Genomic DNA, 232640 nt, shown 5'->3' on the forward strand with positions numbered 1-232640 from the left:
GACCAGAACACCGAGCAGCACATGCCTTCCACCAGCCTCATCACCTCCAGATCAGGTGGAGAAGCAGTGGGGCACAGGGCAGAGAGCTGGCCACGGCAGGCCTGCAGGTGATGGAGATGGTCATTTCCTGACCACTGCCAAGCTCTGCTGCAATCATACTGTCTGGAGCCTGGGAGCAAGCCAGAGAGGCTCCTTCTCCCACACCCCAGTAGGTGAAGCTCCTCCATAGCACAGGCCACCACAGCCAACCTGCACAAGACTTCTGAGTCTGCAAACTAAGGATCAAGAGAACAGGTTGCTTGTTGTTTGAGTTGTTCTGTTTTGTTTGAAGAATGGCCTAGATCTCTGAAAAATTTCACTGGGATGGCTGTATTCAGGACTAAGACTGAAAACATCTTCCTCCATCCCAAAACAGGTTTGCTTTCAGCAGCAAATAGTTCCTGTGCTTCCAGTCAAGCTTCCTGGCTGCCCATACACTGATGCTTCAATCTTTTCATCTGAAACTTGCAGGGGAAACTGTGCAGACATAACTCAGCCCAAGGCTGCAAAAATGACCCCTGAGATGCCAGGGGTGACATGGCAATGGGGATTTAGCATCTCTCTAATGCCATCTGCTCCCTCTCTGTGGTACTTCTCCTGGCACCTAGAGCCTGCCAAGTGATAACCTGCCTCAAGATAACTAGAAAAGCAGATTGTAGAAATGAGCAAGCCAAAGAGGTTCAAAATAAAGTGGAGATGGGAGAAGATATGGCTAGAGCTCTAGAGTTAAAGGAGAGTTTTCATTCCTGACTTGAATCCAACTATTAGCAGAATGACATTTAGTACATTACTCAATCTCTCTTAATACTAAGCACCAATTACTTTACTTATTTTCTTTAAGAATAATACCCACGTCAGAGTTAAGCAATGATACCAGGTATTTGAACAGAAATACCTAAATATAAAGAATTGTGGATTATGTAAAGATTATGGATTCAACAACCGAAAGAATTTTTAAAAAGTGAAGTCACAGCAGTAGCAATCTCAGTAAATAACAGCAATCCTTAGCACTAGGAGGCAAAGGGAAGGCGATGGGTCATTAAAACTGAGAGACTTGGGGGAGAGACCCCATGTGGCTGAGACCATGATCTCTGGGGTGCATTTCTGGGCTGATATGGGGTATCTGAGGGTCATCGTAAGGCTGGTTCTGTGAGTGCTAAAACCAGCAAGTTGGGCTTGACTTGTTACCATTGTAATGAACCCAGTATTGGGGTAAGGAATTCTCACTACAAACACATTCTTGAAACAGGAAGCCACAAGGGCATGGACAAGAAGGAGCAGGTCCTTGCTCCCTCTCAGACTTGTAGACTCCCTTGACTCTTCCCCTGCTGACACAACCCCACCAAAAGTAATGATAAGGCAGAAATATATTTTTTGTATCTTCAACACAGGCAGGGTATGGAGGGACTATGGAGGGCCCAGAAATATCAGTCATCTAATACATGACCTCTAGTATATAAAATTAAATGTATATAAAAAACTTAGCACGGTGCCATGTGCTAAGTGGCTATTATTGTTACCCTCCTTATTATCATTGTCATGCACTATCATAAGAGGTAAGTGGACTTGGCAATGGGATGGAAGTTAAGGTAAGCTCTGTGAGGTCTCTCTGTGGATGGAGAATAATGTCTGCATTTCTCTTTGTGAGAGTCCTATTAAGAATGTTACCTAGGTGCACCATCACCAGCCCAAGTAAAGACCTGCAACCATCCCATAGTCATTCCTGCTCTCTAGTGCTCACCGCATTAAGACCCCTGCCACCTACAGATTCCTGGGGTTAACATTTAATGCTCCCAGCAATCTGATTCCATGGCCCAGGAGGTGCTACTTTTAATTGTATCAATCACTCTCCTCCTTATCCCAGAGCCATCTTAGGTTAACAAGGAATAATGACATCAGGTAAGGCTAGCACCCAACACATCTCCCTTTGGATGTTGGCTCAAACTCAAAATATCAAGATCAGGATCTACAATCCCTTTCTCCCACCTTCCTCTCTGCCAAGAGCCTTCATCTCACACCCTGAACTCACGAGTGCCCTTCCCTCTTCCTTTTTAATGAGAAATTCCATTTTCATAGAGTCTTCTTTTACAGCTGCCATCTGTACATCTGTAAAGCTAAGGGTAAAATAGGCTGTATAATAACTGAAATCTTAATGGATTGCAATGGCAATTTGATTTCCCTACTAACTAACGTCCATGGTGGCTAAGGCTAAGGGTGCCATGCTCCTTTGCACCCTTTCCTCCCTCGTATCTTGAACAGCTCCTCTCAGGAATGTTTCTATATTCATAGCAGAAGGGGGGCTCTTCAGCCTTCAGCCTTGGCGTAGCATCTACCATATCCACTCCTGTTTCATTGGCTAAACAAGCCCACCAAAGTCTTCCGAGTTCAAAAGGAGGAGTCATATGACACTGTTTAAACTTGCAGCGTGAGACACATTCACCTCCATGAAAGTGATGGTATCTGATTGTCCCAGAGATTAGATGACACTTTGATCATTAAGTGTCTAGCACCCATCATTTCAAGCTTCAGAGAGTGATGGGTCTGACCTAATCTAGTTCTAACAGAAGTGTTCCCATGGAGCCTTGTGGGTCTCTGTTTCTCTAATACCTCCAAAGTACATTTATAGAGGCATAGCAGCCATGATGAAATTTCCTAAATATTATCATCCTGTCATTCTCTTGCTCAGAATCTTCACGAGTTCCTGTCGCCAGTCACTTCAAATTAGATCCCGCGGCCTGGTGTTCACAGCTTTCATTCTCTAGCTTTTCCTTTCATGCCCAACTCCTAGCTCAGCCCCCACTCCCCAGACCCAGCTGGGAATGGCAGAGTCTGGCAGTTTGGCTTCACGATTCTCCAATATTGTGCTGTGCTGTTAATCTTTGCCTGGAAACACCTTTTTCATTCTTTATTTAAAACCAGTTTGTGATGTTCAATCTATTAGTTGTCTCACATTTCCCATTCAAAAGCTATTCTTGACTGTCCTCCTCTCCTTATAATTTTCCAAACTCAGAATTACATTCTTTGTTCTTATTTTTAATATTGTTTCTAGAATCAGTGCATATTACTGTGAGGAAAGGTCATGGGGATTTTGTATTCCACGCATGCTATTTACCTCTAATTTAGAGATGAGGAAATTTTCCTCAAAAGGAAAGGACTGAGTTGAAAAGTCATTAATTTATTGAACAGTGAAGTTGGGATAATGGAGTCTTTTAACTCTTATTAGTATTCTTTATATCACCTTGCCTTTTAAAATTTGTATCCATTTCTCCAACTAGATGATAAGCTACATTTCGGTACTGTCTCCTTATGACGTATTATATATGACCCTTCTTATACATTATCTCTAATAGTAATCTTGTGAGGTAGTAACTATTCTTATTTTAACAATGAGAAGGCTAAAGGCAGAGAAGTAAGGTAACAGGATGACAATCAAACAATCAATAAATGACATAGCCTGTGTTTATTGGATGCCTATTATGTGCATGGGAGTATGCTAGTTCCCCATTTAAGAAAATTAAAACTGAAAGGATAAATGTTACAACTTCACTGTAGTTCATAATCTCAGATGAGTATTATGTTCAAGATTATGGAGTTCATAAATAATAAGCATTGTTGTCTAAAGTATTGGGAAAGAGATTAGAGTTGAAATTGGCAGTTCATGTGTTGAGCAGGTACAGATAATTCCACCACAGATGATGATGTGCACAGAGGCTGGTAAAAAATAAAATGAGCTGTGAGTTTGGCCTAGTGGTAGAGTGCTTGCCTAGCATGCACGAAGACTAGGGTTCAATTTCTTGGTACCACACACATAGAAAAACCTGGGAAGTAGTGCTGTGGCTCAAGTGGTAGAGCCCCAGGACTGGCCAAAAACCTAAAAATTAAATTAAATTAAATGTGTTGTTAGGGATGGGTGGTGTTTGGCAAGGACCATCATTTTCTTGGAGAGTCTTGCATAATAAGTCATGGTGCTAGACTGGACAAAGTTATAAAAGACTTTGAATGCTGGGTAAAGCTAATGGGATTTTTGTTCTATAGATCATAAGGAGTTACCAAAGAGAGTTGGCATGTAAAAGCATTGTTTTAGACAGTTGTATAATATGTGATGGGGAAACATGGTTTTGGAGATGAAACTAAAATCTTAAAGACTGCTAAAAATGGATTAAGATGCTCTAATCCTCTACTTGTACACTGAGAAGCTGGTCATAGTGATGAGCAGGTTTGGAGACTATGAAAATCAATTTATTTGTACAAGAATAATTATTGTCAGTATTGAAGTGAGAATTGGACAAGTGAAACATAAATTTCTTAAATGGCATGTTTGTCCAAAAGCAGAAATTTCTCTGAAATTTCAATGGAAGTTAAGGATGTAAAAGTTCTACTCCATGAAGGCATAACATGAGGGGAAAGAATTTTGCTCCCAGAGTTAAAAGCCCTTCTCATCCATTTTGGTTTTTATTTTGTTGTTTGGTTGGTGTGTATACTGGGGCTTGAGCCTTGTCAGGGCCTGGACACTGTCCTTCAGCTTTTTTGCTCATGGTTGATACACTACCACTGGATCCCTTGAATCATTACCTCCACTTCAGATTTTTTTTGTGATTAATTGGATATAAGACTTTTCTGTCAGAGCTAACTTCAAACTGCTATCCTCAGATCTCAGCTTCCTAATTAGCTAGGTTGCTGGTGTAAGCCAGCACTGCTGTGCTCTTTCTGCTTTTTTTATAAGTGACATGCTTCTGATATATACTTTTAGAGTTTATTGTTTGCTTCCACAAATGAATTCACAATTCTGTGAGCAGACACATGGGTCTAAATGTGAGTTACTTACAATCTAATAGTCTCAAAATTTCTGATACCTCTTTGACATCCAATTGTTTAGAAAATAACTGAGCCAGATTTATTTTTAAAATACTCAATTTTCTGAAATATGATAAGACAAAATGGTCCCACAATGCAAATGTCAGCTGCCAGGACAGATCTACACACAATAGTCTCATTAGGAAGATAAATCATCACATGGTATATTTAGGGAGATCATTATCTCCAGAGAAGGTTAAAAAAAATATGGGTTAAATGCAAGTTGAGCTTTTAAGAACTTTTAATTTTAGATCTTAGAATTATTGTTAGGACACATTTCTGCAACTATTCAAGTTTCAGGTCTCTCAGATTTTTAGGGTTAAGAAACATGTGGAAGTATTGACCTAACCAACATCAAACTTAATAAAAATTTACTTCTTTATGATGAAAAATTCTTTTTTATTCTAAAGTAAATTCACATTTGTAAATTTGGGAGCAGAAATACAGAAACACATACATACACAACACACATACACGCGCGCGCACACACACACACACACACACACACACAATTCTGCTTATCCATGTTTGCTTAAACAAGCAGACAAATTTCCATGTTTCTTACATCTTTTGTTGCTATGATAAAGTTAATTTTTAAAAGGTAACTGACAAGTTCAAGACTTGAGAAAATTATTATCTTAAAAAGAAAAAGAAAACAGCTGGGTATTGTTGGTTCATACCTATAATCCTAACTACTCAGGAAGCTGAACTCCGAGGATTGTGGTTTGAAGCCAGTATGGGCAGGCAAGGCCATGAGAATCTTATTTCCAATAAGCTACCAAAACACTGGAAGTGGAGCTGTGGCTTAAGTGGTTATTTGAAATAGGAAAGGGAAAGGGAAAATCAAGATGATTGGGAGGGGGGGGGAAGGAAACTGGGAGAAAAACGTGGGAAGGTATATCAGTGTTCAAGAAGTGATGTTTCCACCACCTGATGAATATAACTGTAACTCCTCTATACATCACCCCAACAATAAAATACAGTTTAATAAAGGAAAGAATCCAATGGTCTGGATGGTCTAGAAAAAGGATCTTCAGTTTGTATGGCTAGTGTCTTAGCCTTACTTAGAGACTAAATTTTTCTGTGTGTCAAGGACCCCATTGGCAACCTAATGGTGACCTTTTTTTTTCCAGAACAAAAAGTTATAAAATTCCTAAAATAAAATGACCATGTCTAGAATACAAGCCAGTTACATCAAAACAGAATTATCCAAACACTGAAAAATATATTTACATGACAGCAATAATACACTCCTTTATTAATACTTTAAATAGCAAAGCCAGTAGCAGATCTGATGCTACTGTGATTTTGACAAAACACAAAGTGCTGACAAGATTTTTGAGACATGTGTCACAACTGTAAAGTGATATGAAAAATATGTGTGATTTCTCTTGGTGAGAGTTGTGAGGACTGATAATATTACAATAGTTGGTTGTCCACAATGGCAGGAAATGTTTTATTGCAGACTAGAATTACTACAAGTGAAGATACAATTTCCCCCTTGGCAAGTCATAGAATCTGCAAGTTCTGTCAGTAGCTAGATTTCCAGTTAAAAACAAGTGCATTAAAGATTTATTTCTAAGTATCACATCAGCTGTCAGTACTCATTGAAGACCATACAGATATCTAGCCAAGCAGTATAGCAACTACTCGCTGTCAGCTCTGAGAAACAAGCCCCACAAGCTTGCTCAACAGTGCAGCCGATTACCTTGCAGAAAACTAATGTCAAGCCCATATGCTTAAGGATTGGAGAGACAATGGAGTGGGGTTGGACTTGGCTCTCTAAGGTCCCTTCATGCCCTAACATTCTGAGACTGTGACAAATGCAGAAAGAATTCATGGAACAGCTCAGTGTCGTAGCTGCCAAGAGTGACCTCAGGAGACCAAGCAGACTGTGGGTGTATCCACAGTGCAATGAAGCAGGGTGGGGCAGAGCCCTACATGCAGCACCCAGTTGGAATTCTGTCCCTAGATAAGGGTTCTGAACAGAAAAAAAGAAGCCACTGACCACAGAGGCTAACCAAAGGGCAGAGGAGCAGCTGAGCTGCCCAGCTGTTCTTCCTGCTGCTTGTCTGTCAGTATGGGCAGCCACAGGAAATGAATCCATCTGCACCCTGGCCTGAGATAAGGCCTTTTTGTAAGCCTAACGATCCTCTGGCAAGTGTCATCAGCTGAAAATTCTTACTGAGCATAGCCATTACCCAATTCCACTTTTACCACTAAGAGAAAAAAGAGTAAGTGGCATTCACACAGCCTTTTAAAATTCCAGGCAGTGTTGGAAACTTAGGATCAATGAAGTCTATCATATAAAGCAATTTTAAGTTTAACAACAGCAGCAATAACAACAACAAAAAAAAACAGGTGAATGAAATTAGGTCATCTGAATCGGATAGGGAAGGGGGGAAATCAAGATAAGCAGGGGGAGGGTCAGAGGGAAATGGGGGACCATGTCATGAGAAAGGGTATCAATGTTTGTGAACTTATGCACCTTCTATCTGTTGAATATAATGTAACCCTTCTATTAATCACAATAAAAAATCTATTTGGGAAAAAAAATAGAAATTAGGTCATCTGGGACATTTGGCCAAGTAAATGTTTTGGTATTAGAATTCGTGCTCTGCAAAAGAGTAATAATAATAATAAAAACTTCCATTTTTTTAAAAACATGCCTATCATGCAGGAACCTTATTTAATGTTGTCTCATCTAATCCCCCCAATAACCCCCTTGTGCCTCACTGGCTCTTGTAGTGGGTTCAGTGGTGGCTGAATCCTAAAGACACATACACTTCCCTAGTGCCTGTGCATAGGATCTTATCTGGAAAAGGCTTTTTGCAAATGTAATTAATGAGATGGAGCTAGAATCATCCTAGAATCATCCTGGACTTTTTAATGGCCTAAACTCAATGGTAAGTATCTTTATTAAAGAAAGAGAGAGAGGAGGGGAGGGAGGCAAAATGCCAGTATCTCAATTCACTCATGGAGGAGAGGCCATGAAAAGATAAGGATATATCAGGATGATTTCCTCTACAAGTCAAGGAAGACATGAATTGCTGGCAGCCACTGAAATCCAGGAGAGTCATGGATCTGTAATACAACGTGTTCCTGGACCTCTAGACTCCTGAATTGAAAATGAGAGAACCAGTTTCTGTTGTTGGAAGCCACCTGTGTCCTTCACAGTCTCCTTAAGGCCTCAGGAACTCTGGAGATGCTCTTCTATTATTAAGCCTGACAAATCACTGCCCACCATTAGAGCCACTTAGAGAGTATACATAACCTTCCTCCTTGGTTGCTGGGTTGCATTGGTAACTGAAGAAGAAATAACGCCAAAAGGTACCAGGAATTTGGTACATAGGTTGGCCACATGACTACAATCTGGCTGCCTGGATTTGAGGTCATGTTTTATATTTATAGGTATGAGCCTGTGGACTAGATAGTTTGTAGAGTACATATCTTGTTCTTGTGTAAAATGGGAAAAATTGAAGCAGAGATGAAGGATACATGACAACAAATACCATGTGGTGTCCTGATGGAATTCTTGAGCAAAAATGGAAGTCTGAATAAAACATGAACAATACTCATTATTGGCTTATTCAACTATGTATACTTTATTGGTCTATTCTGTCTAGAAGTAAACTATAAGAAAATAGATGACTAGATGTGCATTATGTTGGAAATCCATATGAATTAGAGTTGTTCTAACTATATCTCATTTCACAGTGTAATAAATATTTAGAAAGAGTGCCTGCTATCTTCAAACAGGCATTGTTTGCTACTACTCTTTTGGAGGGATAAGGAATAATTAATTGTTTCTAATAAAATTACATGGAAACATGATGATTTTTTACACAGTGAGATGACACTATTTTTTGAACACTGTTTTTAAGTAAAGTTGTCCACATATGTTAACTATTATTCTGAGTCCATGGATAAGGAAAGCCAAGTCAAGTAACTAAACATTCTTCATACCTGTGTTCCTTGTATTCTATTTTTTTAATTGATTTCTGACTAGTCTCCAACTATCTACATTAATTCAACTGAACAAGGTCTAGCTTGTGTCCTGAGAAATTTGGGGGAGAAAAGAAAGATCGAGATGTAGCAAATATGTCTTCAAAGCATGTCCTCATGTCTCTTCCCTTCCTTGCATAGTGAATTCAATTATAAAAATACCCCAATATTATATTTCTGTCTCTTCTTAGAAAGCCAAACTGAATGAATTGTAGCAATTCCTTTTTTATCCATTTGACATCTCACAAGGTGGATAGATGACACATTTCCTATATATTCCCTTAGAATTCTTCTTTCATTTCACAACAATGACAGAATGGCACTTTTGATGCAGCTTGTCATGGAAAAAAGTGAAAGTTCCTTTATGAGAATGATGGCATCGACAGAGGATCCACATGCACCTTTAGGACCACTGAATCAGCAGATTCTGAGAATGCTGGGAAGAAAACAAGTTCACAATAAAATGGGGCAGTGTGTTGGGAGGGGATCATTTCTCAAGAAGAAATCAGGGTTAACACTAATCTTTTTAAGTGAGGCAGGTAAATAGACAGATAGGCAGATGAGAGACTGGAGCAACAGGTCCAGAGCATACACAAGTAGCAACCAGGATCTTCTGCCCAGAGAACAGATTGCCACAGGAAAGAAATATAGATCACGATGCCAGGAATCCATTTTACAGGGAAATCAGCACAAAGCATTCTGCTCAAGACTAGCACTCTACCACTTTAAGCCACAGATCCACTTCCAGTTTTCTGGTAGTTAATTAGAGATAAGCATCTCAGGGACTTTCTTGTCTGGGCTGGTTTTGAACCGTGATCCTCACATCTTAGCCTTCTGAGTAGCTGGGATTGCAGGCATGAGCTACCAGTGCCTGGCTATATCTGATCTTTCAAAGCAGCCATGATCAAGGCCTGAGTCTGTGTTTGGAGGTTTGTCATTAGGCATTGACCCTAAGTGATTTATCTGGACTATTACTAAAATACATCTGCCTGTTGACTTTCTTTAGAGAATTTCCTTCAGTAAACTTCACCTTAAAGTCTCTGAGTTGAAGAATGTATCAAAAAATCAGGAGCAGCTTTTTCTTAAGAAATCTGGCTACATTATCAATATAAGGCCACTTTCACATTGAATCCTGGGTCTCCTCAATATCAGGCTTTCTCTAGCAAAAGAGGTTTCAGTGTAACTGTTAAAGATGAACAATTTTCTCCCCTGTGGAGACTCTTGAAGTGTTTACTAGATTAATGAGTATCATGAATTTCTGATAGGGGAGATTTAATAGTCTATATTAAATAAACTTTAGAACATTTCATTATCAGAGTGAGGATTAACAGCTTTCCTCAGAACACAGTTTGGAAAACCAGACCCGCTCCATCAATGACATACATAAAAAATAAATCATTTTGTCAGCTGAACTAACATTTAAATCCCATCCTCTTAATCCTTGGTTGTCTAAAGTACTTTATGACTAACTGGTACTATGCAACCAACACCCAGCAATCCACCAAGGCTGGTGACCACGCTTTCTCTGCTATCGGATATCACCCCATGGACAGCCAGGGGAACTTAATTTCACTACAGGTCACTATGTCACTCCCACAAATACACAGATTCCCCACTAACTTTCCTAGTACCAGAAGGCTTTCATTGTAGGTGATTTTGTTGATAGCTTTGTTGCTAGTTTTGGGGTAAGGGATGGTGGTAGTGGTAGTATTGACACTTAAATTCAGGACTTAGTTCTTGCTAGGCAGATACTTTACCACTTACAACATTCCAGTCCATTCTGCCTTGGTTATTTTTGAGATTAGGGTCTCATGTTGTCCAGGCTAGCCTGGACTAACAGGCTTATACCACTATATCCACCTTTTTCTTCTTACAAACCTATTGCTTCTCAAATAATTGGGATGACAAACACACTGGTTCACATGAGCGTCTCATAAACTATTATCCCAGGCTGCCCTCCCTACTATTACAGCTGTGACCCACTGGGATCCAGTGGAACTTTAAAATCTTTCTAGCTTCTCAACATAAAAGAATTGTTACTGGGTATGGTGGCACATATCTGTAATCCCAAAACTCAGAAGGCTAAAACAGAAAGAAGGGCCTGAGTTCAAAACCAGCCTGGGTTGTATAAAACAGGAAGAATCTGTCTCAATTGTTTTTTCAAGCAATTTCCTTAGTTTGATATTGAAACTACTGTTGAATCATTAGCTGAATTAGACTTGGGTAAAGCAGTCTTGTATATTCTCAGTAGCTGAGGGGTATAGGGAGGAGAACTTAAGATTGGTAAGTAGCCATGAGGCCACCGAGGCTTCAACATGGACAGGAGGTTTTCCTAGTCCCTCAGAGCCTCACACCAGCAGTTCACTGAAGCCACTTTGGTCTGACAGTACTTATGTTCAACAGTGTATAGATTCCCGACTTTTATCATAGTGTAACAACTCATCATAGCATCTTTAATTAAATGTCACATCCAGTTGCATTTAAAAGCTTTCCTTCTCTCCCCTTCCCATTCTATTTTTTTTTGGGGGGGGGTGGGTCTTGGGGCTTGAACTCAGCTTGGGTGCTGTCTCTGAGCTCTTCAGTTCAAAGCTACCACTCTACCCTTGATCCAGGCCCCACTTCCCATTTTCCAGAGGTTAATTGGAGATAAGATTCTCAGGTCATTTTGTGCCTGTGCTGGCTTTGAACCTTGATCCTCAGATCTCAGCCTCCTGAGTAGCTAGGATTACAGGTGTGAGCCACTGTACCCAGCTCCTCCTTCCCATTCTTGAAATAAGACAGTGTAATAATATTTTGATAAGATTATTAGAATAATTTATTGTTTATCCTTTTATTAATTAGGGTGTCTGCATCATAATCAATCTTTTACTTTCTCTGACGTTATGTAAATGTACACATAGGATTCACATCAATCAGTGGCAGTTGAAATAAATACATCCTCCACAGATCTGTTCAGTCATTGGCCACCATCTCTTCCAGTTTTTAAGGCACAGCAACCTTCTCTAGGGTTGAGCTGCACAGATTACATATCTACAGGCAAAAGAAGTCTTTCCATTTTGCATGGATTTTTTTTTTGCAGTAAAATTACCCATTTGACTTACTTTCTTCTGGCTAGCTTGTGAAATCAGACCAGATCAGGCACATTCAAGTCTATGACTATAGACTTTGCAGCCTTCTCAGAATGACCTCATGAAGAATAAATATGTTTAAATATATACATTTGCTGAAATGTATACTCATAAGGCACAGTCATGGATTTTCACAGCCATGTATGTATAACCACACATGTGCATGCACACACATGTATATACATACTCACACACCTATATCTTTTTTTTTGCCAGTCCTGGGCTTGAGCTCAGGGCCTGAGCACTGTCCTTGGACTTTCTCAAGGCTAGAGCTCTACCACTTGAGCCTCAGCACCACTTCTGGCTTTTTTCTATGTATGTGGTACCGAGGAATTGAACCTGGGTCTTCATGCATACTAGGCAAGCACTTTAACTACTAGGCCAAACTCCCCGCCCTATATCTTTTTTTCACATGTTTATTGGGCATTTATATTTGTTTCCATGTGAACTGCCTGTTCTTGGCCTTTGCCATTTGTTGTTTTTAAAAATATTTTTATTGTAATTAATAGAGGGGTTAGATTATATTCGCCAGATAGAAGGTGCATTACTTCACAAATATACCCTCTCTCGTGTTTTTGTCCCCATTTCCCTCCTCCCATCCCCTCCCCTCATCTTGTTTTCCCCCTTTCCCTATCCTATTTCAAATAAACATATATACAATATATCAAATAACAAGGTAAGATACTGTAACAATAAGGGACAGCAAAAGAGATGAGAAGTAACAGTACATTAAGAACAACAACCACACATTATTTGGCTCTTGTTTTTAAATCCTGGAGGTCCTTTCATTTAGCCTCATCCTATATGGCCTTATGTATCTAGGTTTTGTCCTATTATAAACCTCTGCTAGGAGAGTCCAAGGTTGGCATTTTCCCAATCATCCAGAAACAAGGGCATACTAAATCCACTAGCACAACAATGTTCATTGCAGCATTATTTCCCATTTATTGCTTTTGTTATTTGGCTCTTCATCTGCCCACAACTATATCTTAAAGAAGACTCTTGCTATTAAAACTGTTCCCAATTATTCTATCAATACAGTCATAGAAAACCACAGTATCATGGAGATTTTCCAGGCCTTCTTTTGTTCCTTAAGTGCAACATCCCTGGGGAATTCCCAAATAGGAGATCCCAGCAGATCCCTTCACCAGACTGAAGGGATGCTTATATGAGCATGAAAGTAGGCTGTCAGACCCTACTGGTTCTGTCCCAGAGTGCCTTTCACAGAGTTCTAATTCCTCAGACCTTCCCAAGTGTTTAAAGTGGATGAGAACTCACTATGTTTCTTAGAGTAAATAGATCATGTCTTTCTACTGTGGATGGTGTGGCCTAAAACACTGTTGCCGTTACTTCTGATCCTGTGATTTCTCTCCCTCCCCCTGCGCATTCCATGCCTACATCCCATCTACCTTAGAAATACATCCAGAATCCAATCACTACTTCCCTGGTCACCACAGTCTAGCAATCGTCATCTCTGACTTCAACTGCTGAAGTAGTCTCTGGTAGTCTTCTATCCTTGACACCTCTATCATCCACTTTGGCTCATCACTTCAAAACACGAACTGTGAGGCACCCAACCAAACTTCCACAGCAAGCTCAAATCCAGAGTCCTGACTGTGGCCTCCAGGCTTTTTCTCAGCACTGCCTCTCTCACCTCTTTTGTCTGGCTGTCTCCTATTCATTTCTTGGACTCCTAGACACATTCCACTGCAGCCCCACTAACTAACTACCTTGCTGTTCTCCAAAAACTCCTCCCATAGCCTAGATATCTTCCTCAGGACAGACACATGACTTCTAGATCTTGGCCTAAATGATTCCTTAGCCCAGAGGTTTTTTTCCCCCTGTCAATCTGATTTTGGCCCCACTAATCTCTTATCAATAGTTATTCTTTTTTTTTTTTGACAGTCCTGGGCTTGGGCTCAGGGCTTGAGCACTGTCCTTGGACTTTCTCAAGGCTAGCATTCTACCACTTGAGCCTCAGCACCATTTCCGGCTTTTTGCTATGAATGTGGGGTACTGAGGAATCGAACCCAGGTCTTCGTGCATGCTAGGCAAGCACTCTACCACTAGGCCAAACTCCCGGCCCAATATTTATTCTTTTTAAATTATTATTTTTCTTTTTCGTTTAGTCCTGGAGCTTGACTTGAAGGCATGGGAGCTTATCCCTGAGTTTTTCTGCTCAAGGCTAGTGTTCTATCACATGAGCCATAGCTCTGCTTCTAGTTTTGGGTGTGGTTAATTGGAGATGGTGTCTCAAGGACTTTCCTGCTCAGGCTATCTTTGAACCATGATCCTCAGAACTCAGCTCCTGAGCAGGTAGGATTATAGGCATGCTTCAGGCAATCATTATTATTTTTAGTATTTATCCTGTTTTCTTTATTCATTAGTATTCTCATTACCTGCCACTCCCACCAGAATGTAAACTCCATGAGCTTGAAATCTTTTCAGTTTTAATACTGATATATTCCGAGAACAGTGTTTGGCAACACATTGCTGTTTCCATAGATGTTGCTGTGTGGGTGAATGAATAAATGAATCAGATTCCATTTGTACTAGTAATGCCTCAGCCTGTTGAGATGAGATGGTTCCCATCAAAGAAAGCATTTTCTCAAAATCGAGGGACCCTAGCCTTTGGCTAGATGGCTCAATTCACTGTTTAAAATGGAAAGAAAGAGGAAATGCTGGTCACTTTTGGAAGCTGTGAACGAGTGAACACTGAGCAATTAAGTGCAGGTTCACACAGACTCCCATGACAGACCATCTGGATGCTTCATGGATACAAAGGGTATAAAGGGTACAAAGAGAGCCTCTTTCTCAAAGTCGAGTCACGAAAGACAAAACTGAAAAAAGCCCCAAAATGAAAACAAGCAAGCAAAAACCTTGGGCTTGTTGGTTGGGAGGGGGGGGCAATGGCTCAAGCACCAGGAGTCAATCCCTAATCATCTCTCAGCCACAGGAAATGCCCATGGCTGCCTTCTTCTGTACACAGTGCCAGCTTTGGCTTCCAGCCAGCACTGTCAGCTTCCCCCAGTGGCCTGGAAACATGTTTTGTTTCATTTTGTTTGCAAGTGATTTGTACTTGACTTCAAACAGAGAAAGAAAGGATGTACAGTGGATGAGATGGCCTCTTGGTCTAGCTTTTTAGTGATAAATGATCCATAAGAAGAACAAAGCAAAGCGCAGACAGCTACATAGAGATCCAGAGAGTTGAAATTGAGATCCTGTGATAGAGAAACATGTCGTTAAGTTTCCTTTTAGAATCCCCATTCTATGACTCTTTGACCATCTCTGGTCTACCTGGAGGCAGGTTACTAGGGGTCTCTGAACTCAGGTTGAAGGACTGAAGCTTATCTCCAGGGCTCTGACTTTTGAGCACAAGTACGAGCTGGGATGGGTTGTATAGCTCCTTTATGCCTTAGTTTCTCCATCCTGTAAATGGGCATAAAAATCACATGTATTTTATTGGAGTTTTGTGTGAAGGAAATCAGGATACACTAACAAAAATTTTAGCTTGGCTTGATACTTGGTAAATAATCACCAATCCTGAGTGAAAGTGGAGAGGTGCTTTAGCATGAAATGGATGAAGCTTTAGCTTAGGTACCAGTAATGGCAAGTGAAGATGGCAGGTTACCCTCCAGAAATAGTCCTAGATAAGAATTTCTGGTGAATTACCTACAACTATGTTAGAGAATGAGAATTTTCATAACTTGTTGTTATGGGTTCCTCCTATTGGCAGGAAAGGGAAAAGTGTGTAATTCTTGTCTAAAGGGTACAGAGTTTCAGTGGAGGATAGTAACGGAGTGATACAGTTGTCGACCAAGATATACACTTTAAATGTTTAATATGGCAGCTATTGGGAGACACGCATATAAATACCAGAATTCAAGCCCTAGAACCAAAAAAAGAAAGAAATATAAATATAAATTTGGAAATGAACTCAATGCCTCATATTTATGTGTGCCTGAATGTGCTTTAAATTTTAGTTTTAGCTTGTACTTCAGATAGGGTATTGCACTTTTACCAGGGCTTGCCTCAAACTGTGATCCTCCTACCTTTGCCTCACAAGTAGTTGGGAGTAAAAGTGTTCTTCACCATACCCAACTGCTAGACTATGTATCTTTAAACATATTTTTAAAAAGAAACTACTATAGAATGCAAGGCCTATATCAGAAAGTATTTTGTAGCATTTAATGCATTGTGAGCATTATACATTGGGGTGACCAGAAGTGCTTTTATGCATCCTTCTTGAAAAGAATATTCCTGCTGGGCTCAGTGACTCATCCCTATAATTCTAGCTACTCAGGAGTCTGAGATCTGAAGATCAAGGTCTGAAGACAGCCCAGGCAAGAAAGTCCATTAGACTCTTATCTTCCATTAATCCCAGAAAATAAAAAAGCCAAAAGTGGCTCTGTGACTCAAATGATGGAGTTCTAAACTTGAGCAAAAGGAACCCACTGTCCCTGGGCAGTGTCCAGGCCCAGAATTCAAGCCCTAGAACCAAAAGAAAGAAAGGAAGAAAGAAAGAAAGAAAGGAAGAAAGAAAGAAAGAAAGAAAGAAAGAAAGAAAGAAAGAAAGAAAGGAAGAAAGAAAGAAAGGAAGAAAGAAAGAAAAAAGAAAGTAATATTCCTTGAGGTTTTGAAAAGTGAGACAAAAGTATCTGCTTCCAGATTCTTCATTTACCATGCTATACATACTGCTAAGTCAACCACAGAATTCTACAAAGATATCACACACAGAGTGGTCTCCACAACATTGAAACATAGCACATACATTTACACTGTTTTCATTTGATTACTCAATTACCAGCACTCTCACAGAAGACCTTGGGGGAGAGGACTCTTCACTAGTGCAGGTAACACGGCAACTTAGTTCAAGTCGACAGTCGTTTCTAAGGTCCCTGGTTTCTAGTTCGTTTCTGGCCAAACTGACCATTCTATCCTCTCCCAGGAGTGTTTGTGGAACCCTGGAGCAAGCCAAGCTGAGCTTTAACCTGTCATCCTTTGATTGAGATGAGTGCCTGGGTCCAGGAAAGAGCCACAATAAATGCAGTGAGTCAGACAGGTTCAAATAGCTTCCTACAGACTGGGACAGCTGAATACAATCATTCTGAGGTGGCCAAGAAAATGCCAGCAGGGGGCAGGGCACAGAGGGGCAACTTCCCTGTGTTTAGTCCTGTGGCTCTCAGTCCACCTGGCCCTCAGCTCAGACCCTTGGAGAGGGTCAGACTCCTGGGTGGAGTCCATGTCCGGATTGGACTCTGAGCAACTTGGATGGTATTCTAGCCTATGAACTCAGCCATCCTTTGTGAAGTTGCACTAGTGTGGAAGGAAGAAAGAGACTCTGTAAACTACCCAGAAAAAAAAATGGGAATTTGCAGTGAGAGTGCACATTGCTCTGAAGAAAACAGGATTTTGGGTAACTAGGAAGAGCCAAGTCTTCTTGAGATCCAGCCTGGAAGGACATTGGAATCCGTAGCAGCTCTAGGCCTGCATCAGGATCCTTCCCCTTGGCAGAGTTAGTTTGCAGGTCTCACCCCAGTGTTTTTCAGTTCCTGTGTATCAGGTTCCTTCTCTGCTGATTTTATTATTGATAACAGCCCTTCCCCTACCTCCTTTCTCCCTGGTAGCTTTCCTTTGCCCCAGGCTTCTGCTTCCACATACCTGCTGCTTCTTCCTAAAATGATTTGTTCTCCAATATCAAACTACTTTCCTCCAGTCTCTTTAATTCTCTCTCTTGCTCACTCACTCTTGTGCTCTCTCTGTCTCTGTTTCTGTCTCTCTGTCTCTGTCTGTCTCTGTCGCTGTCTCTCTCTCTTTTTCTCTGTCTGTGTTCTCATCCAGTCACCTTCACCTCCTATAATCACACTCGTGATTTCCATATGTTTCCCAGTTCAAGTTTTACATATAGCAATGCCTCCAAAGGTAGTTTGGCTTTCTGTGGATTCAGTTATGTCAACCATAGCCCAAAAATATTAAATAGGAAGTTCCCAAAATGATGCATACATTTTCAGTTGTACACCATCCTGAGAAACACGGTGAACTCTTTCCCCATCAGGACAGAAATCATCCTTTGTCCAGTCTAACAACTCTGTATATGCTATTTGCCTATTCACTCAGAAGTTCTTTAGTTCCCAGAGCAACTATTATGGTATTGCAGTGCTTGCACTCAAGTAATCTTTATTCATGACCTTGAAGCATAGCAATAGTGAACCTGAAATTCATGCATGTCAAAGGGAGACATAAAGGGCTTTCTCTAATTAAAGAGGTGAAAGTTCTCAATTCAAGAAATGGAAAAAAATGGTACTCAGAGCCTTCTAAGATTTGTGCTAAGAACAAATAAATCTGTGTAATAATGAAGAAACAAAAGAATCTATGGTAATTTTATACATATGTCAAAAGGCAAAAGCTACACAGTTCAAGATAAATGCTTAGATAAGATGGAAAAGGCATTGAAAATGAGCTATAACTTGTGGATGAGAATGGGAGGTAACAAATGGGAGAGGATGAGGGAAGGGTCATTGTCCAAAAAGAAATGTACTCTGCCTGTTTTATGTAACTTCAACCTCTCTGTATATCACCTTTACAATAATAATAAAAAATTAAAAAATAGAAAAGACATTAAGATTTGTATGTATGCATAGAAAAACATTATTATATTTCAACATTATGTAATATATGTCATATATTGTGTATAATAATTATATACACACACTACCCAATATCATTCAAGGTTACAGGTATGCCCTGGGGGTCTGGAAACTTCCCCCTAAATATTTAGAACCACTTATGAAGAAACAGGAAAATATTCCAGTTGATTTCGATTCATTGCACTTAAAGGGGGCTGGTAGCGATGTTCATGGAACAATCAGGGCTGTGTTTCTTCACAGTTGTGTGGACAAGGCAATTCCTAGAAAAGGGATTCAGGTGCTACATCTTCTGGAAATAGGACTCATCTTTCCTGTGCCTTTGGAGTAATGACAATGTGCAGAGTGAAACAGTATTCTAACTTCACATTATCTCTTAAATTCCTCTTTGCATTTTCTCTATGTAAATTTTAAGACTTTTCTCAGCTTTTATCACAACATAAGAGCGTATATATTTTTCCTCTGTTGATTGCATTCTGGGCTTTCTTAAAACATTTGAGTTATCTGTTGACTCAGTAGTCGTTGAGTATCTCCCTTGTGACAAGTTAGATAGTGTAGACACAAATATTCACTGATTACTTACAAAGTTCTGGGCATTGTGCTACTTTCTGGGAATGGAAAGATAGCTAAGACACAGTTACTGCCTGGTGCATAGTAAGAATCCAATAAATATTTGTTGAGTAAATAAAGGCCTTAATAAATCTCACATCCCAAAGAGAAAGAGGGGAAATTATCTAGAAAACCAGAGTAGAGTTAAAAAGGTTTACCTGGGGATGTCCAAAAGAAAGAAACACTTGAGAGACAGGTTTCTGCAGACATTTATGTCTAGTCTGATACAAGGCCAGTGAGCTGAGTGAGCCAGACTGGACCTCAAGGCAGCAGAGTACATGTGACAGGTGTGGCTGGGAGGCTGCAATTGTGGTCCAAAAGTAAATAAATCCATGTATTATCATGTGAAGACTGGGATAGAAGTCTTTACATGGGATATTACAGAATACTTAATTTAAGTTAAATTTCAGCTTTACTCATTTCACAGGTCAAACTGAGTCTTTGGCATTTTCCCAGGACCTTGTCACTACCTACATGTTGTTGGTAGAAACGCAAGAAATCATATCAGCAATCCTACTCATGTTCCATTGGGTTTCTCAACTGCAAAACAGGCTGGGAGAGGGATTCCAACTATCTTTCAGAAAGAAATGGTATTTAGTACTCGCTAAGGAGAGGGCAGATGGAGAGCTGTGTGGGCACCACTGGTGTCAGTTTCTCAAAGTGATGAACAGGAACAGTCAGAAGTCAGTGAGCAGACTGACAGCTCAGGGCCTACGAAACTGCACTGTCCAATCCAAAGAAATTGGGACAGGCTAGTACACCCAAGGCTGTTTTTGTTTTCAAAGTCAGGTTGAAAGTTGTATGTCCAATTTGAAGAAAGAATTGGGTTTGATTAGATGAACTATTAAAGGCTGAAGGAGCTGCCTGAGATTTCCCTTTACGTTAGCTTGGATACTCACAGAGACATGAGATGCGTGGCTCAGAGATAAAAGACTTCATCATTCACAAGCAATGACAAAGGCCAGAGTGTCAACACGCACATTCACCAGTTCTCTATCATCAATTCCCACAAGATAACACTGAAGGGAATCAGAGACACCTGTGTATGATGTGGGCTGGGTGTTACAAGATACGAGCCCAGAGCTTAGGGAATCTGAACCTTTTATAATGGGCAGTGGTTTGTATGCTCTTTGTTCTAGAGAGTGATACTAACTTTCCAGTGGTAAGCAGGCCTGCCCCTTCATCTGGAGACAGGATCTCTATACTTTATTTTTTAATATATTTTTTATTGTATTTAATAAAAGGGTTACATGATATTTGCCAGATAGAAGGTGCATTAATTCACATACATTGATACCCTTTCACATGTCTTGGTACCCATTAGGATCTCTATACTTTAAGCAAATTTTCATGGACCTATTTTTTTCTTCAAAGACTGCTCACTTTATAAAACATCTTTGAGAGAGTAGTCCAGAAAAAAAGCAGTTAGTGCCTCTGCTTGTAGTAGGTACACAATATGAGCAATAATTTGGAAAAATTGTCTTCTCACAAAGACATGTACTCTTTAGCAAGCTGCAATGTTCTTTGAATAGTTTCTTCCTTAAGGGGCCATTGGCTCTGGGACTTCTAGATATTGCCAAGCTTTGGGTGCAGTCCTCAGGCTCTTCCTTGTCTATGCTCATATAAGCATTTCATACGGACTCCTATCTTTGAATATCATCAGCTTCATAGTTTGCCATGTGAAAATGTCCCATTACAACCTTTATCTCCACCTACATGACATCTTCACTTGGTTATCTTCTAGGATCTCTCCTGTTCTGAACACCTACTTGTCACATGAAAACTGTTCCTTCCTAAGCTAGCCCTTCTCCATGAAGAGTATTAGTTAATCAGTTGCTTAGTTCCACATATCACCTTTCATTTATATTAATGTCCAATCAGTAAGCACGGTTTGTTTTCAAAAAAATATTCTAAATCTGTTTCTCCCCTTTATCCTCACCAACATCCCAATGCCCACCATCAATACTTGTTCTCAATATCAGCACGCACCATCTTATCCTGTACTCATTGCCACCCAGCCTCAGGCATTTCTAGTTTTCCCAGCAGCATGGTGGTTATTTCAAAATATAAAATAATAGCATTGTTCTGCTTTTCATTGAGATTCCAACTTGTTTAGAATACTCATCTCCCACCTTTTCTTTCACGTTCCCTTGAAAATTTCCACATTATTGCTATGTCTGGCTTTTCACCTTGCTTTTTGCCCACACCATCTAGGACTCTTCTCACACAACTGGTCAGGAAAATTTCCTTGACCATTTGAAGAGTATACTCTGACCTCTTTCCTTCTTTTCTATCCTTACTATTTTTCATAGCTCTGGTTACTGCCTTTCATTCTAGAATATATACTGCATGAGTCAATAACTTGAGTGGTTTTTTTTCTGGCATAGTTTCTGCTTCAAGAATGATATTTGCATTAGTAATAAGGCTCCTCCAACAAATCTGGAAATAGAATTATTACATGATCCAGCATCCCACTACTGGGTAAGATCCAAGGGAAATGAAATCAGTACGCCGAAAGACATTTATACCCTATATTTACTGCAACATGGTTCATCTCAGCTAAGATATGAAATCAAGTTTGGTGTCCTTCAGTAGGTGACTGGGTAAAGAAAACATGGTAAATATACAAAATGGACTGCTATTTAGCCATAAAAATAATCAAGTTAAATGAAATAAGTCAGAAAGACATATACTGTAACTCATTCGTAAAAAGGGTTGGCTCAAAGACTGAGTAGAATATGCTTAATAGAGCCTAGAAAGGGAAGGCAAGGAGGAAAGAAGGGAGGAAAAGAGATGAGACAGGGATGATCAATAAGTATAGGAGTACAGTTAGGAGGAATGTGTAATATTCTAACAATGGAACATGTGATATTCTAATAATGAGAACAATGGAGTGACTATCTCAAAATAGGGACCAGAGAAGATTGTGAATGTTACCAACACAGAAAGGACAGGTTTTCAAGGTAATAGGTATGCCATTTATAATATGGCTGACCTGATTATTATATATTGTACCCATGTTAAAATATTACACTATGCCCCATAAATAATTTATTCTTTTTTAACATGACAATTAAATGCAAATATATTTTTAAAGAATGATATTTGACTCAGAGTAGATGTTTAGTAAACACTTGTTGAGTAAATGGGTAAATAACACTGAAGTTTTCAATAGAGATATTTCTGAGACAGTGAAAATTCATAGCTAGTCTTTCTTTTTCAAAGTAGATCATGTAACTTCATTTTTCTCACACAGAACTATTTTCTATTGTAAAATAATTCTGGCTTCTTACTAAAAAAAAATCTTGTCATGTTATCCCAGGGTTTGGTGTATGATGGACTTAAGGCTTGAATGCAGACTTCTAAAAGATACTGATCAGTCTAGAATTTGTGCAGTTTCACAGGTTTGCCAAGACATGTACCTTTAAAAGTTTATCAGCCCAACCAACAGAGAAGTCGGTCTAAGGCCAAACAGTATAGGGCAGCCAATCAAAAGTTTATTTCTTTTCTGTTAATAGTTTTTACAAATCCCAAAATACAACCCTTAATCTGTTGGATGAAAAAATATAAACAAACTTGTGAATTTAACCATAGATTGTTTATATTTTAGGAAATCCTTTCATTTAATAATTTAAACAAGGTAGAAAAGTACTTCAGATACCTTTCCTTCTTTTTCAGTTTTTTTCTTTTTTTTCTCCTGGGGTCAGGGAGTGAGGTGCTGTGTTAAAGATCACATGCAGGGCCTTGGCTATGTTACACAAATACTATGGGAGAATACACTAGAAACACACCTTGGTCCTTATGTGATCTTGAGCACAATTGTTTGTTTCCATTCTTTTTTGTGTTATTCTATTTTGATCTAATTTGAGATCTATATATTTATTTCCAATATAACTTATAAAGTAAGAATCCTATACTTAAGGGGAAATATTTTTTATCTCATTTGGATAACAAGAAAATAGTATTTGCTCTCTAGCCCTATCTTCTAACGGCTATAAAATAATATATATTATATAATTTTACAGAGTTAATTTCAATTCTCTGCAGAGGACATGGAATACAAAAATCTCAGGTATTTTTTCATTCACTTATTTTTTAAAGCATCCTTATATTGCACCTAACACTTATGTTTTCTTTCAGTTCTGTACTGTTTGCATTAAGCTAAAATTATTCCAAAAACAACCACATGTCAGTTGTTTTTTATTTTTTTTAATTTCCTAGATCATTGTTTTACTAACCTTATTAACTTTGTCTAGGATGTGAAAGCCCAACTGAATAAAAAAACAATTCTACTGAATGAATTTCCCCACCTTCTTGGTGATTGTACACCTGCCTTCCTTATAAGGAGAACAAGGAAGTAAATCATGTTGAAGTTGCTTTTAAACACAGCTTTTCTTCTTTACCTGTCCAGGTAGCCTCTGTTTTCATTTCAGTCTTAATGAAAACTTTTTAATTTTCATCTCAAGTTTCTTTTCAAAGCAGCGTAAGTAGTATTTACATTTTTTATACTTCAAGAAAGACTTTCACGATATCCAGTTTTGGTCTTGTAATGCTGAAGGTAATTTTTTTTTCATCTGTTCACAGCGAGAACTGAAACGGATGGGGATTGTGCTTCTTTGCCTGCTCTTTCTATTTCTAGAAAGGCATGATCGCGTCCAAGGTAAGACCCAACCTCTCCCATATATTGCTTTTGTGGTATGCTTGACAAACCTGCTGTTCCATTCAGAAACTAGAGCTAAAGTCAGTTTTTATTTCATCTGTGAGATAGCTAGCTCTCTTGCTACTGAGCGAATGTTTTAACAAATTACAGGCACACACGGGGCTTGCTCAAAGTGAATGTTCCAGGTGTAAGGTAAATAAATAAAAAGGTTGCACAGGCATTTTAATGAGGAGAATTCAACAACAATCCTGCACAATCAGGCAGAACTGAATGCCATTGTGACAGTCATTCTGGAAATTCTTCTATCTGCTTACACAACAGGCTTTCCACTTAGGCGTAATAATTTTGAGAAAGGAAAAGAACTTATTTCAGAAACAGAAATACAACTTTTACCAGAGAAGCAGTTTTAAATGGATGCAAATATGATTTTTTTCTTGAAATTAAAGTGATGGACCTGTTGAATAAGAAAAATAAATAGAAAGACACTGTACTTGTGAAGAGTCTGATATTTTCATGCATTTGGGGACAAAAAGAGAAATAACTGGGTTTAGAGAAAAAAATGATTACTCTTGGAGTATAAGAAGAAAGATTGATAATTGTGGGTTTGCAAGGCACATGTTTTCAATATAATAGATGCAAAATATAAACTTTTTGTGTGTGGTTCTAATGTTTAGAGGATTGATCTTTGGAGGCAAAGCTACTGTATTGTTTAATTCAAGTAATTTCAGAGGTTTAAGGCTCCTTAACAGGATGAATGGAACTGTCTTTAATCCCTGCATCTCTCTGGATTTGTTAGGTGGCTGTGCAGTTGGAGGTGCAGAAACATGTGGAGACTGTTTGCTCATTGGACCTCAATGTGCCTGGTGTTCCCAGGAGGTAAAACAAATGATCCCAACGTTTTTTAAATTGTTTGCAATTACACTTCTAATTTCCTCAGTGGTAGCTCTGATCATGTTTTTTTTTGGGGGGGGGGCGTTAAATGAGTGAAACAAATCAAGAAAGAAAAGGATAACTACCAGTAGATCAAAGTGGTATTCCACAGTTAACTTTCAAAAACAATGTACAGAAGGAATTGATGTCAAACTATTTTTAATTATTTAACTCAAGATCTTTCAGTTAATCTAGTTAGTCCTTTTATCTTAAAACTATTATTGACAAGTCACAGATAAAATATTGAGGCCCTGTGGATAATCAGCAACAGTAGAGACAGTAATTTCTAAAGGTCAATGTACGTTTGACAACATTTCTATCATTGTCCTCAGTTGGAATTGGGATCCACTGCAAGCTGCCGTGAGGCTCTTTGAGAAGTGCTTTATGACTACTCAGACATTATCCAGTTCTTGCTAAAGTTAACATTTTATTGAATCTCTATCACAACAATCATAAAGCACAAACAAACATTTCTTACCTAGATAAACTGCAAACCAGATAAAGTAGTTGAAGGGAGACTAGCCACCCTAAGTGACTTGCCTGAGCTGGGCAATATGTAAATAGCTCATGGTAAGGAAGAAATCCCTGGCTTTCTGTAGTTCAAAACAAATCTCACCCATTGAATCTCATAAAGGGAATGTAAATACCAATCAAGCCCTGTAAATGCCATGTTCAGAAGGAGTAGAGGAGCATGCTCAAAAGGAAACATCATCTGTAGCTGGGCTACAGCTATTTCAAATAAACAAACTCTGCATATGCTGCCCATCCATAGAGAGTACCTCATATGGATTCCTGAAAGACAGCACACCTCACACTCTTCTACTTTGACTGACAGGCCCACAAACGTTCAAGGAATCACACCTGGGGCTCGTGTACCAAAAGCAACATGGAGAATTAAACCTTCTGCAGGGGGAAATTGGACAGACATTTCTGTACATTGCCTTTCTAAAGAAGACAATAGTAGTTCCATGCCAGAGCCATGAAATAACAAATTGGTCTAGAATTCTTATTTAAATGCATTTTAACCATTGTTTAGAAGAGCTTCCTAAGGATACTACTAATATCTTTGTTTGTGGATAAGAGTTGATAGGCAAGAGATTATAGAGTCAGTTAGTGTATTGGTTGAATCAGTTGGAGCATTAAAATAATTAGGCTTTTCCTTAGGGAAGATAGGAAAACATTCTAGGGTCAATACCACCTCCAATCTTTTGGCAAAGACTGTGGCTACAGCTGATAGTGATTGCAATGTGTTGAGAAGGATTCTGAGGTCTTGTGCAGGACCTGTTCATCTTCATTATATAATATTCTATGATTAGAAATCATAGTTTGCCACACCTACCCTAGAGCCTCAAACATGCATAGGCTTGACTAGTAGATAGTAAATTATATCCTGAGAACTAATTGCTAAAGAAATGTAACTTTCCTAGTAGGTGAAAACAGTAAGCGTGACTTAAAATTATCAGGAACAAGGAAAACAAACATGGGATTCATGTGCATGCAAGAGAGTCAGTGGGCCTCAGTTGTTAGTAAGACAGGTGCTTGCCTCTGGCTCCGTCTCTCTGCGCTGGGTGCTGCAGAGCACTGGAAACCCTTACTTCTCTCCAGCTCCATCCAGAGGGGAAGATCAGAAACTCTGGAGTCCTGTGTGGAAAAGCATGCTTCCTTACGTCCAGTGCCTGAAGCAAACACTAAAAGACCTAGAACTAGCACTCTTGACTTTGTTAAGTTTAAAGCCCCAGAGAGGTCAGGTGTTTTTTTAGTGAAGTTATGGTGCAAGGTGAGAGTAAAGTTGGTACTGAGTTCGAGATAGGGAGCATAAGCCATGCCTTTTAGAAACCCAAAGAAAATTCTCTTTGACACGGGAATTGAAAATAGACACATTGCAAAGTTTGGACAAGCCAAGACTCCAGGAACCAGCAGGTCATCTAGAACAAATGAATTCATAGACTAATGCCAAATATGAACACAAGCATTTCAAGAATCTGGTCATGGCAAGGGAGAAACTTGAAGGAAATGGGCTTTATAAAATTGTTGAGTGAATTTAGTGGAGTTTAATTGAAAAGGAGATTAGTTTTACCCAAAACTTTCCTGGCTGAATTTTGTGATTATTCACCTAGAACTTAACTTTGGACCTGTAATTCCTATCATGGGGGGACAGGGTATATTTAAATTGGCAAGATGCTTAGCCAGCAAAATATGCAAAATATTTAATTATTGGCATCTTATAATGAAATGCAGACTTGTCTTCTTTTTCTCTTTATTTTTTTTTCTTTTTAGAATTTTACCCATCCATCTGGAGCTGGTGAAAGGTGTGATACCCCAGCAAATCTTTTAGCCAAAGGATGTCAATTAACTTTCATCGAAAATCCTGTCTCCCAAGTAGAGATCCTTCAAAATAAGCCTCTCAGTGTAGGCAGACAGAAAAATAGTTCTGACATTGTTCAGATTACGCCTCAAAGCTTGATTCTTAAATTGAGACCAGGTGCGTTATGATGGCTCATGCAAGTAAATATGATGTTCTGCGTAGTAATATAACTAGACCACTAATGCATCTCCTACCATATTAAATATCGTTCATCATAGTAAGGAAACAGAAAGATGCTAGACTAATGCTCTTTTTACTCACAATGGTCACTTGCAGTCTGAATCAGTTACTAAACAAGTCTCGAAGAGTGGCCATTTGAATTCTCAAATGTTGCTCTTTAAGGGTTGGAATGTAAATTCAAACTCCCCTTTTATTTAGTTCACCTTTTCTAAAATTCCACGCACACACAATTTTGAACTTATCTCCCATCTAAATGGACGCTAATCTCCCAAGGAGATATACAATATCCTAATTTCTACCTCCTCTGTACTTCAAAAACAACTACTGAAAATGCTTCAGATCTCATTCATTTACAGACTTGACCACATAGTCCATGAAATTGCATATATCTTTTTATTAAAGAATTTATTTAACATTGATTTTTATATCATATTTCAAATGTCATGTTTATTAAACAAGTATTCAAGAAGGGAATCTCTATATACAATTCCTGGCACATTGATTATAGAACATAATTAAAATTAAGCTGAGGGTTTGTATGTCATAGATACAAATTAGTATCTTTAAGACATTCTTATTGCAAGTAAAATAGCCAGGTAGCCCAGATATTGTCTAGATGCAAGCAAATTTCGTTGTGCTTTTATGGATCTGCTTTCCTTGCGGGGCTTTGCAGGTGGGGAGCAGACTTTGCAAGTGCAAGTCCGCCAGACGGAGGACTACCCCGTGGACTTGTATTACCTCATGGATCTCTCCGCCTCCATGGACGATGACCTCAACACAATCAAAGAGCTGGGCTCCCGGCTTGCCAAGGAGATGTCTAAATTAACTAGCAATTTTAGACTTGGCTTTGGCTCTTTTGTGGAAAAACCTGTCTCCCCTTTTATGAAAACAACACCAGAGGAAATTGCCAACCCTTGCAGGTAAGTGGTTCTCTGGCATTCTGATTTTATAGAGATAAAGCCAACTCCTGAGTCACTGTTGCCAGGAGCTCATTGGCATTTCTATCTCATCTCTTTGGATCTCAACAGGTCTCTCGATCACCCGAGTTACTTCCAGCTAAGATGAGGTCATCTTAACCCTGCGTGGTTCCAGCCTTGGGACCCTGTAGCAACTGCCTACTGGGGAGGCCAAGATGTGTGAAGCAGGTTTTGTGTTCCGTAGATAAAAACACTAGGCTAGACATTTCACACTATTTTCCATTGGACGGGGCCTTTCTGCCCCTCAGAGACCATATTCTTCAATGACAACCGCCTGCTGAAGCCATCTGATGCTAACTTACATTTTCTCAGTATTTCTCCATCATAATAATTTCTGCTAAAATAATAATTTCCTCAGCTTTCTCTGATGTACTTTGGCTTCATCTCATAGCTTAGAGGTCCTTGTAGCCTTTGTTGCCATTAAATTCAGTAGGAAATGAGGAAGCAACTCATTATAATATTCCATAATCATCCAATGAAACCACGTAGTATGCTGGCAATGGTAAATGGCATCCCTTTCTAACTGTATGCCTGTATAGCCAATGAAATGCTCAAATGCAAATTATTTCATATCCATCTATTGAAAGAAAACAAAACATTTGCTCCATGCCAGACTCCGTGTTGAAAGCTTCATAACCATGATTCACTCAGTCCTTATCATGACAGTAGGTTAAAGCTGATTTTTTTCTTTATTCAGATAAGGTAACAGAGTGCCAATAATAAGTAGTAAAAATATGCTTGATATTCACAATTATTTTATTCATTTATAAAGGTAAAGAAGTGTGGTGTTAAGAATAACCCTCCTATGTAATAGATAAGCATGGTCTTTAAAAATTACAGTATTATGCCTGCCTGAAATTGATATTTACTTCTTTTGGTAGAACATGAGCCCTTTTCCTGAAACAAACCAGTAGAATCTAATAGGCAGTTCCATCAAAAATTACCAATTGCAATTTCTGTCCCAGGGGATAGGTTTAAAATTATTCTTACCACAGACAAGGTAAGATATAACAACATGACATATAATAATAAAAATGGGAAACAATGAGTAAGAAATGCTATCAGAGAAAGCAATTAAAATTAACAAGATTGGATGGCTCCACTAAACTGGAAGTCAATACCTTGAACTAACAATAAGACCCTATCCTTCAACAAGTTTCTAACACAAAGAAATTAAAGAAGATGGGCCCTTCTTTGGCTGTAAAATACTTATGTAGTCATTCATGTATTCATTTACTTATTCAATTGTTCAAAAATTTATTCACAATTCCCCAAGCATTGTGGTAGGTGTAGAAAGACGAGAAGGATAAGATAAGATCACAGTGCATTGCCCAAGAAACTGAAGTTCTTTTGGTGGTGGGGATGGGGACTGGTAAATATGGTAGGGCATGGTGATTCACCATGATTCACATGGGCTCCAGTCAGCCCTAGATTAAGTCTTGACTCATCTGTTCACTTATAAAGTGACTATAGGTGAATCATCACATAGAATGGTTGTAAGAGTTGGATGAGATCTTGAATGGAAGCATTTGGCACTAGGCTTGACCATACTAAGTTCTCAATAAATTGTAAGCACCATTGACAACTATAGGATGTGATTGTGGGAAGAGACCAAAGGAGGAGCACATATTTGATATCTCTCTCCACCCCACCCCCCTCTCTGTATGTGTATTGGTCATGGAGTTTGAACTCAGAGCCTGGGCATTATCCCCAAGCTTTTTAGCTCAAGACCAGTTTCTACCACATGGACCACAGCCTTCCTACCCTAGCTGGCTTCCAACTGAGATCCCCTGGAGTAGCTAGGATTATAGGCTTGAGCCACCAGTGCCTGGCATGTAATCTCTTAAAAGACTCGTATCCTATTCTCTAATGGTGCTTTTATTTTTCTTGAAAACTTTTACCATTGAAGTTCCAAATACAAAGCTCTTTTTTCTTTACTGCACTATATGTTTTCCTTGTCCCTTATATACCTAGTTCTTAGTTCCTCTGTTCAGATTGTACCCCTACATGGACACAAAGAGGGAAAGACAACTTCTTGATCAAACTTGCAATTTTAGAGTAAAATATTCTTTTTTTTGTATTTTTCATTATTCTTAATTTAATTTCTTTTTTTCATATATTTTTATTGTAATTAATAGAAGGGTTACATTATATTTGCCAGATAGAAGGTACATTAATTCACGTACATTGATACCTTTTCTCATGTGTTGGTCCCCATTGCCCTCCCCCCACCCCTACCCCTCATCTTGTTTTTTCCCCTTCCCTATCCAATTTCAAATAACCAAATACAAATATATCCAATATATCACATAACAAAGTAAGATAATGTAAAAATACGAGATAATCAAGGGATAGCAAAAGAGATGAGAGATAACATAGTACGTTAAGGACAACAATCACTCATTATATGGCTTTTGTTTCTATATCCTAGAGGTCCTTTCATTTAGCGTCATACAAACTTGTTCAACCACTATGGAAAGCAGTATGGCAGTTCCTCAAAAGACTAAACATAGAGCTCCCCTATGACCCGTCATACAAACTTGTTCAACCACTATGGAAAGCAGTATGGCAGTTCCTCAAAAGACTAAACATAGAGCTCCCCTATGACCCAGCAATTCCACTTGTTGACATTTACCCAATTGTCCAGAAACAAGGTCAGACTAAATCCACTAGCACAATGATGTTCATCGCAGCACTATTTACTATAGCAAAGATATGGAACCAACCCAGATGTCCCTCAGTTGATGAGTGGATCAACAAGATGTGGTATTTGTACACAATGGAATTCTATGCTGCTGTCAGAAAGAATGACATAGCCCCATTTGTTAGGAAATGGAAAGACTTAGAAAAAAATCATATTAAGTGAAGTAAGCCAGACTCAAAGGAAGATAGGCTCAATGGTTTCCCTCATTTGTCATAATCAGTAGAAACCTTGGTCTCTCCTAGAGTAAAATATTCTTAAGTAGAAAGAAATTGATTGGTTAATGGCCAAAGCATAAAGGGATTTTTCAAAGCTGGATTTGAATAATAACTTTAGGTAACTTATTGCTGTGTACTCAATCTCTTTTCCTATAAATGAGGATAACAATATTAACTTTCTATACTAATCCTGAAAAATGAATGACTTCAGAATATGTATTCAAACAAGTGTTTTCTTCCTTTCACTAACCGTATCTGGTACTCCTCCAACTTGAAGATCTCATAACATTCAGTATACTCTTCAAAGTTATGACCCCAATGGGGTATGGTGGAGCACACTTGTAGCCCCAGCTCTCAGGAGACAGGGGCAGACAGATGACAAGTTTGAGGTCAGCCTGGGCTACATAGGAAAGCCCTTTCTCAAACACAATTAATAAGTTCCCAAAGTGTTTTAGTTTATGTGATTTATTCCTATCAATGGACACCTATTTAAAAAGTAAAACTGGACAAATTTTAAATATTTGATTCACTTAGTAAATACAATAAGAAACCCATTGCCTAGTATTATAAAATTTCTATAAAATAATTGTGCTTTCCAAAGCAAAACAAAAACTAGTCTTTTGAGAGCCAGGAACATGGCCTACTGGTAGAGTTCATGACAACATGCACAAAACCCTGAATTCAATTCCTCATACCACATGCACAGAAAAAGCCAGAAGTGGTGCTTTGGCTCAAGTGGTAGAGCACTAGCATTGAGAAAGCCCAAAGACAGTGCCCAAACCCTGAGTTCAAGCCTCAGGACTGGCAAAAAATTAATCTTTTGTCATATAATAGTGTGACACTATGCTATATTTTTACAAATATCTCAAACATCTGACTTAACATCATACAACTGTATTCTCACATCTACTCCTGCATCTCATCTATTGTGATATTTATTGTAACATACCATGAAAAAAGCAAAACATCATATAGAAATGTTGTTGCAAAAGGGAGAAGTACTTAATAGCTATTTCTAGTAACTGTGACATCCTTCTTTTACTATTACACTCAAACTAGATGACAAAATCTCAATGTGGAAAAAGAATCAATATTAATGAGTATTTCACAAACCATTGGTTTGTCTTATATTTTGAATGGTTCTTTTGCCAGTGCATGATTTTGCAACATAATACTTTGATCACTTAGAAGATATTGGTTCACTTAATTATGCCAGGCTTCCAGATTTTATGATACAATATCAAAAAAATCATATTTGTTTATATCATCACCAGTCTTAGCACATATGTCTTGCAGTACTGGAAAACATTTAAAACATTGCTGATCTCCTGGGTAGCAAATGAACATTTTTCTCAGTTTTAATTTTTTAGTTACGTTTAGTTTTATTTTTGGTAACTAACACCAGCATTTGTTCTCCTGGAAATGAGACTCACATCCTTCACTTTTAAGAACATATCTGCCAAAACATGAGTTGAAATAACAGTGTGGCTGTCAGTCATTCCTGTACGTAAAAATGGTGCTGGAGGAGAAAGGGGACCATACAGCCCAGAAGTTCACACAAGTGCTTTTCTCTATAAATGTTGTATTTTGTGTGTAGCAGAATGGCTTTACGCATATTTCTCAGGCATTGTTTAAAAGATGCATATTGAATTTAAGTCATTTTTACTGCTTCGCTGAGGACAATTAAGTAAAACTACAATTTTGTCTCCTTATGTAGGGTAAGCATTTGCTGATAAATATAAATATGTATATTTAATATATCTATTAGAACTATTAACTAGAATCGCACGTTGCTGCAATAATCCTGAGCACGGCACCAAATTCATTCATTACCACTATCAGCATAAAAGACATGCAGTGAGAAGACAAATGACATCTCTGAATTGCTGTGAAAACGTTTCATCTAAAAGCCCCTGGAGGATGTCAGGAACCACATCAGTTTGTGCATTATCACACTTTAAAAATTGCCCTTGGTGTTCAGGATGTAGTTTGGTAGAAGAGCATTTGTCTAGCAAGTGTAAGACCCTCAATACCACAAAAGAAACTTGACTCTTTTAGCCAAGACTCTAATGCTTTGGGGAGTACCTTTCTTTATTCTCATTGGAAGGCAAGTTACTAAAAATTTATTTACCCTGTAAGAAAGCTAAAGTGGTTTATACCTTTCAAAATGTTATCTTTGCTATTGTCTAATATATAGCAAAAAAGGCAGGTTTACTTTGTATCTATAAAGGAGTTGCTTTAAAAATATCTAACAGCATAGAAGCTAAGTTTCCTCTCTCTATCATACATTTTGAAGGGGTTTGCTTGCTGTCATTGCCCATATGCTCTATGGCGGTGTTTTGCTTTAAATTTGATATCAACAATAAAGAATTCATTGTAGATTTACAAGAGAGGAAACTGAGCCATGAAATGCTCCAACAGATTTCCTGTAGGTATCACACTAACGTTTGTGAGTACACAATGCATAGTTTCCTCTTGCAAAAGCAATATACCCAAGAAAGAAAAGACTAGAAATCATTTCTAACCCTTTTCAGCAAAAGATTTTAAACCTTTTGCTATGTATCATCATCAAAATTGTCATGTGACATGCACGTAGTCTCTCTTTATAGTGTGCTTCATAATAGAAAAATGATTCCACATTTTAGATGTGAATCCATGGTTATCTAAAGACCCAGAACCTTCATGTCATGAGAAGTACCTGCTGACGTCAAGGCTCTGTTAAGAAAGCAGCATGCAAATGTGAGCATTGAGTAGAGGAAGAACTTTGATCAAGAAGGGACCCTGGTCTCAAGGTCTCAGGTGTGAGCCACCTTTAACACCCTGCTTTGCTTTCATGACATGATCTCCTTTGTGATTAAAATTTCATTCTACTTTCCAAAAGCATAGATTTTGAGTAAAATAATTAAAATGATTTGGTTAAGAGATAATTCTAACCAACAAAGATAAATTTCTTACAAAAGGCCAGGTGCCAGTGGTTCACACCTATAGTTCTAGCTCCTCAGGAGGCTGAGAACAGAGTTGTAAAACCTTTGTTGGTCTAGGAAGCTGACCAAATGAGGGAGGGATCAGATGCAATCAAGGCCATCCATCATGGAGATGATTGTCTTGGGACATCTCTGACTATGCCATTCAGTGATAGGTCCCTCCAACCCCATTGTTCTAGAGCCAGGGGACACCTACTTGAAAATAGCAATTGCTACTATGCACACATCCACTGAGCAGAAGAAAATAACTGCCCTCCCATACACCAATATTTCAGTTCCAGCAAGAGCTCTAGTCATGTAAGAGAACCTGTAGTCATTTGTATTTGTACCCAGTCAAGTCTCATTGTTCATAGTAATCATTTTCTATCACTTTGTCCCAAGGACTGAATATCTAATACTGCGCATGGTTCTAAAGGGGAAAGCAAGGCTAGGTTTGAGTGCCCTTTGTCATACATGGTGATGAACTGATACAAAATCCTTTTTGTGTGTTTTTCTTTAAAGACACCTGGTTTTAATAGTTTTGTTATTCCATTACCACTCACTTTTAAATACTACAATTCCTGTCTCAAAACATTTTCTGTGTAAAGTACATCACAGCCTGTTTTTCTTAGCAATATTGAGCAGGATTTAGCATTACACTTATGAATCATTTCAAACAGGAAAGTCATCACAGTAGAGTTGGATTCCAGTACAAAGAGCTCTCTACCATGGTTTCGAGGCCTGTGGCAGACAGGGTTAGAGAATAGGAAGGAGAAGGGAAGAGCAGTTGTATTCTTACTGTAAAATGGGATGAGACAAACTGACAACACTGGAGATATCAAAATACAGCCATAGGTAACTAATGGTAGACTAGGGTTGGGTAGCAATGTAAGGAAGTAATTACACATACTGGAATGAGGGGATGATGATATCAACCTAAATTTGCAGCCAACTTACAGGAAGATACACTGGATAATAAGTCTAATTAATAGATTAATCTGCATATAAGGAAATGTTGCTAGGCTACCCAACTATTGAAAGTGTCTTGCATTATATGTTTTTTTATTTTTCCAATGATTTCTTGTTTTTTAATATATTTCTATTGTAATTAATAGAAGGGTTACATGATATTTGCCAGATAGAAGGTGTATTAATTTACATACATTGATACCCTTTCACATGCCTTGGTCCCCATTTCCCTCCTCCCCACTCCCACCCTTCATCTTGTTTCCCCCCTTCCCTATCCAATTTCAAATAACCAAATACAAATGTATCAGATATGCATTATATGTTTTTATATCTTACTTTTGCAGTAGTGTTCCGTACTCCTGTTTGCCTACATTTGGGTTCAAGCACATTTTGCCATTGACAAATGATGCTGAAAGATTCAATGAAATTGTGAAGAAACAGAAAATTTCGGCTAATATTGACACACCTGAAGGAGGATTCGATGCAATTATGCAGGCTGCTGTATGTAAGGTACACAAGGCTGGGAGTGTTTCACAAGTCTACTTTAAAAGTTTTGCAAATGTTCTTTCCTTCGATCAGTGTATTTCTACATTTTATTCATTTCTTAAAGCAAAATTTCTGTAAAGTTTTTAATTCAATCATGTTGAAATTGAGACTTGCATGTCTGTTTGAATAATCAAAGAAAATGGCAGTCCTGTTAGGAAAATTTAGTAGAGACAGTAATTGTGTAGGAATTCTTTTCAGAGACTGCAGCAATTTATTTTTTTGGAAAGAGAATATTAATAAATCAAGTCAGTACATACCTACCTATATGATGGATAGCTGTTGTTTGGCACATGCTAAGCAAGTACCCTACTGCTGAGCTACATCTCCAGCCCTTGTTTTTCTGACAGTTATGTTAAATAGCCTAGGCAGATATCTGTTCGGTTTTTTTTTGGGGGGGGAAAGGGTTCATGGGGCTTGAACTCAGCCAGGGCACTGTCCCTGAGCTCTGCAGCTCAAAGCTACTGCCCTACCCCTGGGCCTGGGTGCTGTCCCTGATCTATTCAGCTCAAGACTACTGCCCTACCCTTGAGCTACAGCCCCACTTCCCATTTTCTAGAGGTTAATTGGAGCTAAGAGTCTCAGGTAATTTTGTGCCCAGGCTTGCTTGGAACCTTGATCCTCAGATCTCAGCCTTCTGAGTAGCTAGGATTACAGGCGTGAGCCACCATACCAGGCGTATCTGCTGTTTGAACTGATAAAAATCATCATCAGAATCATGCTGCCTTTATAGCATTGTAGGGACCCTGTTTCTCCTTAACTATCTGATGAGTACTCAAGAGTATAACTCCTCTGCCTTTAGACAACATCCGTTTGTGGGAAATATCAGGAAATGAATGGGGATAAAGATCCTGAAAATTAGGAGGCTCAAGAAGTTAAGAGAAGGATAAGAAGAAGAAGGTGGATTGGAAAAATCAGAAGGAGTTTTTGCCAGAATAATTTCTGAACCAATATTAATTAAAAGATAAAGCTGTATTAAGACACAGTCTATAGTCAATTTCATTTATCAAGACCTTGGTATTGTCCTTTGTTTGGCAATGCTTACATTTTACTAGGCTTATAATGTTCGGAAGACATCTTTAGGAAACAAAATATATAGGTCAAAATATTGGGAACCATTCTGATGACAGAGCTTACTTTGCATTTACTTGTATTGCGTTTTGACTTGTTTAGCTGCAACTTGAATATGGAATGTCCTAGACCTCTCTCATCTCCTCCTCTCATTTTTTTTCTGGAGAATTGATAGCTGGGTAGTAAAAATAATTAACTATGTAAAAAGCAAACAAAATACTGCTTGTGGTGGAGCTATTTTTTTTCTAAAGCATAAATCATCTGCAAGCTTTATCTAAGAAAAAGCAAATGCCACAGAAAATTTCATGTTGTTAATGTATTATCAACTCACAATATATTTGAAAAGACTAAAATAGATAGGTCAGCAATGTATTACTTGTGATCTGAATGTGTCCATACAGAATTGATCTGCACTCAGTAAGTGCCTGCCTGTCTCAAATGCAGCCCAATTATTCTTTCTTACAACAGGAAAAAATTGGCTGGCGGAATGATTCACTCCATCTCCTGGTCTTTGTGAGTGATGCTGATTCTCATTTTGGAATGGACAGCAAACTGGCAGGCATTGTCATTCCCAATGATGGGCTCTGTCACTTGGACAATAAGAATGAATACTCCATGTCAACTGTCTTGGTATGTAATTTGCACTCAGCACTATGGTAAGGACCCCAAGTAGTTATTGAAGCAACAATGGTTTTAATACAACATAAAATAACTCATGCTTGATGAAAGAATGTTTTCTGATTTAAATTAAATAAATCAGGTGCCAGTGGGTCACACCTATAAGCCTAGCTACTCAGGAAGCTGAAATCTGAAAATCATGATTCAAAGCCAGCCCAAACATAAAGGTTCATGAGACTTTTATCTCCAATTGACAACCAAAATCATGGAAATGGAGCTGTGGCTCGTGTGGTAGAGTACCAGCTTTGAATGAAAAAGCTAAATAAGGGACAAAACTCAGGTCCTGAATCCAAGCCCAAGAACTAGCACAGAAAAAAAAGAAGAAAGGAAGTAAGGAAAGAAGGAAGGAAGGGAGGAAGGGAAAGAGGGAGGCAGGCGTGGAGGGAAGGAAAGAAGGGAAAAAGGAGAAAAGAAAATGAATCATCCCATCTCAATCACCAGTGTTAGAGGTATCCGTGGAGCACTGAGGAGAGTGTTGAGGACATGTGAGAAGTCTGGATCCACTATGACCAATGCGATCCCAGGACCTCCCCAACAAAAAGCAGTACAGTCAGCTTGTTCTGTCCTCAATCACAGGAGGAGTAACACCTAAGTGATCTGTGAAGGATGGTTGCTAAGCCATTCCGTGCTTCTGTGGACCATAGAGCTCCATAGGAAATAGCTAATTAGTCACTGCTTGGTTCATGCCTACTAACATTTGATTTATTCTCTATCCTTTTTTTTTTTTAGCGCTGTGACATTTAAAAAGTAAACACTTGACTTTTGCCAGACAAAATAAATTTTTTCAGAGCTTTTTTCACATTCACAATCACATCTGATTCTCAGTAGAACACTAGATATCAACTACTGCCTCTGAGATCTGTGGGTGCTATTCCTGTGTATATTGTTGCTTCTGCCTAGAATACCATCTTCACCTGCACAGAAATTCTTAGTATTCTCTTAAAACAGATGATAAGCATCACTATCCCAGAGAACACTCTTTGAATTCTACTAGTCTACCAGGCAACCCTCTGTCCCTCACCCTATACGTAGATGTTTTCCACATCACTTTGTGGGACATGGGTGCCTCCATCTGTTATTTTCTGTTGCCCAGTCTCTGGGACCAAGGCTGCTTTGTGATCTTTGTTTACTGACATCATAGTGCCTGGGACATGGCAGATGCTCACTAATCCACGAAATAGAGTTCAGTTATGAAGTCATCACCTGGGAAGATCATTCTGTCCCTATTTCACAAAGGAGAAATTATTATTCAAAACCCTGAAAGGATCTCTTTAAATGATAAAATTGTAGGAAAGAGAAAACAATCTCTCTACAGAATCTAATAATTCATAGATTAGTATCATTTTTGACCTACGTTTGTAAACTTTCAACACAAATTTTTCTCCTAAGATATATATATATATATGTATATATATATATATATTAGTATCTGGGGAGGCTATTTTATCAGTGTCTCTCCATTTTATCTGGATTCAGCCATAATCAGCACACTTTTAGTTGAATTAACTTCAGGCTCCTCCATGTGTATTTTACCCATTATATTAGGATTCATAAAGCAAGTAACTCCTATTTCTAGACTTGAAACATCAAGTGGGATACTTAATAACATTTTGAAAATATATCACTTAGAATTGAAATTATTCTTAAATGTATCACTAGAGATTGAAAGCACAGTACTTTTCAACTGTCCTATAAAAATAAAACAGGACCCTCCACAGCTAATTATGACATTAAAAAGCCAAGAAGAAAATGTTTCAAATCAGACAGATGACAGAATTACAGCGTTATCCATAACAGATTGCCCCTTCCTCCTCCAATTCCAGGAAAAGTTTCAGAGCAACTGAAGCCACCTCAGTGACACACATCATAGTCTAAATGCCCTTCCCTCCTTTATAACATTCTTCCCTGTTGTCCAGTGGGGTTTGAAGAAGAAATGTTTCTTCTATCCTTGAAAACATGATAACATTATAAGTCTTAAAATAAATTTCAAGTGACCTGCTTAGAAGGAAGATAGAACATGTACTATATTGCCAGAAACTGTCTCATACCATGTACTTGAATTTAGGAGATTTAGAAAATGATTACTAAGCCAAACAATTGAAAATTATGAATTGTGTATTTGATTATGTAGAAATAGATACAATCAGGCTTGTAAGCACTGAAGTACATCACTCAGTAAGACATCAGTGAAATAATAATCTTTAAAATATTTTAATATTAAATAATATTTTATATTCTTTTCTTAAGGTGATACTTAAACCTGTACATTAATTTTAGGAATATCCAACAATTGGACAACTTATTGACAAACTCGTACAAAACAATGTGTTACTGATCTTTGCTGTCACCCAAGAACAAGTTCATTTATATGAGGTAAGCAAACAAAATTTGGGAAATTCCTCCAAGGAATGTGTCATGAAATTCTAACACTTTAATGGCTGGGAAGGCCACTAGATAACTATTAGCACATACCTGATATACTGGGTACTTGGCATAGTGGATTCATACACTACTTGCAGTTTTCACAATAAACATGAAGGTACAGCAGACAGCAGGGGTAGATATGGTAAGAGAGCAAGGATGAGTTATGGAAATGAGGAAGGCAACTAGGAAGAGAGAATCACCTGCCTGGAGGAGAATTAACCTATCACTTCTTGATCTATTTCAACAGATGAGAACAGAATTAATAAAGAACAGAGAAAAAATAAGACTGAGCAAAGAACTGATTTTAAGTTCTTGACATTTTTAAATTAAATGAATAGGAAAGAGTAGAGATACAATATATCAAGAAATCAGCTGTAAAAACAATTGAAGCTTGCTAAATTATTGCCTCCAAAAAATATTCTCCCTTAAAGTAGTTGAATTTATATTTTATGTGTTTTTGGTGGGAACATTTTGTAAAGAGATTATTTCATTAGATGAAATAATACTTTCAAACTACCATATAAACTGTAAAACGTATGCACACGAAGATTTCTATGGTTCCTTTCCAATCTAAGAAAAACAGTTTGTAAAAATATTACAAATTGAGGTGCCAACAAATGACCTCCTATTTTGTAGTTTCACAGTGAAGCAAGGAATATTTAGGATGGTCTTTACAAAACAGAGAGAAATTAAATTGCCTGTGCCTTGTACACCAAAGTGTCAGATACTCTTAAATTCTGAGTCTGGTTACCTGTTCCTTTCTTAAGGACCTCTTCATTTGTTAGGTGATTTTTCAGGACGTGGAAAGTCTGAGATGATGTCTCAGAAGGCTTTGATTAAATGCACTCATTGCTAAGGAGAGGGCTGCCCATGAATCTGCATCAGGTTAGGTTAAAAGGACCCAGGAGGAGATGAGATCTTTCATTTTTAATGAGAGTTTTCCCAGGTGAGATTGCCTTCTGCTGTAAGCTGTAAGCCGAGGAAGTCGCTTGCAATCAAGCTCCATAGTCAGGCTTTTGTTCTTTTCAGAAACCCATATGGGGTCACCTGATCTAAGCATTTTCTTAAGGCTTTTAGCATGCGATACTTCTCTACTAGTGTTTTAAATGGTAGTGTTGCAATAAAGATTTTTTAAAATATCCCCAACAGACAATAGTGAGTTTGTTCTGCTTTGATCTTAAGTCTGAAGTGAGAGGACCCTGGGGTCATAACGTTTCTTCCCTTACAGATTCTGGCATAGAGGGGGCAGAGGGAGCTACACTGAACTTATCTTCAAAAGGGAGCCTACAATAACTAAGATCCGTGCCAGCTCAAGAAGGAAATCTATGACACTCTTACTTCTAATTAATCCCCAAAATGCTAAAATTAGAACTGTGGCTCAAGTGGTAGAGCACCAGCCTTGAGCCAAAAAGCTAAGGGACAGTGGCACAGACCTTGAGTTCAAGCCCTAGTACCAGCACAAGTGCACACACACACACACACACACACACACACACACACACACAGACAGGAGTCTGGGGAACACAACTGATGATCATAAACAGGAATTCCCATAATTCACTTCAGTAATTGTCTTTAAGACTCACAACTCATTAATTTTCTTAGCCAAAATAGTCATTAAGAAAAGACAGAGGATGATGAAAAATAACTATGCAGCAAACACAGAATCTGTTGAATTTAAGCTAGTTGCATCCATAGTTTCCCTGTCACAAAACAAAACAAATCTTTTCCAAAGAATGCATCAGATTAAAGGCTGTCTCTACTAACACAGCAGGACATTTGTTTTGCCTGCCTACTAATCTCATTATGAGGTAAATTTATGTTCTGTCATAATCTGTGGTCAGTACCACCCAGACTCCACTAAATTCAAAGGGATATTTTCTGGAAGCCTTGTGGCAGATCAGGTCTGCCGCCCACTCTCCGATTGGTTGTTTCATTCTTTTATTTTTCTTCTGATGGGCTCATCATTCCATCTATATTAGTGGGGCCAGGCAGCAGCCTGGTCTGCAGATAATGACAGCAACATTGCACTTCCCTGAAGGCTTCACACAGCAGGAAAATGCTGATCTCTTGTTTTATTGATAATGAAAACTGAAAATAGACCAATAATGGCCTCTGTTGCTTTTCCATTTAAATCTCTTAGAAGGAGCCCAGTGTGTGCTGCAGGCTTATGCAGCCTGATGTTTGGGTAGCTGTGTTATCAGGAGCCTAACAACCAAAGAAGCATTGAAAAATAAAACCAGTGATAGGATAAATAAAACAACTAAGTGGTGAGAGCTCATGGAAATTCCAGAAAGGCAAATTATTCGCCTGAGTTATATGCTAAGCATTGTGTGTGCCTGCACAGCAGGCAGGGATGGGTGAGGTTCAATGGCAGATCTGTCTTGCAGCAAATAAGATTTATGTTATCTGCTCATGGAGCCTAGGACAAATGATTGTTGTTTCAATAATTTTGGCAAAGATATGTTGGCCTGCCCAGGTGTGCCTTGCTTCTGCACATTGTTGCAGTACTGGAAAGGGTCCAGTAAGCACTTTTTGCCTTCAATTTAATATGACTACTTTCTGCACCCCAGACTCACAGGCAAGTGATTTGGAGCAAACTTATTATTATGAATGGTTGCCTGTTTGTCCAATTATAGGGTTTTGAAGATAATGATAGATAATTGGCTGAGCAGTAAGTTATATATTACACTCTAGGGCTAAATATCATTTTGAACCAAGATCTGGTTACTCAAGTTTTAAAAAGTAAGTTTATACTCCATCTGTTGTTTTAAAACATTTACTGTTAATTTATATTAAGATATTATGAAGCTACAAAACTGTACCTCTCTGATTTGACTAGTCTTCCTTTCTCAGTGAGACATGGAAGGGAGGAACTAATTAAATCAGTTTTCTTTACTACATTATCAAATCATGTTAGTAGTCATGCTGGGTTATTTGCAAGATATTGCAACATCCTCTACCTTTCAAAAATGTCTGTGTTTAACTGGAAGAGATCAGACTTTCTGAAGTTAATAGCGATAATTATTTATGTGACCCTGCACTTATGATGGGATGCTAAAACAGCACCCAAAGTACGCTATAGTAGGCATGTCCAGGTCACTTACTAACATCTGCAGATACTAATTGATGTTCTCTGTGGTTACTGGGACAGAGTAATGGGTCTAAAATATAGGAAAAGAGATAGAAGCAGATTTTCGTATCACCAAAGGGCCCTTTCCCCTGTAGGTAAAAAAAATCCAGTTATCAGACACATATATAACAATAGATTATTAAGATGATGAAGACAGAGAGAGATGGATGACTAGACACATATGTGGACATATGTAGAGAAAGATGAGATGGGCATAGATATACTTATTTTGCATGGTAGTAGCATTTGAGTATGAACACTGGACCTTGTGGTTGCCAGGTAGAGGCTTTAACACTTGAGCCACATTCCAAACCTAATTACCAGATCTTCACATTTTCTTGCCTGGGATAATTTTCATAGTAGTGTTTCCTCAGAAAATATTTATTGAGTGAATAAAGTACAATCTTTCTTAAAATACTGAGATAAATCTTATATTTAGGAACTTGAATTCTATGTGATAGATACTGCCAAAATTGAGGAGGCCCAGGCATGCAGAGAAGATGGAGGCACCTGGCCTTTACTGTGGTCCTGTGTAATCCAGGCTGCCCCTCTTCCACCTTCCACCTTGAATCCAGGACCTGGGTCTCAGGACCAAGCTATTGAGGATTTGGCTCATACTGTACAGAATCTTCCATTTTCTCAGAAATCTATCACACATGTCTCCTCTTCTTCTGCCTCTGTTGAGCTTTACATTGGAGGCAGATCAGAAAGCAGAGAAAATATACCAGAAATTAGATTCTTTGCTGTTTGCTAGATTATTTTATTGTTTGTTGTATAATATTTTTGTTAGGAGATATTTTAAAAACACCAATTTGCTCCAGCAGATACCACTTTTTTTTCCAATGGATATCCCTTTATCTTTGTTTTTTTTTTAATTATAAAAGTGATGTACAGAGGGGTTACAGTTACATAAGATAATGAGTACATTTCTTCTCAAACATTGTCCCCCCCTTGCTCATTTTCCCCCACATTCCCTTCCTCCCAACCCCCTTTCTCCTCTCCCACAAGTCCAAAAGTTCATTTCCAACATAAAGTTTATTTAAGAGGACCGAGTGGACAGTCTTATGTTATGGTCCTGAGGTAAGAGCCAGATGTCTGATAAATTCTCATATTAGCTAGTGAGTATCGTTGCTGCATTGGCTTTATAAAATCAAAGATCAGCACCCCATGACCTCCAGTTTTTAACAGCCAATGTCTCAGTCTGGGAAATGAGGAATTACCATGAATTACAATTATCTCCATCAAGTTTAGTGAGCTGTATGGAAGCTTCTGCATCTCTTCTTATGATTGGGTATTCCAAACTTGTAACATCACTTGGAGAGAGATTTGGAAATAAAATTCACATCTTCAGATTATCAAACAGAATTGCTAGGAATATTTTCTAGGCTAATGAATTAATCTCAACCACAAAAGATCATCAGTATTTATCAATAGTTATGAACACATAGAGTATTCACTGACTTGGCAATCAATAATGAGCCTAAAAACCAGAAGGAGAATACTTAAATACCTTTTCAAAGGAGAGATTCCACTGCAAAGTGTAATGGAGCAGCTAGTATCTGTGTCTATGTTCTTTCCATTCACGATCTTGGCTATAGAGGGCAATAATGAAACTACTTTCATTACTAATAGGATTACAGTGTTGTATTGGGCCAAGGTGTTTCATTGTACAGGGGTAAAAGGAAGGACCAGAGATGACATTTAACAATGTCTGATAATCGGGAAGAGAACTTGGAGATTAAGAAAGATTTACACACTTTTTCTCAATTGATCTCCTTTTTATGGATTCAGAACTCAAATAGCAAAGCAAGTTGTATGTGAGGGCCAGGATCTGGATCAAGTTGATCTGAGTCCCCAGTCTCAATCCACTGTGAAGAAGAGCACTCAATGCTAGAATGCTAATTCTGAACCAACAGACCACCAGCAACCAGCTTTTTCAATAAAGTCATCAACTTTAAAAATAATTTTAAAAAGCACAGAGCCCAAGAGAGGAGCACAGCTGCCTGACGAATGAGCTAATAAATGAATTCCCTTTAAGTGGCAAGGCCTTCAAGGCAAGGACACACATGACCTAGCATCCTTTACTGTGGCTATGAATTTGGATGAAAAAAAGCAGTCAAAACATATAGAGACTTTCAATTCTCTCCTGTGTGTCATTTAGTCCCTAGATGATAAGAATCACTAGCTATACAGCAGAAAGAATTGTGTCAATGTCCACCAGCCTAAAACTATCTCTGTCTGTCTCTGCATGTCTCTGTCTCTGTCTGTCTGTCTGTCTGTCTGTCTGTCTGTCTCTCTCTCTCTCTCTCTCTCTCTCTCTCTCTCTCTCTCTCTCTCTCTCTCTCTCTCTCTCTCTCTCTGGTTCTAATCAAAGAATAAAATGAGGGCATGGGGTGTGACAAACATTAAAGGTTAACTAATATAGCGGAAGCATACAGAAATTAGAGTAATATGCTGAACACCCACATTCCCACTGCCAACTTTTTTTTAAAACTTAATACTTTGCCACCAAATTTGCTCATATATTTTAATGTTCAAAAGTATTTCATGTATAAATGTCCAGTTTGGTTCCCCTCTTTTCTTTCCACAGAGGCAACCAGTATGTTAAACTTAATGTTCATTATACTTGCAATCAGTTTTGGAGCTGTTAAAAATATATTGAAAAGCTGGTAGCCAGTGGCTCATGCCTGTAATCTTAGCTACCCAGGAGTCTGAGATCTGAGTTCAAAGCCAAAAATGTTGCTGTGGCTCAAAAGTGTTAACCTTGAACTGAAGAGCTCAGGGACAGCATCCAGGCCAAGAGTTCAAGCTCCATAACTGACCAAGAAAATAACAGTTTGCACACACACACAAACACACACATGCACACAAAATTCATTAATAATTAGTACTTGTGGTTTATTGGCTTAATTTCATGCTGAACACATTATTTCTACAACTAGCTTTGTGTATCAATTAAAGGTCTAGGCCAGTCATCTCCACCTTTACCAAATGATCAATAAGAGAAAAATTACTATTAATTCCAGTTGTTGGAGGTTTATGAATTGTATTTTCTTATTACAACAAAATATGTAACATAAATTGCACCATCGTAACCAGTTTGGTGGTAAAAAGATATTTGGGTTACAGTCCTCAGAGTTAGGCTGAACAGTGAAGATAAGCCCTATGACTCTCTACATGACTCCACCCACTATTATGCATATTCCAATGAGTCTGGTATTGTGTTTCTCCTATAACTGGGGATCTAGGTTACTTCTAGCTGAAGGTCAGGGCTGCAGGGAAACAGCATCATCAAAAAGTTACTGACTCTATTCCACCAGATTTCCAAAGAAATTGAATCAATAACTCTTCCACCAGCAAAGTAGTAGGTAAATGTGGCCAAAACAAAACTTTAAGCTACTCTTCTCATGGCTACAAAATCAACAAATGTTATTTGGGAAGAAGAAAGAAAAGAGGGGTAGAATACTCAGAGACCCAATAAAGGTCACTCATAAACTCATTCCTCAGATATCATTGTGGACATTTTACAGCAAATCTTCCCTGTCTTTTTCTTTGCATGTATTTGCATATCTAGAAAAATCTGCATACATATTAAGTATGTTCAAATTTTTTAATGAGTTTACATATTTACATGCCTTAGAAAATGCATAAAAATTAAATTATTGTATTTAGTTATGCATCAATCACTTTATTAATAAGAATAATGTTAAACAGAGTTGAGGACATTCTACAAAATTCTGAGCCTAGGACTGCCACCATTTTAGGATATCTAATTTAAAAATTTTAAAACTCCCTCTCCCCCACCATCAGATCCAAACAAAGTGTATTTTTAATTCATTCTTTTTCACAATTCCAAACTTGTGGTTACTTTCCCATACATTCATATTTGAACTTTCACCCAACTAAGCCATTTGTTGTTTCCTTTCTTTTTTCTATTTTTTTCAGTACTAGGATTTGAACACTTGCTAGGCATGTGCTCTACTAATTGAGCCATGCTGGTAGCCCTTAATTATTTTCTAGATAAAGTCTTATACTTTTTGACTGGATTACCTTGGACCACAATCCTACAATCTATGCCTCTGGCACACCCAGTTTATTGGTTGAGATGGCAACTGCACTAAAATTTTAATTGGGCTGACTTTGAAAACCTTCTATCTCTGCCACCTAAGTAGCTGAGGTTACAAATGTATACCACTATGCCTGGTGGTGTCTATTTTCTTATATTTCAAAATGTCCCTTTGTGGAGGATTTTCACAGCTATGAGCAAGAGTCCCTGTGAACTGCCAAATGCTTAAGAGAACACAGCTTCAGCAAAGTACATGTTTCATGGCAAAGCATCTTCAAGTCCATGTAGAGATCAACATGAAAGCACAAACTACACTGATGGTTCTGTGTATTTTAAGGTCATTCTCAGTTATCTAATAGGGACTAACATTAATTATAACATAACCTTATCAAACCTGTAGTATTAAATCTTCAAAAAGTAAAGAAAAAGTTTCAAAATTCATTATTGAAATTGATTAATAGCTCATTAATTAGCTCCTTATTCAGTTTGTTATTTATTTAACCCTGGGATGGGCACATTTATTCCACAGAGTTAGGAAATTCTGTGCCTAATCTAGACTAGTTGTTGTGTCTTAACTTATAGAGGATCTGCCTAACAAGTAAAAGGCCCTGAGTTTAAAATCTAACTCAGAAAAAAAGATCAAATTAAATTTGCATTTTAAATAAACATGTACTATTTAGTACAACTATGACCCATGTAATATTAAGAATATACTTACACAAGAAAATATTCCTGATTTTCTCTTGGGGTGGAGCATGTTATATTTTATATGGTAGTCTAGCAGACAGGGTCAGATAGTACTGTAAACTTGGTAGGCCATGTCTGCTCTGTTCGAATTACACACTTCTACCATTTTTGTAGGAAAAGTTAATTACTACAAGTAAACAAATGAATGTGGCCATTATAGAGACTGGTGACCTACAGACCCTATGTTCACTCACTCACTCATTTATTCATTCATTCATTCAAATCAAGAATAGCAATCTCTGTTTTGTCATCTTTGGATTTGTTGGAGAAGAGGACAAGTAAACAACTCTGACTTCTGATAATGTTATCAAAGAAATAAAAAAGGGAAAGAATTACAGTCCTATACAATAATTAGGGGGAGAGAATAAGACTTACCTTAGATAGAATCATCAGGGAGGATTCCTTATTTTTATTTAATTTTTTTATTTTTTGCCAGTCCTGTGGCTTGAGCTCAGGGCCTGAGCACTCTCCTTGGGCTTTCTCAAGGCTAGCACTCTACCACTTGAGCCACAGCATCACTTCTGGCTTTTTCTATGTATGTAGGTGCTGAGGAATCGAACCCGGGTCTTCATGCATGCTAGGCAAGCACTCTTACCAGTAGGCCAAACTCCCAGCCCCAAGATTCCTTATTTTTATTTATTTATTTATTATATTGTTTGTATTGATACTGGGGTTGGGCCCTTAATTCAGGGCCTGAGCACTGTTCCTTAGCTTTTTTTGCTCAAGGCTAATGTTCTGTCATTTAAACCTCAGTTCCACTTCTGGCTTTTGCTATTTAATTAGAACTAAGGGTCTCACAGACTTTCCTTCCTGGGTTTTGAACCACAATCTCCGAATCTGAGTTTTCAGAGTAGCTACAAAGATAAGGCTGAGTCCCCAGTGCCCAGCTAGCACTATTGTAAGAAATGATAGTGGCAGGGGATGGCTCAAGTGGTAGAAGTCTTGTCTAATTTTCAAGGTCCAGCGTTCAACCCCCAACACTGCAAAAAATTGTTTGGTAACCAGAATGTTGAGAGATATTAAGAAGGGAAGCAAATGCAAAGGCCCTGCACCTGCAAATAAATGGACCTTCTTGAATATGGAAATCTTTTTTAAAGCCATTTGACCTGGGACAAGCTGAACTCAGTGGGAATAGAGTAGGAGAGAAAGACTGAAAGCATATCTTCCAGTCGTGAAAGCAAAGGAAGAAGTCTGGTGCTATTCCATAGCCAGTAGGTGTTCAAGAAAACACCACTATTTTTTTTCCCTTTGGTCAGTGTGGGAACTCGGTTCTTGGGAACTATCCCTGAGCACTTTTGCTCAAGGCTAGCTCTCTATCACTTTGAGCCACAGCTGCACTTTCAGTTTTCTGATAAGAATCTCATGGACTTTCTTATCCAGACTGGCTTTAAACCATAATCCTCACATCCCTCCCTGATTAGTTAGGATTGAAGACCCCTCCCCCTCCCCCGCATCCTCTCCCCCTCACCTTCTCCCTCCTCCTCTTCCTCCTCCTCCTCCTCCTCCTCCTCCTCCTTCTTCTTCTTCGCTGCTATGGTACATTCAGTCACCCAGGGAGCTTGCTATCATGTAGACTGATTCAAGAGGTCTGGGCTAGGGCCTGAGATTTTGAATGTCTCACAATCTCTGAGAAGACGCTGATACTGCCAGCCCACCTACCATGCTGGAGTATTGAAAGCTTGAATAGATGATGCACATACACATGCTTGTGATTTTTTTAATTCCTTTCCTGCTAGTCATCCTTCAAAGCAGCATTACCTATCCTTGCCCTGCAAAGCACACAGACTGCTACTGCTGCCCAGATCACTTCCCATTTGCAAAGGACTTTCTAAAAAAGCTTGGGGACTGTCATTTCCCAGCAATACTGTGCAATCCCTCCCCAAAGGTGGGCTAATCTTATTAAGAGAAGATCTGAAGTGTCCTTAGGAACAAATACTCAATGCAGCTTCTTTGTTCTCCCTGTCTCCATTCTCTGCTACCTCCCTGTGCATCTGTTTGTCTCTGACCAGTCATGCACCATTCGTCTTCTCTTATCACTCTGTTTCTGCTGCTGAGCACTCGTTCAACTGTGCTCCATGGCTTCTTAGCTGACAAGATAATTACATTCCTCACAGATGGAGAGAAAGACAGGTAGTGCTCGAAAGTTCCGAAGCTGACTAACCTACTCATTGCTGGTACAGACTTAAAGATCAAGCACCTGATCTAATTAGCACACTCCCATCCTACCTGCCTGCCTGTGGAATGCTGACAATTGAAACCCGGAAGGCAAAGCAGATATCCTGCAAGCCAGAGACAGACAGCCATACTACCATTCTGCCAGAAACAATTACATGTTCTTTTTGGAATCTTTTCGTGTCCTAGTAACACAGTGAGCCTGGGGGTAAATTTTTGCTTAATAGTAGGAGCCCTGCATTTACCGGTAATGAACATGCGAACCAGGGAAATAAAACCCCACAAGAAGGAGAGATCCCACGGGAAGACAGCTTTGTGATTGCTTTTGGAAGGAGTCAGTGCAGCAAGCTCACATCAGCTCTAGAGGAAGGACAGGGTTCCACAAAAGAAAAGCTTCAGCAGCAAAGCACTGTTTTCCTTTGACACAGTACAATCCAGCCTCCTGGAATTTTCTTTTCCTGCCTAGCTGCTTGTGCTAACTATATTGCCTTCAAGATACAGCTTTTGAATTTGAAAGACATAAATAACAACCACAATTAAGTCCTTTTCTTTCTTCCTTTATCTTGGGCTAGAAAAATATATCATTCCAGTGTCCCCAACAACATAGAAGGTATCATTGTGTTTCTAAGGAGATTTGTTGTCATTTGCTGCTGGCATTTAGACCAGTTCCTCCCACTATAGCCTGGTGGAACACAATGAACACCAACCTGGAGTCAAGATCAAGACACATCTGTGTCTAAGTGAGGCTCACTTGTCCAATTGAAAGTAGAGACATGTAGTTATGTCAGAAGAGCCAGATGCTGATGGCACACACCTATAATCCTAGCTTCTTGGGAAGCTGAGTTCCATCCCCAAGCCCCAGCTCCAGCACAAAGACAAGAAAAAAGAAATTAGAAGAATGCTAGTCCTATATATAGATCTGATCACATTCCTCAAAAAAAAAAAAAAAGAATCATTAAGGATCAAATGACCAGTTCTACTGCTGTGACCTTCTTTGAAACTAGGATCATTGCAAATGCTGTTAATTAACTTGTCTTGAGATCACAGTTAGGCGCCTTTAGTCTAACACAACTGGTATTCTCATATGAAAATTAGAGATTCAAATAAGAAGCAAGAAGACCGGATGACAAGGGAGCCAGAGGTTGGAAGCTGCATCCACAAGTGAAGGACCACCAAGTATTGCCACCATTGCAGAAAACACAGAGGCAAGAAACCACTTAGAGGGAGCCAGTTCCTGCCACACCCTGATATGAAACTTGACTTCTAGTCTTGATAAACTGTGAAATGCCACGCAGTGCATAGCACCTTGGTGGTGGCACAAGGACATTAACATCCTCAGTCCCAGGCTGACTCCATCAGCTCTTCCAGGCTTGCCAGTGACACTGAATGACCAGAAGAACCTTTGTCAGACTCTAACAAAAGTGATTTACGTAAGAGGTATGGTGGCAGGCAGATTTGAGTCTGGCTGACAGACTTCCTGGTTAGATGATTTCAGGGAAGTTAACTAAATTCTCCTTCATGTTTTGGCCAGGGATTGTGGCACCTGAACAATAGAGCTTCTGTGAAGCATGAAATGGTTTCAGGCATGAATGATGTCCTAGATATTCTTTCTCAGGAATGTAGGGTACTCACTGGTGCCTGAGCAGGTCAAGAGCAACATGCTCTCCTCCTCCTTGACATTCCTACCACTTCCCTGGAGTCCCAGGGTCCCCACACAAGCAGAAAGTCCAGGAGCTTGAGTTTGCAGGCATCCAAAAGGCAGGAGGAGTTTGGGAGTGGCAAGACCGCTCAACTAATCTCTGTGGCTGATTGGGTCCGTCTTGGGAACAGCTCCTGAGACAAGGGGATAAGACAGGAGGCAGAGGAGATGCCCATGTGAACTGAAGTCTGCCTGGGGATGCACCCCTAGCCACAACCTCCTGTGCCTGGATAAATAATAGATCTGAGCTGCTTCAAAAATCACCTGCACTTGCTGTGGTTTACGTGACATTTCCAAACACATCTCCTTGACGACATGAACCTTTGCTTCTCTGTGCATTGTTAAAATTAGATCAGCTGGACATTGCATGGATTTGACTGTATTGGGTACATATACTTTCTGCCTGAAACTCAGATGGGATCATAAATGTGAGTCACCAGCACTCTGCTAGTGAACAGACATTTTTTATTTTTAAAACAGACTTTGGTTGGGCACGTACAATGGCTCACATCTGTAAACCTAGCTACTCAGGAAGCTGATATTTGAGGATCACAGTTCAAAGCTAGCCCAGGCAGGAAAGTCTACGAGAGTCTTTTTTTCAATATTTTTTTATTGTGATTAATAGAAGGGTTACATTATATTTACCAGATAGAAGGTGCATAACTTCACAAACATTGATACCCTTTCTTCTATTAGAGTCTTATCTCAGTGAAACACCAAAAGCTAGCTGTGGCATAAAGATAGAGCACTAGCCTTGATTGAAAGAAACAAAAAAGCTTGAACTCAGGCCCTAGTACAGGCACAAAAACCTACAAGCAAACAAAAACCCAGATTATTTTTGCAGCTGTTTGAAGTTCACAGCCAAGTTGAGTGGCAGGTACAGAGATTACCCACAGGTCCCTGCCCCACATGTGTGTACTCCCCATTGGTGTCTCCCCCAGAGTAGCACAGGTGTTACAATTAGTGACACACTGATATGCCATGACTACCCAAGTTCCATAGTGCTCCATAATTCTCACTAGACTTCTTTCTTGATGTTAGACCATTGTGTGGGTGTGGACAAACTGGGTAATAGCATTCACTGAACGGTCGTAGCATATGTAGTAATTTCACTACCCTAAAAAATATCTCAGTGCCCTGTCTACTCATCTTCCTTCCTTTGTGTCGATGATAAGCAATGAGCATTTCTTTTCTTTTTTTCTTTTAAGTGCTGAGGATTAAACTCAATGAGGTCTGCTGTTTGTGAGGCAAACTGCTCTACCACTGAGCTACATCCCTAGAACTGGCTCCATAGTTTTGCCTTTTCCACATTAACCAGTTGGAAAAACACAATATTCAGATGAGTTTCCTTCTTGTACTAATATAGATTTAAGGTTCTTCAAGATATTTAATAGCTCCTTATTTGTCAGTGTTCATGTTCCATTGTCAAAATGTACCATAGTTTATCCACTCATATTTATTTAAATTTAGGCAATTATGAATACAACTGGTAAAAGCAATTATGTACAATTTTTTGTGTAGGCATAACTTTGTTAACTCCTTTAGATGAATTCCAGGGTATTTGATTGCTTGATCATATGGTAAGAGATGGTTTCATTTGATAAGAAACTACCACTGCCATGTATGTACAGTTGCCATACCATTTTGCATTCCAGGAATGGAAGAGAGTTCTTGTGGCTCTCCATTCTGTGTCACATGTTGTATTATCCATGTTTCAGTATTGACCTTTGTGACCAAGTGTGCAGTGGCATCTCACTTAACTTGCATTTCTTTAATGGCATGAGGTGATGCATCTTTTCATGTGTTTTTCGGCTGTGTGTCTACCTTCTTCTGAGAAGTGTCTGTTCAGATCTTTGTCTCCTGTCTTTGTGTATGTAAGATTATTTATGGTAAATAATCTTAGATATATTTTTGCCTATGATCTTTGCCAAGCAGTGGCTTCTCTTCTCATTCTCTCAACATTGTCTATCATAGAGAAGCTTTTTATGTTATGTGTAGTTCCTCAGTTCCTGATAGATCATGCGCATGGTGCTGTAGTTAAAATGTCATCACTATTTATATATATATATATGTAAATATATATATATAGGCTCATACCTGTAATCCTAGCTACTCAGACGTCTGAGATCTGAGTATTTACCTTTGAAGCCAGCCCAGGTAGGAAAATTTAACCACCAAAACTTCAGAAATATAACTGTGGCTCAAATGATAAAGTGCTAGCTTTGAAGAAAGAAGCTTGGGATTACTGCCTAGGTTGAGTTCAACACACACACGCACACACACACAAACCACCACCCCCATCCCCACCATCATGATCATTATCATCATTATCATCATCATCATCATCATCATCATCATCATCATCACCATCATCACCATCACCACCACCAAACTCAGCTCAAGGTCAACTAGATTCTCTCTTACGTTATATTTTATGAGTTTTGTGGTTTTCATTTCCCAGTGCGAAAATTAGTTAATTTAAGTTAATATTTGTGAAAGGTATAAGGTCTGCCTAGATTTGTATTTTTTGTCACATAGATATCTATTTTGTCTATTTGTCTATTTTGTATTTTCACTCTGTTTTGTTGTCTTTGATCTTTGACTAGATTTATGTGAATCTGTTTCTGTGCTCTGTATTTTCTTCTCTTGATCGACTTGCTTATACTTTTGCCAATACACCACCCTCTGGATTACTCTAACTTTATAGATAGTCTTGGAGTTAGGTAGTATCTATAATCCAACAGTCTTCTTCAATGTTAAGTTCACAGTCTGAGCCATTTGCCTCAGAGTTTAGACTCTGTTAACATTGACGAATAATTTGCTGGTAGATTTTTGCATTATTCTTTCTTATTGAAAGTGTCCCCTCAAAGGACTAATGTGTAAAAGGCTTGGTCCTTGGCTGGTGGGATTACTGGAAGTGATTGCATCATGAAAAAGTCAGCCTCACGAATGGATCAACTTACTGGTTAGCTCAAACCTCAATACCTATTAGGAGACAGGGCTTAGCTGGAGGAAATAGGTCATTTGGGATGTGTCCTGGAAGGGTATATCTTTCCCATGGTCTCTTCCTCTTTCCTCTCCTTCCTGGCCACCCTAAGCTAAGCAGGTTTGCTGTATCACATACTTCCTGCAAAGATGTTCTGCCACTCCATTACCCAGAAACAAACAAGCCAAGTCCACAACCCCTGTGAGTCAAAGTAAATCCTTCCTCCTTCAAGCTCTTTTTCCTCAAGTATTTTGTTACAGATATAGAAAGTGACTGGTACATGGTATAGTCTTCTTTCTGTCTTACTGAAGCTATTTCTTCGTAAGACCAGAACAATAAATATTCTGATGCTACCATGACAAGAGAGCTGATTGAGAGCCCAAGCTGTCATACCAGCACATAAAAAGTGGTTTAAGCAAGTATAGAGACTAAAGAGAAGCAGCTGATTGCCCTAAGTATCTGACTTATGGACTCATTCTTTCAGAAAATGCTTCTAGCTGATATACACAAGTTAATTTCTGATTTCTTCCACTCTAATGAAGGGTATGAGTAGTGTGGCCTCACAGATCACACAGTTTCTAAGGAGATGAAGAGTCTTCAGACATCACAGAAAATATCACAGGAGAAAGGCATCAGGATCTAGGGTTACCACCACCCAAGGCAAAGCCTAAGTTCAGATACCCAACAAAACTACTATTAAGTACGGACTCAAAGGTCAGATAATTTCTCAAGTAGCAGGAATGATTGTGAATGCTGCCTAGCACCTGTACATGGTGACAAGCTATTGAGCAGAATCCACCTTTGAGATATTTTCTGAGAGGTGCCCAGAGTGTACAGATGTCATTTCACATGTGCCTCTCTATTCTGTCATTCCAGCCTATTAAATGACCCCTGTTTACTTCTTATTCAGTCTCTTTGACAAGAAGAATTTGGAGCAAATCCAAACTGTTGGACAAATGAGAAAGCCAGTAGAAAAATAAATAGAACTTGAAGAAAAAAAAAGTAAGATGATCAGAAAAAGTAAGTGAGAAAAGCAACCCCAGGAGCTCCTGGGTGGCATAGAAGGAGGGGAGAAAGTCCATAATTAGGATAATCCACCGAATAACAACAAAGAATTCAAGCCCAGACATAGAAGTTTGAGTTTCTAATCAGCTCATGCAACACCATGTTTATAGTCTTTACTGTTTCTAATACTAAGCGTCATCTTTCAGAGACACAATGCAGTAATTCATCACAGCCAGGCCTACAAAATCATCCTTTCCCAACAGTAAATGTTCTTAATCACAACAACTTATAATAGCATTTTAGGACTTTAGAGAAGAAGGCATTTTGATGCATGGTATTTATAGTAATCATAATAGTGTAAAATTTGAAGCAGAATTTTTCACAGTGTTAGACCATGAAGCTAAATTGTCCATGTTTTTTTAGTTAATTATTTGAAATGCTCTAGCAAGGAGAGGGATTGGGGAATCAGCATCCAGAAGTTAATTAATAGTTTCCCTCTACACAGTTGTCAGTGTTATCGCTGGTTATTATTACTGGCAGCCAACTCTTTCATACCCTTGCTCTAATGGCAATCAGCAAGTGCAATTAATGTTAACCACTTGTCCTAATAGGCAAATGCCAAATGCCATACCACAGTCAGGATCGTAATTATGACCTGGTAAGTAGATGGGTTCAGCTTTGTTAGCCAAAATTAACCTCAAATTTTGAGGCCACTTAAGTTAGTGCTTGTGGAAAATATCCATGACACTGTATCCATAGGGATACTAATATGTATTTCAAGGATGACCATTTCTTATATAGCTAAGAGTTTTCATTCTTTCTCAAAGGGATCAAGAACTTCCTTCGTCAAGCTCTAAAGATTCCCTCAGCCTCTTCTTTGGGGATTAGCCAAATTTACACTTATTCCAGCTCCAGTTGAGTGGAATTCACATTCCCACTTAGTATTTGCTGCGAACCACAGGTCTCATACATCACAGCTATTTGTGACATGTGTTTATTTGAAGAGATTAAGTCATATTTTACGAGTTCCCCCTGAGTCAGCAGGCAGTGATGTGGAGAAAGAATAAGGTGAGGAATGTTGTCTGATTATTTTGCTTTTTTGGCATGTAACTCTTCAATATTAAAATGTAGTATTAATGTAGACAAACATCTGACATACTTAAATGCTTAGATTCCAAAGGTAGAACATTACCAAAGCCGCAAATCAAAACTGAAGCCCATTTTCACCCAACAAAAGGTATAATAATTTTATACTCCCCCAAGTGCTCCACTCCAGCAAATCCCTGGGAACCCCTACCCACTTTTGTACTTTTCCATTGCCTTGACTCTGTTCATTCTCTGTCATTTCCCATGTGATTTATTTATGTAGTGTACACATTATAATTAGTGGTATTATCAATTCCAGATTTTTGTGCTTTCCCAAACTGGTATCGTCTTTGGAATTTGATTTCAAAATTACATTGGAACTAGAAGAGATACTAAATTTATCACTCAGAACTTGCTTACTCTTTTCTATATATAATTTTAATAAATTCAGTCACCTGATTGTATGACATACAGCAATAGGAAGATCACAAGTGATAGAAAATGTGTTGTCTTTTGTGGATGTTACAGCATATCCAACCTACTTAACTACCTGCAAAGTAGCTATGACTCACACAATATCAGATGGCCTCTGGGATGGTTTTTGATGATTACAGGATATCAGTTATTGATACCTATAACTCTTCTCTCTCTCTCTCTCTCTCTCTCTCTCTCTCTCTCTCTCTCTCTCTCTCACACACACACACACACACACACACACACACACACACACATTCTTGGGAGTCTTTATTTGAAAAGCTAGTATGTGTATCATACACTTTAGAAATCTTTATTTTTAAATAACACAGTTTTCAACCTAAATCTATTAATATCCAGCTGTCTTGAAAATTCACTTCTTTTCAGTATATCTTTTCTGGCAATATTTGACCCCAGAACTGTTGATCAACTGATATGAAATGTCTTCCTCAGGTGGAAATGACAGCTCAAGAAAATGTAGGCAGCAGGCTCTGACTCCATCATAATGCAGCTGTAAATGATTCCAAACAACTCCTAGACTGTGCTGGCTTCTTTAGGAGAATGCTCATTGTATATGGGAAAGCAAGAGTGCACAGCACACTGAACAGAACAATCTACTCTCTCCATCAAGTCTTTGCTCATTAAGACCTCTATACAGAATCACTTAGAGCAACTGGATTCTCTCATTGCCCATGTGTGTGCTGGAAGCTAATTTCTGGCAACATTACAAAAAGAAGGAGTTCCTAGATGCATACTCAAAACTTTTGGACAAAGGATGTTCCAGGAATAGAATACATTATATGCATTCTGTAATTGTTGGAAATTTGACTCCTATTGTGATATAAATCACAGCCATGGACTCAGGATTTTCCCAGGAGCAACTCTGGCTTGTATTTCCCACATCAGTTTGGTAGGCAGCATGATGTAACACTATTTTCAAGAGAAACATTATCATGAGTCTGTTTTCCCTGGCCAGTTAAATAGGAGGGATCACAAACCAGCAGGCTGAATCCCATACTTTACATTTCTCAATTACTCTGAGCAATCAGATTAATTTATACTTTTTTGGTTACAGAATTATGCCAAACTTATTCCTGGAGCTACAGTGGGACTGCTTCAGAAAGACTCTGGCAACATTCTGCAGCTCATCATCTCGGCATATGAAGTATGATACTTTACTTAGAAAGTGGCTTCTGTTTTTCATTGGTATTCAGACATAGCTAGTAAAATTCACTTTCATTTGCTGGTACAGAGAATTCTTATCCAAAGAATTACTGATGCTAAGGTATAAATTTTAATTAATTCATTTTTCATACCTTCCTGATAAATGAAAAAATCTAAAACCTGATTCTAAAGTTAACGATTTTTTATGACAATAACAAACAATAGCACTGTGCCCATCAAAGTTTAATTTGACTAAAATGACTCCTTGAGTTTTAAAACTCTTTGAGAGTTTTAAATATAAATTGCCAGTGAATAGCAGAGTTATGTGGAAAATGTAACTGTACAGACTTCATGAGACAACAGGAGAAGCTACAAATGCTAGCTTCATAAACACACCTAATCACACTACACAAATCATGTTGTAGACTCTTTATGTTAGGAAATCTGGGCCAATTCCATTGGTTTAATTACTATGTCTGTAATTATTTTTGCTCCGAATTAACAAATTAACACTGAGGGTGGAATTTCTCCCTTAAAATTATATACATACCAATAGGGTTACTAGTTTTCCTTCTGTGTTCCTTTTTCCAATCAAGTCAACAATGAATGGATAGTTCCCAACTCTTCCTTTTTTGAAATATTATTCTTTATTCTGGCCTCTATTTAACAGCAGCAACTATAGCAAACCCTAAAAACAAATCACAGAAGCCATACAAAGATGTAAATGATACTATAAGTTAGGACCCACTAGGAGGGTATGAAGGAAAATTTTAGAAGGCAGAAGTGTTTTCTATTTGTTTAGGAAACTTGTTCTAAACAATGTTTACATAATACTAGATGAATAAAATTCTTCTAACTTTAATGTTTGAGGTTTAGGAAACACATATGCCATATACACCAGTAATGAGCATAAACTAATCAAGTGTTATTTAACTAAATGATGTACCATAGCCCTCTAGAAAGCTAAACACTGTAACATACTCACATCCATTTTATGGATCCCTTTGGAAATATTCAGGGAAAGGGGAACTACGTATTTTAAAAAAAAACTGATGTCACCCCACTCATTTTGAAATTCACCCAAAGAGAGTGAGATTAACCTCATTGATACTCAGAAAATAAAAAGAATAGATTTGCCATTAAAATTGTAAGTAGATGGCAGTTCTTTTTCACTGATTATCCTGAGAAATTTCAGTTTTCTTAGCTCATATAAAATATTAATCACCACAGTAACTCATGCTTGAAATTCTTCCAGGCAGGAAAGCTTGTCAACAAAACATTATGAAAATCTTCCTTTATCTCATGCAGTAATTAAAATTTTAATATGTAAAATCAAATAAAATCACAAAGCAGTCCCTCATTGAATGATAATATGCTAGATTTTCTTTAACCCAATGTTTTGGAAATTATTGGCCACTAATAGCTTCAAAGAAATTAAGCAAATTAAAAAATAGTGAATTGTCAAAAATGTACCCCTCAGCCAGGCTCCAGTGGCTCACACCTGTAATCCTAGATACTCAGGGACTGAGTATCTGAGGCTCATGGTTCAAAGCCTGCCTGGGCACCAAATGTCTGTGATACTTTTATCTCCACTTAACCACCAGAAAACCGGAAGTGGATCTGTGGGCCCAGTGGTAGAGCACTAGCTTTGAGCTGAAGAACTCGGGACAGTGCCCAAGCCCAGAGATCAAGCTCCACAACTGACAAAACAAATGTACCCCTCTTCAGAATGGTCTATGTTCCGGCTTCATGTGTCTTTGTGGTTCCAAGTCACTCACAGAATTACAGGATATTTGAAACCAAGGCATTAATTATTAGAACTGAATCTTGTGCTTTTATTTATGGTTTCAAAACTAGCAAGAAGTATCTATTATTTTTCCCCTATACAGCCTTGCTCTGGAGTTAGTGGAACTCTAGGTTTCACAGAGGAAGGTATACAAGTAGATTGTGGCACTAGTTCAAGGTATGTTTCTATGCTGTTCTTTTAAATGTGTTCCAGGATTTTAAAAGACACAAATCTACAGACAGAATATTTCCTATTGTAAATAGAGAGAGAAGGCAAGAGAATATGTTGAGAGAAAAACCAAATGGTTCTGATTGCCTTCTAGTAGGGCAGAGGCAGTGTATGTTCACAAATTGTAGCTATATAAGTACTTCACAGCAACATATTGATATCAAAAGCTTAAATACTGGAACTATATTTACCTGAACATCTCTCCCTTATTTGCCTTTCTTTATCTCACCATACTAATATCAATAATTAATTATTCCTTGGATTACTGGGATTTATTATCTGCTTTGCCCAGCTCATAAAAGATGCAAAAAATGAATGGATGAAATGATGGAAAATATAAATTAACTTTTGTGAATTTTCATTGGGAAATTGACATTAAAATATGCATGGTCAATTTTGCATCCTAATCCTTCTATCAATGTTGCAGTTTCTTTCACTTATGTCAGATGATGTCACTAGCTCTCATTTTTGCTGTCATCTGTCATCAAGAGACATCCCTCGTTTCTCATTTAGCTCTTGACTCACTCAGAGAAGTAGGTATATTCTGCGACTGTCCTCAACTCTACTTCTGCCTGAATTCTTGATGTCAGGATAAGCAGAATTTGGAGAAAGGAAGGATCATCTTACTATGCAGTATGTAAAATTACACATCAGGAAAACTTGAATTTGAATATTCTTTTTAAATGCCAGTGGAAACTTAAACACTTTTAAATGAATTGGAGTATAACTTAATTTGCAATATTTTAAATTGATTTTACTCTATTTTTATCTTTAGAAAATGAATTTTACAGGGCCAGGAGCACGGCCTAGTGGTAGAGTGCTTGCCTAGCATGCACAAAGCTCTGGGTTCCAGTCTGCAGTACCACATACACTGAAAAAAAAGCTAGAAGTGGTGCTGTGGCTCACATGGTAGAGTGCTAGCCTTGAGAAAGTTGTTCAAGTGTTCAGGCTCTGAGTTCAAGCCTCAGGACTGGCAAAATAAAATAAATTTAAAAAAGAAAGAAAATGAGTTTTACAACCCCAAATACAAACTTATGTTGTAACTGAATAAGAAATAGAAAACATAAAATGAATAGCTTCAGAAAGCAAACAACACAGCCTTATCCCAGACCTGACTTTACATGCACAATAAGTGCTTTTAAAATCCCAGTAATGACTTTAAGGCACACTTGTCTGCCACATTTTAAAACCATGAAAATACGGATCCATCATGTAATTAATAGTGTTGTGTAACCACCATGTGCCAGGCTGCAATCATGGCAAGTTTTCATTGACAATTGTGATTGTTGTTACCTTAATTCATTAAAAGCGTTGTTGTTACTGTAAGTGCTAAGGGTAATTGCCATTGTAAAATATCTGCCCAGCATTTGAGCTATGGTTCGATATTGAGATGAAAAGTTATTATGTATGCAGAAATGTACCAAAATAGAACCACAGGGTGTAAATTTGATATCGGGGAAGCAAAATTTCCTTCTTGGAAGAATGGCTGCAGTTCTGTATTCCTTACGAAGCAACTAAAGCTGCTTTATGACCTAAGAAATGATGACACATACAAGTAAAGGGAGCCATTGCTATGCATCATTACCAAGACATAAGCAAAAGAATTATTTTTTACATACACAAAATCTGCATTTCCCCTAGCCCCTTAGAAAGGATTAAGTAATTCAAACATTAGTGGCTATCCTATATTGCAGCAAATCAGGTTGAACTATTTTGTCATGTAGTTTCACTGTCACTAGATAATTTTGTATCTTATAACTGATGATGCTAGAGTCACTAAAATACAAAACAACATATAGCTTGATGGCTTACTTGCTCATTTGATTAACAATAAAGTAGATTTCTTTTAGACTCTTATTTATTTTTGTCATCTGTATTTAAATGAACATGATTCATCTATGTTGTTTTTCTTTTTCTTCTGACTGTATGTTTATGTCTGAACTAAAGGAACTCCGGTCTGAAGTGGAACTGGAGGTGTTAGGAGACACAGAAGGACTCAACCTGTCCTTCACAGCTGTCTGTAACAACAGCACCCTCATCCCACACCAGAAGAAATGCTCTCACATGAAGGTGGGAGACACAGTAAGTAGACAGCCGATACACCATGAGAACCAAGGTTTGCCCTGACCACTAATGAACTTAGTCCACTAAAGCTGCACTCCTTTCAGAAATCTCAACGATTTCCTAATAAATGTACCTGGAGACACTGACTGATGCCTAGCCTATCTCCTTGCAGATTGGTGGATGGAAGAATCAGATAATGACTATTTTCTTTTCCAGGCTTCATTCAACATAACTGTGACCATACCAAACTGTGAGAGAAGTAGGCATATTCTCATAAAGCCCATGGGGCTGGGGGACACGCTGGAAATACTTATCAATCCAGAATGTGACTGTGACTGTCAGAAAGAGATAGAAGTGAACAGTTCTAAATGCCACCATGGGAATGGCTCCTTCCAGTGTGGGGTATGTTCCTGCAACTCTGGCCACATGGGTCCTCACTGCGAGTGTGGCGAGGACACACTGAGCACAGATTCCTGCAAAGAGGCCCCGGATCATCCCTCATGCAGCGGAAGGGGTGACTGCTATTGTGGACAATGCATCTGCCACTTGTCTCCTTACGGAAACATTTATGGGCCATATTGCCAGTGTGACAATTTCTCCTGCGTGAGACACAAAGGGCTGCTATGTGGAGGTAGGTGACAGCAAGACCATCTTCTACTGCCATGGAGCAAGGGTCAGGAAAAGGCTTTGCAATCCTTTCCAGAGTCCTTGTCTCCTGTGCATGGTGGGAGAGAGCCAATAGTCTCTTCTAACAGAATCTGCCTTCCCTAACAGGAGAGAAAAACAAAAAAAAAAACCTAGGCTCTTCCCCAGGTGACTCTTTTCCTTAATTTCCTGTTTTCCATACCATGATTAGTCCCCTTTATTCATGATACACACAGGTCACAATCTGGAGGTTATATGAAGCCAACCAAAGATATCATTGTATCATGAAAAGAATTCATTTAGCAGAATTCCACACAATATTTTTTAAATAAATGTTCATTTATTTTTAAAACAGACCCAAAGTGTGATCTAAGAAGGATACTAACTTCTGTGTTTTATTCTGAATGAAGGGGTTGGAGGGCAACAGAAATGACCAACCAGTACCCAGCCAAATAGCTCTCCCTGATTCTTTCTTCTTGTGAGGTGTGGGGGAGAAATAACAGAAATAAGCTTAATCTGCTTATTGCACTTAGAAAGTCTGACATGGTTTTCTCTTTGAATCAGATATAGCATTTCTATTTAGGAACTATAATGGTGTCTTCAGCTGGGCTCAGAAAACTTCACTAATCTTCTATTTATAGTACCTTCAATTATGACCCTTAATCATGACTCAAAAGCTATTTTAGTTTTTGGAAATCTCACAAGAATTGTTGCTCCCTAATCACTTTCTCTTTTTAAAGATATAAGAAAAGTAAAAAGATTATTTAAACTCAACCAAGTGATGCAGTATCTATGCTGTGCCAGGCACAGGGTTTAGTGTAGGCACAGAAAGTGAGCCTAGCATTGCAAACAGATTCTGCTGCTCTAATTTGCAAAGTCAACCAACCACACATGGCACTGCTTCCTGGCTCCTGTGGCTCTCACTTATTCTATGTGTGGCTAGTTGCTGTTTTGTTGAAATGCTATGACCACAAAATTCTTTAATCACCCAGGTCTTTCCACCATCTGGAAGCACTCAAAGATAGAGGGCTTCACTGATTTCTTTTTTCCTTACCCAAATTCTATTAGTCTCTGTTATGCTGATTCTAAGAGATAGGAATCATAATGGGCAAAGAGTATTAGAGAAAAAACTCTTCCTATTATGTACTTACAGTTATTTGTCAATGGCATTCCAGAAAGATCTATCCCTCTCAAAAGAGTCTGGTAATTCTGTCCTGATCTTTGGTTATCATCTTCCCTCTACATGAGATCAATATAAAGAAGGTGTTGTTTTACAGGGGCAGTTACTCAAGATGACTGGTTGCTTGGAAATATCAATGAACTAGGTTATCGGATCTAGAGACCAGGAAAGAGAAAGGTTTCTAAATTCTGAAGGAATGTTTAGGGGTTTTGCCTTGGTAGTGTTTCTCTGCTCTGGTAATAAGGGTTTTCTTATTTTCTGCCACCTCATTTTACATTTAGTAATATAAGAGTATTCTCAAGGCATTTGGAAAGGCATATTTCATCTAATGATACCCATAAATCATTTTTCAGAATACCACAGATTAGAAATTGTTCCCTATACTTTCCCTTTCATAGAAGAAGAAACAAAAAAGACATCCTAGTTTTAAAGACCACTTACATCTCAAACTTAATAGCATCAGCCCAAAATAGTTAGTTATTCTTAGTTTTAAATTAATTGGTTCAATTATGAATTACATAGATTATGAAGTGCTGTGGGAGTATGTCTTGACATAGATGCAGATAACTGTCAATTGCTCTTTCACTCAACAGGTCTTTTGAGTATAATATACATATATGAGAGACTATATATGCACACACTAAATATTTGTACACACATACACATTAGATTCCCAGACACACTCATGCACACAACTTTTCTCAATTACTTATTTAGTCTTTTTAATAGCATTTAAAAAACTTACAACCTCAGGTGGACCAGAAGCTACATGAAATGTGTGTTTTACAGATAACGGGGACTGTGACTGTGGGGAGTGCGTGTGCAGAAGCGGCTGGACTGGTGAGTACTGCAACTGCACCACCAGCACTGATGCATGTGTCTCTGAAGACGGGGGACTCTGCAGTGGTCGAGGGGACTGCGTGTGTGGCAAGTGTGTCTGCACAAACCCCGGAGCCTCAGGGCCCACCTGTGAACGCTGCCCTACCTGTGGTGACCCCTGCCATTCTAAAAGGTAATGCCTTCCTTGGTACCCTTTGTAGACAGGTTTCCTTATGATAAAAGTGTTAAGGACATTTTGTAAATTCAGAGCCCAAATCTTTACTGGATTTGGTCTCTGAATATTTATTAAAATGTACAGTATGGCTGGGAACCTGGATATAGTGTGTATTTTCTCTCCTCTCCTCTCCTCTCTTCTCTTCTCCTCTCCTCTCCTCTCCTCTCCTCTCCTCGCCCATGCCCTTGCCTCCCCTTTCCTCTCTCCTCTCCTCTTTTATCTTTCTCTCACCTCTCTCATCTTTTCTCCCATTTAGTCTCATCTCTTTCTCCCTTATCTTGTCTCTCTCTCCTCTCTTCTCTCTCCTTTCTTTGCTCTTTCCTCACTTCACTCTTTCCTGTCCTCTCTCTCTCTCTCTCTCTCTCTCTCTCTCTCTCTCTCTCTCTCTCTCTCTCTCTCTCTCTCTCTCTCTCTCTCATCATTCTCTTCTCTATTTCTCCTTCCCTTTCCTCCTTTCCCCTCTCCTTCCTACCTTTTACACAATGACAATGTGGCATTTCTGCTAGAGACAATGAAGTGGGGCCAATGTCCCACACTGATGGTAGAACATGGCCCCTGAGTTGCAGTTGCAGCCACTCAGAAGAAATACCTTGGAGAGACTCTGCTGCCACCCACTTGCAGTCAGTGCCTTGGGGTGGGGGTGCCACCCAAACCTGCTTTCTTATCTAGAAGTGGAGCTCCTGACTTGACAGGTGAATTCATTCCTACTCTCAGGCTGATGGAGGCAAAGAAGCAAAAGGACTCTCTCCGCTTTCCACACCCCCTCCCCTCCACTTTCATTGCTTGTGTTCTTCGGTGCCTTTTTATGGTCTGTCATTATACATACCTATTGTGTTTTCTATTTTCATCCTATAAGAACAATAACAACTGAAAAAACCCACATTTTCTTATTTTTCAGTAAGAGAACTACTTCATTTATTAGGAATCACTTGGTCAAATTGGGGCAAATTTTGTGGGTCAGATGAAAAAGCATCTCAATGTTGACTGGGCCGTGAGACAGTATTGTTACCAGAAAGTTAGTAATGCTAATTGAGCTCAGTCCGTGAGTCCATCCTAAGAATCCAACAGAACAGAAGTGATAGGAAAGTTTAATACGAGAGAAATATGGAACGAAAGCGATTCCGTGCTATAGATTGCCATAGGGAAATGACACTTTAGTTCACCTTCAGTGACTTCAGGATCCAAACCTGAGAATTTGGTCTAAGTAGAGGAATAAGTAGCAGCAGACACTAAACATAGACATGATTTAAGAGTCCCAGTTACAGTTTCCTGGCTGGTCATTATCTAAATTCTGCTTTTCCTGGGTTCCTGGAAAAGTTGTTATCACTGTCTCAGTATCTGGTTTCCAGGTCATGACTTCTCTGGCTTCAGGGTGCAGCCAAGCTATTACTGGTGATTATCCTCATTTTGAGGTGATCTGCCCTACAAGGTGCTTCTGCTCCTTAGGGGTAGTTTTAGTCCCTGTCCTAAAGATGTTTTCTATCAGCCCTGTTCTCCCTGGAGCCCAAGGTAACACCGAGGTGACTCTGGAGACACTGACTTAAAACAATGACCAACACAGATGCCAGGCTTTTCTCCTGCTTTGAAGTAATTATGGCAGTATGAACAGTTCAAAGTTCCCTATGCATATTTTCATTAACTGGTACATCACTTTTTATGCAGAGGTCATTCACCTTTCAAGTGGCAAGACTTCTCAGTCACTGCCCATGGCTATAACACATGTCAGAAGAGTGGCATAACTAGATTTCCTTGAATATATCAAATGTAACATGTAGGGCTGGGCTTGAGATCAGTGGTGGAGTGCTTGCTTAGGGGGTGTATAGCCCTGCATTCAATCCCCGTTATGGCAAGGGAAAAAAAGTAAAATGTTCATTTAAGTAGTCAATCATAGTGGCCCATGACTATAATTTCAGCTGCTCAAGAGACAGAGATAGAAGCATCTTGAGTTTAAGGCTTTCTGATAACATTAGTGAAACCCTCAAAAACAAAATAAAGCTAGGTGCAGTGGCTCACACCTGTAATCGTAGCTACTCAGAAGACTGAGATCTGAGGATTGTGGTTCAAAGCCAGCCTGGACCCTAAAAAGTCCATGAGGCCCCTATCTCCAATAAATCACCAGAAAACTGGAAGTGGCACTGTGGCTCAAGGGGTAGGGCAATAGCCTTGAATTGAAAAGATCAGGGACAGTGAGTGCCCAGGCCCAGAGTTCAAGGCTCACAACAGACAAAAAAAATACAAACACAAAGTACAGCTCAAGTGAAAAAGTGATTCCCTAGCTAGCATGTACGGGACTGCCATTACTTTGTATCTGTAAACATGATAAAATCGTGTGTGAGTGTGTGTGTGCTCGTACAGGCTCACATGTGCTTGCACACCAGTCCTGGGGCTTGAACTCGGGGCTTGGGTGCTATTCCCTGAGTTTCTTTAGCTCTTTACCACTTGAGCCACAGTGCCACTTCTAGCTTTTTCTGTGTAATTTGTTGAACATGGGCTTTTATGCCCAGACTGGCTTCAAATTGAGATCCTCAGATCTCAACCTCCTGAGTAGCTAGGATTACAGGAACGAGTGACCAGAGCCTGGATTGATTCACTCTTAAATCTGGTTCATGAAATATAAAATAAGAACCAAACTAGTTCAAAGTTGGGACTCAGAATGATCTTCTTAGTGTTTCTGTTATTTTGAAATTTGTCCATTCATTTATTTGTGCATACATTCATTTATTGAATACGTATTAAATACCTGCTGTATGCCAAGAATGATATTAGACCATGAACAGAGAAGACTGCTACAATTAGTATCTACCTTTGTGTTGAGAATGTAATGGGAAAGACAGATGCTTTGTAAAGTAATTACAGAGATACGTGGGCTGCCATTCACAATGGGCATGCAAAATCTGCTATTGAACTACAGGGCAAGGGAAGACCTGCCAGTCTTACTGGAGCAGTCCCCTGAGAAATGTGCAAAGGTATTCCAAACCTCACCAGGCCCTCACCGTTACCCCAAATAAATATATAATTTAGACATAGTACTTATTATACAGAGGCAACCTCACAAGTCCTCTGTCCCCATTCCCACAGGCCCCTTCTGTAAATGAGTTCTGGGGTTCCATTGCAAGGATCTAGCTGTGTCCATGGATTAGGAAGGATTTGCCCTAACAGTGAAGCTCTAACTGAGACTCAGGGAGCATGGAAGGAGAGGCTTCAAGCACAGTACACATACCCATGCGATGCAGGGAGAAGCATCTAAAATAGAATCTCAGAAAACTTTTGCTATTTTGGCTTACTCCAAGCACAAATTATTTGCTAAGTGATTTGCAGCCTAAGATTAATTCAGACTCTAAATTTCACTTTGCTCCCTAGACAGCTTTAAGGTAGCTTACTTTCCTTATGTCCTTGAAGGTACTCTTCTATAAACAGCAATCCTTTATTTAAGCTTGAATTAATGAAGATCCAGACACTAATTCTAAGCTTTAAAAAAATCATCCTTATCAAAGAGAGTAGCACAAAAGTGAAATTTTTAAATAATTACCTAAGATATATTAAGACCACTAATCATTCTTAAAGTTCTGGTTGAGGTACAGATTATTTGTGTTACATCATTCCTAACTTTGTCCAGACACTAATCATATTTATGAATATAAATTCTCCCTAGGAAAAAGTAAAGTGAAAATATAGAAATAAATCAAAAACTGAAACAATTTTTTTTCTTAACCAATCAGCTGCAATCACTACAGAAAAATGATTATAGTAGCTATTATCAAGGTTGGCTCAGGGAACATTGATTACTAAGTGGAATTCAAAATAATTCAGTGTCATCTTGGACATCTTTCTGAAAGTAGCAAAAGGCCCAATGTCATCTATAAGACAGTCCTGTAGTACAATCTGCAACAGGAATAGTAAGGCAATATCTAGTAAGGCAGTGTCTACTTTCCACTACCATGAACTGACAAATTCTGTTGAATTCTGTCCACAGAAGCTGTATTGAATGTCACCTGTCTACAGATGGCCAGGCTCAAGAAGAATGTGTGGATAAATGCAAACTGATTGGGGCAACCATCAGTGAGGAAGAAGGTGCTACTTGTCTTAAATTCGTTTCCTTTATGTATTTCCTCAGAGGCAGACACACTGTGAATCAGGGGGTATCAGTAGCTTGACCCCGTTTACACCAGGACATTAGCTCACTCACATTCTTTTTTATAAATAGTAGATGCATTTTATAAGGCAAAACTTTTATGGCTTGGGATGTGAGCAATTTAAATTCATAGCTATTTTATTGGACTTCAGCTCTGTTGGCAAGTTCACCTCTGCTTAACAAATGCAATTGTAGAGAATTCCAGAATCGTTTATTTTCCAAATGAAAAAGGGAGAAAATTGAAGAAATAGCTAAGTGCTAACCCCCTGCCCCTATCTAAAATCATCCTCTATCATCTGATTGCCTTATTTCAAGATACAATAAAGCCAGCTATAAAACAGTTTGCCTGACTGAAGCTCCTGGGTGTTAAGCAGTTTCTGTTCATGGTCATTTCGCCCTCATCCCTCCACATATTTTGCTTTTACTTCCATTCTTCCAATCATAGGCATTGTGTGGCCATATATTTAATTCCCTTTGGCCTCATCCCCCAAATTCACGAAGTTCCTAATATATGCTAAGCAAACAAAGCTCTTGCTTTTGTCTTTCCTTTCAAATTTAATTACTTAAAATGAGATGCATTCTAAGAAAAGATTTTATCTCAAATATCTAAATCCATTGCATTAAGGCTGGGATGGCCACATAAATAAATAACTTATGAACCTCTTTAAAGCAAAGGTTCTTCTTTCCTAAAAGGACAATGGTGTGGAGTTTGGCCTTGCATCTTTATAAATTTCACATTATCACACTGCTCAGATAGAATTATGGCTCCATACACATGATAGAGGTAGCCAAGTTGTGTCTTGAGTAAGGGGAAAAAAATTGAAGACAATGTGGACTTTGACTAGATGAAAAGAGAATAGGGAAAATAATCTATTTCCAAAATGGAATAATAGAATGGCATCTATGTTCTTTTGAAAATTATTTACTTTTACTCAAAAGTGAGAGTTCTGATCACATTTCTGTATGTGGAGGGCTTGATCAGTGCTCATAAAATCCTTGTCTGTGCTTTTCTGCTGACGAAGTGTGTTTGGATAAGCACACTAAATAATAAATGGGACAACATGGTATGTGAATGAAACTAACACGAAAGATAAAGCACATCTTTATGTCACCTGAGTGAGGCAGCACTTTGGGCATCGAAGTTAAGTTAGTGACTGGTACTGGGTCTTAGCATATCTTTCTAGACACATTTCCTAGCAAACACTGGGGAGACTTAACTAGTTGTCTCTGGAAAATGAGCAAAAATTGATGAAAATGTCCTGCAAATGACAAGAATTCTATTCAGTGGCAACAAGGAAAATCTAATGTGCTTCAGGAGAAAAGCAGAAAGTCTTAAACACACGTAACTCATGATAGTGTGTCAAGGGTAGTAACTATATTTAAGTATACATATTCCTGAGTAAGTTATCATAAATGCTTTGATTTGAGATAAATACTAGGCTCAGGTCAGCTTTAAAATGTTTACTTATTTGTGTGTGTGTGTGTGTGTGTGTGTGAGTGTGTCTGACTAAAATATACTCAAAAGATGAGGACACAATTCTAACTTGGAGAATTAAGATAACAATTGAATTACTAATACTTATTATAGACTACATACATATACACATATTTAAAACATATTAAAATAAAGAATACTTACATATAAAACTAATATTTAAAACACTAATATGATGAACTTCAGAGAAAAGTATTTGTCATACTGTCAATTTAAAATTCACATTTCTAATGTGCCTTTTTGGTAAGTCTTGTTACAAGTGACTTCCCCAGTTATATTATTTGATCATATCATTTCCAAATGCTCATATCTTCTTTGCCCATCTAAAGGGTCATTTAGCAACCTTCCTTTCCCTAGCTAAGGACATTAATGGTCAAATAAAAGATACATAGCTTTATCATTTGTATTAACTGTCTCTCTGTTGTACTGTGAGTGCCTTGGGTTGGCACATCTAAGAACATGGGACTTAATCTTGTGCATTGCCCTTTTGTAATTTTTATTAAAGTAGTTATGTTTTTAATTTATTCCAGTATTTACATATTCACCTTGTTATTCAAAGTATGTCCCATAGGACTCTCTGAGTATAATAGTGAAAATACCTATATTATCCATGATGATTATACAAATTTTGAAAATGGGACAGTAATTTTCTTTGCAATATTTCTGAGAGTTGTTATATACATTAAATCAATTGTGTGTGAGAGAGAGACTGAGAGAGATAAAGAGAAAGAGATACAGAAAGAATCACAGGGTAAACCTACTGTATATATCATAGAATCTTTTGTTTCCCCCTCTTTGGAAACCATGTTCCTTGAGAACTGCTAACTGATTCCAGAGCTGAAGATTTAAAATACACAGGATTTTTTTTTGACTCAGTAGTATAGACAGTTTGTTTTTCGCATCCTTTCTGGGCATCCCCAGACTCCACCTCTTCACCAATATTCTCACATTTCTTCCTTCTCTAAGGATGATTTCATGGACCAGTGGACATCTTATTTCCCCTGTATTATTCTAGGGCAGCAATGTAGACAATCACAAAAGAAGGTGAAAGAAAGAAAGAAAGAAAGAAAGAAAGAAAGAAAGAAAGAAAGAAAGAAAGAAAGGTCCATTTTTATGAACAACAAAAGAAGGCCTTAGCTGCTAATTATGCAAATCTTTCACTGCACATTTGATAATACTATTTCAATACCCAAACACTGCAAAACAGGCCACATCTAGAGTTGGAACAGTTAGGAAGAGGAACAGAGAAATAATTAAAGCAAGATGGGAGTCGTGACTCAAAGGTCATAGCCACAGTTCCATTAAGACTTAAAAAATACTGGCTGAGAAAAGTAAACCTCCCTGCGCTTCAGTGCTATTTGAAAAAAAAATTTAAAGCAGGATTAATATTACTGAAATGAGTATGATAAGCTATCTACCTATTCTACCTGAGAAGCAAATGTTCCATTAAAGGAATTCAAGACAAAAATGTGAATCTGCACCATTGTGGTAGAAAGAAGGAAGGAAGAAAACACTCCAGCAAGCAAAGGCAGGGCCCCTACGATTGTGTAGTTAATTGGAGTGGCAAAGGAGACAGAGGTGTGATGAAGGCCATCTGAAAATAACAGAAGTATGAATTATACATGCGGTGCCATTTACATCAAACACAGGAAATAACACAAATTTTACTAATCAAGAGTTGCCCAGAGCTCCCCTAAACCTTTAAATCAGAAGCATCTTATTAAAATGCTTATTAAATCACTCACTCAAAGTCCAAGCCTCTATGAACATCACCAGCATCTCTCATCAGAAAACCCGGAGAAGTCATCCAGAACCTATTTTCAAAACTCCCAGGTGATTTAGATGATCATAAGCATTTGGAAATGACCAAACTAGGATAATTTGTAATTGGATTTCTTTGCAAATAAATGAATGTTTCTCTTGAGTTCAAAAACATTTATTCACTTAAATCTATTATCTGAAATCATATTTATAATGCTGAATGTTTTCTTAGTCCCTTCTCATGAATAATACAAGGCATACTTCACACAAAACTTACCAGGTTTTTATCTTATAAGCCCAAAACAAAGATAACAAATAATGACCCTGTAATATTTCTCTTTCTGTAGCTATAATACTTTTGTAGCCAAGGAAGCTGTCATTTGATTTTTTTTCATAAGGATCAGAGAAATACATGTAATTCTGTTTTATTAACACCGTTTTGTTTTAGCCAGAAAGAAGTTGTGACTTGAAAAAGAATGTGTCCAAGATGCTCTTGGGTAGTGTCCATTTAATACTCTGACCTATCATATCAAAACACTAATATGTGGCCATATGTCTTACAAATTTAGATTAAGAGTAAATGATCCATTGCATTTACCAGTTTCTAAAGAGTAGTGTTTGCAATAATATCATTAGAAAAATGTCTCCAACTCGGAAGAGAGGAGGTTCGCTTTTTAGTTTTGTTTTAATTCATAAAATACTAGATAATTTTGGAAGAAGAGTTGAACCATTGAAATTTCTGTTACAGTAATGTCTAATTCTGTCCTTTGTTTTGTTTCATTCTTTTCAACAAACTTAAGAAAAAATTCAGTTAGGAAAACTGGACTTTTTGGTTTTTAATTAACTAAAGAGCAGTCCTGAATGACAAAGTGTCATTCCAGGTTCCTTCTAATCTGAGGTTTACCTTTATCTTATAGTTCCCTGAGCTACATTAACAATTCTACCTCTGTTTCTTGCTATTAATTTATTTTCACTGTGCTGACAGCCTGTGGTCAGCAATCTTGACTGCATCTTTGTGAGAAAGGACCCTTTAGAAGTATCAGTATCCATTTGAACTATGCAGAAATGTAATCCAGCCTTCCTCCCAGATGCTCTCACAGTCCCTCATTTCCATAATCAGGGCCATTCTGTTTCCCAAGCAGCTGTGGGCACCTGCCTTGCAGTGCTTTCTCTCTATTGAAATCCTGCCCATATCCATTTGATAGGTACAAAGATGATAAGTCCTGATTGACCACATCTGGGACTGTTCTGGATCATGAAATAAAACCAGAAATCATACTTGGTGGGGGGAAAAAACAACTAAAACTCCATGCCTTTTCTGTTTCATTCTGCCACACTAAAAATTCTCATTTGCATATTAAAACTCAATACTACTTTGCTTTAAAAATAATCTCTTTTGGAATCTCAGTTAACCTAATGAATGACTCTTTTATCTGCAGATGTCTCAAAGGATAGTTCTGTTTCCTGCTCTCTGCAAGGAGAAAATGAATGTCTTATTACGTTCCTAATAACTACCGATAATGAGGGGAGAGCCATCATTCACAACATCAATGAAAAAGGTGGGTGGTTTGCCTTCCATTGTCAATGCCAAGCAATACTACAGGAGAGACAAAAAGACACTTCAGGTAGCTTACCAGAAAAGATGGTTGCCGATTTTAGGTGGAGTGTCTCTACTTCCCCAAAGATTGAAAGATACTCATTAAAAGATCTGCTGTGTCCCAATGTCTTTTATTAAGACCAGATAACAGGATGCCTTGTATCTGCTCCAATCATCATCTCTCTAAAAGTTAGCTGCTGAGTTGTACGAAGGTGAACTGATCAAATGAAAGAAAGGCGAAGGTCTATTATTTCAGTAGCTAACAGGGAGGAGTATAGGGGATTTGAAACATAAGAGTATAGTTAAATTAATAATGAATGTAAAACATGTAAGGCATTGGACATACAATGATTATTCTGAGGCAGACAAGAGAGCGAGACTTCACGTGAACCTGTAGAGCCAGTTTGGGATTTAGAAAATATTCAAATAAAACTTTCATATTCAATAAAGGAAAGAGAGACGTTTACAGTAGGTAGGGAAGGAATCAACTTCTTTGAAATGCATACCCAAGATGCACTTTGCAGTCACCAGTTTAGGAAACAAGGGGAATCACACTTTCTTGGAATGAATTACTTTATAAGGCAAAAATATTGCCTCCTCTTTATCTGTTTTATTAAATTCAATTCTCCAACTCTCTTTTGGGACTGCAACAGTGACTTTAACACATTATCTTCACACCAAAAGTGCCCCTGAAAATATCAACTCTATTGTACTAAAAATGCCTCCCAAAAATTCCTAGGATAGGCTCTTGTTTCAATGCAGAGATTTTTGTATCTAGCTGGTTTTACTTTTTCCCCCATAAAACATGCTTTTGGCTCATAAATATCACATCATTACTGATCATTGTAAACACTTGCATTTCTAGACACAATACAAGGGACATGAGATATTCCCATTTCTCCAAACATTCAGTAATTCTCTGATGCCTTTTTACTGCTGTTATTTTATTTATCCCTATGCGCATGTTGTAGGGATAAAGGAAGCTAGATATTGGGAGGGGGAGAGGGAGGGAAACGGGGACAAAAAACACGAGAAGGGGTATCAGTGTGTGAGAAGTAATGCACCTACTACCTGTGAATATAACTATAACCCCTCTATACATTATCTTGACAATAAAATAAAATATAATAATAATAATAGTAAAGATATGTTTGCAAATGTGCACCTTCTACAAGTCATATCAAGGCCATCCAATGGACACCTTGTTCTAAAATGACCAATGTATGTTAAAATTTAAATGAAAGCAGGTGATATATATAAATATATATATATGAATTACTAATAGGTAGATCTGAATGTATATCCTATATTCTTTAATATTTTACATTTTTAACCCAGAGATGAAATTTTTAAAAATCCTAAAAAGAGAAAGCAGAAAAGAAATTGCCTCAGCAATTGTCCGAGTTCTGGGCAGAAGCCCTGAGAGCAGAGCCAAACCTTAGAATCCAGTAGCCCTTCCACTCCCACAGCACTGAGACATAGGAGTCAGGTAGGGCCAGTTGGAAGTCTGGCCAGAAAAGGGGCAAATGGTAAAGATGAAGGAGAGCGGGAAGTTAATGATTTCTAATGTCCTCCAAGCAAATAGACAAAGGAGTCCATGAACAGTGCCCAACAGAACAGAGCTTCCTTCATCCTCCTTTTTACATATGGAGGGACTTTCAGAGCTTACAGGCGATGTCCAAGTCAAGGAATAACAGCGGAGGAGACACCAGACACTGCAGATGCTACTCCTGCAGTTCCATCTTGGAGATTCTGGCTTGCATGGTCGAGAGGACAGACAAGGAAGCAGAATGCATGTGTTACAGCAACAACATTACAGCTACTTAAAGCACATGCTTATTTGTGCAGCCCTTACTAATGCTGTATACCAGGTGTTATTCCATATGGGTCATCTGAGTAAATGTACTCAATATCCTCAACAACAATATAAAGAAGGTATTACTATTACTTTGCTCTACAGGTAAGGCAACCCAGACATAAAGACATAAATAATTTGCTTGCTCTTGCAATAATAAAGCAGCAGAGCTGGTTGAGGAATTCCTGCAGTTTGGCTTGGAGCCCATGCTCTTAACCATTGTGCTACACTGCCTCCCACTGGTTGTACAATCACAAACAACACCTAAATGACAAAAGATAGTAGCTCAGCATTGCTTCCCATTGCTATTAAGAGAACCGTATTCATTTTCTAGGGACTCAATTAAAAAGGCATGAGATCTATGAACTAAATTTTGTTTATAATTATATCCCCAATAGTAACACTTTCAATATACAATTGGTATAAAAATTAGTAGTGAGATATTTTACATATCATCATGCCTACTACTTGAAATCCAATTAAGAAGAGCCTCGCTTGAAAGCTTCCCATCTCAAGCACTCAATAGCTAGACATAGTGGAGTTACCAGACAGGCCAGAATGACAGCATTAGATACTGAGGATGTTATCAGTAACGCTGACCTCAGACTCCACAGGCAACATTACACACAGAGAGGGAAGGTTTTTTAAAAAGGCCATCCTCTTGTTCCACCAAGAAATCCCTCTTCGATCTGGGTATCAAAGGAAAGATCTAGTTGTGTGTGATTCCTGCTCTGGCATATGATCTAAAACTTTTTTCTGGAGAAACATACAAAGCCCAATGACTTTAAGCTTTTAAAATTATTATCTCAGCCAAACCCCGTCTATTCCTCTTTTATTTCCTACTGGTGAACTCTCCTAGTTCACCTTCTGGCTACAAATCTTGGAAAGCTACATCCTGCTTTGAACAAGAACACATTATGCTCCAGCCGACACACATTCACCAAAGATAAAGCCAGGCTAGTGTACACGCTCCTGCACAGGAGAACTGTTCACATCTCCCAAAAGCTATGATTCATTTGCCATGTGAGAGCACTGACTTTGGATCTGATTAGTAGCCATGCCTTTAGCAATTTTAATTGTGCATAACCTCCTTACATTTATTTTCTATCAAAGAACAAAAGTATATAAAGTCAGGCACCATGCTGTGTGAGGGTCAATATACTTTCTTAGGTCAGATTGGATGTAGATGGGATCTCCATAGTCAACAGCTAAGAGCAATAGCTTTAGGACAAACTAAATAAAATTCTTCCTCCTCATTAGCTACTGCAAATTTTGCTCATTTCTTGCAAAGGGATGCAGACAGATAATGATCATTTTCATGCAAAATATTTTCCCATGAAAGCAAAAGAAGAGCTTAATTATAATGTTTCATTAAGAAATGTATCACCTCCTAGGCATATTGCAAGGATTATTAGTCATTCTGCTGTCAATAAAGGAAAGTACTGTAAAATTGCAAAATTACATTAATACTGTCAATAAATTCAAAATGCCATTTTATGGAGTTTTCAAGTTGAAAGCTTACACAGAACATGTCACTTCCAAAATTCATTTCAAGATAAGAGTCACATGGAATACTTTCAATAATGAATCTGTGATAACATTCAAGATTCTCTGAGTCAGAATCTTAGGGAAAAGTATTTAGCAAGCTGTGGATTTAAGAAGAAAGGTCACCTCTACTTGCTGCTATCATAAGTAAAATTAAGAGAGCTAGGATTTGTTGTGTAGATTAGGTCAAAGGACTTGCTGGAATTCACACTACAGTGTATCACACCAGAGCAATACTCAACCCTTCCTATACCAGTTCATGAATCGTCCAGAAAGTTGGAGCACTGCAGTAAGGGTTCCACAAAATTAAAAGAGAAAAAGCCATGTCTGTCTTTGTAAAAAGAAGAAGCAATAGTAAGCAACAATCTTTACAAGGAATGGGTTTTGTATGGTTTTTAATATAATCTGCTACAATGCTTGTGATTTGGCAAACACATTCCATTTTTTACCTATGTACTTGGTAGAGATCATCTTTCTCATGGTTCTTTAAATATACACAGTCATTCTAACTTCCTTTAACTCAAACATCAAGTATACGGTCATCCTCCACGTTTGCAGGTACAGAATTCTGTGGGTGTTCAAGGCCCTTATACTTGAATTTAACTTCCACATATCTTCTGATATTCTTTACATCATTTCTTGATTACTTAAAAAACCCAATACAATAGAAATGCTATCTAAATATCTAGTATTATTATGTAGGCAACAATTACAAAGGGACAAAAGATTGTTCTACATAGATACAGTTTTCCTAATATTTTCAGTCCATTGTTGGTGCAACGTGAACATGCAGAACATGAGTCTCGAGGAGCTGGCTGTATATTCATTTGCTTTCAATTATTAGACTGTTCCTTTATCTTTTATTCTACTTTGACATAATAAAATCCTATCACTTAAAAATTATGTCTTGAGGGGCCAGGAGTTTGGCCTAGTGGTAGAGTGCTTGCCTAGCATGCATGAAGACCTGGGTTCAATTCCTCGGTACCACATACATAGAAAAAAGCCAGAATTGGTGCTGAGGCTCAAGTGGTAGAGCTCTAACCTTGAGAAAGTCCAAGGACAGTGCTCAGGCCCTGAGCTCAAGCCCATGACTGGCAAAAAAAAATTATGTCTTGAAATTTTGCCAAGACAAAAGGTATCAATATTTACCACCTGCTGCAGAGAACACATGGATGAAAATGCATTAAGAAACATCTCTGTGTGGATTGGGTTGGAGCACAGAGGTAAATTTGCCTGACAGGAACAAGGCCTTTGGTTTTATCATCACACTGGAAAGAAAGCCATCTTTCCTACCTCAAAATATTCATTGTACAATATTCTTAACATAACTCCATTTGTTTTCCCAGACTGCCCTAAACCTCCAAATATTCTCATGATCATGTTGGGGGTCTCACTGGCCATTCTCCTCATCGGGGTTGTTCTCCTATGCATTTGGAAGCTGCTGGTATCATTTCATGATCGCAAAGAAGTTGCTAAATTTGAAGCAGAACGATCAAAAGCCAAATGGCAGACGGTATGTGAACACTTAGGGCTACTCTTTGTCTATTGGACGAGATCTAGTTGAAATACAGGGACCCAATTTTCTTCTGTCTAAGGAAGATTTCAGATGCCACATCCTTTTATTCTCATTCTCCTGATGATGCCCAAATGCTTTTATTTCTGCTCTATTATGTGTTTGGGAGGATGGAGAAGGGCAGGCCAAGGTGTCTCAGTGTGGTGAGGATTTCCACCAATCTAAAGGGTCTCATGAAATCCCTAATGCCATGATTCAGGGATATTGTGGAGGGAGGCTTTGTTTGGTGACACCTCACCTCCAGAACAATCCCTCGAGCCCTATTTGATGAAACATCAGTGTTATACTGAAACATTTCCATAGAATAGTAATGGTGTAGCTAATGGAATAATATTCAGGAATAGTATGAAAGATCAAGCCAATTTCCATAGAAATAGTTGTTACCAATGTAATAACAGGTTAGAAAGCAAAGTTGAGAAGACTTTTGAAATGCCATGCAGTTTGGGAATATCATAAATTTTAAACAGCTACATAAAAACGAAGTCTCAATCTTTAAATATATGTACTCAATAGACATAATTTTAATGTCTTCCCTTCACAGTAGGCAAACAGAAGACAGGAGTACAATTTTCTGTGTTTCTTTTCCACAGGAGAGATAATTACATTTCTAGAGACCCCTGCAAACAATTTCATGGTTTTAATTTCATCTCTCAATCTCTAATGGTGTGTCTAGCTATCTAATAGCAATTATCTTACATTGCTGATTCTAAAAACAGTAGTGTCACTGGAGAAAGTTCGCAAACACAAATACTCCTTTGGGTTCATCTGCCCAAATAAATTGATGTTGGCACTGTTTTCTCTAAGCCTATAGCAATATCTTCAGTTCTGAAAGCAAGTGGACTTTTCTATTTTGGATAATTTTATCTTGATGAAAGATGTATCTATTTAGGCCATTATTTTAAACTAATCATCATATGTGGTACAGGACAAAGGACAATGAAAATTTGTATCTATTTTATTTTCCCATTAAAATGTGTTAGACACAACAATCAAATGTAATGTATACATCTTGTTTGCATACTGATTTGAGCAGTCCAATATTTTTAAGACAACTAGGAAAAATTAATATTCTGGATATTGGAATGATGATAAGGACGTTGATTTGATTTAGTCTGATAAAGGCATGTTGACTTTGTTTGAAAATCACCATATTTTTAGAGATGCAAATGGAAGTGTATAGGAACAAAAGGAAAGGAAGGCTGTGGATTTCTCTGAAATAATTCAGGAATAAAAGAGTGGAAGGAAAGGTAGCTAAGGCAGAGGTACAGAAATAGGATAATTGTGGATGGAGCTGTGGAGGTTTGTTATGTAATTTTCAAAATTAAACAAAATTCTGCAAAGCAAATTGTGGATCTGCAATGAGTATACAACTGCCCCATGGCTAAGTCTTGGGCCAGTTCACATCATCTGACACCCTAGTCAGAGATGTTGTTTTTAACTTTTACCAACTGCAAGCTCATGGCGTGGCAATTTCAAGAGGTCCATCAGGCTAAAGAACGCAGGTAAAATTGCACAATGAGGAACAGGAACACATAGTTGGACAACCTCAGAAGCTTTGCGAAATACTCTTTGCATGCACATTTTGAAGGCAGGTAAACTGAGGATGAGAAAGATTAAGGAATTCCCCAAACCTTTGGTGCAAGTGGAGTTGAAACTTAATGATTCCTTGACCCTCCTAGAATTTAAGCACGCCTTCCACAAACAAGCAGTAGGCAACTGTGCACTCCATAAACTACCAGTCAACATATCTTAATGTTCTTATATAAATGTGCAAGTACCAAAAGATGATTAATACCTCTAAAATAACATTTTAATCAACAGTTAATTTTCCCCAAAACAGGAATTGCTCTCCCTCAGGATGTAGAACATGACTGAAATTCAAATTCCCAATTTTTACTGGTTCTTTGTCTAAAATGGGATCAACACATGCATTAAGCAGATGACAGCATAGATGACAAATATTCCCTTGTGAAATTGAGTTTCCTTAAATAACAAATGTTGGATGTTCCTGACTAGATCATGACTGAGTAATAATTATTCACTTGGATACAAACAAGGTTTGATTCAGATAACAGCTCAGATTTCACTTCTATAGCTTCCTCGAGGAATAGAGGAGGGGTTGTTCAATGTACATGTTAAAAGGTCTTCAATTTAATTGTTATGACTGAATATCTATGTTTTCTCAAGAAGTGAGCTTGACTGACCTTTAAGAAGCAGAGACAGTGGGCTTTCCTGACCCAGAGGCCTACTGAAGTCTTGGGGGACAGTTTAGAGCAGGAGTCTCACCCCTGCCTCCTAGAACATTTATCACAGCCGTAAGGAAAGGTTATCTTTTTATTATACTATTCAAAAATAATTCCTCTACCTATTTCTTCTGAAAATACAAATGAAAGATATTTAAATTCATTTTTGATTAGACATATTTTTCCAGGAAGACAAGTCATTAACTTGAGGCAAAAAAAAAATGTTCAGGCTGACATTTCTTCAGTCCTGAATTGATTTTGTCCTGTACTAAGCAAATCAGGTCTGCATTTGGCAGCTAGGCAATCATTAAGGAAGCTCTGGGTCATGACAGAGAATTTTCTTATTATTGCTTTTTTTATGAACTTGAAAAATATGCCCTTGCATTTTCAGAATCCATCGCCTAAAATTAATACCCCAATATTCCAGGGAAATCAACCCATTCATCCTAGCAAGTTCAAGGGAAAACTTGCTTTGTTTAAATTGTGGAGTGAAGACTCACCAGAAAGGGAATGCAAACCTACCTCTCAGCTGCAGATCTGATGAAAGGAGGTGGATCTGCATGGTTCCAGTGCAGACACTGTTGCACAATTGTACATTTCCCCTGCAAAAACATCTGTATATGCTCAGGAAGCACCCAACTGCATGCACCCCAACAGTAACATACACACACTTGTTCTTCCTCCACTCCATTCTTCCTCCTTACTCTCCTGTTAGGGAAGAATTTGCTTTAGCCATTGTTCCTCTATGCAAGGAACATACTACAAACCTGAATAAATGAAATTGCTCTAAAATGGAGAATAAATGTCATACAATCAAGTTTAAACATTCAACTAAAATCTATGAATATAGTGTTATTATTCTGCCTCTTATAAATCGTTACCTCCTTTATAGTGGACATAAATTCTAGTCAGTGTCAGTGCATTTTATCATAATTGACATGAAATGGGTTGGGACTACAAACAAATGCCCAGCCCTACCAAGACATAAGCTGCTCACAGTCTATTTTTTCTTTGAGTACTTTTTCTGCTCACTAAATCTCCCTCTTTCTCAAGGACAGGCCCCATTCATCGCTTTCACACTCCTTTCTTATGTTTTCCATGTTGTCTCCCCAATTGAGATCCATTTTCTTCTGCGACAAAGTAGTGTTTAGTCTGAAGCTTAGTAGAATTTCATTTATTTGCACATGAGACTCTAAGACCACATCACTTTGTTCTTCAGCTCCAAAACCTCCAAAGTCTTATAGTGACAGGACTCACTCAGGCTAGAGATCTCTCAGAATTATCTAGGACAATCTCAGGAACAGATGCAATATGGCTGTCAGGTTTTCACCCATCATCTACTGCCCGGCAAGGCACCTTTTCTCTGCTTGCACTTCATACACACATGATGCCCTTCTACAAAAACACATAAACAAAGGCAACATGGCACTCTGTAAGAGGTCAGTCTGTTAACTCGGGCAACAGAGAAGCAGGTGCAGGTGCCATGCCTGCCCACAGAGGCTCACTGCGCAGAATCCATGAATAATGGGAGGAAAAAGCTGGGAAATGTTTTCTTTTTACACAGTTCTTTTGAATGTTGAAATAAATGTATTGAGTGTGCAAATACCATCTGGCTTTTTCAAATGGAAGTCTAGAAATTGCTATTATCGGCCTGAGGATGTGGCTTAGTGGTATAGTGTTTGTCTAGCATGCATAAAGCCCTGGATTCAATTCCTAGTACTACATATACAGAAAAAGACCGAAGTGTTGCTATTGTTCAAATGGTAGAGTGCCAGCCTTGAGGAAAAGAGGCTCAGGGATAGTTCCCAGGCCCCGAATTCAAGCCCCAGGACTAGCAAGAAAAGGAAAGAAAGAAAGAAATTGCTCCTGTCTCTACAATTCATGGGATAGGAAACCAAAGTATAGGATTTTGTGACTCATAGGTAGTATCTGCACTGTACACATGCTTAGAAATGGACTTGGAAATGTTAGAAGGATAGAGTAGCTTTACAACCATCTCCAACACCAAATGTGAAGGAAAGCTTTAATGAAGAGTTTATAAGGAAGGCCAGGCGTGGTAGTACATGCCTGTATTTCTAGCTGTGTGGAAGATCACCATCTAAGGCTGGTCCTGAGGAAAAAGTGAGAGACTCTACTTGAAAAATAACTAAAGTAAAAAAGAATAAGAGCATGACCCAAGCAGTATCAAACACAAAGCCCTGAGCCCAAAAAGAGAAAAAGAGAGGGGGGGGAGTGGTTAAAATAAGTAGAAAGGACAAGAAAGGGCAGTATTAATTTGAGCATTTACTGTTTGCCAGACAAGTGCTAAGATACTTCCCAATGGAAGTAAACTGTGTGTTAGTCCCTCTTTAACAGACACTAAGGCTCAGAGTAGCTGGGTAAAGCAAAGTAACAGAGCTGGGTTTGGACCCCAGATGTCTGATGTATTTTTTTTGTGGCCATGGGGCTTAAACTCTGGGCCTGGGCTCTGTCCCTGAGCCATTCAACTCAAGGCTACTGTCCTAACCCTTGAGCCACAGCTCCACTTCCCATTTGGAAATAAGAGTTAATTGGAGATGAGAATCACACAGTCTTTTGTGGCTGGGCTGGCTTTGAACAGAGCTCCTCAGATCTCAAGCTCCTGAGTGGCTAGGATTACAGGTGTGAGTCACCGTGCCTGGATTATGCAGTTCTTTAAAGCGCACTATTGTTCATATTTCTATGTTTCTACATGTTTGACTTTTCCCATTTTTTACTTTTTGAACCATCTGTCTCACTTTCGATTCCCTCTGCTCATTCTGTTCATACTGTACATTTGAGTACTTGTGCTGGGAAAGCAGTGAGCCAAACAGGCCAGGCTTCCTTTCCTTTCCCATGAATTAGTGCATTTCCCAAAGAGGTAAGATTTTAAGAATTTTCACATGGGATTGGCATTGCATATTAGAAAAGCAAAATAAAAATACATTCATTTTAAAATGCTAACAATCAATATTATTCCATGATTTTCAAGATTCAGCTGAGTGTTCCCTCTCCAATTTGAACTATAATGAAAATATGTAGAGGGGTTAAAAAGGTATAACCAGTGTCTGCTTTCATTTCAACCTTTTCTATTTGTTTTTCAGGGAACCAATCCACTATACAGAGGCTCCACGAGTACTTTTAAAAATGTGACCTATAAACATAGGGAAAAGCAAAAGGTAGATCTGTCCAGTGATGGGTAGAAGCCCTTCATGCATGGGAAAAGTCTGCTCCACTGACATGAAAGGTTAATGCACTGTTTGATTTTTCATTCTTTGTTGCTTCAAAGGAGGTGGGTTTAGATAATAATAGGTCATTTAGAGATCAGTCATCTCTACATGAAGGTGAGACGCTGTTGGCAGGTTGAAAACAATCAAGAAGAAGAATTTCCTAAGCAAGGAGGTGACTTTGGAGATCACTTGAGGAATACTCTGTTGCATTAACGTCTCAAAAAAATCATCAGCATGATTCATGGGGGCCTGCTTTGCATTTGAAAAATGTGTGGAATTAGAATCACATTTGTTTCCAGAATCCAACTACCTGACGTCTTTGTCTCAACAAAGTCAGGAAGCTCATGTGCTCATACTGCATACCCACCTTGACAGCTGTTCTAAGCTTGTGGTAAATTTGTCCTTTCTTAAAGGAAGACTTGCTTCAACTCTGTGAGAAATAAGACCTTGGTTTTACTTCAGCTGAAAGCATACAATTCTCCCAAAGAAATCCCAAATATGGAAGATGGAAAATTATGTTTGAGTTATTTTTTTTGTCTAGTCCCGGGCTTGAGCTCAGGGCCTGAGCACTGTCCTTGGACTTTCTCAAGGCTAGAGCTCTACCACTTGAGCCTCAGTACCACTTCTGGCTTTTTTTTTCCTATGTATGTGGTACCAAGGAATCGAACCTGGGTCTTCATGCATGCTAGGCAAGCACTCTACCACTAGGCTAACCTCCCGGCCCTTGTTTGAGTTATTTCTGTTTTTGAATGCATCTTCTCAGGTACACAAACAAGGATTTTATGTCTTATAAATGAGGAAGAAGTAATTTATAAATGAAGTCACCAATAAAAACAAAACAGCCCTATCACTGGGCTAATTTGTAAATTACTAGGAAAATAATCTCTTCAGTATCTGCTTGTTGAGTTTTAGCCTATTCTCCCTCCACCACCTAATTTTATTCAGTGTCAGTCTTCCAAGTAATTGTGCATATTGTCCATTTCTTTTTTGAAAAACTATTTTAAATGGCTAGAGGTTTCCAAGTGTGTTCCAATAACATGAAATCAGGCATATCAAAAGTGAACAAGCCCTTGTAGAGACTTTTTAATCCATCTTCTGTCACATCTGTACACCCTAGCATGCACCTGTCCCTTGTGTGATAGAGATGCATTATATAATATACGTTAAGAAGTTAAAATCTTACTTGTAAAATACCTGTGAATGGGGCCAGGCATGGTTGCATACCCCTATGTTCCCAGAATTTGAGAGGCAGAAGAAGGAAGCTCATGAGTTCCAAATCAGCTTAATACACATGGTAGAAAAAAGAAAACAAAAAATGTGGACAATTAAGGGTCCACCTTAAGGGACTGATCAGAAGAGATGGAATCTGTTGGATATTATTTCTCATGATAGCTGCTGCATTATGAAAAGCTTTCATCTCATATGAACATCATGATGAAGCCGAGGCTGAGAGAGTGAAAGAAGTGAATTCTGAATCTTCATCTTCTAACTCCAAGCCTCTTTTCCTGCCCACTGCATGGGACTGTCCCTTTTATCAGAAAAAAATGATAGATTGTGTTAGTTAAATGATAGCTACCATTTATTTGAAAGTGCACTGGAACTAAAAAATTAGCATTGAAACCATTAGGACAGAGGTGAGTTGTGGTTTTGTGTAGTGTTTATTACATTTCATTAGATTGTAACATGAGGACTTTTGCTCAGTTCCTTAGGGAGGGCTTCGTGGTTGATGGTTGTCTGCTGAGTCACTCAGGTCATCTCAAAAGTTTCTTTACTCCGACCAGACATGTCTATTCAGATTCTGTTGCTTGCTAACCGTTTTTTCTGGTTTCTAAATAACTCAGGAAAATTAGACGATTAGGGGCACATCACGAAATGAAAAAAATTACTACACAATCTCCCTGGGCAGCTGAGGAATGATGCATCCCAGGTTTCTGGCTATGGCCCAGAACCTGAGCAGGTGAACTACTGCTCATGTGAATCCAGTGCCATCTCTAATGGGACAGTTTCGAATTATTTCGCTATTATTATTGAAATGGGATTTTAGAAAATAGGTGTTTCGTGTGTGTGTGTGTGTGTGTGTGTGTGTGTGTGTGTGTATTAGAGTAGAATCTTCTCGTTCTCTAAGTGCTGTTTTGACTCAAGGCAGGACCTTGATAAGGCCAAAACATTAACAGTAGTACTTCTGTTCACTGAAGAGTTATGTTACATGAAGATAAAGCGGTTGTTTTATAAGTTGTTTTTATTTTGTGTTGACATAAATAAACACGGTGATTTAAATGACAAACCTTAGATGTATGTTAATTCCATGGATGATGATGCTAACTTTCTTGGATTTCTGGATCCTCTGTGACTGTTCTGATGGCCTTGGTGGTTTCAGTTGGGATCAAGCAGAATGAAGTTACCACAGAAGATCTGGGCAGTAAGAATGGGCATGATTTGCTGAATGCTGACAATGCTTAGACCAAACAAACTTCCACTGTTCCTTATACCATGGAAAACCAATGTCTTCATCATGGGCAGAAATGTGATAGAATTCATGCGTTGAAGTCGTAACCCTTAGTAACATACAACATGCCTATGTGATTAGAGATAGGAGTTTTAAAGGGCAACTAAATTACATGTGACCAGAGGGTTTGAACCTAATTCAGTATGACTATTGTCCCTTATCAGAGGAGAATAAAACATAGACCAACAGAGATAGAAGTTGTAAAGAGAAGAGGGAATAGACAAGAGAGAGACCACAGAAGAAATTGATCAATGATGACACATGGACTTCAGATTTCTTTGTCTCCAGAATTGTGAGACCATTTTATTATGACAGCCTTAGCAAACCAGTACAGCCAGGTAGTGCTGTCTTTCTGGCTTCCATTTGGCAGGTTCCATGCTGCCATATCTATTTTCTGAATTGGGAAAATGAAGATAGAAAAACAAAAGACTCACAGGAGTTGCCTTAATTTCTTTTCTTCTCTTCTCTTCCTTCTTTCCCTCTTTTTCTTTCTTTTTTTTAAATAACTGTCAAGGAATGAAGGCTAATTCAAGCAATGAGGCTTATTCCAGGAATAAAGTCTCACTCTAGCAATGTCAAGTAAAAAGTTCTTTTGTTCTGAAACGCAGTATTTATTGTATGCTAAAAGCCAGAATAACTTCCTCTTATTTCTGACAGCACTAAGAAATTCATTTTTCTCCTGAATTTTTTTTGCCAGTCCTGGGGCTTGAACTCGGGGCTTGGGCACTGTGCTTCAACACTTTTTTTTGTTCAATGTTAGTGCTTTGCCACCCTAGCCACAGCACCACTTTCAGCAGCATTTTCTGTATATGTGGTACCAAGGAATTGAACTCAGTGCTTCATGCATGATAGGCAAGCATTCTACCACTAAACTATACCCTCAGCCCCATTCTCCTGAATTTTTACATTTTCAAGTAGTAGCAATGTCTATCTCTTCGAGCACCTTTAATAATCCCTGAAACAGAGCAGAAAATATATTAATCCACCATGTATTTATTGTGTCTAGTATGTGCCAGACATTATTCTTGTGATTATGTATCTAGTAAACACTGAGCAAAACAAGCAGTCCTTATTCTTCTAAGGGATATGATAACAAACAAATAGACAAAATAAGGTACTAGGCTTAGCTTTTTCATAGTCCAGATCCACTGGACTCCACTCAACTCCCAGTCCTCTGCCAAGATTCATCCCAACCACAAACTCCACAGGTAGCGCAGCTACAGCAGTTCCTGTGGCCACATCCAGGGTGGCTTGGCCAACTGCTGTCCAAGTGAAGCAGTAAGCTCAACAGGATAGTTGGGGAGCTTTGGAAATCAAAGAAAACCTGTGCACCCCTTCAAAGCAAAGATAGGAAGGAACCAGCAGATGACTTGAGCTGAGCCAGTAGTGGTAGATCCCAGGAAGACCACTGTCAGCATCCTGAAGGATCATTGAATATTTTCCCCCTCATTCCCTGCCACCCTGTCCCTTCCCCTCACAGAAAAGCATTAGCATGGAACTTCACTTTACTTTCTTGTTTCCTAGAGAACCTGAACTAAAAACAAAACAGGCATAGTACCGTGTGTGGATTCATCCTTATATGAAGCTCACACATCTAAGCAGTGACTTACATTAGCAAGTACAGGAGCTCAAGAAGTCAATGTTGTTATACTTTAAGAAGAAGCAAGGTGGTCAACTGAGGGAGGAGGATGAGTAAATACATATTCAAATCTGAAGCAACAGTTTGGCAGCTCAGGTCTAATAGTAACTACTTGGGAGTCAGAGCAGAAGATCAGGCTCAAGGCCAACCTGAGGGGGGGAAATCAGTTTATAAAACTCCTTCCGGAAAAAAAAAGGGCTGAATGTGGTAGTGTGCACCTGTCATTTCTCAATGACATGGAGAAACAAAAATAGAACACAGTCCATAAAACAACAACACAAAAGTGGTAAGTCAGCAGTAGAGCCTAGCTAGCAAGAATGAGGTCCTGAGTTCAACCTCCAGAATTGGAAAAGAAGAAAAGGCAAATGTTTAATTAAACTGTTAAAATAAAGCTACTAGTTCTTGAACACAGAATTTTATGTGTCTATGAATAAAAGCATTGCAATTATGGCAGCACTGCTCAGTGATTGCCTTCACAAGAACACATTTTGAATGAACTGCCAAGTAGGTTGCTAGAAAGATCCCAGGGTGTTTTGTAAACATGATGCTTACCACATCAGATGACATGATTTCTGTTCTCTTGCTCTTCGGTAATCAAAGGTCATGAAGACATCTCCAGAAATATTAACACTGTCATACACACATCCTTTTCTCCTTTCCTTTAATTCAAGGGAAGAAAGTGTAATAATTTGGGGGTTCTTTCTGTGGAGTCATGACAAGTCCCAAATGCTCTATAATTAAAAAGAAAACAAGTTTCAAAAGAAGAATTCAAGACTAGGCTGCTATGACCAATGAAACAATGAGCCAGAGAAAATAAAGAGCCAGATACCAATGTGGTTCATGCCTATCATCCTCGCTACTCAGGAGGCTGAGATTTGAGGACTGCCATAGGAAGCCAGCCCAGGCAGACAAATCTGAGAGAGAAAAAAATGGGCTCAAGAACTTGAGTTCAAGTCCCAATATGACATACAAATAACAACCAAAAAAAAAGTCTATACAGCAGATACTGCAAAAGGGTGACACTGAGAAGTAAATACATAGGTTCTCACATGTGTGTTTAAATGTATCTTTAAATGTGTTCATCCTTTTAAGACTTGTTCCCATGATGACTACAGGCTAAAGTAGCCAGTTTCAGACCAGCGCTTTGGATTCCAGTTTCGAGAATCTGCTTGGTGAAGTTAATCTGCTTCAATTTCCTCTTCAAGATCCTTCAACATTAAAAATAACTGTGTTCTAAAATAGTTATGAACCCCCCCTCCATGGAACTCAGATTGGATCCAGTATCCTGAGACCTGGTAGAGGAAAGGGGAGAGGGGTAGAGGCAGGGGGAATAGATTTGAGCCACAATAGCTAGGCTTCAGAAATCCCACAGAAGGGGCCGGGAGTTTGGCCTAGTGGTAGAGTGCTTGCCTAGCATGCACGAAGACCCAGGTTCAATTCCTCGGTACCCCACATACATAGCAAAAAGCCGGAAGTGCTGCTGAGGCTCAAGTGGTAGAGCTCTAGCCTTCAGAAAGCCCAAGGACAGTGCTCAAGCCCTGAGCCCAAGCCTAGGACTGGCAAAAAAAAAAAGAAATCCCACAGAAAAGTTTTGTAGTTTGAAACATCAAACCAATCTTTGCAATTACCAGGTATGTGTTTTGTGGGGAAAAAAAATACTATTCAGATAGTAGGTAACTTTTCATATTCTTGGTGTCCCTATTACTCAATCTTGTTCCAACCAACAGCTGTAGTTACTGTTATAAAATGCTAATTTTAAAATAACTAACTGTATGAAACATCTTTATCTTCATTTCTTTCATCCAGTTGGCTTTGCTATACCAATTACAGGTGTACATGTGTTTGTGTGTGTACATACACACATATGTATCTTTCTTATATTAGTATCTGTATCTTACCATTATTAAATAGCTTGTATGACTAATAAAAGTAGAGAACACCTACAATTCTTTATATGCTAGCTCATTCAAAGCTTACAACCACTGGGCACCATGGCTTACACCTATAATCCTAGCTATCCAGAAGGTTGAGATCTGAGGATCAAGGTTCAAAGCCAGCCTGGGCACAAAAGGACCTGAGACTTATCTCCAATTAACCTCTAGAAAACAGGAAGTGGGGCTATGGCTCAAGGGTATGGTGGTAGCCTTGAGCTGAAGATCTCAGGGACAATGCCCAGGCCAAGTTCAAGCCACATGATCTACATAAAAAAAAAAAAGCTCAATATTAACCATCTACAAGGCAGCATTCTTAGCTCTTATTTTAACCATCTACAGGGTAGCATTCTTAGCTCTTATTTTACAAATTAGAAAACTGAGACACAGAGGTGTTAAGTATCTTCCTTGGGTCACACATCTAGGCCAGCTTTGCGTGCCAAGGTAAACAAAGCCTGACACTAAACTTGTTACAGCAGATTTTAATTGGTAACAACTATTGAAATAGGAAAGATTCCAACATAAACTGAACTCCAATTAGAATGGAGACTCTTGGGCATTTTGGGGGCTGAATGTGAGGGTAGGGTAAGTAGTATGCATGGAAACTCAATGGAGTTGGAGAAGTGGGAAATGACACATATGGAAAGGAGCCTGCTCCATACGAAACCCTGCATTATGAATATACATTATGTCTTGTATTATATGTAGTCCCTGCTAAGTATATTTTATCTTTCTTTAATATTGGTAAACATACTCAGAAAGGTTGAGAGATTTGCTCAGAGTTACTGAGTTTACATTTATGGTAAAGGTAAGACTTGGATTGTTGGGGGCCGAGTAACGCCATTCTAATAACTTTCTGCTGAGACCTGTAGTAGGGGTAAACAAGTGGACCTCTTTATTCTGCCCACCTGTTGTGCTGATAGGCTTCCCGCACCCAATATAAGGAGGGGAGTTTTAAAAAGAGATTCCTGCCTTGATGAAGCTGCGTGGCGTTTCTGTTCGCGCTCCGGAGAAGCGAGGCTGAGTGCGCGAGGACAGTGGGCCCTCTCCTCTCGCGGCTTGGACTGGTTGGGGTGTGTTTTTCCCATCCCTCCTCAAGAGGGACTGGCGACGAAGGACCCCGACATTGGATCTGAGCGTAACTCATTCCAAGTCTGATTTCTAACAGGGATCATCTTTGCTTTGTCCCTCTGGTATTCAAGGAAGGTGGTGTTAATCTGGCCTGTAGTATGAGTCTTAGATTGCTTTCCCAGAAATGGTGTAAAGTTTTCACTGGTCCTTGTGCACAGGATTATGATGAAATTGAGCTATAAAATAAGGGCTTCTCAGGGCATTGGTTTCTAACCAAACAACATCAAGAAACCTGGAATGGGGGCATGGCCTCCTTAATTCTCATACTATATCCTTCCTGCTGTGCTTTGAATCAGATAATCAGGTAATCAGATTGGCACTGCTATCCTGGAAAGTTTTATCTACTTTTTACATATTATTTGTGGGTCATGGGGCTTGAACTCAGCCTGGGCATTGTCCCTGAGCACTTCAGCTCAAGGCTACCACCCTACCCTTGAGCCAAGCCCCACTTCCTGTTTTCTAGAGGTTAATTGGAGAAAAGAGTCTCAGGTCCTTTTGTGCCCAGGCTGGCTTTGAACCTTGATCCTCAGATCTCAGCCTCCCGAGTAGCTAGGATTTCAGAAGTGAGCCACCATGACTGGTTTATCCTGGAAAGTTTTATCTCAAGATCATGAATCCTGGGATAACAGAGGTATCAAAGTGCTTTGGCTGTATAAGGCCTTAACACAGCAGTAAACAAGTTCCATTTCCATCCTGGCTTTACCCAGAAAGACTGTTTCAATAAGTGCACGATTGGTGATTATTTGACAGGAGAGACTCCTCTTCCTACAATGTCTTTGCTAAGTTCACACATTGCTGTCCAGAAGGCTCCACTTCTTCCCTTTGGTGGACATGGGGGTGGAGGGGGGGGTGGGGGTGAAACCAGTGGAAGCAAGCACCAACAGTAAGGCCCAGGCCTGGCGTGTTTGCTGCTTGGCCTGAGAAAATACTCAAAGGAAAGGTGATAATGTTGTCAAAGCCAGAATGATTCCCTTTGCCAGCTGAGGAAACAGAACAGGAAAAGAGGTCAGGGGGAGGGGGGTGATCAGGGAGGACAGGAGTGTGTGATGAATGTGCCATGCAAAACTCCCCAACACAGATAATCCTGAAGCTCTTGTCTTTACCTTCTTCCCTTTGTCCCCACATAAACTACTGAAGATGCACTTTGGAATTGTTCTTTTTTTTTTTGAAAGTGAGAGCTAATTACTATGTATCAATTTCTTTTTGTAAATTTTATTTTATTGCTGGGGTGATGTATAGAGGGGTTACAGTTATATTCACCAAGTAATGAGTACATTGCTTCTTGAACATTGTTTCTCCTTCCCATGTTTTTCTCCCACTTTCTCTCCCCCCACTGTCACCTCCCACTCATCTTGTTTTTCCTTTACCTTCCCTTTTTGCAAATAAACAAATAAATATATAGACAATATACAAGGTACCAAAGTCAGATACAGTAATAATATGAGATAAACCTTAAGGGGAAAAGAAGAGAAAAGAATAGCTTCATATAGTACCTTAAGAACATCAATCACAAAGATAAACCTCTTATTTCTATATGCTGGAGTTCATTTCGCTTAGCATCATCCTATGTGGACATATGCCCTTTGCCAATTACTTTAGAGATCTTTTTGGCTTATATTGGGTAAACTGCTCTGAATTTAAATCAGAATCACTTTTATGGCATGCCTTACCAAAATAAACACCCTCACATATTTTAATGCTACCATTAACTTACCATTATTTCATAAAATTATATTTTATTAATAATTTTTTCATATTTCTATTACTAAATTTTCATAACTTTTTCCTTTATCCATCTCCTTCTGTAATAAATGACTAGACTCTACTATCTTCTCTAAGGAGTACTCTTAGTTTTATAAACATCACAGCAGAATAATGAAAGTTTAAATTAAGTAGGTTGTTAAATACATTTTGCTTACTTTCAGTATATTAAATATCCATTTCATTGAAGAAGTGTGTCATATTTTGGAACCTTTTTCACTAAGAAATTGGAATTATACAGAAAAGATATAAAGAAAAGAATATTGAAAACAGAGTATAATAAAAGATATGAACTTGTTATCAAGGCAAAAATGAAAATATACAATGTTTTTCTGTGGGTTTTTTTTTGGTCTTATCCATAATGTGTTCAGTCATTGTTTGATACGATCAAATCTAATATTCATTTTAAGAGATAACCAACCCATGCTTTAATAAAATTCTATGATTCATTTAAACCCTGAAAATGGTTTCAGTTTCAAATAGACTAGAAAAGCATGCATTATGACTTTTATGCTGAAGTTGTAGAGCAACTTTCTCATCACATAAAGTAGCATTTAATATCCTCAGCTTAGAATGCATTGGCAACCGATTGTGAATATTTCATTGTGTGTGAATGTCATGTACTGAGACATTCACATGGAAAGATTAAAACCTGATTCACACTCCTGTCTTCAACGTGTTTTGTACTGTGGCCCTAGTGCCTGTCTCTCCCTGCTCCTTAGGGTTGCTCGAGAATTAGGTAGCATAATATGTTAAAGTGTTTGACATACTCTACTCAAAATAATAACTACATCCATTAATTGTCTAACTACCCTCTTGGGAAAAAAACAGACATAAAGTTGAGGTCTATGTATGATTGTGATTGAAGAACTGGGGTAAGAGGGTGGGAGGAAAACCAAAGGCAAATTGCAAGGAAGAATCCTAGGAAGTACAAAGAAAGCTCTCGAATATGGTGAATTAGATAGCTTGGAACAATGTCAAATTGTAAGAGGAAATGCTGATTCTGGGAAGTGTGACCGCTTTATAAATATAATATGAATGGAAATCTAACTACCAACCCCTTTGAGACAGGTAGAGTAGAGAAAAGGGAAGCCACTTCTAAATGAGACAGAAGACAATGGGCTCTTGGGACCCAGCAGGTAGACCATCGCCATTTGGATGGAGGTGGGTGGCCACAGAGGGTCACCTGCCAGCACTGGCTATAGGAGGAGCAGAGCCTAGAGACAGGTGGCAGCAAGGAGCACAGTAGGTGAAGGGAACCCTAGCAAGCTGCAGGCAAGCACTTGGGACAAGCAATTCAGACTAGAGCAGCATCTGAGCCTGGATGTGGGGCTGTGAGGACCACTGTGGAAGCAGCCACCTAAAAGAGCACTGGTAAACTATTTGGAGATATGGGAAATGCCCCCTAAAGACTTTCATATGCTGAATGTGAGTATGACTCTCAGAAGAGCCCCACGAGTCCTCTAGGCATCATGGGAGGGAATGCAGTCTGCAAAAGTCAGGTCTGAATATCTAGGACTTTCTTCACACCCATTGGATGCTGACACTTGTAAAGTGTCAGCCAGACATATGTCACCAGACACATTGGATAGAAAGATAGACAAAGGAAAACAAATGAAAGCAACATTTCTCAAATAAGCATTTGAGATAATCATTCAAGTCTAAGAGTAATCTCACTGTAAGGTGGAACACCCAGCTTGTTTTCCCAGCCAATCTTCCCAGAGGAACAGCTCGTGGAACATATTGCAGGTTTTCTTGAGATATTGGATAGTGCTGAGAAAATTGTGAGGGACAGAGTAAAGGAATAATGTGGGTTGTGAGGACCTAGAAGCAAAAATAAGAAACAAAAGCCATATAATGAGTGATTGTTGTCCTTAATGTACTATGTTTTCTCTCATCTCTTTTGCTGTCCCTTGGTAATCTCATATTGTTACAGTATCTCACTTTGTTATCTGACATATTGGATATATTTGTATTTGGTTATTTGAAATTGGATAGGGAAGGGGGGAAAACAAGATGAGGGGTGGGGGGGAGGGAAATGGGGACCAAGACATGAGAAAGGGTATCAATGTATGTGAATTAATGCACCTCCTATCTAGCAAATATAATGTTATCCTTCTATTAATTACAATAAAAATATATGAAAAAATAGAAAGCTGATAGAAATAATGAAGTTATTACTATATATGATAAATAAAGAGCACAAGTGACAGACTTCAGATGCTGTTGTTTTTCTTACAGGAACTCAAGCAAACAAGTCAGGGCCAGTTTAGATTTGGGATTAGCCCCTCCTGAAAATGGTTGCTCTTACTAACACACAGGAATTCGCCTCAACAGAAGACACAAGTCACAACACAGAGAGATTTCGTTTTCAAACAAATTAAGAAGTTACACAGGTTTCTGTAGTTCACACAGGTGAGTCACAATGCCACCAGGGACTTCAGCTAAAGACAAAAGATCAGGGAAAGATGCAGAAGATGGAATCTTTTATCACATTGAGAATGGGGTGGTTTAGAAAGTGCAGCCAGGCCAATTTTCTGATTTGGTTTATACCTAGAAACCTTCAAGAAGCCCACAGAGTAGAAATGTCTTATCCTTTGGTTTGGAAAGGAAATTACTTGGAGAGTAAAAAGTCAGCACAAATGAAGATTATTGACCTTGTATAGAAATAAATGCAAGAGATCATTTTTGAATAAGTGACTGGGGAAGATATGGAAACCCCTAAAGTTACAGCAACTAGAATAGGGTTAGGATGTGATTTCTACAACAGGGGCTTAAGAAAGTTGATGATGTCATTTATTGTCCGGTTTAAAGAAAGGAGTGTTAATGGAATTTTGTTTGGGGTTTTGGCTTATTTTTTGGTAATTCTGGGGTTTGAATTCTATCACTTGAAGACTTTTCTCCTGCCATGACTAACTCTGAACCTTGATCCTCTGGATTTCAGCTTCCTGAATTGCTAGAAATACTGGCACTCATCAAGTGATTCTTGTTTTAATCTTGAAAAAGTTGTTACAAGCATCTTGTCTGAGTTCTAGAATAGGACATGTAACAGAGATCGCCAATTTCCTAGTGCCCTATGCACTTAATTTTGAAAATATTTTCAGCAAGTGACCTCTGTGGGTATTACTTCATATTCCCATGACCATCTCAAGTTTAATCTCCATTTTTCTTTACTGTTGGCTTTACCATTTCAAATTGCTTAGAAATAAAATCTAAAACAACTCTCCAACCTACTAAGCAAGCAAGCTATAACCAGTCTGAACACACCCCAGGCTCTTTGTCCTGGATCTTTTAGGACAAGTTTCCCTTCCGTGAAATGATTGTGACTATCCTTCTGAGGACTAGTTTGTGCCTGGCATTTGGTTTTCATTATATCTCATGTTACAATAACCCTGTGAGGCAGGTTTTTATTGTTCTACCTATAGAGGAGGAAACTCAGCATGATTGTATAATTTGACCCAATTAATAAATAATGACCCATTGTTGACCCACCAGTTGCTATCTGCTGTCCATGTGCTCTCTCCCCTCCTTCTCCCTTTATCCATTTGAGAGGTAAATGTGTCCACACATTCTGCTCCCACTTGGGAGCTACATGGGATAAAGCCATAAGATGCCAGACACTATAGTTTGCTCTTATTTAAAAGGAGCACTGATGATTACAAAAAGTATATATCTTATATAAATACATAAATGACAATGTGCAAGAAGTAATGTACTCACTACCTCATGAGTGTAACTATAACCCTTTAAAAAATAAAAATACATAAATGACTATATATACTTATATATACCTGTATAATATATACTTATCATAGATATATGCTTATATATACTTCTATTTTATATACTTAATATATACATCTCTTATATGTATGTATTATATACCTAAATATGTAAGTACATATAAGCATTTATATATAAGTATATACTTCTATGTGTTTGCACATATATATGCATATATGTATACACACTTCTATATATGCCTTTATATATTATATATACTTACATGTGTACATATTATATATGTATATATTATATATACTTACATATAATGTAAATGTCATATATATACACATGTATATCACTATGTATATAGTGATATATATACTATATACATACACTATAATACATGTATATACTTATATACTCTACATACAAATATTCTTATATACGCTATATATACATATATATTTTATATTCTTTTCCCAATATCAAATGGAATACAATATCTGAATTACTATAAAATGGTTCCTAGATATTAAATAAATATAGTTCATTCCTCAGCCTTTCCCTTAATTGTCTAGGAAAGTTAGGAGAGGTGCTGAATGACAGCAGAAAGAGCAGTCTCTGGAATGAATCCTCAGTGGCGTTGGTTGCCAAAGTGGGGTTCCTGGAGTTAGGCAGCAACCTGCAGCACATAATCTGCTATGGCTTGTCCCACCTCTTTGCAATTACTACACAGCCAACTGGCAGTTTTGTTCTCAACTTCCCTCTCCACTCTACTCTGTGAGACTAATTTTTTTTTTACTTCCCTTCTTTTTCATCCCCTACTGCTGTCTCCTACCCTTTTCTATGAAGAACCTAACATAGATCATAGCCCAGACCCAGCCATTCTTTTCATGCATCAGAATTCACAACCTTGCAAGCTTTAAAAATACATATTGCTTCCAGGTTGTACCACAGACCACTTGAATCAGAATCTCTGGGGTGAAGGCCTGAGTACTGGTTAGGTTTTAGAAACCTTCTACTGATTCACTGAAGTGAGGGCTGTGCTCCACTAGGGCCAGTGGGCTTCAGAACATGTGCTCACCCTTTTAGATGCACACCTCTTTACCTGCTTCCTCTGGGCTAACTGGGCAAGTTCTATACAGGAACCAACTCAGAGAACTTGACGCTGTGATGCCAGGATCATCTTGCTCATGCAGAAGGGAATGCTGTGTGGACCCAGTTAATACAGAGGTTCAGCTGAGCCTCAAAGATAGTGAAACTTTCTTTTGAATAAAGTACCACACCATAGGAATGCTGTTAATTGAATTAAATTGATTTCAATTGCTGCTTGAACTTAGATGTGAAGTGAGTTCATGAATTTGCTGCTGAAACCAGCCCTTTGCCAATGAGTGCTCCCTTCTTTCCATTTCTTATTATTCCTGTCACCATGGACACCAGTCAAGTACCATGGGGCTTCCAAAGCATAGTATAAAATATTATTTTGAACCCATCCAAAAGTGTTTAATGAATGACATAGAGAGAGCTATTTAATATACTTATGAGATAGGTTAGACAATTACTGTCTTGCACAAACTAGCACTTTTTGATCTGTGGAACAGTTCCCTTTTAATGAGTTGGTTATTACATATAGTTAATGGGAAGTTCAGGGTAAACGTTTAGCAATATGTTACTTAACCTCTCTCAGTGTCCTTATCATGAGCATATAATGACTTTAATATACATGTTTCATAGTGTCACCCCTGTGGAGTTTATTTAATAACCATAGTTACATTTCATTAGCATGCGCCATTTGTGAGGTTACAAGTGTTTTCCTCCACCTGTTACGTTCTATAGTAGATCTTCTTATTACCCTATTTCAGAGAAAGGAAACTGAGGCTGAGCAAGGTACAAAAGTTTGGCATAGACCACAGATTATCTCACAGACTATCTTATAGACCACAGAATCTTACCAGGGCTGCCTGATCTCTATCCACTATTCAGTCAGTGTGATACCCAGAGAGCTCTCCATGGATGGAAGTTAGTGAGGAGAAACTAGGTGGCTTCTCTCTCCACCTAGTAAGAAACCAAATCAATACTCATTTTGCCTTTTCCCTGGAGATAATTTGTCTAGTGCCAAATAACAATAATTATAATAAAAATATTAGTGGGCATCAGTTGCTATGCTAAACTCTTTGTAGGCAAGAACTCATCTAGCTTCCACCTGCCAATGAGAGTAACACTATTTTAGTTCTGTAAATGAGGCAACTAAAAGCCATGGAGGTTAAACAATGGATCTGAATCACATTCCTGGGAAGTGACAAAGCTAGGATCCCAAACTGGCAATCCAGTTCCAAAGCATCTCTCCTTATCACCAATTTCTCATCTGAGATCACAGAGCCAAGCTCTGCCAGATCCCACAGCATGTTTACCTTACACTGATGCCAATTCCTCTGGGACAACAACCTGTCTGGGGGAGGACTCCCACCTGGTGTGACCTAATGTCCATCTTCGACTGTACCTGAGTTGCTCAACAGTGGCAAGCAAACACACAAGACACTCCACGTTCACTGGGCTCAGAACACATTGGAGGGAGTCTCTCATCTTCCTGCTGTTCCATATCAGAGCCTGCCTCACCCACTTTCCCCAACTCCAGCTCCAGGCTCTTTCCCAGCAGAGGAACTCTCTACTACACCAAGAAGCCAGCAGATATGAGGTGCTACAACAACTCCTGCAACTGGCAGGGACAACTCCCTCTCTCTCTTCCCTCCATCTTTATGCTGGGAACTGAACAAAGGCCCTGATGTTGCTGGTTAAGTTCTCTAAACCAAACTACATCAGCAACCACTACTTTCCTTGGTAAAGTGAATGTTTTTATTTATTTATTTTTGTTCTGGAACTGTCTGACTTCTCAAGGACATTGCTCTATAAATTTTCTAAGTGTAGGTATTGTTGATTCCTCTCTCCCCACTTGATCTTTTCCCATCAACATTCAGATATGCTCAAATCTCTCTAAGGTAAATATAACAGAACTGGGGGAGTGAGCCTGAGGAAGAACCTGGGTCCCATTGCTAGCACCAAAAACAAGAGATCCAAAAGATAACTGCAACACTCTATGCCACAGGCCTGTTTCTGATTGATACTGTGCTGGAGACAAGTAGTGCCAACACTGATCTGCACCGAACTCAGCTTTGCTTCTGCTCTGGGCTGGTCTACCGCCTCTCCATAGGAGATCAGCTCACAACTCACATTCTCATTGATTACACCATTCTGAACATTATCCAAACATTAACAAATATCCTTTTCTCCATTCTCTACTCAAATAAAGGCCAAAGAACCCTGAGTAACAGAGCTGGCAAATGGCAGAGCGGCCTCTTTTAAACATTCCACTACACTGTCTCATAAACCTGAAAGGTAACCCAGGAACTCCATAAGGAGAATGTTCATTTTCTGCCACAGATCTTTACCTCAAAGCTGCCGCAATGCTTCAGGAAGATATGAAAACTCTTTTCTGAGTCTGCTCATGTTGAACAGGAAATGAGGTATTGGTAGGTCTGGAAGCTGTCTTTGCCTCTTTTCATTACACTAATTGCTCTGAAGATGAAATATGGCCTGTTCCCCCTCTCCTCTCCTACTTCTAGGCAGAGCCCTCTCTAAATACTGTCTGCTCTGGTTCAGGAAAAGCAGTTATTATACACAGGATAAACATCCATAATAGAGCAAGTGCAAGTCACCCCCCAACACACCCACCCTACTTCCACAAGCAGTGGAAGGTAGCTCAGTGTCCCAGTGACTGGCCTCATTTGGGGGACACATAGTCAGGCATGCTGCCTCCCACACAGCACTGTCACTCTAACCTTTGTGGATTTTCTTCCTTCCAATACTCATCATCAGCATATGCTCCCTGCCCATGTCCACTCCAGTTTCTCCTGGTCCTCTCCCCTTTACTCTCACTGTCCTGCACTTACCAGATTACCATCAGCACAGCACCTTACTCTGTTACCTGTGGATTGTGCCTATCTGCTGAGGGAGGCACCAAATCCTCCACTTTGGAGGTTTCCCCATAGGTCTCAATCCTGAGACCACAAGAGAGAAGGATGCTAGGTCTGTGCTGAAAGTCTATGTGGTCTGGTGTGTTATCAAACATCCCTTTTCTCCTGTTTACAGGCACAGAGGTTTTCCCCAGATGTTCCCCACCCCTGCCTGAGCTCCTCAAACATCTCCCCAAGGCAGCCTGATAGTGCCTATCACTTTACCGTGCAATGGCAGGCACCAGTAGCCTCCAGCCTCAGGGTTTCTGGAGCTCCCACTGCTTCAGAAGCAGTAGAGGGATTGAGAACTCAGTGTCTCTTCAGCCAACAGCGATGTTAGTCTTTTATTCTGAGGAGCTCTGAGGTTCCTGCAGGACTGAGTCAAAACCATCACTTTCTCTTCTTTCCATTTGACTCTGGGCTTCAGTCCTGCTCAGGTGCTACTTGCAAATGCTAATTTGCTGCTAAGCAGCAGAGACAGTGCTGGCTGATAAGTAGCAAAGATAGATTATCCAGGACCATCTTCCTTTTTCTAAAAAAAAAAAAAGCTTTATTGTAAAGGTGATGAGCAGGGAGTTATGGTTACATAAGTAAAGTAATGAGTACATTTTTTAAAACACTGTTGCCCCCTCCCCCATTTTCTCCTGCTTACCCCTCCCTAATCCCTCCCCCCCAAGTTGTATAGCTCATTTCCAAGGTGGTGCCTAGTGAGTATCATTGTTCCATTTGTTCATCTTTTGTCCTGCTGCTTCTGTGATTTCCTTTCCCTTCCCGGGATCAGATAAATTATGTACAAGACAAAAGGTACAGTACGCTAAACTAGAAAAAAATAGAAATAACTGCATACAGGATCTAGTGAGAACCTCTTGTTTCCAATTCTTGGAGCTGGTTTTGATACACTTCATTATATATAGTCCTGTGCACTTAGCAATTGGGCTATTATGATTGCCTGTTAATATCATAGATACATTTTTTAGTTCCCCTTTATTCCTCCCCACTGCTTGTGTTCTAATGACTAATTTCCAGGGGGGTTTGTTTAGGAAAAGTCTTCCTGGGACTATAAATTCTTCCCGTGCTGTATTGCTTATTTTGGAGGAGTAGGGTTGGAACTACATTCTAGTTGGGGTTATTCTATTACTAGTTTAAGGAGTAAATTATATTGAAGTCGCCTAGGGCAAATCGCTTTGCCAGTCTGGGCAGGGTCTTGCAGCTCTGGGAGGGTGGAGTGTAATTTGCTAGGTAGGTGAGATCAAAGAAGACAGACAGAAGGCTATTTGACAACCTAGAGAAGCCTTGTGAGGGAAGAACTTTCGGCTTATTCTGGGGCGAGGAGAAGGAGCCCAGGCGGACCCCAGGGGTCTCTAGTGCTCCATGCTGCAAAGGAGAATTCCTGTGTTCACAGACTCCTGACTCTCGGCCGCCCGCGGCCAGAGCCTTATAACCTTATCTTCTCAGACCTCCTGTCCTGGCTCTAGGTTAGGTCACTGCTAAATCTTGTGGACCTCTGGAGAAGTGGCGTGGGGGAAGCTAGCGGCGGGATGTGGGGGAGGGGAGAGTAAAGGAGAGAGGAGACTGGAGACTGTCCCCACAGCCTCACCCCTCCTTTCTGCTCACCCCCAAAGGCAAGAATTTCTGGGATGGGCAGATGGCCCACCCCCTCTTTCTCCTCCCTCCCCAAGCCTGAGTGGGTAGGGCGGGGAAAACTCCGAGCGATTTCCCGTGTCCCAGCCCCAAGTGTCCACGCACTGTGGGGACCAGGAGAGGTGAAGTGGGGCTCCAGGTCTCAGGGCCGGGTCCAGGGCGGGGTCAGGGGGCGACGGGGGCTGCGGCGCCCCGCTTCGGTCGCGGAGGGGCGGCGGAGAGCGCCGGGTGGGCCAGTGGTTAGCGATGCTGCTGCTCCTGGCGCTGCTGCGGCTGGCGCTGCTGGGGGCGCCATGGGGCTGCGCCCAGGCCCGGGCGGCAGCGACCACCCCGGAGCCCGTCCTCCAGCGGCGAGGTGAGTGTGCCCAGATCGTCTCGGGTGGGGTTCAGAGGGAGCAGGAGGAGCAAAGCTGGGGCGGGCTGCAGAGGGCTCGAGGTGACCACGTGTCCTGGGCCCCCAGGCGAGGGGCTTCCTCCCTCCCACCCCCCTCGCCTTTCCCGGCGTTGCACCCCACTCCCAGGGTCGCACATCCTCGGCTCTGTCCCGGGACTCGAAGAGGGCCCGGGCTTGGCATCTCAACTTCCCTGGGCTCTGGCTGGATTTTCAGACCTCTGGGACTGGCCTGCGTTAGGAGGTGGATGTTTTTACTAGAGTTGTTTGGAAGGATCACCTCGGGGATGGACGCTGGGGAAGTGTCCCGTGACGATCCTCCCGAAGCAAGGGAGAGCGGGGTGCGCGCTGCCCCCTGAGAGTGGCCCCAGCCGGACCCCCGCAGCCCCTGGGGGCTGGGGAGGGGAGGAAACATTAAAAACGCCTCTGGGGGGTTGGGGGGAGAGGACCCCCGAGGCCCCGGGAGCCCTGCTTCTCTCAGCTCCTTTCTCTCAGCAAAACAATGAGCCTGAAACATCCACAGGACCCATGAGGATTAAGTCTCTCTGCCTCCCCCCGACTCCCTCCCTCTCCCTCTCTCTCACCCTCTCCTCTCCCTCTCCCTCTCTCGCTCCCTCTCCCTCTCTCTCCCTCTCTCTCCCACCAGATTCAGTCGTCTGTTGAGCACCTACTACATGAGACAGACTCACAAAGGAACACCTTTTAAAGACAGAGGAAAGCTTTGGGTCTCACAAGGGCTATCTTTCAGGAATGTAACGCCCCCGAGGAAGGGTTCAGCCTTCTTGTATCCCAGAGCAAAAATCGTGCTGGCAACTCTATCCTCTGCCCTTTGGATAAATGTGGAGAGAAGGTGTAATATGAGGAATGGTCTGTATTTGCATTCTCTTTTCTTCTTCAAGGTATCATTCATGCACTTTTCAGTTACTCTTTTTCCAGGCACTCCCAGCTCCTTACCGCTACCCTTACAGGTCTGCTTCCAGGATGTAGGCCATTCCCTTTCAAGAGCTTGCCTGGCATGTTATACCTTCACGTGGGAGTTTTGCCTGAACACCTGGTGAGGGCATCCCAGCCAGCGCTTAGCAAAGAAGCTGGAACTGGGTTACTCTGAACAGTGACTTGTATCCTGTAAGCCAGGGTCAGCTCTAAGTGCTAATCCTTTCTATATGTAGCAGAGCCAAATCCTGGCCTGATGGAGTGGCTGCTTCCTCAAGGGAACTCTTAAGATTAGAACCTTCGTTGCCTCCTGGACCCTCCAGGTGATAGGGGCAGTGTAGATATTGTTGCCATTGGACCAAGACAGAGGAGTGGCAGCTCTCACACCCTACACCCTCTTTGACTCCAACCACCCACACCAGTGGAACCACAAGTGTCATCTAGACAGGATTGAATGCAAGTTTTTCTTATGTGGACAAAGGTAGAGAGACAAAATCTGACCATTGGAAAGTCCTGAAACATCGTCCACTCCTACCATCGGTTCTTCACATGCAGGAGCTGAAGTTTGACTACCAGGTAGTGAGCCAGGTTTGGGGTACCTCTGTTCATTGTACTACACTGATTCACTTTTAGCCAGATCAGAGCAACTTAAAAAACAAAAACAAGAATACACATTCAGTTTAATCTCATATCTATTAGTCATGGATATGTTAAGTGCAGAGCATATCATACATGCAACATTTTTCATCTAAATCACTTGGTATGTATCATTGATTGATCTGATATGTATTATAAGCACACCAGACTTGGAAAGCTTATGATTGATTGTAACTGTGCTGACTTTTCAATCATTTATCAGTAATTTTTATACTCAAAAAAAATCAAGAAATCTAGTGCCATATAGTAGTTAAGTTCATGAGCTCAGTATCCTAAAGGCCCAGATACAGAGGCCAAAGCCTTACTGAGCTAGAGGTCAATATGATCTGGGAAGCATGGCCCCTCTGAACAGTCACTGACCAAGAGAAATGAGGTGCTGACCATCATGAGTCGGCATCTTGATTGTAGGGCTCCTATCAAAGGAAGAAGAAGAAATCGAATGGAGGTTATCTCTTGATATCTTTTGGCTACACAAAGGGGGGGGTGAGTGGCTGAAGACCCCAGCTGCTCACTTACTGTTAATCCAGCCAGCAGTATGTTATTGCCTTGGTTTGGACTCCTTGAAAAGCAGTCTGTGAGACAATGCCTGAACTTATCTGAGATGCAATTCCAGAAAGCATGGCAGTAAGGGAGTGCGGATAAGGGACAGGAAAGATAGGGAAGTCACTTTGGGCATCTGAGACTCAATTTCACAAAGCTGATGTGTAGATCTCCAGGATCCATTGAACAATAGAAAACCATAGGACTTACCCAGCAATTCCCCTCTCCTTCACTGAGAGTCACCCCTAGAATGTTAACTCCTGAACATTTCTGGCATGTCTGAACCACTCCTCAAGAGACCCAGCATGGCAATAGCAAGCCAGCTAATCCCAAGTAGAATTGTGAATATAGGCCAGGCCACAGAATCTGGTCTGCACCACTGTATTGGGTAATTAAAAGCATGGGTAGCACATCCCAGGCCCAAAAAGTCAAGAGTGCAGAGGCGGAGGCAGAAACACAAGCAATTATAAACCAGACTGTGAGTGGGATAAGAATCATGACACAGGAATGAGGAAGGCACTGAAGTGATACAGAGAAGGGATGGCTTGGGACCTGGAGCCACACCAAGGTCACTTATTTTCCTGATGGATAAGCAGGGAGTCGCCTTATGGGAAAAGGAAGCCAGCACATTCCCGGTAATGCTTATTTTATGTGAAAAGCACAGAATCACGTGTCAGGAATGGTAAAAGTCAAAGTGCAAAAGTTCCCATCTGGACTCTTCTATGTGCAGGGAAAGAGTACTCTTTCACTTACTAAGGGTAGCTGAGGAAAATTTAGTGTTTGTTATAAAGGGTCTCAGCATTTCAAGGGCATCCAAGAATAGTGACTTCTTGCAACACCAAGAACTGGCTCATGGATGGAAGCAAACACTTTGTTTCTCAGCATGATGACCCCTGCTAGGTCCTTACTGGTCCTTACTGGATTGTTTTCTATTTCCAACAGTGTAGCTTCTAGAACTCCCTAGAAAAGTGTCCTGCCATTGCCTAGGGATGGTATCTGGTACATCACTTACAGTACGTTGGCTATTCCCTATTCTCTGCCCTTGAACTGAAGGTCATCCCATTGCTTGTCCATACTAGGAGAGGTGTGAGGTGCATAGGAGGATGCTGCCTCCTCTGGGCTGGGGTTGAGCTAAATCCCCAGAGAAAGGTCACAATCCAGAGAAGAAACTGTGATACATCTGTATTTGAAAACATGGGAGAGATAAGTAAGGTGTTATTCTGTCTCTAGAACAGAAGAGCCTTAAGGATTTAGGCAAAAGGTACCAAATCTCATTGTGAAGTTTAGGAGTACCATGGTCAGCTTGGGACTTAAACAAGGTAACTCTGGAAGGCAACAAAAAGACCATCTGAGGGAAGGGAGTTTGGCCTAGTGGTAGAGTGCTTGCCTAGCATGCACAAAGACCCAGGTTCAATTCCTTGGTACCACATACATAGAAAAAAGCCAGAAGTGGTGCTGAGGCTCAAGTGGTAGAGCTCTAGCCTTGAGAATGTCCAAGGACAGTGATCAGGCCCTGAGCTCAAGCCCAGGACTGGCATAAAAAAAAAGACCATCTGAAAAGCTAATGTTGAGCTAAGTCAGTTCTAGCAGGAATATTGAAGCATAGAGGAAATCGTGGATTCAACAAATATACATAATTTGACTTAGTGAAAGGAGATGGGATACATTGCAGGATAAGAAGGATGGTAGTTAGAAATTCCCTGCTTGGGAAATGGACTTATTTGGTATAGTGGCCAAACTAAGTATGTTGAGTAAACAGCAGCAAGTGGACAGCAGGTTACAGACTGTCCATGTAGCAGAAGATTCAAGAAACCAACCATGTAGAGCAGTACTAAAACTGGAGGCCAATACAATGGAAAAAAATTATGTCACAAGTCACAGCATATATGATCACATTAAATATAAGTGAAACCAAAGCTTCTTTAAAAAAAATCTGGGCTGGGAGTTTGATCTAGTGATTGAGTGCTCACCTAGCATGCACAAAGATCCAGATTCAATTCCTCGGTATCACATACATAGAAAAAGCTGAAAAGTGGTGCTGTGGCACAAGTGGTAGAGCTCTAGCCTTGAGAAAGCACAAGGACAGTGCTCATGCCCTGAGTTTAAGCCTTCAGACTGCCAAAAAAATTCTTCCTGATGAGGCACTGGTGGCTCCTGCCCGTAATTCTAGCTACTCGGGTGGCTGAAATCAGAGGATCATAGTTTAAAACTAGTCTAGGCAGAACTGTCCAAGAGACTCTTATCTCCAATTAACTAGGCAGAAGGCTGTAAGTGGAGGCATGGCTCATGTAGAAGAGCTCTATCCTTGAGGCTAGAACAAGAATGTGAAGCCCTGAGTTCAAGACCCAATTACTAGCATATACATAAAAACTACTCTTACCTAATGTAGCATTCAATTTTATCTTGTTCTCTCAGGATGATTATGACATTTCATACCTTAACTAGTAGGCCACAACAAGCAGTGGTCAACCACAGTGTTCAAGCATCTGCATGGACATTAAAGTCTCTAGAGTGGCCAGTCTGATGCTGTCAAAGTCCTTGTGAATATGAGCAAGAGAGGCCAGTGGGCCCTGAATAAGGAAGGGAAGGGAAAGTGGCACCTGGGAAATGTTTCTGAAAGAGGAGGGTGAGCGCTACCTTCTAAGGAGAGCAGTGAGGAATTCCTGAAATTTCCCCCATAGCCTCTTCCATTTCTAATACAAAGGTCAAATGGTTCCTCTTCATTGCTGCTATTTTCTAGCATTTGGGAAGTTATAACTCTATGCTGTTTCATGCATTGCATTGGACTTGCAGTACAACAGAGTAGAACACTTATGTAATGTCACTTCTTATCATGGAAGTAATCTATGATTATAGGCATTTACAGCATGGGGCTTTGAAGCCATCTCTTGGCACTAATTCAGAGGATTCTGGCATAACTTGTGACACCATGGCCTGTAACCTACTGCATGATGAAAGCAGATGATTCAACATCATTGTAGGAGGAAGAAGAGACCAACTTTGTCCTCTCTTCAACAACTCCCTTTCCAACCCTTAATTCCGTATGTGGGAGTGAATATTTTCATAAAGCAGAAATGTACTGCTCTAGACAACTCCTTCATCCCTATGCAAAGAACCACTCTTCTAATGTGCAGATCTAGAATTTAACTAAAAAAATATAATCTAATAATGGTTTTGCCCTTCTTGACCATAAATCACTCCAACCTACACTTGGTTTCTCCCACCTCATAGCACCACAACATTTATTTGCTTCATATGTTCCAGCTCATCTCTTCCAACTGGCTCTTTTTCTCCTAAATCTTTACCCATCAACATAGTTCCCCTCTTTTCCTGGCCGTTTCTACTCTTTGTCATTAATCTTCTAACCTCTTTTCCCATTGACAGTTGTCACAATAACTAAACTACACAGTGCAGGTTCTCAGCCAATGACAAGAAAGTTTGAGCCACACAGACATCTCAATTGATCCTTCATCTACTCTGTCATGACCTAACAATTTGCTTATTTATGTCCAGTGTTCTGAAACAATGATGCCTTTGTGTTGCCTCTACTAAACTCATTCCTATGTGGCAAATCCCCAAATAGACTAGCAAAATAATATATTTGAAACATTTCTAGATCCTTCTCCTCATATGCTTTCAGAAATTATCCTTGAAGGCTTTCCAGGAGATGCTCCAATGCATAGCTAGGAAAATAAGTTGTAACTTGAATTGATCCAAGTGGAAAGAAACATTATTATCTATAAAAAGAAACAGACAAAAGAAGATTTTATAAATGCTATCTTGTCACTAGAGGAATATAGTATAAAGCCATTCAAGAAAAAAGTGGAAGATTATAGTTAAAAATTCTATAACTGCTATTATAATAGGCTTCTATGTTCAAGTATGGCCACATGATTTTTTGATTTATGACATATTCCAAACTATCACAGTTCCAAAGATACATTCTAGTAAAAAAGTATGTTCAAGTATGGCCACGTGATTTTTTGATTTATGACATATTCCAAACTATCACAGTTCCAAAGATACATGCTAGTAAAAAAAAGTTGTACTATTTCTAGCTTTTAGCGTTCTGCTCTTGAGAACATTTCAATTTGATGAAAATATAAACAAGATAAGCAGTGATTAATTAACTATAAACAATATCTTCTTTTGCTGCTCTTTGGTTTCATCTGTGATCAAAAGTAAAACTTGCTTTTAGTCTTAACATTAATAAAGTAATCTGTATCAGGATCTTATAATGCCAGCATGAATTTTATTATGACAACAAGAAAACTATGGCAGACACTCTTCTAATTTTAAGCAGTTTTACTCAAAGAGAGTTTGCCAATCACTTTCTTACAGTGCTAACCTTGTTTAAATAAGAGCAGAGGTCTCTAATGGGCGTGTTATTCAGTGTAGTCCTACATCTCATTCTTAGAAGTGCTTCCAGCTTAGAGTTTGGGATTTTGGTGTCTTAATTGCTTTTATTTTAGAAAGTGTACACCTTGCAGAAGTGTGGTAAAACTTATATGTCAGGGGCTCAGTTCCACTTAGTTCCCCCATCCCTCACCAGGATGGATCCTTAGTTGTCTCCTCCCTACTCTTGCCCATATCCACGGCTGTCCTACCTAAAGTGACAACCACATTGTACTGGGGCTTAGAGGCAAGGGAGGCTTGGAGAGTTTAGGAGTGTACACTACCTGGTGTCTCAGATATTGCAAGGCAGCAGTCATTCAGCCTGCAGCCACACTTGATAGTCTGTGAGGAGAATGGAAGTCTGTTATCTATGTCCAGTCCTGGTACTGAGTATGATCGAACACATTATAGTTGTCATCCCCGTGAGCCTGGGAGATTGATTTGACTTTCTTATGCCCACCCATTACCACACATTCTCATTTTACTCTGGATGGTACAACTTGTGTAGCTGGCCTAAGTAAGAGGATCAGAGACTATTATAATTTATTGTGTATTTGTAAATTCATATATTGGAGTTTTAATTACTCAAATACTTAAGAAATATGATCTTCAGTGTTAACAAGTTAGAATAAGATGATAACAGTAATCCCAATCTCTTATGACTAGAGCACTCCTAACAAGGAAAACTAGAGGGAAGATTATGTGAGCAGACCCAGGGAGACTGTGACCCATCTAAAAGTCAAGGAGCAAGCCCTGCTGTGTAGCAGGGTTAATTGGAGATAAGAGTCTCAGGTCCTTTTTTTGCCTGGGGTTGGCTTTGATCACAGCCTCCTGAGTAATTAGGATTACAGGCATGAGCCACCACTCCTGGCAACATTCTTACCATTAAAAGTTCTTTTTCTGTTTGCCTTTTTTTTTTTAACTTTCTACCTTGCTCTTTTCAATTTTTAAACAGGCTTCTTTTCTTTTTTCTTTTTATTGTTATTGTAGAGCTGATATAAGAAGAGTTACAGTTACATGAATCTGGTAATGAATACAGTTCTTTTTGAACCCTGTCTCCCCTTCCCTCACTAACAGGCTTATTTTCAAAGCAGTTCTGATGGCTAGCTCAGCATCAACACTTCCTCTCTCAATAATGTCATATCTCTGTTTTGAGAGCTGTTTTGCTCTGTAGAACTGCTTTCTGGTTTTGTTTGCTTTGGTGACCCAGTCTTTGTATCATTTTCCCCCAGGGCTTTACCATGCAGGTCTTTGTGAAGGAAGTTGAACAATGCCTGTCTTCTGTCCTGGCATGGCTTTCTCTTTTTAAGAGGCTGCCTGGTGACTAGGATGGGGCATATGGGAAATTTTGAATGCAGACTATAAGATAATATCAGAACCACTGTGAATAACGATTTTTACACCAGCAATGTCTATTGGGTACTTTTCAGTTAAACAAAAGCAAAATAGTGGAGGAAAGTCTTAAAGTGAAAGAAAAGAAAAATATTTTTAATTAAGTTTAAAATTTCATTGGTAATATATAGACAAGTGGCAATATAAAAAAAAAGAAATCAGGATAAAGATGAGGATATGAAGAGAGAATGAGACCCAGAACAGGGAGAATGGAACGGACGATGTGAGAGGGTTAACTTGCTCACAAGGGTGGTAACTGCAATTTGAAGCCTCACAAAGGGTAGCCCAGAGAAGCTGATTAAGCTGGGTTTCAATTTTCCCCTTGTGACAGAGAGTATTGTGAGCCTCCTGGAACTTGGTGCGGTGATTTGGGGAGATTAGAGAGGAAGGGGAAGGGAACACATAAAGAGATTTAGCAAGAGGGGTCCCATGGGTCTGTGGAGGTGGCGATTATCAAGATTCAGAAGCTGCAGGTGAAGAAAGAAGGCTCCAAATCAAGGGCAATGCTAGGACAAGGAAAGAGAAGGAAATGTAGAGATATGCTTCCCCTCCCCGCAAATGTACTTAGCAGAAGGCAATTGACAGGAACCAAAAGGTTTCCACGTGACAAGACATACTCTCAAACTCAGACGATTTGAGATAAAGTACACATTTTCATGAGCGGCCCAGGAAGGAATGGCATGCTTTCCCCTGTCGTGGATCTGCTCTTTCAAGAACTGTAAACAAGTTGTTTGCTGCAAATATGGGAAATTTTTTACTTACTAGGGAGAAAAGTCCTATAAAGAACCCAGATTTTCTGCATTGCTTGGCTATGAACAGAACGAACTTGACTCACAGCTTCCTGTTCCAGAGTTACGATCCCAATCAAATCTGAATCCACTGTTAACTAAAGGGGACATGGATAACACTAACTCATGAAGCTGGAAAAGGTGGATAGTTCCCAGAGAGAAGTTGCCCACCTTCAGACTGATTACAGAGAGATGTCCTCCCACTACCCTCAGGCCCACTTCCCTGCCAAATGGAAATGCTGTCCAAACCACAGGGAAATGAAATGACTCAGGAAAGGCTACAGAAGGTTGGAGCAGAGCCTAAGATGTAAGGATGGATGGGGTCAAAGAACCTTCAGAGGGCTGGGGCAGGAGATTGAAATTGGCTTGCTGTCTATAAGCCAATAATAACTTGTCTTAAACATTGTAGTTGACACAAATCCATGCAGTTGAACTTTTCCTTCTAGTTCCCTTAACATCGAGTAACACAAATGCCAATTGTATGTGTATAGATTCAGGGAACTTTGCCATGGTATATACTAGAAAGCTTTGATTGCCTAAAATACCACTGTAAAGATAAAAATTCTTTAAGAATTTTGTTTTATCGTTTCTAGTGTTTGTTCTTACAAGTGAAGACACTTCACTGAGACTTGGCAGTTTAAGCCTTCATTTCAGCAACAGCTGTGTAAAGTAGGAGATATTGGAAGGCAGGTAGAGTTGAAAGGAAAAGACCAAATTAGAGGGTTTCAGGGGACACTTCACTTCCTGTAAGTGCCTCCAAATGGCACTGTCCAGATCAAAGTACCTTAACCTTTCTGACCTCAAGGCACTATGGGGATTGACAAGACATCAGACAATTATTTGAATACCTACTATCAAAAACATCATTGTAATAAATTTTCCTCATGTATCACTTTCCTGCTTTATAAAGAAAACAGATTATTTAGCTTAGTACTAGGTTTTGGTACCAGCATTAGCTCAGCTAACCTGAGGCAAATGGGACCATATTGGTGGACATGGATGTAAGGACGAAAGATCTTGGCAAGGCAAGGAGCAAAGGAGGAGTTTTTAAGAACAATACTTTCAGGAGAAGCAGAGTCTAAAAGAACTACATCAATTGTTTCCCAAGGCAATGCTCTGCATGGGCTAATTACTTCCCTATAGACTATACTCCTTAGAGGTCTCTGCACCTTTCACATCATCATACTGAGGATCAAGCTTCCATCATGAACTCTTGCAGGACACACTCAACCCCTATCTGGCCCATAGCATTCTATCGATCACATTCTATTGATTACCTAATCCTCCCTCTTCTTTCCCCTTTGAAATGTCTCCCTATTGGTTACAGTTGATAGCTACTCCCTTTTCTTCTGTATCATCACTACATTTATAACTTCAGTTCCCTTTACTGCATTATATTAATAGTCTCCAGACTGTTCCTTTAGTTCTGTCCCATCTCCAGAAAACTCTGCAGGGCAGGAGCCTGGGTATTTCTCTTCAATTGTTTCACCACCTAAAATGAATCTGGGTGCTTCGTAGGTGTTCAGTAAACATTTGGGTTTGATTATCCCATCCCCAACTCATCTCTGGTACCACAGCCTTAGTCATGTCTTCTTCCAAAAGCTCCATTTCATCAAAAGGACAATGTATTTTGTGTCTGTCAGTCATGAGGCCTGAACTCTGGGCCTGGGCACTGTCCCTGAGCTCTTCAGCTCAAGGCTAGCTCCCTACCCTTGAGCCAAGCCCCATTTCCTGTTTTCTAGAGGTTAATTGAAGAAAAGAGTCTCAGGTACTTTTGTGCCTGTGCTGACTTTAAATCTTGATTCTCATATCTCAGCCTCCTAAGTAGCTAGAATTACAGGTGTGTGCCACTGTGCCAGGCAGAATTTTTTTAAAGGAAAACAATATGTAATATGCATCCTTCCATACATAGGGTCACCAACACATGCCACCTTAGGCACTTGATAGATAATTGTTAGAAATTTCAAATCTCCTACTTCAAAATATTTGGCAGCAATCTTTAACAGCTCATTTTTGTTCTAAGCTTTAAGTAGATTAGGTAAATTTTAACTAAAGCTGCACCTGACTATAAGCCTCAAAAGTTGGGTCTCAAGACAAAATGGATTGGGTCAAGGAGGATGGTTCAACTAAGAATGATTCAACTAAGTAACCTTTACAGTCTAGTTCAGCTCTGACATTTTTACAGGGAAAATTAGTTTCCTCTGCTGCATACCCAGCCAGCTAGCTCTGCTCTGTTGCAATCTCCCTAAAAAAATAGGCACATGTGTGTGTGACTACAGTTCCTATCCTGGAGGGAGTTCTCTCCATTTAATTTGTGGGATCGTTTCACAAGCCAGTCAACTTTGGTCTATTTTCTTTGTCGGAATTTTTTCTCTTCACTTCTTTTTAAGGGATTATTTTGAGTACAATTATAATTGTTTTCTTTAGAACTAATGCAGCTTCCTTCTTTTTATTAGCTAAGCAAATTTCCATCATTCCAGAATGAGTGAATACATTTTCAAAGGATATTCAGGCAAACAATTCTTCTGTCTTTAGCCCTATACAAAGTGCCTCTTACACTAAAAAAATGCTTGTTGAATGAATAAAAGAATGAATAAGTGAGTATTATACATGCAGTCATTGAAAAAAAAAAACCCCAAAATACTTGAATATAAGTTCAATGGCTGATCAAGCCAAAATTCTCTTTAGAAGAGTAGCTTATCTCATGGGGCCAAACACTGAATCTGAAATAAAGGAACTCAGAAGCAAGAAATAGAAGCATTGTATTGTTTTTGTTTTTTTTTTGTTTTTAAAGGATGAAAATTAGCTTGCAAGTTACTTCTAGTAAATCAATCCTTCACCTCCTAAACTTATAATTATGAAGTGAAGAACGATAGCATTTTCCTACAAAGAGGTTTAATAATGCTGGCAGTACGTCATTAATCACTTAATCAGTGTTCAAGCAGAACTGATGTCCTTGACATATACAATCAATCTTGATTCCTCCCACATTTGATTTTGATCCTTTTTGAAATTCAATACCTACACACAACTAGGGACTAGTGACCTATTTTCACATCATAGTTTTTTTAGAGACAACTAATATGTGCACATTATAACAATCAGAATATTGGTACCTCTAATGGTACCTCCAATGGCTATCCTCGTGGTCTATGTGAACACTATTGTTTTCTTCAGTGAATTTATAGAAATTAACAGTGCTAAAATCAGGTTCTAGAAAAACTTAGTGGGGAAATAGACTCTGTTAATTTTGTTGATGGAAGTATCATGTTTCTTCTTAAAGGTAAGAAGTTGCTAGTTACTTGTCTAAGACAAATTCTGAAGAGTGTTTCCCAAGGCTGCACCCTCAAGGACACCAGTATGAAAATGTAACAGCACTCCCAAACTAAAACCATTGAGTAGATTTATCTAATATCTTCTGTTTGGCATGGAATTTATTTATTTTTATTTTTATTTTTTTGTCAGTCATGGGACTTAAACTCTAGGCCTACATGGTGTCCCTGAGCTCTTCAGCTCAAGGCTACCATACTACCCCTTGAGCAACAGCACCACTTCTGGGTTTCTGGTGATTAGTTGGAGATAAGAGTCTCTCGGACTTTAGTGCCCAGCTGGCTTTGAACCTTGATCCTCAGATCTCCGCCTCTTGAGTAACTAGGATTAGAGGCATGAGCCACCACACCCAGCTGCTTACTAACAGGCCATAGGCCCTTCCCTTCATGCACTGTGTATCCATATTATATGTTTTCCTTATTTTTCTAAAAATGCTGTAAGAAAGACTGTATAGATAAGGAATGTAGAAAGACAATCAATGAAGACTCTTAATTTATAACTATATGTTCTTGAACAAGTGAGGCAAAGAATTTTTAATAATCTGATTGTTCTGTATAATTTTCCTCCCTAAGATGGTTTATATCCATAAAGTCTGCCCACTGACTGTAACAGAAAGAGAAGTAACAAGCTTCCATGTGAATGTTGAAAGAATTAAGGTTCTTGGAAGATGCTTAGATGAAAACCATATAGTTTTTCCAACTGTCTAGATGTATAGGCTAAAAATGAGGGTGTCTAAAATCCAATTCATGCTTACTGAAGTTTTCCTTTGGTAATTGGTGGGGTGTTTTGCATGGGTTGTTTAATAGGATACCATTCCTTTGTTGTCAATATCCTACATATTCCTATTTTGAAGAGAAAAAAATGAGGTTTCCCCCAAATCAGGGACTCTGCCATGGTCACACAAATGGTCTCAGCTCAGTGGTCCACTAAATGCTGAGCTCTCAGTCACAAGTTCTCAGGCCACCTATCTTCTCAGGTATATAAACTGAGGCCTAGTCAATAGATTGAAGATCCAGTTAGATCTGAATGTATATATTAGGTAGATGTTAAGCTACAGAACCAACAGAATAAAAAAATGCCAAGTAAAATATTTATCATTTAGTGAAAACTTAATAGAGCTCTGGGGCTAGCTAGAAAGCATGTAGTAGATTACAGCAGAAAGTGAGGCTAGCATTCTACCCATGCATAAAATGGTAAAAAAAGAGTTAGAGAAAACATTAATTATGAGTCCATATCATATTGGTGAAAGGCGGATTTGCTTTTAAATGACAATTACTAATAGCCATACAGACACAGATTTCATTAGAAAAACCAATTTCCTGATCTAAATGAAATCTCCCTAAAACCATTCAATCTCCTCCCTGTCCCCCTCAACTTCCACTCCTTTCTTTTTGGCTCTGATGTATAGTAATCAAAGAAATTCTCTCACAACTAATTTAACTCCTCAAACACATGGCTATAGGAAAGGTTATCAATTATTAAATGAAGTATGGCTTTCATTAATACACTGGCAATTCTTAAGAGTGTCTTAAATGATTTTGGTTACTGTAAATCAGTTCTCCTCAGCCTGATTGACTTTGGAGAAAGTAAAATAACTTTGCAAAGTGAATCACTGCCCTCCCATGCAATGGGAGAAACTCATTCTGCATTGCTCCAAATCTCTCAAAGGCTCTACCTTGTCCCTGCGCCACTCTTGCACATAACCCAACCTGCTCTAAACTTCAGCCATTTTAAGCAAACCTGCTTATATTCCTTAGGAGTTTTGAATAGGAAATGAAAGATAAGATGAGAGCAAAAGGGCTTATTCTAATACAAAACAAGCTCAGCCACCATGGACCTAACCAGCTTCTGCTAACATGTTTAGTCAACATCAAGCACTTCCTGGATTCTAATGATATACTCAATACACACTGTGCTCAGACATAAGAAACAAGACATGGTTACTAAGAGAGCATGTGAAGAAACAGGTTCATAATCATTTTGTGCTTGTGACTTTCAGGCAGCAGGCCAGGTAGGTAGTCAACATTCATTCTCAAGCTGGGTCCCATCAGCTTTTCTACAGAAAAGAATTCTTCTTCTGGATCTAGTGACAAGCTCAGGGGACTCACAAAATGCCTACATTTTTCCACCTGTCCACTCAGACTCTGGTTTGTGTTGCTCTCTTGGATTTAGGGGTGAGGGCTCCTGGGTATCCACCTGCTGGTATCAATCCCATCCAACAAGGAAGCTTCTAATAAGATTCTACTCCCAAAGAAAAATGCCACTGCCTTTCTACTCATGATGGACCCAGCACAAGAAGCCAATGTGGAGAAGCATCATTTTTTCATCAGCATTGAAGTCTACATTAGGACATAGAACAGCATTTTCCTCATATTCTCTTGGTTTTCCATAGGAACTTGAGGGCAGAAATTTTCATTCCAGGGGCTTTTACTTGGGCTGCCATGTTCCCGATGTGTAGGGCATTTGTCTGAAGAAAATTAAAATCTTACCATAATCCCAGACATTCAATGTTCCTCCCCACTTACTCTGGGTATTGTCACTATCCAGTTGTGGTGAAAGTCACTGAGCAACTGACAAATAGCCCTGATGCTACAGGGCAAGGAGGTACTAGATCAGAGGGATTCCCACCAGCTCCTTTATGCCTTCCAAGAAACTCTTCCTTTGTATAAATGAAGAACAGGTCCATACCCATCAGCAACAGAGCTGTCCAAAGTGGCAACAGATCTGTCAAAATTAGCCGGCACTTAACCACAGCCTAGATATTCATACACAAATCCTCATGGGATGAGTGGACAGTACATTACATATTATATCTTTTGTCTTTCTGTTGCAGATAAAGGAATATTCATCATCCAAAGTGAAAGCCTCAAGAAATGCATTCAGGCTGGTAAATCTATTCTTACCCTGAAGGACTGCCAACAGGTGAATGAGAACATGTTGTGGAAATGGGTCTCAAACCAATACCTTTTTAACGTGGGAGGAAGTGGTTGCCTGGGCCTGAATTTATCAAATCCAGAGCAACCATTAAGCATCTATGAATGTGATTCCACCCATGTTTCCTTGAGGTGGAGCTGCAACAGGAAACTGATCACAGGCCCGTTCCAGTACACGGTCCAGGGGAAGCATGATGACACAGTCGTGGCTTCAAGGAAACATCACCACACTTGGACTACCTACATGTCAGGTGGTGGAGATATTTGTGAACATCTTCACAAAGGTAAAATTGATTGATTTAAATCAGAATAGATGGTATTTAGGGAGTATTCCATAACTGAAGACACACATAGTGCCTTGTAATATCAATAGACGTCTGACAAATGTATTTAGTGGCATTCTTGTTTGTGGCAAAAGGATTATTGGACTCTTGGATCAGTTATGCTAAATTCACTAAAGAGACAGAATTCTCAAAATTTAAAAGTATTGAGAGAAAAAGGTTTACTCATTCCTGGGATCAATGAAAAAGAGAACAAACAATGAGAGAGAAAAAGGAAATGGAAGGAAAGCTTTTACACTGACAAATGTAAAGATCATCCTTGCTGCATTTTTCTTATTGCAGAAGCTCAGCCTCAGCTGTGGAGGTATCTGTGGGGTACTCAGATGACTCCTATGCCTGGCTGGCATCCACAGGCACTGGAAGATAGATGACACACTGTTGTCAAGGATTATTTGTTGCTTTCCAAGCATGGATTGTGGGGAGGCATGATTTATAGAGAGGCTTTCATTCCCCATAGTTCTATTCTTTGTGACATCTTTAGACAGAAAAAGAATGAAAAATAAGAATAAAGTCACCTAGTTAAATTTGGATATACCAGTCTGTCCCTCAGGGTTTGTCTTATAGCTCTATTCATTCAATCTTCCACCCAACCACCTATCCATTCATCTCTGTCCATCCATCCATCCACTTGTCCATCCCATATGTACTTTTTCAGCACCAACTGATCATCAGGCACAGTACTAGTCACTTAGTTTACAAAGGCCAGTGAAACAGAGGCAGTCCTCCTCTTGGCCGTTGGTAGGATTGTCCAGTTATGAGAACACATCTTCCTACAAACTTAGTACCTTGGGAGCAAAGCAATGAACTCTTAACACTCAAGGCAGGAATTTCTTCAGGGGCAAGGGTAAGAGGAAGTTTGGAGGCTGACTACAGTAAAGGAAGTAATGCAAACTAGCATTCTGAAAAGTATGGGACTGTGAAAGAACTTGTTATTTTTTTATGTTAGGTTTATAGCCATATACTCACAAATGGTATGCATTACAATACATGCCTCAGAGTACAAGGCAGAAACTGAAACAAAAGGATGGGTCCTGAAATTGCTCTAATTCCTAAAAAGGTCCAACTGCTAAAGCAGGGAGTGTGTTGTGACCTTTGCTTATCTCCTATCAACTAAATGACAGCAATCTCCACAACTGACCTTTTTGTCCAGGACCATTGGCTTATTAAGGATGGCTCAGAGCCATGCCCCCTCCCAGCCCCTGCCCTCACCATTCCCATAGAAAGCCACAGCTGAGTCATGAAATTTTTTTTATTGATTGCTACTTGTAGTCAAAGATGATGACTTATTTCAATACTCTGATAAAGCAGCCTGCAGAACAACTCTGCGGAGTCTTATCTCTTTTGACCACTGTAAACGCTACCTAGCCAACCAGTCTACTTCACCCTCTCTCCACCTAGGCTTTGTCACACTGTGCCCTGAGTAATACTGTTTCACTCAGTTATTAGAGAGGCCTTACACCACCAAGAGCAATGTCCTCTCACCCCTTCCCACCCATGCCTCCCAGTCTTCATACACTGTATTGTTTTCCTTTATGACACAACCACTACCTGAAATTATATGTTTATTTGTATATTGTTTGTCTCCTCTCTAGCCCAGAAACTCCTCAGGAAAAGGTTTATTCATTACTATATCCCCAGTTCAGAGTACATTAAATGCTCAGTAAACATTTATGAATGAATAAAACCATAAATGCCTATAAAACCATTGAAGCTCAGATTCTGGTAGCTGAGGTATTCAGAAACTGACAGAAACTTCCAAATACGATCTCCAGTAACTATTCCTTTTCATCTATTCACAAATAATATATGCTATCATAACCATGCATAAGACCAAATAAACACATAAATTGATACATAAGCAAACTGCTTCTCTGGGCTTCTTCTGAACCTAGTACTCCTACTAGCACCAGACAGCCAGGCTCTGATGGCTTGCTGAGATTTAGCAAAGTATCTGACCCTAGGAGAGTTTCAGTCAATATGAATGCACTAATCTGATTACAGTTTATAATCATATTTAGCTCTGTAATTTTTTCCTCCTAGATCTTTATACAATCCAAGGGAATTCCCATGGAATGCCATGTGTGTTTCCCTTCCAGTATAAGGAGCAATGGCATCATGAATGTACCCAGGAAGGTCGGAAAGATGATTTACTGTGGTGTGCCACAACAAGCCGATACGAGAGAGACGAGAAGTGGGGATTCTGCCCAGATCCCAGTAAGAATATATGACATGACACACTCTCCATATCATGAATGAATTTGATGATGATTAGGAAGATATCTGTATCTAAAGAAAAGTACTATGGCTGATGTATTGAAACCTGAATAAGCACCGTGATTTGCTTCCATTAATCGAGATTTTAATTGGGGATTTGTTTTTAGCTTGAAAAGATAATTCTGCTGTATATTCCTTTTTTTTACTGATATTCAAAAGATGTTAATTAGCAATTCTTCATTAAGCTCAATGCACTAAGATGCTTTAACTGGAATCAAATTTTAATATTCTGAGATTTCATTAATCTCAGCTTCCCAGTAAGATACTTCAAGACAAACATGAATGTATATGAAGCCCAGAAGCCCAGTTGTCCTTTCAATACACTACCTTTTATGAGCTGCTCTAATTTCTCCACATCCAGACTGCTTGTCTTGCCCATTGGCAAGCCCAGGGGCCTTGATGATCTTTATAAAATGGCAGTTATCCTAATTATTTCCCAGCAGTGGGTTTTGCCCTCACTCCCTTCTCTACTCCTTACTTTTAGTCCTAACCTTGAAAATCTTTTCTCAACTTGATTTTCAGGATCTGGTGACAGGTGCAGTGTTCTCACATTTTCAGTTAGGGCATAATTATGTTTTATCTCATTTTTACTTAACCAAGAGATTTCTAATTGTTCCTAAGTTTTAGAGAATATTTCTATATATCTTCTGTTTCCTATATTCAGTTTCCTTCACTTTGGTTCCTGTCAGAGGATAGCATTACAGTTTCTTCATTTCTATGCTTCCCTCCCTTTTTACATATATAAAATGCAGCGGTCAGTTTTAAATAAAAGCAACTCCACAGAATCTGGTTTATAGATTACCTATAGAATTATTTTCTAATTTAAGAGGCAGAATAACTTAATAAGTAAGAAAGTGGAAAGATTTGAAATCTGACAAAGCACGACCAAAGTCCTACTTCCTCTCAACAATGAGACTTTGGAGAAGCTCCATCTGTTATTCTGAGTCTTAGCTTCCTTGGCAATTAACATGGACATAATAATGCTGTTCTTTAGAGTTAGTATGTGGGTTCAGTTAATTGCTGCATCCAAAATATTTATTATAGAACCTGGCCCAGGTTCTATTATATTTATATAATATAAATATATATAAGATATATATATGCATATATATCCCAAGTCCTTTGATTACCCCTTGGTAATCAAACACTTTACAAATGAGCTATATCCCAAGCCTTCAACAGTCCTCTGATCAATAATACTGTTACCACTCAACAACTACTAGTCTATGCCTAATAATAAATACCAACTGTTTAAGAACTTCACAAATGGCCCAAGTATCTAAATAGAAACTTCTCCAAAGAAGTTTTACAAATGACCGGTAAACACATGAAAGGATATTCCACATCATTAGCCACCAAAAGAAACTCAGTGAAAAAGCTCAGTGAGATACCATTTCACATCCATTTGGATACTACAGTCACACACAGAGATAATAACAAGTGCTAGGGAGGATCTGGAGAAATTAGAACACCTTCTCCACTACTGGAAAGATCACCATTTTTGAAAGCAGTCTGCGAGTACTTCAACAATTTAAATTCCTGCCCAATAGCATTGCATTATACGTATATACTATACTATATGAGTGCATCAGTTGACAAACATTTGCTTTACTTTTACTTTTTTGGCTAAGTAAGAATAGTACTGCTCTAAACATCTGTGTACAGGTTTTTATACGGGCATACATTTCAATTTCTCCAGATTATATACATGGTGGTAGAACTGCAGGGTCATGTGGCAAGTCCATATTTAAGTTGTTGATTGTGGTGCTAGGTACACAGTGCTTAGCGTATACTAAAAAGATTGATTTGATAAACTCCAAGATATGGAAACAAGAGGTTTATCTTTGTGATTGTTGTTCTTAATGTACTATGTGCAATTATTTCTTTTCTCTTTTTTTCCCCTTATGGTTAATCTCATGTGGTTTCTGTAATCTCACTTTGTTACTTGGTATATTTTATATACATTTCTTTGCTTATTTCAAATAGGGAAGGAAAGGGGAAAACAAGATGATTGGGAGGGGGTGGGGAAAGGGAAAAGGGGACAAAAAATGAGAAGGGGTATCAATGTTTGGAAAGTAATGCACCCACTACCTAACAAATGTAACTGTAACCGCTCCATACATTATTCCCCACAATAAAATAAAGATTTACTTGTATAATTTAAAGGGTAAAATATACAGAATATGAGTTATATTTAAAAGAAATTGCTTTAAAGTAAATAGGAGGTGAGGAAATAAGATGGCATTTGTATAAAAGCATGTGTTAAGGCAATGAGAGAGATAAGGAGGCCCAGGTAGGGAGTGGCCTTTATTGTCTTTCTTACTTTCTAAATATGAGAGATGCCAGATCACTTAGAAAGTATCTGCAAATGAGGTATAAGTGAAGCTGGAGGTTCAGGAAGGTAAAAACTACTGATGGAGTCTCTGTCATCTCTCAGAAGCCAGAAGGAAGTAGGGTGCAGATCACAGATGTCCAGACTGGGCTATTATAGATGGAAAGACATTGTTTCCCCAGGCAGGCGGAAGTACAGGATAGGTTAGGTCCACGAAAGCTGACACATTAGGTGATAGAGAACATGTGGAGGAACTCATCTAGTGGCTAGCTTTCTCTCTGCAAAAAAATAATGGAGCTGCGAGAGGTCTGGACTGGGGAAGGCGTGGAATGGGTATTGTAACCCGTAGAGGACAGAGGCATTACTAATGGAAACTGGTGATGCTTTGAGGTAGCACTGTGGTGCTTGCCAGTGAGATAGATGGCTGCAGTGACTTTGCTTGACAAGGCTCATCTGCCGATACAAAGGAAGCAGACGATTTGCTTCTTCCATTGACATGGAACTCCATAAAGTTACTAATGGACTCCATGTTCACTGTATTCAAAGATGCAGCAACATGTAACAAAATTGACATCATCTCTTTCCTTCAGCTTCTGTAGACCCTACTCAATATTAATTCTCTTCTGTCCTTCTTGGCTACCACTGCTCAGCTTTCTTTCATAGCATATCTTTCGCTAGCAAGCTAATTTCCCTATAAAGCTAATTGATGAACTTAAGGAAGAGTGTGGACGAGTCAGAATGTGCTTCTTGCCTTCCTTCTTGATATCAGGAAAAACATGAGAATAAAATCACATACTCATCTCATTCCAGTTGTGAACAGGGAGCATGCAAACATGTGTTCCAAGAAGCCCTGGCTAGGTTTAGTATCTCAGTTGTGGGGAATTTATCAGTGCAGCAGAATTAGTGTAGCAGATTGAGCAATATAGCAGAGAGCAAATTTTCAACAAATATTTGCTGAGTCCATGAAAGAAAAACTTAAGATTGAAAATAATAGTAGCGGCTTGAAGTTCAGTAGCTTCTCTGATAGTCTTCATTAGAGGAGCAGGAGGAGGAGGAGGAGGAGGAGGAGGAGGAGGAGGAGGAGGAGGAGGAGGAGGAGGAGAAAGAGGAGAAAGAGGAGAAAGAGGAGAAAGAGGAGGAAGAAGAAGAGGCTGACAATGGTACTCCTGGAAAAACCATGTCTTTAGAGAAGAAAAACAAGCCATATTTCAGAAGAGGAATGGCTAGATCTCAGTCATGTTTCATAATGAAAACAAGATTGACATGAATTCTCCTCAACTCATTACAAGAGTGATGTAGTTTGAAAGGGGTAAGATGACCTATTTTAACATCATGCAAAATTTATTAGTGATCTCTCACCAAAGACTAAGAAGCTTCCTTCAAGGAACTCAAAGCTTAGTGATACAAAAATAATATGTAAAGACAATCAAATATGCAAAGAAATATATTGCAGTCCTTACATTAGGTTTTCACTAGATTAATTAAGCATGCCTGAGACATAGACTTTGATCTTGCATTCTCAGCAGCTTGGAAAGAGAGAGTATATATGCACATGGACACCCCAGACCAAAATGCAAGCCTACAGTTGGACTACCAGAGAGACATCTCTCAGGAAGAGATGAGGATGCAGGTGTATCTCTGGGATTCCTCCCAGGATGAGTTCATATGAAATGAAGGGAAGTCAGAAGATTGCAACAACCTTCTACCCATCCAATGAGAAGCTCTCAAGCTAGGGAGGCCTTACTTACTGGCCCCTGGTTGGGAGCAATTGAAATAGCTCATCCCACAATGGCCAGCTCTGTTAAGCCCCTGCCCTTGCGAAGGGTTTGTGAAGATAGTGACTTCAGCCATGGCAGTCTTTGAAGTGCCTTAAAGCTTACGAGTATCTGTTGAGCAACTGGGGAAATGATTCCTTTGGTTCCTAAGGTTGATCAGAGCCTCACTGGAATGGCATTCTTATTTCATCTGTTGCTCAATGAACTTCAAGTGAGACCTGTGGCACCACGCGGCCCAGCAAAAGAAGCCGAGAGTATGCTTATGTGTGCCTGCATAGAAGTACAAATTCTAACATTTTAGTTAAACAAATTTCAATGCTAAATGAACTGACTTGTGAGGAGAGTAAAATGACTTGCTGCAAATATTTGAAAGAATTTGTCAACTAGCCTTAAGAATGAGAACATATCATCCAAAATCAAGGGAAGTCACATAAATTGGACTATGGTGCATAGCACAGATAGGGTCACCTGAAAAACCCTCACCTTCGATAACTAACATCATTCAAGCAGGTTACTAAAACAGCTGTATAGGAAGGGCAATTGGCATGTACTCCAGAACCTTTCTTGTCAGGTGCATGGCTGTGATCCACAGATTTATGCTTAGGATCTGTCATCATGTATTTCCCAGGATTTACCCTCAGTCTCCAGATCTCGCTTCCTGACATCCTGCTGTCTTGTAACAGCCAGGGGCTACTGAGACCTTCCATATTTTTCATTTATGATAGAGTGATAAATCTATCAGCTTCATGGAACATCTGCATTTGAATCGGGAATGGGGTTTTTTTTGGGGGGGGAGGTAGAAGGTGTAGGAGTGTGTGTGTGTGTCTGTGTATAAGTGTGCACAAGCATATGTGCACACGTGCATGCATGTTGTTAGTTCAGCTTGAACTCAGGGCACTTTATCACTTCCAGTTTTTTATAGTTAGTTCTACCAGAGTTTCTTGTATTTGTCTGCCGGCTGGCTCTGAACCCACATCCTCAGAGCTAAGCCTCTTTAGTATCTATTCCAGGTATGGGCCACCAGGGCTACGGAAAGTCATGAGTATGTTTTAACACATTTTCTTTTGCAAATCCTATCCTGAACCTGTCTCAGACTGAGAACTAGGAAGCTGGGAAGGGGAAGGATGGTTTGGTTTGGTTTGATTTGGTGTGTGTGTGTGTGTGTGTGTGTGTGTGTGTGTGTGTGTGTGTGTGTGCACGCACGCGAGCATGCATGCGTGCGCACATGCATAAGTTTGCATGCCAATCTTAAGGCTTGAACTTGGCCTGGATACTGTCCCTGAACTTCTGTGTTCAAGACTAGCACTCTACAACTCGAGCCAAGATTCTACTTCTGGTGTTGTTTATGATTAGATGGAAGTTAGAGTCTCACAGACTCTGCTGCCTGCATTGGCTTTGAACCTTAATTCTCAGATCTCAGCCTCTTAAGTAGCTAGGATTACATTCATAAGCCACTAGTACCCAGCTATGTCTTAGCCTTTCAATAGGCTAAGACACATTGTGAACTGCCCAGGAACCTGCTTTTATTCAACAGTCTGGCTATGTGATCCTTCTGCACACTAGAATTGTAAGCATTCACAGCTCCACCTTCACGTATCAGCTGTCACACAGTATGAAAATGACCAAATTATGCTCTAAAACTAGCTCACTCTAAGTCTCTGTTTCTAATATTCCTCATCCTCAGTGGGGAAATTTCAGCTACCAATACAATATTATGTCAGAAAAGTTTCCTCTGTCCTCTCCCTCACTTTTCCTTTAGTGCTGTTTGGTTTCTGGCTTTCTTCAGTCTTAGACCCTCTATAAATACAAATATCATCCAGGCACCGGAACCTGAAATCTAAGGCTCACAATTCAGAGCCAGTTCTGGTAGGAAAGTTCATGAGACTCTAATCTCTAATTAACCACCAGAAAACTGGAAGTGGCACTGTAGGTCAAAGTGGTATAATGCTAGCATTGAGCTGAAAAGCTCGGGGACAGCACCCAAGCCCCAATTTGAAGCTCCATGACCAACAACAATACATACATACATACATACATATGTACGCGCATACACACATAAATACATATATACATATATCAGCTAGTAAATTATATAGACAATCTTAGATTTGCTGGTATATGTGATTTAACGAATAGATAAGGAGACAAACTGCTCATTCTTCCCAAGAGAACCATGTAAGTCGTATGAAACAAACAAAACATTTTAGTGTCAAAGTTTGAAGTATATTAAATGTAAATTTGACATGTGATGTGTTCTTAAGTATACAGGTTGTCTGGCATCAGTTATCATTATGCTGAAGTATGCTTCCCATTTCCTACAATTTGAAATTCTATAGTTGAGTTCATTTTTGGTAATTATTGTGTGTGGGGGGGTGTTAGTTTAACTTAAGGGTTCAAATTAAAACTTGAGCTCAATTTAAAATCTTAAGAGTTGAATTATAAGACATCAATGGAGTATCAATGCACACTTCACCATGAAGACCTAATCAAGAATAGAAAAGACACTGATGTTTTAGAGGTTTGCAAGTTGTAATCATTTCATTCAAATCCCTTTTAGAACAATATGGCTGTGCAGATGAAATAAGATGGTAATGAATGTGTTTAATGTTCTTTATTGCCAGCATTGTCAGAGATAGGTTGTGATGCTCTCTGGGAGAAGAACTTCAAATCACACGTTTGCTACCAATTCAACCTGCTTTCATCTCTCTCTTGGAAAGAGGCACATTCTTCCTGCCAAATGCAAGGAGGCGCCTTGTTAAGTATTGCAGATGAGAATGAAGAAACTTTCATAAAGAGTAAGTAGGTGATGGTACTCATTAACATTGACCCAATGAAATATTGTTAGCAGTTATGTCCATGTGTACAAAAATACAATTTGACGAAAGTTCCTTAAAAATATTTTTAGAAGCTCACGCATAGCGCTCAAGACCAGAATTCAAGCACCACACACACACACAAAATCTTTCTTTTCTCAGCATGACCCAAACACACTCAGAATTTTTACATGAATCCTCATCACTCCAACTGACACTCAGCTATATTTGTTTTAGTTTAGTTTTGCTCCAGAGAGAATAGAATTTGAGGCCCTAATAAGGCATTCTGCACTATTTTTGCTTAATATTATAACAATTTACTCATTGTGTTTAGACACAACATGGCTAGGCCTTCTGATGCCAAACAACTTAAACTTTTTTGGGAATATCAGCGAACAATAAAAGACAACAATATGATATATTGGATATATTTGTATTTTGTTATTTGAAATTGGATAGGGAAGGGGGGAAAACAAGATGAGGGGTGGGGGTGGGGGGGAAGGAAATGGGGACCAAGACATGAGAAAGGGTATCAATGTATGTGAATTAATTCACCTTCTATCTGGTGAATATAATGTAACCCTTCTATTAATTACAATAAAAATGTATGAAAAAAGACAACAATATGTCAAAGAAATTGTGCTAATGACCTAGAAACCTATGTTTCCCCTATCACCCAAACCCTCTTCTCACTCATTCTTCATAAAATAGTGCATTTATAGACCTCTCTAGAAAAATTTTGAAAATATTAAGTACCATAAACTAGTCACCATAATTAAACATTTCTGACACTATTCTTTCCTCAAATTTTCTCCACCTGAAGTATATTTGGTTTGAAATTTTAAGTCAGCTTTTCAAAAAGAAAAGCAAATGACAATTATCCCATAGCTGTACAATTCAAAGTAAACCATGTCTTTCTGTAAAAACATACTAAACACATGAGTGTGATGTAGTTAGTATCTATGAAAATGGCCCCACCTAGTAACATGAGGTCACTGTAACACAGTGTTTAGGTGCAGGGACCCGAGCCACCTCTCTGCATTTTACTCCTGCAACTATCACTTACTAGCAACTTACTGACTTAAGCACACATGGCTTCTAACATGTGTAACTGCTAACAATACCTAATTGGTGTTATAAATTGTACCTTATAATGCTGGTGCAGTCTCAGAAATGTGCCTGATACACATGACAAATATTCATTATGTGTTTACTGTTTAACAACTCTGCACCCTGTTCTGTAAACCATTTATTTCATTTACTTGCTTAGAGTGAACATCTGTCTGTGCCTATAAATATAGATCTGCATAATCATTTTTAATGGTTATCTAGTATAAAATTATATATTTTGGTACATAAATTCATTCATCTATTTTGCTATTACAAATGATGCCTGCACATATCTTTTGCATAATTTTTCAGTTTTTTATCAGAAAGTATATAGATAGAAGAAGAGGCATGCACATTTTTAAGCTTGTGAAAGTCAGTACCTGTTTCCAGAAGGATTACAGCATGTGGTGAAGAGTGTGTGTCTGCCCTTCCCCCACAGCCACACACAAAGCCATGCACACGTGGGAAATTATTATTGAAATTAATTTGAGAGGGTCATATTGGAGGATAACACCAATTTCTCAAATCATTACTAACCCATAATGATTTCTACATAAAACATTGAATACCATCTATGAATTACAATTGTTGTCTACCTTAACAGGCAGGATATCTCCTGAGAATATTTGAACCTATTCATTCAGCCTAAATGACAATTTTGAAAAGTAATATATGTCAAAAGACCTTGATTTAAATACCTCAATTCTATAATTGGACTTTGGAGATTATTTAGGAAAACAGACGTTTATTCATAAAGACAAAAACCTACTCTAACCTATATATATATTATTGCCAGTCCAGGGCTTGAGCTCAGGGCCCAAGTCTGTCCTTGGACTTTCTTAAGGCCAGAGCTCTACCACTTGAGCCTCAGCACCACTTCTGGCTTTTTTCTATGTATGTGGTACCGAGGAATCAAACCTGGGTTTTCATGCATGCTAGGCAAGCACTCTACTACTAGGCCAAACTCCCAGCCCCCCAAAATATATTATAATGAAAAGAAGAGTCTAACATTTCTTGCTAGTGAACATTAAATAAGGAATAATCTAAGTTATTGGGAGTGCCAAGGAATTTACATTTGCATTTTTACTATAGCATTGTAGTTCAGTTTAATTCTGAATGTAAATTGACTGGGATTGTTGGTACCTTTAAACAGACTATATAAAGACTATATAAATTATGCAATGATTTTTATGTATATTAATAAAGCAATTGTACAATAGGTACTCAGAATACATTGAGGAGTAATGAATATTTAATAGTTATTTTCAAATATCATTTGGCAATTACTTGAAAATAAAATGTGAAAATTTCTGTGTCTTGACAATGCATCTTCCAGCCTTTTTTTGTGACCATAGACCCATGTTAAATGATTTAATCAAAACTAAAAAATTCTCAAATGGGTGTTAGATTGTATGGTCATCTCCTAGACACCTGGAAATGAAGCCCACTTACAACATGTTGCTTTTGCTTAGTAATTCCTGACTACTGGTTTGGTTCCTCCAGTTCCCACTACCTGGCTGAACTATCCAGTCTCTGGATTTCTGCAACTCTGCCATGTGACCTCATAAGTTGTAGTCACACAGTCATCCCCACAGCATTGCTCTTTTCAGAATAAAGCTGTAATTAATAATGTTTCTGGAACTACCAGCATAAAATGTGTATTTCTGAGGAAAGCTGAAATGTACAGCCAATTCATAAACCCTATCTATCAGGCTCCCTCAATTTCAGGCTGGGCTCCTGAATCTGACCCAAAATAAATTGAATTCTGAATAGATGGGTCATAAGGAAACAATGCTGTCCTTTATAAATAATCAACTAGATGGCAACATTTGAGAGTGTTATATAATTAGCCATTTCACTAAAGGTCTCTGACCTTAGGTTTTTTATTTGTTTTGCTTTGTTTCCAAATTTTATTATACAATGAATACATGTTTATACTAGAAAAAAATGAATTCAGGTCCCAAAACATAAAATAACAAAAAAAATTTCCATCATTCTACAAATTTGATAGCAATATCTTTTTGTGTAAATCTATGGATGCATGATTATTTGTAGTGTCTATTGCAAAGAATGGGATGATATTAAAGCATGAGTTACTGGGGTATGGTGGTTAGGATCAGGGAATACTAGACAGTCTCCCTCCTATTTTGCATGGCCAATGCCTCAGTTGCCTCCTTTCAAATCTCCTTCCACAATTCTGATCCATGAATACCACTGCTCCTCTAGAGCAGACAACTGATAGCTCTCACAGTACATGGTTCTGCCCCATTGTGCTTCTCTATACCTTTTTAAATGTGAAGACCTGCTCCTGTTCATTTTCTGTGAGTAGGAGGCCCTGAGCACCTCTTCCTCCACGTTCTAACTTTTCAGTACTTAAGCATAAGCACATGAAGAAGAAAGCCTCTGAGTCTTAACAGCTTACTTTTGGGTAGATTGAAGACCATCCAAAGGTGACATTTCTGGATGTTTGGATGCAGAATGTTCCATAACTGAAAGAAGTATCAGTGAGCATTCAGGACTTTTCTGTGTTTCTACAGAAGACAGAGCCTTGTTCTGTCACTAGAGAAAGTATCTGGGTGGGGTGTAATAGCACCTCCATTTCCTATCACATCCTGGAATGAATGGGTGATTGCATGACCCAGATATAGGAACACAAGAAGAAAGTCATGCATTGAGCTGGCTATTTACTTCTACAATTTTCTTTTCAGAGCGCCTGAGAAATGAAGCTGTGGAAGTGTGGATAGGTTTGAACCAGCTGGACATTCATGCTGGCTGGCAGTGGTCGGATGGAACAGCGCTCAGCTATCTGAACTGGAGCCCAGGTATGGGCAGCAAATGTTTTAATTACCCTCAGCACATGCTGCCATCTGCAGTCTCAAACAGCAGCATTTCCTATATGGAGCCAAGATGTGGATTCTGAGAAGGGGTTGTAAATATTGTTTTAGCTTAACTAAATTCCTGTAAAGCACGCTTTCCCAAACAAGAATGTGGAGGCCAAGAAGAGAAGCTGCTGAGCCAAAGTTTTGAGAGAGCTGGGGTCAGAGCCACAGTGCTATCTGCTGTTATAAACATTGCAAAATATTCCACTACCCTGAAACCACAGAAATGATTGTTGTGTTGTTTGGGAAAACATTTCATTATCATGCTTAGACTTGAATAGCAAAACCATCAGCATATGCTATTGTCTAAACATCCCCTATCATTTCCCTTAATGCTAAAACTACCATTTTATGGGTATTAAACTCACATTTTAATTTCAGGGATAAATGAGCCCTTTGTTGATTATCACTGTGGAACATTTAATTCATTTATGCAACCTGCCTGGAATAGAAGGAATTGCGAGTCTGCCAGGCCTTATATTTGTAAAAAATATCTAAACCACACTGAACACAATATTATTGGTAAGTGTTTCTATGTTAAGTTGCTCTTATGTTTGGTTTATTTCCTTTCTCAATATATTAAAATTCTTAATTTGCTAAGAATTTCATGAGTTAAACAAAGCTAGAACTGGTTTCCATTTATCTAGATTAAAAACATGTGATTAAGTAATACCTATAATTCTGAAGCCACCTTGAATCTGACAACTAAAATAAATCTGAGTACAGAAAACATTTTCTTCCTTTCTTCTTAAATGTTTCCATTGTTTATTATTCTGCACTTATAAAAACAAGATATGCAAAATCTTGATACATAAGGACATATAATGTGAAGCTAATTGAAAGGACCTCCAGGATAGTGAAACAAAAGCCATATAATGAATGATTGTTGTCCTTAATGTACTATGTTGTCTCTCATCTCTTTTGCTGTCCCTTGGTTATCTCATATTGGTATAGTATCTCACTTTGTTATCTGATATATTGAATTTATTTGTATTTGAATATTTGAAATTTGATAGGGAAGGGGGGAAAACCAAGACGGGTGGGGGGTGTGGCAGGGGAGGGAAACGGGTACCAAGACATGTGAAAGGGTATCAATGTATGTGAATTAATGCACCTTCTATCTGGCAAGTATCATGTAACCCTTTTACTAATTACAATAAAAAAAGAAAGAAATAAAAAAAAAAAAACCAAGATATGCTACTGGGTCTATTCTAATTTTCAGTTTTATTGTTGGTTTTGCTGGAAGTTAAAAATGAAAGAAAATAACTTTATAAAACTCTGCTTCATCGATTTTTGTTGACTTTTAAAAATTGATACATAATAATTTCATACATTTATGAGATAAAATGTCTCTTGATATATATATGTATAAAATCATCTAGTGAACATGATTAGTTTATACATTACTTCAAACATTTATCAATTTTGTGGCTAAAACATGCAAAATCTCTTCTTATAACTATACTGAAATATACAATGAAATACTTCTTAACTATAATTACTCTCTGTGAAATAGAATAGAATCATTTTCTCCTATCCACTCATACCTTTGCGCCATTCTTTGTCAGTTTTCTACCACGTTCCAGAACATATTAGTAACACTCTCCCAAATAAAATAAAATACAAAATGTAAGTTGTAATTAAGACTTAATACCTAGTTACCATCCAATGTCTGAAGTTGAATTATTTGTTTTTATTCTATTACTTCAACTTTCAGTGGGAATTAAAGTCTTGATGCAAAAGTAGAGATATTACTAGAAGATCACTATAAGAATAATTAGAAACAACTTCAGAGTTAAAATGAGAAGTCTCTTTTTTTTTGAGTAATCCTTTAGAATTGGGTTTGAATTGCCAACCTCACTCTGGAAGTCTAGTACAATGAGATTAAGGATAGAGCGTACAGGAGCATCTTGTCTTTTTTTTCCTTTTTTTTAAATGTAGCAGCTTTCCAGAATTTTTAGAATTTGCCACATTCGTGATTGCTATTTGTTCTTTTTCCACTGCCTCTTTTCTTCTTTCACGTCTCTCCATTTCTTCCTCCTTTTTTCCTTTGACTTTCCTTCTGCTTTATCTTTTCATCTTTGGGGGCAGATGCATTAAACTGGGCTACTTCATTTGCTGAGTTCAAAAAATTCTTCTGATGATCCACTCCAATATCTTCAAATTGTGTTTCTGAGATCCTACGGGTTTTTTTTCAAGAATACCATTTCCATACTAACACATAAAAAAGATTAAAAATTGTACACATTAGTGGGTAATGGTAATATGTTTTGATGCCTGTATATATTGTACAATGTTTAAATTCATTTAAATATATCTATCTCTTTGAGAATATATTATGGTACAGATTTAGAAAGTTCTTTTTTTCTATCTTCTTTAAAGGCACAGTTCATCATTGTCAACCATAGTCACCTTACCATGAATTACTAAAACCTTCCACTTTCATCTATTTCCAATTTAGTGACCATTTTTAATCAGGGTGAATTATACCAAAGGCTTTCTTGTTCCCATTAAAATGGTCACATAGTTGTTCTCAATTCTGTTAATGTGTCGTATCATGCTTCTTGACTCATATATTGAACTATCTTCCTCTTTGATCTTTACTTGATCATAGTGAATGATCCTTTTAATGTGCTATTAGATTTGATTTCCTAATGTTTTGTTGAGAGTTTTCACAGCTCTCAAGGACATTGTTCCCATGGTTTTATTTTTGTGCTTCCCTTTTACCTGGTTTTAGGATCAAGATAATGAATGTGTTTTAAATTCCTTATCTGTCTACATTTTAGACTAGCAAAAAGAACTGGTCTATTTCTGTAAATGTTGGTAGAACTTAGCAGTGAAACCATCTCATCCTGGGATTTTGATAGTAAGCTTCTTTTTTGTTTTTACTGATTGAATTTTGTAAGTTATTGTTCTGTTCAAGGTTGCTATTGCTTCATGATTCATTCTTGGTAAAATGTATGAATTTGTAAAAATCTATAAGTTTGTTCATGTCTTCTAAGTTATCAAATTTATTAGCATAAAGTTTTCAATAATAATCTCTAATGATCTTTTGCATTTCTGTGATGTCAGTTTTAAGGTAACCCTCTGATTTTACTTCTTTAAATTTGTTTTGGTCTAGGTAAAGGTTATCCACTTTATTTATGTTTTAAGGAATAATTTTTGTTGCATTTATCTTTGCAAGTTTTAAATCTCCATTCTATTCATTTATGCTCTGATTTCCTTCTTTTATATTGGAGTTTCACTAGGTCCTGTTCTTCTTGCTAATCCTGGAGATACTTGTGGGTGTGAACATGGATGAGGAATGTCTTCATTAGTGATGTTTTCATTTGGGCACATAGGTTTTAGCAAGTTGTAGCTCCAGTTTCAGTCATATTAAACAATGTTCATGCAAAGAAAATAAAGAGCATCACTACTTGGCATTTACCCAATCGTCCAGAAATAAGGACATACTAAAGCCACTAGCACAACGATGTTCATTACAGCACTATTTACCATAGCAAAGATATGGAACCAATCCAGATGCCCCTCAGTTGGTGAGTGGATCAACATGATGTGATATTTATACACAATGGAATTCTATGCTGCCATCAGAAAGAATGACATCTCCCCATTGTAAGGAAATGGGAAGATGTCAGACTCAAAGGAACCCAGGCTCAATGGTTTCCCTCATTTGTCATAATCAGTAGCAACCTTGGGCTCTCCTAGCAGAGATTTACAATAGAACAAAACCTAAATACATAAGGTCATATAGAAGGACACTAAATGAAAGGACCTCCAGGGCATAGAAACAAAAGCTATATAAGGGGTGATTGTTGTCCTTAATGTACTATGTTATCTCTCATCTCTTTTGCTGTCCCTTGGTTATCTCATATTGTTACAGTATTTCACCTTGTTTTCTGATATATTGGATATATGTGTTTTTGGTTATTTGAAATCGGATAGGGAAGGGGGAAAACAAGATGAGGAGTGGGGGTGGGGGGGAGGAAAATGGGTACCAAGACATGAGAAAGGGCATCAATGTATGTGAAGTAATGCACCTTCTATCTAGTGAATATAATGTAACCCTTCTATTACAATAAAATATATGAAAAAAAGAAAATAAAGGGCATTACAAAAACTTGAAGAAACTATTAAATTTTATATCTATTTAACTCTCTATTGAGTAGAGATTTAATATCTATTAAATATATAGATATTAAATATTCATTACTATAGTATGATTCAAAATATATATTTAGTGTCGGGGTCCTTCATCCCCAGTCCCTCTTGAGGAGGGATGGGAAAAACACACCCCAACCAGTCCAAGCTGCGAGAGGAGAGGGCCCACTGTCCTCCCGCACTCAGCCTTGCTTCTCCGGAGCATGAACAGAAACGCCATGCAGCTTCATCAAGGCAGGAATCTCTCCCCCTAAAACTCCCCTCCTTATATTGGGTGCGGGAGCCTATCAGCACAACAGGTGGGCAGGATAAAGAGGTCCACTTGTTTACCCCCTACTACAGGTCTCAGCAGAAAGTTATTAGAATGGCGTTACTCGGCCCACAACATCTCCCCCGTTTTTATCTTAAAAAAAGACAAAACTTAGGATATGTGGGGCTATCACCATATTAGATCGGCTGTGCCTGTCTTAGGTGTCTCCAAGCTCATTAGTCTTCTTACCCGTCATGGGATCACCAAGTTACTTGGCTCCTGTCTTAGGTCGACAGCTAACAGCTGGGACTTGCCCATCTTTGACTACCAGGCGTCCATTTAAGCAAATCAGATCTGAGGGGATGCATCTACTTCCATGGGAGCAGAGGCCCGTCTCATTAGCACTTTCTGCGTTGACTTTGTAGGCAGGCAATAGACATATTATAGTGCATAAAAACAAATCCAAACTGATCAATCCCAAAATAGTGTCAAGATAACAATCACCCAAAGTTAGAATACTGTCATTTGTGCACATAACAATTCCAATCCTCACATTTAAAGCATTCTCTGTAGGAACCACAGTGGCAAGGACAATACTCACAGCAGTAAGGGCAGAAAAACACCAAAGTCACTTTTACTGATGAGCGGGAAAGCATTCTCCTCCGCCTATACAGGCACTAGTATATACTGAGTGGCTTTGACTACAACAGAGAAAATAGGGAAACATTCCAACATTAACTAAGAAAACAACATTCACACAAGCCATAGGGAATAGCAGGGCAATGGAATTAGAGGAGTCTTCCAGTCCCCCCTTTTTGTTTTAAACTACTGTCCAAAAATGACTCTGGTCCCTTCATTTTAAGGGGGTTATGGGCGAAGATCCATTTTCTGTAACTTCTTCAAGCTGACTCAGGGGCGTCATCTCTACATTTTGTCAGGGACTTTCAAAAGCTTTAGCCTGTTTTCAACTATTCTGAACCTGAGCACAGGCTTTCTAAATCACTACCACTTAATTCTCTTTCTCATGTCTGCCCTTTTCACCTGTTCTTAAACTGTTTACTCCCGTATAGACATAGATTTACTTTTCACACACACATTCGCGGTCGTTCCAGTCTGAACCCATTCGGTTCCATTCTAAAATCTGTTTACACACATTCGTTCCCTTTCATACACACATTCGCGGTCGTTCTGGTTTGAACCCATCTCGGTTCTATTCTAAAATCTTTCATTGAAAAATAGAAAATAGGCCTCGCCCTACTGCTCTGGCCAGAAACTCCCGGGAGGTTCCTCCCTTCCTGCGACATTGTCTCGCCCTCCGCGAGGTTCCTCCCTACCATGCCCGAAGTGACCTGCACTTTGGAGGTGATCTGGGAATTATTAAAATCTTTTTCACACACACACATTTGCTGGTTTACACACATTCGCTGGTTTTTCAGTCTTTGAGGAGTTTTGTCTTTGTCTTCCTGTCTTTTTCTCTTTCCCTGTGAGCGACTTCAGCCTGCATTTTCTCTTCAGGTTTCCCTGGCCTTTCTGTCCCTTTTTCCTTTCAGGTTTCTCTGGTTTTGCAGGTAGTTGCTTCCCTTTCTCCTGTTTACCACCTTTTTTCTTTTTCTCTCTTTGTTCCTCTCTTTCTCCTTGTCTTCCTGTCTTTTTCTTTTTCCCTGGTTGTTCATTTTGTGCCTTTCAGGTTTTCTCTGGTTTTTCAGTCTTTCCTCCATGTATCTCTCACTTGGCTCAACTCACAGTCATGCCCCATTTTGTGCCTCTTTCATGCCCCACATTGGGCGTCAATATGTTGGGGTCCTTCATCCCCAGTCCCTCTTGAGGAGGGATGGGAAAAACACACCCCAACCAGTCCAAGCCGCGAGCGGAAAGGGCCCACTGTCCTCCCGCACTCAGCCTCGCTTCTCCGGAGCGCGAACAGAAACGCCACGCAGCTTCATCAAGGCAGGAATATCTCTCTTTTTAAAACTCCCCTCCTTATATTGGGTGCGGGAAGCCTATCAGCACAACAGGTGGGCAGAATAAAGAGGTCCACTTGTTTACCCCTACTACAGGTCTCAGCAGAAAGTTATTAGAATGGCGTTACTCGGCCCCCAACATTTAGCAACAAATATGAAATGTATTTTAATATATTAAATATATGTTGAAATCACTATTAAATTTTAAGTCTAGTCTGACTCTCCACTTGCATTGTATGACTTTGATAACATCATAACTTCTATGTGTATCGGATGTCTCAACTAGAAAACAAAGTGTTGAGATTCATTAGCACCCACATGTATATTAGATAAGAGATGAGCTCATTCTTGCCTTTAGATATACTTTATATGTCATTTAATAATTTGAGTTTTACTTTTTTATTGTGATGTATAGAAGAGTTACAGTTATATTTGCCAGGTAGTAGGTGCAATACTTCTCTTACATTGATACCCTTTCTCATGTTTTTGTCCCCACCCCCTCACAATCATCTTGTTTTCCCTTCTTCCCTCTCCTACAAAAGTGCAAAACCTAGCTACATAAGGCCACATAGGATGAGACTAAGTGAAAGGATCTCCAGTATATAGAAAGAAGAGCTTTATCTTGTGTGAATGTTGTTCTTAATGTACTATGTTATTTCTCTTCTCTTTTGTTGCCCTTTGGTTAATCTCTTATTGAGTTTTACTTTTTCAAAGGAATCATATTGCTGGTAATTCATGTAAATGAGTAGTAAGTAATGATAAAGAATATAGGATATGGCATAGTTTCTTCTTTGATTAAACAGAAAAAGATGCTTGGAAATATTATGCCACCCATTGTGCACCTGGCTGGAATCCCTACCATGGCAATTGCTACAAACTTCAGAAAGAAGAAAGGACTTGGAATGAGGCTTTGCACTCTTGTCAATCTTCTAATAGTACGTTGATAGACATAGCGTCACTAGCAGAGGTGGAGTTTCTCATCAACCTCCTTGGAGATGGTGAGTATCAACTGCCCTTGACTTAAATCTGATGTAGTAACAACTTTCTAATGTGGAGTTGAAAAGAAATGCAATATTTTTTTATTTTGGTTATTTATGATACATATATTTAGAAGTTTCTAGAATATTTTTTGTCAGTTTTGGAGCCTGAACTCAGGGCCTGGGTGATGTCCCTGAGTTCTTTTGCATTCAACATTAGCACTCTACCACTGTAAGCCACAGAACCGCTTCTGGTTTTCTGTGGTTAAGTGGAGATAAGAGTCTTGCATACTTTCTTGCTGGCTTTGAACTGATATCCTCAAATCTATGCCTCCTGAGTAGCGGGGACTACAGGCATGAGCCACTGGGGCATGGATTCACTGCAATTTTTTTTTAAATATATACCATCAGAAATTGTAAAAATCTTGTCATGTGCTTAGTGGACTTTTTTAAGGGAGCAAAAATCTTTTTTCTGGAATTTATAATACAAGACCAAAACTTGTAATTTAGGTTTATGGCCATTAGATATCAGTAATTTGCTATGGCCAAATAATGGAAATTCATTAGGCAAATAATAAGTAACTGTAGCCAGTTAAAAAGATGACTGATATTGAGTGGGTTTTTCAGGCTGAGTGTGTTCAGGACGTACAGGCTTCCAAGCCTCCACACCCATCAGTCACTGGGACAAGTTTATTCCCTTCTTGTGTCATAAATTTGATGTGGAACATTACTGGGAAACACTGAAATTATTGACTTTGTCTTTAAGAAGGAAAAGAAACCATAGACTCCTCTTTGATGACCTTTTCAATGTGAGGCGTGGTAATAGAAAGCCTCCTCTGTCATTTTTCCTAATCCTTTGTGTTAGGGATTAAAAGAATCCTGCTGCTGCCTCTATGTCCTCAAGGACACTCAAACATCTTTGTCAACATCTTTGAAAAACTGGCATCTCCTTACCCAACCCATGATGTCAAGTTTTAGTTATTTTTCTGGTACTCATTTAAATAACTTTCGGGACATTTATTCCTTCTTGTCCTGGGGGGAAATACCTTAAAGCTAGACTATTATTTAAAATATGAGTCTATTTTTATGTGTCCTTTCATAATCAATTTTCCTATTCGTTTCCCTTAGCAGTGTAATTCACTTCTATATCATTTTCTAAGTAAGTTAAAATTTTTGATATGTCCCTGGCTAGGTAGCCCATGCAAGTAATCCTAGCTACTCAGGAGGATAAGATCTGAGGTAAAGGTTCAAAGCCAGCCCGGGCACAAAAGGATCTGAGACTCTTATCTCCATTAAACTCTAGAAAATGGGAAGTGGGGCTGTGGCTCAAGGGTAAGGTGGTAGCCTTGAGCATAAGAGCTCAGGGACAGTGCCCAGGCCCAGTTCAAGTCCCATGACCCACAAAAAAAAAGAAAAGAAAAAATAATTTTGGTATGTAATTTGCTTTACATAAAAAGTTTGTTGATACGTAATTTTTTGAACAATGTTAATGTAATATAACCTATCCTAAGTTTTTTCTGATAATAATTTGAATTAATATTGCATTTAACTTTCTTTTCCTTACTTATAAACCAAAGGCAAAAGGTTTAATATTTTCTAAAGAAATGACAGATGTCTTCAAAATTATTTTAGTGTCAGTCCTTGAATGTTTTACAGGAAAGACAGAAAAGTAAACAAAGGATACAATTAACTTTAAAAAAGAAAAATGCAGACTTTTCAGGTCACTTGTGCAAACCGTAGTATAAGCTAGAGTTCAGGAAACCTAAAACAAATACTTCAGCTTTTTCTTTTTTTTTCTCCCCCTCTGCCTATCTAACAAGATACATATCAAGCAAATCTGACTATTATGGGAGAGAGAAAATTTATATAGGCATTCTATGATGAGACTTCGGCAAGATTTAATCATAAGAAAAAATTTAAAGAGATACACATAGAATATTTTGGCAATAACTCCATTGAATTATTATCTTTGCAAATATTATGATCTTATATATAATTCACATTTATCTCTTTCAGAAAATGCATCAGAAACATGGATTGGTTTGAGCAACAATAAAATTCCAGTTTCCTTTGAATGGTCTAATAGCTCCTCTGTCATCTTTACTAACTGGCACAGGCTTGAGCCCCAAATCTTCCCAAATAGAAGCCAGCTATGTGTCTCAGCAGAGCAATCCGTAAGTTGATTCATTTGTTCAGTGCTCACTTTTGCTGAAATTGTGTTGAAAGCTATTTACATCAGGCTCTTCAGCCAGGGAAAAAGCAACAGAGACAGTTTTTGTTTCTCATTGGCCTCCCTTGCTAGTCAGTAAACACGTGATCACAGAGAGCACAATAATTATAGTGGTGAAGATTGCTGTGAGGATCAATGCTTTGAGGAAATGGGTGACATGAGGCCGCTGCCTCAGACAGGACAAGCACAGAAGGCCTCTCTGAGGACGGGATTATATGCTAGAAATGCAAACACATGGGGAAAAAAATCTCTTTTAGAACATTCCAAAGAGGTAGCAAGTGTGAAGGCCCAAAATAAGCCTGACCAAAACAGTGACCAAGGCTGGAGGTCATAAGAGATGCAGCAGGAAGAGGACAAAAATGCCAGGCTTAGAGGGCAAGGTATAGAAACCATGAAAGTGTTTCAAGGACGAAGAGGGAATGATCTGACTTACATCTCTAAAAGCATTGGAGAGGGAGAAAAGAAAAGGGGAAAAAACCATTTTGTAGGCTACTCCAAAGGGTAGTGACTGCAAAGAGAAGTTAACAGAAACAAGGATGTTTTTGAGAACAAACAAGGATGTTTTAGAGGACTTCTTGCTAAATTAGATATGGAGGAAAGAGAGGCGGAATTTTGACTTGAGAAACCATCATTTTAGTAGATGGTGCTGGTGTTTGCTAGTAGGCAAGCATTCTACTGCTTGAACCACACCTGGAGGAGTCCATTGTGTGTGCATGGGGGGGGGGGCATTGTGTGTGTGCACACAGGACTTGGGTGCTGTCCTTTTCTTTTCTCAAAGCTAGCTCTCTACAACTTAAGCCATAGTTCCACTTCTAGCAATTTTTTTTTTTAGGGGGAGGAGGGTGGTTGATTGGAGATAAAAAGCCTCATGGAGTTCCTGCCCAGACTGACTTAATATCCTCAGATGTCAACCTCCTGAGTAGCTAGGATTTTAGGCATGAGCCACTGATTGCCTGGTATGCATTTGTTATTTTTGAGATAAGCTCCCCCTTGTTGTCCACATGGGACTGGACTGCAGTCTTCCTGATTATGCTTCCCACTATACTTCTTATGAATGATATGGGGTATATCATCATGCCTAGCTTTTTCTGTGGAAGAGTCTCAAATATTTTTGTCTTGGGTAACCTGAAACCATGATTCTCCCAATCTCAGCTCCCTGCTTAGCTGGAGTGACAAGCATGAACCACCAGCACCCAGGAACATAAAAGGCTTTTTAACAGTATTGTCACCTCTTTGAAAACTGTAATAAATGATGAATCTCACTTTCACATGAAATGCAACAGGCCTACAGGACTTAACATTGAATTTACTCCTGTCATCCCATCTCTCACTTAACTAAATCATTGGATTACCAAGAATTAGTTTAACCCCAAATCATAGGAATGGTTGACTTAAACAGGATCTCTGTTCTTATAGCACTGGCTGGGTTTCAGGAGACTGGGGACTGATAGCTGTCCTCACTCTTTAACCTCCAGGTCCCCAGGAAGCAGGTCCTTAAGTGTTCCTTAAGTGTCTTGATAAATTGTGCCACCTAGACATGGAAATTTTCTAAACACTTACTTTTTTTTAATGCCTGCCCTGGGGCTTGAATTCTGGAGCTTGAATTCTCTCCTTGAGCTCCTTTAGCTCAAGGTGAGCATTCTACGACTTGAGCCACAGTGCCACTTTTGACTTTATTTTTCTGTGATGAATGAATTGGAGATATGAACCTCAAGAACTTTCCTGCCTAGTCTGGCTTCGAACTGCAGTCCTCAGATTTCAGCCTCTTGAATAGCTAAGATTACAGACAGGAGCCACTTAATTTTGCAACATGCCTGCTGATGTGTCGTTGAGGCTTTGTAGGAGCATACGCAGTGACAGCAATACCACAAGGCTTCCCAGTGACACTTGGGGAACATGCCCTTACTAATGGTTTCCATGGCATGAGCTCTGCTTGAAATCCACCACTGTTTATTCTATAGTACTTATGACCTATTCACTCACTGGTTTCGATATAATTAAGATGACCTTCCTTCCTATTGCTTGACATGACTATTTCACTTAGCAGACTTACAAATAGCAGTCAACATTTGGGTAGAAATTGTATTCAAGAGGACCAGGATATGTATTAATGTGATTATGGGCTAGGACAGTGCTGCTGTGATATTTTGTAGCTCCCTTTATGGCAGTTTAGTTTCTCCTTAAAAAGTAAATACATAAAAATGTATGTTTATTTTCATCAAGAACTCAATATGGCTATAATCACTACAATGAATAAATTACATACTCATAGCTAATACCTAAATTTGAATGTGAGAGCCTCTCTCCACATTATTCTAACTACATAGCCTTGTATAGAGTGTGAATCATAACTTTTAAAATGGGGATGATGCCGGGCGCAGTGGCTCACACCTGTAATCCTAGCCACTCGGGAGGCTGAGATCTGAGGATCGCGGTTCAAAATCAGCCCAGACACACTAAAGTCTGTCAGACTCTTATTTCCAATTAACCTCTAGAAAACCGGACGTGATGTTGTGAACCCAGGGGTAGGATGTTAGCCTTGAGCTGAAGAGCTCAGGGACAGCACCCAGGCCCAGAATTCAAAGCCCCATAACCAACCAATAAAACAACAAATGGGGATCGTGATCACCCCCTCACAGGAATACTGAGCTGTATGAGAATCACCCATCATCAGGCCTGGCACATAGCAGCAGCAATATCAATTGCTCCTCCTTCTATCCATGAAATTCTGGACTGTAAAGGATGGAACATGCCATAGCATGGTCTCCATTCACAGAGACACTGCAATGTTATTCCAATAGAAGTAAACATTATTAATCACATTTTTGTTCATAAATGGTGTATTATCCATCTACCTCAGCACTGGGAATACTCATATCTATTGTACCACTTTTCCTGTTAGGAAGGACATTGGAAAGTTAAAGATTGTGAAGAAACACTTTACTATATTTGTAAAAAAGCAGGCCAAGTCCTTTCTGAGGCTGAATCAGGATGCCAAAAGGTAAGTGCTATTCACACTGCAATGTTGGTACAGGGGATACAGAATTAAAATAATACACCCATCATCGATTTAAAATAAACCAACCCCACCTCCCGTAGCTCCCTTTCTTTTGGTGTAGTAAAAGCATAACTTAGATATTTTAAAGAAAAAAGTAGGTTTAACTTTAAAAAGTAGAAATTAGACTCAAAGTTTCTTGAACATATTTAACATCTTCCCTAATCTTTCTATCAATGTTCTCAGTGCACTCTCATTCTCTCTCCCCCTCTCCTTTTCTTTGTCTTTCATTAGAAATTTTATTTATATATGATATTCTCCGAAATGTCCTGGACTTGGTACTTGTGCATCTCAGCTTTGATTATTTTCTCTCCCCTAAGACAATTAGTATGGTCCAAGTAAGTAGTGACACATCCCTGGCAAAAAGAAGTGTCCTGCTTATGAATTGACTTGTAAACATGTGCACTAAATTCATACTTCAGCTCAACCCTGTATGCTCCATAGTTGACAGGTCACCAGGCATTTTATCCAAGAATTGCAATTCTGAATGTGTTACAACTGGTCCTTGTTCTAATCTCTACCATACTGTGGCTGTCAAGGGAATTAAACATTTTTTGTTGAAAGAGCAATTAACTTCTTACATAGCAAGAGCAACTGCTGCTCTCTTCACTGCTTCTCTTTGCTAGCTAGAATTACCAGTATCGAAAGATTCTGAGTTTAAAGTTACTTCACTAGTTTTTTTATACAATTTTTATTGTAATTGATAGAAGGGTTACATTATATTCACCAGATAGAAGGTGCATTAATTCACATACATTGATACCCTTTCTCATGTCTTGGTCCCCATTTCCCTCCCCCACCCCCACCCCTCATCTTGTTTTCCCCCTTCCCTATCCTATTTCAAATAACCAAAAACACATATATCCAATATATCAGAAAACAAGGTGAAATTCTGTAACAATATGAGATAACCAAGGGACAGCAAAAGAGATGAAAGATAACATAGTACATTAAGGACAAAAATCACTTGTTATATGGCTTTTGTTTCTATATCCTAGAGGTCCTTTCATTTAGCATCATCCCTATATGTCCTTATGTATCTAGGTTTTGCTCTATTGCAAATCTCTGCTGGGAGAGCCCAAGGTTTCTATTGATTATGACAAATGAGGGAAACCATTGAGCCTATGCTCCTTTGAGTCTGGCTTACTTCACTTGATATGGTTTCTTCTAAGTCTTTCCATTTCCTTACAAATAGGGCAATGTCATTCTGACAGCAGCATAGAATTCTATTGTGTATAAATACCACATCATGTTGATCCAATCATCAACCGAGGGGCATCTGGGTTGGTTCCATATCTTTGCTATAGTAAATAATGCTGCAATGAACATTGTTGTGCTAGTGGATTTAGTATGCCCTTGTTTCTGGATGATTGGGTAAATGCCAAGTAGTGGAATTGCTGGGTCATAGGGGAGCTCTATGTTTAGTCTTTTGAGGACCTGCCATACTATTTTCCATAGTGGTTGAATGAGTTTACACTCCCACCAGCAGTGTAGTAGTGATCTCTCCTGGCCACATCCCCTCCAGCATCTGTTGTTATTAGTTTTCTTGATCCTGGCCATTCTAAGTGGAGAGGGATGGAATCTTAGAGTTGTTTTGATTTGCATTTCTTTTATGACCAGAGATGTTGAACATTTCTTCATGTGTCTATAGGCCATTTTTGTTTCTTTTTCAGAGAAGACTCTCTAAGTCTTTGGCCCATCTTTTAATGGGATGGTTGTTTCTTTGGAGATTAGTTTTGGAGTGATTCAATTTTTTGAGTTGTTGATATATTTTAGATATGAGGCCTTTGTTGTATGGTTAGTGAAGATCTTCTCCTACTCTGTAGGCTTTCTATTTAGTTTACTAGCTATGTCCTTTGCCATACAGAAGCTCTGCAGTTTAATGTAATCCCACTTATCCAGACTTTCTCTGATTTGTTGCATTTCTTGGTCCTTATTAAGGAAGTTTTGTCCTGTGCCAAGGAGACCTAGTATATCTCCTATTCCTTCTTGTAAAGTTTTCGGTGTATCTGCTTTTACCTCAAGGTCTTTTATCCATTTGGAGTTAATCCTGGTGTAGGGTGACAAAGGAGGTTCCAACTTTATTTTTCTGCAGGTGCTTAACCAGTTCTGCCAGCACAACTTGTTGAAGAGGCTGTCTTTCTTCCATTCTATATTTTGGCTCCCTTATCAAAGATTAGGTGGCCATAGGTCTGTGTGTTAATATCTAGGTCCTCAGTTCTATTCCATTGGTCTTCAGACCTGTTCTTTTGCTAGTATAAAGCTGTTTTGGTCACTATAGCTGTGTAATAGAGTCTAAAGTTTGGTATTGAAATTACTTCAGTAGTTTTATAGAAATTCTCATAGTAACTTTATTTTTACCAACCTTTGAATATAGTTTCCAAAATTGCTTTCTTTTAGTTGATGCCTTAATGCAGCTTTCTAAGCAGCCTGCACTTGTAAATATATGTAGTCAGTCTTGAAACCAGGCATGATGATACATGTCTGTAATCCCAGCACTCAAGAGGCTGAGGTAGAAAGATCAGGGGATTTGAAGCCAACCTAGAACAAAACCAAAGCCAAACCAACAATCATGATAACTCTAAAGCAAAGGGGGAACAAAATGATTTGTGTTCCCCTTTGAGCTGTGTTATAGGGATTGGACAATATGAACAATCACGTCCATGTTATCATTACTGTGTTTAAAAAATAAAATGGTGGGCCGGGAGTTTGGCCTAGTGGTTAAAGTGCTTGTCTAGCATGCATGAAGACCCGGGTTCGATTCCTCGGTACCACATACATAGAAAAAAGCCGGAAGTGGTGCTGAGGCTCAAGTGGTAGAGCTCTAGCCTTGAGAAAATCCAAGGACAGTGCTCAAGCCCTGAACTCAAGCCCAGGACTGGCAAAAAAAAAAAGAAAAAAAAAAAAGAAAAGAAAATGGTGCCTTGTGTGCTGAAGGTTAGGCAGTTAAATTGCTTATGTGGACAAGGGTCTGCCATAGACTTTTTTTTTCCTTTGGTTAGTCATGCCATACCTATTTTTCCTCCTTTACTTCAAGCTATTCAGTTTCTGGACTTTTTTGTTTTCTAAGAAGTTCATGACTCCAAAACTACTACTGAGTAAGACATATTTTGTCAGAAAGATCAAATTGTCAGTCTCCCTCACCTGTCTTTCTGAACACACACAGTCTCGCCTCCCTGCCCCTGACCATGATGGCCTATCTGGAGCTGTCAGTCACAGAGAGCATGGAACAGGCTCTGTGGGAGCCTGCATAGGTGAGGGGACCCCAACTATGCTTGGATAGCTGGATGATGAAACTCTATAACCCACCTCTCATTTCTGAAGGTGCTTTGAACTAGAATTGCTTATTTGTGGATTCAAGTTTTTAGTTAATTCCAAAAAATGTTGCTTTTTCTAAGAAGTATTCTAGAAAGCTTTCTATGCCTAAACAAAGGTAACAAGCATTGGCATGTCACAAAATGAAAAGTACATAAAACTAGTGAATACATTTTTAAAAATTAGGTAGGTACAAGTGATGTAATTTAATTATATGGAATACAAGAACTAAAATACCCCAGTTGAAATACAATGAATATCTCCTGTGCTACATGACTTTAAAGAACAGAGTTGCCCTACCTTACCCTCAGGGCTAAGCCACACAGCTGCATATTTGTCATTTGTCTATATGCCAAAACTTGCCTTTTTTCCTTTCTAAAAGCCAGTCAGTTAATTTAGCAATATGTGTGTATTTATGTATTCACATGTATATATGTATTTTTGCCATTATTTAGAAGCACTATCATCTAACCATGATTGTACTGATTGAATTACACCAGAATCAGGTACCTGGCATGGGTGTGTATTAGTTAATGAATGAATCCATTAGATGACATGAAACAATAATATAAGAGAAAGTTGAAAACCTACAATATTATCAATATATTATTGCTATATGTTTTCTTTGCTCATACCAGTTCTCTGTCTTTTTTGTATCTTTTTTTGTTTCGGTTTTATTTGTGTCTGTATGCTTGTGTGTGTTCATTTGTTTTCAGGAGACTAGTAAGGATTATACTCCATGTCTCATGCTTCTAAACAGGCACTCTCTAAACCACACCTCCAGGCCTCTTTTGTGCTGGTTATACTTTTAGATAGTTTCTCACTTCCTACCTATGAATGCACCTGAGCTTTGATCCAGTTATTTTAGGCTCCTCTTGATAGCAGTGAAAATAAGCATGCACCACCATGCTTAACTCTTTTCAGCGAGATAAGAGTTGCACAGACTTTTTTAACTGCTTAATCTAGAACCACTACTATTTTCTCAATCTCAGCCTCCTACATAGCTGAGAGGTATAATACCACTGGTCCCAGTTGTCAGTTGAGAAGGAGTCTTGCATGTATAACCTGGCTAGTCTTGAGCATGGTTCTCCCAAATTCAGCTTCCCAAGTAGTGAGGATCACAGGTATGAGTCAACAATGCCCAGATCGTAGGCTCCTTTTGGTTGTCACAATAGCCCTGTGGATATTACCACCATCTCCATCTCAGAGAAGAGAAAACTAGATGTGGAGAGATTGAATACTTTTCTTGAAATGCATAATTTGTATATAGAGCTGATAGAATAGCAGAGAAGCCAGGATTCAAACACATGCATGCTCCCTCCAGCACCAACAACTCTTATTCTACCCTAATATAAAGGGCACTTGTATGAAATTCTGCAAGTCTGAGGAGAGGAAGAGAGCCACATCTTGAATGTTTGTCTGTTTGGAAGTTTTATATATTTTGTTTTGCTTTTTGTGGTAGTGAGAATTGAACCCACAGCTCATGCACATGTTATAGCACTTGAACCCCACACTTAGCTGTCGGGGTCCTTCGTCCCTGGTCCCCCTCTACTAGTAGGGGGATGGGGAAAAACACACCCGCGAGAGGAAGGAGCCCAATGTCCTCCCACACCCAGCCTTCTTACCCCGGAGCAAGAACAGAGACGCCACGCAGCTTCATCAAGGCGGGAAGAGCTCTCTCTCTCTCTCTCTCTCTCTCTCTCTCTCTCTCTCTCTCTCTCTCTCTCTCTCTCTCTCTCTCCCCCCCTCTCTCTCTCTCTCTCCCTCTCTCTCTCTCTCTCTCTCTCTCTCTCTCTCTCTCTCTCTCTCTCTCTCTCTCTCTCTCTCTCTCTCTCTCTCTCTCTCTCTCTTCCCTAAATCCCTCCTCCTTATATTGGGTGAGGGAGCCTATCAGTATACAAGATGGACAGGACAGACAAGGAGTTGCTATCTTTATACCAGCTGGTCTCATACATGGGTTTCTCCTGCTACTGTCTTCCAACTAGCTGAGATCAGAGGTTTATGCCATCATGCCCAACTTGGATTTCCTGTTTTGTGTTGTGGAACTTTTCCCCTTCATTTTAATTTGTTTTTAAATGAAGAAACTTAGACTAGAAGTTTAGCCTAGTTGTAGAGTGTTTGCCTAGTATGAACAAAGACCCGAGTTTGATTCCTTGGTACCACATACATAGAAAAAGCCAGAAGTGGTGCTGTTTCTCAAGTGGTAGAATTCTAGCCTTGAGGAAGCCTGAGGACTGACAAAGCCCTGAGTTCAAGCCTCAGGACTGACAAAAAAAAAAAAGATTAAAAAAATTAAAAAATAAAGAAATTTAAATTATAACTAATTAAATAAATGTAGAAGTGGCTATAGCTGTTGGCAATACCATAGAGGACACAGAGAGAGGAATACAAAACTTCAAGGTACTTTGAGTGAGTCAGAGTAGAAAGTTATCAGTGATAAGTGAGAATATGCAAAGACAGATCTCTTGGTATTTAATGCCTTTGATTATGACCTTGATTTCACTTTTTAAGGGATGGGAAAGACATGGCGGATTTTGTTACAAGACTGACACAGTCCTCCGGAGCTTTGACCATGCCGCCAGTGCTTATTACTGTCCCCCGGCACTTATAACTATTACCAACAGGTAAGTCAACATTTTCTCATAGAAACATGCCCATTCTTTGATGGAAGGGCACTGAGAATGGTCAAGTCCAACTATAATTAAAAAATTTAGAAAAACTTGGGGTCGAGAGTTTGGCCTAATGCTAGAGTACTTACCTAGCATGCACGAAGACCCAGATTTGATTCCTCAGTACCACAAAGCCAGAAGTCATGTTGTGAGTCAAGTGGTAGAGAACTGGCCTTGAGGAAAGCCCAGGGACAATGCTCAGACCCTGACTTCAAGCCCCAGCACTGGCAAAAAATAAAACCTTGTTACGGTTTAAAGGGTAGTATATAGTCTACTATTGTCACTTAAGGTACTTGCTGAGATAAATTTCAATTTTCTGATGTTATTCCTAAATTGATTTTTGAATGACAAATAGTAAACTTTAAGGTGCTGTAGATGTATTCATTATCTAGTTTTACTAACATATTCAGTAGTATTTAGATTTAATTTTCCAATTTTGTAATGGAAAAAATGTTACTGAACAAGATTTCTTTGATATAATGTATTTAATTTGCATGGAGTGGGATTTTAACAACAAAAAAAAGGAATATAAAGAAAATGCACATGGGGCTGGGAGTTTGGCCTAGTGGTTAAAGTGCTTGCCTAGCATGCACGAAGGCCCAGGTTCGATTCCTTAGTACCACATACATAGAAAATAAGCCAGAAGTGGTGCTGAGGCTCAAGTGGTAGAGCTCTAACCTTGAGAAAGTCCAAGGACAATGCTCAGGCCCTGAGTTCAAGCCCAGGACTGGCAAAAAAAAAAAAAAGAAAATGCACAGTCTGTAAATGCTTCATTGCTTCTTAGGTCTATATTAGGCTTCTCTGGCACAGGTGTCTTCTGATACTGACAGAGTCTACAGCCATATAATTTGCAGCATGATTACAGGTGTGTAATGTGGAATATAAACAGCTTGAGGAAGGTAACCTAGTGGAACTATCAATGTCAAGAACAGTGAGGGCTGGGGGCTAACTGCTCCATGCCTAAGACAAAAGCAGGATACAACTTTTCACTAATACCACAGGAGACCACACCTGCATGAGTCATTTTTCTTGCACCTAGGCCATTGCCCTTACCAAAAAAACTGCATGTGGTGAGTCACACTGGAAATCTCTGCTACTTGGCAGGCTGAGACAAGAAAATCACTTAAGCACAAATTTACCACCAGCCTTGGTAATATAGTGAGGGAAAGAAAGAAAGAAAGAAAGAAAGAAAGAAGAAAGAAAGAAAGAAAGAAAGAAAGAAAGAAAGAAAGAAAGAAAGAAAGAAAGAAAGGAAAAGAAAGGTTGAAGAAGGAAGGAAGGAAGGAAGGAAGGAAGGAAGGAAGGAAGGAAGGAGGGAGGGAGGGAGGGAGGGAGGGAGGGAGGGAAGGAAGGAAGGAAGGAAGGAAGGAAGGAAGGAAGGAAGGAAGGAAGGAAGGAAGGAAGTGAGGGAGGGAGGGAGGGAGGAAGGGAGGGAGGGAGAGGAAGGAAGAGAGAGAGCAAGAAAATAAATAAAAGGTGAGAGGAAGAAGGTGGAGAGAGAAGAGAAAGGAGAGGAGGAAGAGAAAGAGAAGCAAAGCAGGAAGAGGAGGAGGAAGAGAAGGAGGCGGTGGAAGAGGGGGAGAAGGAGGAAGAGGAGGAGGAGGAAAACCTGAATACCAAAAAGTACAGCAACTGGGATTTAGTTTTGTCTAGAGACCCTTCACACATATATCTGCTTTGCAGAGGGATTCTTATATCTTTTCTTGGCTCTCCCCACATTGCAAGGTAACATTCAAAGCCTTTCTCCTCTCACCCTATTACTTAGCTGTTTTCCTTTCCTTTCTCCAAACTCTTCACAGGAATGTGTATGCTTTCATAGAGGAGTAGATAGAGAGCATTTGATAGACTGCATGAATGGCCTTCTTTGGGGTACAGGACTGTCTTTGGTGAGCCTCAACATTGTTTTTAGACCTGCTTTTTTTCTTTCTCTACTGGCAGGTAGAGCTGCATATATATATACTATATATATATATATATAATATATATATATATATGAAGTGTGGGTGTGTAAAACATGTTTTATTTCTACAAAACTAGACATAAAAGGGCCGGGAGTTTGGCCTAGTGGTGGAGTTCTTGCCTAGCATGCACAAAGCCAGAAGTGGTGCTGTGGCTCAAGTGGCAGAGCTCTAGCCTTAAAAAAGCCTAAGGACAATGCTCAGGCCCTGAAGTCAAACCCTAGGACTAGCAAAAAAATAAAAATAAATAAAAACTAGACATGAGAATCCTGTGAACACTTCAGATTTTCTGTTCACAAAATAGCTGTGTTCAACATCCAATAATCACTTATAGTTGGAACCTGTAGTAGAACTAGGGCCTAGGTATATTTGGTTTTAATCCTCCTTGGGCAACCTCCTTTCTCACTGGGCAACCTCAAAGTTTCCCAGAGCACAGGTTAGATGTCCCCCAGACACAAATCCTCATGACACATAACAGGAACCTTTTCAGCAATTCTAGGGTCTTTTCAATTATGATTTAATTATGTTTTACACTGAAGAAAAGAAGTCTTGTTATTTCATCCATTTTTATGTCTCATTTTTTCTTTTCTTCTTCCATTTAATATTCATTGAGTGCCTGCCACATACCTGACACAGAGTTAATTGCATTGCATATATTATCTGACCATGCAAAAATTAATAGTCAAGAGTTTATTGAATATTATTTATTATGTATTTTGCAAGAGGCATCATATTAAACACTGACATGCTGGATGGAAGAACTAAAAGGTTGGGTGTAATTGCTATAGCCTCTGTGGCACACCAGCTGATATAGAACAGCAGCAAGAAACAAGCAGGGAAGGGAGAACCCAAGATACACAAATACACTCAAAGTAGCAGTATAGATGCAAATAGAGTCAAAGTGGTTCAAACTAAGACAGAGATCTGTTACAAGACACAGGCTTCCTCTTCATTCTGTGCTTTGCAGGCCTTGGGGGCCTCCTATAAATGGTAGTACCATACACAAAATCTAGTTTATTTCTCTGGAATTGGGGACAAGATGATGTTGTATATCCTTTGAACTTTGTCTTTGATAAACTGTGTTCAGTCACCAACACTTATGTATAGTCCCACTCAAAAGCAGAACTATGACGCAGGCTATCTCAGGTCACCAAGGGCCACCTGGGCTGCTCTGTGCTGGCATGTATCCGGTCACCACCACACCTGCAGGACTCCAAAAGAGCAGTAATATGGCATCTGTCCAAGTCAGTTAGCACGAGGCACACCACCCCACAGCTATGACTGCATCCAACACAGTGACTCACCCACACAATTCTGTTTAAGAAAAAGGACTGCGTGCTCTTGATTTTTACTTATTCAGGCCTCACAGGGAAGAAACAGTCTTCTGAGTGACAATTCTTGTTGGAATGTTCTTCAGTGGTGCCTTGTGTCTGAGAAGGCCAGACAGTAGATGAAAAGTCTTCTCATACTAGGAGCATCCACTAACAGCCATGGCAATAGTTTTCTTCTATTACTGATTTCCTGTTTGGGTTAAGATTCTGCTGTCACTCTCCAGCATCCAGGCTTGTAGTTGCTAATTGATTTTCCACTGTTCTGCACAATGGAGTGACAGGTTTGATGGGCACAATTAACACCACCTGCTACAAATCACTGATTGCTTTTGTTATCAGACAACTGCTCCTGGTCTAGGACTTTTTAACACTTTGCAGTGGGTCAGGGGACAAAAAAAAACAGACCTTCATTCTTTTTTTATTTTTTATTGTCAGGGTAATATATAGAGGAGGTACAGTTACATTTGCCAGGTAGTAGGTATATTACTTCTTATACATTGATACCCCTTCTCTTGTTTTTGTCCCCATTTCTCTCCCCCACCCCCTCCCAATTATCTTGTTTCCCCCCTTCTCTTTCCTATTGTAAATAAACATATATGCAACATACCAGGTAACAAAGTCAGATACAGTAATATGAGATTAACCAAAGAGGAAAAGAAGAGATGAGAAATAACATAGTACATTAAGAACAGCAATCACACAAGATAAAGCTTTTGTTTCCAAATCCTGGAGATCCTTTCATTTAGTCTCATCCTATATGAAGTAGCATAATTTTCTGGGTTGGCCTTTTGTTAGAAAACTTTTTCAAGCCTGACCACTTTGCTTTCAGAGCAGAAATGTAAACATGTTACCATGGATAATTGTCTAAATGTATATACTTCTAAATCTTGAAATAATCAGCCATGGAAAATCTGGTACAAATGACATTTGATTCCATGGATTTTGCCAAGAAAAATTCTGCAATATCTCATTTTCTCCTAAGTTGAAATGTGGATTGTTTTCAAATGCTCTATAAGTCTGTCATTTTTATGCAATTGTCATATATCCAAAAACATTTTTGCAGTTAACTTTTTGATTGTGGTTATATATATACATATGCTATGTATGTATATATAATACATATACTAACACTTAGCATTTTCATCATTTTTAAATGTAAAGTGGTGGTAAGTGCAGTCACATGACTGTGTGTATATGATTGCCTTCAGTGTCACAACTTTCCCTTCTTCCTACCCTGATACTCTGTACTCCTTAGTCACTAACTCCTAGTTCTTCCTTCCCCTAGCTCCTAAAAAGTATTTAATGGTCTGTAAGTTTGACTACTCTAGATAGGAGATGTAAGTAGAATCAAAAAGTGTTTGCCTTTTTGCTTCTGACTTATTTCACCTAGCATGTCTTCAGAGTTTATGCATATTACAAAACATGTCAATACGTCTTTCAAGTCTAGTTAAGATTCCATTGATGCGTCTCATAGATCACACTTGTAATAGTAATTACTTGGAAGGCTAAGAACAGAAGGATAATGTTTGAATTGGTATTTTAAAAACTAGCAAAAACAGAGCTGGAAGTGTGGCTCAAATGGTAGAGCACGAGCCTAGCAAGTATCAGGCCCTGAGTTAAAACCTCAGTTCTCTCCCCCCTGCAAAAAATTGCCATTGTATATTAAGAATAGTTGTGCATGCCTGTAATCTCAGAAGCATTTGGGAAGGTGAGACAGAAGAACTGTGAACTCAAGCCTAGCCTAGACTACAGAGCAAGAACTTATCTCAACAACAATGAGAGGTGAGGGGGAGGACTTTAATGTACGAATGTTATACATGCTTCTTAAAAATACACTAGCAACTCAAAAATGCAGGTGTCTGTTGTTTTAAATGAATATAAAATGTCTAATCAGAATGGAATAACCAAATTCATAACAAAGAGAGCACAAAAGCAATTGTAGTCATGGAAAAATGATACTCAAGGCCAAGTTCACGTGCTAGATTGTTTTGCTGTATTATCAGATAAATGCTATAATAAAAAGTAATGGAAAAACCAGACTGCTGGGTTTAGTGCCAGCATGGTCAACAATGGTCCTGTCTGGCACACCTGTGGTGCAGTGCCTTTCTGCAATTTCAGACACCAGGTGGGGACAATAGCCATGCTACTCTGCTTCACTGAGCATCAATAAAGAAAATCATAGGTTATGAGACCATGAGACAACAAAGGAAGAGTCAGGAAATTTGCAAGAGTTATCTAGGTAGTCATTAACTTTATATGCAAAGGTTCTAACCCAGCAAGATGATTTCAAAAACTATCCCAATTTCGAGTGTGTGCCATTTTGGATTGTTGATAGAGTGCAGAAAATCCTCAACTCTGATGAAATCCATTTGCCCTCAAAATGGATATTGTTGTTAGTGATGACCCCCAAACACTTAATAGTTTGACTTCTTGTTCTTTTCTCTTTCCCTCCCACATTCCCTTTGAAATTATTTTATTTATTTATTTATTTATTTAGGTCAGTTATGGGGCTTGAACTCTGGGCTCAGGGACAGTGTCCAGAAGCTTTTCAGCTCAAGGCTAGCCCCCTACCCCTGGAGCCACAGTGCCACTTCTGGTTTTCTAGTGATTAATTGAAGATAAGACTCTCTTGAACTTTAATGCCCAAGCTGGCTTTGAACAGCAACCCTCAGATTTCAGCCTTCTGAGTAGCTAGGATTACAGCCATGAGCTACTGTGTCGGCTTAAATTCCTCTATTTTTAACTGATCCCATTGCTTCTGCTTCCCTTAGTAAGTTAGGAATATGTAGTAATCAAAGAAATCTGAAGTAGTATTTTTTTATTATTTTTAAATTTTATTTTCAGGATGTATAGAGGAGTTACATTCATAAGGTAGTGAGTACATTGGTTCTTGAACACTGTTACCCCTTCCCACTTTTTTCCTCCCTCTTCCCCCCCCACCCTCTCCAAAGTTGTAAAGTTCATTGCCAACACTTTGTCTTGTGAATATTGCTGTTACAATGTTTCATCCTTTGTCCTTTGTCTTATCATCTTGGTTCCCCCCTTCCCTTCCCTGATTCAAATAAACAAATAAATGTATATACAATACACCAGGTACCAAAATCAGAGAAAGGGACAACAGAGGATAAACCATAAGGGGAAAAAAGAGTAAAGAAATAACTTCACATAGTACAAAGGTCTTCGATCTTTGGATCTTTAAATTTCCTCTAATCTCCTTCAGGTTTTCTGGGTTATTTTATCAGCTCTTGCATTTCTCATTGACTTAGCCCATCTACCCAGAAGTCACCACAGCTACAAAATTCTACTAACTTGATTTTGTTTTGAGAAAAATTTCTCAAGATGATTTCAGACTTAGCTTTCAATTCAGTGTTAGTTCAATTTCAGTGCTCAGGGTTCTTTTACTAGGTTTTACTAGGTATGCATATGGAAGCATATACAGAAGGTGACTAGAGTCTACTGTCCAAGTTTTCATGTTGGGAAGAGAGCATGATCTGTGATTGCTGAATGCTAAATTCATTCTGGTGTTTAGGAGAAATACTACTGGGTATACTACCTTGGATTGGCAACTCGGGTTTAAATGTGTGCTCTGGGAAAACACACACATTTGAACATATTGCCAAGGACTTCATATGCCTCAGGATAAACTGGTTAAGGAAACTCAAAATTGTTACTCTAGTTCCTTTCTCACTAAACAAACGTAACATGTGGCTTCATTTGGACTCTGAGGTGGTAAATGCTCATTCAGAAAAGCATACTGTCTTTCCTTATGCTGCGGCCAGCCCCCAACCCATGTAGATCCTGGTATCGTGTGTGTCATGTTGTCAGTTACAAAATAGGCCACGTCTTCCTGAAAAATAATATATTTTTGGATTTGTGGACATTACTATTTGCACTGTGAAATAAGGGCTCCACTCTATTTATTTTTTATATTTTTTATTGTAATTAATAGAAGGGTTACATTATTATTTTTTGCGGTTATTTTTTTTATAATTTTTTATTGTAATTAATAAAAGGGTTACATGATATTTGCCAGATAGAAGGTGCATTAATTCATTGATACCCTTTCACATGTCTTGGTACCCATCACCCTCCCCCCCACCCACCACCCACCACCCGTCTTAGTTTTCCCCCCTTCCCTATCAAATTTCAAATAACCAAATACAAATAAATTCAATATATCAGATAACAAAGTGAGATACTGTAACAATATGAGATACCCAAGAGACAGCAAAGGAGATAAAAGATAACATAATACATTAAGGACAACAATCATTCATTATATGGCTTTTGTTTCAGTATCCTGGAGGTCTAGAAGGGTTACATTATATTCACCAGATAGAAGGTGCATTACTCCACATACATTGGTACCCTTTCTCATGTCTTGGTCCCCATTCCACTCAATTTCTTGAAACAATTATGAGATGTATGTCTGTAAGGGCCAAATCTTCTTTACTCGTACATGTTTGGGAATTGCACTAACATTTGGCATTTATTAGTAAATGTGTTTGTTTTATGTTTTAAAGACTTAAACAAGAAACCTCCAGGATATAGAAACAAAAGCCGTGTAATAAGTGATTGTTGTCCTTAATGTACTATGTTATCTCTCATCTCTTTTGCTGTTCCTTAGTTATCTCATATTGTTAAGTATTTCACCTTGTTATCTGATATATTGGATATATGCTTCTTTGGTTATTTGAAATAGGACAGGAAAGGGGGGAAAACAAGATGAGGGGCAGGGGTGGGGAGGAAAATGGGGACCAAGACATGAGATAAGGTATCAATGTTTGTGAAGTAATGCACCTTCCATCTGGTGAATATAATGTAACCTTTCTATTAATTACAATAAAAATACATAAAAAAGACTTAAACAAGAATTGTTTATGCTGTACACTTCATTATAATTTAATGACATCTTTATCACCCAGAAACTTAATATAACTATGTCTTTTTTTCCTGTTTTCTAGGTTTGAGCAGGCTTTTGTTACCAGTATGATCAGTAGTGTGGCGACTACAAAAGACAGCTATTTTTGGATCGCTCTCCAAGACCAAAATGATACAGGAGAATACACTTGGATGACGGCGGGGCAGAAGCCTGAGCCTGTTCAGTACACACGCTGGAATGTGCATCAGCCCAGTGAGTAGGGAGAGCCGGGGTCTCCTCAGCTTGTGCTCTGTGATCCTGACCAGAATTCCACCCACTTTTTGATCATCATCTTTGAATCTTCCCTAATACTTGCTCAGTGACCACATAAGTACAATCATCATCAAGGTTTGCAGGGGTGAGATACGGCTGATCAATTTGTGTATGTGGGTTTCAGTGCTAGGGCTAAAATCATGGTCTGTGTGCTGTCCCTGAGTCTTTGTGCTCAAAGGAAGCATTCTGCCACTAGGCACAGCTCTACTTCCAGCTTTTTCCATGGTTAATTGGAGATAAATGTTTCATAGACTTTCCTGCCCAGACTGGCTTCAAACAATGATCCTCATCTTTCAGCCTGCTGGGTAGGATTATAGGCTTGAGCTACTGACATCTGACACCTGACCAGGCTGGGTTATTTTTTAACTATATTTTATATGAATCATTTGGAAAATGTGAGGCTTACATTCATGGCTTAAAATCATACTTGTCTTTATGGACAAGAAACCTAGATTTTTGTTCCTTGAGCCTTCCTCCTCCCAGATTTTTCTCAGTATCCATGAATCACAGGGCTTTACTCAGTCTAAATGAATCCAAGTACAGTGAATACTAGAAAAGACTAGTCCAGGCCTATCTAATCAGTTCATAGTCACTGCTCCCAGCTTTGCAGTGGAGTAGGCTCATTTCTGAGATGACATTCTTGTTGGTCTGTGGAATTCTATAATTCCTTAGGCAAGATTATAAAGTCAACAGCTCATTTATCCTCATGTGCTTAGCTTTGGGTCCTACTATATGCACCTAGGTCAAGTTGGCCAGACATAGGACACTAGAATGAGTATAGAAAAGCTTCAGGTTCTTGTGTTAAACTTAGACATCCTACACCAAACTCTCCCCCTTTTCCTCGGGGAACATTTGTTTAGATGCCATGATCTTGTTTTGACCTGTGGAGCTCCATTCAAGGCTACACTAACAGACAGCAGACAATAAACTACCCGTATGTTTATATCTGGATTAAATGGAATAAAGAAGGTCCTCTGTAAAAAATGATTTTCCATCTTAAGGGCTGTATATTCTGAGATAAAGTTAGCTTTTTCTCAGATGCAAAGGATGAGGTAATTAGAACTTCAAGATATTAAAAAAACACTAGTGTTGATTTTCATAATCATAAAGTCTGATGCAAGGTAGTTTCCTAATTACTGTTCAAAGCAATGGTTGGCAATGTCACAGGCTTTTATAGTGGAATAATTAAACTGTGAATGGTTTCTCAATATAGGTAATGTGACTATATACTCTCATTTTTGCCCAGACTGTGTCCAGTTTGTGTCTGTTGCTCTAGACAGACTAATCACTCCTATTTCACTTTTAACATTTTCTGGGTTAGGATGAATCTATAGATATATAGGTATAGCTATTACATGTACAGTCTTAGTATAGGATCTTCACTAAGAAAGGTGTGGAAGTCCTCTACTGTGTCCTTCCCTTCGCTTGCCCAACGGCAACACTCTTCCTTCTCAGAATAATTACTGTGAACTGTTACATATCCTGATAGTGGTGTCTGTATATTTGTACACATGTATACATGTGTAATTTAAATTACATGCTCCAATTACTTGTTTATCTGTTTAATAATCTGCTATAAACCTTTCCACATCAATATATATCCACCAATATTTTGAGTATCATACTAGATACCAAGTTCCAACGTGTGAATTTTGGAGGGAAATCTATATTCAAATTCTAGAAACAGTCAAGAATGTGAGAAGTATTGTAAATACTTTGTTTTAACAGTTAATAGAAATAATAATTAGTTTCAACAGTTAATAGGAAGAGGATCAATTCTCAAATAAGTTATCATAAAAGTACTATTTCCCCTAGGGTTCAAAATATGGTAGGATTTGATTACTATAATCAGAAAAAATAACTTTCTATGTGGAGCCAAGGAAACACAGAGCAGCTTTGAGGGATCTTAGTAGTTCTGGATAACTAGACAGAAAGATATATGAAGTTTTACAAGGGAAGTCCAGAGAGGCATATGGAACCCTCATTTCAGAAGATATGCTAAGGAGTCTTCACTTCTCCCTTAGATGAAGAAGATAGGAAAGGTTTAGGGAAAGTACCAGGACTGGAATTACAATGCTGTGGATAGAGCTCAGTGACCAGAGTACTTGCTGAGCATGCATAAGGCTGGGGCTCCATCCCTAGCACCCCAATAAAATACTGTACTACGGAACAGTATGTGTGATCTTGCCATATCTGTTTCTTCATCCTTAAGATAAGGATGGTAATAGTATCTACCTCCCAGAATCATTGTGAAGATTAATGAAGTATTATATAGTCCTACTATACTGTAAACAGTAAACATTGGCTTTTCTTATAGAAGAGAACTTGTAGGATTTGGGGAAAGCTACATAGAATACCATGGCTTATCTTTAGGATGCCTCACACATACTTTCTAAGTAGGAGGTGAGACTTCCTCTGTGCAGCATCAGCCACCAATGTGAACACTTGGCGAATCTTAGAGCTCTAAGGAAGGAGGTGACTGTTGGTTGAACTTTTATTTCCTTAATACTTATGGGTAGCTTTATATGTTTTTTTTTCATCTTTGAACCCCCTGAAGTTAAGGACACAGTGAGAAATCAAAGAAAGCTTATCCATATTATCTCCATTGAATAACTGATTGAAATACTTGTACTTTTTGAAAACTACTTCCCAGTGCATTGTGTAAGAAGTTTAAAAGTTGCCATATCACACTAATAACAAAAGCCACATAGTTGTAGCAATTATTTTCAAGTCTATAGAGGACTTGAAGCAACAAAAGCAGTACTTAAAAATCAATGCCAAATACTAACCACAGATCTAGAAAGTTCAAAGAACTCCACACAACATAAATGCTTTCCATCCTAGGAACATTATATTCAAACTTAAGGAAATAAAAGATAAGTAAAACATTCTGAAAGATACCAAAGGTGGAAAATATTATACCTTTACAGAGGAGGAAAGATGAAAATTACAGACTTCTCAGAAACCATGCAAACAAGAAGAAGGTAGTATGAAATACTGAAAATGTTAATAGAAAAAACTGAGAATTCTATATTTTGTGAAATTGTCCTTTAAAATTTTGAGGAGAAATAAGGGTTTCATCCCACAAATAAACATTGAGAGAATTTGTTATCAGTAGACTTGCCTTGAAAAAAAGTTAAAGTGAAGTTCTTTGAAGAAAAGGTAAATAACTCAGAAACTCTGATTAAAAGGTATGTAAGAGCACTGGAGATAATAACTAAAACTAAAGTGAAAGCCTTTCTTTTGCTCTTAATTGACCGAACAAACAGCAAAAACAGCAGCAATGTATCTAAATAGAAACATATATGTCAAGTAAACCTATATATAAATGACATATTTACATATTATTTATGTAAATATTACATATTATTTACATTCTCTTCTATATAAATGAAGTGAATCACAGTGGTGAAAGGCATTTTATGTCACTGTAGGTTCATCAGTTGTAACAAACATGCAATTGTAATGTGTGATCTCTATAGTAGGATGATTTTGTAGAAGGCAGGATCTATATGAGAATGCTACATCTCACATCATTATTTCTAATCCTATTTTTTATGCGGGGCGTGGTAGTACACATCCGTAATCCCAGAATTTGGGAGGCTGAGGAAGTAGGATCACAGAGTTTAGCTCAGTCCTGAGATAAATTTAAGTCATGAGAGTTTGTATCAAAAAAAGATGCTTGCAAAATCAAGTTAAGCCATGTTTGTTTAGAAAAGATGTGTATATCCTGGTGATTTTCATATAGCTCTAAAGCAAGAGGCCTCACAACTCAAGCAATAGAACCATCTTCTCATACATACACACATGAATAGTATTAAATTACAGAGAGCAATATTCTTTATCACACTACTGAAAAGCATAACATAACATTTAAAAATATAATAAAAATCTCACGTATCATTTGTATATACTGTGGGATTTGTTAGAAATGTCTAGGCCTGTCAAAATAAATTAATACATTTTGAGTAGACAAAATTTTTGGTTTTTATGTTAACTTCCCTGGGGCATATTTAGATGTCTAAAATCAGGAAATGAAGCAGAGCTTCTTGCCATTCATAAGTTCCTGCTGTAATTTATTTGAGTGGCACTACTCTTTTTCTCTTTTCCCTGAAGCAAAAATGATGCCCTGGTGCTCAGTTTGGCTGCTCATGCTGATTGACACTGAGTAAATTGTCTCTGAATAAGATGAAAATGTAAATCTGTTTGAAGAAAATAGCAATATAAAAGCCTCTGTGTTTCCTTTTGCTTTTAAATTACAGCTTGTAGAAAAACCATCCTAAATCACATTTTCTTTCCCTGCCTGTCACAAAAGAATCCATTAGCTGGAGCCCCATGTCAGAATCTTAATCCAGCATAAACTGACTATATGAATTGACCACTGGACAGGAAGCCTGCAGCTTTTTATAAACTTAGCCAAGAATGTCATTATGTCATACTAGCAAAATACACAGTCTTTGATGGAATCACAGTCCTGCTATTTTTTTTTACTCCCTATTATGTTTATCAACTAGTTTAATGAACCCCCAAGTGTCAGCCATTATCAGATCATGACAAATCTCGTTTCAGCTATACCACCACCTTCTCTCCATATTTTCTCACAACAAAACCAGGCATCATTTTGTTTCATCCACAAATGCTATGTATTATTCCTCCAAAATATAAGGACTTCTTTGTTAAAAGCTTGATAATGCAATCAATGGAATGAAAGTGCATAACTATAATTCTATAATACCATCAATGCTAAAACTTCTAAATGGCCCACAAATATTATAGTTATAAGGTTCATATTGCAAATTGGCTATTACAGGTCTCCTAACTTGTTTTAATGTCTAGATTTACCATCACCTCTATTAAAATTTATTTGTAGATAGAGATGGACACTTGGTTGATTTATTATAATGCTTGATTTGATTCCTTTTATTTTCTCTAAAATCAACATGTTTGATCATCAAAATCAGGGTTCGCTATGTTTTCAGAAAGATTATTTCTTTGGTAGCAACTTTTTCTGTTTAGAGGTAAATAATGTTTCTTTGTTAGTGGCAGCCACTAATAAACAATACAGCATACAGACTCATTGATTCAATAAATTGTGTGGTGCTGAGGCTTGAACCTAGGACAAGTGTTCTACCAAGTTGAATTATGCTCCTATTAATTAAAAAGCATAGGGGTTTATTACTTTACAGCTTAAATGTTTTTTATCAGAGAGCTATTCTTCTTGATCAATATCTCAGTTACTTTGTGGTACAATTTTATATTAAAGCCAGAATTAAAGTTCAATGCAATCCCCAACTGATTGTCTCTTCACTGGTAATTTCCAATGGTCATCAACTACAGGATGGATTTTGTTGACTTTTTAAAAACTAACTAGATTCATTTTATAAATTGCCACATGAGAAAAAATGGATTTTGCACATTATTTGTATTTTTATTTGTATATGAAATAATTTTTTGTACTTTGTAAAATATGGAGCCCATCGTGCTTTCAAATATTTGAGATTGCACACAGCGCTTCTTTTGTAACTGGAATCTTTTAACTTTCATGAAGGCTTTACATGTCTTATTCACTAATAAATTTGAATTAAATTAAAAAAGCTAATTATGAGGCAAACATTTCAAACATATGTAGCTATTGCTAATACCCTTTTTAATCTCAAATTAATCCGTTGTCGTGGTGTATTTGCTCTTTGGTATGACAAGATGTAAATTTCTGCTCCAAAAGCCCATACTGTTGAGGGGTGCCAATCTTGTTTTATGAGAAGTGGCAATATTGCCACACATAGTCTTGGTACACATGGTTTATTGTTTGGGAGTTTGTTCTTGTTTCTAGGCCATTTCAATAGCAGATCTAAGGTGGGGGGGGGGCAGCGTAAAAGGAAATACATTTTCCAGTTCAAATTGGTACTTAGAATTCAAATTCAGCAGTATAGGTCTTTACTTAACCTGCCTTTTATCTGTATTTCTTTTCTTTCATGCCAAAAGTCTCCATTCACACCATAATAGGAAAATCTGCTGTTTTTTAATATTTTAATACAACAAAAGGTTTATATGACCCTTAATATTTTGAGAGAAGTAAAATATTCAGGTGAAACAGGAAAAATGATTTTGATCCACAATAACCACTACCATTGATCAAAGGGAAAGATGATAAGAGGGAATCTAATGTGTAAAAAACTGAAATGTTCTTTATACTTAGATTAAAGATTGCATAAAAGTGGAGGCTGCCCTATGGGAAAGCAAATGGGTGAGTTTACTTGCTAAGATATTACAAAAGCTTCTCCAAGTTGTGTGAGAGCTTCATCGGAGTCAAATAAAGGAAAAGAAACAGTCTCTGTGACAAAGTTCTGTTCTTGGACTTAGAAGAAAAAGAGGAATATTTCATATGGGACAACTCCAGGGCACCTGTACCCTCATTGTTCCAAGCCAATGAAAATCTTCCAGGGACAAGGAAAACTGGACTCTCCTCCAACAGGTCACATTTATTGGCTTCCAAGCATACTAAACATAGTAAGAACTAAGATCCCTGTCTCATATCAGCAGACAGCTACACATCACTATCCAGCTTCAGATACCTCAGAGTTCATGCTCAGCCTTTGGACATTTCCCTACCTTTGCATAAACATGTGCATAAAAATGCCTTTGTCTGTCTTCCAGGAAATTCTGTGGCCACACAGGGAGAGACCAGGAAAATGAAAAAGAGCTCCATAGGAAAAGCAGAAAAATAAATTGGGGATCATTCATTCATTCATTCATTCCTTTAGCTTCTATTTCTTGAATCTACTCTCTACTTCAATACTATACCACAAATAGATTCAAATAAATCAAATTTCAAGTCCTCATTAACCATCATTAACTGTGTGGCCTACTAAACCCTTGCCTCAATTTTTCCATCTGCAGAATGTAGATACTTATCTTGCTTCAAAGAGATTTTTACATTAAATAAAGGAATGGCTGCATAAAATGCCTAGCACTGTGCATAGGCATAGAATTTACATACTTCATGCAAATTCTTCTTGAGGAGCTTTATTTTTTTCTATGAAGAAGGAGAGGAAGAGGGACAGGAGAGCTGAGGAAGGTATAAGATTTGAGAGGTGAGAATATTTTGGTGTTGGTTTTATTACTTTTTCCTTGTTCTTTACAATTGATTCAATCTTACAATTACATGTCTAAAAGTTATGGGCCTGTTCTCTACAATGATGGCAATTAAAGACTATTTGTGAATGAACATTTATTGCCATAGTTTAAACATTTTAACATTAAAACTACCATTTTTTTTGTTAACTGTGATACTTAACAAGTGTTCCCAGTTTCAAACTCCTCCTTTTTTCATGACTTTTTCCCCTAAACTTCAAGTAGTTGTGCAAGGGGGTTACAATTTTACCATGCCTAAGTGTCCAGTACTTTGTGATCAGAGTCATGCATTTCATCATCTACCCCTTTTCTTTAGATGAGGCTGTTGCACAAAATAGGAACATAAATTTACAGACTGGATTAACACATCTAGGCATTAGGGCCTAGCATAGCTTTCTCCTACCCCAAACCATAAATTGGTTTGATTGTTTGATTTATACTTTGGTACTTGACCAGAGAGGGTGAAGATAGTAGCTTTCCCAGATCAGTTCATTTTCTACCGTTAGAGAGCTTTGTCAAGGGCAAAAGATTGAAACATTGAATTCAAATTTATGAAAGTTTCTCCACTGATGTTTCAGGGAAAGAGTGAAGAGGGATGGAGGTAAAGCAGGCAAGGAAATATGAGAGTTGCCACGGAAGTAAAAGAATAACAATTTTTCCTCCAATGAGAAGTGAGCTGTTTAAAAAGAAAAAGAATTTCTTTGGAAGACAAACTACCTCTGCTTACCCCTCCCTTATTATTTGGCTTTGCAAGCATCCCTATGAATTGGCTTATAAATTCAAGTTTATATCTCCCTTGGCCCTGCCTCCCTTTATGACACCACTTTTACTGCTTCTTTGGGGCTGAGACTCTGAAATTTGGGTCAAAGTTCCATTAAGTTAACTGTTTTAAAATACCAGTAACACTCCTGGAGCACTGTGCATGTCTATTCAAGTCACAAACATCTCCTGCTTCAATAACGAAGATGAGCTGGATCTAAAACTATACTGCATCTAAAACTATAGTGAGACAAAAAAAGTGCAACACCAACAAAAAAGTTTATTGCATTTCCAACTTGCTGATTCAAATCTTTTAAAAATTCTCTGAACATGCATACAGAACTCCTGTCACAAAAATCCCAGTTTTTGTAATCAAAATGTCCCTAAACAGAATAGGAACCAGTTTGGGGTGTTTTTCGCTTTTCCTAGCTTACTTTCCAACACTATTTCATAGGAGAAAGAGATTTAAATTCTCAAGATTTATTATGATCAATTAACCTATTCCAATGTCAAGTTATTCAACATTTGTGCTGAGACTAGAACCCTTGTGCTTCAAATTAGAAATTCATTCTAGAAGTTTTCCCATCTTTAGTCTGCAGTAGGTAGACGTTTCATTGGAATGGCTCAGAGGACCTCAGGAAAAAATGTTCAAGCAGAACAGATCCACTAGTGTGTCCAACTTGGGGCTTCTGTATGCATTTTCACTGTTCCTTTTCCTCTGCGGCATGTATATCTCTTATATTGCTCATGGCTCCTTCTAACAGTCTCCCCCAAACTCAAGAATGCTCCTTTCTATTGCACTTTACATATCATTTTATTACAATTGATTATTCATCTGTATCTCATACTCAACCAGGATGGGGTTTTTTTTTTTTTGCTTGTTTGGGCCTCTCTCTGTAAAACCTAATATACAGCATAGCTAGGAATGTTGTAGATGCAAAAATTTCTGTGATTGTTGAATGTCAATTTAAATGCATTAAATAGTCAATCTCAAACCAGGAAAAAAAACTATTTCATTCCCATCCAATGTTTATTCTAGTTTTAGAATGGAACTGTTTTCTACTACATTTCACTGATATTTTAATCGTATATTTATCTCTTACAAGTTACCTATGTAACTTGCACAACTTAAGAAGCCTAACTCAATTTTCAAATTGTTTCCAAGGAAAAAGACATTTCATATTCAAAATGTTCAATATACATGAAGAAAAACAAAAGTGAAGTCACTTGTCCCTAACTGAAAAATCTATCCCCCTCCCAGTATTTCACACTATAGTCTGAATGTCGAAACACAAAGAATCTCTGTATTTTTATTTCTTATTTCCTTAATATCTGTGCCTGTCTCATGCCCCCAGAGTTTTTCCATCATTTCAAAATTTATCTCATTCTTTCCACTCTCCCATGGTTTATGGCTTATGGTTTTGTTCTTTGTTGTGTATCTTGTAGTCTACCTTGAATCCATTATTCATGAAAGTATTTTCCCCCATGGAATCTGTCTCAGAGGATGAGCACTGTGCATTTGTCTCAGTTGATGGTTCACAATGGGATTTCAAAGCACAGCACTGAGCTATAGGGGATGTTTTGGCTCCAGGTAGGAAGCACTCCTACTTTCCCATCACTTGCTATCTAAACTCAGAAGAGACAATGGCCAAATTTCAGGCTTCATAGCTTCTTTTCTCTCATGTTTCCTTCTTCTTTTCTCCAGAGATGGGAAGAAATGAAATAATTGTGCCAATAAAGCATCCTTTTTCATCTTTTTCTTTTCTGGATGCTGCATTAGGAGATGTCAGTTACTCTGCACTCTGAAGAGCTGTTTTCTGAGCACAAAATGTTTAATCATTTGATATTATAGGGATTGTTTTTTTCTTATCGTAGGTTCCAGTGGTGGTTGTGCTGTCATACAAGGAAGGACTGGTCGCTGGGAGGTGAAGGACTGCAGACATTTCAAGGCAATGTCTCTGTGTAAACAGCCAGTTGAAAATCGGGAGAAAACAGAGCAGGAAGAGAGATGGCCCTTTCATCCCTGCTATTTGAACTGGGAATCACAGCCTGGTCTGGCCAGTTGCTTCAAGGTGATAGCAAGGTTACTGTAAGAGTGCTTACAATATCAACCTATCAATGTGATGCACCACAAATTCCCTTATACTTTCCATAACACTATCTGACAAACAGCAGGTGCTTAATTATTATTTACCTTTCTTTCTTTTTTCACTTATAGTCCAAATAATTTTAAGTCAAATATTGACAGACCTCTGGTGACACTGAAGGTTTCCTTGTGAAGAATGAGGTTTGTTAAGAAGAAATGCCCTGCACCAGTATTAATCCCAGGAGGGCAACTCCATGCACTGGTTATCAACACTAGGAAAGGATTTTAAACACCTGATTAGTAAGGGTTCTAGGTCCAGGTGGAGGTTTTGAGCAAAATCAATTGACAGAGTCTGAGTCCAGTGCGATCAGAGCATTCAGAGAAGTCAGGAAAGCAACTTTGTTCTCCATAGATGGGCCACAAGAAATAACAGACACCTAAGATCCTAGCGAGTCCATCATGCAAAGCTCAGAAAAGCTGTCTAGGGCATATGCTCCAGTTCCCAACACAGCCCAGAAACTCCAAAATCATTATTCTCTGGGTTTTATACCTTGCCACTTTAGTCACTGGGCTAAAACATTACAGGACAGTCTGTCCTAGGAGAGACAAGGTCAGTTACATTCTCAGTACATTCTTGCTGAGAACTACAATCAAGAGGGGGACCAGCTTAGTCAGCCAGGGTCATTCAAGGGTCAGTCCTATAATATTGAGGCAACTTTCAGTGTTCTTTTACTTTTCTTTTTTGTCAGTCATTGGTCTTGACTTCAGAGCCTGGGAGCTGTTCCTGAACTTTTTTGCTCATGGCTAGCATTCTGCCACTTTCATCCACAGCTCTATTTCCAATTTGGGGATAGTTAATTGGAAATAAGAATCTCACAAATATTCTTGCCCACTCTCAGACATTCCTGCTCAGGCTGGCTTTGAACTGTAATCCTCAGATCTCAGCCCCCTCAGTAGCTAGGATTGTGAGCCATCAACACTCAGCAAGTCAGTGTACTTATTGCCAAGCAAATATCAAAAGAAGATGGTCAGTATTCACTGGGAATTAAAATGAAATAAAATTTCATATTGTTTATAAGCCTGTGACTAAAGTACTTACTATGGAATAATAATACTGAAGAGCCAACAGAGTGTTTGTATAGACAGGATACAATGATCTCTGTGTGGATAGATAGATGCATGCATGCATGCATAGATGTTAGATGAAAGGAGAGTGGGAGAACTTTATCAGAAATACTTCAGACCCATATTTTTATTTGGAAATATTTGCATATATATGCATATACATGTATGTATTTGCACAATAGATACGTGTGTATATATACAGGTGCATGTGTGTGTGTATTTTGTATATACACATGTACATGTGCATATACATAAACATGCATGTACACATATATGGGTATATACATAGTGAGAGATAACATGGTTGGAACTTAAGTCTAAGCACAAAATCACATATCACATACACAAGCACAAACACACAGATACAAGACAGAGGTAATTTTATACAATATTTTTAGTAGTTCTGCACATGAAACAAAGTTTATATACTTAGAACTGTCAGAAAGCAAAGTGTCATTATCACAAAAAGTTTCAGACTTTAGAGAATTTCAGATTCTTTTTTCTTTCAGGTTAAGAATACTCAACATAATAAGTAAAATTATATAATATTAAAACATAACATGTATGTTAAAACTCTCAAAGATACACTTATTCAAACCATCAGCTTTAGATCCTAGATTCAAACCGGCTCCTATACTCTTCTTGTCAGAAATGTGTGCTTTGAAAAATGTGGCATTTTTCTGTTTGGTAGTTTGGTCTTGATTTGTTCTGGCATGTTCTATAGTTAGAGATTCTTCAAATCCTAGGAGAAAGCTCTCCATCAACTCTGCCCATATGAACAGAATGACAACAGGCCAATTCCACAGACACTACAGCCCACAGGTGTCATGAAACATCATTAATACATTCACTTTCAAAGTACACATATGAAATCTCACATTACATTTCATAGAATATAAAACCGCGAAGTGATCTCACAGAGTAACAAGTTAAAATAAAAATGAGTAAATTGAGGCCAGTGAGACAAAGTGATTTGTCCAAGCTCACGTTTATTTACTGACAGTGAGAATGCATCCCTGGTCTTGGAACTCCCGGTCCAGTGCTTGTTCTACAATCTATCATCCTGATGTGTCAACAAATGTAGGGTGTATTTGATGAGCATGGAGGTAGGATTTATGAATTTAGAGTGATTCGGGAAGAGGTTCCCAGAGGAAGCAAGTTTTGACATATAATTTAGAAGATGGAAAGGCTATGCTGTGGTCCACAGAATTTGGAAAGCTATTCATTCTGGTCTCAGCAAATCAGAACTAGTGAAGACTGGCCTGAGAGTATAGCTGCCTGGCATTTGAGACTCAGGCTTACTGCTGGAGTTTTCTAATGAGTAGGGTGCAGAGGCTCCAGGATCAGGAACTTTCTGGGTTTGTCTTTTACTCTGTTTTTACATAAAACCCATAAAGCAGACCTTTCATTTGACCAATTCTATTCTGCTACTGAGGACTGTTGAGACACTGCAGAGAATTTAGACACAAACAACTATACCTTCCATTCCTCTTAGACTTAAAGAACCAAAAATATTGCTGCTGTAGGCCTAGATGTTATTTCTCATTTCCTGCCTAGGGTCACTCAGATTCATGGTCATTCCACTAATTGTAATTTATCAGAAGGTAAGCTTCTGGGATGGAAATTTGTGGGTTCTTGAATTAAGGAATCCTGGATAATCCTAGCTCTGTATTTGTAGGTATGTGTCCTGATATTCTTAGCCCCTTTTATCCTGATTTTCTTGACTCTTGACAAACATTAATTGAAGGATATATATATATATATATATATATATATATATATATATATATATCAGCTATAGCAGAACTAGTAGGAAAAAGATCTTTAAGAAACTTACTTATAAAATTGAGCTTATCATATTCTCTTCATGAAGTTGTTGTGAGGATAACATGAGCTAATAGTTTTAGAGTGACTTGGTCCCTTCTAGCTCATAATAAAAAATGGAGAGAGGTGGGAAAGCTCTGGGCGGCAGTGTGCTGAGTACAGAAGAAACTGGGAGTAATACTCAGCAGCAGAAAAATAATAATAATAATAACTATTATTATATTACTATAATTAAACAGCCTTGTCTTATCTGTGACACTGCTGATTTTTTTCTTTTATTGTACAGGTATTTCACAGTGAAAAAGTCCTCATGAAAAGATCATGGAGAGAAGCTGAAGCATTCTGTGAAGAATTTGGAGCTCATCTTGCAAGCTTTGCCCATATTGAGGAAGAAAATTTTGTGAATGAACTTTTGCATTCAAAATTTAATTGGTAAATAGCTGTGAGTTCTGAAAAAAATCACAGTCAATTATTGTCCTTCAGTAATGGCTTTTTATGGGTCAAAATCCCAAGTAGTTATTTAAAATTGCAGTATTTGTTTCAAGTCTAAAACCAAGGTGTCACTAGTTGTGGAAGAAAAAAATCCATATAGTCTTGTATTTTTAGGCCACCAAGTTCACATTCCATAAAACAAAGTGATGATTGGTATTTTAAATCTTTATTGTGTACCTCTCGTCAGATTTTTAGAGTTTTGCTGCAAAACAATATCTACTTCAGTGGGGTTTTTAAAAATATTTTATAGTACAGATGAGTTATAGTTACATAAGTCAAGTAATGAGCACGTTTCTTTTCCAACAGTATCACCCTCTCTCTCATTTTTCCCAGTTTTTCTCTCCCAAGCTCTCTTCCCTCCAAATTGTATAGTTCACTTCTAACACAGTATCTAATGGGTATCACTGCTGACTTAGTTCAACCTTCATCCCACCATTTTTGGGCTTACCCCTGCCCATCCCCAAATCAGATACACATAGTGGTTTGGAATCATTATCATCTGATCACAAATGATGTACAATGTCTCTTGCCCAGGCTATCCAAAACATTCAGCCAAAACATATGTGTCACTTATTTTAAAAATAACATTATTTGGGGAAATTGATGGGGGAAAAGTCAGTGTCCATTTGTCTTTTATGAGCCAATCAAGCAAACTAAAAGTTCTTAAAACAGAGAGAATCATGTGGATTTCCAGCCCAGGCCATCACAGTAATGCTGTTAGCTTAACCTTCCAGCATTCATCTCATCTTCTCACAATCTTAAATGCAGTAAATCATCACCACAGTGGCCATCCAGGCACCCATGATCTCAGATTTTCTACTTACATAATTTGTATCATTCAGACAGAGTAGCCAGATATCTAAGAAGCTATGCTCTGGAATAGGCTTGTTCTCTGCACTAAGGAAAATAAAGCACCTGTCATGACTTCTGAATCTTTTAAATCTTTAATTCTTCAAAATTATTCTCAGAAAATTATCTTAGTGAGATGGTTCATTGTACAATTAGGCTTTATTGCTTGATTTATTGAGTACTCTGCAATGTGACATATTTGTACTCTGCCTAATAGGAGGGAAGATGATTCTCTGTGGAGCCTCTTGCCAAGTCTAAACCATTGGTGATGGCTGAAGTTAATTTACCATGGCCTAGGCTGATTTGCTGCAGAATTATTTATGTTGGAATATGCGAGGGGTAGATATCTAAACCTTCTGTGTATCTTTTATTTAGCAAACATGATGATGATTTACTTTCAGAAAATACGTACACATTTGACAAAGAAGTGACTGATGGAACATAGTAAAGTAATATGAGGGGCCGGGAGTTTGGCCTAGTGGTTAAAGTGCTTGCCTAGCATGCACGAAGACCCGGGTTCAATTCCTTGGTACCACATACATACAAAAAGGCTGGAAGTGGTGCTGAGGCTCAAGTGGTAGAGCTCTAGCCTTGAGAAAGTCCAAGGAGAGTGCTCAGGCCCTGAGCTCAAGCCCAGAACTGGCAAAAGAAAAGAAAAGAAAAGAAAAGAAAAGAAAAGAAAGAAAGAAAGAAAGAAAGAAAGAAAGAAAGAAAGAAAGAAAGAAAGAAAGAAAGTAGTATGAATTGTAAATAGAAAAGTAGTAAAAAAAAGTCCTCAGGAAAAAGATGTTACAAAATTTTACCAACTTGTTTGCATATGCTGTTGCTGAGACAGGAAGGCACTGCCATCTCTGATGAGAAACTTCTAATTTCAATATGGCTGATGTAATCACCCATGAACAAATCAAGAGAAACAGAACATGAACCTAAATCTTCTCTCCACACAAGCACATAAAATACGTGATTGACATGGTTGATCCTGCCAGGACCAACACCTGTTTTCTGCAAAAATAGTTTGAAAGTCAGGCTTGGTGGCTCACACCAGTAATCCTAGAGACTCAGAAGGCTAAGATCTGAAGATCAAGGTTCAAAGCCATCCCTGGCACAAAAGGACCTAAGACTCTTATCTCCAATTAATCTCTAGAAAACAGGAAGTGGGGTTATGATGGTAGCCTTGAGCTGAAGAGCTCAAGGTTAACGCCCAGGCCAAATTCAAGCCCCATGACCCACAATAATAATAATAATAAATAATAATAATAACAATAATAAGTTTTGAAGATTTTTTTTTAAAAAATCATTTGTCTGATGTTGGGAAGTCAGTGGGAAAGGCAAAGTTTTTGTTTCTTCTCTCCTCTAGGACAGAAGAACGACAGTTCTGGATTGGATTTAACAAAAGAAATCCCCTGAATGCTGGTTCTTGGGAGTGGTCTGATAGAACGCCTGTAAGTCTTTCCAAACTTGATAAAAGAGATAAATTCAAGAGAATCACCTTGGCACCACTTGCAAAATTGATTAAGAAATGATGTCCCTGTGTCCTATGGCTTTGTTAGGCATTAGACATTAGAACCAAGACAGTTGCTATGTCAAGGTCCTGGAAAACCTTTGCTGACCAGATTATCCTGAAACTCTTGCAGCATCTCATCCTGATAAGAAATCAAAACCTCCAAAATGTCCCCAAACCATAACCCCATGTGAAAAGTCATCTGGCAGAGAAATAGCTATTCTTTAAATAATAGACTTCTTTCCACCCAGTCTCTCATTTTCTATACAATGTGGATTGTCCTTGGCCTTGTCATAGTGAAAATGAGGTGATCTGGGAGAACAATTTTCAGTTTATCTCATAGTTCAAGGATAGACATGCCTTAGAAATTATATCCTTCACAGCCAGAGCTAGTTCCTGAAAAAAAAGTCTTATTTTTCATTCTACCTCTTATTTGAAAACCTTCATGAAGGAGGGAGAATGTAGTACTGTGTTGCTTTTTCAGGTACAATGAGAAAATAACCACATTTTCTTTAAGATGATGGGGAGGGAGAGGAGCACCTGAAGCAATATCCCAAATTGCAATAGGATCCATCCCATAGCACTTGCAGAATTAGGTTTTTTGATGAAAGGAAAAAGAAGGCTCGCAAAGACTCTGAAGTCAGTGTTTAATGCAGCTGCTGCTTATGGCACCCTCATAATGTTCTGTGCAGTGAGCTGAATGCACTCCTACGTGATCTCATTTTATCCTTACAAAAGCTCACTGCATTGGGCCGGAGGGTGATTAGCGGTCTTCCTAAAATAACAGAGGAGACTCATGATTGGCACACAGGTTGTCTGATCCCAAAGCCACAAAGTTGTCAACAGAATAGCAGCAGCCAAACTTTAAAATAATAAAGATCCATTGAGAAAGCCCACTACAAAAGTTGCGTCCAAATCTGTAGCCAAGAATGGATTATTAAAAAAGAAATAAAATCTTGTGCTTCTAATGAGAACAAATATAATGATAAGGGCACTGTAGTTTTAAAATGTTAATGTGAGTACTTCTGCCTCTTTGCAAAGAGGAGCGAGATCTTAGAGGTCACTCAGCTGCACCCATCTGTTTTTCTAATGAAGGAATCAAGATCCAGAGACAGAAGTACTGAAAACAGTACTCAGTGATCTGAGGATCACAGTTCAAAGCCAGCCCCAGCACTAAAGTTCGTGAGACTCTTATCTCCAATTAATCACTAGAAAATGGGAAGTGGCGCAGTGACTCAAGGGGTAGGGTGGTAGCCTTGAGCTGAATTGCTCAGGGACAGCACCCAGGGACAGCGATCAAGCTCCACAAACAGAAAGAAAGAAAGAAAGAAAGAAAGAAAGAAAGAAAGAAAGAAAGAAAGAAAGAAAGAAAGAAAGAAAGAAAGAAAGAAAGAAAGAAAGGAAGGAAGGAAGGAAGGAAGGAAGGAAGGAAGGAAGGAAGGAAGAAAGGAAGGAAGGAAGGAAACAAGAAAGAAAAGAAGGCCTGGGAGTTTGGCCTAGTGGTAGAGTGCTTGCCTAGCATGCATGAAGACCCGGGTTCGATTCCTTGGTACCACATACATAGAAAAAAGCTGGAAGTGGTGCTGAGGCTCAAGTGGTAGAGCTCTAGCCTTGAGAAAGTCCAAGGACAGTGCTCAGGCCCTGAGCTCAAGCCCAAGACTGGCAAAAAAAAAAAAAGAAAGAAAAGAAAAGAAGTGATACTCAAAGTTAGCACATCTCTGAGCCTCTAAGAAATGTAGCAGGATCCCAGGACTAGACTAATCCTGCCAGTTATTAAATAGTGCAAGTTTAGAACAGACCTTGCATGTGATTTCTTCTTCCAAGAGAAAGAAGTAACATGCCTCTTCTTTTGGTAAGGGAAAATATCTTTAAGAAAACAATACCAAATACTAGTCTGCACATTTTACACAAATATGGATCAACCTCAAATTAGAATAACATGTAGGGGTTACTGAAACTTCCTCCAGAAGTCTCTAGTGATGTGTGCATGGTTGCTTTGTTTTGATCTTTTGAAACTTTTTTGGGGGGACCAACATTAAGGAATAATGAACTTCATCTGCTGCAGGTTGTCTCTTCATTTTTAAACAATTCTTACTTTGGAGAAGATGTAAGAAGCTGTGCTGTGTATAAGGTAGACAAGTCTTTGCTGCCCTTGCACTGTGCTTCCAAACGGGAATGGATATGCAAAATTCCAAGAGGTATACACACTAAGATCTTTAGAGGTTATATTCCAAGTTTTAAAAATAGCATTTCTCCTCAGATTTTGAGCACAATGTCAACAACCAACTGCATTATTTAACTAAAGTGTCATAGGAAAATGAGTGAAGATAGCACCAGCAAAGTGGGCCAAGTTAGTTCATTGGGACTGGGGTAGTCAGCTACTACTGCAGAAATGCTATAGAATATGATTACAGCTGATGTTATAAGAATGGGATACTGTGCAGAAAGGTCAACCAAGGTTGTTTGCTTTCACTTTGCAGATGTCACACCCAAGATTCCACTCTGGTACCAGTATGGTAAGAAAAATACTGCAACACTCAAATTTCTATTTATATATGCCATCTAAGGGCGATGATATACTATTATTATATTAAATCCCTCCATCCAGACCTCTCTTTTCTTGTATTATTGTTGAACTGAATAAATCATTGATGAATAATCAAATTAATAAATATGCTCACTCAAACGGAATTGAAATTTACCTAACTCCTTTTCATGATCTCTGAATTCTAGTGAATGGTTCTTGTATGAGATAGATTTGAAAGGCAAATACGCATGGCCTACAATATTCAAGTTTGCATTATAGCTCTCACTGATCTGGACAATCCCTGGCACTGTTTTTCTTCCAGATGCTCCCTGGCTCTTTTATCAAAATGCAGAGTACCTTTTCCATACCCATCCATCAGAATGGCCAGCCTTTGAGTTTGTCTGTGGCTGGCTGCGCAGTGACATCCTCACAATTCATTCTGCACATGAGCAAGAATTCATCCACAGCAAAATAAGAAAGGTACTTGAACATAAAGAACTCAGAACTTGGTGCTGTCTTCTGTCCTTGAATAGATTTTATTTTTTTTAATTTGACTTCACACATTTAAAGTTTCTATAAAAACAAATTTTTGAGAATGGGTTTTTTTCTGCTGTACAGATTAAGAGAAAGCAATGGAAAAACGAATAGGTTTTCTGTGTTTGTTCATTTTATTTCTCTTCATTCTTTAGTAGCAATAAGGATGAGTAACTAGTTCTTTGAGTTCATTCAGTCATTCAATACATATTTGTTGAGTGCCACCTAGGGACTAAGATTCTTTCAGTGATTAAAACTGGTAAAAAGAAAAAAATTCCTGCCCTTATGGAGTTCATAATCTAGTTTGAGAAGAAAAATATAGTCAGTACAGGTAAATAGAATTACATAACATGTAGTTCTTTAACATGTTAAAGAAAGGTAAATGGATAAAATACTATGAAGGAAAATAAAAGTCAAATGAGAGCCTAGGGCTACTGGAAATTTCAAAATGGCAATTTACCATTACTTTTCATTTTTGTCATCCTGGTTTACTTCATCTAATATAATGATCTTTCATAATAATTTCACAAACATCGTCATTACATTCTCCCTTGAAAAGTTGCTTTTCCCTCAATTTCCCATCTCTTTCCCCATTTTTTTTAGCTTTAGGTAGGTTTCACTCATTATGCAATTTTTAAACATAAGCAGAATATACTTCAGTATTATTCACCCCTATTTCCATCTCATTTACCTACCCCTTTTGGTTGTTCTTCCTGGTCTCACATTTCCATTCATGCTGTACATATCATATGTATATATGTACGTATCATACATTAGAGGCATATGTATGAACATACCATATATTATATACATACACATCTAGTAAATATATCTGTGAGTGAATATATGCAACATGTGTATGTAGACATATGCTATGTATATATGCGTATATGTATATGTGCACATATATACACACTGTGTATAGGTATACTAGTGTAATGGTGGTTGAACTAGTTTACATTCCATTACTAGTTTACATTACAGCATATGAAAATTCCATCAAGCCCCATCTCTACCAGTACTGGTTGCTCTTTGATGATGACCATGCTAATGGGTGAGGTAAAATGTCAGTGTTGTTTTGATTTGCATTTGTTTAATGCTAGGAATATTAAATGTTTTTCAGATATATTTGGTCATCTAGCCTTCTTTTAAGAATTATCTGTTCAATTCACTTGTCCATTGAATTGGCTCTTGTGGTGTTTGGTTTTTTGCATTGTTTGTATGTTCTGGATATTAATTCCTTGACAGAAGACTACATGGCAAAGATTTTTTTCTCCCATTCAGCAGGCTGTCTCTTCATTCATGTAACTGTTTCCTTCACAGTACAGAAGATTTTTAGCTCCATGTAATCCCATTGTCCAATCCTTGCTCTTACTTCCTGTGCTATGGGAGTTCTATCTAGAAAGTTGTTACCCATACATGCACTATTCTATATTTTCCAGTAGTAGTTTCAAAGTTTCACATCTTGAATGAAGGTCTTTGAACCATCTTGAGTTGATTTTATTACAGGAGGAAAGACAGGGTTTCAGTTAAGTCTTTTGTGACTTGGTTATATTTTATTTCATGCTACAGTTGTGTTTACACATTATATGATATATTCCATATACATATTCAACTAGTTCTACAAAATCTGATGTCTTAAATTCTTAAAATAGCTTAGTTTTGCCATCCGTGTGTGTGTGTGTGTGTGTGTGTGTGTGTGTGTGTGTGTGTGTATACTGGGACTTGAATGGAGCATTATCTCTTAGCTTTTATCATTCAAGGCTAGTGTTCTACAACTTAGGCCAAAACTCCATTTCTGGCCTTTTGCTGATTAGTCGGAAATAAAAAATATCATAAACTTTTCTGCCCGTACTGGTTCTGAACCACAATCATCAGATTTCAATCTCTTGGGTAGCTCAGATTGCAGGTGTGAGCTACTGGTGCCCAGCTTAGTTTTGTCACTTTTGATAAAACATTTTTTAATGACAGGCTGTTTTTTCTTACACAGCTTAGTAGATTAACATAAACTATTGTGTTTTATATCTTTTAAACAAATGTTCTTTGCATAGTATACCAACTATAAAGATTATTTGCCTGTCACAAAAATATCTCTGCTTTAATATTAATAAACATACTACCTTTCTGCTTTATAGACACATATTAACCAGTTACAGGATTGTGACCTTATACTTAAGTTAAAATCTGTCTATCTTTACAGTTTTCAACTTGGGTATCTTCCATTTCTCCATGAAGTTTTGGACTATATCACAATAGGCTGTGATGAGATTACCATACCAAAACTGAGGTGCTAATGAAATTGCCCCTTTAAGATGCAGTAGCTGTAATTTCACGTTAGTGGTCTTTAATCTGGGCACTGAACAACCAGGCCATGATTTTCACTGTTGTTTCTCATGAGACCTCTCAAGCTAGAATACAATTGTTGTGGTTCTACCACTGGGTTCACAGACAGTCTCACTGGACCCATTCCAGAGTCTAACGAAGGGACTATAAATTCAGCATGTGAGAACATGTCCATAAAATGCCACCTTAGGGATACAAAATTATAATTGTTCCTATCAAATTGTTGATGGGGTAGACAAACATTGTTTAAAGGATTAAAATATCTATTTATAAATTAGAATGGTAGTAAGCTTTCAGCTTCTATTGGGTGATGATTTTCACATGGAAAAATAACATATCATAAAACATATTTTAAATATATACCTTCAAATTCATTTTATTATATTAAAAATTAAGTTGCAACATTTGAATTTCAACATTTATACACATCACATATACAACAGAAATTATTCTAACTTAGGAGTCTCCAAGAAATCTTACTGCTTCTTCCTGTTTTACATTTAAAGAAGGAATCTTACTTTTTCAAGTTCTAAGTCCAATATTATATCTGCTTTAATAAAAGCATGTGAACATTATGTTTTAATTTTGTATTCTATGTTGCTTAGCTCTATGTGATTAATATTGGTATAAAATTAGTAAAATACACACATATACATATATGTGCTCCTTTTTTTTTAGTTGTTAAACACTGGAATTCAGTAGTATTCCTTTGACCTCTGTTGAGTCTTTTTATTTGAATGTTATTGCTATTGAAATCTTAACAATCAGACCACTATATAAAATTTAAAATCTTTATAGATATAATATCTACATTGAGCTTCTCTAGATCACTAAGAGAATAAGCTACTAGTTTCTCTAGTCAGAAAATGAATCCATATTCAGTTTTACTTTATTATATTACTTTTTTCCCTGTTACTGGTGCCTTAATTCAGGATTTTGACATTGTTGATTAAATTTTTTTCACTCCAAGCTAGCACTCTGTCACCAGAGCTACAGCTCCACTTATGGTTTTGTGGTTAGAGATGAGTCTCACGAACTTTCCTGCCCAAACTGACTTTGAACCATGATACTCAGATCTTACCCTCCTGAGTAGCTAGGATTACTATAATGAACCAGCAACACCATTTTATTACATTCCCTTTAATTCATTCATAAAAAGTTAGAAAATTTACTTTCCATGTTGAAAGAAACAAATTATTTTCAGTATGTTACTCCAGTTTTCTTTCATATAATGAGGAGAGAATATTTTAGAATAAAAAAGTTCCCAATTTTCTCAAGATACTAGGACTCAGTTACTATCCTTAGATAACTGGGTAAAATATTAAACACTAGAAAGCTATTAGCAGCAAATCCACAAATAGGGGAGACAAAAGAAAACAAGGAGAATAAATGCTGATATCTTATTTCTTCCTTTTCTTTTCTTAATAGCTATCAAAGTATGGTACAAATTGGTGGATTGGATTCCAAGAAGAACAAGCCAATGATGAAATTCAGTATGAACCTAGATTAATTTGTATTCAATTTTACTTGACAAGTTTCATATATTGAATGATATGATTGCTTTTATGTGTTGAATGGCATGATCAATTTGTTGAATAGTCTTCAAATATCATTTTTATATTCCCTTAATCAAAAGATGAGTCTTTCTAAAGTATACCTCCATGAAATCATGGCCAACATATGCTATACAAATATCTATGCCTTCCTCCTTTCCTATTAGCTTAGTTTTATGCTAAGAATACAACATGAAATCTACCCTTTCAGAAAATGTTTTCAAATACAATACAGTATTTGTTAACTATTGGTACAATTCTATTTCTAAATTTAATTTGCTTTTTATTAGACCTTTAATGTATACCTCAGAAGTTCAAGAGTAGTGCTGGTGACTGAACATGCCAACTAAGAAGGCTAACATGTTTAATTTTTCTACAGTTGGAGTGATGGATCACCAGTACTATACCAGAACTGGGACAGAGGAAGAGAGATATCTCCGAATAATCAGAGCCAGAGATGTGGCTTCATTTCTTCTATTACAGGTTACTTTATTTATTCACATTAGGGATAATAATGAAAAGTATTTTGGGAAACTCTGAAGTCTCCTTTAATCATTAGATCAGTGAGAAGATTGTTTGGTATTTTTCTTCTTAGTTGACTTTAAAGCTTATGGGTGGCCATTCTTCTGTTTAATCCATTTACTCATGTTTTAGAAAATAATTTATATCTGGATAAACACTTTCCAGTGAACCAAAACAGCACCAAAAATGGGCCCCATGAGAGTGTTAAATAAACCTGCTTTTTTAGAAATATGCACATTTGGTAACTGGGAATAGAAATTAAAATGCCCACAAACATCTGTATATATGCATATGTAGGCACAATAAAAATAAAATGTACAATACAATGTAGAGAAATTCAAACAAGTTAAAAGATGGCAAATGTGAAAGCACTGAAATAACTGAGTCCCGTATTTTTTTTAACCAGTCCTGAGGACTGAACTCAGGGCTTGAGCACTGTCCTTGGGCTTTCCTCAAGGTTAGCTCTCTACCACTTGAACTGCGGCACCCGTTCCACCTTTTCTCTATATGCTGTACCTAGGAATCCAACCCTGGTCTTTGTACGTGCTAAGCAAGAATTCTATCACTAGGTCAAACCCCCACCCCCAGTTTTGTTTTGTTTTTCTTGTGGATTATTTTTAAGACTGGCAAATACTATTATTTGTGACATTTTAATAGGGAGTCAGTGTTTATAAATTAGCACCACTTTGTAAATTAGCACCTTAATGTCTGGGAAGTTTATTTCCTCCTTCACTCGTAAAAAAAATCTTCATTCTTTAATGTCATTTTTAATTCCTGGGACTCATTGCTTCTGGCCTTGTGGAAACAGCAACTATTTGCAAGTTGGAATTAAAAGCACATTTAGGCTGAAGACCTGTTAGTTTGGGGTTATTTTACTGTTTGTCATTGTTGTTGTTGTTGTTGTTGTTTTACCAGCGCAGGGTTTTATTTGTTTGTTTTTATTGTAAGGATAATGTACAGAGGGACTCTGGTTACATTCATCAGGTAGAAGGCGCATCACTTCTCACACATTAATACTCCTTCTCATGTTTTTGTCCCCATTTCCCACACCATAACCCCATTCATACACACACACTCTCTCTCTCTTTTTCATTGTATTTTTTTTTGCCAGTCCTGGGCTTAAGCTCGGGGCCTGAGGACTGTCCTTGGATTTTTCTCAAGGCTAGAATTCTACCACTTGAGCCTCAGCACCATTTCTGGCTTTTTCTAAGTATGTAGTACCAAGGAATCGAACCTGGGTCTTCATGCATGCGAGGCAAGCACTCTACCACTAGGCCAAACTCAGGGCCCTCATTGTTTTTTTTTGCTGGGGTGATGTATAGAGGGATTACGATTACATTTGTCAGGCAGTGAGTACATTACTTCTTGAACACTGATACCCTTTCCTATGTTTTTCTCCCAATTTCCCTCTCTCTAACCCTTCCTAATCATCTTGTTTTTCCCCCTTCCCTTCCCTATTTCAAATAAACAAGTTAACATATATACAATGTATCAGGTCCCAAAGTCAGATACAGTAACAACATGAGATAAACCATAAGGGAAGAAAAACAAAAAGCAAAGAAATAGTTTCACTTAGCACCTTAAGAACAACAATCACAAAGATAGACCTCTTGTTTCCATACCCTGGATTTCATTTTGCCTCTCCTCATCCTATCTGGTCATATGCTCATAGCTCTTGGGCTATTGTCCACACACATTTTCTAACCAAGTAAAGGATAAAGACATTGCCTACTCTAACAGATTCCTTGGTAGGCTGCAAACCTGGTCAGGAGAAGGATAAACTGAAAATCAGTTCTTGGTGGGAGAGCCTCTGCAAAGTTAAGGAAAGGAAGGGGGAAAAATGTTGCTAATCAGCTTGCTTTTGCCAGCAGGTGTCACAAGAGCCTGCAGAAAGGGTTGTTTTGTGAGCCTAGGAGAATAGCAGCTAATCTGCATTGAAAATGGCAATCCAGCTCTTTGGGGCTCATATTTCTATACTAAAAAATTGAACTTGCCCTTGTAATTTGCATGCATTCTGCTCTGTTGTGGATTTTGTGCCATGAATACTAATGAAATGCATGCAGTAACTGTTATTCTGAACATAAAGCTAGAAAAGTCCAGGGCAGGAGGCAAAGGAGTTGCGGGTGTATCTTATTGAAGATGTTTTTAATGGGTGTTTGTTTTATGTAAGGATCAGTATCACTACTAAGAATGGTTTTTTTATTAGAAATTTCTGAATTTTATCTAAAGTGCTTGAAACCAGGCATATACAAGATTTTAGGGTATTTGGATTTTTGAATATTTGTGCAGGCTTTACAGGGCACCCTTGCACCCTTTATCGAAGCATCTGAGGTCTGAAATGCCTTGAGAGCTAAAATTTCTTAGCATTGTATCAGCACTTAAAAAGTTGTTCGATTCCAGATTTTGAGATTACAGATGTTCAACCTGTATTTTCTTTTAAAAAAAACATACAAAGAGATTTCATTGTACTGTAAGGTTCTCTAGGTGTGATGGGTAATCCTCTAGTGTTCTAGACTCTGCTTTTCTCTGTACATCGAAGCTAAATATTTTAAAACAGAAATGTTATTCTATAAAGTACTTTTTGCTGCTCTTGTTCGATTTTTTCATTTGTAAAAAAATTATAATATTAGAATTACTAAGTTGGCACTTTGTTCAATTAGTTATTATCACTAGGGAACTCTATAATTAGTAAGTTTATAGACTGAAAAGGTAAATTCTGAAGAAATAAAAACAGCACTCCTAAAAATAAGAGATTAACAGAGAAACCCTATCAACAGTCACCATTTTTTCTAAGGCATTTCTGATCCATTTCTCCTCCAGGACTTTGGGGAAAGGATGACTGCTCAATTTCTATGCCTACTGTTTGTAAACGAACAAAGGCGTGGGTGATCGAGAAAGAAAAAGATACAACAAAACAACATGGAACATGTCCCAGAGGATGGCTATATTTTAACTATAAGGTAGATTTCCTTCCATAAAGTTGCCTGTGTTTCTCTTTTATAAATGCTCACTTTGGAAAGTATTCAGAAAGTAGAGGTGCCCCCCCCAAAAAAAACTTAGAGCAAGACATGCCTACACTCCGCCACTACCCCGTGCACACCCCGTTTATTCTTTATTCACCTGCCAACAGGACTCATAGCGCTTTTGGTTTAAATATTGAATGTCCGTCAGTCTGGAAGACTGTGAGCCCTGAACCTGACCATTCCACATAAGAGGTCAGGAACAAAGGCAGCAAGGCCCACAGTGCACCTGTGTGTGTTCACCTTTACACCCTCTTGGTGACAGTTTACACACACACACACACACACACACACACACACACACACACTGGCACTAACATTTATTACATTGTGTGCTTACCAGGGGCTTTGTGTGTAGATATATGTATGCAGTGTGAGTGCACACGTATATAGGTGAATATAAACATGTATGTTACATGTATGTGTCTACATGCCTGAGTGCTCAAGCTCTGGTCACATCTGAGTTATAGATTCCATTTTCTCCTTCTGTGTCTTTTCCTTCCTGATAGCAACCTGGGGAGAGCTCTAGCCACCTGTGAATTGACAAAGTAATAACTTAGCTCGGTCAATGTCATCTTGAGCCTCATAAAGCTGAAGCTTTCATGCAGAATTGAATTTAAGAAAAAAAAGATTGCCAGTAGGGATATTGTAAACCAGATTTATTATTTCTGATACTGACTTCAATTAAGGCCTAGACTTTCCCTTCACTCCTTATGTATTGTAATAAAATAATTTTATGGGCCTTCAGTGGAACTAATTAAAATGCATCCCAAATTATAATTGTTTAACTCTTAGAGAATTAAAATAACCCAAACTCTCATGTAATTTCATATGCTGAGATGAAATGGCTCCTTGAGTGTACACCACGAATGTTTCATGTAAGTGCTCAGTTATATTGATAGGGTCTTCTCTCCTTTGTGATCATCCTCTTAGTGTTAATCTATGAAATGAAGCCTCTTGGGTTTTACTTTCATTTACCAAGCACATTCTATATATTTGATACTGATTTTTATTTTAATTTTTAATTGTGGTAAATGGAAACAATGTAGAATTTACCAACTAAGCCATTTTGAATGATATGACTCGCACTGATGTACTGCCAATCTCAAGATTCCTTTCTTCCTAAAGAACTAAAATGCTATTATTAAGTTACTATATAGCTTATTAAAAACTAAGTTATTTAACAGCTTATTAAATAACCATTGCCTATTTTTCCTCCTCTACTTAACCCTCACCCCTGCCCTGACAACCTCCATTTTTTTTGCCTCTATGAATGAATTTGACTACGTAAATGCCTCAATGAAATCATCCTTTTATTATGGGTTTATCTTACTTAGCATTATGTCCTCAGAGTTCAGCTGTAATATGATGCGTAGCAGCATCTCCTTCCTTTTTTTTTTTTTTTTGGTCGGTCGTAGGTCTTAAACTCTGGGCCTGGGCATTGTCCCTGAGCTCTTCAGCTCAATGCTACTGCCCTACCCTTTGAGCCACATCATGACTTTCTGTTTTCCAGTGGTTTATTGGAGGTGAGTCTCACAGTCATTAGTGCCTGGGCTGGCTTTGAACCAAGATCCTCAGATCTCAGCCTCCTGAGTAGCTAGGATACAGGCCTGAGCCACCGTGCCTGACATTCTTCTTGAAGCTGAATAATATTCCATCTTATGGATGGAACATTTTGTTTCTCCATCCATCCACTGACAGAAATTTAAGTTGCTTCCACCTCTTAACAAACTGCTATTGCTGGGTGGTTTCATGTATATTTCTCATTTTATTAAATTCCTAAAACATGTGAAATTTTTATTCTTGTTTATATAAAAGTCTGAGGGAAGTGGTGCTGTGGCTCAAGGGGTAGAATGGTGGTATCCTTGAACTGAAGAGCTCAAGGACAATGCCCATCCCAGAATTCAAGCCCCATGACTTACCAAAAAGAAAAAGAAAAAGAAGTTGAGGCTCTGTTTATGACTTTCTTGAAAGTTCCCAATGAATAATTGTCACATCAAAAATCAACCTAAACCTTCCTGATGCTAACTTATTTGTCTTACTTTTTTCCCTATATCTGCCACTTCATATTAGAACTTAACATTGTTTCTAATGACAATGAAATATTACATTTCAGTGAGAATAGCCAAAACCTGATGCAGATCTGAAGCAACGATTCTCATCTAAAGGTGCTGAAAAATATTTCCCCATTTGTAGATTCTCTTTTAAATGGTAAGAACTCATGTATTCTTGGGTATAATAGCAAATGCACAAACAACAAAAGAAAACATATAAATTGAACTTCATCAAAATTGCAAACTTTCATTCATCAAAAGACATTATAAGGAACTTGAAAGAGAATCTACAAATGTAAGAACAAAATATCCTTCCTAGACAAAGTGCTGCAAGGCGAGAAATTTAAACATTCTCAACAAGATGAATTGCTGGTAGATATTTCAAAATGGATAAAGTCAATAGAAGATAAATCAAAATCCTTCAAATCACAAGTAGTTGAAGCCAAAACAACCTTCAAAATACTTCAAATCAGTTGAAGCCCATCTTAAGGAAGCTATAACCAGTGCTGTGAATGAAAATTTCCAACTTCAGGAAAACCAGTAACAGCTTTCACACGAAACTGAGATGTGGATAGAACAAATAAATTAGTGAACTTGATACACAGAAAAGAGCATTTGAAAATTCCAAAGTCCAGGAAGGGCAAATTCTAATGCATAAGGAAAATCACATTAAGTCTCTGACCAAATGGTTGCTCAAAATGGAAAATGGGCCTGTGGAGCTTAGAGAATACATGACAGATGGTAGTGATTTGGAATTGGGATTGAAGGATGAATCAGAAAACAGTGCTCCTTTAGCTGATCAGCCACAGAGATCTTTGAAGAAACTGATTTATTCTGATAGTTGATGCTTCTGAGGAGGAGGAACATTTTCTCTCAGTGTCTGAATGCAAGATCTTACAAAGTGTATTAGTCATCTCCAGACTGCACAAGCATCTTTGCACCAGAAGTTGCACCAATCAAGGGTGAGAATTGGAGGCTTCAGCACAAATTCAAAGCAATGACTGAACTACACCAAAAAATTTGAGGACACTCTATAGGAAATTAATGAAAGAAAAAAATTACAGGTTAGAGATAAAGAGAAACTTTCCAAAGTAGGCGAAATGATCATTATGCACCCTGACACCTATAGAGCCAGAGATCTTAAAGAATTGAAGAGACCTATTTATTTTTTGACAAGAGCAAATTATTCCCACAAGAAAAAAAAAACCCATAGGATAATTGGTTGGCAGCTTGGATTGCTGAGAAAAATCTCAGTCATTTAAGGAATCAAAATGCTCACAACAGACAAAAATTAAGTAAAACAGTTTCAATTTGAACTTTCGAGAAAAGATCAGTATGTACTTGATGTTCCATCTACAGCATTTAGCAGAGAGCATTTCCCATGTAGCCACTCACCAAGGGTTCAGATTTCATCTGAGACTAGCGTTTTGCTCTGTCCTCCCACTAATTGGGAGGTTCTGCTTGGACTCTCATCTTTGCTTCTAGGAGGAGGATGAGTAGGCCCAGGAGGCCCAGATAACTATCTGGACCATCAGATTAGCAATGAAAGAGAAGAATAACGTTATAAAGGGTTCCCTGATTCTCATAAATCACCTTTTGACACTGGGTCTCTATCCTGTCCATGCAACCTGGATCAAAGGTTCATGATTTAATTCTGGAAAACCATCTGGACTGGAAGAACTAAGAAGTTGTTTATCCAAATGTGATAAAGAAGATAGGCCAGTGTCTTCAGATATGGACTCTAATAGAAATACAAAATATGATTTGGTAATTTAAAGGAGCCTGATATGCCTTCCTTCCTATTGAAAGTAAAACAGCTAGCTCTAGCTTGGTTCCTCCTATCCAACATCCATTGTTTCTAATGGATTCAAGGAGCTAGTTAAAGAGCAGAAACCATCTGCTTTCTCCAGGAAAAATGTACAGAGCTCCCCCAAATTACTTTCCACCTAGAGATTTCCCTGTTCCACCAAATCCTCCATTCCCAGTGAGAAATATCTACTAGCCAAGGGCTTTACCTCACCGTCTCCTGCCCAGGAGCTGCAATTTTCCTTCCTGACCTCATGTTCTGAAAGTAGAAGTTCATTCCTTTCAAGGTTATCCCACCTCAAATGAACCTACCACTGAACCTCTAGAGTCACAAGAAACCAGGGAATGTTTCCAATTACTCTTCAGGAGTCATTTTGACTTAGTACTCATGTGCTGTTTAAGTAACTACAGCTCCTTGCATGATTTTACTATTACTCAAAGTTTAATGGAATATAATTTTTGGAATAATTTTTTGTAAATGAACATTATTTAAATATTGAAGATAAGTTTAAACACAATGTACTATAGCAACATTAGGTGAATGCTCTCCCCCACCTTGTAATCTTATATGGCATTCACTCTCTGTTGCCCCTGGATGAGTGTAACTGAAGCTAATAAAAGTGAAGTCATGGAAAAGAGGGACTACTATGAATTAGCAGATGATTCTAAAAGTTGCTCACAGGAGGAATGAAGGCCCAGAAAGAATGTTTCTACTGATTAATGAAATGACAGAAGAAAAAGTGAGAAATAACAATATTCGACCCTACTTTGAAATTCTGAGTTAAATCCAATGTTAAGGGATATCTCATTAAATGTCTTATTGTCAACTTTCTGGAACTAATATTTGGTATTCAAAGGAACTTTCACAGTTATCAAATTAAACTCATCTAGGAATTAAGCATTTTACCAGTGTCTTATGAACCATTTTGTCCATGTTTGGTAATGTCCTTTTTTGTACATTATTGGGGGATATAAAGAGGGGTTACAGTTACATTCATCAGGTAGTGGGTACCTTATTTCTTGCACATGGATACCCCTTCCCATGTTTATCTTCCATTTCCCTCCTCCCACCCTGTCCTAACCATCTTGTTTTTTTTCCACCCTTCTCATCCTCATCCCTACTTCAAATAAACAAATTAATGTATATACAACATACCAGATAACAAAGTCAGTAACATGAGATAAACCATAAGAGGGAAAAAAAGAGAAAAGAAATAACTTCACGTAGTACATTAAGAATAACAGTTACAAAGATATGCTTCTTGTTTCTGTATCCTAGAGTTCATTTCGCTTAGCCTCATCCTATGTGGCTATATGTACATAGCTTTTGAGCTATTGTGATCCTCTGCTAGGAGAGTCCTAGATGTGTATTAATTATTACGAGGGAAACCATGGAGCCTATCTTTCTTTGGGTCTGGCTTACTTCACTTAATATAACTTTTTCCAAGTCTTTCCATTACCTTACAAATGGGGTGAGGTCATTCTTTCTGATGTAAAAGAAACTTCACAAGGGGATTACCAGAGAGAGGGGAAGTCATCTAAAATGCTTATTCTAGAAAAACTCTAAGAGGAAGAAATTCTAAGTGTAGTATATGTTTTGTGTTACTCCAGACCTGGAATGAAACACTGCTTTGTACCATTTACCTTGAGATTAATCAACATTTCATTTTTCTGTATATTTTTTTCTTTAAAATACTTTTTTCTTAAGACTTTATTCAAATCCAATATTTTAATGATTCATTCAACTATGTTGGGTATAGGAATGAAAAACAAACAATGCTTCCAGATCTTATAGACTAGAGGAAAATCTTTAGGAAATCAATGGGAAAAAAAACAACTATGACTTAAAACTATAATGTACACTTTAGTTTTCTATGCCAACTTTACTTTCTTTAGCATCATAGTTCCCCACTCCACATCACCTTTTCATAAAGATATACAGTTCACCTGGGCATGGTGGAAACTTCCTGTAACCCTAGCTACTTGCAGGTAAAGGAGAAGCATCATAGTTATAGGCCAGCCCAGATAAATTTAGGGCCAGACTCCATCTGAGAAGCAATCTAAAACATTTAAAGGTTAGGTAACAGGCACAGGCTCAGAGTTCAAAGCCCAAGGCCACCAACTAGACAGATAAATCATAAAAGTAAAGAATTAAGGAAATGGCTCAAGTAGTAGACCACTTGGCCTAGTAGGCAAGAGGCCCTAAATTCAATCTCCAATATTACATGTAGACAACAGTTACAGAGTTCTATGAAAACATATAACAGGCTGAACAACTGTGAGTCTACCTATTCTAGCTACTTAGAAGGCTGAGATCTGAGGATCACAGATGAAAGACAACTTGGGCAGGACAATCCATGATTCTTGTCTCAAGTTAATGACTAAAATGGCATAGTGGAGCTGTGGCTCAACTGGTAGAATGCTATCCTTGAGCAAAAAAAAAAAAGCTCAGGAACAATACCCAGGCTCTGAGTTCAGGACTGGTAAAAATATTAAAAATTAAATATTTTACCTGGTATATTGTATACACATTTATTTGTTTATTTGAATTAGGGAAGGGAAGGGGCAAAACAAGATGATTCGGAGGTGTGGGGGAGGAAAAGGGGACAAAAACATGAGAAGGGCTATCAAGGTTCAAGAAGTAATATACCCATTACATGACAAGTGGAACTGTAACCCCTCTATACATTATCCCAACAATAAAATAAAATAAAATTTAAATAAATATTAAATAAAATTTTATATCTATTATATAGATACCTAATGTGTATGTGTATGTGTAGGTATATATGTATGCCTACACAGAAGAACCTGGAATGTCAGAAGTCATATATCATTGAAAGAAAGAAGAGCCAGGTACCAGTGCCTTGTAGTCCTTCCTAGCTGAGAGCTAAGACAGCAATGTCCATGAGACTCTCATCTCCAAATTAACTACCAAAAAAGTTAAAAGTAGGAGCTCTGGCTCAAGTGGTAGAGCACCAGCCTTGAGCAAAAAGCTATAGGACAATGCTCAGGTCCTGTGTTCAAGCCCTAGTACTAGCAGTAAGTAAATAAATGCATAAATATATAATAGAACAGAGCAGAATGTAGTAAGGTCCTGTGGTGCGAAAAAGTAAGACAGTGAAGAAACTGAAGAAGCATAGAGAAATAGATACATGTAACAATGTTACCAAATTATGGAAAGCATCACTCATTCAACTCAAAGTAGCAAGGATATAATAAGAGTAGGCCAACGTGAGAAAGGTAAGAGCATTTTGGTAGCAACTACAGAAGTCCAGGCAAAAGTTTAGTAGCTTAGGCAAAGATGGTGGCAGTAGAGGCCATGGGGGAGTGGGAATACAGAAAGAGGGGTGTTAAGAAATTAGATATGTGGTGGCCAGGTGTTTGGCCTAGTGGTAAAGTGCTTGCTTAATATGCACGAAGACCCAGGTTCAATTCTTCGGTACCACATACATAGAAAAAAGCCAGAAGTGGTGCTGAGGCTCAAGTGGTAGAGCTCTAGCCTTGAGAAAGTCCAAGGACAGTACTTACGCCCTCAAGCCCAGGACTGGCAAAAGAAAAAGAAAAAAAAGAAATTAGATATGTGGCCTCGTGGGAAGAGTACTTGCCTAGCATGCATGGAGCCCTAGGTTTGATTCCTTGATACCAAATACACAGAAAAAGCCAGAAGTGGAGGTGTGGCTCAAGTGATAGAACGCTTGCTTTGAGAACTTCCAAGGACAGCGCTCAGGCCCTAAGTGCAAGGCCCAAGACTGGCAAAAAGAAAAGAGATGTCTGAATGGTAGAGCTCAAAGGGCGATGGAGCAAGAGTAGCAGTGACCCCAGATTTCATACTTAGATCTTTGTGTGCTTACTGTGCCATTCTTTGGCATTAGGAACGCTGGGGAAGAGACCAAATTTGAAGGAAATTTCAGTCTTGCATTCCATTACCAAATGTTGAGCTAGAAATGATTCTGACACACTGAAAAGTTTATATTTAAAAGCTCATTTGAATATAGGCCCTTCTTAAATTCACACTTATGACTAGACATGCATTAAATTAAATCACACTTTGCATATTAGCAAGTAAACAATTTAAGGATGCTGTACTTCATCCTGCTGCTTTGATTAATTATTAACATCACTATTCAGTATCATAAGTGTGATTTTAGAAACAATGAAGCTATGGTAGTTAGAGACCATACTTCCACTACTAGGCTAGTAAACATTAGCTGAAGGAAATGTGCACCAGGACAGAGGGAGCAGGGGGAGTGTTTATTGAACTAACTGAACCAATGAGGTTCATTGGTATTTATGAATGGTTCATTAGAGTGACTATCTGAACACAAGGTGAATTTGCATTAAATGATAAGACTTCCTAATAATTAGTGTGCCACTCTTTGGAAATTGTAATTAGAAGAAAAAGCCAAACTGAAAAGAAACAGATAAAAGGGTAGTTGTTGTAAAAATTGAACTCCTTTAAAGCCAATTCAGTTTCTTTGTGAAGCAAACAAGGAGAAAGGGACCAAAAGAATAAAAATACATTTCCTCTCAACTTTCAGCTAGATCAGGATTTCTTTTTTTTTTTTATCCTAAAAGCAATGGGAAACCCTGGTGTGTTTAAACTAAAGAATTTTATGTTTCTGGACTGCCTTTTGAAAAGAACTATCTTGGCACTAACATTCTTTAACATGAGCAGAACTTTGTTGAGAGTTCACCATTCCTAGTAAACCTGCTGATATCCAAAGAAACCACTCTTGTAACAACCAAAAAATGTCTCCAACATTGTCAAAATATCCCATAAGGGGAACAATGCCCTTGTGTGAGAACCAATGGATAAATCAAAGATGTTTGACAGTGACATTTTATAACTAAATGCAATCAGTTTGCATCTCCATGAACATACTCAGAGAGCACAACCAGAATGTAAGAGTGGAAAAAACTTCACCTACACTGGTTAAGAATACCACTGGGTTGGTTTCCAAAAGCAATTCTTTCTCTAAGGAACAAAAGCAATGGAATTTTATTGGGGAATTTTTACAAAGTCATACAGAAAAAGGACTTTTAAGGGCAGACATTTATGAGTATGCTCAGCCTGAGGTCAGAGAAAGACATCTTTCCTTTCTTTTTCCTTTCTCTGAGCACATTCTGGGCACAGTCAGTTTCAGGGTCACAAAGACGGCGACTACAAATGAGTTAAATTTACTTTAGGTACCCAAAAGAAATGAGAGAATCGTGGTAATTCTTGGTTGGGTTTGCATAAGTTTTCTCCAAAAGTTTTAGCTGAAACCAAAGAAAAGGACACTTTGAAGGTACTTTAATGTAAGAGTTTGTCCAAACGTGTCTGTTTCACTTAGAACCGAACACTGTGATAACCATTTTAGGGTCTAAAGTTTTCAATTTTGTTCCATAAATACTAAGGATCTTCTCTGACATGATGGCCAAAGAGAAGCCAGACTTAGCCTCTTGCATTTAAGGCATTTATAATGGTGATGAAGGGGCAGGAAGCAGGCAAACTTATAAATTAAACAATTAAGGAGCCAAGTGCTAGGGCTCATAAGTATCTGTAATCCTAGCTGCTCTGGAGGTCGGTGATATCTGAGGACTGTGACTCAAACTAGCCTAGGCAGGAAAGTTCATGAGACGCTTATCTCCAATTACCATAACTTGAAATTCTTCTGTAACTGGAATTTTCTCCATAGTATAATTTTAGGATTTGGCCTATCAATAACCAAGCTTGGCTATGTTCATTGATGAGCAAATTAGCTATGAGAGATGAATCCTAATGAATCCCAAGTGAAAAATCCTTTGTGTCTGCATAGTCTCTGACTTCCACGCACTTTGTTCAGTATGTTATAGTTGGGGTTGTTTTGTTTTTCTGTCTTGCTCTCTTGTCTAACTCCTTTTGGTCCTTCAATGTGTCTAATTTCTCTGAGTTCCGGAGTGGGAAGGGAGCCTATTTTCATGCCACCCCTGTCTAGTAAGAACTATTCTATTTTCCCAGCTCACATAAAGAAACATCTACAAACAGAAACCTCTCCTGAATAAGAATCAGCTCTGCATGACAGACAGCCTATCTCTACAGTGTTTGATAGAATGGATAGCCAGCCTTCTCCTCTGTTTCTCCTTCCTCTTAGGATTCCTTAATACCACCCTTGTTTCTCCTCCCAATGGGCTCATTTCCCCCCCTTCCTCTAATGTCACTGATTGACTAAAAGGCTGCATGGCATTTAACAAATCCAACTACCTGATGTGATCTAATTTCCCATATTTCCTCCTACTGAAAGTGAGGCAATGTGTGCTTGTAATTGAAATTAAGCCCTCATTGCCCCTCATAGGTTTCTTTTTTTGGATGCAATCTACCACTGTAAACTTTGTCAGTGGACTAGCCCTATTCTAGAAAGAGTGCTCTTTTCCACAGAGCAGACTGCTGCACAAGACAAAACATCCTTGGTTCTGCTCTTTTTGGCCAATAAAAAAAGGCTGATCTTGCACATCTTTAGGAAACTTTTAATTCACTTACTAAAATATAAAAGTAAACACTATTTTGTGTTTCTTGATAGTGCTTTCTGGTGAGGGTCCCCAAAGACCCAAGCAATCTTAAGAACTGGACTGGAGCTCGTGATTTCTGTGTTGAAAATGGAGGGACATTGGTCACCATTGAGAGTGAACTGGAACAAGGTAAGCAGTAAATGTTTAACCAAAAGAGGCATTCCTAATATGAAAACACCCCCAAAATCCTGGCACTTCCAAGTCAACATAGAAAATATTGTGTTCCTGGGGACATAAATTTTCAGTCTGAAAATTTTCATTTTCAGGTTTTAGGTCATAAAATCTATAAAAGTTATTTCACTGTGTTATTTATAAACTGCTGGGTCTTGAAGTGCTTGCTTTCACCATTGGCAGTGGAAAGAATCAGGACTTAATTACAACTATATTTCTAAGCTAAAAAATAACCTCAAGTCTACTATAATTACATATTATGATTTTTTAGGTCTCTTTACCTGTATGCCTTAATTTGGTATTTAAGCAATTACATGTTTTTGTTTGTTTTGATAAATTGTCTTTTGCAAGAGCCAAGGATACATTTCAGTGGTAGAACACTTGCCTAGCAAGTGCAAGGCTATAAGTTTGATTCTTGGTACCAACAAAACAAAAACAAAAACTTTGTTTTATTTAGAAAAACATTGAATAAGCACTGGATTTTGTTTTGTTCATGATCTGACAATAGCTCAGGTTATCCAACTAATTCTCAATTTAAACTGAAACAAAAATGAAAGAAATTACATTAGCTTAACAAAAACAAATCAGAAAAATTCCTACAGAGTATTCAGAATTAAATTTGGCTGCTATTTAAATAAACTCATAGCAATAAACAGAATTTGACAATTACTCAAATGGTTTGTATGGTATTATCTAGAATAATACATGTCTGTTTTTCAGCCTTCATTACTATGCATCTTTTTGGCCAGACTACTAATGTGTGGATAGGATTACAAGATGATGATTATGAAAGATGGCTAAATGGAAAACCTGTGTTATATTCTAACTGGTCTCCATTTGATGTAATAAATGTAAGTTTTTAAGATTCAATTTTTAGAAATCATTTAGTAAGAGAGCTTATTCAAGCCTTGCTTACCAAAGCTTTGCTCTTTTTTTTTTGATAGCCCTTGCTTACCAAAGCTTTGTTCTTATATTTTGTAGAATTTTATTGGTTTACTCATATATGAATTTTGAATAATGCAATTTCATATATTCTATGTTTTCATAAATGTAATTATTCATCACACTGATTTCTATTTTAAAGTAACAAAATGATTTATGAATGGGTTTATTAAATATAGCTAAGAAAGTATTTGTGTTTTAATCTAAAAATTTATGTCCTAAACAAAATTTTCAGTATTATGATTATATCACAGTATTTTTATAATGTGTATTCTATTAGATTCCAAGTTATAGCACCACTGATGTTCAAAAACACATTCCTCTCTGTGCCCTGCTGTCAAGTAATCCTAATTTTCATTTCACTGGAAAATGGTACTTTGATGACTGTGAAAAAGAAGACTATGGGTTTGTTTGTGAAAGAATTCAGGGTAAGAAATACGGGGGTGCTTATTCTTTTCATTTCCTTAGTCCACCCTATCTTCTTTATTTGTTTTATGCAGCTATATAATAGATTCACAGGTAAGTATGTGAGATATTTCTTGTTTGACCTTACATACATTTGTTCATTTTTTTCTCCAATCCCCTAGGACTTTAATCCTTTAGTTGTCTTCTAAGAACTGTTGAGGCCATTTATCTGATGATAAATTTTGTGGTCCACTTTTAGTCTCATAGAGTTGAAGCTTCACTGTTTTGTTTGGGGATTGTTTATCTATCTGTTAGTCTATTTTCCAGGAATGTAAGTGCTCATGAACTGACATACAAAAAAAAATTTTATTTTGGTTCAGACTCTTATCTGAAGTCAAGAGCCCTCATCAAATGATGGTTCTCTTCCTAGCAGAGCCCCAAGGTGGGAAAGGGCATCACAGTAAAAAAAAAAAAAAACAAAAAAACAGGAGCTCATGTGGGTGTCTCTTTTTGTCAATCTACCTCTTCTAAAGCCACCAATATTCAATCATGGGTGCTCCATCCTGATCACTTTATCTAATCCTAATCAATACCCAAAGGTCCTACCTCTAAACTTTACAGTCACATTAAGTTTCCATCCTCAAAATACCTCATCATAGGGGTTGAATTTCAACACATAATTCTTTGGGGGACACATTCAAATTAGATCTAAACCATAGCAAATTCTATTGAGGTAATACTTTTAAAGTCACCCAGAAAGTGTAGAAAAATCAGGGTAACCACCAAGAGCCAGCAGCTCAATGCCTATAATCTTATTTACTCAAAAGGTTGAGATCTGAGGACCATAGGTCCAAGATTGCCTAGCCTAGAAAGTCCTTGAGATTCCAATTAATAATAATTTTTTAAGCCAGAAGTGATGGTATGGCTCAAGTGGTAGAGCAGCAAGTAGCCTTGAGCACAAAAGCTCAGAGACAACAACCATGTCCTGAATTCAAGTCCCAGTTATGGCATTAAAAAAAATAATAATCAAGGAAACCAACTCAATTTGTCCCTAAACATGATTTCTGTAGTCAAATACCACAAGTAGTGAGTTTTGAGTCCTGATAGATAAACCTCACTTCCCAATGATTTCTGGTGTGAAATACCAAAGTTATATGCATTACTTAATTTTCCACCACAGTAATTAGATATTTGAAATGATTGAATTATAAAGAGAGAAAGTTTAGAGGTTTCAGTCTCTGATGCATTGGTCCTACTGATGTGGCATATGTTTAACAAATGACACCATTTTCAAGTTATTATTAGTATTATTTCTGAAAGGTGTCATTGAACTAATTGTTATTGATTATAGTCAATTCCCAAATTCTGTTTCTCTTCTGTATCTACCATATAAATATATGTTTACATGGAACTTGAGCCTAAAGTTACTTATCTCCCAGAAAAAATGAAGAAATATAAATAAAAAGAGACACAAAGCAAAGTCAAGACTACCCCCATCCCACCCCTGATGTGCACACACACACACACACACACACACACACACACACACACGCACACAGAGTTTCAAACTTGGTTTCTGACAGAGCTTCCTTTTCCAGGACAGTAAGTGGCAAAACACCATGTACATTTGAGACTTGATGTCATCAATTACATATGGGGAAACTCACATACTTGAAAGCAAATACATAACTCGGTGAGAGAAGTAGTGTACACATAACCAGGGACTGGCTATATCTGCTGTAAACAGATCTCTAGCAAGGAATGAACTGATAATAAAACTGCAGTCCATCCAAGTTAGTTCATAAGTAGATTAATTTAGCCATGAGGTGGCTCATGCCTGTAATCCTAGCTGCTTAGGTGGCTGAGATCTGAGGATGAAGGTTCAAGGCCAGCCCAAGCACAAGACCTGAGACTCTTATCTCCATTAACCTCTAGAAAATGGGAATTGAGGCTTGGCTCAAGGGTAGGGTGGTAGCCTGGAGCTGAAGAGCTCAAGGACAGCGCCTAGGCCGAGTTCAAGCCCCTTGATCAACAAAATAAATAAATAAATGAATGAATGAATGATTTTATTTCATTTCAATTTTCTAAGCTAAATGCCAACATACCAATTTGCCTTTTTATTTAATATTTTTCTTGTGCACTGGTACTTTTAGGCTCTGAACTCCACTCTGCTTTTCACTCCTGGCTAGCCCTCTGTCATCTGAGACATCCTTCTGGTTCTGGCCTTTTGCTAGTTAAATGGAGATAAGAGTCTTATGGAATTATATGCCTGCATCTGCTTTGAACTGTGATCCTCAGATCCTAGCCTCTTGAATAGCTAGAATTATAATTATAATCTATAGCTGATTTCTTATTTGAGCAGGAAATGTGTTCAGAAAGATATTGCCAGTCTTCTGTTCTACCTGCAACTCACTATGCTTCTTTCTAATTCCAAATTGAAGTCATTTCATCATTCATTTTCATGTTTTGGTTTTTCTGAAATCTATCCTAGTAGGTAATACAGTAAGGACAAAAAAGCAATGCACATATTAGAGAGGAAACATCTGAAGGTCAAAAACAGGCTAAGTTTTTATCAGGATCACAGCCACTCAGGAACAAGCGAGCACCAATGATCATGTGTCAGAAACTCTTGTCTTTTACTTTATAAATCTTGACTTTGAAAAGTGACGTATTAATAGCTGCTGCTTGAAGGCGTTGTGTGCATGTCTAGTATTTATTAACCTCAAAATTTGTTCATTCTTTTTAGAATGTACACATTAAATGTGAAAGTGAATATCATAAATCTCAAAAGTATAACTGAGTATTTGATCTGAGAATATAAACTTGTAAAATTAACTTTGCAATACAATCTGAGTATATAGCCTATGTTAATATCCTGTTATTAAGTTCCACTAAAGCAGTGTATGAGGCAGAGTGTAGCTAGCAACCTAGCTAAAACAATCAATAGCAACTTGATCCAAAAGATAGGAAAGACAGGAAATCTTGTAAGAATGATTTAAGCCATGAATATATATTTTGAATATATTCACTCACTAAATGTCCTAAATGTTACAATTCTTTCATATTGCCTTACATTTTCAGGTAGTGCCTTCATTTTGAAATAGTTAATTCTGAACCCTGGCAGTCGTGGTTTGTGCTTCTTGGAAAACAGATATGGTAGTTCGAGGCCAACCTAACCAGAATGGTTTAGTAAGACTGCATTTTCACAATAACTTAGAGCAAAGTAGGGCTCAAGTTGTAAAACACCAGCAAAGCAAGTGTTAAGGGCTTGTGTACAAACCCAAATTCTGGAAGGACAGAAGGAAGAAGGGAGGAGAGGAAGGGAGGAGAGGAAGGAAGGAGAGGAAGGAGGGGAAGGAAGGAAGGAAGGAAGGAAGGAAGGAAGGAAGGAAGGAAGGAAGGAAGGAAGGAAGGAAGGAAGGAAGGGAGGGAGAGAAAGAAGGAGGAGGGAGAGATGAAGGGAGGGAGGGTCAGAGTGAGGAAATAGATCAGCGTGAAAGGAATCCATTTTGTATTCTGTCTTCTTTCTCATCCAGGTGCTATCAATGGTCTTTGGGAATTCTCTGAAAATTTTCAAGCACATTTGAATCATGTCTCATACATGTACGGGAAATATTTTAAACTTAGTTACTGTATTTATTGCATTTGAGAAATCCCTGCAAAAAATAACTCATGCTTCCTGTATAGAAACTAATATATGGGGGTTTGTTTTGTTGTAATTCCGAAAAATAAATTTGATTTGTTTTTTATTTTGGCTTTTTTAAAATACAAATATTACCTATTCAAAGTAATGAAAAGTAAAGTTCTATTCTATCCTAACCCTAATTCTATACCACGATGTCACTATGATCTGTTGATAGGATCCATTCTGTTTCCTTTCTCAACCAGGGCTGCAAATAACTTTGTTCTTGTTCTTCTTGTTCTAGATTCTTCTGAACACCATATAAACACATCTGATATATATCAAATTCCCAATACATTAACATATGGAAACAGAACTTACAAAATAATTAATACAAATGTGACCTGGCATGGAGCAGTAAAAACCTGCCAGGGGCATGGAGCAGAACTGGTCAGCATTTCAGACCAGTATCACCAGTCCTTCCTCACCGTCATTCTCAACCGGCTGGGACATGCCTACTGGATCGGGCTGTTCACTACAAATGTAGGTGTTCTAAGTTCCCTGGGGAAAATTCACATAATCATGTTTCACTTCTACCTCCTTAGCACACAAAACCATTTTCCAAAAATAACAGTAAATGCAACATTTACATAATCAGCTTATACAAAAATACTGACCAGATCTTGGAATGTGGCTAAATGGTAGAGTACTTATCTAGCATACATGAAACACTGGCTTCAATTCCTCAGTACCACACACACACAGAAAAAGCCAGAAGTGGCGCTGTGGATCAAGTGGTAGAGTGCTAGCCTTGTGCAAAAGAAGCTCAGAGACAGTGCCCAGGGCCTGAGACCAAGCCCCAGGAAAGGGAAAACAAAAAACAACAACGAAAAAACCAACACTGAGCAGCCTTAGGAAAAGTACATGACCACAACCACAAAATAGGAGTGTTGATCAGTTTAGTAAAAAAAGTCATTTGTCCAAACTTCAGGAGGGAAAATGGTCTTTGTAGTTCTCTAAAAATTTCCAAGTACCCTTGAATCATGTCTCATATATATACTGAAAAACATGTTAAACTCAGCTACTGTATTTATTGAATTGAAGGAATTCCCACAAACAACGAAACATGCTTCCTGTGTAGAAACTCAATTATTAGTTAATTTAGTGGCCTTTGAATTTACCATAAGTGGTTTTATTTTGTTTCTCTAGGGATATAATTTCAAAAATAGATTTTATTTGTTTTTATTTTGGCTTTTTAAAGAGTAATAAAAAATAGAATTTTACTATATCCTGACCCTTAGTTCTATACCATGATGTTATCATCAGTACTTTCTTATATGCCAACCAAAAATTTTCTTGCATATACACATATGGATCTGTATGAGATGAATTTGTATATTATTTTAAAATACAGATGACATCATATTATATGTGCTGTCCTTAAACTTTCTTTTTCATTTAATATTTTTAATAATTTCCAGAATGATCACATAAGAATCTTATGTATTATTTTGATACGATGCATCTTAGTAAACCTTTCTCCTGTGAACTGGCATGTAAACTGTTCTTTTTTCCACAATTGTCAGCAAAGCACAGCAAATATCCTTGTCAGCTGAGGGCACTTCACATTTTAACAAATGTTGCCCAGTTGTCCTCCAAAAGCATGCATCAGTTTATATGCCATAGGATGACATCTACTCTTTCCATATGCTCATTGTATTGCCAAAATTAAATCTTCATTATATTTATTAGTTATTGTATTTTATTGTGAAGGTGATATATAGAGGTGTTACAGTTGCATTCATCAGGTAGTGGATACATTATTTCTTGAACATTGATACTTCTTTCCATGTTTTCTCCCAATTTCTCTCCCTTACCCCCTCCCAATCATCTTGTTTTTCTCCTTCCTTTCCTTATTTCAAATAAATTAATAACCTTATATGCGATATCTCATTGCATTACAGTATTTTAATGTTATCTAGTTAATTCTCCATGCCTTAAAAAGATTTTCCACACACCAAAAGTATTTTTTAATTGTTTCCTCTGATTTTTTTCAGTTTTATTTTTGAATCTTTGATCTAGTACTCATTTTGTTGTTGTTGTTAAAGAATAAGTTATTGGTCCTGTTTCCTACTGATTACTTACCAGAACATTATTGTGGCAACAAGCCAAAGATACCTAAAATCAAAATGATAGCATTCATTGTAAATATTCTTTTTTATCAGGCTACATTCATAAACTGTCTTGGAGCCTCTGAGAAAAGCAGGAAAGTAAGCCCTCACCAGTGGCTCACATCTGTAATTCTAGCTACTCAGGAGGCTGAGATCTGAGGATCACTGTTTGAAGACAGCCTGAGTTGAAAAGTCCCTGTGATATTCTTATCTCCAATTACTCATTCAAAAACTTCAGTGGAGCTGTGGCTCAAAGTGAGAGTGCTAGGCTTGAGCAAAAGACCTCAGAGACAGAACCCAGGCCCCAAGTTCAAGCCCCACTATGACTACCACCACCAACAACAACAACAAAGCATGGAAATAGAAATCTTTATGAAGAGGATAGAACTCATTGGGTGATATCACCAACCATCTTGACAAGGAAATGATGGCTCAATTTCCCTCTACAGGATGGTCTTAGTTTTGACTGGTCAGAAGGTACCGTATCTACTTTCACATTTTGGGACGAAGAGGAGCCATCCTTCCTTGGTGGCTGTGTATTTGCTGACACTAATGGACGCTGGCATACCACAGCCTGTGAATCATTTCTGCAAGGTGCCATTTGTCATGTGCCTCCTGGTAGGTAAAATTCTATTCAACTCAAGAAATACATGCTGCTGTTCTTAGCAAAGATTGTGAGCATGAGTAGTAAGTCTCTGCCCTCAAGAAGCCTCCGGTTTGGTCAGTGATATAAGATGGATAATGGTCATACCAGGCCTCGCTACCAAATGAGGAAAGACAGTAAATGAAATGGGGATTATCATATCTGTTTGAGAAAAGCAGACAATCTTCTTGAAGCACAAAACTTGAAGCTGAGTTTTGAAAAATGGGAGAGATGCAAAGGGCAATCCTAGAACATGGAGAAGCATTCTGAGAAAAAAGTTTAAACAGTTACAGAACAATGGCAGAACTGGGCATGTATAAATGAAATTGGTGTCTGTTTTTGCCTGTCACAAGTTAGGGTAAAAAAAGAGGTGGCAAATCTAACTAAAACTGGGGACCCTCGTGTGTGAAAGACCATGAGGATTTACGTTTAAAACAAAAACTAATAGGATTCTTGAACCACAATAATGCTGGTGGTGGTGATGATAGATGACACCATTTGGATACTTGCTAGGTGCCTGGTCCTTCATTTTGCCTCATTCATGTAAAATTCACTTGGCCAACCCTTCTACTAAAAATGAAATGAGCACTGTTCCAGAGCATTTCAGGAAGATTTCAGCTGTCCATCAACAGTACTAAGAACAGAAGTCATGTTTCCTTGATGTGCTATTTATTCCATTTTACTAAGCCCTTTCTCCATCTACTACTATAGTGTGTGTAAAGAGAGATCCCTGAAACTTGCTGAAGCCCTTTTACATCTGCCATTTTGTAAAAGTGCATTGTTAGATATGTTTTTGTTGCTATATCCAACACCACACACATGCAACTGTCAATTAAATCAAGTCATGATCAAATATAAGTAAATAACCCTGCTATGTTTAGGAATATTGTTTCTGCCATGAAAGAAAAGAAATAGCCGGTTTGTAATCATTTATATTAAATCTATTCTTCAAGACTCACATGTATTTGTTTTGCTCTTCATAGAATATAATATAAGGTTTATCTCAATGTATGAACCCACTCATAACCCTGAAATAACTGCTTTTTCTTCATAGAAACAAAGCCATTTGAGCATCCATTGTTATGTTCAGAAACATCTATTCCTTGGATAAAATTTAAAAGTAATTGCTACAGCTTTTCTACAGTCCTAGACAGTTTGAGTTTTGAGGCTGCTCATGAATTTTGCAAAAAGGAAGGTAATTCTTTTGTGATGGTAAAAATACTTTCATGTGCTCCTTCTTGATGTTTTTGTAAGCAACATAGCCTTTGTCACTTGCTGATTATTTAGTGACTTTAGAAGCAATAAAAACTTTTGGAAAAATACTACTGAATATTCTTGTTTGAGAGGAAGCCAATAGAGGCAATTCAATGTCCAGTGTAGCATTTGAAAACTCAACTTGATGCACCTTTGAAGAAAATGTTCCTTTTGAATACATTTATATTATGAATTTAAAATGTTTTCTAAAGTCAACATTTTAAGTTTTTATGGTTTTATTTTAAAAATTGCCACCAGACTAGGAGTTTGGCCTAGCATGCATAAGAATTGGGTGCACAATTCCTCAGTACCACAAACATAGAAAAAGCCAGAAATGGTGCTGTTGGCTCAAATGGTAGAGCTCTAGCCTTGAGAAAGCCAAAGGACAAAGCTGAGGCTCTGTTCTTGCACAGAGACTGGCCAAAATGCCACCAAAATCTTTTATTAATTCTGAAAATTTGGCAGGTACCATGGACTCATAATCCTGTAATCCTACCTACTCAGGAGGCTGAGATCAGAGGGCCTCAGTTAAAAGCCCGCAGCAAAAAAAAAAATCTGTGAGACTCTCCAGTTAACCAGAAAAATGCCAGACTGATGGCATGACTGAAACAATATGAGCAAAAAGGGGCAACAGTAAGATGCCCTGAGTTCAAACCCCAAACTAGCATAAAAAAGGACATATAAAGAAAGAGGAGTGAGGGAGAAAGAAAGGAAGAAACAAATGAAGGAAGGAAATATTAATTTGGGGTCTGAGAGTGCAGCTTAGTAGTTAGTATATGTAATGTCTTAGGGTCGATTCATAACACCACAAAAATAAAGTACTACACAACAGACATTTTTAAATGTCAAAACCTCACCTTCCCAAGTAATGGTATAGGAAACTTTGTTAAATTGTGCTAATGTGAAAACACCAATATTTGCTTATTTTCTACTTGTCGCTTCTACAGGATCTAACCTTCTAGCAATCAAGGATGAAGTGGAAATTTCATTTCTTCTGAAAGAGCTTTTTGCTTTTGGTTCTTCAGTCCAGATGGTTTGGTTGAATGCTCAATTTGACAGTAACAGTAAGTGATTTGGGGAGATTGAGAGTACAGGGCATAAATAAGCACACAGTTGTTATGGCTAATGATAATAGTGTCTGTGAGCCAGAAAACTCTCCTTGGATACATTTGCTGTAAAAAAAATAGCATGAAACCCAAAGCCATTTTTTTCCCAAAAACCACCTTGTTATACTCTTCTATATTCCTTATCCTTTGAAATAATCCCATGATACCAAGGCATAAAAACAAACAAGTTTACCTTTTCATTTACTGGAATTCTATTCGCAGACTTAGTTGTACCAAACTAAAGACACATTGATTTGATTGCCACTCACATTCCTAAATGGTTAAAAAAAAAAAAGGCACTTCCAAGTTATGGAAATGTTTCGGTGAGCAATTGTGCAATTAGAATTCTTACTTGCTGTTCATCAAAAGCAGAGTTTATAATAATATGGAAGCCTGGTATTCTTTTCTTCATGTAATGGACAGTTATTGAAAGGTACTTGGAAAGAAAATTATTTTAAGTGGCATGGAGAATTTTTTACAGTGGTCTACCGAGGTGGGGGATGAGTTCTCCTTGTGAGTAGTGTTTTAATCACTGTTATAGTTGAGAATTTTTAGCGATGTGATAATTAAAATCAGAGTAAGTTTCACTTCATTTTATTGTAAGTTTTAAATTCTTTGCAGAAAGCACACACACACACACACACACACACACACACACACACACACATTATTTCTTGTACAAGGATAGACTTTCCACCACCCCTTTCCTGTGATACATGAATAGCTACTATTTAGACACACTTACTCCAGACTGAGCCATTTTTAATGACCTAGACTTCCAAATGATTCTTTGCTTTGATTTAAATGATTTCTTTAAATTAGTTAAAAATTATATGGAATCTTTAAAATTCAAACTATTATGGCAATAAACAGGATATCCTAAACACTCTAAGAACACTATAGCTAAAATACAGTACTGCATACATGAAAATTTCATTAATAACTATTTTTTGATGTTGAGTTCATTTGTGAATATACTCCCCAGAGGAGAAATCCTGTTAAACTTAGGTTTTATGGTTTATTCCAGTCTTAGTAAATTTGATAACTATGCGCCTAATGTATAATAGTCAACAATTTTTCTACAGATGAAACTATCAGGTGGTTTGATGGAACACCTATAGACCAGTCAAACTGGGGTATTGGGAAGCCAGACATGGACCACCTTAAATCCCAGCAGTGTATAGCCTTGAAGATCCCAGAAGGAGTGTGGATGTTATCCTCTTGTCAAGATAAGAAGGGATTTATATGCAAAATGGAGGCAGGTGAGTAAAGTCAAAGAAGAATTCCTCTTTTTGTTTCTACTCTAATACTGACCTACCACCACTGAAGCATTAAAGCACTGGTTTTGCCTCCTGTAGTCTTGAATTGTCCAGTGGATACCAGGGTTACATGATTCCTAAAATAGTCATTTAAAGGTTCTCAAATCCAAGTATTGAAAGAGTATTTAGATAGATCCTGACAGATATTGTTTCATGTCAAACAAGTTAAAAAAACATTAGTTATATACTTATGAGTTTCTTGTATCATCTTGGCTGTTAAACTAACAGAAAGCAAATAGAACTAGAATGTAAACTAGCAATCTCCACTCTTATTCTGCTATTCAGTGTACATATTTATGAGCATTACTAAAACTGATAATAATGATCAATAAAGCAAGGATTGCCAATTTTTTCCTATAAAGGGGCAGATAGCGAATATTTTAGCCTTTAAGGGTCACACAATTCTTCTTATACTGCCATTGCTTTATTACAATAGATGTAGACAAAAAGATAACCTCGGTATGTGTGAGTGCCATTAAAACATTACTTAATAAAACAGATGACTAGATTTGTTCGAGGGGCCATGGTTGTCTAATTCTTGCTGTAATGACTTAATGTGACTGAATTAAAATAAATCTCTCACTTCAATTGTTTTAATTTGATTTTAGATATACACACTGCGATGAAGCATCCAGGAAAAGGTAGGATCGGAACAGTAGGGAGAATTTTGAGTTTTCTTGGGAATAACAAAGTAGAAAAGCGAGTGTGTGAGCGTGTGACAGTGTCTGCCTTACTTTCTTGTCACTGAAGCTTTCCTTTTGTTCCTCTGCTTTCAGAACCCAGTCACAGCACTGTTCCCCTTGCAGTGGCACTGACCTTGATCATAATCCTGGCCATTCTCACACTTGCCTTCTGCATATACAAACGGAATGGTGGCTCTTTCCGGAGACTTACAGGATTGGAGCACCCCTACTACCTTACAACCAACTTCAGTACTGTACATTTAGAAGAAAGTATTCTCATTTCCGATTTTGAAAAGAAAATAGCTGGTGACAATGAAGCCAGATGACGCCCAGGTCTGAAGAGGAAGAAAGAAGACAATCAGGGGAGTCCCTGGTGTGTTCCCCATTAACCATAGGCTATTGCAGTGTGGATACTGTCAATCTTTTAGTCATTGTTAAAGTAATGTGGTTATGGTTGTAACCAGATGGACTTTGACTCATTCATTACCCTAAACTGCAATCCATTCTAAAAAATGAAATTTAGGCAAGGGTTATCATTCAGAAAAATGGGAACTAATTTTTTAATCCTCCTTTGAAAATTCTTAAACCTCTGTGACTAGCTCTGACTAAAATTTTCAGGGGATTTCTTAACTAATCTGGTACTTATACAACATTTGCTTATACTCATTCCATGGAGAAAGAAAGAGGAAGCAAAACAAAATTATTTTAAATACTGTATGTGGATTGAGGAAAAGTGTTTTAAGAAGTTTCTCACTGGTTTCTAATTCACTCACTTTTCAGTAGACAAATTGGGAAAGTACAAATTTCTAAACTTAAACTTCATAGATTCTGGGATTCCAAACAGATTTTTGGGTAATTCATAGGTTCTGGTAATATTGATTTTTATTAGGTCTGACTTCTCAAGTAAAAAGAGAAGAAAATTTACCATTTCTTAAATAGTAAAAGTCTTAACAAGCAACATAATTTCAGGAGCAACCACACTGTTAAAATTTGACCAAAAGCCTTCAAATGCTAAATGAGTATTCAGTTTGATATCAGGATATATATATATATATATATATATATATGTATACATGTATAACTTGAATTTAATGGGGAAGTATTGGAGATGTGAAGTAAAGTCCTACTAGAACCAGGCCAAAGGAGATATTGAAAAGTAATAAGGAAATTACTCACCAGGAATATCTTTATTATAAATGAGTTAATGTAGGTTTTTTTTTAAAAAATAAACTCTAATTTCTGGAACCCATCTCTTTTTGGATTGGTCTAGTTAGTGCAGTTGGTTTCAGAAGACTAAAAGTATGATATTGCCTGTAAATTTAACTTTTATAAAGAAAAAGGGGCTCCATAATCATTATTCAAAAGTTTACCTGTTAGGCCTGGAGTTTGGCCTAGTGGTAGAATGCTTGCCTACTATGCACAAAGACCCAAGATCAATTCCTCAGTACCATGTACATAGAAAAAAGCTGAAAGTGGTCCTGAGGCTTAAGTGGTACAGCTCTAGCCTTGAGAAAGTCCAAGGACAGGGCTCAGGCCCTGAGCTCAAGCCCAGGACTCACCAAAAAAAGTACATTTACTGAATTTTATTAAAAAGGATGTGCTAGTTTAGGAAGTGGGTCGAGGGTGAGCAAGTCAGGGAGATCTCAGTGTCCATGGCACTTATTTTTTAATTAGGGAAATCAACAATCCAGTAAAGAAGTCATCTGCAACAAACAGCAGGTTGTTATGTGATAGAGACACATACTGAATCTCAGGGCTTCTCTGAAAGTGCAATGTAATTATCACAACCAAATGCCTCAATGCAAGTACCCACTAGTCACAAGGAAGAGATCCAGGAGAAAGAATAAATTGACTTTTATATGGCCAGCATCATTAGAAACACAATTTGAAGAGCAGACTCAGAACCAAGTCCTCATGGCCTGAGTTAATACCACTGGTACTGTGTTACACAGTCAGACAATTCACCTTCACAAATTCATAATTTTTCTAAATCCTAGGACTTCTTTGTGTGTGTGATTGTATGTATGTATGTGGTAGTGATAGTGTGTGTGTGTGTGTGTGTGTGTGTGTGTGCGTGTGTGTGTGTACTGGGGGTAGGACTCAGGGTATGGGCAATATCCCTTAGCTTTTTCTCTCAAGGCTAGAACTTTACCACTTGAGCCACTGATCCACTTTTGGAGTTTTTATTTGGAAATCATGAGGCTTGAATTCTGCCTGGGAGCTGTCCCTGAGCTCAAGTCTAGCACTCTACAACTTGGAGCTACAATTCTCTGGTGGGAAATCCAAGATGAAAGTCTTGTGAACGTTTATGCCTGGGCTTTCTTTGAACCACAATCCTCAGATCTCAGCCTCCTGAGTAGCTAGGATTACAGGTGTGAGCCACCAGCACCTGGCTGCTTTAGCGTTTAATGTGTGCTTGAAAAGAAAACTTTTATTTCTAATCTGTACTATGTTTCATAGTTATACCATAAGAAGAAAAAATAACAAGGTCACAAATTCATTCATAATTTAAAAATTCTGTGGGTGGGGCCGGGAGTTTAGCCTAGTGGTAGAGTGCTTACCTAGCATGCACGAAGATCAGGGTTTGATTCCTCAGTAACACATACATAGAAAAAAAACAGAAATGGTGCTGTGACTCAAGTGGTAGAGCTCTAGCCTTGAGAAAGCCCAAGGAAAGTGCCCAGGTCCTGTGTTCAAGGCCCAAGACTGGCAAAAAAAAATCTGTAATTTGTACATCTTTATAGGAACTGGGTAATGCAAAATTGCAGATTTTTTGATTAGTAATATTCTGAGTCCTTCTGATTTCTAATAGCTTTCTTCCAGATTAAATGCTTCTTGTATTGGAAGTTCCATTCAGTAGTAGGTGTGGGTTAGGTACCTTTTAAGGTTAAAATATTCAGTTTTGGAGCTTCTTCCTCCAGATAGCAACTGAATATACGAAATTCCTTGTGTTCTATAGCTTTAGGAAAAATCCTAACTGCAATGCAAATGACAACAGAAGGATATTAGGTGTGGTGTTATATACCCATAATCTCCACTACACAGGAAGGCTGAGGCAGGAAAATTCTGAATTCAAGGCCAGCGTAGGAAACATGGGGCTCCTTTGTCAAAATAAAATAAAATAGGAAGGTGAGGAAGAAGAAAGAAAGGAAGATGGAAAAGAAGGTGGAAGGAAAAAAGGGTAGGTGGGAAGGAGAGAAGAAAAGAAGAAAAAAAAGCAGGGATAAAAATAGAATCAGAGCAAAAAGAATTAATTTTGTCACTGGTAAAGAAAAAAGCTTATCATAATAAATGGTGTCTATGAAAATGGAGCCTTTTTGGATAGAGTAGCCTTCTTTGATGTCCACCAACTCACTCCTCCATCTCCCAATTCCCTGGTAGGACTGGGGACGGAAGCCAGGGCTAGTGCTTACTAAGAAACTATTCTTCCACCTGAACTATGTCCCCAACCCTTTTGTATTCGGGCTGTCATTTGGGGTTTTTGGTGTTGTTATTTTCTTTTCATCCTTGTATTAACTTTGCCTGAAATTTTCTATCCTCCTGCCTCTCTCGGCCTCTGGACTACTCAGGATTACAGGCATTTGCCATCATTCTGGGATGGTTTGGTGTCTTTTTGAGTTAGGAAACAAGTTTTTATTTTTGTGTTAACCACCAAGAAAAGGTGTATTAGGGTGATGTGTGGTTGACTTTTGAATCCCCAGGGAAAACACAGTTACAACACCAGTACATTATTATTCCCTTTGTGTTGTGGTTAAATCTATTGAACTGAATGCCAAGTTGTTTATAGCAATTTGTGGTTAATTCAGGAGTGGATTTAAAAGGGCAAATAAATCTGGATTGATGACCATACATGATATTCAAATATTAATATAAACAATTTCAATTTAAAAATCTATAACATATTGTATAAGCAACATAATAAACATGTTCCCTGCCTCTCATAATTCCTAGGTATAAAAAAATACCAGCTTATATTCAAAGAAACTAAAGCTAATGAACATTAGAAATAAGCATTTAAAAGTTACACCAATTTTAGAAATATTGGCATATGGGGGTAAGAGAAGGAAAGTGGCAGAAAAATATGGGAGTGGAAAACAATGTTTAACAAGAAATGTACTCACTACCTTACATATGTAGCTGTAACTCCCGACAATAAAATTAAATTTAAAAAAGAAATATGGGCTTAGTTGCTGATTGTTTTCTAAAGCCTAGCAAAACTTTTGTATCTAGGATTATTTTCAAGAATTTACAGTTTACAAGTTTGTCTCTGTGCTTAGCATCCAACAACAATGACCAAAATTCAGATTTGTTCATTTTTATTATTAAATTTGAGGTACTGAACAATAAATCATAGGCAGTTTTAAAATTCAGCTTTAATGTTCACACTCAGAGAAAAGTCAGAATTTTAAATATACTTATAATAGGCTGTTTCATTCATTTCATTCCATAAGTCCATTTCATTATTGTTGCTGCACTTGAAGTGCTTTTAGAGAAAAGTCAACAAATGTGCCTAATTCTGAAGTGCTAGATAAAAAAGTGAAAATCTTCACATGCTTATAATTCCTAATGATGAATTGTAATTGTGGAAGAAAATCTATAACTAAATCCACAAAATGAGCCCTGTGTCAAACAGTGACCTTCTTTACTCAGAGTTAATTAACACAAGCACTTGCTTCTTGCAGAGCACTTTGCTGTAATTTAGAACAAATTAAGGGAAAAATCATTCAAGTGCTGTTTTCTTCACACCATGAAGTAAGCGTGATGGACTAGAGTTAAAGCATTTAAAATATTATCATCCATTTCGTGTAATTAAGAACAGCAACACCATATTTTTTCTCCCAAAAAGACATCTTGATCTATGCTATTTTCAATTTGTTTCCTGTGCTTCTATTTATTAATAGAAATTGATTTTCAAACTTAATAAGTGCCCTTTTATGTTACTCCCATTAACCCTCTTATTGATTGCATTAGATGATATATATGTATATATGCATACACACACATATATATGCATATATATTCCTGGACATTATTGCAATAAATATATATTGAATGTAATGACTATTTTTTATATTTTTATTGATGGGGTAATGTATAGAGGGGTTTCAGTTACATTTTCCAGGTAGTAGGTGCAATGTGACTGCTTTTTATGTTTTCTTTTGTCCCTTCCTCAATGCTAAAATATTGACTTTGCTGTTATTTCCATGTGGTGGGACTCCTTAAAGTCCACTTACGATGTTGTATCCTCAGATATTATTTGAACTTCACCCTTTATCTTCTTATAGAGTTTTGTAGGTACTGAAAAACTAACTCAGAGATGTGGGGCTCAACAGGTCTGATCAAATACACTCTTCTATTCCTCTTTTCTATCTGTCCTCTGAAGGCTGAAGAGAAAGTTAATCAAGCTGAAGCACACCTTAATAAAGGTGGTGTTTACATGAGCTTTGGAATCCTTAAGCAAGGACTTTTCTGATTAAAAAAAAAAAAGAAATTGTTTGCTTTCATTCTACTCTAGATGACATCTAAAGTTGCAAATGAAAACCAGACTCTACACCCTGCCTGCCAGAACATGTAATGAAGCAGTCCTCTCACCTCAGGAAAAGACCAGGAGCTTTGGTGAAGCTGGGACTCACAGTACCAACTCTCTGGAGCTTCAGGTTGACTCTTATACTAAACATCCCCAAGAGAGGCAGGGAGAAAGAAGTCCTGCTTATTTGTGTATTGGTTTTAAAACAATACATTGTATTTCCTAATGTTTAGAAGACAACCTAGATTGCACATTAATAAGTAAATTTAATGTTATACTTTAGTAACAACTTATATCTGCTAGCAAATGTAGTTTAATGGATGACACCCAATGTCGGGGGTTTTAGTACTCTTTGCCTCCTGACCAGCAGGAAGAACAAAGAGAACACGCCCCGACTAAGACCAAGAAAGGTTAAGGCCCGCTGGATCATGAGTAACGAGAACAATTCTTTTGAATCATGTCTCCCCTTCCATCACACTCTTCCTATTTCTTTCTCCCATCCCCACCCACTGTCCTATATAGTTTATTGTGTCCATGTGTATGTAGGTGTACATGTATGTGTGTACAATCTCTACTTGCAGTATGTTTAGTGAGTGAAAATTTAAAGCTGTCCATAGACTGATATGAGCTTAAGCCCTAAATATACAAAATCCTCCTAATACTTAAAATTGTCTTAACAATAGAACTTTTAGCTAGTCACATTTGTTGAATCTTTGCACTCCATTTAATGTATTTTTTTCATTAAAAATGTTCTTTTCATATTCTTGTCGTAGTATAGTACCTATTACAGTTGACCTAAGTGTATCTGTAAAGAAACACAACAGCAGTTCAACTTTGAAGGATTTCATGGGAACAGGAGCTGTGCCACCCCTTGTCTCCCAAATTGCTTGCCTGATCAAATAGGATGACTGAATCATAATCTTCTTGGCTGTTAGTGTCTGACACTTACTCCAGCTACAGGAAATTAGACTTTCCCTCAGAACTTAACCCTGAAATCCACACAGCATGGAGCTGTGCATAAACAAGACAGAAAGAAGTTTCCCAGGGCACCTGTTCAGAACAGAGTTTGATTAACCATGTTTAAAGAAGGAAGGCACGAAGATGATGAGAAATGGAGAGGGAGGACAAACAGTGCCCCTTGGAAGCAAGCCTATGGAAAGGGAACCAGAATTCTGTAGTCAAATCCCTTAGTAGTACTTGGAGTTTTAAGGGCATCCCTCTGGTAAGATGGATGCATTTCAGATGAACTTACTTCCTTCCATAAGATGAACTCATTTTGTTCCATTTTCATGCTCCACCCAATCCCTAGCTATGTCTTAGGTTCTCAGTATGGATTTGCCTACTATTGAGAGAATGTATGATCACACAGACTTTAACTATGAGAGTACTAAGAGAGAGAGAGTGACTGTCTACGTGAAGAAAATAGCTAAGCCTGTGATGACATTTCCCGTAGAGCTTGAGCAGAGGTGCTGATCTCTGAGTCTTCTGGTCTGGAATTTCTGTAGTAAGTTAATAGACAGTGTAATTTGGTCCTCAGTTGCACATATATGACTTGGGGTCTAGGCCCCAAGTACATTACCTGCTTCTGTGATTCCAGAACGAGTGCACCATCCTGACCTAGACATCATAATGAAATTTAAGGTATCTACTTTGATATCTACAGATGTTTAGCTAGAGTGAGCCAAAGTATTTCATACTCTTCTCTTAGAGAAGAATAAGTTAGTATGGCTTAAAATCATAAGCAGGTTCTGGGATATAACTGTCAACTGTAAGATCCAGTGCCTCTTCTCTCAGCTTCCCTTTCCTCCCCGCCCCCATTGGCTCTCATTTCACTATTTCATATTAGTGTTTGAGGGACCAAGCATCATTTTATAGATGAAAAAAGGAAGTATTCTCTGATTTCCCAAGCCAATTCATGGCAAAGTTGAAAGCAGAACCTAAGCATGTTATTACATGCATATTCCATATGTTACTGCTGAGATCTAGTGGTAACACATGTTGCCTGCAGGGCCATTGACTCCAGGGTAACTGTAAAGGAAAGGCATGGTAACCAGACACCATGAAAGAGGCCTTGCTATGAGGCTAGAAAATCAGTAACAAGCAGTATAGAAACAAGGAGTACAAGAGGAGGTCAGGATCCCAGAGGAACCACCAACTCCTGACAGATAATAAGAAGAAACTTTATCAACTGGGAACCAGCAAGCATTAGCCATTTGTTTTCCTTTTCCTTTTCCTTTTTGTGGATCATGGGGCTTGAACTTGGCTGAGTGCTGTCCCTGAGCTCTTCAGCTCAAGGCTACCTCCCTACCCTTGAGCCAAGTCCCACTTTCCATTTTCTAGGGGCTAGTTGGAGATGAGTGTCTCAGGTCCTTTTGTGCCTGGGCTGGCTTTAAACCTTGATCCTCAGGCCTCAGCCTCCTGAGTAGCTAGGATTACAGGCATGAGCCACAACACCACTTTTTCTTTCTTTCTTTTTAATTTGTCAGTGTGGGGCAAGGAGTTTGGCCTAGTGTTAGAGTGCTTGCATAGTAGGCACAAAGACCCCAGTTCCATTCCTCGGCATCACATACATAGAAAAGAGCTAGAAGTGGTGGTGTGGCTCTAGTGGTAGAGCACCAGCCTTGAGAAAGCCCAAGGACAGTGTTCGGGCCCTGAGTTCAAACCCCAGGACTGGCAAAAAAAAAATTGTCAGTGGGCTTGAACTCAGGGCTGAGTCATCAGCACCCAGGTTCCATTTGTTCTTTCTGCTGAGTCTTATAAGGGACAAAACTTCTTCTTCGGCCTTGAATAGTATCAAGAAGTTGTTGGTACTGTTTTGTTCTGTCCTCCTAGAAACCAATGCATTCTTATTGAAGGCCAGTTATAACATTGCAACCTGATTAAAAAATAAGACAAACAGGTCTGACAGTCACACAATCCCAAGAACAAAAGGGAACTTTAAAGGATTTTTAACTAGTAGTGACTAGAATGCAGAAAAATGAGAACTACAAGATCACTGAGTTTATGTCTAATTGGTTACATTTGTATCAGATATAAAATGCTGAGTGTTTTTTTAATGGGATTTGAAGCCAGGATTTAGCACACAGTAGGTGAGCATTATACCACTTGAGTCATACCTCTAGCTTTTTTTTTTTTTTTGTCTTATTTTTCAGGGAAGGTCTCCTTGCCTTACTGTAACTTAATGAAAGCCATGTTGCTCCATGGGGGCCTGAGTGTCTGTCATCTGCTTCTCTCAGAGCCCCAGGGTCTTCCAAGTCCAGGAACACCAAGCCCTCTTGGCTCAAAGTGGGAAAGGCTCACTTCTAGTGAGCTTTCTTTTTCCTGGAGAGCCCCTGCTTATAAAGCAAACTCACAAATAGGGAACATGCTTTTAGGACAGTTCTGTGTTTTAGCAATCATTATTCTCCAGCTTTCAGTTTTATTCTTATATGAAGCTTTTCCAACACAACATAAAATTCCAATTAAACACATGCTCAAACCTACTAGACTCAGAAAGCAAACATGTAAAGGATCCCCCAGTAAGCCATATCCTGAGCTGAAATAAGAGTGGACATTGTCAAGGGAGGAAAAGGGTTATTATATGCTCAAATTGTTAAATTATACTTTCATGACTGAAGACAAATGTAATCCAACTTATTATTGTAAATTACACTATAAAAAGCAGTCACTCATTGCCTTTCCAAAACAGAGTATAATATATTACCAAATTATCAAAGGTCTTTTAATAAAGCTCCTGAATTTGATTTATAATGTACAATGTTGCTTATCCTTGAGAAAGATCTACTAAAAGGTACACTTAGTCTTAAAGCCAGTGAAATAAAATATCCCTCTAATCAGCTGCCAGAAAGCTTCCGCTTCAATGCTTTGTTGATGCTGGCATCAGCAGGACATTAAAGCGTGGAGCTTTTCATGTTTGATCAAATACTAGCATTATGCTAAAGCAGAAGTATTAATTCATAGAGTGACAATCCTAAAACCTTAGACTTTTCCTTCATCTTCCCTCTCCCTCCCCCTCCAAAAGTGACCAAAGAAATCAGGAGTTTGGAGACAAAGGAGAGACGAGTATATCTAATTGTTAGATATATACAAAACTGCTCAGGAATCAAAGGAAAGGCAAGCCCTGATAATAGACTTTTCTAAAAATGGCAATCATATCTAAGAAAGGAGAAAGTAAGTAGTGCTGAGAAATAAGAAGATGACCTGGTGATTACGCTCATCTTCTAATGAGAAATGGAGCGACCAGAAGGGTCAGAGTTTGCCCCCAACTTTCAGCTAGTGTTTGGAGATGCTAGCTAGGATCATTGTCAATCACATCATAATATGCTTGGCCCTTCCAGAAGAAAATTCCTCAACAATGAAATAAAAATCCTCCAAGGTTAAAAAAAAATCATTTCCTCCTCACAACTTTAATTTTTATTTTCATTGCTTTGATTCCAGGCCTTCTAAAAGAAAATTTTTATTATGCTGCCCGATTCACAAAAACACTCAAGGGAACAGACTAAATTTGAGACTGTCTCAGAAATATGCCAGAAAACATCAACAATAAAAACAATGTTCTCAAAAGATTACACAGAGAGCCCAAAACGTATTGATACTGATATCTATGTAGTTATTATGAATGCTAATGTCAGTAATATTATACATGGTTCTCATTTTCTCTTGCACACACGTGCACACGCACATGCGCACACACACACACACACACACACACACACACACACATGTAGAATTATTGCTCCTGGTATAGTAAATTGGACTCTGGCACTGGAAAATGTCTACCATTGCTATCAAACTTAAACATATCCAGTCCTAAAAGATTATTCGATAATTTTTTCCTAACAGATTGATTAGGAGAACAAGAGTTGCATCACTATTTCCAGGTGATAAAAAAAGAGTTGGAATTCATTGCTAACACCAAGAAGCAGTGGATTGGGGAAAAGAAGCAGGTACAAGAAGGACATTTTGATTTGTATGGAAATCACATGTTAAGAGGTTGAGGAAACAGAAATGTTCTATTCTTATTGCCTAAGTTCTTATTGCCAAAAGCATTCTGTACAATGCTAGACACCACAGGAGCCACCTAGGAAATAAAATTTACTGTGATTATATAACCAAATGTTACTATTAAAGAATTATAGAGGGTCTGGGAGTTTGGCCTAGTGGTAGAGTGCTTGCCTAGCATGCACCAAGACCCGGGTTCAATTCCTCGGTACCACATACATAGAAAAAAGCCGAAAGTGGTGCTGAGGCTCAAGTGGTAGAGCTCTGGCCTTGAGAAAGTCCAAGGGCAGGGTTCATGCCCTGAGCTCAAGCCCAGGACCGGCAAAAAAAAAAAAAGAATTATAGAAGCTGGGCATGGTGGCTCATACCTGTAATACTAGCTACTCAGGAAGCTGAAATCTGAGGATTGCAGTTCAAAGCTAGCTCACGCACTGAAGTCCATGAGACTCTTGTCTCCAATTAACTCCCAGAAAACCAGAAGTGGCACTACGGCTCAAATGGTAAAGTGGTAGCCTTGAGCTAAAGACTCAGGGACAGCACCCAGGCCCAAAGTTCAAGCCCCATGGCTGACAAAAAGAAAAAAAGAAAAAAGAAGAAGGAGAAGGAAGAGGAGGAGGAGGAAGAGAAGAATTATAGAACCTACTTGAATTGCCCGTGTTAGAAGCTTGGAATAGATTTTTTGCCATCATCAAAGAAAGAATACCCCCACAATAATATTTTCATTTTGTTTAATTTCATCTTTTTGACCTCATCTCTAAGCCAAAGTACATAATTTTCTAGATTGATTATTTTTCCTTGTCGGTGCTCAAATGGTTTTAAATCTGGTACTAGAAGTATTCAACCCAATTCATTCTTCTTTAAGTTTAAAGATTCTGGCTAGTCACAAAAAATGTTTTATATGACTATTTGGAGGGTTATTTCAGTGGGTATCTGATGCCAATATATTTACATATCCAGACAAGAATCCAATGTATATACTACAAAATTAAGAAAAGTGAGGGAAAGGGTAGGAGAGGGAGGGAAGAAAAGGTTGAAAGGGTGACATTAATCAAGATACATTGTATTCATAAACTGTTTTGCTGAATGATAACTCCTTTGTACAACTACTAAAAGATAATTTTAAGATTAAATAAATATAAATATTTTTAAACCCAGTAAGACCTGGTTTATAGCTTCTGGAACTATGAGAGAATACTTTTCTGTTGCTTTAAGTCACTATGCACATGGTAATTTTTTACACACAGATAACTAATACAAACATGAAAAGTAATCCCCCCCACAGAACTCACTCTGGTGAGTGTGATGGGAGACTCGTGCAGCTCTCCAGGCTGACAGGCTGAGAGTCCAGGGTTGTTTTGTAGTTTATACTGACCTGCAGTCTCTGCCCAGAGGGTGTGGCTCTGAAGTGTTCTGAGATACTTTTTCCTTTGTTTTGCTATGTATTCTCTGATCCTCTCAACAATCCTGTGAGCTGCCTCATACATTTTCCTCTTTTTTTCTTTTTTTTGGGGGGGTATTTTTATTTTTTACATATATTTTATTGTAATTGTAATTGATAGAATGGTTACATTATATTCACCAGATAGAAGGTGCATTACTTCAAAAACATTGATACCTTTCTCATGTCTTGGTCCCCATTTCCCTTCCCCCCACCCCCACCCTCATCTTGTTTTCCCCCCTTCCCTATCCGATTTCAAATAACCAAAAACACATATATCCAATATATCAGATAACAAGGTGAAATACTGTAACAATATGAGATAACCAAGGGACAGCAAAAGAGATGAGAGATAGTATATTAAAGACAACATCACTCATTATATGGTTTTTGTTTCTATATCCTGGAGGTCCTTTCATTTAACATCATTCTATATGGCCTTATGTATCTAGGTTTTTTTCTATTGTAAATCTCTGCTAGAAGAGCCCAAGGTTTCTACTGATTATGACAAATGAGGGAAACCATTGAGCCTATCTTCCTTTAAGTCTGGCTTACTTCACTTAATATGATTTTTTCTAAGTCTTTCCATTTCCTTATAAATGGGAAGATGTCGTTCTTTCAGACAGCAGCATAGAATTCCATTGTGTATAAATAGCACATCTTGTTGATCCACTCATCAATTGAGGGGCATCTGGGTTGGTTCCATATCTTTGCTATGGTACATAGTGCTGCAATGAACATCGTTGTGCTAGTGGATTTAGTATGTCCTTGTTTCTGGATGATTGGATAAATGCCAAATAGTGGAATTGCTGAGTTATAGGGGAGCTCTATGTTTAGTCTTTTGTGCCTCATACATTTTCATGAATAGCTTTCTGCTTAAGCTACAGTGCAACATCATAACCCTGGCTATAACAATAATTATATTAGCATTATCTTAAACACATTGAGCATCCCCTCACCTGCAACAGATCGCAAGCATCCCTTCACCTGTGCATACCCTCCATGTGATAACCCTGTGAGATGTATAGGCAATCATGGAGCAGAAAAGGAGTCACATTCATTGTAATTAAAGTCATTAAGTCATTTAGTCACTGTATTCAACCAAACCAATGATGGACCAAACCCAATCTATGTCTCGGAAGGCAAAAATGAGTTTCTTTAAAAACAGTTGCAAGTGAATAATATAAAGTCCTTGCCTTATATCCTGCCCTATGTGTTAGTAAAGGGTCCTGTTTCTGGAGGACCTAACTACAGCAAGTGTGGTTCAGGGACCAGCAACCTTACTCAAAAAGTTGATGAGAAAGATACAAAATTTCTGGCCATAGCCAGGCATAGTGGCTCTCAAATGTAATCCTAGCTACTCTGAGGAACTCAGTTCAAAGCCAGCACGGAAGACCCCGAGACTCTTGTCTCCAATTAACCACTAGAAAACTGGAAGTCGTGCTGTGGCTTCAGGGGTAGGGCAGCAACCTTGAGCTGAAAAGCTCAAGGCTTGAACAGCACCCAGGCCCAGAGTTCAAGCCCCACAACAGACCAAAAAAAAAAAAAAATCTGGCCTTAACTGAGTCTACTGAATCAAAACCCGCATTTCAACATGGTTCCCATATAATTTACATATGTTTTAAAGACTAATCATCACTTTACTGGGGGCCAAAGAAGATGACTTTATAGAAAACACTTGAACTGAGACTTGAGTTGAAACACAAAAACACTTCAAGTATATATACGCATATATACATATGTATATATGCATATATATATGTATATACATGTATATATCCTAAATAAAGACAAGGAATTATATACATATATGCATATATACATAGATATATACATGTAACTATCTATCTATCCTGACTAAAGACCAAAAATTAAGGTGGAAAAGCTTAGAACATGATCAGGAATCAAGAATAAGAAAAATAAAAGGGCAATAGGTGAGGATTAGATTGTAGATGGTCAAGTGGGAGAGTTTCTACTATAGCCTGATTCATGAAAGGACAGGAAGGAAGGTGATTTAACAGCTGTGTGTTTAAGGAAACTGAATCTGATCGAGTTTATTCAGGGGACAACTAGAAGCAGAAGCTCAGTAGGGAACATATGACAGTTGTTCAGACAAGAACAAAGTAGTGACCATAGGAAAAAGGAAGAACATGACTTACTTGGCAGAAAATAAAATAAACAACCTGCTATTATTTGGCCAGAGATGTAAAGGATGGAGTAAATAGACTTTTTTTTTTAATTTTGTGTGACTACACAGGAAGAAAAAGCAATTAGTAGCCAGTTGTAATGGTGGCAGGTATGAGTTACTCTTGTTAACTTTGATGTCACTGAAATGAGATTAAACTAGCCCTAAGGCTAAGGAGAGAGATAGAACCTAGAAAAAGATTTGAGGGAGATCACACCAAGGTGATAACTGTTATCTAAGAAATAAATTATCTTCACCAAGTACTGAGTTAATGGAAAGTAAAAGACAGGGAAGCAAAAGGAACCCCTTCAATTAGGAAATGAAGGAAGGAAAGAAAACGTACCTACTAGTCAGAGAACACAGAGAGCAAATCATAGTACCCAACACCAGATTACCAAAGCAACGAAGAAGTTCTATCAGTAGGATAGGGGCTTGCTCACACAGAGAGAGGGCTGGAGAATCAGGCTCAGAAAAGAAGAAGAAACAATACAAGGAAGACAACAGTGAGATATGATAGAAACACACACCACAGGAAGAGTTTGGTGAAAATGCTACCACACTGCTGCCTGCAGGGATTAAGCACAGGACTGAGTAGGCACCACTGACCTGGCTTGCACCTTCAGTGCTAGCTACTTTTATCCCCTCCAGAAATCATTTGATTTTCTTACCTAGAAGCTTCTGACCAGTAGGGCACCAGTCCTGTGCTAGCACCCAGCATGAGGAAAAGGGAAAGTAAATATTTCATTTCTATTCTATGGGCTCAGCCTACCACCCTATCGCAACTCCAACTACTTCCCCAAACAGATACAGCTCTGGAAATTGACAAATGTTCACTAAAGCAAGGAGGAAGGAAAGGTGACAGTGAAACTAAGACTGCAATCAAATAAAAGAAGAGAAAGCTGGGCCACATGGTCAAGGTTAAAGATAACTGGGAGGTGGAAGAGAAGGCATCAAAGAGTCATCGATTAGTAGTTGAAGTCATACATTACTTTCAGAAGAAATAATGTCAATTCACTAATAAGAAGGTGAAAGCCAGATTTTTTAAGTAGTGGGGTAAAAGCTATTTTAAAATTATTAGTATGTATCAGTTGCATAAGATAACAGATTTCAGTATGATCTTTCCATATATACTTATAACATACTCTGCAAAAATATGAAATCCTTCATAAATTTGAGTTATTCTTGTCCAGGATTCATGCTCCTCTTCTCGAAAGATATGTGTGTATATGTTTTATATGCATATACATACATATGGGTGTGTTCATACATATATATGTATGGAAACTGAAGGGAACACTACTCTTTTTTCCATATATTTTTTATTGTAATTAATAGAAGGGTTACATTACATTCGCCAGATGGAAGGTGCATTACTTCATATACAATGATAACCTTTCTCATGTCTTGGTCCCCATTTCCGTCCCCCACCCCCACCCCTCATCTTGTTTTCCCCCCTTTCCTATCCAATTTAAAATAACCAAATACACATATCCAATATATCAGGTAACAAAGTGAGATACTGTAACAATATGAGATAACCAAGGGACAGCAAAAGAGATGAGAGATAACATAGTACATTAAGGACAACAATCACTCCTTATATGGCTTTTGTTTCTATATCCTAGAGGTCCTTTCATTTAGTGTCATACTGTATGGCCTTATGTATCTAGGTTTTGCTGTATTGCAAATCTCTGCTAGAAGAGTCCAAGGTTTCTACTGATTATGGCAAATGAGGGAAACCATTGAGCCTATGTTCCTTTGAGTATGACTTACTTCACTTAATATGATTTTTTCTAAGTCTTTCCATTTCCTTATAAATGGGAAGATGTCGTTCTTTCTAACAGCAGCATAGAATTCCATTGTGTATAAATAGCACATCTTGTTGATCCACTCATCAACTGAGGGACATCTGGGTTGGTTCCATATCTTTGCTATGGTAAATAGTGCTGCAATGAACATCGTTGTGCTAGTGGATTTAGTATGCCCTTGTTTCTGGATGGTTGGGTAAATGCCAAGTAGTGGAATTGCTGGGTCATAGGGGAGCTCTATGTTTAGTCTTTTGAGGAACTGCCATACTGCTTTCCATAATGGTTGAATTAGTTTGCACTCCCACCAGCAGTGTAGCAGTGATCCAAATGGATCAAAGACCTCGAGGTAAAAGCTGACACACTGAAAACTTTACAAGAAGGAATAGGAGACACATTAGGCCTCCTTGGCACAGGTTGAAACTTTCTTAATAAGGACCAAGAATCACAACAAATCAGACAAAGGCTGGATAAGTGGGACTGCATTAAACTGCAGAGCTTTTGTATGGCAAAGGACATAGCTAGTAAATTAATTAGGAAGCCTACAGGATGGGAGAAGATCTTCACTAACCATACAACAGACAAAGGCCTCATATCTAAAATATATCAACAGCTCAAAAAATTGAATCACTCCAAAACTAACCTCCAAAGTAACAACCATCCCATTAAAAGATGGGCCAAAGACTTAGAGAGTCTTCTCTGAAGAAGAAATAACCAAGACGAGGGGGGGGAGGGGAGGGTAATGGGTACCAAGACATATGAAAGGGTATCAATGTATGTGAATTAATGCACCCTCTAACTGGCAAATATCATATAACCCTTTTATTAATTACAATAAAAATATTTTTAAAAAAAAGAATGGCCTATAGACATATGAAGAAATGCTCGACATCTCTGGTCATAAAGGAAATGCAAATCAGGGCCAGGAGTTTGGCCTAGTGGTTAAAGTTCTTGCCTATCATGCGTGAAGACCCGGGTTCGATTCCTTGGTACCACATACATAGAAAAAAGCCGGAAGTGGTGCTGAGGCTCAAGTGGTAGAGCTCTAGCCTTGAGAAAGTCCAAGGACAGTGCTCAGGCCCTGAGCTCAAGCCCAAGACTGGCAAAAAAAAAGAAAAGAAAGAAATGCAAATCAAAACAACTCGAAGATTCCACCTCACTCCAGTTAGAATGGCCAGGATCAAGAAAACTAATAACAACAGATGCTGGAGGGGATATGGCCAGGAGGGATCACTACAACACTACTCTTTTATAGAAGTGTGGAGGTCCAAGGAAAGATCCATAGGAAAGGCTGCTTTAGGACAGGGAACATTTGAATATATTTCAGGCCAATAGGAATGAATCTATAAAGATGGTAGTTGAAAATACAAGGGGAAAAGGAGTAAAATTAGATGCTAGATGATATGGAAAAAGGAGAGATCAAGGAAGAGGAAGCTGGTGGAGGAGGAGAAGAGTGGGGAGAAAGATATTGTGGCAAAGCAAATCTTGAATCCTGAAGTAATTCCTTTAATTCATTTTAACTAATAACCAAGTGTTTATCACAAGCATGTATTATACTGGAAACTGCTGTGTACAAAAAATGAGTTCAAAAGGTCATAATTTTAGTGAGTTGATAAACTAGTGACAATTAGGTGACGTTTTTTGGCCACTCCTGGGCTTGAGCTCAGGGCCTGAGCACTGTCCTTAGTCTTTCTCAAGGCTAGAGCCCTACCACTTGAGCCTCAGCACCACTTCCAGCTTTTTTCTAGGTAGGTGGTACCGAAGAATTGAACCCAGGTTCTTGTACATGCTAGGCAAGCACTCTACCACTAGGACAATGAGTTTTTGGAGAGCTTGTCAGTATGTATCACACACACACACACACACACACACACACACACACACACACACACACACACACTGGATTTATTCATCATGAGTCTCCCAGAATCTTGATTATTTTGTTTGAGATTTCTCTATCTTATGAATCAGAGTTGTCATTCTAAAAATCAAGAAGTTAGATGCTCACTTCCCTTGTTACCATCAAATGTAAAACACAAAGACATGGCTTAGACTCAGCTGGGCACACTGCAACAATGACATCATTACTTCTATGATCGTATCTTAAGGTTAAAAGTTTGGCATGCTCTGCTCATGATAAAGATTAAAAGTAGGAAAGAATACATCACCGAAGAGAAGCCTTTTGATAGACCTAACATGTTAAAGGCTAGGGGTCAGGGGCCTGGAGTTTGGCCTAGTGGTAGAGCGCTTGCCTAGCATGCAGGAAGACCCGGATTCAATTCCTCGGTACCACATGCGTAGCAAAAATCCAGAAGTGGTGCTGTGGCTCAAGTGGTAGAGCCTTAGCCTTGAGAAAATCCAGGGACAGTGCTCAGGCCCTGAGCCCAAGCCCAGGACTGGAAAAAAAAAAATAAATAAAAACTAGGGGGTCAGTACAGCTGACACCAAAAGTAAGCTGGATGAAAGGAGGTGGAGGGGGCTTGGAATTACTTTCCAGTAGTCCTGGGAAGTCACCTACTCTCCTTTCCCCATTGTTACTGTTCTAATGTAAACCATGGCTGAGAAGAATAAGATGTTATATTAAAGGCCAAGAGTTCCATTTACAATGTAAAATTTAAATGCAAAAATAATTTGCATCATTAGTTTATCACGCTAGAGTTACCAAGATCATCAAAATGGCCCAAAACAAAGACATCTGCTGTTATACAGCATGTGCCAGAACTCAGCACAATATTGTTTTAAGCCTATAATTACCTGGGATGCTGAATTGATTTTTTTATCCCATAATTTGGTGTCTAGTGACTTAAGTATCTGGCTGTTAGAGAAAATCCCATTACTATTTGGCAAGTGATTTCAGACTAGATTGATTAGCCATGAAATGAGTGCAAGTACTTTGCAGAGCTTAAGCATGCGCTTAGTAGTTTAAATATGAAACGACATTGACAGCTTTCCAAATAGTGCTGATATTCTAATAGAGCAATTCACGAGGATATATCAGTTTAAAGTCTTACACATTACCATTTTACCATCCTCTTTTTGCCATTATACTCTCAGAATTTTCCATTTTTATCTTGACTTAATTCCTAAACTATACATTCTCAAATCCTTCAGGGACAACAAGATGCTCGCAAAGGTAAGCTGAGCTACAGTAATAATCCAGAAATTAGTAACTCTATTCTCTTCTAATATTTGCCATTTATGTGGAGATATTTGTGATTTAAGTGAAAATGAGTATAACTGAAAGATACAGAAAATTGTACCAGAACCGTAAGGAGTTTGAAGAAAAATGCAACTCTCAGTTGTACAATGGATTAGTGATCACTAAAGTTAAAATTTTCTTTAGAATTTTTAGGTCTAATTGTATAATAAGTACAATTGTTTCTAGCCCCTTCAATAGCATATTAAATGTACTGTAAGGCCTTATAAGTACTCCCTAACCATTATCTCTGTTACTGTCCTTATCTTGACCTAGCCTAACATACTTTTTAAGACATTTCTAACAGTTTTTCTTGTCTTGGCAACTTAAAATTTATCTGCGTCTTTATTTATTTATTTACTTACTTATTTGCCAGTCCTGGGGCTTGAACTCAGGACCTGGGTACTGTCCTTGGACACTTTTTACTCAAGGCTAGTGCTCTGCCACTTGAACCACAGCACCACTTCTGGGGGGTTTTTTTTGTATGTGGTATTGAGGAATCAAACCCAGGGCTTTGTGCATGTTAGGCAACTATTCTATCACTAGGCCACACTCCCTGCTTTTGTTACTATTTTTAAACATCATTTTGACTTTTTGGTCACAATACCTCAATAGTCTGCAGGGTGCATAGGTTAAAGTCAACACTTCTTCATATGGCATTTAGGATCTTTCTTGGTCTTGTTCTACCTCTCCTCCCAGCATTGCTTTGGTAGTTCCTGAGAAGCATTACTGAATATTCATCTACCCACACCTCCTGGTGCACTAGACTATGTCCTGTCACCAAGACACTGTCAAAAGAAGTTCTCACTACTAGAAAGCCCTTTACCTTTTCTGACAGCAGTCACTATTCTCAGTGTTGATTCACTAATCCATAGCCTCCCCCCTTGGAAACTCCTCCATGATAAACATAAGCAAAGTTAACCATGTCTTCCTTTAAACTGTGGCTCTTGCTTTAACAATCTATTATTGCATTGAAAAAGATATCTGAAGGACAAAACCCCAATAAAATAAAAATATCAAGTCAGCAGCTAAAGCAGGATCAAAATATCAGTTACTGTGCAACAGAACTACAGTTCAGGCACTGATTTAAATCCTCCTTCTCTTTTAGATTTAAAATATGCTGACCATGGAATTCTTTACCTACATCATCACACACAAGCATATGAACTTAAATAGATTGTTAAATGCTATGGCTTATTTCCAGAAAACATTTGCATTTTAACAACTTCAATATGGTGATCAGAAATGCAAGATAAATGGAGAATTGAGAGCTGGGTAGAAGATGAAAGGCTGAAGTATTTGTAATTAATGCAACTCATAAAATGTGTAAGCAACTACCTATTACCCACCACAAAGTTTTCTTTACCTGCCAGGCAGAGAATTGTTGACCATACCTTCAGTTCTACACTAATTCATCAGGAGCACCATGACCCCTATGAAAATGAGAGAAGGTTGAGTTCAGTAATAACTATAGTCCTTCCATGCAAAATCCATATGTCATCTGATATACACAAGTAAAGAAGAAAGAAAACAAAAGGTAACAAAGTAATAAAGTAGAAAAACCCATACATCTGACCATATGTATTTTAGGAAAGAATCATGTCAGTTACTGTTTATTCTATCATTAAGAAAGGCAGTGCCACAGCAAAGAAATGCCATTTCCCAAGAATGTGCAACAGGGTAAGTATGTGCACACATCTACTTACATCCTTTCTCTTTCATGCACATACACCACACCCACACTTGTGCGTTTTGCTTTCAGATCCTTCTGCCCCCTGAGTTCTAACATCTGCCTATCTGATACCCAGAATCCCTAAGAGAGGTGATCGGATTTGTCCCACTAATTGCAATAATTCCTACTGAGCAGTTCTCATACTAAGCCTCTAGAACCTAATGGCAGGACTCCCTGCAGATCTTTTCTCATTACCGTATTGTTTGTACACTTCACTTCTGATTCACCGTGTGTGTGTGTGTGTGTGTGTGTGTGTGTGTGTGTGTGTGTGTGTGTGTGTGTGTCTGTGTTCCTGAGGCTTAAAATCAGGGGCCATGTGCTATCCCTGAGCTTTTGTGTTTAAGGTTGGAACTCCACCACTTGAGTCACAGCTCTACTTCTGGGTTTTTGTCAGTTAATTGGAGGTAAGAATCTCACACGCTTTCTTGTTGGGGCTGACTTCAAATCACCACCTTCAGATCTTAGCCTCCTGAGTAACTAGAATTATGGACATGAGCCACCAGCTCTTGGCTATTTCTGATGAACTTCTATTCCCAACAGATTAACACTGTATTTCATTGCTAGAGGTAGCCCTCAGCTTGCATGAGGCCAACTCTTTGGGGCATTTACAGAAAGTAGACAGTGCCTGGGAATTAATTACTAGTCCTTGGAGTTTATAGACAGGACCAACCATCATGGAAGAGGCTTCCAGCCTCTGCTAGGATTGTCTGTGATGTGACTTATTTTACCTAACCCTTCCAGAAGAGAGACAAAGTTCCCTTTCTGTGGAACTTCATGTGACATCCCACTCCTGTTTGTTCTTCCTCATCCTACACCCCCCTACTATCCTACCAGCTTACCCACTCCCAGGAATAAATCCTGCCTGCAGAGTCCTGTAACAACAATACAAACTCCCTAGTTTTTATTTGCAGATTCTTTTCAGCGCAATAAGATGAGTTTCTGAGGAACTCATCTTAACAGATGTCATTGCATTTTTGACTATGCCACTCAGAGACTGGATATCTTGCAGATAAATGCCTGGAGTTGACAGGGCTATGTAGAACAGGACATTACAACCTGTGCATACCTTTCATCAAGAACTTTGGTGATGGCCCATAGAAGCCTCTAGAATATGTGAAGCACAATCCAAGAGCCATAAATATGACAAGATAAGAGCAAGTGGGGATGAAAGTTGGGCCGTTTATGTCACACTGAACAAAACTAAAGTACTCTCTTTACCCAATATCGAGCTAGTAATGTATCATTTACAATTATGAAACAGATCTTAAAATATCAAAGACAAAGGTAAGAAACAAAACCAGAGAGTGCACACACACACACACACACACACACACACACACACACACACAAAGATATTCAAATCCAAATATCAACCCTTCTCACTGACAGCACTCTGGAACCACAGTCAAAAATCTTAAACAAGTCTCTTCAGTTTTCCAGTAACTCAGAGGGCAAATCTGACTATCCATGGGGCAGAAATCTACCACAGCTATTTATAAAGTAGCAAAGGTATGTTTTTACTTAAGGCTGTGTTAAATTTTTAATTTTTGAATTGTTAGTTATGTGTCTTTCATTCTGTAACTTGCATAAAATAGACTGGTGATTTATATAAGTTATTTTCCCCTAAGAATAACAAAATACTTTAAAACCAGTAATAACATACACAGATACAGTTATACTACAAAACAGCAATGAATAAGATTGCAAATATATAAGAATCTTTGAACAAATTGAGGACAGAAAAAAATTCTACCGAGGGCCAGGAGTTTGGCCTAGTGGTTAAAGTGCTTGCCTAGCATGCATGAAGACCCAGGTTTGATTCCTTGGTACCACATACATAGAAAAAAGCCAGAAGTGGTGCTGAGGCTCAAGTGGTAGAGCTCTAGCCTTGAGAAAGTCCAAGGACAGTGCTCAGGCCCTGAGCTCAAGCCCAGGACTGGCAAAAAAAAAAAAAAGAAAGAAAAAAAGAAAAAATTCTACCGATATCTCTCATCTCTTTTGCTGTCCCTTGGTTATCTCATATTGTTGCAGTATCTCACTTTGTTACCTGATATATCAAATATATTTGTATTTGGTTATTTGAAATTGGATAGGGAAGGGGGGAAAACAAGATGAGGGGTGGGGGTGGGGGGGAAGGAAATGGGGACCAAGACATGTGAAAGGGTATCAATGTATGGGAATTAATGCACCATCTATCTGGCAAATATCATGTAACCCTTCTATTAATTACAATAAAAAATATATATGAAAAAAATTCTACCGAAATTCCCTTGTGTGGGCCTCATGCAACCCACTAATCAAAATCCAATGCCCACTGGGAAAAATGAAATCCAGTATCTTGTCAAGAACGTTGAAGAGTTTCATTGCTCATTCTTGCATTAGCGTCTATCATTGTCTGACAGTTTATTCTTTCCCTTGCATTAGTAATAATGTTGTCAGGCAGGTGCTAGGCTCACACCTAAACTACAAGCTTCTGAAGAGGCTGAGATTGGAGGATTGTGGGTCAAAGCCTGCCCAGGCAGAAAAATCTATGAGGTTATTGCTTCCAATTAACTGTCAAAAAGCCAGAAGTGGTGCTATGGCTCAAAGTGGTAGAGTGCTAGTCTTGAACAAAAAGAGCTTGGGGACAGTGCCCAAGCCCTAAGTTCAAGCTCCACAATCAACCAAAGAGGGGGATGGAGAGAAAGAAAGAGAGAGAGAGAGAGACAGAGACAGAGACAGAGACAGAGACAGACAGAGACAGACAGAGACAGACAGAGAGACAGAGACAGACAGAGACAGAGACAGACAGAGACAGAGATTCAGACAGGCACACAGAGACAGAGAGACAGAAACAGAGACAGAGACAGAGACAGAGAGAGAATAAATTTGTCAGAGTGTAGGGAATAAAAAGGTAAGATGTGGTACAAACTATAACGGGAATGTTAAATTTTTAAATATGAACATAATTTTATTACTCATTCTAATTATTAGAATCAGGATTGGCTTTACAGAAGAGGTGCCTTTAAGTCAACTCCAGGGAGCAATAATATTTCCAAAACAGGAGGCTGGAAGATGCCCTAAGGACTTCCTCCAGTAATTGCAATTTTTCATCACAACAGAGTAGAGTCATCCTTGCAAATCTTAGCATCTTCCAGAGCTTTTCACTTAGCTGTCTCTTAAGAAAAGAAGCAGGATGTTTGATGGTTTCTTTTTCTTATGAAGGTGAGTAATTATTGCATTTCTGAAAAGTATCTACAGACTCTCTTATCTCATTATTACTACCATGACTAAAATTCAAACATCTATCACTATTTCTCTAGACCTTTGCAAAAATCCTGGTCAATTTCTTCCCCCCATCTCTCTCTCTCTCTCTCTCTCTCTCTCTCTCTCTCTCTCTCTCTCTCTCTCTCTCTCTCTCTCTCTCTCTCTCTCTCTCTCATCTCCAATTAAATTGCTATTGCTTTCAAATCAACATTATCTGAATGATTTCCTCATAATGCTATTCTTTCTGCTCAAAAACTTTTAATGAGGCCCAAACAACTGTCCACTCAGATGCATATTGCTCAACTAAGCATTTGGACAGAAGGCAAAGACAGT

General features: G+C 38.4%; 2 protein-coding genes across 2 annotated transcripts; both read left to right on the plus strand.

Moving 5' to 3' along the window:
- Nucleotides 1-28087: 28087 nt before the first annotated feature.
- Nucleotides 28088-87113, plus strand: Itgb6 (integrin subunit beta 6). Its single transcript, XM_090342764.1, has 12 exons — nucleotides 28088-28334; nucleotides 35587-35752; nucleotides 37325-37486; nucleotides 39812-39907; nucleotides 58402-58491; nucleotides 62452-62586; nucleotides 62785-63199; nucleotides 65183-65405; nucleotides 69421-69518; nucleotides 74275-74394; nucleotides 79179-79345; nucleotides 84750-87113. Exons 1-12 carry the CDS (start codon nucleotides 28156-28158, stop codon nucleotides 84846-84848), a joined length of 1950 nt encoding a protein of 649 aa, XP_090198890.1. The 5' UTR covers nucleotides 28088-28155; the 3' UTR covers nucleotides 84849-87113.
- A 16328-nt stretch (nucleotides 87114-103441) lies between these two features.
- Nucleotides 103442-209426, plus strand: Pla2r1 (phospholipase A2 receptor 1). Its single transcript, XM_090342766.1, has 30 exons — nucleotides 103442-103575; nucleotides 118480-118863; nucleotides 120961-121134; nucleotides 127923-128096; nucleotides 131933-132046; nucleotides 132485-132625; nucleotides 139279-139473; nucleotides 141469-141626; nucleotides 144585-144683; nucleotides 150564-150676; nucleotides 158975-159144; nucleotides 168970-169166; nucleotides 172416-172561; nucleotides 174828-174912; nucleotides 177037-177169; nucleotides 177452-177487; nucleotides 177821-177978; nucleotides 181804-181868; nucleotides 182308-182411; nucleotides 185271-185410; nucleotides 195873-195990; nucleotides 196753-196883; nucleotides 197255-197402; nucleotides 201306-201544; nucleotides 203622-203790; nucleotides 204870-205010; nucleotides 206017-206133; nucleotides 207261-207437; nucleotides 208103-208135; nucleotides 208271-209426. The coding sequence occupies exons 1-30, from the start codon at nucleotides 103467-103469 to the stop codon at nucleotides 208501-208503; spliced, it is 4401 nt and encodes a 1466-aa protein (XP_090198892.1). The 5' UTR covers nucleotides 103442-103466; the 3' UTR covers nucleotides 208504-209426.
- Nucleotides 209427-232640: the final 23214 nt, after the last annotated feature.

The sequence above is a fragment of the Megascapheus bottae genome, chromosome 12 (assembly GCF_031878675.1).
Source record: "Megascapheus bottae isolate mThoBot1 chromosome 12, mThoBot2.hap1, whole genome shotgun sequence".
Taxonomy (NCBI): Eukaryota; Metazoa; Chordata; class Mammalia; order Rodentia; family Geomyidae; genus Megascapheus; species Megascapheus bottae.

Coding starts and splice junctions, on each gene's coding strand:
- Itgb6 (XM_090342764.1), top strand. CDS start 28,156: ATGGATCTCTCCGCCTCCATGGACGATGACCTCAACACAATCAAAGAG. Junction 35,753..37,324: donor TGCAGGCTGCTGTATGTAAG/GTACACAAGGCT, acceptor TTCTTACAACAG/GAAAAAATTGGCTGGCGGAA. Junction 37,487..39,811: donor ACTCCATGTCAACTGTCTTG/GTATGTAATTTG, acceptor CATTAATTTTAG/GAATATCCAACAATTGGACA.
- Pla2r1 (XM_090342766.1), top strand. CDS start 103,467: ATGCTGCTGCTCCTGGCGCTGCTGCGGCTGGCGCTGCTGGGGGCGCCA. Junction 121,135..127,922: donor GGGATTCTGCCCAGATCCCA/GTAAGAATATAT, acceptor CTTTATTGCCAG/CATTGTCAGAGATAGGTTGT. Junction 172,562..174,827: donor TTGCATTCAAAATTTAATTG/GTAAATAGCTGT, acceptor TCTCTCCTCTAG/GACAGAAGAACGACAGTTCT.